Raw genomic sequence first — 288358 nt, forward strand, 5'->3', positions numbered from 1 at the left:
ATTATATCCCAAAGTCTAAAACAGCCCCTGACACGTAGTTAATAAATAATTGTTGGTTGGATGGATGGATGGATGGATAGATGGATGGATGAGAGAGGGGAGGAGGGGTGCCAGGCCCATTGTAAGCATTTAGAGAATGTTTGCGGAATGAATAAATGGGCAGGTTGAGCAGAGCCCAGGAGATGACTCACAATACACCTAATTTTCCAACCTTCAGGCAGGCATGAGGCCAGAAAGGAATCTGTTAGAATGCAGGAAAAAGTGATTCCGTTGGGACTGGAAACACTCATCTCCTTGCCCCAGGGCCTGTCTCCTGGAAGTATTGGAGACTTGAATACTTGTACCTGCTTCCAGAACTTAACATGCCTACCTGATCCATGTCCTTCTTTTCCACACAAGGACCAGCCAGACAGTGAGAGTTGGCCACCACTGGGAGGCTGTGCAGGGACAGAGAAAACAAGGCTCAGACACTGACAGACCAGAGGTCCATCCTGACGATGCTATTTAGACTCTCCATCCCAGGCTCTTCCCCCTGGGGTAGTGGGACCTAAATTTCATCACCTGAATGGCTAACTGCCACACCCCAAAATCCCAGTTCAACTTCTTCAGGGACTTCCTGCCATGAACTCCAGGTGCCTTGACACACCCAGCCACAATACCTAGGTCTCCCCTTCTTTTTCCCCACCCACTCTTCACCTTGTTTTTAAAAGTCAGAGAACTGTCCTTCAACAGGGTTGAGAGTGTCACACCTCAGGCTGCTTTGAGAAAAGAGGAAGAAATAAGCCCTCCATTTCTAAAATCTAATGTCCAGTCTTTGTGGCCTCATATTGGTCATGTGACCTTGGGCAAGATACTTTACATCCAGTTGATAGGAGGAAACTGAGGCAAAGAGAAGTTTAATCATTTTTGCAGCACAGGGTTGCTATAACCAAAGAAAGGGGGGGCCCGGGTGGCTTAGGCAGTTAGGCAGTTAGGCATCTAACTAACAGCAGTTAGCAGTTAGGCATCTGACTCTTGATTTCAGCTCAGGTCATGATCTCACAGTCACAGGATCAAACCCCACATCAGGCTCTGCACTGACAGTGCACACTGCTTGGGATTCTCTCTCTCTCTCTCTCTCTCTCTCTCTCTGCCCTTCCCCTGCTCTCAAGTGCATGCACACACTCTTTCTCTCTCAAAATAAATAAATAAACATTAAAAAAAAAAAAAAAAAAGCTCCAGGGGCACTTGGGTGGCTCAGTCGGTTAAAGGTCTGACTTTGGCTCGGGTCATGATCTCATGGCTCATGAGTTTGAGCCCCATGTTGGGCTCTGTGCTGACAGCTGAGAGCCTGGAGCCTGCTTCAGAATCTGTGTCTCCCTCTCTCTCTACCCCTCCCCTGCTTGTGCTCTGTCTCTCTTTCTCAAAAATAAATAAACATTAAAAAAAAAAGCTCCAAAGAAATTATGGGACAAAAGAGTTTGTATTCCATAACTCCCTGATCCTGAATCAGAAGTGCTCAGGGATGATTCACATAAATAATGACACTTAGCGTAGGACTTTACAATTTACAAAAGCTGCACCCTTTCAAATCTTTGTGAATTTGTTAATAAATAACCCTATTAGAATAGGCTCTCAAATAATCTGTCAGACCCTCTAGGAAATGTATGTGCCTCTCCAGTGATGGAGATAAATTAGCTGGAGAGATCTGAGGGCAATGGGGAGGGGCTCTAATAACACCCAAAGGGTACCTAATCAGTCTTTCTTGGAAGACCAGTCTTGACCCAATCTTTGAACCTAAAGCCATATTGGTGGGGTGAGAGAGCCAATGCGATGGCTCTTGCTGAGAGGATCTCAGATCAGTTGAAACTAGAAGAGGAAATGCCAGCAGAGCAGAACCTCCAGGATGACAAAAGACCACCCTTACCTGAAGCACTAGACAGTGTCTCTGTCCCAAGCTTCCCCCCCCACCCCCCATAGGTATGGCATTCCAATCCCAGCACCATGGCATCCCCATATGGGGACCACAAAGGCGATCCAGGAGCCCCAACCTCCAGCCTGTTGGTCAATGCCTGAAGGAACACAGCCCCAAAGCAGCCTCCCCCACTTCAGAAACTCCAGCTGGGCTCACCCTTAAGCACACTGACTACCAAAACCAGAGAGGACAGTCCCTTGCAGAGATAGCATGCTTTCTGTTTGTCCAAGTTCCTCCTCTTCTACCTCCTTCCCCCTTACCACACTCCTGTGCAGTAGAGTTCCATGTGAGACCTAGTATACAAATGAGGGACTACTTACTATCAAAATCCTTTTGAGTGGTGACCTTCCATCCCTGGAGGAGTTCAAGCAGACACTGAAAAACCACTTGTGAAGAGCACTCCCAACCTAAACTCAAACAGCTGCCAGGTTCTGTGGACTCGACTACTGTGATCCGTCTCCCACCTGCTCCTGTTCTGGCAGGTCCTATGTGTTCCCACCCAGGCTCCGTTCCCCTTACAAACAGCAAATAGTTCTGTGTTTCCTACAGAATATTCTAGCAGCTTGCCCTGGACCTGGGCCCCCTGGGAGTTGACCTAACTCCTTCCCAAACTTTACCACTGAGTTCACCAATCAAACTAAAATAGTCTCTAGAGCCTCAAGCTGAACACTCTCCCACCTTCATACTTTGCTCATGCTGTTCCCTCTGCCCAGAAGGCTCTTTGCTTGTGGTTTGCCCCCTCCCCACTTGCCCAACATGATCCAGCTTAACTGCCATCTCCTCTGTGAAGTCCTCCTAAATTCTGTGATTCGTCCCTAACACTTTCTCTACACCTCTCTTCTGAAGCTAATTTCTGTCTTGTGAGGTTTGTAGAATTACTGGATAATGTGCCCCTCCCCCACACTCTGAGTCTTTTAAAGGGTAGGATCAGGTGTGAGTCATCTTATTAGCATCTGGCATGACACCCTGCCCACAGCAGGAACTCAGTGAATGTGTGTTGAATGAATTAGTGATGAATCCAGACCCTGAACTGCTGTTCACAGCTTGTATAGAAGTAGTATTTTTCCCAAAAGTGTTCAATAAATATCTGCCGAGTGAACAAACTGAGTTTATAATTATAGACCTCACAGAGACTTTTTTAAATGAGTTATGTTGGACATACAGAGAGACACAGAGACTATAAACAAAAACCCTTTGTACCCACCACCTAGCTTAGACAAGAAAGCATTACAGACACAGATGAAACTGTGTAGCCCCGCCCAACCCTGCTCACCTCCTCCCCACTAGAGAGGCACACTATCCTGATATGGGGGTTTATCAGTCCCAAACTACTACTACCAGCCACAGCAACACATAATAGTGTGAGCAGCAGTATGCTGCAGGTAAGGCTGGGATGTGGCAACAGCGCTTGCTTGGAGCTGAAAGGCGACTCTTATCCTTAGCTTGGGAGAATCTGAATTTTTACTTATAGGTAACATTAGAGAGAAACAATATAAAAGAGCAATGCCTAAGTTCACTTAGATTTCTGGAGATTTAAAAATATGATTACTCTAATGGATATATTTTCATACTAGAAGTTAGCTAAAATGTTACTGTTAATAATTTTTAAGTTGATTTGTCTAGAAGAACATGGGTGTTTGACCCCTATATCAAGAGTTGTGTGCAATAATGACTAAGCCAGCCAGGTACCCTGAACATGAGTCTTTATTATTTGCACTCCTCACTTAAAAAAAAAAAAAAAAAAAGCCTTGAAAGAAAGATTGTGAGAGGCATCCAGGTATAGTGATAGGAACACCAGACATCCTAATGCTCTTGGTTTGAGTTACCTTTTCTGAACCATAATTTCCTCATTTTCAAAATGGGATATATATATTTTTTGAATTTATGCCAAGCCTCCTTCCAAGAATATCTGCATTCAACTTTTTTCGAAGTTGTGAAAAATCAAAAAAATAATAAATATGAGAGCACATTTAAATTATATAAGAGGCTGCAGGTATATGGTAGTGTTAGAAGCATCAGCAACAACACAATATACGCCACCTAGTAATGAAAAAGAGTAACTGCATCTGGATACAATTCAAACAATTCAAATTCTTGCAAGGACTACTGGACATTTGAGGAAGGCCTCCAATGTAAATGACAAACAAGCAAAAACAGAAAATGAGAGGCAGAAAAAGTTTAAGATTATCATTAATGAGGGGCACCTGCATTAATGAGTGGCTCACCAGCATTAATGAGTGGCTCAGTCTGTTAAGCATCCGACTTTGGCTCAGGTCTTGATCTCATGGTTCGTGGGTTCAAGGCCCACCTCAGGCTCTGTGCTGACAGCTCGGAGCCTGGACCCTGCTTCGGATTCTGTGTCCCCCTCTCTCTCTGCCCCTCCCCCACTCATGCCCTGTCTCTCAAAAATAAACATTAATAAATACTCAAAACCCATCACTTCTGGATTGTTTTATAGTTTTACTATCATTCATAATCTTGAAATCACTTATGTTTACTGTTTCTGTATAGGAGAAATCCTACACAATCCTATATGATGGTCTACCAAGCATCTTTTCCCAATTCCATGTGACATCGCATTGGGAGCTTGAAATCAGCCATAGTGGGAGTTTTTACACCACAGAAATAGGTAAACACTACAAATCAGTGTTGTCATCCCCCCCAAGAGTTAAACATTTGCCAACATACCAACACACAACACATATGCATGTGAACAATGTACACATGTGTATACCCACAACGTATATGTATATTTACACACACGTGTGTGTATTCATACCACAACATGCATATAACACCGACATACCACTGACTCTGGGAAATTAAACATATGAAGGTATTAATGAAACGCTAAGTAAAATTAGAAGATAAAGCAGAGACTTCCCAGAAAGTAGGAAAAGAGATGGACAATAGTTGGTAAAAGATGAAGAAATTAGAGGATCAGTCCAGAAAGTCTGAGCAAATAATGAGCTTCAGAAAGAGAACATAGAAAATAATGTGAAAGAAACATTAAAGGAATAATTCAAGAAAATCTTCAGGAACTGCAAGACAATTTTGAGACTGAAATAGGTTACTTGGCAGAACAAATGAAAAAAAATAAAATAAAACCCAGGTATAATCACAAATCTCAGAACACTAAGCAATAAAGAGATGATCCTAAGAACATCAAGTCAAAAACAAAGAAAAGAAACAGGTGACAAACAAAGGAGGGGCAATCAATCAGAATGATAACTGACTTCTCAACAGCAGTTTAGAAACAATAAGTGCTAAAAATGTTTAGGAACAATGATTTCCAACCTAGACCCCATTCCCAAATTCTCTGCCAATCAACAGTGAGAGTTGAAAAAGGCATTTTCCAAGATCTTAGAAACTTTTTTCAACTCTTATGTGCATTCATTTAACATTTATATGCATTAATACTGAGAACCCACTACGTGCCAGACATTATTCTAAAAACCAGAGATAGAGCAGTGAACAAACAAGGTCCTTGTTCAAATGGCTCTTCTAATCTGAAAATATGAACATGTCAGGTAGTAATCAGCACTCTGAAGAATAGCAGGATTGAGGGGAAGGAGTGCTGAGTGAGAGGGGGCCCTCTTTTACACAGTGCCTGTGAAGTTACAGTTGAATAGAGACCTAAGGGAAGGAATGAAGCCATGTGGATAGCTGGGGTAAGAGCCTTCCCTGCAGAGGAATCAACAAGGCCAGTGGCTCTGGGAAGAGTGTCTGTGAAACCAGGCCACAGGGACTAGAAAGGGTGGTGGGAGACGAACACGGAGGTGGCTGGAGGAGGCCAAGTCATGGGGGCCCTTTGTACTGGATATTTTCCTCTTGTCCCTCCAGACCCACTCTCCACCTTCTCTGCTGCCTGGGAACCTGATGTTCATGGACCACATCAACAGGCTCCCTTGACCTCTGGCTTCCTGTGGGATTTGGCCAATGGAAGGTACCTGCAACAAATCAGAAGGCAGGAGTCTTTACTGAGGGCCACAGCTTCTGTCAGGTGACCCTCCTTAGTTCCCCTGCACTCTTCAGACTGGGGGTGGAAACGCCTAATATCTCCCCATGGTTGCTAGCTCCAGGAACTAGCACACAGTATGCCCCGTGGCTTCCCTAAACCCCACTCACATCTTTGTAAACTGTTCCTTTAGTAGATTCTTGCCTAATTCCTCAATGTGAGTGTGACATCCGTCTGTTTCCTGCCAGGATCCTAACACTCCTTTATAGGCTAAGATAAGGATTTTAGATTTAATTCTGAAGGAGATGGGAAGCCACTGGAGGTTTTTGAGCCTATGGGACATCGTGTGACTTACATTTTAGATCGCTCTACATGCTGGATGTTGAAAAGACCTCGGTGGAGCTCACAGGTAGAAACAGAACAGTTTAGGGGGCTTTTACACTAGTAAGGGTAGAAAGCGACTTTGGGCTAGGGTGGTTGTAGGAAAGGCCATAAGGGTTCAACTGTGGGCATATGTTGTAAAGGTAGAGCCAAGAGGATTTGGTGATCAAGTACCTGTAAGGTGTAAGAGAAAAAAAAAGTCAAGGTTGACTCAGGCTTTTTGGTCTGATGATGAGTTGCCATTCACTGAGATGGAGATGTCTGGGGAGAGAGCAGGTCTGGGCTGCAAAAATCAGGAGTTCTGTTTGGGATTAAACAAAAGTCTAGGTGTTTATTAGGGATCCAAGTGGGGATGTTGAATAGGCCAATGCATACCTAAGTCTGGAGTTCAGGGAAGACCAGATGAAATTACCTAGGAGTTGATATAAACAGAAAAGAAATGAGTTCCAAGGAGTGAGCCTTTTCTTTGGGAGCTACCAGAGGATGGTTCACCAAAAGGAAGGAGAAAATCAAGAAAGAAGACATGTGAGTATAGGAATCTGACACTAGAGGCTGGAAGAATCCCCATATTGATGCAGAAAGGGGATCCCAGACATGTGGGTCTTAAGAGTAACCTGTCTGGGGCGCCTGGGTGGCTCAGTTGTTTGGGCGTCCAACTTCATCTCGCAGTCCGTGGGTTCAAGCCCTGCATCAGGCTCTGTGCTGACAGCCCGGAGCCTCCTGCTTCGGATATTGTGTCTCCCTCTCTGTCTGCCCTTCCCCCACTCATGCTCTGTCTCCATCTCTCAAAAATGAATAAACATTAAAAAAAAATTTTTTTTTAAGAGTAACCTGTCTGAATTGGAGTTAGAAGTTACAGGCCCTGGGAGGGATATCACCAAGAAAAAGAAAGGAAGTAAACATGCTTGAACATACAAGGTAACTACTAACACATTTTAGGTAAACATATTTACATGAAATATTAAGCATAGAATTACACATACTATACATAAGCATCTGTTATATAAAAGCCACAGAAATGTAAACCTAAAATACTGATTTAACCAAAAACTGTAATTACGAGGATTCCAAGGGAAGAGGTATAAAATAAAATGCAAAAAATCCTAGTATAAAAATGTTAGAGGAACTCCACACTTGTGTGTATCCCAAAGAATGGAAAACAAGGGCTCAAAACACGTACATGTACATGAATGTTTGTAGCAGCACTATTTGAAATAGCCAAAAGGTGGAAGCCCAAATATCTTTCGAGTGAATGCATAAATTATGCTTATATGCAGTGGAACACTACTCAGCTATAAACGTACTGACATGCTACGTGAATGAACCCCCAAAACATGATGCTAAGTGAAAGCCAGACATAATAGATCACGTTACATGAATTCCATTTATTTGAAATATCCAGAACAGAAAGCAGATTGGTGGTTGCCAAAGGCAGAGTGAGGTGGGGAGAATGAGGAATAACTGTATGTATGTTTCCATATATGTATGTATATTATTTGAGAGAGCGTACACATGTGCAAGTTGGGGAGGGACAGAGAGAATTCCAAGCAGGCTCCCCTATGTCAGTGAAAAGCTCAACGTGGGGCTCAATCTCACCAACCATAAAGATCATGACCTGAGCCAAAATTAAGAGCAAACCATAGCCTTAACTGACTCAGCCACCCAGGTGCCCCAGAGTTAACTGCTTTGAGTGTGGTTTCATTTTGGGGTGATAAAAATATTTTGGAACTAGACAGGGTCGGATGTTTGCACATTATAAATATACTAACCACCACTGAACTGTTCACTTTAAAATGATGAATTTTATGTTATGTGAATTTCACCTCAATTTTTTTTTAATTTATTTACTTTTTTGAGAGAATGAGCAAGAGAGCAACAGGGGAGAGGCAGAGAGAGGGAGAGAGAATCCCAAGCAGAATCTGTGCCCAAAGCACAGAGCCCGATGTGGGGCTCAAACCCACAAACTGTGAGATCATGATCTGAGCTGAAATCAAGACACCTAACTGGCTGAGCCACCCAGGCATCCCTCACCTTTTTTTTTTTTTTTTTTTTAAAGGAATGTTGTTTAAAAATAAGAAGGCATAGGGGTGCCTGGGTGGCTCAGTCAGTTGAGCATCTGACTCTTGATTTCAACTCAGGTCATAATCTTGTGGATCTTACAGTTCATCAAGGGATCAAGCCCAGCATCCCTGTCTGCTTGGGATTTCCTCTCCTCTCTGCCCCTCCCCAGCTTGTGCTCTCAAAATAAACCAACAGTAAAAAAAAAAAGAAAGCATTATATGTTAGAAAAAAAACAGCTGAGTTTAAAGTAGTTTCTCTAGACTTCAGACTATGAACGGGAAGATTGTTTTTAGTTGTCTGGTAAAATACTTTTATTTTTTAAAAGCATGTTTTAATTTTTTAAAATTTATTTTTGATAGCAAGAGAGACAGCACAAGTGGAGAAGGTGGCAGAGAGAGAAAAGGAGACACAGAATTCAAAGCAGGCTCCAGGCTCTGAGCTGTCAGCACAGAGCCTGACACGGGGGCTTGAACTCACGAACTAGGAGATCATGACCTGAGCCAAAGTTGAACGCTCAACGAACAAGCCACCGAGGCACCCCTGTAAAATACTTTTATAACCACACATATGCATAATTTTGATTAAAAAATAGTAGTAAGATGAGGGGCACCTGGCTGGCTGTCAGTGGAACATGCGACTCTTGATCTCAGGGTCTTCATGAGTTTCAGCCCCATGCTGGGCAGTTTACTTAAAAAAAAAAAAACTTAAAAAATCATCTTTCCTTTAAGTGATACATGTTCATTTTACCTTTTATCTTTAAAGTAAACTCTATGCCCAACATGGGGCTAGAACTCACGAGGACCCCAATATTGAGTTGCATGCTCTACCAAGTAAGCCAGCCAGGTGTCCCAGAGAAAAGATGAATCTTTAAAAAATGTTTAGTTTTGAGATAACAAGTGGGGAGGGGCAGAGAGTGGGGCAAAGGATCTAAAGAAGGCTCTGTGCTGACAGCAGCAAGCTCCATGTGGGGCTCAAATTAAGGAACCATGAAATCATGACCTGAGCCCAAGTCAGACACTCAACCAACTGAACCACCCTGGTGTCCCAGAAAAGATAATTTTTAAATGAAGAGAACAGTTCTTGAAGGAAACCTTCAAACCCTAGCTGCTCACATATGGATAGATTTGGACAAATAACATGTACATGCTGATTCCAACTGTGTCAGAAAGTTTCGTTTAAAAAGGAAGAAATGTCTAAGTCTGAAAGATGGATGAAGACCATATTAAACAGAAGGGGAAGCAGAAAACACAATTTATTAGACTGATCTGTTTTTTTAAAAAGAGATCATAAAGAAAAATCATTAGGGATTATAAAATTCTTAAACTTCTACAGCAAAAATTACCACAAACAAGATGGAAAGACAGAAAACATTGGGGAAAATATTTGTAATACTTGTTATAGGTAGGATTAAGAATAACAATGTTCCAGGGGCGCCAGGGTGGCTCAATTGGTTGAGCATCCACTTTCCGCTCAGGTCATGACCTCATGGTTTGTGGGTTCAAGCCCTGTGTCAGGCTCTGTGCTGTTAGCTCAGAGCCTGGAGCCTGCTTTGGATTGTGTCTCCCTCTCTCTCTACCCCTCCCCACTCGTACTCGGTCTCTCTCAAAAATAAACATTAAAAAAAAAAAAAAGAAAAAAAGACTAACAATATTCCAAAAGAGACAGACTTTATAGGGCATGAATAGGCAATTCACAAAAAGGAAAGATTAAATATTCATTAATCAAGTAAGTTAAATAGAATAAAACAAAAAACAGAGTATCCTTCTTAAACAAAAAACAAGTTTTGAGCCTGGGTGGCTCAGTTGGTCGAGTGTCCAAGTCTTGATTTCGGCTCAGGTCATATCTGTTATGGGATGAGTCCACACTGAGCTTGGAGCCTGCTTGGGATTCTTTCCCTCTGCCCCTCTCCCCTGCTCACCCTTTCTAAAATTAAAAAAAAAAAAAAAAAAAAAAAAAAAATTTGAAAGGTACCTGAAATGACACTCATGGACTTTTTGATAATTTTATCAGTAGACTTTTGAAATGCAGTTTGGCAAAATATAAAACATACACGCCAAAGTTCCCATTCCTGGGACTTATCTCAAGATAACAAGGCAAATTATAGTACATAGCACCATGGAATACCAAAATCAAGACATAACCAGCAAAAATGATGAGATGATCTATGTAGTAAGATGCCCATGTACCAAAAGTCTTTGGAGTATCTTAACAGGTAGTTACCTGGAGGGATGTTCACCAAATCAATTGCTAAAGTTCTCTGAATGATTCAACTACTGCTACATATTAACTTCATATAATCCTCACAGTAATTTAGAGATTTATTTAGTTTTTTTAGAGAGCACACATGCGCAAGCTGGGGAGGGGCAGAGAATCCCAGGCAGGCTCCACATGGTCAGCGCAGAGCCTGATGTGGGGCTTGAACACACAAACCACGAGATCATGACCCAAGCCAAAGTGGGACAACCAACTGAGCCACCCAGGTGCCCCAATATTCTTTAGATTTTACCCCCATAGCCTTTAAGTGGCAGAGCTGTTGCTGAGGACCAAGTTTGACCCCTCTGCTCACAATTTAAAAGAATTGCAGATGTTTTTACATTTTGTTTACTATATCAAATAAACTCATTTTTTAAGGCATTAAAAACCTACTTGCAGTTGTATTTGCAGTAATTCTGGGGGTGCCTTGGTGGCTCAGCTGGTTAAATGTCCAACTCTTGATTCGGCTCAGGTCATGATCTATTTGTGGGACTGAGCCCGGTGTTGGGCTCTGCACTGACTGCATGGAGCCTATTTTGGATCCTCTCTCCGCCCCCTCCTGCTTGTGCTCTCAAAAAATAAAAACCTTAAAAACAGTTGTAGTTAATTGTTGGCTTGATGGTAAGAATCACAAATATACAAATACTTCTTACAATTAGAAAGAAACCTAGGGGCACCTGGGTGGCTCAGTTGTGTCTGACTTCGGCCTAGGTCATGATCCCACAGTTTGTGAGTTCAAGCCCCGCGATGGGCAGTGCTGACAACTCAGAACCTGGAGCCTGCTTAGGATTCTGTCTCCTTCTTTCTCTGCCCCTCCCCTGCTCATGCTCTCTCAAAAATAAATAAATGTTAACAAAAAAAGGAACAAAATCTATACATGCTTTGAAACATCAAATGTCCCACCTACTATTAACTAGTTTTTGGTCCAGAACCATCATTACCCAACATCTGCATAGCTACTTAGGGATTCCAAGGGATCGTGCTGGGAGTTACCTTGTTTTACTTATTCATCACTCTTGGAAATGTTTGCCTTACTCGTCAGATTGATTCTTGGTTTATGATGGTTAGTCACTTTTAAGACATGAACATGAACACAAAGGATGAAAAACTTAAATCTTTAACACCAGGTAAGAATTGGGTAAAATACTGCAACAGACGGTTTCCAATTATTTGTGAGCCCATTAGAAGGGGGACTGAATCAGCTTGCATACCCAGCATAGAGCTCACAATACCGGGTAGGTGAATAGATCAAGTGCTCTGAAGAACAAGGCAAGTCACTTGGTGTCTGTAACCCCAGAGCACAGTACTCAAAAGGCGATCAATGCTAGCTGCTACTAGTCTCTTAAAAAAGGGACTTCACCTAATAGTGTGATTTCAAATACAACTTTGATTATTGCTTAGGGTAAACCTTAAGAAAATAGCTTATTCAGTGTATCTATTTAAGTGATACACACTTAGAAAACAGGCAGTACATAAAAATCACCTACTTTGACGTTTTCTGAATTCTGAAGGAGCATGGCTCCATACACCCGCCTGACGTACAGCTTATCATTTACCTGTCTTACAATCAACAACTCACTCATGGTTCCAGACTTGCCTCTTTTACACAGGGATACCCACATACCTCATTAGGTTAAGAATTAAATACTCTGAAAACACCCAGCTAAGTGTTTATTTAACCCTCCCAAAGTTGCAAGGCTTAGTGACCTGGGTTCATCTCACCAACAGTTCTTCTGGCTCCCTAATTCAAATGAACTGTGCTTACTGTTACCTGAATCCCTTCTTCACCTTTAAGCCTTACCAACAAGACTGGGATCAAATTATCAGGTCTTCCTTAGGACCCTTCATACTAAAGATGTTCCTCCTGCAGAGAAACTTTTTGTGCATTTCTTAGTAGACTGCCACATACACTACCGGGATAACATTCCTCACAGGTCTACCTCAGTCTTAACATCAAATGTACCAAAAATACTTAGAAACATTTTTGCCATGACATCAAAACAAGTCACTGCTTTCCTAGTTTCTTCCAGTTCTGCCACTCCCTCCCCCATTTAACCACCCACCAAGTTATAAACTGCTCAGCTAGTTGAGCAGTGAAGGGATGAATAGATGGGTGCTACCTCATTGCTCCCTCAAAATCACACTTCTCATTGTGCTACAACACTTCCACATCAAAAAACCAATACATATGAATCGATGATATATATACTTCTAGGGAAAGAAAATACAAACTATGCTTCTTGTTAGACAATGATTTTATTGCTTGAGCACATGGTCAAATTTATGCAACCAGGGCAGAGGCTGTGGATGACTCGCTGAAAAGGAAAAAAGAAGAGGGAAGAAGAGTTGGATTATTATAGGTCCCCCATATTTATTCACAGACTCTAACACCTAGCAGAGCTATTTTCAAACAGCTAAAATAAACCACAAATACATAAAATGCACCAAAATGCCAAGGTTCCTGAATTAGTTTATTGTGTTTAAGCATGAGGAACAAAGATGCTCATTCATCTAAGGGAGAACCGGCCAACATAAGGAAAAACCCTTCTAGTGAAACCTGTGAATGTTTGGAAATTAATCATCATAATGAGCTATCTATGCAAAAATGAAGACAACATAAAAACAAGGAGCAGAGCTATGAGCTGAAACTTTACCCACTATCTAGAAGTGATTCAAAGGGCTTATTCATGTTTTAAATCAGGGGTCTGCAAACTATGGCCCTTTGCTAGCCTTTGTAAATAAAGTTTCAGTGGAACACGGCCATACCCATTTGTTTACGTATTGTCTATGCTGTATTCCTCCCAAAATGGCAGAATTGAAATAGTAGTTGACCACAGAGCCATGGACTAAAACATTCACTAACAGGCCTTTTACTATAGTTGCTACTGTGTTTACTATATGGCTAATGTCTGTTCTTATTAACAAAAAAGGTTAATACTTACTATTTCCAATTTGGGGGGAGGACTCGTTTGGTCTTATAATATCGAGCCAACCGGTGAATACGGCTCTCGATAAGAATCAGTCGGAATTTAGCATCCTTATCCTAAAGGACAAATTATAAAGATTTATTATCTTAAAAATAAAAATCGACATAATTTAAGAAGACTCCCTCAAAACAATAATCAAATATTATTTTAACAAAAGAATGTATAGATACCGTGCACTTTTAAGTTACCCAATGCCCTGTAATAGAATCCTAGGCTAAGGTTCATGTGGCTAGATTAAATCCTTAAGGGAATTTAAGGCGCCCCAAAATTTTAACATGAATGATTCGCAAAACTGTGCAAATAAAACAAAATTCTGCAAATAAATAACTCAACATTTTCAATCAAGTGATATACTGCATCTAGAGGAGCCAAAGCCACCCACCTCCTGCCAGTCTTTTCTGGTAGAATTTTTATTTCAAAGCAACTGTGGTGTCACAGTTTGTGTTTCAAGCCTCTTTAGGAAATTCAAATCAGATGCACTACAGTTTATTGAAGCTCATACAAACAGTTCCATTCTCTTACTTTTCTGTTCCTCTCAAGATGCTTTCGAACAGCAACAGCTTTCTTAATCAAATGGTAGAGGTCCTCAGGAAGATCAGGCGCAAGTCCTTTGGACTTAAGAATTCTCAAAATTTTATTGCCTGTCACAAAACGTACTTGTGCAACACCATGGGAGTCTCTCAGGATCACACCTGAAAAAAAACAGTAATATAAATCCTCCCCGCCAAACACAGAACTGAAGCATGTGATGTCAAGGCTCTGAGATCAAGTCATTATCCACGTTTCCTCTGTGAAACAGGGTTCCTTTTGTATCACAGAAAAACAACATGAGAATGCATGTAAAGCTCACTCAGACATCCAAGGTTGGTTTACCCAGCACTAAGGAAAACCGTTCTGGAGGAAACTGCCAATGCTGGTGCTTATCAACAGAGTGAACTTGATGGATTATAGGCCACCAAAGAAATCAGTGAGATTCCCACGTATATTTGCTTAATAACTGAACTTAATAATCAGACATTCTTCTGAGACCTTTACATACATTATTAAATCTTGGGGCGCCTGGGTGGCGCAGTCGGTTAAGCGTCCGACTTCAGCCAGGTCACAATCTCGCGGTCCGTGAGTTCGAGCCCTTCGTCAGGCTCTGAGCTGATGGCTCGGAGCCTGGAGCCTGTTTCCCATTCTGTGTCTCCCTCTCTCTCTGCCCCTCCCCCATTCATGCTGTCTCTCTCTGTCCCAAAAAATAAATAAACGTTGAAAAAAAAAATTTAAATCTCAAAATAGCACCATCTGAGTATTTTACAGTTTATTATGTATTTCCTATTTTGTGTGATACCTCTGGCTAGACTAATTATATAGTTGCACGGTGCCTCAGTTTCCTCAACTGTAAGATGGAGAAAACTTCACAATCATTTGAAAGTACGGCAATCAGAATTACATGAAGTCATTATATATAAAATGTATAGAACCATTCAGCCAGGAGTAACTAACTACCTAGCGCATACTAAGTACTCATTAAATTTTGGCGAGCATTTTAACAATTTTCCCGTCTTCCAAATTAAAGAACTTCAGAGTTCAAAAAACAAACACTTGGCCGCGGTCATCAGCGGTAAAGCCAGGAAAACCAGCAAAAAGTTTTTAAAGCACGTATGCGACACGTTTACCCCCAGCGACTTTTTCAGCAAGTTACACGAAGGCAGGCGGAAGGAGCTACATTATATATATATACCCACCGATTTGTGAGGGAGTCAGGCCCTTTTTGGCCAGTTTGTAGATCTGCTCCTTCACGTCGTCGGACGTCAACTTCAGCCACTGTTTAGGGAAAAGAAACTTGCCTTAGAAGGAGAAACTAGGGATGGTACCGAAGCACAGAGGTCTTTACCACCCTCCAAGAGGAGCTCCTCACGCACACATGGCCCCCACGCCTCGGTACCGCTTCTCCCGAGCGACGGATAGTAGCACCCCTCCCCGACTTCTCCCGTGTCTCCGCAAGCTACTTACGGTGGGCACGCTGCGGCGGTAAGGCAGAGCCGACTGGGACAGGCCCTTCCTGGGGAAAGAAAGTCTCGAAATAAGGTGGTGGTGGTGGCCAGTGCCACAATAAACTACAACATCAACCCCCTCAATTCGCTGCCCACACGCCCCCCTTTTCCCCTCACCCCGCGGCCCGAGCTTTGCAACCCGCTCAGAAACCCGAGCTCACCCGGGAGCGTGCATGCGACCCATGATGGCGGCGGTCAGGCAGCAAAAAAGAGAGCGAGGGTAGGAAAGCCGCAGGAAGCTACCCAGCACACAGGAAGTGACCTCACATACGCCCACCCTTTTCGCGTGCAGGAGGCGGAGCTACGCTGCGTGACTCCCGGCGTTCCCTGGCTGCATGTCCCGAGATGCTTTTCAGAGTTGTGCCCCAAGATTCCTCGAGGTGCAGGACTACGTATCCCGGCATGCATCGGTCTTTAAGGAGGCTTCTGGCCAGAGCGGGAAATTAAGTGCGCCGTTAGACTTTCTGGAAGAGCTGTCAGCGCTAAAAATGTACAGGTTCGAATCCCCGACTGGGAGTGAGCGTGGAGCAGCTACAGTTTCAGCGATTGGTGGATTTGGTCCCTGCCCCAGAAAGGCCACTGAGTTTGGGCGCCTGAGGTTCAACTATGCAGTTGTTCATCCATTCACCAGCGCAGCTCTTGTCTTGGTACTAGCTACGTCACAGTCTTTCTCTGCCCTTAATGAATTCACAATTACAATACCCTGGTAGTAAGTGCTACACTGGAAGTCATGGTAGTTACCACGCAGCCACCGCTATCACTTTTTAAAGTTTATTTATTTTGAGAGGTGGGGGGGTGGGGGGAAGGGCAGAGAGAGAATCCCAGGCAGGCTGCATGTTCAGCACGGAGCTCACCTTGGGGTTCCATCTCGAATGTGAGATCGTGACCTGAGCGTAATACAAGTTGGACACGTAACCAGCTGGCTGAGCCAGGTGCCCTGAAACCTGATTATTTTTTCAAGACAAAAAAAAAGTATTAGATCTAAAAAGTTACTGTTAACACATTTATTAAACATAGAGGTTCAGTGACCAAAGGGTCTTTAAGGGTTGAACTTTTAAACCTTTTTTGAGGTAAAATTCACATACTATAAAATTTGCTATTTTAACCATTTTGAAGTGTACAATTCAGTGCCTTTTGATATTTTCACAGTGTTATGCAACCAACCATCATCAATTCCAGGAATTTTCGTCACCCCAAAAAGAAGCCTTGTACTCTTTAAGGAATTACCTGCTAGGCTCCACTCCCCCACAGGCCGTGGCAACCACTAATCTGCTTTGTCTCTATGGATTTGCCTATTCTGGACATTTCATATAAATGGAATCATAAAATATGTGACCTTTTGTGACTGGCTTCTTCATTATCATAAGGTTTTCAAGGTTTGTCCATGTTGTAGCATCTTCGTTACTTTTTGTGGTTAAATAACATTCTATATGGATATACCACATTTTATTTCTATTTGGCCATTATGAGTAATGCTATGAACATTTGTGTACAAGTATTTGACTACCTCTTTTCAATTCTTGGAAATATATATACATATATATATACATGTATATATGTATATATACATATACATACATATATACATGTATATATATGTATATACATATACATACATATATACACATACGTATATATATGTATACATATATATACATATATGTATATATGTGATAATTTTAACTTTTTTTGGCAGCTGCCAAACGTTTTCGACATCAGCGGCACCACATTACGTTCCCACTAGCAATGTATGAGGGCTCAAAGTTCTCCACAGACTTTTTTAAAATTTATTTTTAATGTTTATTTTTGAGAGATCACGAGTGGGGGATGGGCAGAGAGGGAGAGGCAGAACCTGAAGAAGGCTCCAGGCTCTGAGCTGTCAGCACAGAGTCCCATGCGGGGCTCGAAGTAACAAAACGTGAGATCATGACCTGAGCAGAAGTTGGACACTTAACCCACCGAGCTACCCAGGCGCCCCTCTGCATATACTTAAAAATAAATAAATGCCTTTATTTAGTAGGTTCCATGCCCAATGTGGGACTTGAACTCACGACCTTGAGATCAAGAGTTGGATGCTCTACCAACTGAGCCAGCCAGGAGCACCCTACCACTTTTAAATTCTAGGTATCCCAGTGGGTATGAATTGGTATCTCATAGTAGTTTTGAGATATGTAGAGCCTGCTTGGGATTCTTTGCCTCTCTCTTTGCCCCTCCCCGGCTCCTAATTAAAAAAACAAACAAACAAAAAAAAAAACAAAAAAACCTCTGGTCCAATCCAAGGTTACAAAGATGTACACCCATGTTTTCTTCTAAGAGTTTTATAACTTTATGTTTAGATCTTTGATCTATTTTGAATTGTTGCATATGCTGTACCGTTCTTTTGCATGTGGCTGATTGTCCCATCACCATTTGCTAAAAAACCTCTTTACCATTTTAATGGTGGCAGTCTTGTGTCTTTCCAGGATCATGATTCAAATAAAAATAACCAAATGATTGTTCTAGAAATGAAAAATATAACAACCAAAACTAAAAACTTGATGGAGTGGGCGCCTGGGTGGCTCAGTGGGTTGAACATCTGACTTCAGCTCAGGTCATGATCTCATGGTTCATGAGGTTGAGCTCCGTGTTGAGCTCTGTGCTGACAGCTGAGCCTGGAGCCTGCTTGGGATTCTGTGTCTCCCTCTCTCTGCCCCTCCCCCACTCATTCTCCATCTCTGTCTCTCTCTCAAAAATAAACATTAAAAAAAAAAAAAACAAACCCAAAACTCAATGGAGGACTTAAAACAGTTGGAGAGAAGTAGTAAATTTGGAAAGGAAGTCACAATAAATTATTCAGAATTGAAGAAAGATTTTAGAATCCTAAAAAAAAAAAAAAAAAAAAAAAAAAAAAAAGGAAAAAAGAAAAAAGCCCCATCCTAGTTAATACACATAAAACAAGATTAGCCTAAGGTAAGTAACTGAAGGTGTATGATGGATTCATTCATGGAGTTCATTACCCTGTTATCTAATTTTGTATGTCTAAGTTTTGTGTGGTAAAATTTTTCAAAAAAGTAAGGGTGAGGGGCGCCTGGGTGGCTCAGTCTGTTGAGCGTCTGGCTTCCGCTCAGGTCATGATCTCACGGTTCATGAGTTCGAGCCCCGTGTCGGGCTCTGTGCTGACAGCTCAGAGCCTGGGGCTTGCTTCAGATTCTGTGTCCCCCTCTCTCTCTGCCCCACCCCTGCTTGTGCTCTGTCTCTATCTTTCAAAAATGAATAAACATTAAAAAAAATTATAAAAAAAAAGTAAGGATGAAATTAAGGTTCTCCCCCCCCCCCCGACTGAAACTGGGTTTATTGCCCCAGGAAATTGTCTTTGTGTAAGTTATTAGTTTTTTGTGGTCTCTGGGCCCCTTTACATGTTCTCTGTAGGGTCAGAGAACCATAACCTCACACTGGATTATTCCAAGATGGAGGTAAAATATTAGAGAAATCTACATTTCTCTGTTTTGTAGATAGGTATATAACATGCTGTTACTATACTAGTCTAGTAAACCACCAAAGGCCATGGACCATACTCAGAGAAGTCTGTAAATATTGCATATTTTGTCATTCCAATTATATGAAATAATGATGGGGCAAAGTGGCAGTCCAGATCTTCAAAGAACCAAATTTAGAAGTCAGATTTTTAGGGCAACTGACAGATCAGTTTTGAAATTCAGGATATTTGAACTTAATAAACTCCTAGGTGAGAAACAAAGTACACAACAGTGAGCTCATATCAAAGTTTATTTATTTTTTAAGTAAACTCTGCCCAACATGGAGCTTGAACTCACAACCCCAAGATCAAGAGTTGCATGCTCTACCAACTGAGCCAGGCAGGCTCCCCGAGTTCATATAACGTTTGGAACCAAAAATGTTAATATGTTGATGAGTAAAGAAATGACAGCAGAGTTCCTTTATTCCAGAAATATTTTAATACAATCATAGTACAGGTTATGAAGTCACATTCAATCCACTGAATATATTCAAGGTATTAATAAAAATATTATACATCTTTACTCACTACCCTAATATAATTAAAGTATTTGGTTCTTATAGATGAGATTACTTGCCATATTCATTCATATTTGCACTGCTAATCGAACAGCATGTAGGTAAATCCATGGATTATGGTAAGTGGGGGCTTTAGTCCTTTTTGATCTGAAGTCTAAGTATCAAAATTGAGTATTTTCTTTTTTTAAGTGCCACAATACTTGAACCCAAGAACAGTCAACCAACTTAAGGCAAGATATTGAAACTTTTATACAACTTCAATTTGAAAAAAGAATACTTTATCAAATATCATACATGCCTTAACAGTTAGCTACCTATAGGTTTTTATAAAGGCAGTAATAAAAATGTCAGTGCAAGTTCTACATTGGGTTCCTCAGTAGAGAAAATAATAGGTTCTTGGAGTAAACCATTATTTCCAAATCCCAAAACACTGCAAAAGGAAATAATTTTTCTGGTGCAGGACTTACATGTAGCATAATTATTTTTACTCAGTAAAGATAGATATAAAACATTGTGATTATACATAAAAATTAGTGTCTTGGTGAGTCTGCTTAAACTTTTGCTTCAGATTTACTTCAATGCAAGCTTTATAAAATGTTCTTTTAAAAAAACTGATTTAAAAATCTACTGATAATAGTGCAAAGAGGCGTCTCTGTCCTTTTTTTTTGTAAGGGCTGAAGATTAGCATTTTTACAAAGAAATAACTTACATTAAAATATACGTAAAATATGTGTGCATTTTTTTTTAATGAGCAAAGAAGGCACAAAATGAGTTAAATTAAGAAAAAACATTACCATTTGTTCTGAACTCTGGTTAACTGAACAGTATCAATCATAATATACATTTTTAGGTAAGAAATCCACATTTGTTGTAATGGAAAAATGACATCACATTTTCTAGCTCTATTATTTGTGCTGAAAGACACTGCTGTAACAAATTGCAAATAGGCAGTATACATGGAGTCCAATTAACAATGGCCTTCTACCAATACAGTACTTTTTTTCTTTTCCTTTCTTTTTTTTACAGTGGCTAAGTGATAACTCATGGAATGAAATTAGGTCTCAAAGCTAAAGGGAAAATATCTAGCACTTCTTTATATCTGCAAAAGTACTTGTACACTACAAAGAAATGTTAACTGGATGTGGAAAAAGCAAAAAAAAAAAAAAAAAAACGGTGTGCTTTGATCTGCATTTTAATTAAGTTATTAAATAGACAACACATTTTAACATAAAAAAAAAGACATTCATATATTATACTAACAGGGTTTCCTACAAATGGACCATTAGTGTTAGGCACCAAAAATTTCAAGTGTTTTTTTTTTGTTTTTTGTTTTTTTTAATCTGTCCCATTGATAGATACATCCTCAGCCATTCTATTTCTGCTCTGTAGGTTTCACCATTTACATTAAACATTTGCACAGTTCATAAAAATTATGTTACGGGCAACTGAAGTGGAGACTGTCCTTTCTCTGCTGGTATTCTTCATTACATGTTTTGTCAGTTACCTCACAGCAACTAGATTACTACAATCTCTATTACCATTCAACAAGTGTCAAAAAGTCCATGCTAGCCATGAGAATATATAAACATATTTATTCAAACTAAACACAAAATTATGTGTGCAGGTGAATAATAAAAATGAATCTTATCCTTAATGGTTACTGTAGAATAATTTCAATCATGTCCCTTATGATTCTGAATCCTATTATATTAAGTAATTCATGTGAATGTATAATGTTTACAAAAATAAGTAAGACAGCTTACAAGACAAATTTTGCTATAAAAAATCTACATTAAAATTCAGTCTGGACCCTAGAATTCTTGTCCTGGGCCTCTTGTGAGGAGTCTGCCCTATTCATGGGGTTCTTCTACCAAACAGGAATGGGAACATGAGTGAACAATTTTCACTTGCTTAATGAAGAAGAGGAGTATAGACATATGGAGATGGATTACCAAAGTTCAATTCACACTCCTGGGAATAAATGTAGGATTATAATGGAATGATGGAATTTATTATACAATTACATTGGTGAATCTCATTCAGTTATAGAGCAACAAAAACATAAATGTTTAAGTCACGTGAGAAGTAGAAAAAATTATCTTTCTGTGGGAAAAACATTAGTAAATGTACATAATTCTTATCTTTAGTAAGTTGAAAGTGAGTGAAAACGACTTACTAATTATTTATCAAGTCAGGAAAAAATCAGAATGAAGTGCCAGGGAAGCATATGAAGTTAAGGCACCATTATTTACAACTTCAGTGATTGGCACTTATTCTGAAAAAGGCTTTAAAGACATGGGTGATAAAAAGCAGTATTATTTTCCCCTACTTCTATAAACTACGTAGTAGTTCTGAACATAACTATCTACTTGTGCTTTGCTTTTCAGCCCTGTGAATAGCAGCTGCATTTTCTGGTAACATCCTGCACCTTTCCTTTCCTTTGGTGTTTACGAACACAAACAATGGTAAAGGCTATAAAAGGTGCAAAACAGGAAAACAAACATGCTGTGTCTGCGTAAGAAACAATGCAAAATAGATGGCTGAACTGACATAGCACTATCAGACCAAACTAAAGCTATTACTCTGAATTGCTCAAGAAAGAATTAAATCCTTCACCAACTCAAAGTCTTTGTCAGGACTTATATATTAAGTTTCGAGTTTATAGCATTCTATATAATGACTTTAAAACAGCAATGGCTTCAACAAGTTCTTAAAGTTAATTATGTGACTGTTGGTCCAACAGATGTATCGAAATGCAGTTAAGTACATTTACTTTATAATTTCTGTCCAAGTATAAAAATACTATACAAAGTTCATAAGTGTGTATGTGTTTACGTGTTTATAACTGTTCTTACTTCCAAAACTCAGAAATTCATTAGCTTACAAATAGGTTGCCGCAGTCAGCTGATACCACTTAACGGTCTCTTTGCTCAAGTTGAAATCTTTTAAAGGCAGGGTTATTCCACCCAAGAAAAAATTCTCCCGCAGAGATTCTGCACTGAGAACACTGAGTTGAAGTTCTCTCTGTCTTAGGGTTTCCTTGCTATATCCACTGTACACAAGCTATAGCAAAGGCAAAAAGAAACAGTAAGTTACAGATTATTTTAAGTAAAAGCAGAAGTGAGATTAGTAAAGAGACTACAATTGCTGGCATTGACTATGACACATCTGGTGGAATGTGTCTCATACTTTAGATGCACATTTTGTATTCAGGAGTCTTGGATTATCATTATCATTCCTCTGAATGTCTGACATAGAAATGCACAAAGTAGAAAATTATTATTGGCTAAAAACTAACAACATGGATTTTCTGAGATGCAGGTACGGTGAAGGGAAAATCAGTTACAGTGCAGATGCCTGATATCTGAGCCGGAGAATGGAAGGAAGCAAGATGGGATAACATAATTATTTTACAAAAAATAAGGGTTGTGGTCTTTTCTGTTGGATTTTATATGCCATGAAATGATAATTTCTGATTATCCATACTTCACTGCAAATTCACCAAGTACACATGCAGTTTATAGCAAATCTGGAATGCTGAAAAGCTCTTTGAAATATCACATCAAAACAGATTTTTCCCCCCAACAAAGCCTCATCATAACTTCTAAGAAATATCACTTTAATCTAGTCCTTCTCACTGCCTAATAATAACTAAAAACTGACCACATTTTATTTCTTGAAAGTACAACACTACCAACTAGAAAAAACCAATACTACTTTTTGAGAATAACATCACCTGGTCTTCATCAAATATTGTATATGCTTTTAAAGGGCTACATTTTAACAAACTTATAACCTTGATGAAAATCCAGATTTATTTTCTTCCAAATCTCTATCCAGACATTTTTGTTAATGCACACAAATAATGTGGTGTTTATCCTGAAAATGTAGTTAACTAAGTGTTAGCAGCCTTTAATAGATAAGTTTCTAAGTTCTGAGTCACTCAGCAAAGTCACAGTTCTGTTCCACACTGTTCAGTTGATGCTTTGCTTATTGCTTTTAGTTTAGAGCACTCTTTATATGAAGAGGGTTGCTGGCAAACTAAAACCCAATTAGGAAGAGGAGGATTTTTAAATTACATCCTATCAAATAAAGGTAAAAGTACTGAAGATGTTTTAAAAGGATAAACAGGAAGGGCATCTGAACTTCAGTTATCAGAAGAGCTGTCACGCAGAAGGAGAAAAAGAGTAGTTCTGTGTGGTTCCAAGAGATACAACTGAAACCCACTAAGTGCAAATTGCAGGGAGCGAAGATTTCAGCCCAGTATAAAAAATAATCTAAGAGTTGGAACTGCCCAAATCAAAGTGGATGGCCTGGAAGCATTTCAGCACAGACTGAACATCCACTTTTTGGAAATGTTGCAGAGGGGCTACAAACATGGAAGGGTGGTTGAATAAGAACTCCTAAGATCTTTTAAAACCTAAGGGTCAATGATGGCAGGTTCAATTCTGCAACATTTTGTTAAGTACCACTAGATTGCTATTGAGTAGCTTTACTAGAACAATAAATAGTTCTGCAACTGATACCTAAAAAATTTTAAGTGTTTAAACTTTAAAATCTCAAAAGAACAAATCTAGGACATTTTTAGAAATGATTTTAACTTACCATCTCATTGAATGTTGGATTCCTAGTTTTTCGTGAAATTTTGGTTTTCCGTTTGGATGTTTTGTGGGTATCTGGAAGTAGGTATGTTTTGACATATGGATTTGGGTCAGCTCCATCTTCAGTAACCTATAAAGAAAAGCATTCCCTTAACAGTAATACTTCTTACCAAGGTATAGGTTTTCTCTACAATCATCATTATTTGTAAACACTCACAAGATCTTTGATGTGCATCACCATGATGAAAAGAGTACCATTTCGGTAAGAGACAGATAATTTCACTGCTCCTCCAATTTGGCCTGGAGTAGGACTGAAAGGACCTGCATCTGAAAATATAAATACATTCATCTTTATTTTATCTTGCTTGCACTGGTTAAAACAATAACAAAAGAAATTTGCTATAATTCCACGACCATTGCATGTGGGGAAAGAAAAAGGTAAATAACCTAATAGGCCACTGATTTATAGTTTTTTAGTAACCGCACTCTATTGGGAAAATGATGTGTATCCAGAAATTGATGGCCTTGGAAAGAATACCCCCGTTTCACTCTCACCAGACCACTGCCAATAACCCCACTGTCACTCTGCCACATCCACTGAGAAATTACAGGTTTGCATGTCATAAGGAAGCTGTAAATTATCAAGAAAGAGAAAAAATAATCTCACCTGCAGTCCTAGCTATTCCTTCAGCTTTTTCATCACGAAGTAAAGGGTGGAAAAAAGTACAAACAAGATCACACTAAGACACAAGAGGAAAACAAATCATTAGTTTAAATATTATATAGCACAAAGAAGAGTATGTGGTTATTTTTTCAATCAGGACAGTCACCTCGGCCACATCCGTTGAAGCACTCATCAAACTCTGTAAATAACTATTTAACTCAATTTTCCTTTTGGCTGCTACATCTTTTATGTGTGTTCTTCCCAGAACCATCCTATTAGGAAAACTACAAAAGAAAACAAAAACAAGTGTGATTTAAATTATTTCACCTGGAAGTATTTATAGACTTAAGTATAATATTTAATTAGAAATATTTTTTAAAATATATACTTAAATACAAAGTGGAGTCTTAATCTTCTAGAAAGTAAGTTTTGTAATTTCTTTTCAAAGTACTGGAGATGAAGTAGTTCAAGTACCTGTTATCCTTTTATAAACCTTGGTACAAAAGACACATTGTTTTGCTATTTTGCTATTTATTACTTATTTTCTACTATTTCTTCTCAACATTAGCCTATTCACAATATTTTATGCATATCTTCCAAAATAATCACTACTCACTCAATCAGCCAAAGTTATTGTTGAATAGTAGTCCCATACCAGGTCAATACTGTGTCCACAAGTGACATAGGGTCTAAATCAAGATAATCTTAACTCTGCCTATTTTGCTGACAGTGGAAAATGAGACTGCACATGGAAATAAATTCTGATACCCACTTTGTTGACTCTTTACTTCTGAAATCTAGTCTGAGAAGAATATGAGCAACTTGATGCAGGAAATCTATTGGTCATCAGCCACATCAAAACTGAGGGTTTTGAAAGGGTAACTGATACAAAACTAAGTTATATAAGATTTTGACTAACAGTCTCAATACCTCAGCTGTTTGTTTTTTTTTTCCCCCTCAAGGAGCTGAGTATGGCCAAAATTATTTCTGCAGTGATTTAAAATCTGACTTTTCTGGGGCGCCTGGGTGACGCAGTCGGTTAAGCGTCCGACTTCAGCCAGGTCACGATCTCGCGGTCCATGAGTTCGAGCCCCGCGTACTTAACAGAGCCTGGAGCCTGTTTCCGATTCTGTGTCTCCCTCTCTCTCTGCCCCTCCCCCGTTCATGCTCTGTCTCTCTCTGTCCCAAAAATAAATAAACGTTGGAAAAAAAAAAAAAATCTGACTTTTCTAAAACCAAGATTCTAAATTATTATCTGGTGTTGCTCACTGTGGTACACAATAAACTAAGAGGTTCAACTAAGTTCCCTGACCTCATTGTAAAGGTAGTTGAAGCAACGATTTACCTAGCTCAATAGGATTTGTAAAAAAAAAAAAAAAAAAAAAAAAAAGCTTCAACTGAAAGTTTTTTTCTAGCTTTTCTAGAAAGCTAGAAAATCCCATATTTTAAGTTTAGGATCTTGATCATTTATTCACTGTTTATTCATTCACCAAAAACATACAGTTCCTTGTCTATGGATGGATCAGACCCCTGCCATACAAAGGAAAATAAGTCACACATGGTCCACTGTATCTTACCACGTGTTTACACAAAGCTTTTGACCTACACTTGGTAAGAAATTGTTTCTGTGAAAAAGGATTAATAAACAACAATGGGAACATACCCTGGTAACTTCCAAAGTGGAAAAATAATACTGAGCTTATTGTGAAGCTCCTGAAACTCATCAAAGGTCCGGAACACAAATGATGGCTCAAGCTGTCCTTCCCTCAAAATTCGGACTACATAAATCTGAAAAGAAATCACAACCCAAATGCATTAAACAAAATACTTCTCTGACAGAAAATTCATAGCTTGACCATTCTATGTAGTCCAAATGCTTTTAAATTAGTAATCGATATGTCACTGATAAGAAACAGCAAACATAAAAGTCATCATATTTATATATAGCACATCAACTATATCTAATAGTGATATTAACCACTGTAAGATATATATGTATCCAGATGTAACAACTGGAAAGTGAAATTCACTTATTTCCAGGATTAAATATAATAAATGTACTTCCTGAAATTTATAAATTTAGTGCATTTCCAATGAACATATTAATAGGTTCATTTAAAAGAGTAAATGAGAAAAGCAAAATTTATGGTGGCAGGAGGATCAGGGAAAACTTGTCTTACTGGATATTTAAACTATGGTAAAGTCACAGTACTTTACAGACTACAATACTGTTATAGAAATAAGTCATATATTTACAGAAGACCAGAAATAAATTCAGGAATGAATATATGTATATCCATTACACTTAAAATATACTACCATTATAATATTCTACATTATGATATATTAATGTCATAAATCATTGAGGGAAAGAATGGACTACTCAGTAAAGTGGTGTTAGGATAAAACACTAAACTTACAAAAATTTACTAATAGGTGAAAATTAAAATAATAAAATTGCTTTATAAAATATCACTTTATCAACAATTTGAAGACTGTGCTGCGAAGTATTTCCCAGCAAAAGTATTAGCACAAGGGTGAAAAATAATAAAACAGATGATCATGCTATCCTTTTGGGGGACAAGGGGAAGCATACTAAAGATGATGTTTTTGTTCAAAGATGAACTTTATGTGTGTGTGTGTGTGTGTGTGTGTATTTTATAATACTTCATCCTTAGTGGAATGAGAACTAAAAACTTCATATGCTTATAAATAGGATGAATTTGTTACCATGAGCAAGCTTTACCTTAAAATTAAGAACAAATTCAAGGAAGGAGAAAAAGCAAAATAGCACCATCCTTTTAGTCTGGTCTCTGAAAGGAAGAGTAACGTTCTTCTCCCATGGTTTGGGAGCAAATTTACCAAGAAATAAATACCAAAAAACAATAAGGGATTCCTCTATGTATTTATTTTGGACCATCCAAAAAGAAAGAAGTATGAGAAGAGCAAGTGTTAGGAACTTTAGCAGAGTCAGTGAAGGAACCAGGAAAGCACAACAGTAATGCATGCATGAGTCTCTACAAATACCAAAAACAAACTTACATAATGTTTATCCGGGTTGTATTTCTTATGGTAAGTGAAAACAGAGACTTCCTTGATTCGACCATCTTGTCTAAATGAGTATGTTTTGGGTGAAAATGAAAGGATGGGCTCATCATTGGAAGGAAGACCAGAAAAACGCAACTGAGCAAGATTGTGAATGAAGAAGTTAAACTTTGTGGCAATGCTTCCCAAACTTGATTCAATAAGCCTACAAAACAATCAGAAAATACATTAATAGTAAATGTTCACGAGAAAACATGTTCAGTTCTTTTAACATAATAAAAGATGAAAAATATTTTCATTCCTTATTTAAAAAAATGTTTTAAGATTTCATTTTTAATCTCTACACCCAATGTGAGGCGTGAACTCACAACCCCGAGATCAAGAGTCACACACTCTACTGAATGAGCCAGCTGGGCGCCCCTTAAATTTTTATCTACCCACCTACCTACCTACCTACCTCTGTGTCTCCGTGTGTGTGTATGTATATATATATATATATATTTATTATATATATATACATGGAGCCTGAACTCATGACCCTGATCATCAAGAGTCACATGCTCTACTAACTGAGCCAGTCAGGCACCCCATTTTCATTCCTTTTAAAATATTAAGCAGATCCTCACTTTGTAAAGGGTTTCCTTTGTTCTTCAGGCCAAAAACCCATTAAAAGATATTCCATTCCAACAAAACATTTTAGCACATTCCATCCCATCCCATTGTCTCCAAGAAACAATGCTTTCATTTCTTGAGCTCTGTGGGGTTCAATACCCCCAATTATAGAAGATAATTGGTATAATGCCAAAAAAATAATTATTTAATCCCCCCTTTTATTTATTTTGAGAGAGAGAGAGAGAGAAAGAGAGAGGAGAAAGAGCATGTGTGCAAGTGGGGGAGGGGCAGAGAGGGGGAGACAGAGAATCCGAAGCGGGCCTTGAACTCATAAACTGAGATCATGACCTGAGCTGAAACCAAGAGTCACAGTTGGACAGTTTACAACTGAGCCACCCAGGCACCCCTTTAATTCCCTTTTAATAAACAGGGAAGGTAGCAACTAAACAGGTATAGAAGGAAGCATCGGAAAATAATTCAAATTTAATAAAATCTCTTCTATCAAATAGTAGTAGCATCTGGAATCAGATTCCTTCTTCAGATAATCATAATTTCCCTTAGTTGGAAAAAGAAGTTTTGACAGGATATGGAGTTTGGTGGGAATAAATCTGGAAGGCAGGTTTGAGTAAAACATTTTAGGCATGCAAAAAGAAACAAGAAGTCTCAGAAACAGGATAAAGGAATCCAGAAAGAGGAAAGAGATTCAAAAAGAAAAGTCAAGAACCTCACACAAAGGTTCTTGCCTGGCTATGGACTGAATATTTGTATCCTCCAAAATTCATACATTGAACCCCAACCCCATATGGCCTTTATGGAGTTAGTAAGATTAGAAGAGGTCACAAGGATAAGGATAAAAATTCCTATAAGAACACACAAGAAAGCTTATGCTTTCTTGTTCTATATCTCCTTCTTTCATGTGAGAAAACCTCAAGAAGGCAATGGTCTATAACCTAGAGCCTTCACCAGGAGGTGAATCAGCTGGCACCTTGATTTTAGACTTTCCAGCTTCCAGAACTAAGAGAAAATAAACGTCTGTTTTTTAAGCCATGTCGTCTATGGTATTTTGTTATGGCAGCTCAAGCAGACTGATACATGCCTGCTTTATAGTTTTGCCAGGAGAGGCAACAAATCTCTTTAAAAAAACAAAGCAAAACCCATCAATACCTAAATTATCAGGATTAGTTTGGAAGGCTATACAAAAGTCAGCTTCCTTCAATTCAATTCAGGCCAGACTCTTGAGACTAGGGAAGTCCAGTCCAGTTTTCTATCTCTTCTCCACTGAGAGGAAGAAGGCAAGAGAAAAAGGAGAAAAGAACATGAGCTCATGTGTCCCTCCCTGCTATGGCATAATAATGAGGTGGTATCACTATACCACAATAATGAGGTGACCAATTTGCCAGGAAGATCTGCTTTTAAAGCAAAAATAACAAGTTCAAATGCCAATAATTGGTATACGTGTTTTAAGTACCATGTCATACATTAACAATTTACTATAGCAGTGTCCCAGAGTTCACTGTTTTAAGCATTTATAGTATCCACAAAAATTGTCATGGCAGAATCCTGAAAAACAGATTAACACAGATATTATTTTAGGAAAAAACCCAAAAAACCTTGTATTTGGCATTATAGAAAATACATCTTGCAGAAATAGTTCATACACAGGATGTTTATAATTGAAGTCATATACTAAATAAAACCAGCTATTTTGAGAGAAATTTATTTTTAAAATGGTTATTGCAAATCCTTTACATTTATTCAGTAAACAACCTTCTGACATAAAATATACTTTTGATAAGGCTACTATTTGCTAATACTGTGACTCACAATTCCTTCCTGAAAAATCAGAATTTTGATATATAGCATTTGTTTAAGGAAAACAAATCAAAGCTATGTCCCTTCTCTAAAATATTTAAATATGTCTTACCTAGTGAAGAAAATTGTAGCTTCTGCATCTGTAGTTTGGGGTTGAAGTGCATCTCTAACATATTTCAAGTCTTGAATACTTGTAAGTTCAGGTAACCCTGAAGGAATCATCTGTAGAAAGGAAAAAAGAGTTTGTGAGTTCAATTTTTTAAAACTCTGTTCCTTACCCATCCCTTAAAAGCTGGCCAAGTAATCAGAACTGAAGCAAACAAAACAATCACAGTTTTGAAGAGTCTGTATTAGTGTCTTAGGGACCTAAGTGATTCGGTTACAAATGAAAAACACCAAGGCCAAGGAAGTCAATTGTTGGATGTCACAAAGCCAGGTTATGGAATAAAAGCTGTAAAATACAGACCTTTTCTCTAGTCCTCTGTTTTTATATCAAGTTCAGTCACAATAATCATAGTGGAGGTTTACTTTTAACTTAATAAACATCCAGAGAAGTATAAAAATCTGAACACACCCAGATTAAGACACAAAATATGTTCCAGCATTCCAGATGACCCTCTCAGGGTCCTTTTCAGGTACTTTTTACTCCTCACTCCCAGGGTAGCCCACTCTCGTGACTTATTTTTTTGTATTTTATATAAACGGTGTCTGGAATATTTTATAGAGCAGCAATTTTTGAATATTTTGGTGATAGTATATCTGACATTTGAAACTACAGTAAATTTCATTCCAAAATATCCTTCTTTAGATACTGAAACACAGAGCAGTAATGTAAATTAATTAAAGGCTTATAAAAGAACAGAGTTACCAGAGAAAGGAGATTAAGAAAGAGGTTTGTTTGCTTTCTTATTAAGTTGTAGGCCTGGCAGCAGAGGTCCACAAACAACTGGAAACGAATGGTGGGCTTTTCACCCCCATTGATGACATATGCCATATCAGAAGTCAGCACAAAAGGAGCCCGATCCCTATTTAAAAAGAAAATACACACAAAGTATTATTTATAGAAGATATTCAAATAGTGCTATTGTTATCACATGGTTATTGAACGAAGCTATCTGAGCCATAGCAATTTCCAACTGGGAAACTTAGTACTGGGCAGTGTTGAATCTGCATTAAAACTTATAAATTTGTATTTGCAGGAAAGCCTTCATATAATCAATCTCATTACTTAGAATATATGAATTTTTTCCAAGATGATATTTATAAATCCACACACTCAAATAGTGATCAAATAGTAGCTACAAATATACAGACAAAAATTTTGCACTCATTGCCGTTATACAAATGGGAGCATTTTTTACAGGTACCACTAACTAGATAAAATACACCTTAATTCATTTCAGCAAAGGTTACCACACACACACACTCATCCTCGTGTACTACAATGGTAAAGTCATCTCTTAGGGTCTTTTTCATCCCCAGTCATGCTCAGTGGGAGCTACAAGGCAAAGAACAGCAAGAAAAGAGGCAGTTAATGTTTGGGACATTAATTTGTGAAATAAAAAGTGCCTCTCTTTTAAAATAAGTTGTGTCCACTAATTAAAATCAATGTTATGGCTAAATGTGTCAAAATAAAGGTTCATCAAAATACACAAAGATATCTTACATAAAATTCTAATACTGTCAAAACAAAAATATCTTTTATTTAACATTTATTTATTTTTGAGAGACAGAGGGAGACAGAGCACAAGCAGGGGAGGGGAAGAGATGGGGAGGGGGGAGGGACGGGAGCAGGAGTGCACAGAATCCAAAGCAGGCTCCAGGCTCTGAGCTATCAGCACAGAGCCTGACGCGGGGCTCAAACTCACAGACCCCGAGATCGTGACCTGAGCCGAAGTCGGACGCTTAACCAACTGAGCCACCCAGGTGCCCCCAAAATGAAAATATCTTTAGCATTACTTGAAATGAATTCACTCAAAATCAACGATCTCTTGAATAAATCTGAAGAAAGCAAACCAACAGCTTCAGCTTTCTTGGGAAGAAAAAAGTGGAGGAGGAATGCTTAGATTGTAAAACAGTTGATGTTAAAATCATCAAAAACTTAACACTCACATGGTAAGAAAGGTCAATTTCTTTTTCCTTCAAGTAAAAATTACTATAGAAACTCTTGCAGATATATATACAAATAATGGATGGATACAGATAATTTTATTAATACCTTTTGAAAAGCGATTCACAATGTGGAAATCTTCAGAATTACCTGAAGTACTGTGTTTTTTTGTTTTTTGTTTTATAAGTAGGCTCTACACCCAACATGGGGCTTGAACTCATGACCCTGGGATTAAGAGTTGCATGCACAACTAACTGAGCCAGCTAGGCGCCCCCTGGGGTATTTAAGTGCCTCTCTTCTTTAGCAACAATAACAATATTAGTACCTTTTGAAGCTACCAAACATCTGTGCATGGCCCAAAAACTTTCCAAAGTCAATGTGAAACATATGTCCTGTGCTTCGAAGCATTATGTTGTCATTGTGTCGATCACAGATGCCTAAAACATAGGTAGCTACACAGCATCCAGCACAAGAATAGATAAAATTTTCAGAAGCCTGTAATAAAGATATAAAATTATTTTAGGAAAAAAAATTTTTAAAGGAGGCAGGTTATAAAGATTAAAGTAATTCATCACCCTTTGAAAATACTATCATAATCCATTTTCTTAATAGCTTATAAACTAGGTTATGGTAACAAAAGCCAGCCTTTTCCTATTTCGAAAACAAAAACACCTTCTAAAGATGGTTATTGCCCCTATCTCTCTAACTTTTGTCTTTTAAAAGGCAGAGATCCTGCCAGTCCCTACTGAGGGTATGTGCTGCCTTTGAACATCTTTTAAGAATCATCGTTGTGGACCTCTGCTCCTCACAGCCTCTGCTACTTAGCACAAGTGATAAAGGATTAACACTGCTACTTAACACTGTGATAAAGGATTATAAAAGAGTATTTTCCCTTTTTTGGCTTATAGGGAAGGCATGTATAAAGAAAGTCACCTGCTATCTTTAAACATACAATAATATAACTAATGTGTTTTGTTGACTCCTTATGTAACATCTGCAAGTTTCTCAAAGATGGAAATCTTTCACTTTAGTCTTGCTTGTCCTGGGGATTAAGTTATTAATACATCATATAGAACGATACAGCAAGATGTATGTAATAAGTATTTTTGTCCAAAGCATATGCATTTAGTATATTCTCAAGACACTACATTTCATTTTTGTTTGTTTTTTAAGTAGGCTTCACGCCTAGTGTGGAGCTTGAACTCACAACCCTGAAATCAAGACCTGAGCTGATTTCAAAAGTCCGATGCCCCTCAAAATAGTACATTTCTGAATGGAGCAGTCATAAGGCTCTATATGTCCATGTGATTATTCCCCAGAAATTATTACTGATGATGATAAGACCAAATGTTTAAATAGCACTTATCACAAACTAGGCACTATACTATTCTCTTTCTACATACAAACACAGTATATGACAAAGGTACCATTATGATTACTATTTTACATATGAGGGAAACTGAAACAGAGTAATTATTTTCCCAGAACCACCTAATTGTTAAGTGGCAGATCCAAGATTCAAACCCAAGCAATGTGACTCCACTATGTTATATTCTTAGTAAAGGATATTAAAAGTTAAATGCATAAAAAGTACACAATGTATTTTACTTGACAATTATTTTGTGTCAAACCACTTTCCCCGGAACCACAAAAGAGCCAACATTACTATAAACAAGTATTGGCTTTTGCTGCATTGCTTCCTCAATACCACAACAAAGAAAGGGGGTTGATCTTAAACAGTTTAAAAGACCAACAAAGGACAAAATTCCTCTACAAAATTAAAATTTCTCAACAGACAGCATTTGTACATATCTTTAAATATGATACATTAATGACAAAGTAGGTTGGCAAATGATATTAAAACAGATCTCCTTATATTGCCATTGAAAGTGTTTTTAGAAAGGGAAAAAAAAAAGTATTCTTGAGTCTTTCTTAGGCCAATTTAGGATCATTAAAAGTTTTTAACTCTTGGGGCGCCTGGGTGGCACAGTCGGTTAAGCGTCCGACTTCAGCCAGGTCACGATCTCGCGGTCCGGGAGTTCGAGCCCCGCGTCAGGCTCTGGGCTGATGGCTCGGAGCCTGGAGCCTGTTTCTGATTCTGTGTCTCCCTCTCTCTCTGCCCCTCCCCCGTTCATGCTCTGTCTCTCTCTGTCCCAAAAATAAATAAACGTTGAAAAAAAAAAAATTAAAAAAAAAAAAAAGTTTTTAACTCTTAAGAGATTTTCCTTTCCTATTATAGCATTCAAAAGTGTGCCAAAAGAAAAAAATGACACCTCTAATAACTATCAACTACAGAATTTACTCAATGTAGGCCTTTCCATATAAACTCAATTCTCATAATAACCTTATAGTACTATTATTTTTTACAGCCATAATAAGTACTATAATACCATAATATATCCTATTTTATACCACAGGTCACTGAGGCACAAAAGAGGTTAATAATTTGCCCAAGGCTCAATAGCTAGTGAGGAACCTGGGACCTAAGTCAAGCTCAGAGAGTCTAGCCCATAATCTTGCTCTCAACTACCACACACACTCTCAACTGCCACTCTTCCTCATTTCCATAACTTTTCCAAGATCTTTGTGAAATATAACATTCTGCATTATAAAAATACCTCTGTTTTGCTGGCCTCTAAAAGCATGTTTGGAATGTTTGGAGGGTAATTTAGCATTGGTTTCACTCAGACTCCTGCCATTAAATATACTGTTTTTATACATATATTTTTTTAATTAGAGAAAGACGGCTGTTTTTACAACTTAAACTAAATGTCTAATCACCAGAGCTGGAAAATGAAAGCACTTATGACCTATGTAATACATTTTTGACAAAGTTATCTGGAATAAGGAGACATGCTAATCACCTTTTCATATTCCTCTTCAGAAGGATTGTATTTCCTCAGCCACTCTGCAAGTGGTTTATCTTTAAAGGATCCAGTCACACCATATTCCACTTGGATTTTCCTGAGGGTATCTGAAGCAGGAACTAGCTCCACCATACCTTTAACAACAAAACATTAATCTATGTGAAAATGTCTCCCAAGAGTAAGCCTTTAAAAATTTTTTAGGGTGCTTTAGGGTGCCTGGGTGGCTCAGTCGGTTGAACGACTGACTCCTGATTTCGGCTCATCAGGTCATGATCTGAGGTTGTGGAGATCAAGGCCCAAGTAGGGCTCTGTGCTGACAGAGCCTGCTTGGGATTCTCTCTCCCTCTTACTCCCTCTCACGCATGCACGCTCAAAAATAAAATAAACATTTATTGTACTTTTTTTAATGTTTATTTTTTGAGAGCATGAGTGGGGGAGGGGCAGAGGATCCATGCTGACACCAGACAGCCCAATGTGGGGCTTGAACTCAAGAACCATGAGATCATGACCTGAGCTGAAGTCAGACACCTGAGTCACCCAGGTGCCCCAATAAACAAACATTAAAAAAAAAATTATAGCTTTCAATCTTAGACATGAGATACCAGTTAGGAATTATCATTAAAAAAAATCAAGTCTCTTAAATACAGAGAACAAACAGAGGGTTGCTGGAGGGGTTGAGGGAACAGGGATAGGCTAAATGGGTAAGGGGCATTAAGGAATCTACTTTGAAATCATTGCTGCACTACATGATAACTAACTTGGATGTAAATTAAAACATAAATAAATAATTTAAAAAAAAAGAATAGGGGCGCCTGAGTGGCTCAGTCGGTTAGCCTCAGGTCATGATCTCGTGATTTGTGAGTTCAAGCCCTGTGTCGGGCTCTGTGCTGAGAGCTCAGAGCCTGGAGCCTGCTTCGGATTCTGTGTCTCCCTCTCTCTCTGCCCCTCCCCTGCTCATGCTCTGTTTCTGTCTCAAAAATAAATAAAAACATAAAAAAAAATTTAAAAAAAAAGAATAGTATCTACTTCAAAGAGTTATTAATGAGTATTAAAGAAGTCTATGTGACATATTTAGCATGATGTTTGATACATAGTAAAGTCTATCCAATGGTAACTATTTTTATTATGATAATTATTATATTAACTCCTATAAAATTCTCTTTCTTTCCTTCCCCCACTTGCACTGTTTGTCTCTCTCAAAATAAACTTTAAAAGCTAAACATTAAAAAATTGTAAAAATGGTAGATTTTAAATAAAATAAACAAATAAAAAAAACAAATAAAGTCTGGAAGCCCATGCTAGAAAATTTGAGCAATCAAAATTTTTTTATTTTCAGAAGTACCCAAAATCTAACAGCTGAATTTGACTATTTGAGACTCTACAGTTTATACAACCATGTGCTACACACTCCCAAGAATAACAATTTTAATTACAAATTAGAGGATTCTGACCTAGTTAATAAAGTTACTTGTAAGATATGTGCCATCCCATTTCAGCACAAAAAAGCTTACTCTGATCATGTATTTGGGAAATGATGCAATGTTTCAGAGTACACTAAGCCCTTTCAAAGGGAAGAGCAGATTAAGATTGTCCTTGTGATAATGTGTAAATCTCCAGTATGTGTTATTTGTCTTCCTAACTGAAAATGTAAATGCCTGGCTAGGCAAATCATTTTTTATTTTCCTTACTTTTTAAAAAAATGTTTAGGCCGCTATTGCCGCGAGGTCTGAGTGCCGGGGCTGCAGCCATGGCCTACTGCCGGCAGGAAGGGAAGGATCGAATCATATTTGTGACCAAAGAAGACCATGAAACCCCAAGCAATGCAGAGCTGGTGGCTGATGACCCCAACGACTCATATGAGGAGCACGAATTGATCCTGCCAAATGGAGACATTAACTGGAACTGCCCGTGCCTTGGGGGAATGGCCAGTGGCCCCTGTGGCAAACAGTTCAAGTCGGCCTTTTCCTGCTTCCACTATAGCACAGAGGATGTCAAGGGGTCAGACTGTGTAGACCAGTTCTGGGCCATCCAGGAATGCATGCAGAAATACCCTGACCTCTATCCTCAGGAGGAGGAGGAGGAGGAGGAGGAGGAGGAGGAGGAGGAGAAGCCAGCAGAACGTTTAGAAGAGACAGCTCCCACTGAGGCCACTGCAACCAAAGAAGAGGAGGGGTCAAGCTAATGAAGGCCATAAGGCACTGGGCTTCAGTCCTTCTCCTTTAGAGTGATATGAACCTTTCGTAAGATGCCTTTTGGTCATTCTCCAAGAATGTGTCTTTCCCTCTGTTGTTCTGTGCACTATAATGTACAAAATAACTTATTTTGATGATCGGGGGTCTTGGTCCTTTGACATATACACTGGAAAAAATGTATGTGTGTCTCCTATAAACCTATCGGCAAATGTAGCTGTCACTTTCGAATTCTCAGATTATCCTGAATTTTGCCTCTTTGAAATAATGTGCTGACTATGCTCAGCAACTAGAAATCATTATCTGGGAGTATCTTGTGAGTGAGCTGATTTATTCTGATTGATTATATGCTCTTGTAGATTTTATACCCCTGTGGGAAATGAAATAGAAACAAAACCATCTTCCTTTAAAAATGCTGGAGTGGGGCCATTCCCAGTACAAGGCCAGATGATCAGATACGTATTTCTCATGAACCGTCTTGACCTTGAGTATGTGAGGAGGTACTATAGTTCATTTCTGATGCATTTTGGTTTCCATTTTCACTTTGAGCTCCAGGTTTTCCGTGTTTAGAAACTGGAACTGTGGACACTCTGATTCACAGTCCCTTTCTAAGTGAAGAGAAAGGCTGGTTTTGCTGTTGTTGTTCTTCCACAAGCCCTGGTTTGGGGCCTCTGTTCACGCTGGCTCTGTGTCAGCCTGTTCAATGCAATGTTCTTGAGAGGTAGGGACCTAATTGTTACCAAAGTAGCAGCCAAGAGAAGAAACGGCATGTATTTAGTCACTTAAAAGGAAAATATGACTTTTACCTGGTGTTGAATGTGTCCTTTGTTTTTACTAACTAAAAATGTTTTTGCTATAAGGAAATATAAATATGAAAAGTTCACTGAAATTCCTCCTTGAAGATACTGGTAAGCCAGTTTGAGTCCATTAAAATTTTCGGTGTTGAATTCATTAAAAAAAAAAAAAAAAAAAAAAAAAAAAAAGTTTATTTTGAGAGAGAGAGAACGTGCACGAGCATGTGAGCAGGGGAGGGAAGAGACAGCGAGAGGTAGAGAGAGAAGCCCAACCAGGCTCCTCACTGCCAGTGTGGGGCCGCACGTAGCAATCCCACAAACCGTGAGATCATGACCTGAGGAGCCACCCAGGCACCCCATATTTTCTCTACTTTTAAAACAAATAAATTTTAAAACAAATACACTTTTGAAACAAATAAATTACGGGACATTTACATAAGGGAATACAATGAAGTAGATCTCTATGTACTTATGCTTAAAAATATGCTATTAAATACAAAATCCAGATGGAGAACTGTCCTTTTGTGTTTAAAAGAAAGATTATGTATGTTAGAATATCATGCATGTTAGAATATATACAAAATAGTCCCAGAAGGCTATGAAAGTGGCTTTATTTTGGAAGTAGGATGCCTAGGATTAAAAATGGAGGTGTGGGAGAAACTAAGATTTACTTTTCAATTTATTCTATTACATGCTACACAGATATTTTACTATGTGCATGAAATATTTCTATAACTAAATAATTTGTTTTATGTATTTTAAAAACCAAGGAAATGCAGTAGTGTCAAAATAACGATATGGACACAAAGACTTGCTTCAGACAAAGGGCTGGAAGAAAGCAAGTTGGCCAAGGCCTTCAGACCACCCCAAAACAAAGTATGCAGGGCCAGGTTTTAATCCTAGTAGCCTGGCCAAACAACGCACAATGAATTCATTTGGATCTTCTATGTTGTTTTGGTTGTATCATCTAGTTTATAGTTCACAGTGACATCCCTTTTCAATGAGCACCTGGACCTTGATTCTATGACAACATTTAATCAAAATTTTAATATGTGAATAAATTTTTAATTTTATAATCAAATATGCATCGATGCAAATTACTATGTGTAAAAACAGTGGACCAAAGTTCATAAAATATATAAAGTAATATCAGCTATGTAAGATACGGTCACTGCCCTAAAGGAACTTACTATCAATCCAGTGGGGAAGATACAAAACATGTAGTAAATGCCTGGTGAGTATTTAAAGACAACTATTGAGTCTGAAGAAGTGAAGATTACTACAAATACTGAGATACTAGTTAAAAACTTCACAGAGGATGGAGATGTGATTTCTTCATTTGAAAAATAAGGACACTTGTGAGGGAGCACAAGTGAAAAGCTTAGACCAGGGCAAGACACAAAGTAAACACTCAACCATTAGAAACAACATAAAAAACATGAGGAATCTGCCTCCAAAGTTACATGGAATTCCGTAAGAAGAAAAAGTTCAACTATATGAAATAAGTGTGGTGACAAAAAAAAAAAAATCTAATGAAATGGTAGGCTCTCGTTGAGGAATTTTAATAAAACAACTTCCTGGGGCGCCTGGGTGGCGCAGTCGGTTAAGCGTCCGACTTCAGCCAGGTCACGATCTCGTGGTCCGTGAGTTCGAGCCCCGCGTCAGGCTCTGGGCTGATGGCTCAGAGCCTGGAGCCTGTTTCTGATTCTGTGTCTCCCTCTCTCTCTGCCCCTCCCCCGTTCATGCTCTGTCTCTCTCTGTCCCAAAAATAAATAAACGTTGAAAAAAAAAATTTTTTTTATAAAAATAAATAAATAAAACAACTTCCTTTTACAAGACTTATATGAAAAACAACCAGCAAGAATTCTTTAATTGACCGGGTTTCCTTTTTGACAAGATAAAGTATGTACATCCTAAACTAAGAAAGGAAAGTGATAAGGCTCTCATACTGTCCTGATGGATAAAATGGAGAAATGTGGAGTGGATGATAACACAATAAAGTTGATGAGTAACTAATTAAAATACTTAGTAACTAAATAAAATGATTTAGCAATCATTTGAAAGGAAATCTCTAGGGGCGCCTGGGTGGCGCAGTCGGTTAAGCGTCCGACTTCAGCCAGGTCACGATCTCGCGGTCCGGGAGTTCGAGCCCCGCGTCGGGCTCTGGGCTGATGGCTCAGAGCCTGGAGCCTGTTTCGGATTCTGTGTCTCCCTCTCTCTCTGCCCCTCCCCCGTTCATGCTCTGTCTCTCTCTGTCCCAAAAATAAATAAACGTTGAAAAAAAAATTTTTTTTTAAAAAAAAAGAAAGGAAATCTCTAGTGACATGCCACAAGGGTTGGTCCTTAGTTCTCTCAGCAAACATTTTTTCAATGACTTGGTAGAAGCTACAGAATGTATGTTCTTCAAATCAGTTCATGACACAAACTAAGAGGTTTAATGACAGATAACAAAAGTCAGATTTTAAAAAGAATCCAAGAGGCTGAAAAGTAATGGATCAAATATAACAAGAAAGTTAATAGATAAGGTCCTACACTTGGGTTGAAGATACAAAATATACAAGTATAGAACGGCCAAGGCATGATTTAGCAAGAGTTAGTATGATGGTTTTACTTGTTAAGTTCCACATGTGCAAGACTTTGCCCACTTTGCATTCTACCAAGTCCAGGTGCCATTCTGAGACTGGATCACTTAAACCCTTTACAATGAAAACAATCAAATAATAAGGTAATCTAATGGCTAAAGAATTTGAAACTCAGGATCTGAGGCCACAATACTTTCATCATAAAGAAGGATTTGACTTAATTATATGATAGTCTAAAACAGAACTGGAACTGATGGGTAGAAGACACTAGGAGTCAGTTCCCATTCACCAGAATACAAGAAAACTTCTATAGTCATCAGAACTATCCAGGATAGGGCAGACCAACTTGAAATGCAGTTAAATTTCCTTAAGTATAGGCATTTAAGCATAAAATGAATGGCAAATATTAGAAGGATGATTAAATAATTTTTCAGGTGACTTTCTAGTGTCTATGATTAGATTCTGAGAAGCATTTCTCATTTCCATCAACTATAAATGATCTTTCCCTACTTTAAAATCCCATGGTACTGACTTTGTAATTTTTTTTTAGAGCTTTTAGCTTATTAAAGTATCTTCGAATTACTTTTTTATTTTTTTAATTTTTTTTCAATGTTTATCTATTTTTGAGAGAGAGAGCGAGAGAGAGAGCACAAGTAGGGGCAGAGAAAGAGGGAGACACAGAATCCGAAGCAGGCTCCAGGCTCTGAGCTGTCAGCACAGAGCCTGACACAGTGCTCGAACTGCAAGATCATGACGTGAGCCAAAGTTGGACACCTAACTGACTGAGCCACCTAGGGGCCCCTTTTTCAAATTATAGGTCTTTAATTCCTTCCTTCTAAACATAAGCACTCCAGGGGCACCTGGGTGGCGCAGTCGGTTAAGCGTCCGACTTCAGCCAGGTCACGATCTCGTGGTCCGTGAGTTCGAGCCCTGTGTCGGGCTCTGGGCTGATGGCTCAGAGCCTGGAGCCTGTTTCTGATTCTGTGTCTCCCTCTCTCTCTGCTCCTCCCCTGTTCATGCTCTGTCTCTCTCTGTCCCAAAAATAAATAAACGTTCAAAAATAAAAGAAAATTAAAAAATAAATAAATAAATAAATAAATAAATAAATAAACAAACAAACATAAGCACTCCATGTTATTAGCATTTTGTAGATAGATTAGCAACAAACATTTGTTGAATAAGAATAATGATAATAGTTACAATTTATTGAGTACCTAATATGTTTCACATACTGGGGTGTTTTATATTGATTATCTCTTTAATTATCACAATTATTTCTGGGTGTAGTACTTTTACTATTCACACCAAACATGTGTGGTAAGGAAATGAACTTAACAAATAAGAAGACGAAGTCTGCCCTTAAGTAGAAAAAAATTTTGAAACCATTATTTTATTTTGCAGAAATGAAACCAAAGTTGGTTTAACTTAGACATGGCCTTAATTTTACATCAAAAGCTGAAGACCATACAGTTTTCATTCAATCAATCAACAGACACCTCTGGTTATTGCAAAGCATTCATTGGGGCTACTCAATGACTTATTTGTGAACAAATCAATAAAGTAACACGAAACTAAAGTAAGAAACAACTGAGATCATAGTGTTCAGCATCAGGACTCCCTCAGGGCAGGTACACTATGAGCTAAGTTCACAGAAAAGAAATAATAAGACACCAAGACAGAACTAACAGACTTACCTCGATCTCTGCCAGTTGAGAGGCATTTGAAAATTACCATCCTCAGATCTAGTCCTTCTTTAAGCCAGATCTTGTCCATAATCTTTATCATTTGTAAAGCTAACATATCTTGCCGAAGATCTTCACCAACCTTGGAATCAAAGAAACAAAATGAAACCTGCACTTTTCCAAAAGACTTAACTATGTTACATACTATTAAAGGCAGGGGGAGGGAGAAATAATAGAAAGAGTGAAGAATGAGATGAACAGAACTGCCTTTTTATTTTTCTGCAGCATTTCAGAAGAAATTACTTAACCTCTTCATGTCTCAATTTCCTGAACTATACACTTTAGAGGATTAGATTTTATGGTATGTGAATCATATTTAATTTTTTAAAAGGCCAAAATGGAGGGTCTTTGTCATAACCAAAACATTCCATATTTAGACTGTATCGATGCCAATATCCTGATTGTGATATTATATGATAGCTTTGCAAGGTGTTATATTGAGAGAAACTGGGTAAAGGTACCCAGGATCTCTGTATAATTTCTTACAACAGGCTATGAATCTATAATTATCTCAAACTAAAAGTTTACTTAAAAAAAAAGTTAACCCTGCCAAAATAAATTCTAACTGGAATCACATCAAGTTTTCATTTTCTTTTTAAAATTGGATAAAATAACTTTAAGACACATAATGATGAATATATTTTTTTAAACTAGTTATGAAAAAAAGGAGATTTGCCTTAACTAATACTAAAACTTAACATATAAAATTTCTGTATTCAAATAGATGGTACTGTTTTAGAAAAAAGCAAATACATCAGTAAAATATAACCCAAACCAGATGTAAGTTAGGAGAAAAATATAAATATATTTTGCATTTACATTTATATATATATTTATATAAATATATGTTTATATTTTTATCAAAGATAGTTCAAGAAAAGCTATCTTTATGAACCTCCATTAACTCAATGAATTAATGAAAACTCTCCATTCTTTCTTCAAAATATACGAATTATTATCACAAGATGCAGAACTTTGGTAATAGGTTACTCGGTAGTGCTCCACTCCTGCTGCCTCTCACAGGTAAGTCATGTGTTTCCAAAAACCAGTGCCATTGCTCACAGTTGTGCACTTTCACACAGCACAACTCCCAGGGGTGCCACTCACATGACAGTCTGTGTGAAAGGCACTGCATGCTGTTATGAGGTGTTCAACCAGCAGGGCCTAGGTAGCAGCTCTAGCCCAGAGTTGCATTTGTTCCCAAATCTGTCTGGAAACAATTTATGTCAGCAATATTTTTTCACTTAATTATTCAATTTAATTAAATATTAAATAAAATTACTTTGCAATTTGGAAAAGGAATTTGAGAAAAGAATTTTTAAATTATCATTTTAAAACAAAGTAACCTCATTTGCTCACCTTAAACATGACATTAATTTCTTCCCCCATTGGATCAGCATTCACCATTGTCACTTTTAGGGGCACAGCATTAGAACTGAAGAAGGAACAGGACTACAAATACAACATGTTTAAGCATTAGAAAGATAACACTGGAATAAAAATGGGTTTAAGGTTTTTGTCCTAGGCATTTCTCCCCTTCACTTGTTCCTCTGAATTAAGGCAAATGAAATAACATATGTGAACTGCTTTTTAGACCACCTAGCAGACAAGAGGTATTTAAAAAAAACTTTTTGAAACTGACTTAAACATAGCATATATAAGTAAAATATTACCTACTACTCTCTAAACAGAGAAGCAAAATCTTGAAAGCTTGAGACAAAAATTATTAAAATTTTGACCTTTAGAAGTGTCATAATTCCTCAACAGAGCATAAAATTTTGTATACTCTTACCTTTCCTCAATCAGTATGATCTAGAATGAGACCTCTACTTCTCCTTTTATGGTGCTCTTATAATTAATAATTAGCCATGCAATCAAATAGTGACACTAAATTTTAAAATTTCATTAGCAAAGAGCAAACCTTATTTTAAAATCAAACTGGTTAAAAAAACTAATTTAAGACAGACCAATTAGGGGCACCTGTGTGGCTCAGTCAGTTAAGCATCTGACTTTGGCTCAGGTCATGATCTCACAGTTCATGAGTTTGAGCCCCACATCAGGCTCTGTGCTCAGAGCACAGAGCTTCTAAGGTGCTCTGTCTTCTAATGCTCTGTCTTCCTCTCTCTCTGCCCCTCCCCAGCTTGTGCTCTGTCTCTGTCTCTGTCTCTCTCAAAAATAAACATACATTTAAAAAAAAAAAAAAAAGACAGACCAATTAAGGGAAACAACAAACAAAACCCAAGGAGAAAATGTGACCCATCCCTAACATGACCCTCGTCAATGACATACGACTCAGGCACCCATGGTTAAATTTCAGTAAAGAGTAGCCATGTATCAACTTAAGAAATCAAATTCAAGACTCCTTTATGGATACTTAAACCCTAGCCTTTCAAAACCACAGACATTAATTGGTTGCCTTTGCTGAATTCGCTGCTTTTGCTCAATTCTGATGATTACTCAACTACTTTTTGATGGCTCTAAAAAGTTTTATAAACCTGGGAAGAGTCTAACTGACCATTCACATGGGAGGAAAAGAAAATGCCTATTTGTGACTGAATTACAACATATGCTTCCAAGGTACCATAGTAAAGAATAATTTGAGATGGGGGTGCCTGGGTGACTTAGTCGGTTGAACACCTGACTTCGGCTCAGGTCATGATTTTGTGGTTCTTGAGTTAGAGCCCCATGTCAGGCTCTGTGCTGACAGCTCAGAGCCTGGAACCTGCTTCAGATTCCCTCTCTTTCTGCCCCTCCCCAGTTCATGCTCTGTCTCTCTCAAAAATGGATAAATGTTAAGAAAATTTTTTAAAAATTTTGAGAGAGTAAATAATTTTATATTGTTTTTTTCTTTTAGGAATGGTGATTAAGTAAACATTACTGATATAAAGATGGATCTTATAAACAGACATCCATAAATACCTATATAACCAACCTATGAAGGTTTTATCCTCATTTGCTTTAAGCATATCTGCCCATCTGCTTTCTTCCTACAAATTATTTTGAAATACAATATGAACTTATAAGCATTTTATGTGTCACCTTAATATTTAATTCTTTTGCAACAAGACTTGGTTTGAGAGGAAGACGGCATTTATTTCTTAGGAAAAAGGACTGTACTCGTTCCATACTCCTTTGGAGGACAACCTAGGAAAAGAGAATGATACTATAAGTACATAAAGAAAATGAAGATCAGGGGCACCTGGGTGGTTCAGTCGGTTGAGTGTCCGACTTCAGCTCAGGTCACGATCTCACGGTTTGTGAGTTCGAGCCCCGCGTCGGGCTCTGGGCTGATGGCCCAGAGCCTGGAGCCTGCTTTCGATTCTGTGTCTCCCTCTCTCTCTGCCCCTCCCCCGTTCATGCTCTGTCTCTCTCTGTCTCAAAAATAAATAAATATTAAAAAAAAAAAATTAAAAAAAAAAAAAGAAAATGAAGATTTTTTTTTTTTAACGTTTATTTATTTTTGAGACAGAGAGAGACAGAGCATGAACGGGGGAGGGGCAGAGAGAGAGGGAGACACAGAATCGAAAGCAGGCTCCAGGCTCTGGGCCATCAGCCCAGAGCCCGACGCGGGGCTCGAACTCACAAACCGTGAGATCGTGACCTGAGCTGAAGTCGGACACTCAACCGACTGAACCACCCAGGCGCCCCTGAAGATCTATTTTTAAGACAAAAATATTATGATGTATCCTGGACCCACTCAATTTTTAAAATGTCCAACTGTCAAATGGTCAAAAAGAAGTTCCCAAAGAATTAATTTATTATGTACCCATAAAAAAACATGAAGTGTAACTATATGTCTTGACACAAATTCTCCAAGTAAAAAAAAAAAACACAAAAAACAAAAAAACAAAAAACAAAGTAAAATTACCCAAAGAAATTAAAGATCTAAATGAACAAAAAGACATCTTGTGTTCATGAAGTGGAAGACAATATTAAGACTGCAGTGTTTTCCAAATTAATCTATAGACTCAACACAATTCTTATCAAAATTCCAACTTCCTTTTTGCAGAAATGTACAAGATGGTATTAAAACTCACACAGAATTGCAAGGGACTTCTGAATAGCATCTCCCCCCAAAACAAACAAACAAACAAACACCCTTGGAAAAGAACAAAGTTGGAGGACTCATATTTCCTATTTCCTAATTTCAAAACTTACTACAAAGCTACAGTAGTTAAAACAGTATGGCATACGGATAATCTCATAGATCAATGGAATATAATTCAGAGTCCAGAAATAAACCTGTATGTCTACGGTCAACTGACTTTCAACAAGAATGCTGAGATCATTCATGGGAGAGAATGGTCTCTTCAACAAATGATGCTGGGAAGTTTCGAAGATGCTGCCCAAGGGAAAAAGCAGTTCCAGGAAAGGGAGGAAAGGGAGGAAAGTGGGGAAAGTGGGGAGCAGCCTCAGGGAGTGACAGTTCTGACATGAAGTCTCAGGGTCCCAAAGATGGTGGCAACTCAGTAAAGGTCAGACACATTCTGTGTGAAAAACATGGGAAAATCATGGAAACCATGGAAAACTTAAAGTCTGGAATGAGACTCAATGAAGTGGTCACAGCGTATAGTGAAGATAAAGATAGGCAAGGGGGTGACTTGGGTTGGATGACCAGAGGTTCCATGGTGGGAACATTGTAACACGTAGCATTTGCCTTGCCTGCAAATGGGCTGAATAAGCCTGTGTTTACAAACCCTCCAGTGAAGATAATACATTATTATGGTTGAAGGGAGAAAATAAAGCTATTCGAAAGACTGGGGGGAAAAAAAGCCCAAACAAGCAGTGCTAGGAAAACTGGATAACCACATGTAAAAGAATGAGTTATCTCAAAGCATATTAAAAAATACTCAAAATGGATCAAAGATTTACATATGAGCAAAACTATAAAACTCTTAGAAGAAAACATAGGTGTGTATCTTTGTGACCTTAGATTTGGTAACAAATTCTTAGATATCAAATGCACAAGCAACAAAAATAAACTTCATAAAATTATTAACTTTTGTGCAAAAGACACCATCAAGGAAATAAAAAGATAATTCAAGGAACAGGAGAAAATATTTACAAACACTATCTCCAATAAGGGTCTAATATCCCAAATGTTTAAGGAACAACTCAAAAACAAAAAGACAAACCAATTAATTAAAAGGGGGGAGGGGTACCTGGGTGGCTCAGTCAGTTAAGCAACCGGCTCTTGATTTCAGCTCACATCATGAGCTGATTTCATGGCTCCAGGTTCATGAGATCAAGCCTCATGTCAGGCTCTGCACTGACAGCATAAAGCCTGCTTGGGATTTGCTCTCTCCCTCTCTTTCTGCCCCTCCCCCACTCTCATGTACACTCTAAGTAAATAAATACATATATACACACAAAACTCTTCAGGCAGAAATTTCTCCCAAGATATACAAATGGCAAACAAACACATAAAAATGTGCTCAAAATCATTAGTCAGGGAAATGCAAGTCAAACCACAATGTGATACTACGTCACACCCACTAAGATGACTATAATTTTTTTAAAAAGGCAGAAAATAAAAAATGGTGAAGATGTGGAGAACTTGGAATCCTCATACAATGCTAGTAGGAATATAAAATGATGAAGCTGCTTCATATAAAAGTTTGTTGGTTCCTCACAAAGTTAAACACAGAATTGCTTTATGACTCAGTAATTCCACTCCTAGGTAAACTGAAAAGAGGTGTTCAAATAAAAACATACACAAGCATTCATAGCAGCATTATTCATGATAGCCAAATAGTGGAAACAAGCCAAATGTCCATCAACTGATGAATGGATAAACAAAATGTGGTATTATTCACACAATGGAACATTATTTAACTATAAAAAGGAGCGAAGTACTCATATATGCTAGAATATATGAAACCTTGAAAATATTAGGTAGTGGCGGCTGGGTGGCTCAGTTGGTTAAGCTTCCAACTCTTGGTTTCAGTTCAGGTTATGATATCATTGATCAAACCCCATGTTGGGCTCTATGCTGGCAGCGTAGAGCCTAGAGCCTGCTCTCTCTGCCCCTCCCTTACTCACACTCTGTCTCTCTCAATAATAAATAGGCATTTTAAAAATTGGGGGGAGTGGAAAAGAAAAAAATAGGCAAATTGAAAGAAACTGGACACAAAGTCCACATATTGTGTAATTCCACTTAAATGAAATGTCCAGAATAGGTAAATCCATAGAGATAGAAAGCAGATTAATGCTTACCAGGGCTTGGGAGGAGGAGGGAATGAGAACTGAGAGGTTAGTGGGTATAGGCTTTCTTTCTGGTATGATGAAAATGTTCTGGAATTAGTGGTGGTGGTTGTATAACACTGTGAATGTACTAAAACCTAATGATTTAAAGTGATGAGTGTTATGTGAATTTTACCTCAATAACAGTACGTGTGTGTGTTTCTATAAAAAATTTTTTTAAAAAACAAGTGTCGGGGCGCCTGGGTGGCGCAGTCGGTTAAGCGTCCGACTTCAGCCAGGTCACGATCTCGCGGTCTGTGAGTTCGAGCCCCGCGTCGGGCTCTGGGCTGATGGCTCAGAGCCTGGAGCCTGTTTCCGATTCTGTCTCCCTCTCTCTCTGCCCCTCCCCCGTTCATGCTCTGTCTCTCTCTGTCCCAAAAATAAATGTTGAAAAAAAAAATTAAAAAACAAAAAAATTTAAAAAACAAAAAAACTCCAAACATTTATACATGTACTTGTATGTATATACGTGTAAAGTCATATAAAAGACCAGAAGGGACATAAAGCAAACTATGAATAATAGATACCTAACAGAAAATGAAACTGGAAATTTTTAAATATTTAAATTAAATTAAAATTTTAATTAAAAATTTTTTATTCTATGAGCTTCTTTATTATTTGGATTTTTTAAACATCAGCATCAACTCATACTTGCATTACTTTTTTTAATGTTTGTTTACTTTTGAGAGAGAGAGAGAGAGAGAGAGAGAGAGAGAGAGAAAGCAAGTGGGAAAGGGGCAGAGAGAGAGGGAGACAATCCCAAGCAGGCTCCATGCTGACATCACAGAGCCCGACAGGGGGCTCAATCTCACAAACTACTAGATCATGACCTGAGCCAGACTCTTAACCGACTGAGCCGCCCAGGCGCCCCTGATTTTTCTTCTTTTTGGGGGGCTGAGTAATATTCTATGGTAAATATATATACCACATCTTCTTTATCCATTCATCAGTCAATGAACATTTAGGCTCTCTCCATAGTTTGGCTATTGTTGATAATGCTGCTATAAACATTGGGGTGCATGTACCCCTTTGAATCTGTATTTTGGTATCCTCTAGGTAAATACATAATAGTGCAATTGCTAGATTATAGGGTAGTTCCATTTTTAGTTTTTTGAGGAACCTCCATACTCATCTCCAGAGTGGCTGCAGCAGGTTGCATTCCCAACAGCAATGACATGGATGGAGCTAGAATGTATAATGCTAAGCAAATTAAGTCAATCAGAGAAAGAAAAATACCATATGATTTCACTCTTATGTGGATTTTAAGAAACAAAACAGATGATCATATGGGAAGGGCAGTGAAGGGAAGAGAGGGAAACAAACCACAAGAGACTCTTAATGACAGAGAACAAACTGAGGGTTGATGGAGGAGAGAGATTGGCTAGGTAGGTGATTGGGTACCAAGGAGGGCACTTGTTGTGATAAGCACTGGGTATTGTATCAAAGTGATGAATTACTGAATTCTACTCCTGAAATAAATATTGCACTATATGTTACTAACTAAAATTTAACTAAAAAAAATAATAAATTTTTAAAAATCATTGATTTTCTGAGTTAGACTGCAAAAATCTTTCCCTGTGGTTTTAAACAACCTTTGAATTATCTGTTCAAAACAGCATAGGTGTAATTAGATTCTACTGGATGTCTACTGATAAAGAGTAACAATTCATCAGCAGTGTAAAGATCCTTTAACATCAAAATATTTAATTCCCACTTATGGGTACATACCTGTCTGGCTGATCCACTAGCCTGCCTTACTTTTTCTGCTACTCCTCCTAAAAGCTGTACAAGTTTTGTCTGCTTCAAAAGTTCTTCTCTGAGTCCTTTTCCTCCTATTGAGAGGAGAGCACCCAAAACATGTTCATATCGGGCACCAAACTGTGCATCATGCAGAGCATCCTTGAGGAGCCTAATACAGCAAAATATTTATGTCAGCCACTTCTGAAAACTGGTAAGTGCTTCTGAAAAATCAACTTAGGTTCATTTTTTGGTATCCAGAATTTGTTTTAAGCTATATAAACAAGTAAAAACTTATTCATTATTATGGAGTTCTAACATGCCAAATATCTTTGCAATAAAGAGTCTTGTTATTTTTGGTTTTATTTCTAAGGACATAAAATTTAGCTTTGTAATGCCTTCAATAAAACATCTGATATGGACAATAAGTAGTCTGAGCATACCATTTAGACTTTCAAGTATATCATCTTTACAAATACTAAGAATGGAAATAAATTACTTAAAAAAATTTAAATCTTACCAATATAAATTGTGTGCTATCTGTATATTTCCCAATGCCCTGGACAGAAGGAAGCGCACTAATGAACTGTTCAAGTAAATTTCGTATTTCAAAGCCTATGCATGAAAGAAAGTAAGAATTACTAGTTGTCAAACCCATACTCCATTATCAGGATAAAATTATCAAAGGAGAAACTATAAAAAGCAAGTATTAGGGGCGTCTGGGTGGCACAGTCGGTTGGGCGTCCAACTTCAGCCAGGTCACGATCTCGTGGTCCGGGAGTTCGAGCCCCGCGTCGGGCTCTGGGCTGAGCCTGGAGCTTGTTTCCGATTCTGTGTCTCCCTCTCTCTCTGCCCCTCCCCCATTCATGCTCTGTCTCTCTCTGTCCCAAAAATAAATAAACGTTGAAAAAAAAAAAAAAAAGGTTTAAAAAAAGCAAGTATTAGTCTTGTTGATTTAAGGTAACACTGGAAAATGAAAAAGTGAATTAATTTAGGCTAAATTAATGAAATCAAGCAGAAAAGTGTAGATTTGGGAACAATAATTTATTACCTATATTTAAATGGCTAGGAAAGAAAAATTAAAGAAAAGCTCAAGCCTGGTTTGTTTGAGAATCTAAAAATCTGAGAATTAAAAATCCAGGTACATATAATATTCAAACAGGGCAGCTAACAACAGTGGGAAAAAAAATCATACTATATCCAAATGTAATGTACTTCAACCTTCCCACAAAAGTACTTTTAATCAAAACAGAAGGGGGATGCTTTAGCAAGTTCCCTACTCATAAAAAAATGGGTGGAGTAAGGTGGGCAGGCAACCTAGTAAAAAAAAAAAAAAAACTCACCTGCACAAACTGTGGGAGAAGATCAGTAAGCTCATCATCACTTATGGCCTCAATCCAGGTCACAGCTATGGACCTTACTTCCTGATCAGCAAATCTAGACAAATACCACAAAAATCAAGATTTGATGAAAATCTATATTTCCTGAAACACAATCTTAATCTATACCTGACAAAGAATACTCAAATAGCTCTTTATTCAAAAGCAATGTGTTTCAGTAGCCTTTTCTGTTCATAGATTCTGTACATGTGCTGTAATAAAACCATCTTTTTTGCACCCAAAAAAACCCAAAAAACAATGTGTTTCTTCTTTTTTATTTTAGGAAGAAAATCTTACTGTACTATAAAAATTCAAATTCAGGACTGTTCACAAACCTTACCCTTATGAAAATTTTGACCCACATCATAAAAAATATAACAGATTATTAAAAATTTACAACTCTCTCTTTAGATTAGTTTTAAATGATGACATCTTTTTTATTTTTTTAAAGTAAACTCTACACCCAATATGGGGCTCAAACTCATGACCTCTGAGATCGAGGGTCCCATGTTCTACCAACTGAGCCAACCAAGCACCCCATGACATCTCTTTTTAAGAACCTCAACACAGAAAATATGTTTGCAAAAATATACATTTACACATTTATACTGAATTGCTTTCATGTCCTACAACTTAATACACCTTACTGGAAAAAACTGACAACAACAGAATAGAACAAGTACATTCAGTCATGGTTAACTTACTTTGAATCAAGTAGTTCCAATGCAGTCAGTGGGTTCAATGGAGGCCACTGCTGAAGCAGTGAGTAAGTTTTGGCAAGATTAACCCATTTCCAGTTTGGGGCACTTGCTAGTACTTTAGGAAGACAATTTGGGTGTTTGAGGCAATAATAACGTTTCTCCCACAAAAAGGCTTTATCTTCTTTAGAAAGTCTGCATATATAATAGAATTAAATTACTTCTCAATATCATAATGATGGCTATAATTTCAATGATTAAAAATACAAAGGAGAAATTTATTCATTTTAGGACAGCCACTTCTTGGTAGAATCATTAATACTAACTTGGAATAGAAAAATGCAATGTACAGCAAACACCACTAATTTACCCTAATTTGGGGGATAGAAAGAAATCATTGTGCCTTGATAAAAGAGTCTTAGTTACGAGAATGAAGGATAATTCAGTACAATAAAAATATTATTGGGCTCTAACCAGATGCCAACAACTAGAAATCAGAATTGAATAAGCAGAACCCATGCTAAGAGAAAGCAAGGATTTCATCCATTTTATACAACTAAAATCAAATGTCATGCAAAAAAAAAAATGCTATTTTAGAAGATGATTTTAGAAGATGATTATTCAGTTCAAATGAGGAATATTAAAAATAAGAAGTACTTGTTTTGGAGACTTAGTCTTAAAAACAAATGTTTATGTGACAAAATATTTCACTACTTTACCACCCATCCATCTACTTTTGTGTATACATTTACTGATGTATTCATTTCGTGTGGAGTACTGAAAAAAATTCAAATATTGCAAAAAGGTACACAGTGAAGTCTCTCCTTCCAGCTCTCCTCCAGTGGCAACTAATAAGCGTGCACATCCTTCCAGGGATAGTCTATTTGTATAGAAGCATATACAGAGGTATATATGCTTTTTTTTTCTTTATGTAAGTGGTAACACACGATATACACTACTCTGCTCCTTGCTTTCTTCATTTAACATATCTTACATATTATTACATATAACTATAAGTTCATTCTTAATAGTTACACAGTACTCTATTGGATAAATATACCATAATTAAACCTCTATTGATGGACATTCCCTGTCACTCTCACAATAATCCAAATAAATACTGCAATGAATATTCTTGAGTCCATACGCAAACATAAAAATTTTCTCTAAGGTATATAATTAACTGGAGGCGTAGCTGATAGGTTACAAACTACATACATTGTAACCTTTTATAGATTTTGCCACAGTGCTCTCCAAAAGCCCTTTAGCCAACACTATAATTCCCGTTTTTTGATAACCTCACTAACGCTTATATAGTGAGACATTTTTCAACCAAGTGATGTGTATAAAATGTTATCTTGTATTAATTTTCATTTCCTTCATTACTGAGAGGTAAAACATCTTTTTAGATATTTAAAAGGCATTGTTATTTCTTTTCCAAAAAATTATCTACTCATATTCTTTGTCTACTACTAAGTTATTGGTTTTCTACTGAAAAGGTTCTTCATATATATTTTTTAGGGTTCTTTATATATTTAAAAATTAATCTACTGATATTTATGCTAAATTTAGTTCTCAATGTTGTTTGCCTTTTGATCATGTGTAAATTTGACTTGAACACATTTCTAAAGTCTTATGTAGTCATACGGTCTTTTTATGTAATTAAAAACAAACAAAAAACTTCCCATACCAAGAACATTGCTAAATCATGAAATAAATCAGGGCATTTAATAAAATATTAATTTGAAATTTACTATAAGAAATACCCAGGCAAAACAAAAATCAAACGAGCATACCCAAGTGATGAGTCTCTATGAAGAATATCAGAAAGTTTCCCTTTTGTATCATTCTCCAATGTTTCTAAGTTGTATTGCTGTATAAGGCTTCTGTCAACTTGAGGAGTAGTATAAATGACATCAAATGTAGGAGAAGGAAAATCAACCTTAAAAATTTAACAGAAGTTGATGAGATTGAAGCTAAATAATCCCCATATCTCCCACATTAATTTGTCTTTGAAAAAACTGATTTTTCTTAGCCACCAGGGTGATTATTACATTGAATATTGAATTAATGCTTCTGTCCTTTTGTTGAAAGTGATTGCCATCGTTGGTAATTCTCAAAAGCACATATATTGCTTGGGATGGGTACACTTTTTACTGTTTCTCAGAAATAGGAAATGGTTTATTAACATTTAAATAGAAGATAAGCCATAAGATCAAACAAGATCAATTATGCTACTTTAGTAACAATCCAAATAATGGTACACATATACATCTTAATAAGAAATTTAAATTTAAATCTCTCCATGTATCAAGAAGTACCATTACCTGTAACACTATTCTTTCCATCACATACCCTTTTTTGGGTATTGTTCCAGGAATAGGATTTGTATGTGACGAAGTCCAAAGATATAGAAGCTTAGTTCCACATGTTAAAAACCTTCATGAATATAAACAGAAGAATACCGTAGTTTTCATTTAAAAACTTCAAAACTCACATCACACGGTAATGAATTTTAAATGCTGGTATCTAAACACCAAGCATACATTTGATAAAAAGAGTATCTATCATCTTTAAGAACATATCAGAATCACTCTCCACAGTGTATGAATACTGTAGGTAGGTAAATGTACTGCGTGGGGGGTGGAACAAAGGGAGAGGAGAAAGAAAGAATGTATCTTGGGATGAATGGGTTTATGGATAGAACACAAAATGGTAGACTCAAAGTCATCTGCCCCCAAAACAGCTTTTATAAATAGAAAGGTGAAGGATAGTCTTTGAAGATCATCTACAATGGAATACATCTCAAGATACCAGTCTAGATTACAGAACGGCTCCCTGACTTTTGCAGTAAGAACAAAACCACATGCCAATAAAAAGCAGGGGTGGGGGCGGGGGGAGGATGTTCAGCTCAGGTCATGAACTCATGGTTTCAAGCCCCATATGGGGCTCCATGCTGACAGTGCAGAGCCTACTTGGGATTTTCTGTATCCTTCTCTCTGCCCCTCCCCCATTCACGCTGTCTCTGTCTCTCTGAAAATAAATGAATGAATGAATGAATGAATGAATGAATGAATAAATAAATAAGCATTTTAAAAAGAGGGGGGGCACCTGGGTGGCTCAGTCTGTTGAGCATCTGAATCTTGATTTTGGCTCAGGTCACAATCCCTGCATCAGGCTCTGCGCTGAGCACGGAGCCTGCTTAGGATCCTCTCTCTTTCTCCCTCTCCTTCCCTCTGTCCCTCCTCCCCACTTTGAGCTTTCTAAAATAAAACAAAAAACAAACAAACAAACAAACAAACAAAAATACATGGCAAGAAAACCAATACCTACCTCATAGCAAAGCCACTAAACGTTTTAGATGAGAAGTTGTATCTGTGCCAGGGGCCAGATGGCAAATATTTGGGGCCTTTTGGGTCAATCTGTTGCAGAGACTCAACTCTGCTGTTACAGTGCAAAAGTAGCCCTGAACAATACATAAATAAATGTGTGCTGTGTTTTAACAAAACTATATTTACAAAAAACAGGCAGTGTGCTGCAATATGCTGACACTTGCCCTAAACTATAATTTATAGCCTACTTTTTGAGAGATAGAGAAAAAACTCCTGTGTGAGCAGGGGAGGGGCAGAGAGAGAGAAAAAGAGAGAATTCCCAAGCAGGCTCCATGCTCTGTGTAGAGCCCGACACAGGGCTCAATCCCACAACCCTGGGATCATGACCTGAGCCAAAATCAAGAGTCGGACACTCAACTTAATTGACTGAGCCACTCAGGTGTTCCACCACTTTACGGCCCACTTAAATTAAAAACAGTTACCAACAAGACAATAATATATGTTTACATAGAAGAAATTTCTGAAACATAACATGAGATATATTAAAGTAGAAATATAAAATAAACTTCAAACTTTATTCATTTTATCCAAACAGCAAGTCTCCTTTCCAAAACTAGACTCCAGTTTTCTCTTATAGATTAAAACCCTTTAAATCTCTGACACATTACATTTTATATTCTTCAGATCTACCCCTCACCCTTAACTAGATTATTTTAAGGCAAATTCTGATCCTATTATTTCATCTGTAAATACTTTTATATATCTCTAAACAATAAACTTTTATTTTAAAATAAGTAAACACCATTATCACCCCTAAAATAATTAACAATAATTACTTAAAATCATTGCTATCTAGTCAGTATTCAAATTTCCCTGGTTGTCTCACAAGCTATTTTTTTACAGTTGGTGGTTTGAATAAGGATCCAAACAAGATACAACATTTGCATTTCACTGATGTCTTTTTTTTTTCTTTTTTTTTTCAACGTTTATTTATTTATTTTTGGGACAGAGAGAGACAGAGTATGAATGGGGGAGGGACAGAGAGAGAGGGAGACACAGAATCGGAAACAGGCTCCAGGCTCTGAGCCATCAGCCCAGAGCCTGACGGGGCTCGAACTCACGGACCACAAGATCGTGACCTGGCTGAAGTCGGACACTTAACCGACTGCGCCACCCAGGCGCCCCTTCACTGATGTCTTTTAAAAAAAATTTTTTTATGTTTATTTCTGAGAGACAGAGACAGTGTGAACGGGGGAGGGGCAGGAGAGGAGAGAGGGAATCCCAAGCAGAATCCCAAGCAGGCTCCCCTCTGTCAGCACAAGGCAGAATCAGGGCTTGAACCCACAAAACTGTGATATCATGACCTGAGCCAAAACCAAAAGTCAGACGCTTAACCAACTGAGCCACCCAGGCACCCCCTGTTGATGTCTTTCTAAGTATATTTTAATTTAAGGGTCTAACTCAGGCCTGTCACCTGGTTTTGTAAATAAACTTTTATCAGGGGCGCCTGGGTGGCGCAGTCGGTTAAGTGTCCGACTTCAGCCAGGTCACGATCTCGCAGTCCGTGAGTTCGAGCCCCGCCTCAGGCTCTGGGCTGATGGCTCAGAGCCTGGAGCCTGTCTCCGATTCTGTGTCTCCCTCTCTCTCTGCCCCTCCCCCGTTCATGCTCTGTCTCTCTCTGTCCCAAAAATAAATAAACGTTGAAAAAAAAATTTTTTTTAATAAATAAATAAATAAATAAACTTTTATCAGAACAAAGCCACACTCATTCATTAACATATTGTCTCTTGCTGCTTTTGCTTTTTGTGACGGAGATTACAGTTAACCCATGAATAACACCCTTGAACTGTGCAGGTCCACTTATACATGGATTTTTTCAATAAATACAGTACTTGGACACATGGGTGGCTCAGTTGATTGAGCGTCCAACTCTTTTTTTATAGAACATTTTTTTTTTTCAACACTTATTTATTTTTTGGGACAGAGAGAGACAGAGCATGAACGGGGGAGGGGCAGAGAGAGGGAGACACAGAATTGGAAACAGGCTCCAGGCTCTGAGCCATCAGCCCAGAGCCCGTCGCGGGGCTCAAACTCACGGACCGCGAGATCGTGACCTGGCTGAAGTCGGACGCTTAACCGACTGCGCCACCCAGGTGCCCCTGAGCGTCCAACTCTTGATTTCGGCTCAGGTCATGATCTCACGGTTCAGTTTGTGAGACTGAGCCCTGCATCGGACTCACAGTCAGTACTGAGCCTGCTTAGAGTCTTTCTCTCCCTCTGCTCCTCCCCTGCTCGAGCTTTCTTTCTCTCTCAAAATAAACTTAAAAAATAGTGTTCTTTTTAATACAGTACTATAAATGTATTTTCTCTCCCTTATGATTTTCTTTTCTTTTAACTATGTAACATATATTGATATACAAATTATGTGTTAATGGACTATTTGTTATCAATAAGACTTGTGGTCAATAGCAGGCTACTAGTTTAGTTTTTGGGAAGTCAAAGTTACATGCAGGTTTTTGACCTCATGGGGAGGGGGAAAGCACTGCTAACCTCCACAATGTTCAAGCGTCAACTGTATTATGATCTGCAAAGCCTAAACTACTTCTATCTGGTCCTCTTTACAGAAAAAGTCTGCTAACTCTTATTTTAAACTATACATTCCTTTGTTTATCCTCTGCCATTTATTGAAGAAACCAGGTCTTTTGTTCTAAGAATTTTCTATGTCCTGGATTTTACTGATTATATTCATCTGGTGTCAAATTTTACTGATTGTATTCCTCTGGTGTCAAATAGTAGTTAGATCTAGAGGTTTGATCTGATTTAGGTTTAGTTATATGGCAAGAATACTTAATTCTTTAAAGGTAGTATTATATACTACTTTGTATTATATCCGTAAAGAGGCGCACTGTTTGGTTTATCTCTCTTTCTGTGAAGTTAAGGTAATCAGTTAGTTCAGGCACAGTCTAAACTATACATTATAAAGTTCCAGAAAAGGGAATCACTTAATGGTTTTAAGCAAGCACTGATAATCAGTGTGTAAATTAATGGTTTTTAACCAAGAGTGATTTTGCTCCCAGGGGACATGAGACACTTTCGGTTGGTAACTAGGGAGTACTATTGGCAAATAGCACGCAGAAGACAGAGATGCTGCCAAACATTCTACACAATGCATAGGACAGTCTCCCATAGCAAAGAATGATCCGGCCCAAAATATCAATTAGTGCCAAGACTGAGAAACACAGGCTTAAAATCGATGATTTCAGTTAAGACCTCATTTGTTATTGATGTTGACTGAAATGCCTCTAAGTTTTCTGGCTTTCCTCAGAGTGACTTCATCAGATTGTACACAAGTTGCACCTTAAACATAAATTCTTTTTTATTTTTATTTATTTATTTTTTTAATGTTTATTTCTGAGAGAGAGAGACAGACAGACAGGCAGGGAGGGGCAGAGCGAGAGGGAGACACAGAAACTGAAGCAGGCTCTAGGCTTTCAGCTGTCAGCACAGAGCCTGACGTGGGGCTCGAACTCACGAACCATGAGATCATGACCTGAGCCAAAGATGGATGCTTAACTGACTGATACACCCAGGCTGCCCTATTTTTATTTTTTTTAAAAGCTTATTTTGAGAGAGACAGAGACAGCGCAAGGCAAGGAAGGGCAGAGAGAGAGAGAGAGAGAGAGAGAGAGAGAGAGAGAGAGAATCCGAAGCAGACTCCACACTGCCAGCTCCGAACCCAGCTCAAACCCACAAACCAGGAGATCATGATCTGAGTCGAAACCAAGAATCAGATGCTTAACTGACTGAGCCACCCAGGCACCCCAAAGATAAATTATTTTTAAAAAGAATTTCAGAGGTGCCTGGGTGGCTCAGTCGGTTAAGCATTCAACTTTGGCTCAGGTCATGATCTCACAGTTCATGAGTTTGATCCCCACATCGGGCTCTGTGCTAACACCTCAGCCTGGAGTCTGCTTCCTGATTCTGTGTCTCCCTCTCTCTCTCTCTGCCCCTCCCCTGTTCACAATCTGTGTCTGTCTCTCACTCTCTCAAAAATAAATAAATATTTTTAAAAATTTTGTTAGAGAATTTTAAGAATAGGATATCTGATCACTATACTACAGTAAGTTAACTGAATTACAGTCATTAACACTTTCTTTCTACGTGTATTAATGTTTAATCATCTTCCCTTTGAGTTTTTCTTGAATGCAAAGACCTAACATTACCTACCTAGATCAACTGTACTACTCGGCAAAGTTTCAAGTTTAATGCCATCTGCTCATTGTTTTAACAGCAGAGTGTTGGGTGCAAACTATTTAATTGTCTAACAAAAATCAATTGCCCTTCACCTTACTCTCTTGATTTTTTAAAGAACATTATGTCATTCACTAAAAAAACAAACCCCATTTATTACCAGACAACAAAAGTGGCAAAAAGTGATGGTACTTCTCTATGAAACAAAGATCCCTGCCTGGTATTTTCAAGAGCAAAAAGGTTTTCAAAATGATTTATTTATAAAAATTAGTGATAATGATGCAATTACACTTAATTTTCTTACATAACTGTTCTCTAACACTAACTTATCACAACTGAGAGCACAATTCCGCTCTTTCGTGTGGCCAATATTCTGTTTTAGAGTAATTATGGATTATTTTTAGCAAAAGATTCTAAATACACATCCTTAATAGCAATATCTTCAAATGTTTTTCTCTAGCCTTTGGTGGTTCAGAATTATTTCAGATATCAAATAAAATTTAAGCCTACCTAAAGGCAGAGAATTAAAAAATCTTATACTGCCTCCTCAAATATGAGGGAAGTAACTAAAAGAAAAATAGGGGCGCCTGGGTGGCTCAGTCAGTTAAGTGTCTGACTCCTGGTTTCGGTTCAGGGTCATGATCTCATGGTCCATGAGTTCGAGCCCTACATCAGCTCTGTATTGACAGTGTGAAGCCTTCTTGAGATTCTTTCTCCTCTGCCCCGGCTCCGCCCCTTCCCTGTTCACATTTTCTCCCTCTCGCTCTTAAAATAAATAAACTTAAAAAAAAAAAAGAAGAAGAAGAAAGAAAAAATGAAAGACATAAATGCTATATTTAAGCACATGGGAAAAGAACGTTCAAGAACAAATTTTGTGAAGTAGATCAGTCAGATAAAGAGAAGGAAATAATGTACAGCTGTAGACTCTCTGAAACTGGAGAAGGATGGGAAAGTATGAGAAGAGGAAAAAAAGAGAAAAGGGAAAATGACTATTACATCAATAACACAGTGCTTTGCATAAATGACAGAGAGTGAACTGGCTGCTGCTTTTCTCTGGAACAGTGAGTGGCAAATAATCCTCTGAATACCCAGACAGATATGTTCAAACTATAGCAGAATAACTTTGGTTTCTTCTGATCTGGGTCTCTGAAATGACCTCCTTTTATCACACTGGAAAAACAGGCAGCTTATTATTTCATGTACGTCATTGTTCCCCACCCTGTCCTCTAGCCTATTCTGATGCTGCAGATGTGTCCATAGTAACTCACCATTACAACTTAGTAATACTTACCGTTTAAAGTCAAAAAGAGGTAAAGAAACTTTGCCCAAAGCTTCTGGCCCCTTTCTCTGCTTATTAGAATCAGGGGAACTTCCACTGCTCTGATTTAAAATTCCAAAAAGAGTAAGGTGAAGAAGTGATTCTAATGGCAATTGTGATATCTGGATGGGAAAAATGATTCTAAGGGGGGAAAATGTATTAATAGAAAAAACAAATTAGATCAAACATGAAATTTAGTCCATTAATGAGACTGACAAGTTTAGATATTTTATTTGACTTATCAAATAATCTTTACTACTGAGTAACCTTTACTTAAGCAGCAAGCTTGGCCAATATGCATTATACAAAATCTTAAACAAATTTCATTAAAATTTCAAGTATGTAACATCTCTCAAAAATTTCTTAGTGCCTCTACTCAAGTCTTGGCTAGTGTCAATTTCTAGGAAAAATAATAGTCATTTTTATTTCCTTTAGGAGAAACTAGATGAATGTTTATGAGTATTTCAGATTTGGATATATGTGTGCCCATATACACACAAGCTGACATATATGTTTACCTTTTTTGTTGTTGTTAAGTCTGAAAGTCTCACTTTCAGTGGTCACTGAAAGTCTCACTGAAAGTGGTCACCGAGTAGCCATAAGATGGTAAGTGTTGGGAAAAAAAAGACACTTTTACCCATATGTAATTTTGTATTTGGTTGTTTTCAGAGATGCATTATTTTTGTAATTTAAAAAATTACAAAAAAAAGAAAAATAGGAAACCGCTTCATAAATGCAGAATGAAAAGTAAAAGCTTTGCTATTATCTATCTGCCTAATGATTCCTGTTTTAAAAATATTAACAGTGCAAAATATATTGTATATGGATTTAATTTTTTAAGCTATTAACCAAGAACTAGGTTTCATATATACAGTATTATAGAATACCAAACTAAGCAATGTTATACAAACCATCTTTCTAAAATTACACATAAATTTATAGTTTTAACTTAAAAGTCTAAGAAGAATTAATGGCATGTTTCTGCAATTTAACAATATGTAGTTTTTTTAATAATATTTCAGATTTTTAAATGAGAATTTGGCTTTTCTATAGAATAATATCTAGAAGAGACCTTAAGATGTAAGAATTTAATGGATTTTAATGGAAATCGTAATAAAAATGAAACCTAGGATGCATACATGGAAAAAAGTAAAGACAGCATACTGAAAGAATAAACAGCCAAAAATTTCACTTACAGTTCATCCCATTTAATAAGATAGAAGAAATTCTTATACGTGCCAACCTTCTTTGATTGAATAGGTTTAAAAAGATCCTTTCCATTGTGAGATAGGGAACATATCAAGTAGTATTTTTCATAACTAAGAAAAGAAACATTTTAATTTGATTGTTATTTTATAATCCAAATGCATAACATTAGCCATTCTTCTCTAAGAGTGGCTATTATATGAAATTATTTGTTCACCAGTCATTTGAATTTTTGGAAAACATATGAAATTTAACTATTGCAAATTCTACAAAAACAGGGAAGTAGTATAGAAAAGGGAATACGGAAGGCAACATATACCTCCAGGTGCTAGTCTTAGGGGGTCATGCTACAGAACTTAGCACCATTTTGTGCTCAGTTACTAGCTTTAGAAATGGATAATTATTCATTTCTAGGTAAATTCTTGGAAGAAAAAATATAAACATTATCTTCCCTAGGTGATATTTTCCTTTGCTAAGCCACTGAAATTTAGTTAGTTAAGCATATTCATGGGGCTTGGGCCTGACTTGCACTGAGCCAGTCTTTCCAATCTATTAGGAAGCTTCCATCCATGGAATACATGCTATTGTATTCTCATTAGACAGTAAGGATTTAGCCCCTAATTGCCACAAATACAGAGCTGGTTAGATACAGTCAGGCAATCTTGCAGAATAGGAGCCTTAGGTTCTACTAGATTCTAACTTACTGCTAGGCTTACACATTAACCACTTTGTTCATATATGCAATCTGTTAATCATTTAAAATATATTTCAAATTCTAAATCTCATTGGTTCACAAAAGACCCCTAGCTGTCTCTCTTTTCTTCAGCATTTTACTTTCTTTCCATCTTATCACTGCAGTTTTCTGTATTGTCTTCTACTGAGTATTTGTCCTTCTCATTAGTATCCCAAAATGTATTTGTGTGTATATGAGTCTGTATGGAGGATGTGGAAGGTATTACCCCTGTAACATTTTAAAGAATAAAATACCTTCACATAGCAGTAGTACCCATTTAAAGACAAGTTCCTAGAAAGCAGAGATATTTTGTTGCCTTATTTACTGCTGAATCCCTAGTACAAGAACACTGCCCAAGATGGTGCTCAGTAAATATTTATTGAATGAGTTAATAGATTGTTTTCAAGTAGTTATACATTATGTTAATCTAAAACTCAATTTAAGCAGAATTTATGTTTGGTATCTCTTCACTAGGCTTTACCTTACTTTATAGCATTGTTACTATGAAACTTTCATTTAAAATTTGAATTCAGGGGCGCCTGGGTGGTCAGTCGGTTAAATGTCGAACTCTTGATCTCGGCTCAGGTCATGATCTCATGGTTTGTGAGGTCAAGCCCCACATTGGGCTTTGTGCTGACAGTGTGGAGTCTGTTTGGGATTCTCTCTCTCTCTCTCTCTCTCTCTCTCTCTCTCTCATTGGGCTTTGTGCTGACAGTGTGGAGTCTGTTTGGGATTCTCTCTCTCTCTCTCTCTCTCTCTCTCTCTCTCTCTGCCCCTCTGCTGCTTATGCAAGTGCGCATGCTCTCTCTCTCGCTCGCTCTCTCTCTCTCTCTCTCTCTCTCTCTCTCAAAACAAATAGATAGTGCTAACAGCTCTATCTCTATCTCTGTGTCTCCATCTCTGCCCCTCCCCCACCTGTGCTCTGTCTCTCTCAAAAATAAATAGAATGTTGGGGTGCCTGGGTGGCTCAGTTGGTTGGGCGGCCGACTTCAGCTCAGGTCATGATCTTGCAGTTCGTGAGTTCGAGCCCTGCATCAGGCTCTGTGCTGACAGCTCAGAGCCTGGAGCCTGCTTCGGATTCTGTGTCTCTCTCTCTCTTTCTGCTCTTCCCCCACTCATGCTCTAACTCTCTCAAAAATAAACATGAAAATCTTTAAATAAATAAATAAATAGAATGTTAAAAAAATTAAAAATAAAAATAGAATTCAATAGAGGGGGACCTAGGTGGCTCAGTTGGTTAAGCATCTGACTCTCGATTTCAGGACAGGTTATGATCTCATAGTCTGAGTTCAAGCCCTGCGTCCAGCTCTGTGTTGACAACACAGAGCCTGCCTAGGATTCCCTTTCTCTCTCTCTCTCAAAATAAATCAACAAACGTTTTAAAAAATTTCAACAGAAGAAATATGCCCTTGTAGACTCCAAAGCCTAGCAATCAGTAAACAGTAAACTACTAAAGAGAAAAAAGTACACTAAAGCCTAGTCTCATCACTATTTCAAATAACCCTGATTCTAAAGGAAAGGCTGAAAAACAGCAGTCATAAATGGACTCATTTGTTAATTAGCATTTACCTTTGGAAGTTTAAACATCTATTTTCCTGCCTTCTTTGCATGTAGTAGGAGGGATATTTTTTACAGGAACAGTTTCAAATAGCTCTGTAATTTTTTTTTTTTAATGTTTGTTTATTTTGAGAGAGAGAGAAAGAGTGTAAGAGAGAGTGAGTAGGGAGGGGCAGAGAGAGAAAGAGAATCCCAAGCAGGCTGCACCCTGTCAGTGCACAGCCCTATGCAGGGCTTGATCCCACGAATCTTGAGATCATGACCCGAGCTAAAATCAAAAGTCCGATGCTTAACCAACTGAGCCACCCAGGCACCCCTTCTCTGTAATTTTTATGAAAACCACAAAGGTATGTGATAATTCTTGTATCATCAATTTAAGTATCAAGAGAAGAGGGGATGCTGACATTTTACAAGATTAGAACAGTTTCTGGGTTAAGCCGTATATATTTTGTTTTAAACAGTTACTTACTTTGATACCCAATTACTTGAAATCCCATGAGCAGCAAAAATTGTAAACTGGAGCTGTTCTGTTGTTGTCCATGCTTCCTTAACGTTCCTATTACTTTGGGCACAGTCTGCAGGACTCCTACCAGAATTTGCATGGAGTCTGAGAAGATCATAAATTGCTGCAGTTAACTGGTTCATGCTTACTTGAACAGGATTTTCAGGATTCAGTGATCCTAGATTTAAAGAAATTGTTAATATAATTCCCCAAAGAAGCAAAAATTATTGCTAAAATTTAAAGAACTTAAAGACATACCCCTAGATGAACTCTTACTAGGGTCTCCTTCTCCAGACAGTGAAGTCACCTGCATACATACATACAAATTAGTTGGAAAATTGCCCATGATATAATATAGAATGTTTACCTTTAATTTCAATACATTTAATTAAATGCTTGATCAGGAAACCTCCCAAAAGGTTCTGCAGAATAAAACAAAACAAAAATGTAAAAAGAAAGTGAAACCCCAAACCAAATAAATGATTACTATCAAGAAAATCAGAATAACTGAAAATTAGTGCAAAATATAGAAACTCAACAAAATCTGCCTCATTAAACCGGTTTAGTAATTAAGATTTGAAACCCAAAGCGATAAATACATTAATGATACTTTATATTCTATTAGTTGCTTTACTATTAGTATGATAAGAATATCCCTAAAGAAACTACAACTCTATTTATTACCATTTACGGTCTCAAAAAAGCTCTTATAATTATTTAAATTGAGCTCTCCTCCTACTCCCCGCTCCCTTATCCAGCAAATGACTATGATGAATAGAAACCTCAGATAACATTAGGACCATGGTATAGTGGATCATTTCCAAGTTATTTCATATATATATATATTTTTTTTTTTAAAACAAGTACATAATAAGAAAGAAAGGTAAAAGAAACCCAAATTTCTACATATCATATATATAAGCTCTCTGTGAGCCTAGAGTATCTCTTAGATACCAGTTGAAGGGCATATCATCAATATAACGTTTCCTTCCTTTAAATTTATTGTGTCTTGGGGCGCCTGGGTGGCTAAGTCAGTTGAGCATCCGACCCTGGCTCAGGTCATGATCTCGTGGTCTGTGAGTTCAAGCCCCGCATCAGGCTCTGTGCTGACAGCTTAGAGCCTGGAGCCTGCTTCGGATTCTGTGTCTCCTCCTCTCTCTCTGCCCCTCCCCTGCTCATGCTCTCTCTGTCAAAAATAAACATTAAAAAAAAATTTTTTTTTAATTTATTGTGTTTTGTGATCCACCTTCTCTAATCCTCCCATCAGAGCTATGAACAACCCTATGAACAGAGTTAATTAAATCCTCATGAAAATACCATAGGAAGAGCTTTCACAGTATGCTATCAAGAAAGGGCTCCTAACCTGGTTGCTTCTGAGGCAATAAGTCACTCTTAGTGAGGCTTCTGGGAATTTTCAACAGGAAAGAGGTATGGCCCAATGCAGACCTTACCCCATGGACAATCATGGACATCTCCATCCAGAAGGACAAATACTAACCATTACCACCCAGGTTCTGGAGCTCAGTATCTATCTTGAAACTTCCAACCAACTCATTTATGCCACAGTTCCTCCTCTACACATAAAAGTTTCACAGTTTGGCATCTATGTATTCAATATCAATGCTGACAAAGCTCTTCTGAGGGAGTGGATCTCCTCTTAGGAATTCCCAACTTTACTAAGTGACCAAATCTACTCAAAAGTAAAAGCCAAGGTTGAAACAATAACATTTTGTCTAACAGAAGCAAAAATCTCCCAGTTTACGTGATACTCACTTAAGTACATACTTACATGTAACAAAATGCTAATATACTAAAAAAATACTCACATCAGCACTTTTACTCCTTGGAAGATTGACTGCTCTCTTTAGCTTCTTTACTGATTCTGTAATGGCAAGAGTCTCTACACCATCTAAAGCACTACAGATTTTTCTTACAGCTTTAATTACTTGATCTACTGCTCGGTGCTGGTTCTTTAAAAATAAAAAGTAAAATAAACATAAGTATGTGGAATTTAAAGGATCAGTTTCAGAGATGAAGTCAGAAACCAGACATTTTAGATGTGCTTAATAAACAGATATCCTTTACTCTTTTGTGATGAAAAATAAACAAAATACCTTTTCACTGACCTATTTTATTTTGAATAAGAAAACTTGGGTCTGATTTTCATTTTGCCTGACACAGTTATTCAGATGCAAATGCCATTAATTTCATACTTAGAATAACTAATAAATCATTAACAAATTACTAAGTCATTAAAAGAAACTGGAGTTATTTTTTATTCTTACTTGGGAGTAAGTTCCACATTAAAAACACCAATCCTTCTCTCCCTCCTGCCAAAAAATTTGGTATCAAAAACCAAGTTCTTCAGAGATTGGCTGCATATTAATAACATTAAGCAGCAGTTAGTAGACATGAGTCAACTTTTAAGCAGGATTTGCATCTATACAACCATTACTTTTTAAGTTTTATTGGATGAAAAAACTTTCTTGAGGACAATCCCTCTGTAGTATTTAATCATACTTGATTTCACCACAATTCAAAAGTATACATGTACAAACATATTATAAAATCATTTACCTGATGAGAATGATTTAAAAATCTCTCTCCATTCCTCCATCATTTTAAAATAATGTTTCTTATCTCATTAAGAAACACTCTTACATAAAGAATTCATCAAACATGTATGCCAAACTTACATGCCAAGTACTGTTAAAATGGGCTGAAATTTAGTACTGTACCATCCCTTAACAATTTAAATTTTTCCACTTTTGAGGCTTGGCAACCAGAAACTGAATGTTCCCTGTACCTTTATGCTTCAATGAAACCACCTCATTTGCTCAAACATCCAATTACCCTGCAGTCCTCAGGGCCCAACAATCTGTTTTCTCCCCATTTTTGCTTACTTATATTTCTGCTTTTACTCCTACACCTTCATGCAAAAACCTTTCCAGTGTTGAGGCTCAGGTCATTCTCCTATACTATTCTCCATCATTTTTTATGTGCCAGTTACCAATTTATTGTCAATTAGTTCCAAATCAATCCCCTTCTTTGCTCTACTTTGTGATACTGGAACTAGACCTATATTTTTCCTTTGCCAGCCGACAAAATGTTAGGTTTGGTCAACAGAGGGCACCTAAGGGACACTCAGGCAATAGCAGCATGAAGACACTTCTCATCAGGGTTCCAGGCCTCCTCTTCTTTTTTTTTTTTTTAAACTTCAGCACAGGATCCCAGTGGTCCTCAAAGACCAGTTCCAGCTATACCCTCAGGCCATGGTCTCCCAATCTGACAACTGTAGCAAGTCTCTTTGCTATAGGCATCCTCTGTGCTCCTGTGATAGCCAAACCCTTTTAGAAGAGGCTGGAATTCAGCCTGGGTGGGGGGTGGGGGTGGGGGGTGGGGAGGGTTCTACATTAAGTCCTACAATTCCTTCACTATCCATTGTTCCTCAACCTAGAGGTGATAGCTGCGTTTTTATATCCTATTTCTGGACCCCTTATAGCATGGTTGGCAAGCTTTTTAAAAAGGCCAGAGAATAAAATGTTTTAGGCTTTGTGGGCCACACAGTCTCTGTCACAATTCAACTCTGCTATTACGGCATGAAAAGAGATAACAGGTAAATACATAAATGAGTATGGCTGTGTTCCAATAAAACTTCATTTACAAAAATTGGAAATAGGCCAGATTTTGTATGCAAGCCATAAAGTGCCAAATCCTGCCTTAGAATCCTCTTTTGCCCTTTGTAGTAATTAACCACCTTTTACTAATTAACAATTCTTTAAATTTTCCTGTTTCAAATTACTACTGTATTTTCTGTCCCCTGACTTGACCCCTGATGGCCTGATCTGCCTTGTAATTGGACATGTGGTCATTTCCTCCACTACATGCCGTATTTTTGCTCTATTCACCTGACTTTCTACTCTATATCCTATAATAAGCCTCAGTTACATAAATGTCCACGTGGAAAATTCACAGCATCATCAACCCCAAAACTGTACCCTATGAGAATCTTAACCACAATATTATAGTCTGATCACAATCTCCTTTGCCTCCAGTCCCCACACATTCATTTCAACTAAACTCATTCTTTGAGGTCAGAGCCTTCTCTTCTCTGCTTCTTCTACCAGGCAGCTGAGCATTTTCAAAGAAAATTCAACATCCCCAATTTCAGCAGGAAACTGCACACCACTTAACATTCCTTTAACTTGTTCTTGGTCAGTTCTCTTTCTCATTTTTCTTTACTGCTCCTATAACTTCATTTTAGTAAAATAAATTAACACCTTATCTCTAGAAAATTAAACCCAGGAGAAATCAAAACTTCCGCAACTTCCTGATTTTTCCTAAAACCTAAATTAAAACATATATCCACACAAAGACTTATATGGGGGGGGGGGGGGTGTTACAGCAGCATTATTCATAACAACTAAAAACTGCAAACTGTCCAAAATGTCCATTATTTGGTGACCAGATAAACAAAATATGATATATCCATACAATGTAAGTATTCAGCAATAAAAAAAGGAACTATGGATTCGAATTACAACTTATATACTACAACATGGACAGAGCTTAAAAACGGTATGGTATGTGGAAAAAAAAAATCAGGTATTACATAGGGTATGATTCCATTTACATGAAATCTCCATTAAGGGGAAATCTACTGAGACAGGTACTAGATCAGGTGTTATTCGGGGGTTGGGCTGGGAATGAGGAATGACTGAAAAGTAGTACATGGAAACCTTTGGGAGTGACGAAAATGGTCCAAAGAACAGGATTGTGGAGATAATTACACAACTCTATGCATTTATTAAAAGGAATCCTTGAATTATATACATTCAATGGGTACACTTTATGGTATATAAATTATACAATAAAGCTGTAAAAAAATTATGGGGAATATATGACAGTCACTATTTTTTTTAGTCATTATTTTGCGTAAGATGGTCCTAAAGACATCTGCGATAAGACATTTATTAGAATACAGACCTTAACGAATTGAAGGTTAAGCCATGCAAATATCTGGGGGAAGAACATTAAAAGTAAAGAGAACAAAAAGCACAAGGATCCCAGCTGGGGAGCATACCTATAGATCCACCAGAACAAAGAAGGAAAGTGTTAGGAAGCCAGATCAGAGAGGTGGTGGGGTCAGAATACATAGGGCCCTGAAGACACAATTAGGGATCTGAATTTTACTGAGATGGTAAAGAGGATTTTGAAAAAGGGGATAACATAATTTAGCATCTTTTAAGAGTTTATAAATTTTATTAATCTTTTCAAAGAGCCATCTTTTGTCTTTTTCTCTTTTACATATGCTATCTGTGCTTATTATTTTTCTTAAAAAACCTTTTTGTTTTGTAATAATTTTACATTTACAGAAAAGTTGCAAAAACAGTACAGATAGTTCCTCTAAGATAGTTAGAAAGTTCCTTTAAGAACATTAAAGGAAACTGGGTTAAGTAACGTAACCATGTTATATTTGACAAAACTAAGACATTAACACTGGTACATTACTATTAACTGAACTGTACTTTAGTCAGACTGAACCAGTTTTTCCATTAATATTCATTTCCTCTTCCAGGATACAATCCAGGATGCCATATTGTACTTAGTGACTTATTTTTAAAATATCATTTTGATTCCCTGTGGAAGAAAGACTGTAGAAGGACAAGGGTAGAAGCTGAGAGAGCTGTAAGGAACTACAGTTGACCTGAGAACAACACAGGATTGAACTGCTTGGGTCCATTTATACGTGAATTTTTCATAGCACAAGTGCTATAAATGTATTTTCTCCTCCTTATGATTTTAACTTCTATTAAAAAAAAATTTTTTTTAATATTTATTTTTGAGAGAGACAGAGCATGAGCAAAGGAAGGGCAGAGAAAGAGGGAGACAGAGAATCCAAAGCAGGCTCCAGGCTCTGAGCTGTTGGCACAGAGCCCGATGCGGGCTTGAACTCCCGAACCGTGAGATCATGGCATGGGCCAAAGTTGGGACGCCCTACTGACTAAGCCACCCAGGCGCTCTTTAACATTTCTTTTTCGCTAGCTCACTTTAGGACAAGAATAAAGTATACATACAATAAAAGTATACATACAATAAAAACAACATACAAAATATGTATTAATAAACTATGTATGTTATCAGCAAGGCTTCCAGCCAAGGGTAGGCTATCAGTAGTTAAATTTTGGGAGAGTCAGAAGTTATAAACAGTGGGTACCTGGCTAGCTCAGTCGGCAGAAGATATGACTCTTGATCTCAAGATTGTGGGTTCAAGCCCAATGTTGGGCCTAGAGCTTACTTAAAGATAGACAGACGTTATATACAGATTTTCGACTGCACAGGAGGTCAGAGCCCCTAACCCCCATGTTGTTCAAGGGTCAACTGTGTCGTAACTATTGTAATTGACTAGAACTGTAGCTTTGGTAGTGATAAAGAGTGGTCACATTCTGAATGTATTTTTAAAATAGAGCTGACAAGAATTAGATAGATTGTGGGATATAAAAGATCTTTTTCTTGAGAAATCAAATACGACTTCAAGGTTTGCCCCTTAGCAAAGAGAAGGATAGAGTTGTTATTTACCAAAAAGAGGAAGACTCATAAATAGATATGAAGGGTAATATAAAAAATTCAGTTTCATGTATCTTAAATTTGAGATGTTAATGAATTAGACATTCATATAAAAATGTCAGGTAAAATATATTTGAATCTGGAGTTCAGGGAAGAGGTTAGTCTGAATGTATAAATTTCAGCCATTAGTATCTGGTAGGGTATTTAAAGACATGAGATTAAGCGAGATCACCTGGAATGTGACCACAAGGGAAAAGAAGAGATCCTAGAACTGAGCCCTATGGTATTCTGATGTTTAGAGGACAGAAAAATAAAGAGACCATAAGCAGAAAGCCACAAGTGAGAGAACAGAGCAAGACACTGGAAGTCAGAGAACCACAAACATGATACACCAAGAGGTCATGAGAGTATTCAAGAGGAAGAAACAGCCACCTCTATTAAACACTATAGAAACAATGAGAAAAATAAAGACCAAGAACTTATTACTGAAACCATGATCATGAAGTCCTGATCTTAGGTGCAGTTTCAGGGAAGTGCTGAGAATGAAAGACTGATTGGAGTGGGTTCATAAAAGAATGGAAAGAGAGGAAGTGGAAGCAGTAAAAATAGATTAACTTTAAGGAGTTTTGCTGCAAGAAGAAAAGAGAAGTGGAGTGGTTGCTACAGGGGGATGTGGACTTTTTGTTTTAAGATGGAAGATATGCCCAGGGCTGTCCTTAAACTCTTATTTTCTGTACCTGCAGTAATTTTCTTGGGGATCTCCTTATGGCTTCAAAATACCAATTATATTCTTATGATTCCCATGTTTACTACCTCCAGGCTGGGCCTCTTCCATTAAAATCCAGATTTATATCCAACTGCCTACTCAACATTGCTATTAAGGTGACTAACAGTCATCACAAAGTCCAAAATTAAGTTCTACATCTTCCATCCAAATCTGCTCCTCTCACAATTTCTTCCTCTCCCGTCCCTTCCTCCCCCTTCCCACTATCTATGGCTAGCAAAACATCTTCCTAATTGATTTGTTTCCATTCTCGCCCCCCTCCCTCACTCTATTCCAGCTAGAAAGACAGATATATCAGGCACACTCCTCCTCCCCTAGACAACCAGATAGCTTCCTCCTCTCCTCCAGTTCTTTACTCAAATTTACCTTCCTAATGAGGTCTCTTCTGAATACAAATGTTGAAATTGCAACATTACCCTCATTTATTTTTCTCTATAGTGCTTACCACCTGATGTAGCATATATTTTGTTAGTTTAATTGTCATCTCATGCAACTAAAGTGTAAACTAAGACTTGGGATTACAGTTTCTTTTGTTCACTACCATAGCCTTAGCACCTACAACAGTGCCTCATGATGAGGAGATATTCTGCAAATATTTACTGAATAAATATGTTTATATGCTGACAAGAATATAATAGTAGCTGGAAATCTGAGAGTCATCCTACACTATTTCTTTTCTTATATCTCATTACCTACCAAAATCTTACCAATTTTATCTCCTAAGTATTGTTAATCAGTTCCCTCCTTTTGCCTTTATCACACTAATTATCTTTCACTTGGACTACTATAAAAAACTTTCCTAAATAATCTCCCTAAAACCAATCCCGCCAGAAGTAAATCTAATTTCCACAGTACGGCCAGAGTAATTTCAGCTCAAGACTCAGAAACAGGTCACTCAACCCATCCTACCCCTTACCCTCAGCTAAAAAGGGCTAGAGCAGGGGTCAGTAAACCTTTTCTGTAAAATAGCAATTAATAAATAGTTTAGGCTTTACAGGATATATAGTATGTGTCTCAACTACTCACCTCTAGTATTAGAACATAAATGCAGTTATAGAAAATATATAAACAAATGGGTGTGGCTGTGTTCCAAAACTTTTTTATTTACAACAGAAAGTAGACTGGATATGGACCTCTAAGCTAGAGGATAGAGTAAAACTCCTTAACATGGATAAGGTGGTAACTTATGTCCGGGTATCTCCAACATCATCTCCCAACCTTCACTTCATACTCTACCCTGTTACAGAAGTGCTTCTAATTCCACATATGTATCACACCTATGTGCTTTTATTCACATGTCCTTCCCAACCATCTTCTTCTAGCTAACCCATACTGTTGACTTGAACTAGGCAACCTCCCTTCTTAGAGGCTTTCCTTGGAAGTCTCAAGTTGGAAGAAGTGCCCTTCTCTGATCTCCCAAAGAATCCAATGCATACCTCTATGCTACACTGAAATTTTGTTTAAATCCATCACTAGTTTTAAGTTCCTGGTAGATGGGGACTAGGTCATCCATTTTCGTAACTCCAGCATCTAGAATATAGTAAACATTCACTTCTTTTTTAAATTGAACTGAAGGTTCCTCTTAGTAATAAAGCTGAAGTGAGGTGAAGTGCTGACTCAAGCAATATTGAAAATTTCTGTTAACAAGTTGGGTCAGAAAACAAGTCATCAAACATCAACATCAAGAATATTGTTTAAATCGTCCTTCTAAAATATTTCATACAATACCACACTAATATTTAAGATAGAACAGAGACAAGAATCCTTAAGTCATCATGCCAAAAGGTGTATTAAGACTTACTTCAGTTTGCAGAGCCAGGTCCACTTGGTGGTGGTAAGAATCTAAAAGTTCGTCAACAGGGTATCTGAAATAAAGAACAGTTACTGTGGCTGAAGGATACTATATACAGAAATGATTGTTTTATTCACCAAAATAATGGTATTCACATCCAAAAGCAAAGTTTGAAAACCTGGAATTAATGCTTTAGATGCCACACCTTGTCATGATCTCCTTATAAGGTTTTTCTATTTGATGCAGATGTTTGTTTAAATCCACCGGTGTTTTATCATCTTCTGCCTAAAAAAAACACATATACACATATGTTTACCAAAAAAATAAAATCCGTTCTTTGGGTTTGTTTTTTGTTTTTTTTGGTTTCTTTTTAGTTTTTATTCATTTATTTTTGAGAGAGAAAGAGAGAGTGTACAAGCAGAAGAGGGACAGAGAGAGATTGGGGGTCAGAGGATCTGAATGAAGGGAGCTCTGTGTGGACAGCAGACAGTCCAATGTGGAGCTCAAACTAACAAACCGTGAGATCATGACCTGAGCTGAAGGCAGACACTTAACCTACTGAGCCACCCAGGTGCTCCTCTTTGGCCTATTACCAAATTAAACATGGTTAAGTGTATGACAAATTCTTGAAACTGCAGTGATTTTTCAGAACAGGTTAAAGTATTTTCAGAATTAAATACTATTTATAACCAATCAGGGAAACAAGTACATCAATATTCTGAAAAATTTGTTTCATAAATAAAAAAACATAAATGCTTTTTAGTCTAGTTTTTGATCTATAGGCAGCTCCCAAAGTAAAAACTACTTCTGTTCTACACAGAAAGAATAGAGAGGTTTAAAACAAAACAAAACACTTTTAAAGATATCTGACAGCCAAATGAAGGTGGGGTAGAATCAGATGGGGAAGAGATCATCTGAATTTCTGCATTATTTTTTCTAATGATAATCAAATTTCCCCCCAACTTAGCCCCAATAAATAAGGTACTGGTCTCTTCTACCATAAGTCTTTACTATGCAAATATTCTCAAGAATATTATTCCTTAAGAAACTGAAAAGAGAAGTTACTAATGATTGCTAAAATGTACTGAATTTTGTGAAACAATTTATTTCACTTGGTTGAAAAACATCAAACACAGGAGAAAAACCTAAGAAAATAAACAAAAAGTAGAAATGACTGCTATTTTTCTATCCAAAGTTCTACCAAATGAAGAGTAATTCTCCTTAAAGATTAAAATTCATCAAATGTTTTTGCTTTAACTTCAAAAGAAAGTACTGCATTTAAAAAAGAGAAGCAGTTTTCATTTGGTGAAAAATAATGTATTTTTCTTCCTTCAAACCACATTTAGTATTCAAAATCTTTCCTCCTTCCTCATTTCCCTTTGACCCTAATGTTTTCATTCTTGTGTAAAATCATTATAAGTCAACTTTTATTTCCTCCACTTTGATTTTCAAATATGCCTCCAGCTTGGAGTAGTAGGCTACCTAAGACTCCATGATTGAAAAGTTACCCCCATTTGTTGAAAACCCTTGTTGTGGATAAAATTAGTTCATCATTCCAATCCATTCACCAGTCCAACCCAGAAATCTTGGAGAATGTACAAATTGCAAATTGGCTAATTAGCAGAATTACTCAGAGTCAACCAAATGCAATTCAGTTATAAGGTACATACTTACTGTTCGGGCCAGATTTTGGCACATTGCACTGAAGGTCAAAAGTTGTAGTTTAATCTCTGTGTCCCATTTCCGGCAGTTCTGAATATGTTCATGACTTCCAAGGCAATGATTACTATTAAAATAGATCAATTATTCATCAATGTTATTCTCAAACTAGAAATTACAGAGGTGAGAGTAAAATATAACTTGTATCTGCATCAGAAATTGAAGAGAATGGTAAAATGTAGAGAGAGTTTTTTAACCAAGTGTGAGCATTTAAATAAAAGAATAATTCTACATGGACAGAGTCACAATAAAGAAGAAAGATGAAGGTAAAAAAGAAAATAAGAGAAATAGGAACAGGGCATTTTTAGTAGCTGAAAGTAATTAAATCTGTAAAATAACTAAACTGTATATGCTAAATTACCTGGTTCAGAAAAAGATTCATACAATGACTATTTCAAGGCAACTAAAAGGAAGTCACAGCTGACCAATGTGTGAAAAGTAATGACCCATGCTACAGAAGGAAAAAATACGTGACTATTGACTCTTAGCAGAAAGTAAAAAAAACTATTAAATTCACTTATCAATGAATTACCTTTTTTTCCCATTTAAGACTATAAGTTTAAGGGCAATACCATGTCTTAATTGTCTCTGAAATCCCTCCACAGTCTTAGATACATACACATCTTAAAACAAAGTATATCTCAATTTAAGTTCATGAATCCAATCAATTCAGTAGGACCCAACCAACATATTTTTGGACTACAAATTTAACTTGAAATTTTTCTAATTTTAACCCCTTAAAAATGGAATTTCCAAAGATGTTGTTCAGTAGTTAAGTAAGTAAACTTACTTTTGTAGCACTTCCTCTTGACCACAAACTTTCAGAACGTAGCTGCCAATATCTACTTGATTCAAGTCATCATGTACCCAGCAAAGGGCTTGCATTATAATGATTTCTACAGTAGAACTCACTGTAAAAGAGGCATCATTTTCATTTTGCTCGTTTAACTCTATACACTTATTCAGAATGTATTTATCATCTAAGAGAACACTATACAATAGAAATATAATGTAGGTCACATATAGAATTTAAAATTTTCTACTAGCCACATTGAAAAAAGTAAAAAGAAACAGGTGAAGCTAATTCCAACATGTTTTATTTAACCTAATAAATCCAAAATATCATTTCAACATAAAACCAGTATTTAAAAATTACTGAGACATCTTATTTCTTTTCAAATTGGTTCTTTGAAATTCACCATGTATTTTATACTTCTAGCATATCTCACTCTATATTAGCCATATTTCAAGTGCTCAATAGCCACATGGGTCTAGGGGTTACTGTATTTGATTAGGGCAGATCTGAAACTAAGAAAGCCACCTCCCTATTACAGACTCCTCCAAAAAGGATGACATTTAGCAGTATCTAGCAAACAATGATTTAAACCAAATCATAAGGAAAAAAAAAAAATCACCATTTTAAATGTTTGATATTTGCTGGTAAATTTTCTAATGTAAAATAAAAATACAGCAAGTAGGAAGTATTCTTCAATTATCGTTCTTGACAAGAGCTATTTACTAAGATTATAACACATTAAAAAATTAAAGTAACCTTTTAAAGTAACCTATTTCTGGGCACCTGGGTGGCTCAGTTGGTTATGTGTCTGACTCTTGATTTCAGCTAGTCATGATCTCACAGTTTATGAGATCAAGACCCGCATCAAGCTCTGTACTTTCAGCTTGGGTTTCTCTCTTCCCCCCACCCTCTCTGTTCCTCCCCGGCTCTCCCTAAATAAATAAACATTAAAAAAATAATAAAGTAACCTATTTCTATACTTAGATCTCTTATGTTCAATTTAGAAGACAGTTATTAAATTCAAACTTCACGAAAATCAACAGCTTGGCAGAAAAAGCCATAAAATATCTAATAATGACTACATTTCTGAACAGTCAAATGTACAGTAACATTTATTATTTGGACACACCTCTACTATAATATGGTTAAGTTTCTTAACAGAGATGTATATTATAAATGTGCACATTTACAAAGAACCAAACTACAGGCATTTCAGACATTTTCTCAAAGTGTAATCATATTTTGAGACATCAAGTCAAAATGTGATACAAATTAAAACATTTGCTATCAATGCTTATTATTCAATCAAGGGGCTTACTGACCTTTTTTTCCTTCAATTTTCATATTAATTCTTACAGCATATGGATTTAAACAATCCCCCAAACCAAAATTTAAAGTATGTTTTATAAGAATAACTCTTCCTTTAGAAACTAAAAGAATGATTATTATAGTTGGCTAACATTTTTGTTTCAGATTTCTATTTTTTCAAAGGGGCTTGAAAAGTACAAAGCTACAAAGAAAAGTATCCAAATATTGGACATATTCCTAATCATAACCATTATAGAAAAAAAATGGCATCATTTGTAAGTCAAAGTGCTACAGAAATATAGGACCTTATTCTACCATTGAAATTCCAGTAAAGCAATATACATCATGAGAAGCAGTAAATTATGACAGAAAAGTTCCTGCAGACTTTAGGATACATTTCTAGAAAGGATATCCACATCAAATCTGGAAGAGAGAGTTAGAACCAAAGGAGAATTATCTTCTCCTTAGAGGAGCTTAACAAGATAACTGGAATTTCAATTTCAGACAGCTCTTTATAAACAAGTATTCTTCTTGCCATAAAATGGAAAGAAAAAAAAAAAGAAGAACTGGACTATAATTAGCCTTTCAATCTCATGCTTTGGGACCTTGGCCACCAGCCACCAATTAACCAAAGTTACTCAGCATTTTTCAGAGAAATATGCAGTAATAGAAGTAATAAAGGTAAACTGTTTTCCCACTAGTCTTAACCAGAAAACCATGCAAACGTATGCCAATTTTTTAAAAAGGATAACTAATGAATATTAACTATTTTACCACACACACACACACACACACACACAAAATTCTTTTAAAGTGTATCTAATGATAACAAGGTCAAGAATAATTCAAACTAACATTTTAAACATTTTCCGCCTAATCAAAGCTAAACAAGATAGCTGGGGAACTACAAACGTACCATCACATGTAAAAGTAACTGGTAGTTGAAATCCTTCAATTTCAATGGAGACCTTCACGCTAGCATTTTCTCCACATATGTTTCTTTGTACTGTAACTGGACTTAACAAATAGCCTGGATTTGTGCAGTGATTGGTATATGGAAAGTTGGTCTTCAATCTGTTCACAAGAAAGAAGAAATTAAATTACTTTTTTTAAAGCTGCATTTGAGAGCCCTAAACACAAGTTTTGCATGCTTACAGCCATTCAATTCAGTGTCTTTGTCCAGTTCCAGAGCAGCTCATGAGAACTGTAATGAATGGACCCCAGTCAAACTCCAAATACTAGCATTTGCCTTTTAGATAAAAGGAATCCAAGAAAAGAGATTAAGTAGTGTCAGGACATCTTTGGTAACATTAATCAACATTAACCAAGCACACACTGGATACATGGCATTTTCTGCTTCAGTTTTTTTTTTTTTATACAGTATAATTACACAAAATGGTTCATTTTTAACGAATCCACTGAGAATATAGGCAATGTAGCCCTCAACCACAATTGCTACAGAGATAAAAAGTTTGTTTTTCTTTTAAAAATCTTTTTTGGGGCACCTGGGTGGTTCAGTCAGTTAAGGGTCCAACTCTTTTTTGTTTGTTTTTCATAAAGAGACAGAGACAGAGCGCAAGCAGTGAAGGACAGAGAGAGTCGGAGACAGAGAATCTGAAGCAGGCTCCAGACTGAGCTGTTGGCACAGAGCCCAAAGCGGGGCTTGAACTCACAAGCCGTGAGATCATGACCTGAGCCAAAGTTGGATGCTCAACAGACTGATCCACCAGACACCCTTAAGTGTCCAACTCTTGATTTCACCTCAGGTCATGATTTCATAGTTCATGAAATCAGCCCTGTGTAGGGCTCCGCACTGACAGCATGGAGCCCACTTGGGATTCTCTCTCTCTCCCTCTCTCTGCCCCTCTCCTGCTCATGCTCCCTTTCTCAAAATAAATGAATAAACTTAAAAAATTTAAAAACTGTTTTAAGGCCTTTTTCCTATATATTTTGGTTGTTAGACAACAATAAAAAAAAAAACATAATTGGTTGTTACAGTGCTATGAGGCCTTTATTCCCTCAAAATGATTTCTAGAACTTAGCATTTGGAATGGCAAGAATTGCCTGTGAAGGTATTCACAGTAACAACATAGCTTAAGTTGAAATAAATTCATGATTATAGTGTATATGGTTGTTCTCCACACAGCACCTCTGTTATCAGAAGACAAAGGAGAATTTGATGCCTTTTTAAAATCTGTAGCCTTCCTTTAACTGACTTTTTTCTGGAGGTTAGAAGACAAGATCCAATTGTATTGTCTGCTTTTCATAGGATTACAAATGGAATGAATGCTGAAGGTGTATTTATTTCTGTAGAGATTAAAATAATCAAGTCATAGAAATAGAATAAAATGGCTTGAGATGACAAAAAAAAAAGGGTCAGGGGAGGCAGCAAGTATATCTGTGCAGCCTCTAGAGCCAGACAACCTGAGTTTAAATCCTGATTGTAACTACTAACTAGGTGTGTGACCATAGGCAAGTTACTGAATATCCTTGTTGCTTCCAGCTTCCAATTCTACAAAATGAGGATACTACCACTACTAACTTCATAGGATTATTGTGAGAATTATGTAACTTTAAGTTTATAAAACACTGAAAGCAGTGCTTAGTAACAGAGGTGATATAAGCATCTTGTCAAATAAATAAGTGAATTAAAAAATCTGTGTTCTGCACTATGGCCCTAAGTGCCAGAAAAGATCCAAAATTAGAAAGAAATGTAATTTAAAAAAAGCAATATAAGCAATAAACTTAAATTGATATTGGAAATGCACCTTTAGATGTCAACACAGTATCTTTAGATGTGTGCTTATTGCCAAGCTTACCTATCTGCAATACAATGTGAAGACCTTCATAGGAGCTTGTCTAAGATTCCTGTTTCTCATTTACTAGGTATTCTCGTTTTCTACAGTATAAAATAGATGCTCTCAGCAAATCATGTAATTAACTAATACATGAAATATTAGAGAATTTTGTCTATATCCAAGTAAGACTTCAATTTTCAGAAATCCTTAAGCATGATGAAAGGACAATCAGAAATTCTAATAATAGCTCAGAAAACAAGAATTTATTAGACAAAATAATGAGAAAAGTTGCATTCAATGAACTTGACTTGGTAGGGGGAACCCTTCATTTCCTTTCCTTAAAATGAGTCTTTTGGATACATGTACACCAATGTTTACAGTAGCATTATCTACAGTAGCAAAATTATGGAAACAGCCCAACTGTCCATGGATTGATGAATGGATAAAGAGATGTATTCCATACAATGGAATATTACTCAGCCATAAAAAAGAATGGAATCTTGCCATTTGCAACGACATGGATGGAGCTAGAAAGTATTATGCTAAGCAAAGTAAGTCAGAGAAAGACAAACACCATATAAGTCCACTCATATGGAATTTAAGAAACAAAACAAATAAGCAAAAGGGGAAAAAAGAGACAGAGGCAAACCACAAAAAAGACTCTTAACTATAGAGAACAAATTGATGGTTACCAGAGGGAGGTGGGTGGATCTGTGTGTTAAATAGGTGATGCCGAGGGGGGGTGCCTGGGTGGCTCAGTCAGTTAAGCGTCTGACTTCAGCTCAGGTCATGATCTCACAGTTCGTGGGTTCAAGCCCCGCATCAGGCTCTGTGCTAACAGCTGACCCTGGAGCCTGCTTCAGATTCTGTGTCTCCCTCTCTCTCTGCCCCTCTCCCATTCACGCTCTTTCTTCTCTCTCTCTCAAAAATAAATAAATGTGAAAACATTTAAAAAAAAAAAAAATAGGTGATGCCGACTCAGCAAATAAAGAGGACACTTGTGATGAGCACCAGCTGATGTATGGAAGTGCTGAATCACTATCCTGTAAACCTGAAACTAGTATTACACTGTATGTTAACTGGAATTTAAACAAAAACTTAAAAAAAAAAAAAGAGTCCACAGGGCACCTGGGTGGCACAGTTGGTTGAGCGTCTGACTTCAGCTCAGGTCATGATCTTATAGTCCGTGAGTTCGAGCCCCGTGTCGGGTTCTGTGCTGACAGCTCAGAGCCTGGAGCCTGTTTCAGATTCTGTGTCACTCTCTCTCTGCCCCTTCCCCGCTCATGCTCTGTCTCTCTTTGTCTCTCAAAAATGAATAAGTATTTATAAATAAATACATAAATACATAAATAAATAAACAAAAGAGTCCTTTTTTTTACACAGCAATGTGAATGCACAGTAAAGCCTTGATTTGCAAGCATAATTCATTCTGGTAATATGTTTGTAATCCAAAGCACTGTATATCAAAGTGAATTTCAAGAACCACTGGTTCAGTTGTGATCATGTGACATTTGGCGTCATCTACTACTCGTACTGCAAGACATCACTCATTTTTCAAGTTAAAAATCTATTAGAAATATTTGCTTGCCTTGTGGAACACTTGTGGAACAAGTTACTTGCAATCCAAGGTTTCACTGTACAGAACATCACACATTTGTACATGTAAAACTGGTTAAAATAGTAAATTTCATTTTACGTATGTTTCATCACAAGAAAAAAAACTTCTTAATGAGTTCTATCTCTGGTTGACAGTATGGAAGATAGTCCAGAGAAAAAAAACAGTAATTCTTTTTTTTAATAATGTTTATTTATTTTGGAGACAGAAAGAGACAGAGCATGAGCAGGGGAGGGGCAAAGAGAGAGGGAGACACAGAATCCGAAGCAAGCTCACAGAGCCCAACGTGGGGTTTGAACTCGTCAACCGCTAGATCATGATCTGAGCCGAAGTCGGACACTCAACCAACTGAGCCACCCAGGCGCCCCAACAGTAATTTTCTTTTTAATGTTTATTTATTTTTTTAGAGAGAGAAAGAGAGAAGGAGGAGAGGAAGGACAGAGAGGGGAGAACAGAGAGGGTCCAAAGAGGGCTCTCCGCTGACAGCAACGAGCCCCATGGCTCGAACTCACAAACCATGAGATCCTGACGGGAGCCAAAGTCAGGTGCTTAACTGACTGAGTCACCCAGGCGCCTCAGTATTTTTTTTTCTATAAAATTGACATTCTTCTATTCTTATGGTTTTGTTTGCTTTATCAAAATTGGGGAAAAACTAAGATGGTAATAGATTCCTTAAAGTTGGGTTTTTTTTTGTTGTTCTGTTTGTGACTACACTTTTAAACATACAAAAGCAAATTAATAAATTTATAACTGCTGAATAAATTACTCAATATAATAGACCATATAAGGTATTTTTATGGACACTCTAAACCATATATTATAGCTTGATATTCTTGAGTAATTACCTAGAACGATTATTTTTTTAAGCTCTGATTTTCCACTAATATTGCCACTTCCCTGTTACCATGAAAGAAATGTCTTCGTTTGCTTGTTTAATGTGGCGCTACAGTTCAGGAAATTTAGATGTTTAGGGTTTATTTTCTTACTGTGTGCCCAATCAAGCTGATGTTAGGTACGGACAGAGCCAAATTGTGTAAACTCAGGCAGGAAGAGACAAAAATGAGGGTTTTAAAAGACAAAAATAAAAAATAGGACTTTTAATTGAATAAACACTACTTTAAGGGCACCTGGGTAGCTCAGTCAGTTAAGTGTCAGACTCTTGATTTTGGCTCAGGTCATGATCTCACAGTTCAGGAGTTTGAGCCCCAAGCTGGGCTCTGCTCTGACAGCACTGAGCCTACTGGAGATTCTCTCTCTCCCTCTCTCTCTGCCCCTCCCCTGCTTGCACTCTCTCTTTCTTAAAATAAGCAAACTTAAAAAAAAAAAAAGGAATAGACACTACTTTATAGGAAAGGAAAATCAGCATTGTTTAGAATAAAATTATCTAAATGCAGAGGTAAAGTCCTCGAAAATACACAGGGAGTCCTTGGGATCGAGACACTATTGTAGGATACAAATACTAGATCTGAAATATATAGGGAAAAAAGGAACCAGCAGGCTACTTAGAATGACAAGTGTGAAGTGTAGCTTCTCATCCTATCATGCTAGGAAACCACAAATGAAGCGGCAAAACCTTTGGTATCTAAAATTCTAATAACTTTCTCTAGAACTATGTAACTAGCAGATACAGCAAGCTTTGTCAACTATGATAAGTGGGAAAAGGAAAGAAAACAGGAAATAAAAACCAGAAAAATGTAGTAATAATAAAATGTGCTGAATCACAGCATTGTAATACTTTAAAAGAGATTCTTTTTTTTTTAATGTTTATTTATTTATTTTGAGAGAACACGCGAGCAGGGAAGGGGCAAAGAGAGGGAGAGAGACAATCCCAAGCAGACCCTGAGCTGCCAGTGCAGAGCCCCATGTGGGGCTTGACCTCATGAACCACTGAAATCATGAGCTGAGCTGAAACCAAGAGTTGGACACTTCACTGACTGAGCCAACCACATACCCCTGAAAGAGTGTTTTGTTTTTTTCTGGGGTTTTTTGTTTTGTTTTGTTTTTGTTTTTGTTTTGAGAGAGAGAGAGAGAAAGAGAGAAAGACAGACAGAGTGTGAGCAGGTGAGGGGCAGAGAGAGAGGAAGACACAGATTCTGAAGCAGGCTCCAGGCTCTGAGCCGTCAGCATAGAGCCCAACACGGCAGGGCTTGAACTCACAAACCGAGAGATCATGACCTAAGCCAAAGTCAGACACTCAACCAATTGAGACACCAGGTCATGAGACCCAGGCACCCCTAAAAAAGATTCTTGACATCACTAGTCCAACTCTCTGATTTCGGAGAAGAAAAAAAAAGGCTTAGAATTGGCAATGTACCGGAGTCTGTTATACAAGTAATCTTAACTGTAAACAAGTATCATCTTGACAAATCTTTCACAGCTAAGTTAAAATGATTAAATGAATCATTTTAGGGGCGCCTGGGTGGCTCAGTCAGTTAAGCGTCCGACTTCAGCTCAGGTCACGATCTCGCAGTCCGTGAGTTCGAGCCCCGCGTCGGGCTCTGGGCTGATGGCTCAGAGCCTGGAGCCTGCTTCTGATTCTGTGTCTCCCTCTCTCTCTGCCCCTCCCCTGTTCATGCTCTGTCTCTCTCTGTCTCAAAAATATAAATAAATAAATAAATAAATAAATAAATAAATAAATAAATAAATAAATAAATAAATCATTTTAGATTTCAAAAAGTAAGGAGTTAGCTATCTAAGAGCATAAATACTTGTTTAAAAATTCCAGTGCAGTAATGACCATACTAAAAAAATTAAGAGCCATTAATTTCTTCAAGGGACATCCCCTGACCCCAACCTCCAAAGTCACAGGGAAAGAAGAGAGAAGCTTAGAATAAGGCTTCAAAAACACGTCTGCTTCTGGGTGTCTGGGTAACTTAATCAGTTGAGCGTCTGACTTGATTTCAGCTCAGGTCATGATCTCACCGTTCATGAGCTTGAGCCCCACACTGGGTTCTGCGCTGGCAGTACACAGCCTGCATGGGATTCTCTCTCTCCCTCTCTGTCCCTCCCTCTCTCTGTCCCTCCCTTGCTTGCTTGCTCTCTCTCAAAATAAACAAACTTTGAGGGAAAAAAAGAAAAAGATATAGAAAAGAAACACCTCTCCTTCTGGAGCAACTAGGTGGCTCAGTCAGGTGAGTGTCCACTGTGGACCCAGGGTCATAAGATTGAGCCCTGTGTCAGGATCTGCGCTGAGCGGGAGCCTGTTTAAGATTACCTCTCTCTCTCCCTCTACCCTTCTCCCCAACTCTTGTGCTCTCTCTTTCTCTAAAATAAACAGAAAACAAAAACACCTCTGCTTCTTACTTCTCTGAAATACTTGCTGTAATCACACACTTACTAATGGAAACGAAATTATAAAAAGAAGTCATTCTCTTTTTAGTTCATCTGGGGTTTCATATTACATAAGCCATCTCTGTGTGTGTGTGTGTGTGTGTACACATATGCGTGTGTATAAACAAAAATAATCATTTTAGCTGAGTAGCAGAGTCTGTGTAAATAACTCTAAGATTTAAATGGGGGAAAAAGTTAAATTTCAGCCTAATTTCTCAACCTGCAAAGTTTAAATGTAATTGTCACTCAAAACAATCTAACAGAAAGCATTACAGGGCTTGTTTCGGGAGAAAACTAAAGGAACTAGATAAACACATAACAGATTACTTCCAAATGATTATGGTAAAAGATTATTTCCAAATTATTAACCACACACACATATGGTATAATGACATGAAGGCATAGACAATTTCTAATACATGTAATTTGCATACTAATGTATGCACCCAAATGTCCATTTTAAATACCTACTGAAAGAAAGGATTTTAAAAATCCAGTTAAGAGTAAACTTTGCAGGTAATAAAAGTGGCTGTATTGGTATTTTTCTTCTTTTTTTCCCCTAAAGTATTCTAAAGAAAAGAAATGCTGGTTAAAAGGTAACAAAGGTAGAATTTTAATAAAATATTACCAATGGTATAGAAAATCTAGTTAATAAGTCCCTTAAACATTAAAATGATGTATATACTCAAAAATGATCTGGGAACCCCAAACTTTGCTTTACTTAAATCAGACCACACTGGGGAAAATACTGAATTTATAGTAAATCCCTCCGTGGTGATCCACTTTCCCTTCTTCTGATAACAGATCTCAACCCCTTGGCCAGAATGTTTGTTGTTCCACTCTCTCTTTCCATAAGATTTTTCTATCTGGTGCTGGCTGACAGGACTCCCTTTCCTCTCTGATATCAAGACCATTAGAATATGAAGGTGAAGCTATCAGTGGCTATATCCCCCTGCCTTCAAAACTCCATCTGCAGTAGAAGAAAATGAAGCCAACATACATGGAGGAAGGGCAGCAAGAAGGATAGGATGAAAATGGAAAGGAGAGTCCAAAGGGCAGGGGTTATCAATTAAAGTGTGTGAATTCCTAGATCTTGCTGTCATTGAGTTCTGCCACATCATTCCTCTTTCTGCTATATGGGTTTGCAAATCAATACATAACCTTTTTTTTTAAGTTTATTTATTTTGAGAGACAGAGAGAGTGAGCAGGGGAGGGGCAGAGAGAGAGAGGGAGAGAGAGAATCCCAAGCAGGCTCCCACACTGCCAGTGCAGAGCCTGATGCAGGGCTCAATCGTGAGATCATGACCTCAACCGACACCAAGAGTCGGATACTCAACAAACTAAGACACCCAGAGGCCCCAATACATAACCTTTCTTGATTTAAGCTAGTTTAAGATGGATTTCTAGCACTCACAACATAAGTTCTGACTAATACAGTGATATAACAGAAAGAAAATAAACTGAATCAGAGGCAAAGGAGACCTGACTCTGCTACTGTCTGAGTAAATTTTGGTAGGTAACTTCTCTGAGCCTGTTTCTTCATCTATAAGAACTACTGGCTATATTTAAGATTAAAAGCATATTTTAGAAATGCATTTTTCGGGGCGCCTGGGTAGCTCAGTTGGTTAAACGTCCAACTTCAGGGGCGCCTGGGTGGCGCAGTCGGTTAAACGTCCGACTTCAGCCAGGTCACAATCTCGCGGTCCGTGAGTTCGAGCCCCGCGTCGGGCTCTGGGCAGATGGCTCAGAGCCTGGAGCCTGTTTCCGATACTGTGTCTCCCTCTCTCTCTGCCCCTCCCCATTCATGCTCTGTCTCTCTCTGTCCCAAAAATAAATAAACGTTGAAAAAAAAAAAAATTAAAAAAAAAAAAAAAAAAAAAAAAAAACGTCCAACTTCAGCTCAGATTATGATCTCCTGGTTGGTAAGTTCGAGCCATCAGGTTCTGTGCTGACAGCTCAGAGCCTAGAGCCTGCTTCGGATTCTGTGTCTCCCTCTCTTTTTGCCCCTCCCCTGCTCACGCACGCATGCGCACTCTCTCTAGATAAACATTTAAAAAATGCATTTTTCTAACCTTCAGGAAAATACGTGTTCCCCTAATCTTGACCGTTATAATAGCATCTCTTAAACAGGAAGGGCAGTATTTTGAATGCTAGAAAGTTTTCAGGGTATTAAGTCTCCCTAAAAAACAAAAACAGGTATTTTCTGAGTGTACCAAAGCTTATATATGTTTAAGCCATATTTTCACTGGTTGATAGAATCAGAAGTCCTCCATCTGAACTCATTTTTTCTTCTAAATACTTACAAACCTAAGAGGTAAGGATATAGGTTCAACTGTAGTCGGTGTTAATGTGCCAATTAGTGGTCTTGAAATTTCAGCCACAGGGAGAAAATAATTAACTTTTTTTTTTTAATTTTAGAATGATTAGTATTAAGCTTGTTTTCAAGTTAACTTTTTAAAAGCAAGTATTTAATTTTAAAAAATCTTTAATTTATAAAGAAAAATTCCTTACTTTGTAATGGATTGACAAAAAGCAGCTACTTCTTCATTCTGTACTTCAATTTCTTGTAGAAGAGAACTTCCAGTTGACAAACTAGTGGTCCCACTTGGGTCTTTCTGTAATCAAAAAAATGTTTTTATTTCAAAAGTAAAAGATCCCCAGATGTTAAGTAGCACCACAGCATAAACACATTTTTACAAAAGTGTGTACAAAGACATGGAGGGAAATATAAATCGTATCAGTAACAAAGTTTTTAAATTATAGATTTCTGTCTTTGTAAAAGTAATACCAGCTAAGCCTTGAAGTTCACTGGTCTTACTTGCTCCAAAGTAGAAATAGGCTGTACTTTGTAATGGTCAGTAAGAATAGAATGCTAAAGATATTTCCAATCAAAATCTTCCTGACATAAATGCTTCAGCAAGACTAAATGATTTAAAGGATTACCCTCTGTTTTAAAAAAGTAAAGAGATCAAACCCATTTGGGACTCCTCTAGTTACCAGGAATTCTATATATTCAACTGTGGCCCCAAATTCCAAGAAAGCAGCTAGTTCTTTACGTAAGAGAATGACTTTTAGGAGTTAGCGAGCATCTTCCATGTTAGTAAATTTATGCAAACATCATGATAGCCCTTCAAAAGGTAAGTTTGTCTGACCTAACTTTGTGTGCAATATTTTAATGAGATAAATTCACCACCCAAGCACAGCCAAACAGCATTTCCTTTAAAATTAAGTTAATTGAAATTAACTAAATTAAAATCGGAACATTTTCAATTTGAAATTAGTGAATGAAAATACAGTGCATACATTTCAAGAATTGTAATGAACTTCAATGACCATGGCAAGATCTTGTCAGAAAAATTACTGAAAATTTAGGGTAACAATTCCTTAATGAATTTCCTTCTTTTACAAGGTGTCAGAGCCCTTTCTGCTAGAATGTGAATTGAACATTTAAGGGGAAAAACAAAACAAAACAAGCCTTGAGTTCTAGAAAATCACAACTAAAAATAACACAACTCATGGGAAAAACAGAGTTAAGGCAAACTATTCAAAATCAGTGTAACTTTGTAATCAAAGCCTTAACTAACATAACAAGTCCTTATCGAAATATCTGCACAATTAAATCTCCACTTGAATCTGCACCTAGCATTATGGTCTTCGATCCTTTGAAGCCTGAAACCCTGGAACTCCTGCTCCTTCATTTGTGATATGGATCTTTTTTTTTTAAGTTTATTTTTATTTATTTTGAGAAAGATAGAGCAAAGTGGGGCGGAGCAGAGAGAGAGGGACACAATACCAAGCAGTCTCCGCGCTCTGTCAGCACAAAGCCCAGCCCGATGCAGGGCTCGAACTCACCAACTGTGAGATCATGTCCTGAGCTGAAATCAAGAGTTGAATGCTTAATGGACTGAACCACCCAGGTGTCCCTGTGATATGGGTTCTTGAGGGCATTTGCTTCTATTCAAGACCAATTTCAGTGGAGTTAAAAATATAATCTAAGATGTAGATGTTTTCAGGTAAGTTCATAATGCAAAGAGAAATGAATTCACAGCTTCTTTTCTGTAGTTACAGCTTCACCAGACAGTTTAACACTTGTGGAATATGGAACCGTTCTTGAAGCCATTCCTTCAACCACCATTTTCACTGAAAGATAATGCTTCTACAGGATTTTCAGTTTTTTCCTTAATATTTTCTCATATTACTAAGGCTTTCTCTTTAATTGTGAGAAAGTTTGTTCTTGATTGTTATAAAACGTTACCATGTTGGAAAAGATTATGTTTGAACTAATGCCACCTCTCCAATTTACCATCAAACTCATATTTACCAATTACATAAGCTAATTTGTGTTATAGAGACAAGCACTGTAACATAAACCAATTAGCTTGAATCATATCTTGTTCCTATAAAACACAAGCTGAACTATCCTGCCTCTGAATCTGTTTTAGTCTTCAATGGCTGCCCTCACAATCCAAGTCAAAATCTATTATTTTCTTAAGGCCCAACAAAATGCTACTTCATCTACCGTGCCCTTTATGATTATTCAGCATGAAACAATTCCCCCCATCTTATCAGTTCTAAGTACTTAGTCTGAACCAAATACCGTATCATCACATCCTGTTTGATATTCGTCCTAATGTGGAAAGAAAGCCCTTTGAAGACAAAAATCTGATTTTATTGAATGTTGTATTTTTACAGAACTTTATATCCAGTTCAGAAGGCACTCAACCATTGGTTCAATTTGGGAAAGGAAGAGTTATTTTTTTTAAAGTACAGTTTCTGTTTTATAAGACTTCTGTGGGTGGATGGTGGCGATGGCTGTACAACAAAATGTGAATGGATTTAATACCACTGAACTGTACACCTAGAAATGTTTAAGATGGTATTTTGGTTAAATGCATTTTACCAACAACAAAAAAATCTATCAATTACTGAGCATTTACTACACGTCAAGTTCTGCTATAAGAAATTTACAAGTATGTATGTATTTTTTTAAGTTTATTTATCATTTATCTTGAGAGAGAGAGACAGAGACAGAGAGAGAGAGGAGGGGCAGAGAGACAGGGAGAGAGAGAATCCCAAGCAGGCTCTGCACTGTCAGCGCAGAGCCTGACACAGGGCTATATGTATTATTTATTTCCCACAAATCTCTAGTAGGTGGGTAATATTATTATCCCCATTTTACAGATTAAAACATGAGACACAGAGAAATTAATTAACACAAGTCAGAGAACTAATATAATCATAGTATTTCAAACCAGGCAGCCTAGCTTCAGAATCATATGCTTAATCACTCTGCCCTTCTACCTCTCAAAAAAGTCTCCCTAAAAAAACTTAAAAACAAAATGATAGGGGTACGTGGGTGGCTCAGTCATTTAAGCATCCAACTCTGGATTTAGTTTGAGTTCGAGCCCTGCATCAGGCTCCACATTGACAGTGTGGAGCCTGCTTGGGATTCTCTCTCTTTCCCTTTCTCTCTGCCCCTCCCCTGCTGGTGTTCCTTTTCTTTCTCCTTCAAAATAAATAAACTTAAAAAAAGGAGAGAAGGAGTTAAAATGGCATAGTAAGAGGACTCTGAGCATGTCTCATCACTTGAACACAGCTAGACCAACATCAAACCATTTTGAACACCTAGGAAATTGATCTGAGGATTAACAGAACAATATGCATAATTTGGGAGAGAGTACCTGAAGGTATGTGGTGTGGAGAGGTGAATTGGGGGAGAGAAGAGCACCCATGCCACAGAGGGGAACAGGCCCTTTTTGCAGAGAGGACGTGGGGAGCGAGGGGGAGACTGAGCAGCATGCCAGAGTCATGCAAGAAATGCACTCCCCCAGGAGCACCTGGGTGGTTCTGTTGGTTAAGTTTGACTTTGGCTCAGGTCATGATGTCCCGGTTCGTGGGTTCGAGCCCCACTTTGGGCTCTGTGTTGACAGCTCAGAGCCTGGAGCCTACTTTGAATTCTGTGTCTCCCTCTCTCTCTGCCCTTCCCCTGCCTACACTCTGTCTGTCTGTCTGTCTCTCCTCCAAAAATAAACATTAAAAAAAAAAATTTTTAAAGAAATGCACTCCCCCTGAAAGTAGCTAGAAAGAAAGCATGAAAAATACACAGGGGACTGCATAAGAAAACCATTCCCCAAAACCACTGACAGGGGAAAAGGAAAGGGTCTCAATACCACCAGCTTTTAAAAACAGCAGAGTGTGGGGCGCCTGGGTGGCGCAGTCGGTTAAGCGTCCGACTTCAGCCAGGTCACGATCTCGCGGTCCGGGAGTTCGAGCCCCGCATCGGGCTCTGGGCTGATGGCTCGGAGCCTGGAGCCTGTTTCCGATTCTGTGTCTCCCTCTCTCTCTGCCCCTCCCCCGTTCATGCTCTGTCTCTCTCTGTCCCAAAAATAAATAAACGTTGAAAAAAAAATTAAAAAAAAAAAAAAAACAGCAGAGTGTAAAATCTAAAGTTTGGAGGTCAGCACCTGGTGGTGATCAGGTGAGGAAGCCAGGAGACGGAAGCAGTCTGAGGATCCCCTGGGTGGCACAGGGAGAAGCAGTTTCCCTGTCTGGAGTACATCTCGTAGAGGCAATACAGACTCTCTGTGGGGCAAAGACCCTGCAGGCACCAAAGAGCTTCCCTGTTCACCTGTATAGGAACAAGGACAGCTAGCAGCAAAGGGCAGCAAAACCTGGCTCCAGCTGTGTGTTGCAAGATATACCATAAACTCTGAGCTGCTGAGTGACTGCATGAACATTTTCTGGGACAAAACTGCACCATCCACGGCAAGGCAAAATCCTCCCCCAGAGTATCAGTGCAGGACAGAGCCACAGGGGTCTCTGAAGTGTGGGGTTATGAAACACAGGCATGCCTGACAGGTGGACAGCTTGGACACAAACGGGGAAGGCGCGGAGCTGACAGAAGCAAGGGACACAAGAGAGGTAACTGACTGCATGTCTGTGATGGCATGAAATTCCCACTCTGGAGACTAGAGAGCGGGGAGAAACCATTTTTACCATTAGCACACCAATACTGATAGACGCCAGTGAGTTAAACAGTGCCACCAAGTGGAGAATGGAACTGTTGCACCAAGCCCCGCCACCTGTGCCTTCCAGGTACATCCCCACTAGGGCAAGTTGACCTGAAATTTAGAGCAACAGGCCCTCCTCCAGAAGACTAGTACAAATCACCTCCACACCTAGAACTACTGATCGCAGAGTGCTACAAAGTTTCAGCTCTAGGGGAAACTGTATATAAATTCATTTGGGTTTTTCTTGTTTGTTCATTTGTTCATTTTGTGTGTGTGTGTCTATTCTTAGATACAGAAGCAGCAAATTTTTTATTTGATTTTATTTTTTATTTTAATTACAATTTTTTTCTTTTTCCTTTTTTTCTATCAAGCTCCTCTTAAGCAGACCAAAGCACACCTAGGATCTAGCTTCCTTTATTTAATTTTTTTTTTAATTTTTATTTTATTATTTTTTCTTCCTTCAAAATGCAAAGACAGAAGAATTCACCCCAAAAGAAAGAACAGGAAGAAATGACAGCCAGGGATTTAATCGATAAAGATATAACATGTCTTAGAATTTAAAACAGCAATTATAAGGATTCTAGCTGGGCTTGAAAAAAAGCACAGAAGACACTAGAGAATCCCTTACTGCAGAGATAAAAGAGCTAAAATCTAGTCAGGCCAAAATTAAAAATGCTATAACCAAAATGCAAACCCAAACAGATGCCATGGCAGTGAGGATGGACGAGGCAGAGGAGTAAATTAGTGATGTAGAAGATAAAATTATGAGAAATTATGAGGCTGAAAAGAAGAGTGAAACAAAGGTAACAGTTCATGAAGGTATACTTAAGGGAACTCAGTGACTTATTAAAATGAAATAACATTCCTTTTATTGGAGTCCCAGATTTATAGAGACAGAAAAAGGGGCAAAAGGTTTATGTGAGCAAATTATAGCTGAAAACTTCCCTAATCTGGGGAAAGACACAGACGTCAAAGAAGCACAGAAAACTCTCATTAAATTAAACAAAAGCCAGCCAACACGAAGGTATATCACAGACAAGGAAAGAATCCTGAAAGTAGCAAGGGAAAAAAAAGTTCTTAACCTACAAGGGAAAACAGATCAGGTTCACAAACAGATCTGTCCACAGAAACTCAGTAGGCCAGATGGGAGTGACAGGATATCCACATTCAATACACTGAATGGGAAAAATATACAGCCAAGAATACTCTATGCAGCAAGGCCACTATTGAGAATAGAAAAGGGGGTGGGGGGATAGAATAAGAGGGGTGCCTGGGTGGCTCAGTCTGTTGAGCATCCAACTTTGGCTCAGGTCTTGATTTCACGGTTTATGAGTTCAAGCCCCGCATCCAATTCTGTGCTGACATGACTGCTCTGAGCCTGGAGCCTGCTTCAGATTCTGTGACTTCCTCTCTCGCTGCCCCTCCCCCACTTGTGCTCTCTCTCACTCTTTCAAAAAAAATGGATAAACATTAAAAAAAGAGAGAGAGAGAAAGAGAAATAAAGAGTTTCCCAGACAAAAACTAAAGGAGTTTTGACCACTAAACCAGCCCTGCAAGCAATATTAAGGGGGATTCTTTGAGTGGGGGTGGAGAAGACCAAAAGCAACAAAGACTGGAAGAGCATCACCAGAAACACCAACTTTACAGGTAACACAGTGGTACTAAACTTGTATCTTTCAATAATCACCCTGAATGTAAATGGACATGGGGTAACAGAATGAATAAAAAGACAACACCCATCTATATGCTGCCTACAAGGGACTCATTTTAGACCTAAAGCCATTGGCAGATTGAAAATGAAAGGATGGAGAAACATCTATCATGCTAATGAATGCCAAAAAAAAAAAAAAAAAAAGTCAGAGGAACCATATTTGTATCAGACAAACTAGATTTACAATTTTTTTTAGTCTTTATTTATTTTTGAGAGAGAGATAGGGTACAAATGGGGAAGGAACAGAGAGAGAGAGGGAGACACAAATCCGAAGCAGGCTCCAGGCTCTGAGCTGTCAGCACAGAACCTAATGCGGGGCTCGAACCCACAGACCATGAGATCATGACCTGAGCTGAAGTCAGATGCTCAACCAACTGAGCCACCCAGGGGCCCCTAGACAAAACAGATTTTAAACCAAAGACTGTAAAAAGAGACGGTGAAGAATTAAATCATAATTAAGGGGTCTATCCGTCAAGAAGATCTAACAATTGTAAATATTTATGGCCCCAACTTGGAAGCACCCAAATATATTAATCAAATAACAACAAACATAAAGAAACTCATTGAAATAATACAATAATAGTAGGTGACTATACCCCACTCACAACAATGGAAATTTCATCTAAGCTGAAAATCAACAAAGAAACAATGGCTTTGAAGGACACACTGGAGCAGATGGACTTAACAGGTATTCAGAACATTCCATCCTAAAGCAGCAGAATAACCATGCTTTTCAAGGGCACACATAACATTCTCCAAAATAGATCACATACTGGATCACAAATTGGCCTTCAACAAGTAAAAAAAAAAAAGAGTGAGATCATACCATGCATATTTTCAGATCACAACACTATGAAACTTGCAATCAACCACAAGAAAAAAATTTGGAAAGACCACAAATACGTGGAGGTTACAGAACATTCTACTAAAGAATGAATGGATTAACCAGGAAATTAAAGAGGAAATTAAAAAGTACATGGAAGCAAATGAAAATGAAAACACGAGGGGTGCCTAGATGGCTCAGTTAGTTGAGCATCTGACTGTTGATTTTAGCTCAGGTCATGATCACATGGTTTTGAGTTCAAGCCCCACGTCAGGCTCTGTGCTGACAGCATGGAGCCTGCTTGGGATTCTCTCTCCCTTGCCCTCTCTCTCTGCCCCTCCCCTGCTCACTCGCTCTCTCTCAAAATAAATAAACATTAAAAATTGTTTTAATTTAAAAAAAAAAAAAGAGAGAGAAAATGACAACAAGACAATCCAAAACCTTTGGGATGCAGCAAAGTCAGTCCTAAGAGGGAAGTATATTGCAATACAGGCTACATCAAGAAGCACAAAAGGTCTCAAACACATTACCTAACCTGACACTTAAAAGAGCTACAAAAGGAACAACAAAGACTAAAGCCAGCAGCAGAAGAAAAATAATAAAGACTAGAGCAGAAGTAAATGATATAGAAACAAACAAAAAACACAGAACAGATCAATCAAACTAAGAGCTGGTTCTTTCAAAGAATTAATAAAATTGATAAACTCTTAGCCAGATGTATCAAAAATGACCCAAAAAAATAAAATCAGGAATGAAAGGGGAGAGATCACAACCAACACCACAGAATACAATTATAAGAGATTATGAAAAATTATATGTAAACAAACTGTGCAACCAGGAAGAAATGGATAAATTCCTAGAAACATACAAACTACCAACACTGAAACAGGAATAAATAGAAAATTTGAACACACCATAACAAGCAAAGAAATTGGAGGTGCGTGGGTGGCTCAGTTGGTTTAGCGTCTGACTTCAGCTCATGTCATGATCTCACAGTTCATGAGTTCGAGTCCCACGTTGGGGTCTGTGCTGACAGCCTAGAGCCTGGAGCCTGGTTCAGATTCTGTGTCTGCCTCTCTCTCTGTCCCTCTCCCACTCACTCTCTGTCTCTCAAAAAGGAATAAAAGTTTTAAAAAAATGTTTTTTAATAAAAACAAACATTATGAGCAATTATATGCCAATAAAATGGGCAGTCTGGAAGAAATGGACAAATTCCTAGAAACATATACACTACCAAAACTGAAACGGGAAGAAATAGAAAATTAGAACAGACCCATAACCATTAAGGAAATTGAATTAGTAATAAAAAATCTCCCAAAAACCAAGAGTCCAGGGCCAGATGACTCTCCAGGGGAATTCTACCAAACATTCAAAGAAGAGTTAACACCTATTCTCTTGAAGGTGTTCCAAAAAATAGAAATGGAAGCAAAATTTCCAAACTCTTTCTATGAAGCCAGCATTACCTTGATTCCAAAACCAGACAGAGACCCCACTAAAAAGGAGAACTAGGGACCAATTTCCCTGATGAACATGGATGCAAAAATCCTCAACAAGATATTAGCCAACTGACTCCAACAATACATTAAAAAAATTATTCACCACAACCAAGTAGGATTTATACCTGGGATGCAGGACTGGTTCAATATCCGCAAAACAATTAACGTGATTCATCACATCAATAAAAGAAAGGACAAGAACCATATGATCCTCTCAATAGATGCAGAGAAAGCATTTGACAAAATACAGCATCCTTTCATGATAAAAACCCTTAAGAGAGTAGAGATAGAAGGAGCATACCTCGAGATCATAAAAGCCATATATGAACGACCCAACGTTAACATCATCCTCAATGGGGAAAAACTGAGAGCTTTCCCCCTAAGGTCAGGAACAAGACAGGGATGTCCACTCTCGCCACCATTATTCAACATAGTATTGGCAGTCTTAGCCTCGGCAATCAGACAACACAAAGAAATAAAAGGCATCCAAATCGGCCAGGAGGAGATCAAACTTTCACTCTTCGTAGATGACGTGATACTCTATATGGAAAACCAAAAAGATTCCACCAAAAAACTGCTAGAATTGATTCATGAATTCAGCAAGTTGCAGGACATAAAATCAACGCACAGAAATCGGTTGCATTCCTATACACCAACAATGAAGCGACAGAAAGAGAAATCAAGGAATCGATCCCATTTACAGTTGCACAAAACACTGTAAAATACCTAGGAATAAATCTAACCAAAGAGGTGAAAAATCTATACACTGAAAACTATAGAAAGCTTATGAAAGAAACTCAAGAAGACACAAAAAAATGGAAAAAAATTCCATGCTCCTGGATAGGAAGAACAAATATTGTTAAAATGTTGATACTACCCAAAGCAATCTACATATTCAATGCAATCCCAATCAAAATAACACCAGCATTCTTCACAGAGCTAGAACAAATAATCCTAAAATTTGTATGGAACCAGAAAAGACCCCGGACAGCCAAAGCAATCTTGAAAAAGAAAACCAAAGCAGGAGGCATCACAATCCCAGACTTCAAGCTATACTACAAAGCTGTAATCATCAGGACAGTATGGAACTGGCACAAGAACAGACACTCAGATCAATGGAACAGAATAGAGAACCTGGAAATGGACCCACAAACGTATGGCCAACTAATCTTTGACAAAGCAGGAAAGAATATCCAATGGAATAAAGACAGTCTCTTCAGCAAGTGGTGCTGGGAAAACTGGACAACGACATGCAGAAGAATGAATCCGGACCACTTTCTTACACCAGACACAAAAATAAACTCAAAATGGATGAAAGACCTAAATGTAACACAGGAAGCCATCAAAATCCTCGAGGAGAAAGCAGGCAAAAACCTCTTTGATCTCGTGGTCTGTGAGTTGGAGCCCCGCATCAGGCTCTGTGCTAACAGCTGATCCTGGAGCCTGCTTCAGATTCTGTGTCTCCCTCTCTCTCTGCCCCTCCTGTGCTCATGCTCTGTCTCTGTCTCTCAAAAATAAACATTGAAAAAAAAATTTTTTTTAAAGAAAGAAATGGTTGCAATTCTATACAGAAATAATGAAACAGCAAAAAAAGAAAGCAAGGAATTGATCCCATTTGTAATAGCACCAAAAACAATTAGATACCAGGAATAAAGTTAACCAAGAGGTAAAAGATCTGTACTCTAACAACTATCAAAAACTCGTGAAAGACATTGAAGAGGACACAAAGAAATGGAAAGGCATTCCATGCTCATGGATTGGAAGAACAAACATTGTCAAAACGTCTATACTACCCAAAGCAATCTACACATTTAATGCAATGCCCATTAAAATACCACCAGCATTTTTCACAAAGCTAGACCAATCCTAAAATTTGTATGGAACCACAAAAGGCCCTGAATAGCCAAAGCAATCCTGAAAAAGAAAAGCAAAACTAGAGACATCACAATTCTGGATTTCAAGCTATATTATAAAGCTGCTGTAGTCATCAAAACAGTATGATACTGGCATAAAAACAGACACATAGATCAACAGAACAGAACAGAAAATCCAGAAATGGACCCAGAACTATGTGGTCATTAATCTTTGACAAAGCAGGAAAGAATATCCAATGGAAAAAAAGTCTCTTCAACAAATGGTGCTGGGAAAACTGGACAGCAACACACATAAGAATGAAACTGGACCACTTGCTTATACCATATACAAAAATAAATTCAAAATGAATGAAAAGACCTAAATCTGAGACAGGAAACCATCAAAATCCTAGAGAACACAGGCAGCAACCTCTTTGACCTCGTCCATAGCAACTTACTAGACATGTTGCCAGAAGCAAGAGAAATAAAAGTAAAAATAAACTTTTGGGACTTCATCAAGATAAAAGGCTTCTGCACAGCACAGGAAGCAATCAACAAAACTAAAAGGCAGCCTATGGAATGGGAGAAGGTATTTGCAAATGACATATTGGATAAAGGGTTAGTATCAAAAATCTATAAAGAACTTAGCAAACTCAACACCCAAAAAACAAATAGTCCAGTTAAGATATGAGAAGACAAGTTCACTTTTCCAAAGAAGACATCCAAATGGCTAACAGACACATGAAAAGATGCTCAACATAGCTCATCATCAGGGAAATACAAATCAAAACCACAATTAAATACCACCTCACAGCTGTCAGAATGGCGAAAATAAACAACACAAGAACAGATCCTGGTGATGGTTTGGAAAAAGGGAAACCCTCTTGCACTGCTGGTGGCAATGCAAACTGGTGCAGCTACTCTGGAGAACAGTATGGAGGTTCCTCAAAAAGTTAATAATAGGGGTGCCTGAATGGCTCAGTTGGTTAAGCATCTGACTTCAGTTCAGGTCATGATCTCACAGTTCATGAGCTCAAGCCCCTCTCTGGGCTCTGCACTCTCTCTCCCTCTCTGCACTTCATGGGATTCTCTCTCCCTGCCCCTCACTCACTCACGCTTTCTCTCAAAAATAAATAAATAATTTTTAAAAGATAAAAACAGAAGCACCCTACGATCAGCACTACTTGGTATTTATCCAAAGGACACAAAAATACAGATTCGAAGGAGTACAGCTAAGTTATGGAGAGTGCCCAAAGGTCCACTGACTGATGAATAAAGACGTGGGTGTGTGTGTACGTGTACACACACACACACACACAATCACACACAATGGAATATTACTCAGCCATCAAAAAGAATGAAATCTTGCCATTTGCAAAGATGTGAATGGAGCTAGAGTGTATTATGTATGCTAAGCAAAATAAGTCAGAGAAAGACAAATAACATTATTTTCCTCGTGGAAATTAACAAAACAGATGAACATATGGGAGGGAGGAGAAAAAAGAAGGGAAACAAACGACAAGAGACTCATTTTTTTTTAATTTTTTTAATATTTATTTTTTAGAGAGAGAAAGAGTATGAGCAGGGGAGGGGCACAGACAGAGGGAGACACAGAATCTGAAGCAGGCTCCAGACTCTGAGCTATTAGCACAGAGTCTGACATGGGGCTTGAACTCAGGAACTGTGAGATCATGACCTGAGCCGAAGTCAGAGGTTTAAACGACTGAGCCACCCAAGCGCCCACAATGAGAGACTCTTAAAGACAGAGAACAAACAGGGTAAATGGAGAGAGGTGGGTGGGGGATAGGCTAGAGGGATGATGGGTAGGTACTAAGGAGTGCACTTGTTATGACGAGCACCGGATGTTGTATGTAAGTGATGAATCACTGGATTCTACTCCTGAAACCGATATTGTACTGTAGGTTGACTAACTAGAATTTAATTTTTTTTAAATGTTTATTTATTTTTGAGAGAGACAGGGTGTGAGCAAGGAAGGGACAGAGAGAGAGAGAGAGAGAGGGAGATACAGAATCTGAAGCAGACTCCAGGCTCCAAGCTGTCAGCACAGAGCCCAAAGCAGGGCTTGAAACCAGAACTATGATCATGACCTGAGCTGAAGTCAGATGCTTAACTGAGTGAGCCACCCAGGCACCCCTAACTAGAATTTAAATAAAATTTTGAAAGGGAGAGAGGGAGGAAAACACAAGAAAAACAACATTATGACCTCTGCAGGAGCAATGCTACAGAAAACCTGTATTTTTGCTTGACCCAATAATTCTTTCTTTCTTTCTTTCTTTCTTTCTTTCTTTCTTTCTTTCTTTCTTTCTTTCTTTCTTATGTTTTACTTATTACCAAATTTTGAATCTCCTTACGGGCATTTATAGACTTTTTTTAACCAAAAAATTGTATTTTTTACTGCCTTTCATGAATCAGGCCCTTCCTTTCAAGGTTATTACAGGTTTCAACTGACAGTATAGAAATAGACTATATAACTAGCTACAGTCCTTGATTATTATCAAGATAATAACAACACCTGAAAAGTTAACTCAAAATGTTCTGTTTTTACTTTGGCTTTACAAAGTAAAAAACAGTTAAGCTGCCAATGTGTCATCTCACACATTAACATTAGATGTTTTGTTTTTCTCCATTTTTTTGAAACAAAAACAAGAAAAAAATTTTTTAATATTACACCGATTCCTTCAACTCTTACCCCAAAATCCCTCCCTCACACTCCAAATAACCTAGGCATCAAATCATCTCTTTTCTCCATTGATTTTACACAAACTTTTATGTAGCATTCAAGGCTTTCTATTTTGTACTATAGTTATATGCACACACATCTTGTCTCTTCCTTCTAACCCAAGTTCTTTAAGGATTAGGTCTGTGAATGATTAATTTGTAACACATACATCGTATCCTCAAATAGTGTTCAATGAATGAAGAGAAAAATAAGAAAAGACTGCTAACACCATTATCTGATATACAGAACAACAAAAGAAGAGGTCTGTCCAGGAGAAAATAATGAGTTTTCTAGTAAATATTTTGGGTTTGTAAATCCATGTAGTTGTTTGGTCACCATCCAGAAATATATATATTTTTTAAATTTATTTATTTTGAGAGAGCACAAATGTCCATGTGTGTGCAGGCGAGGGGCAAAGAGAGAGGAGAGACAGAAAGAATCCCAAGCAGGCTCTGCACTCTCAGTGCAGAGCTGGACACAGGGCTCAAACTCACGAACCACGAGATCATGACCTGAACTGAAATTGAGTCGGAGGCTTAACCAATTGAGCCACCCAGGCACCCCTAGAAATACTCTATTCCAGACCTAAAGACATATACTTGATGAGGATCATCCAATTGCTGCAATTTTCTACAGGGAAATTTCTGTCTGCTAATGGCTGTAGGTATCCATCAAGATGAACAAGAGTGCAATATCCCATATGTACACATAAATAAAGAGATTTACTGTAAGATATTGGCTCCTGTGATTATAGAGGCTGACAAGTCTCAAGTTCTGCAGCTGGCAAATTAGAGACCCCAGAGACAATGGTATAGTTCCCATCTTAATCCAGCAGAATCAAGATCCGGGAAGAGTTGATGTTTCAGTGGGGAGTCCAAAGACAGGAAAAAACACACGTTCTATCTAGCTCAAAGGCAGTCAGGCTGGCCGAATTTCCCCTTATTTGCAGTAGGGTCAGCCACTTTGCTCTCTCACTCTCTTCAGGCCTTCAACTGGTTGGATGAGGTCCACCCACATGAGGGAGAGCACTCAGTGTACTGATTCAAATGTTAATCTCATCCAGAAACACCCTTACAGACAAACACAGATTAATGTTTGATGGCTGGATAGTGAATATGGTCACTAGATTGGCAATTAGTATTCATTTTACCAGAAACAAGTTTCTGCAATATGACAAAAATAAGAGAAGATGGTGAGAGACTGGAAAGGCAGTAAGTACAAATTCTTCCTTAAAGAGTAATGGTAGAAAATACTCTGGGGAGACAGGAAAAAGAAAAGGGGAAAGAGTTAAGTTTTGGAAAATGGAAGGAATGTCTCTTATATCCAAACCAGAAAGAAGAGGCAAATCTGAGGTTGGCAAGTCCATACAAAGAAAGGTCTTGGGGCACCTGGGTGGCTCAGTCGGTTAAGCGTCGGACTCTTGGTTTCAACTCAGGTTTCACGGTTCATGGTTTCGAGCCCTGCATCAGGATCCATGCTGACATCATGGAGCCCACTTAGGATCCTCTCTCTCCCTCCCTCCCTGCCCCTCCCCCATTCGCACATGTGTGAACTCTCTCTCTCTCTCTCTCTCAAAATAAATAAATACATACATACATACATACATACATACATACAAACTTTAGGAGCCCCTAGGTGGCTCAGTTCATTAAGCATTTGACTTCAGCTCAGGTCATGATCTCATGGTTCAAGCTCCACATCAGGTTCTCTGCTGTCAACACAAAGTCTGTTTCGGATCTTCTGTCATGCTCTCCCTCTGCCCCTACCCCACTGGTTCTCTACCCGCTCCCAAAATAAATAAACAAACTTAAAAAAAAAAAAAAAAAACTTAAAAAGAATTTAAAAATGATCTTGACCTCAGTATTTAAAAAAAAACAAAAAAAGTTAGTGAGGTCATCTACCAGAGGAGGTAGAATGGGTGGATTAAGGAAAGTGATGGAGGTTTGAAATAATTCACAAAACTGTCAGTGCATACTTTGTAAAGCAGTTATAAAAATATAGGAAAGCTTTACACCTACACAAATGCAAGGTTCATGCTTTATTGTCCCAGAAATTAGACTGAACGCACAAATTTCCAATAAATGTACTTTACCATTAAAGATATATGTGGGTGTGGGTGTGGGTGTGGGTGTGTGTGTGTGGGTGTGTGTGTATACACGCACACCCACACCCACACACCCACCCACATATATATGTCAGTTACTATTCAGAACAAAGTTAATCACTTTCTTATTTGAATTTTTACAAAATTTTACAGTCTTCAGTAAGCTATTCAAATATTGTATTACCTTCAGCTAGACAATGAAAAATCACATCTTGTTCAAGTTTCCCTCATTTAAAAAAATTTTTTTGATGTTTATTTATATTTCAAAGAGAGAGAGAAACAGAGCACAAGCAAGGAAAGGCCAGAGAGAGAGGGAGACAGAATCCAAAGCGGGCTCCAGGCTCCAGGCTATCAGCACAGAGCCAGACGCAGGGCTCGAATTCATGAACCACGAGATCATGACCTGAGCCAAGTCGGACACTTGACCGACTGAGCCCCTCAGGTGCCCCATCAAGTTTCCCTCTTCTTTAAAATTAATGATAGACATTCTGCCAATGAAGATATGTATGTTTATAATGTTAATACAATTAACTTTTAAAAAGAGCCAATATCCACAATATCCACAGAACTTTGCAAAACAAGTTCCATGAAAATAATTTGACTAAAATCTCTGCAATCTGTTCAAAGTAGCTAAATTTATAGCTATTAGTCTGATTTAAACTTAAGTTGTCATAAAACAGTTTTAAATACCATGCTGCCTTTTCCTGGTACTGGTCACAAAAAATTTGAACTAAAGTATTTAGATTATTATTAACAAAAGACACTAGAAGGAAACAGGAAGTAAGCTTGCTGAGTAAGAAGAAAAACACCCTTCTGAGTTTTTACCACAAAGCATAAAATTCTTACAGGAAATGAATACTTGAGCATGTAAAGTAATTATAAAGAACAGGCACTGCAATCTTACTTCCAAATAAAAGATATGAATCTTAGAGAAAAGTTTTTAAATAAAATGGTGTGTGAAAGATTAAAAGCTCCATGCCTGTTTGTGCCACAGACTTCCAAAGTCAGTCTATTATTACTGCTCTGTTCACCTGCTCCTTTTGGCTTAAATCAAATCAAACTTTATCTTCATGGACACAAACAAAATGATGAAATCTTAGTGTTAATACACGGGCTTAGAACTTTCCTTTGAATATAAAAATTATTTTATAGCATTTGTAATAAGTGCACACCAAACCTCTGATTGAAGACTTCAGATAATAGTGCACTGAACTGAGAACCTGAGAGGAACCATCATTATTAAATGGCTATTTGTAAGCTCTATTATCAATATTTAACTATAAAGTCAGCCTCCTTTAATTTTCTTTCTTTTTAAAAAACAATTTTTTTTAATGTTTGTTTATTTTTGAGACAGAGAAAGACAGAGCATGAACGGGAGAGGGTCAGAGAGAGGGAGACACAGCAGAATCTGAAGCAGGCTCCAGGCTCCGAGCTGTCAGCACAGAGTCTGACACGGGGCTCGAACTCACAGACCATGAAATCATTACCTGAGCTGAAGTCAGACACTTAACCAACTAAGCCACCCAGGCACCCCTTTTAATTGTCTTTCTAGTTGGTCCTTGGTTCTACTTTCTGGGACAATGGACTTTTTTTTTTAAGTTTATTTACTTATTTTGGGAGAGAAAGAGAGAATAAGCAGGGGAGGAAGAGAGAGAGAGAGAGAGAGAGAGAGAGAGAGAGAGAGAGAGAGAGAGAATGAGAATCCAAAGCAGGCTCTGCACTGTTAGTGCACAACCCAATAGGGGGCTCAAATCCATGAACCGTGAGATCATGACCTGAGCAGAAATCAAGAGTTGGACGCTTAACTGACTAAGCCACCCAGGCACACCTGAAACAATGGATGTTAAAATTAAGTTACTAAATTGAATTTCTCAATTTACATTGAAAAATATATGGGGCGCCTGGGTGGCACAGTCGGTTAAGCGTCCGACTTCAGCCAGGTCACGATCTCGCGGTCCGTGAGTTCGAGCCCCGCGTCGGGCTCTGGGCTGATGGCTTGGAGCCTGGAGCCTGTTTCCGATTCTGTGTCTCCCTCTCTCTCTGCCCCTCCCCCGTTCATGCTCTGTCTCTCTCTGTCCCAAAAATAAAATAAACGTTGGAAAAAAAACAAAACAAAACAAAAAAAAGAAAAATATAAACAGGATTTGCTTAATTTTAACCTTTCCATACAGTTAAGGTAAAGCTATTCTGTATCTCAACTTTCAGCACTTGCTACCACTAGTCTGTTAAAATTCAGCACAAAGTACTACTTAATGTAACACAATGGTAACATACTTAATATATTGAAATTTTTAGTACATTTCATCTTTTTTTCTTTTTACAGGAATACTATGATTTTCAGTTATTCCACTTGATGAATTGGTTTGAGGAACTATGTCCAAAATACAAAACTTTAAAAGAAAGAAAGAAAAAAAAGTCCACTTTCTCTTACATGGGAACTTTCCAAACTTTAAATATTATTCCTGAAAGGAATCTCAGAAATCATTTAGTCTAACTAATGAGGGACAGAAGCAGAAAAATGGTCACCTTTTCTAGACCCTAGTCCAGAAAGCTAAGGGTCAAATACATGCTGGTTGCTACACACAAGGGTCTCATGACTGACTGTAAATCTCACCAATAGTTAATATTGAATTGAATTGAATGATAAGCACCAGAGAAATGTTATAAAAGTAGTTTTACTAGTAGAAATTCTATGATCTAATACTCCCTGCATGTCCCCTCTCCCTTGAGCACACAGCATATCACCACCAGCTTCATACAACAAAAAGTACAGCTCTTTCTGTCTACAGGTCCTGTCCCCATGCTACTTAATAAACTTGCTAAATTGCATCATAAAATGTCTCAAGAATTCTTGGACTGTTGTGTGCAAGGATGTCCTAACATTTTTGATGGCCCGTACAGGACAACACAGTGAATCCAAGAGCACTGGTACAACCTGAGAAGTCATCTTTACTCCTAGTCTTTGTTTCCCATCTGTTCTTTTTCTTTTTCAGGGATGTCCTGAATAGTATGACCCTTCAGAACATGTCTTGCCAGAGTGCTTAGGAGAGAACCTCTTGCTTGTGGCTATACTACGGGAAGGGACAAACTCTTGTCGCCCAGCTGGGCACCAGTACTTTGGCCATAATGGCATTGGGCTCAGAAATCAGGCTCTCCCTGTTTTACCTTTTCTTTTAATACTTGTATTCTTCCTAGGCATGGGACAGCCATATATGTCGTTAGGATAGCCACCGATCTCAAGATTCCCATGTAAGGTTTCCTTCTAAACCTGATGTAATCCCTTGATAAGCATAAAATCCAAGATATATCTAATCGAGTGCTTCCAGAAAGGGATCAGTGGAGCACTCACCCAATGGAGGATCACTCCCTTGGGACTGGATTATGGCTAAAGCTCATGTGAAAGTTTCCCAGATTAGGCAGGAGTTCCATATTTTCATTTTATCATGTCTTTCATTTGTCCTTCCCCATGGACTGTTTGGCGTTTTCAGTCCTGCCCTCAGATTGAAAGTACTTCTAACTTAGATATAGGACACATAACATGATATAAAATAGCTGCCCCATATTAACAAAGGCCAAGACCTCTACTCCATCCATTGATACTAGATCTAGATGCTAACAAAGGTATTATTATTGGTTGCCAAATATATCAACTCTTTCAAAATGGAAAGAGGCAGCCCCAATCTCTCCAGCATTTCTATCCATTCACTGTCACCTACTGTAGCCTAGGATGCAGCAGGGAAGTGAAGAAAGGTCCAACAACGCTTCAAGTGGCACAAAGGTGTCAGAGTGGCTGAGAATGAGGGATACTTCCCGCCACTCTGAACCCCAGGAACCTTTGGCAATATTCCTGATGGGATGCCATTTGGAAGCCAAGGGGGATTTTGGTAATGGACTCTTAGTTAATGTACTCTCTTCTTTTATAGGAATTAAATATGGGACCAACTTCCTCAACCCCAAAGGATACCCCTTTGGGCTGTCTCCTAGCACACTGGAGTCAATTTAGACAAAAGGATTAAAAAAAATTTTTTTTAATATTTATATTTGAGAGAGAGAGAGAGAGAGGGGGGGAGAGAGAGAGAGAGAGAGAGAGAGAGAGAGAGAGAGAGAGAGAGATGAGTGAGCAGGGGAGGGGCAGAGGAAGACAAAGACAGAATCTAAAGCCGACTCCAGGCTCTGAGCTGTCAGCACAGAGCCAGCCTTAAGGCTTGAACTCACAAGCCTTGAGATCATGACCTAGTCAAAGTCATATGCCTAATCAACTGAGCCACCCAGGTGCCCCTAGACAAAAGGATTTAAAGAAGTACTTCATCTTCTTCTGTAATAATGCCTGGCCTCAATATTCTCTGGAGGATGATGAAAAATGGCCCATTAACAGGTCCTTAAACTTTAATACTATTTATCAATTAGACCTTTTATGCAGGCATCATGGGAAATGGACTGAAGGGCCCTACATCCAGACCTTGATGACACTGAGTCAGGATCCTAATCTAAGAGAGATTTGTAGGATGTGCCTGGTAAGATTCCAGGCCCCCACACCTTTAGAGGTTTTATTTTATTTTGAATGTTTATTTATTTTGAGAGCAAGTGGGGGACGGGCAGAAAGAGTGGGAAAGAGAGAGAATCCCAAGCAGGCTTCATGCTGACAGCGCAGAAACCAACTCGGGGCTTGATCTCATGAACCCTGAGATCATGACGTGAGCCGAAATCACGAGTTGGACACTTAACCAACTGAGCCACCCAGGCGCCCCTAGATATTTAAATGATGATTGTTTAAATAGACCATCCAAGGGGCACTTGGGTGGCTCAGTCAGTTAAGCATCTGACTCTTGATTTGGGCTCAGGTCATGATCTCACAGTTTGTGGGTTCGAGACCCACAGAGGACTCCACACTGACAGTGTGAAGCCTGCTTGGGATCCTCTCTCTTCCCCTCTCTCTGCCCCTCCCCCCCATACACTCTCAAAAATAAATAGACTTTTAAAAAATGCAGAACACAATGTGCCAACTACAGTTAAAAAAATAAATATTTAACACACAGTTAAATCTAAAAATAAATAAATAGATAAATAAATAAAATAGACCACTCAATCAAAGAAACCAATTGAGTCAGACAAATCAATCAGCAGAAGAAAAAGTCACAATAAGCCCACATGCGAGCCCAGACCCTTAGTAACTCCCCCTCCATATAAACCTTTGGAGCCTTCTGCTCCAAGCCCAGTGGGATGTACTAGAAGTAGAACATCATACCTATCAAACACTCAGACTAAGGCAGGACTGTATCCACTTTGGGAAGCAGCAAACAGGGAAATGGGCACAATTAAGGTACATGTCCCATTTTCTATGTCAGATCTGGTACAAATAAAACAACTAGGATGATACTCAGAGGATCCATGTAAGTTTATAGATGTATTTCACCAGGTGTCTCTACTATTTGATTTATCCTGTCAGGGTATCTATATTATTCTAATGCACTGTTGTACCCCAGAAGAAAAGGCCTAAATTTGGGCTGGGACACAAGAATTTGCAGATAAGCTGGTGACCAGGGATAGAAATCATTATCTAGTAGGAGGAGACACTCACTGTTCCTAATGCCGAGCCTCACTGGAACTACCAAAAGGACAGACCTGACAGGGGAAGATGAGACCATATGGTCATGTGTTTACTGGAGGGAATGAAAAGAGGATTTTCTAAACCTGTCAATTTTGATAAAATTAAGGAAGTAACCCAGGCAAATGATGAAAATCCAGGGGCGCCTGGGTAGCGCAGTCGGTTAAGCGTCCGACTTCAGCCAGGTCATGATCTCGCGGTCCGTGAGTTTGAGCCCCGCGTCAGGCTCTGGGCTGATGGCTCAGAGCCTGGAGCCTGTTTCCGATTCTGTGTCTCCCTCTCTCTCTGCCCCTCCCCCGTTCATGCTCTGTCTCTCTCTGTCCCAAAAATAAATAAACGTTGAAAAAAAAAAAAAAAGATGAAAATCCAGCCTTATTTTAGGGGTTTTTAATAGAATAAATTGGTAAATATATAAATTTAGACTCAGCCACACCAGAAAGACTGGTTATCCTAAATAGGCATTTTATAAGCCAGTCAGCACCAGACATTCACCACAAATTGGCAAAAATGGCCCTAAGTCCTCAAACTTCAACCCAGTGGAACAACCTGAAGAGAGCATGACAAGGCCCTGAGATTGATCTGGCTCCCCTGAACATAACGATGGCTGAGCTCCATGTTACCCTGGATGTGGGAGTAAGTTAAATTCATTGATTTTCTTATTGATACAGAAGCCACTCACTCTGTCCTTATTTAGCACTCCAGTGCGACCTGTCTTTCTAAAATTACTAGAATAGAAGGAGAACTTAAATCATGCTTACAAACTTTTCTTGTAACTTGTAAACATAGAGACCAAGTAATTACCCATTCTTTTCTGGTTCTGCCTTCCTGTCCCACTCCCCTACTGGGAAGGGACCTCATGTTTAAGTTGGGAAGCCAGTTCAAACTAACTAGACAGGAGGATGGTCTCCTCTCTAAGGGCTGAAGAAAAACTGGACATCCACCTGGAATTCCCCCTAACATTTGGGAACATGTAGATCCCCAAATTTGGAATTATGATATCCCAGGGAAGGCAATAGTCCATCCCATCAAAACAGCTCTAAAGGATCTTGCTATTATTGCACACAGAAAACAATATCCTCTTAAGACAGAAGTCAGGGCTGGAATCTAACCACTCATAGATAAATTTCTTACAAATGAAATTCTTAAACCTTGCCAGTCCCCTTATAATACTCCCATTTTGCCTGTTAAGCCTAATGGAGAGGGGTGCCTGGCTGGCCCAGTTGGTGGAGCACACAACTCTTAAACTTAGGGTTGTAAATTTGAGTGCCACGTTGGGTGCAGAGATTAAAAATAAAATGTTTAGGGGCGCCTGGGTGGCTTAGTCGGTTGAGTGTCTGACTTCGGCTTAGGTCGCGATCTCACGGTCTGTGAGTTCGAGCCCCGCGTCGGGCTCTGTGCTGACAGCTCAGAGCCTGGAGCCTGCTTCGGATTCTGTGTCTCCCTCTCTCTCTGCCCCTCCCCTGCTCATGCTGTCTCTCTCTCTGTCAAAAATAAAAAAACATTAAAAAAATTTAAAAATAAAATGTTTAAGGGGCACCTGGGTTGCTCAGTTGGTTAAATGTCCAACTCTTGATTTTGGCTAGATCATGATCTCATGGTTTGTGAGATGGGGTCTTGCGTCAGGCTCTGTGCTGACAGTATGGAGCCTGCTTGGGATTCTCTCTTGCTCTCTGCTCCTCCCCCCTCCCCCACACCCTCTCAAAATGAATAAACATTTTTAAAAATGTTTGTTTGTTTTTTTAAATAGAAACCTAATGGCCAGTACAGAATGGTACAAGACCTCAGAGTAATAAATGAAGCTATAGTCTTATTCACCCTAGAGTGACAAACCCTTATACTGTACTGACTCAAACTTCAGGCAATACAGAAAGGTGTATGGCTTACAGTGCTTGATTTAAAGCATTTCTCCTTTTGCATCCCCTTAAGTGAAGAGGTCCAGCCTCTACTGACCTTTGAATTGACTCCAGTAGGAGAACATCAAGCATGCCAGCTTACATGGACAGTCCTACCACAGGGATTTAGACAAGAGTCCCCATTTGTCTGGCAATACACTCAGCAGAGAGTTTAGAGACCTTACACTGCCTCAGGGAATAACAGTACAATACGTGGATGATATTTTAATATGAAGCTCCATGAAAGAGGTCTCAGACAATAATTCTATTGTTGTACTAAACTTTCTTAGAGAAACAGGATACCAAGAACAGTCTAAAAAGGCTCAAACTTCTAAACAGAAATATGGGATATGAATTAACTACTGGATAGCATTCCCTGCCAATCGAGAGAAAAAGAGCTATAATAGAATTGGAACCTCCTGTCACATAAAACCAACTCCAAACCTTTACAGGAATACCTAGATTTTGCCACCTACAGATCCCAGAGTTTGGAGTCCTAGCCAAATTTCTATATGAAGCCACTAGAGGACCAGATAAAGAGCCTTCAAAATGGGATAAAGAACAACAGGGGATCTTTCAACAACTAAAAATTAAACTACCCTCTACTAGCTCTACCTCTACCAAACTTAGAAAAGCCATTTATTTACTCTATTCCTTGCTGAAAAAAGAAGCCACGCCTTAGCCCCTAACATGAAAACTAGGGCATTAATTGAAACCTGCAGGATATTTTTCCAAATCCATTGACAATGTAGCCCAAGGATGGCCACCTTGCCTTTAGGAGCAGTAGCAGCTACTGCACTATCAGTAGAAGCATCTAAACTTCCAAAGGGAAAGCTATTGACTGTGACAACCTCTCATCAGGTTCAAAGAATTTCAGAAACTAAAGGTCATCAATGGATGACAGGGGATAACTAAATATCAAGTTATACTTTTATACTCCCCTGACACTGTTCTCAAAACCTGTCAAACCCTAAATCTGGCATCTGTCATACCTGGACCAGACTATGCTATTATGTTTGAATATGACTAGAACTAGTCTATTCCACCATCCAGATCTAGCAATAGGTAACACCGATAGTTGGTTTCCATACAGTAGTTTTATAGAAAGAAGACAAAGAAAGGCTGGCTATGCAAATATTAGTTTAATGAAAACTACTGAGGCCATTACTGATCAACGCTTCAGCTCAAAATGTCATACAGCACAAGAAGGCCCTTGATAAATACACAAATAAGGCCTTAAATGACTCTGAAAATAGCATTACATTATTAAATGTTGAAATGACCCATATGCGTAAAGCAGTTCTACAAAATAGAATGGCATTAGATGTCTTAACAGCAGATGGTACTATGACAAATATTAAAAATAAGGAGGAAAAGATGTATGCAGGGAGCAATGAAAGAAAGGCATGTGGGTATCACAGCCCTGTCCTCACCAAAGGAAAGGGTGGAGAAAATATCAGTAGAACTGTAAGTGACCAGTCTAAAGACGGAAAAAAGGAAAGAAAAGGAAGCAGGATTTTGTAGCAAAAGCAACTTAAGTTGTGAAGAAACGGTTTCCAGGGTACTTAATTTTTGTTTTGCTATTTGTCTTGTCACCTTCCCAATTTCACAGGCTTCTGAAATACAGAGAAACTAACTTTAAAGTCATCTAGTCAAAAGGTTCCAAATGCTAGTCCAAGGGAGCAGGTTAGCTGCATCAAAATCACTTAAAGAAGGAAAAAAAAAAATGTTTTTAAGTCATCTTTTCCCTCAAATTCCAAAATCTCACCACTTATTCCCACCCCCAAACACACAATATCAGGACTGAAGAAGCCTAAACTCCTCTTCAGGGCACAGTGACATACAACTAAGTTCGGGAAGCCAATTATTTAACCCATGTTTGACAGGGAACTTATTACTTCCAAAATAGCATGTTCTATCACTAAAGGGATGGAGTGGGGGAAGTGATTTTAGAGTCACATCATGGGTCTGAACATCAGCTTTTCTTCTTACAAATAGTTCTGTGGTCTTCTTCCTAACCTCTAATGTATTGTGGAAATTTTCAGACATACAAAAGTAGAAAAAATAATATAATGAACACCCATGTATCCATCACAGCTTCAATAATTATCAACATATAGCCAATCTTGTTGCATATAGAAGCACCTATCCCCAGCTCTTCCTTCTATTAAAACTATAATTTATTACATTTCATTTACAAATTCTTCAGTATACATCTCTAAAATATAAGAGCTCATTTAACTTACAATACAATTATTATATGAAAAATTAAGAATTCCTAAATTTCTTCACATTTCCTCAATTGTAAAATAGGTATGGGTTGCTCTGTCCTCATAGGATTCTTAGGAACTCTCTACTGTCTCAGTGACCATTATAAGAAAAGAAAAAAAAGTTCAGTTTGAATATCTACACATAGATAAAAAGAATGCAGCTCTCAGGTTCTGAGTTCTGATCCAGGATCAATGGACAGTAAATAACTCCAGTTGATCCAGAAACCTCAACTTATCTAATATAATAACCACAATTCACCTAAAATGGTAATCTCAGCTCACTTGGAATAATGTTTCCCTTAGTGGATAAATGACTTTTTGACGCTGAGAAAATTAGAATTTGAGACACACAGATAGAAAATAAACCAGTCATTTATAAATATTTGATCAAATTCAAGATAGTCTATGTATTGTGGTCACAATGCATATATTGTAAAGATGTGAATACATACATACAAAAGTGTGATGCAAGGAGCAGGAGTATTTAAAAGTGACCTGGATGGGTTGTATGGACAGTCAGGGACTCTCTCTTCTACCAATGGGAGGACTGAGCCTACACTTAGCTCCCTATAGGACCAGGTGCTGCCTTTTTTCTGATAGCAAAAACTGCAAATTTCCATAGCTCCTGAGATTTCCAATTTCTAGGCAGTTGCCCTTCCCAAACAACTCCTGAAACAGCTGATTTCCCTAATCCAGACTGCATAGTGTCAGACACCATCCCCTCATGCTGTCATGCTTTGCCTATAAAAAGGAGACCCATGTTTGGGGAGGGATCTCTCCATTGGAACACTGATTCAAATGTGAATCCAGCAGTGGTCTGGCCTGAGCAGGATGGATCAGGTGAACTAGTGCCTTTAATATATTTTTTAATTAAGGTAAAATTCACAGAACATAAAATTCACTGGCTTTCAATACATTCACAATGCTGTGTGGTCATCACCACTATGGTAAGAAGACTGAAATGGTCTAATTCTAGAGCATTTTCATCATCCTCCCCAAAACCCCAGTAACAATTAAACAATCATTCCCATTCTTTCCTTCCCTGACCCCTGGAAAACACTGATCTGCTTTCTTTCTCTATGGATTTGCCATTTCTGGACATATATAAAATGAATCATACAAAACATGGTCTTTTGTGCCTGGCTTCTTTCATTTATGTTTTTAAAGTTCATCCATGTTGTAACATATATCAGGACTTCACTTTTTTGTGGGTAATATTCCACTGTATGAACATACCACTTTGGTTTACCCATTCATCAGTTGATGAGGTATTTGGGTTGTTTCTACTTTGGAGCTATTATGAGTAAAGCTGCTATGAACAATCCAATTTTTAGAACGAGCAAATGACTTAAACAGACATTTTCTCCAAAAAAGATAAATGGCCAATTAAGCACATGAAAAGATACTCATCATCATTAGTCATCAGGAAATGTAAATCAAAACCATAGTGATACTGTTTCACATCCATCAGGATGGCGATAATCCAGAAAATGGAAAATCACAAGTGTTGGCAAGGATATGGAGAAACTAGAACTCTCACACATTGCTGATAGGATGTAAAATGGTGCAGCCACTATGGGAAAGTTGAGTAGTGCCTCAGAAAGCTAAATATACAATTATCAGTTCTTTTTGGTATATTTCCCCCACCCCATCTTCTTTTTTGTTTTTGGTTTGTTTGTTTTTTTTTTTTTGGTGGATGACTCATGGCTTAGTTTCTCCATCTCCTTTTAAATACTTTAGCAAATGACTGTTATTTTGGTTTGTTTTTTTTTTTTAATGTTTATTTATTTTTGAGAGAACACAAGCAGGGGATGGACAGAGAGAGGGGGACAAAGGATCTGAGGCAGGCTCTGCATTGGGGAGAAAGCCCAATGTGGGGCTCGAACTCAAAGCATGAGATCATGACCTGAGCTAAAGTCAGACGCTCAACCGACTGAGCCATCCAAGTGCCCAATGACTGTTATTTTGTAAAAACAAAAAGAAAACCCTCAACAATATGACAGAGATATTAAGAGAAAATAATTTGATGTTATATTTAGGATATCAATTTAAAATATACAATTAACTTGTGATTTTTTAATTGAAAGTATTAAGAGATTATGTGACTAAATTTGTAAATACTGAAAAGCTTAAAATAACATATCCTTAGTGAACTGTAGTCAAAATCCACTTATAAAACATTCCATTAGTTAAGATTTTTCTCTTTTCTGATAATGTCATCCAAAAATCTCATCTGTGTTTCCAAGCCTTCTTACTACCTGCTTCTTTCTCCAAAATGGCTTTTAAAGTCGCAATTCAACATACACCCATTCAAAATCATGCAAAATTTGCTTCTCCTTCCCCAAAGGCTAGTTGATTCCCAGCACCTAAAGAGTAACTAAGTGCTTGTCTAATTAGCTGAATGATGTAATTCCCATTAAGGGGAGAATGAAACTTAAACATTCCCAAGACCCACAGATATTACAAGAGCAAAATAGAAACCTGCAATGATATACTGTATTTGGAAAGGAAAAATCTAAATCCTGCTGCCTCTCATCTGAGGGAAGACATCCTGTTCCAGCTACCCTTAACTAGTTTTTACAGATAGTAAGACAATATGAACTCAGCAACTATACCACATTTTTCATTTTAATCAATATAGGTGTGGAGAGAGTCCTTTAATGACTTTTATGGGGTTTCCTTCCTTTCCTTCCATTCACTTATGGTTAAAAACAAAATATATGGAAAACTTTCCATAATGGGGTTAAAAACCAAAATTACTGGTTTAACCTGGAAAATAAAAGATAATGAAGAGAAAGTAGGACCGTATATAATGAGAAGACATGAAGAGATAAAAATCATCTTAAATACCTATCAGTAACAGCCAGATCCTTGATTAGAGTTTAATTTATAATCCTAGAAAAAAATCTATTAATAGCAAGTAATTGTTCAACTGACCTAAACACATTTCATCCTTTACCGCACAATCTAAAATTCACAGCACATTTAGGAATAAAGAAAACAAAATTCAACATGAAAAAGATTTCTTTTACCTAATAAATTATGTACGCAAACATGAATTCTGTGTTATATTACTACATTTGAGAAGTTAGTAAGAAAAGACTATACCTGAGATATTTGGCCCTGGACTTTTGTAAACTGAGTTGTTCGAATATTTAAAGACAGGCTTCTTGTTACCGTTGCCCCAGAAAGAGATTTTCCATTCACCTTTCTTTCAAGGTGACAACTTGCTGGTGATCTCTCTTCAAGAAGAACAGCATCCCAAGGATCCTCTGCTAGTAAACCTGGAATATTTTTCTCTTCCTCGTGGTCTACCACTTCCACATTTTCCACCTTAGGTTTACTTAGAGGATCCAAGTCTAACCAGTCGAATTTACTTATATCTTCAGACTTTGGAGATACCTGTAAATTGTTGACTGTAGCTTTTGAATGTTTGATCTCCAAGTCAGTCCTCGCTTTTCCATTTTTTAAAAATTCTGATGTACTAGCTATTTTGTCAAACAGCTTTGCCATGTCAGGACTGACTACTGGATGATAGATAGGTAAGCTTCCTTGTGGATGAAAGGGTGTGGCAGGTGTCAAAGGATATGAAAAATATGGAGACTGTCCTGGAAAGCTTAAATATATAGGTTCTGTGGATGGAAAAGCAGGCATTCTTGGACTGAAGCCATTTTGGAATACAGTCTGTTTACTGCTGTAAGTTGACTGATAAATAGAAGGTAAAGTATATGTGGAAGGCCCTGATAACCTAGGTGGCCACTGTCCTCTCTGAATAGTAGGTCTAAGATAGACCTGTGCTGAAAACGAAGGGCTCAGAACAGGAGTAACTGGCAAGACAGGTGTTTTCCTAGTTTCGAAATTTTCATCAAGCAATAGTTTCTCAAGTTCAGCTTGCGTGAGCTTTTCTACATCAATATCTACTGCTCTTTTTTGGGTGTCAGATTCAGGAAACACCATGAGATCATAATCCTGTTTGTTATAAACTTGTGCTTTTTGTCTGGTGTTGCTTGATAACTCAAAGGCTTTCTGATTATCAGTCACTCCTCTATCCTTTTGCAGTTTTGCTAAAGCCTCTGCTTCCATCTGTAATGCTTCTTCTTTGTCCACTTCTTTTGTTCTTGTTGGTTCCAGATGTGATGAACATTGCTTAAATCCATTATTGTTGGATATCTGAGCCATGACCAAACCTCCCCTAATCTATTTTTTTCTTGTAGCTTCCAAAATAGCAAGACCTATACACAAAAATAAACATAACACTCAATTAGATTTTTTAAACACAAATTTATTTTGTTTGTAACCCACTCATATGACTTAGAATTTAAAGCCACTTACAAATAAACTATAAAATAAAATAAAATGAACAGTTGTGGGAAATCTGAGTGAAGGAACATTTTTAAAATATCTCAGGGACGCCTAGGTGGCTTAGTCAGTTAAGCGTCTGACTCTTGATTTCAGCTCAGGTTATGATCTCATAGTTGTGAGGTAGAGCCCCACATCATGCTCTGTGCTGGAAGTGCAGAGGCTGCTTGGGATTCTCAGTCTCCCCCTCTTTCTGCGCCTCTCCCACTCCCAATTGCTCTCTCTCAAAATAAATAAACTTAAAAAAATAAGATGTTCTTTGCTCTTTAAAAATAAATATCTTATATACTGCTGAGGTAAGGGATATGCTTAGACATATATAACTTTACCTCATTCCCTGACCTAACAGGAAAGCTAGCATGGTGGATGAACTCAAGAACCTTTCACTTCAGGTGTCACAATGGCTGCTGTTAACTAATGGCACTTTGGCAGGATTCTTGGCACAAAATGCCTTGTTAGTCACATACTTTCATGAGTTTGAACATGGTTTACTGTTACGCAAATAGCAAGTCGAAATGGTTTCAATCTTTGGCTATTTGTTAAATTGTTCATAAGCCAATTAGCAATAAAAGTATCCAATACCTAGTCAATAAAGTCAAGGAACTACTAACAAAACCTCATATAAGGGGCTCCTGGGTGGCTCAATTGGCTAAGCAACCAACTCTTGATTTTGGCTCAGGTCATGATCTCAACGTTTCTTGAGATCGAGTTCCACATCACGCTATGCACGGAGCCTGCTTGGGATTCTCTCTCTCCCTCTCTCTCTGCCCCGACCCTGCTCACGTGCATGTGCACTCTCACTCTCAAAATAAACATTTTTTTAAAAAGCATCATATGATGGGGCGCCTGGGTGGCGCAGTCGGTTAAGCCTCCGACTTCAGCCAGGTCACGATCTCGCGGTCCGTGAGTTCGAGCCCCGCGTCGGGCTCTGGGCTGATGGCTCGGAGCCTGGAGCCTGTTTCCGGTTCTGGGTCTCCCTCTCTCTCTGCCCCTCCCCCGTTCATGCTCTGTCTCTCTCTGTCCCAAAAATAAATAAAAAAAAAAAAAAAAAAAAAAGTTGAAAAAAAGCATCATATGAAAAATTGATTAAGGGTTTATAATCTAGAACAACTGACATAACAGATCAGAATAATGAAAGTGTTAAAGCTATAAAAAACTGCAGTACTCCATTTAAAGGTTAAATTTATGGCTGAATTTGTCACACAGTTTTGACCACGCATCTATCTGATTATCTGCAGTTAAATCATTAGCTATAATACTAGAGTGCCTGACTGGCTCAGTTGGTAGAGCATGCAACTCTTGATCTCGGGGTTGTGAGTTCAAGCCCTACATTGGGCAGAGTTCAATTTAAAAAAATTATAACACTAAAATTTCTCCTTTTTCAAATTGCTAAAATATTTACTCATAAACTAGAAAAACAGTTTATTAAACTTTCTCAATGATCAGCTTGTAAAAATTTAATCTTCTACTTAAGCACAAGTAAGATTAAAATTACCCTATGAAGCAAGATGACCAATTAAAGGGTTAGTTACCTACTGTGTAAAATAAGGCACATTTCTTGCTTCTAATCATTATAATTCAGGAGTTAATTCTGGGTTCTGGAGTCACATCAGCTTGATTCATGAAGCTGTAAGTGCTTGGGCAAGTCAAACTTTTCCACATGCCTTAGTTTACTTTTAAAATGAAAAAGTATTGGGGCGCCTGGGTGGCTCAGTCGGTTAAGCGGCCGACTTCGCTCAGGTCATGATCTCGCGGTCCGTGAGTTTGAGCCCCGCGTCGGGCACTGTGCTGACAGCTCGGAGCCTGGAGCCTGTTTCGGATTCTGTGTCTCCCTCTCTCTCTGCCCCTCCCCTGTTCATGCTCTGTCTCTCTCTGTCTCAAAAATAAATAAACGTTAAAAAAAATAAATAAATAAAATAAAATGAAAAAGTATCAAAAACGCTCAACATTAGTCATCATCAGGGAAATACAAATCAAAACTACAAGGAAATACCACCTCACACCTGTCAGAATGGCTAACATGAACAACTCAGGCAACAAGAGATGTTGGCAAATATGCGGAGAAGGAGGATCTCTTCTGCACTGTTGGTGGGAATGCAAACTGGTGCAGTCACTCTGGAAAACAATATGGAGGTTCCTCAAAAAATTAAAAATAGAACTACCCTACAACCCAGCAACTGCACTACTAGGCATTTATCCAAGGGATACAGGTATGCTGTTTCGAAGGGGCACATGCACCCCCATGTTTATAGCAGCACTATCGACAATAGCCAAAGTATGGAAAGAGCTCAAATGTCTATCGACAGATGAATGGATAAAGAAGATGTGGTATATACAATGGAGTATTATTCGGCAATCAAAAAGAATGAAATCTTGCCATTTGCAACTACATGGATGGAACTAGAGGGTATTAGGGTAAGCAAAATTAGAGAAAGACAAATACAGTATGACTTCACTCATATCAGGACTTTAAGACACAGAACAGATGAACACAGAGAAGGGAAGCACAAATAATATAAAAACAGGGGGGGGGCGGACAAAACAAAAGAGACTCTTAAATATGGAGAACAGAGGATTACTGGAGGGGTTGTGAGAGGGGGGATGGGCTAAATGGGTAAGGGGCACTAAGGAATCTACCCCTGAAATCATTGTTGCACTATATGCTAATTAACTTGGATGTAAATTTTAAAAATAAATAAATAATAAAATAAAATAAAATGAAAAAGTATCTAACTCTTAAATTATAAGGATTAAATGAAACAATGCAACTAAAAAGTGTTTATCACTGGCCTTAGGCAGAGGCATTAAATAAATGACATCTATTATTAATCTAATCTGATTCAAGATTTTAGTTTGACTACCTAGAAATGAGGAGAGCTCCTACTTACATCCTTTTTCTAGCACAGTGCTTGTCCATAGTATATGCGAAATAAAAGTTTAATGATAGAGGTAGGGAAACACCCCAAGTGAATTGAAACTAATGTAACACAAATGAGGGGCACCTGGATGGCTCAGTCAGTTAAGCATCCAACTTTGGCTCAGGTCATGATCTCGCAGTTTGGAGGTTGGAGCCCTGCATCAGGCTCTGTGCTAACAGCTCAGAGGCTGGAGCCTGCTTAAGATTCTGTGTTTTCCTCCCTCCCTGCCCCTCCCCCACTCGCACTCCTGTCCCTCTCTCTCTCTCTCTCTAAAAAAAAACATTAAAAAACATTTTTTTTAATGTAACACAAATGAAAATCCTAAATGTTGAGGTAATACTAAATAAAAAATTATTAGTGACGAGGACATCAAGATACTGAAGGAAGTCACTCTTTGCAATTCTTTTATACAACTATAGTTGAACTTCTGAGGCATTTCACTGAAAATCTTTTCAAATTTTTCCCTTCTGTGGTAGAATGCAAAACTAGGCACAATGTACACTTAAAATTTGTATACTTCATTGTCCGTAAACATTTCATGTTAAGAAAAAACTATGAACAAATAGACTCCTACTAAATATACATGAAGTACTTAGACGAAAGTATTGATGTCTACAATTTACTCTGAATATATACAAAAATAATATAAATTGAGTATCTGATAGATGGATAAATACGTGATAAAGCAAGTACAGGAAAATATTAATAATACAATCTAGTTGGTAGGCATATGGGTATTCACTCTGAAATCCTTTCAACTTGGCTACATGACTAAAAATTTTCACAAAATGTTAGATGAACAGTGAGAGGTACAAATTCCTCTGATTCCAGGATACACTCTTTATAAAGTCACTTTGCTTCTCCTCACATACAGAGGTGGGGCCTATTTCTCCACTTGATCTGAGCTGGCTCTGTGACTTGCTTTGACAGATACAATGTGAAAGAAGTGACACTGGGAGTTCTAAGTTCATAAGAGCCTAACTGCTTCAGCTCTTCCTGTTTTGAGTGCAGCCACTGCCCTGTGAATGCTCACAGACGATGAGAGAGCACAAGGAGAAAAAGGCCCAGCCAACAGTCATCACCAACCAAAGGAGTAAAGCCACCACCTTAAGACCACCCATCCACAGTTCAAATGACCAGTTACAATAATGACTGAAGGCAAGACCAGCAGAAGAAACCACCCAGCCCGAGTTCAAGCCAAATTGCTAACCCACAAAATCATTCTGGAATGGTTACATAGCAATAGATAACTGATCAACCTTTTCTCCTTACTTTTAGAAAGCAAGACTGTAGCCACTTACTAATTTAACAGCAAGTTTGTTTTAACTTCACAGCCACCACTACCCACCTTATTTCACGTGTCCTCAGAGAATGAAGTTCCCTTTTCCTGCCTAACTCTGACGCCTTCTACTTATATCGTAATTCTCACTGAATTCTCCTATTTATCAGTGATTGCCTTCTTTGCATTATTAATTTGCTTCTGCTCCTTTGCCATAAGAATGCTCAAGTTTTCTCCATACCGAGGTGGAAAAGAGTCTTAACATTCCTCTTTAGACTCCAATAGCTTCCATTTTAATTCTCTCCTTTCACTGCCAAACTTCTCAGATGAGTGACCTAGAAAGTCCTTTCTTATACTCATTCTGCCTTGGAAAAATCATACTTATCCTTCAGGGCCCAAATCAAATACAGCCACCTGTCTGAAGCTTTTCTTAAGTAGCTCCTATTAGAAACCATTTTTTTAGGGGCGCCTGGATGGCTCAGTCAGTTGAGCTCCTGACTTCGGCTCAGGTCATGATCTTGTGGTTTATAAGTTTGCCCACTTTGGGCTCACTGCTGTCAGCCTGTCAGTGGAAAGCCACTTTGGATCCTCTGTCCCCCTCTCTCTGCCCCTCCCCTCCTTGTACTCTCTCAAAAATAAACACTGAAAAAAAAAAAACTATTTTAGCTCAAATAAAAATTTTATTCATTTTTATAGACTATGCTGTTTTTGCCCCCTCAGTATCCTTTCTTCTAGTAGGCAGAAATCTGTATCTTCTTTTTTAGAACTTAGTCATCTCCCTTTTGTTCCATCTAGTTCAAATAGGGCTGGAACATCCTTACTCCCCCATCTCCCACTCCCAACCACACCAAAGGATCCAAGTCTGGCCAAATAGACTTAATCCCAAAACTTCTGAAACTATTTAGAAAGGAAGCCCATCACTGAAGTTGCTGAACTTATGGGATGTAAGCCTGGCACTGCTGTGGCCATCTTTGCCACCACTGAAGGAGATGCTGCCTGAGAATGGACCGAAGCCAGAAAAGAGCAGAGCTATGTATGATAAGTAAAATGAAACAGATTCTGAATATTACATTAAGTGTCTGGATCCAACCCTTGTCCAAGGCTAGTCTTTTCATTTATGTAAGCCAATAAATTCCTCTTTGCTTAAGCTGGTTTAACATTACTTTCTCCAGTAACAACTAAAAACTTAACACAGAATCTGTAATTTGTATGTCTACAAGGGCACCTGGGTGGCTCAGTCAGTTGAGCGACTGACTTCAGCTCAGGTCATGATCTCGTGGTCTGTGGGTTCGAGCCCCACATCAGGCTCTGTGCTGACAGCTCAGAGCCTGGAGCCTGCTTCGGATTCTGTGTCTCCCTCTCTCTCTGCCCCTCCCCCACTCATGCTCCATGTCTCTCTCTCTCTCTCTCTTTCTGTCAAAAATAAATAAACATTAAAAAAAATTTATGATTTGTATGTCTACCCAACAGACTAGAATAAGCTTAAGTGCAGAGACCTACTTTGTTTTCCTTTTCTTCTGCCCCACAACATTTAAAACCACCCTGCTTAATAAATACAGAGTTTAATTTAATGACCACATATTTTAAAGAATGGAATAAGAGCTATCAGTTTTGAAGATGAGATTTTGGATGGCACATGACTGGATATATGGTGGGAGAAATAAATCAAGTTTAACTGCCTATTACTGAACACCACAACACAGTCCATTTTTCACAAAATCGAATGGATTAGAATATTTTGCAAAGAGAAAACGATACTGACTTGCAATTCATTTTCCACAAGCAAATGCCTATTTATTTAAGTACTTTCCTAGCTACCATATTTGGTAATGATAGGACATTGTTCTGAAAGAGGAAATCTGGATTTTTTAAGTGAGTTTGAGATACAGTTTATTCAACAGAAAACACACTTACTCCAAGTATTTTAAATTAATGTTACCTCTTATTTACTAACAAAGGTATAAAATAAATAGCTTGAAAAATATTTTAACAGTAAATGTGGTATTTTTCATATCAATTCATTTACTTGCTCTATCCCTAGTATCAACCCAAAGCAGCACATGCTAAACTAAATTCAAGTCTAAGCAGTAAAAGTGAACTGTTAACAGCTGAATTACCATATTTTAGCTTTCCAAAAAATTATCATGCATGTACACTCAAATGGTAATAAAGGATTTGAAAGACTGTCCAAAAGTAACCCAGTGCTTCAGCTATTTTTCTGAGGCTGCTACACTGACATGCTCCATTAATTTTTTAAAATCAAAACTTCATTTGATGACAAACATTTATCAGGAAACAACTTTTCCACATGCTAATTCAAAATACAAACTTTAATGCTAATGTTCTCCTAATTCAAGCTGGAAAAGACAATATAACTAGTTTTTGAATGATGATTGTATACCATCTGCCAAAAATTTTCCAACATAGAGTAATCCAGTGATGATCACAAGGCTGTAGCTACTTTAAATTGTTCAAAAGAGGGCAATTAAACTATTCAGTTAAACTTTGGGATACCATTTGCAGATCCAAAAGAATTAATTTAAAAGCTCTTGGCTTCTTCTGTGGTAGACATTCATTTACAATTTAAATTTAAATCTCAGAAAAAAATAAAACCAGTCCTCCTACCCATCTAAATGCTTTCTGATCTTAAAATTCAAGATACATAAGAAAACAGAGAAACAATGATTTGAGTTCAACCATGCAAATATTTCTCCACTAAAATGAAAGTGAATCTCAAAGAAAAATAAATTATGGTACCCAACTGAATACTGTGCTACCATTAAAAATAATAATGTCAACACTGCAATAACCATGGAAAATATTTGTTAAAACTGTGGCAAGTATCTACATATCTATACATACCTACAGATAGAAATATGTAGATACTTGCTGCCAAACACTGCTAAAAGCAATATATTAACTAATTTAATCTTCACAAATTATATTAAGTAGCTACTATTATCCCTACATACAAATGAAAAACTTTCATACAAATTATATAAATCTGCCCAAGTTCACAGTAGCTAGCAAGTGATGAGATCAGGACTCAAATCCAGGCAGTGCTAATTCACTACAATATATTTTTATGTTAATAGTTATCTGAAATAAGTGTCTAAACATACCTTATCTATTATAAATACCAACTTCTTCCTCAAGGCTATGGTTATTTCTCTCTGCATTAATAAATAGATTTTACTGTTTTGTTTAATTCTATCATGAAGTGATTAATACTGCTATTTAATAATGTGCCATTTTATTAATTTATTCTCACCACATGACTAGCAAACTTATTTCACTGAGGTTATGAATTCACTCTCAGACTTCTACTGTAGTTGTTGAATGAATGCCTCAAAGACTGGGAAACGTAAGACACCATTGTCTTTATCAAAAAGAAGCTCAAATTCTGCAACAAACAAAAAACCAGACTAAAAGGGCTTTTTTTTTTTTTTTTTTAAGTTTATTTATTTTTGAGTGGGGGGAGCTGGGTGGGGGCAAACAGAAACAGAGACACAGCATCGGAAGCAGGCTCCAGGCTCTGAGCTGTCAGCACAGAGCCTGACACAGGGCCCGAACTCATGAACCACAAGACCATGACCTGAGCTGAAGTTGGACGCTTAACTGACTGAGCCACCCAGGTGTCCCTAAAAGGGCTTATTTATTAATAATTCAACTAAAACTGAAAAATCACATGGCTGAGTTCAGAATAAACAAGCGGTGGCAGAAAAAATTATTTTGGAAACTGGGAGTAGGAGATGGCAACAGAAAACTAAAAATAGAAGAGGAGGGGTGCTTGACTGGCTCAGTCGGTGGAGCATACAACTAACTCTTGATCTCAGGATTGTTAGTTCAAGTCCCACATTGGGTGTAGAGATTACTTAAAAAAGTAAAAATCTTAAATAAAATTTAAAAAAAAATAAAAATAGGAGAGGAGCTTCATCTCTTCTAAAAGGAAAAACCCCAGTAGACAAGATAACATTCTCCTATCTCTGTGATTCACGGAGGGAAAAAATTAATCTAACAAAAATAACCAAGCACTTTGGTATTAGGCACTATACAACTTTGTTAAAAAGAGAAAATGTAGGAATGTCCAGGTGTTGGGTGAGATTAGGGTAGAGCAGCACAGCACTATTCCACAGGAGTGGAATGCAAGCCACATACTGAATTAAAAAATTTTTACAACTACATTAATGAAAAGAAACAGATGAAATTATTAATAATATATTTAATCCAATTATCCAAAATACTGTCATTTCAATAAGTAACCAATTATAAACATATGAATGGGACATTTTACAATCTTTTCTCATACTAAGTCTTCAAAATGTGGTATATATTTTATTTCAGATTACACATTTCAACTTAGACTAGCCATATTTCAAGTGCTCAAAAGCCAAAGGTGGCTATTAGACAACTTAAGGCTACAATTTATAAGGAAAGGAACAAAAAGCAAGGTGAACAAGCATCACTAATTTCTGGATAAGAAAAAATTTACCTTCCCAAAAGTCATCCCTTCCCTCAAGTCAATAAAAGATCTCCAATGCCTATTACTTAATTTTCAGGGGAAGAAAAATTTTAAGTCCCATAGATAACATACAGCCTTTTCATTAAGGTCTATCTTATCATTTTTGGTAAATTTTGTATTTTTAAAGTATATAATTTCTAACAGTTCTACAATTAGCAAATTGTTAACAATTCATAGATAAATGTGTTTACAATCAACCAAATAGGATTACAAAATTACAAAAAGATTAACTATTTAACTGTTTAAAAAAAAGAATCAAAACCAAAATAACTCGTGGAATTCCTAGTTAACCTCAGCAAAAAGAAGGCCACCCTAACAGGATTTAAAGCCATGAGAATATTTAAATACATATTCATGGATGGTTCAGTAGGTTAAGCTTATGGCTCTTTATTTTAGCTCAGGTCATGATCTCACAGTTAATGACTTCTTGGGGCACCTGGGTTACTCAGTAGGTTAAGCTTCTGGCTCTTGATTTTGGCTCAGGTCATGACCTCACAGAGTTCATGAGATCAAGCCCCTCGGTGGGCTCTACACTGACAGCCACAGCCTGCTTGGGATTCTCTTTCCTCTCTCATGCAGAAGTGTGTTCTCTCTCTCTCTCTCTCAAAATAAATAAATAAATAAATATGTTAAACAAAAATAAGGGCGCCTGGGGGACTCGGTTAAGCATCCACCTCTTGATATCGGCTCAGGTCATGAGAGGAGATCAGCCCCACATCTGCACTGTCAGCACAGGGCCTGCTTGGGATTCTCTTGCTCTTGCTCTCTATCTCTCTGTCCTTCTGTCCCTCTCCCCTGCTTGCGCTCTAAAATAAAACAATAATTTTTGACAAGGTGATTCTAAAATTTATTCAGTAACCAAAAGGGCCAAAATAGCCAAAAACCTCTTGAAAAAGAACAAGGTGTGAGGATTTGCTCTACCCAATAAAGATTAATTATAAAGCTAATTTTATTTAAGATAGTATGGTATTTATGCAGGAAGAGATAAATTTAATAAAGAACAAGCTAAGAGGTCAAAAACAGAAACACAACTACAAAGACACCCGATTCAACACAAGTAGCATATCAGAGCACAGGGAAAGAACTGTCTTTTTAATAAATTAAGCCAGAACAAATGGAGGGGAAATGAAATGGGACTCCTACTTCACTCCTTAAGCAAAATTCAACTGGAGACAAACCAAACGTCTGTGAAAGGAAGAACTATAAAGCTTTAGAATCAGAGAATGGAAAAATTTCTTAAACAAGACAGAAAGCACTAACCGTAAGAGAAAAATAATTTGACTATAGTAAAATCCAGAACTTTTATCAAAAGACACCAAAGAGAATGATAAAAACAAGCCACAAAAAAGGAGATATTTTTAATATATAACCAAAGGACTCAAATCCTAGATAAGTAACTTCAACAAATTAAAAAGAAAGATAAATCATAAGAACGTCCAAAGAACATTGCCCACAATAGTCCCAAATAGGAACTAACCTGGAAGTGGTAATTAACTCAACCTTCAGTTCCTCTCTCATCTCCAGAGGTCAGGGGATAAGGCTAAAAGTTCTAGTCCTCTAAAATGCCTCAGTCTTTCTGGTGACCAGCCCCACCCTGAAACTATGTAGGGATCCCAGACACTATTTATCTCATCAGCATACAAAAGAAAAAAGAGAGATTCCAAGGTCTTTAGGAGTTACATGACAAGAACCAAGCACAAAGACCTAATATTTTTCATTATATCACAGTTCATGCAATGGAATTCTATACACTAATGCCAATGAACTAGCGCTATAAGAAAAAAATGAATAAAACTTAGAAACATGATAAGCAAAGACAGACACAAAAATACATACAATGATTCCATTTATATAAAGTTCAAAAACATGAGAAACTATATTGTTTAAGAATGCTTACATAACGGTAAAACCAAGAAAAGGAAAGGATTCTCAAAGTTAGGACAGTGGTTACTCAAAGAAGGGATGACCAAGGATAAGTACACTGGGGACTTTTGGAACATAAGCAATGTTCTAGTTCATAACTTAGACAGTGGTTACACATAGAAGGGATGGCCAAGGATAAGTACACTGGGGACTTTAGGAACATAAGCAATGTTCTAGTTCATAACCTATCGACTAGTTACACAAGTGTTTGTTTTACAAGTATTTGTTAGATAATCATATATGCTTTATGCACTTAAAATTATTTGTTAATCATAGATGATAAATTTATTCACTGTTCTGTGGGTTACTTCATAATAAAAAAGAATCTACTCCCTACATATTTTAAATTTGAATATTTAAAATATTTTCATATCTATATTATACATGGTATGTGAAAACACCACCTACAATAGCATGTGGGGTTTTTTTTAACTCACATGTGGCAAACTATATGAATACAAAAGCTCAATTTTTTAGTAATGGCATAAAAAATACAAATAAGAACAATACTTTTCATTTTTTAATGTATAGGCTAAAATAAGGACCCTGCCCTTATATATTAAGGGATATGGGAAAAGGGTAAAACTGCAAAAGAAAACAAAACAAATTATGGTTTCTCAAATTTTCACTATCTGTGAATCATTTAATGGAATCGCATATAACATGATTTATGTAAAAAAATTCAGTCTTTAAAAATACAAAACATTTAAAAATAGAAAGATATTCCTATCAGTGAGAGATAATTGCACACTCACCACTGTATGTTATATCCAGCAAATTTATTTATTTGAACTGAATTAGAAAATCCTAATTCAATTATAGCTTGACAGGAAGGCAGCAATGTTTGGTGGTAATTCTATCAGATAGTTATGGATATATACATAAAATCTTGTGGATTACTGAAACAGCTCCCCAGTCTGTTTCTGCCACCACTCCACCCTCCACCTTCAGACTACTCTCAACACAGCAGCCAGAGAGATACTGAAAAACTTCGATCTTCTTACCTTTCCACTCAGAGCTTTCAATAACTCCTATCTCACTCAGAAAAGCAGTAAAATCTTTACAACAGTCCACCAGGCACTCTAATATCTGGTCCCCCTATTACTTTTCCCCTATAACTCTCTTGTCTGAGACTGTCCAAGTGGCCTCCTTGTTGTTCCTCAAATACAGTATACATCTCATTCAGAGTCTTTGCTCTTCAGTTCCCTCTGGACTGCTCTTCCCCTGGAGAGCTGAGTGGCATACTCTCTCACCTTCAAGTCTTCATTAAGAAGGTAACATTTGAGTAAAGTTCTCCCTGATAATGTAGTTAAAACTGCAACTTTCTCTAACCCCATTGCCTATGCACTTTACTTTCTCCTTAGCATTTAAGTACCATCCAATGTACTATAGATTTTACTTGTGTATTTCATGGTCTTTCCCCTCTAGCCTATAAATTTCATGAAGCTGGGATTTACCTCTTAGGCTCACTCCTATATCTCTAGCACCCAGAACAATCCTTGAACAAGCAAGCTTTCATTCAAATGTTTGTTAAACAAATAAATGAAATTAAATCTAATATGGACCAGATTAGGAAGCAATTCTTTTTTTTTTTTTTTTTTTACATTTATTTATTTTTGAGACAGAGAGGGACACAGCATGAACGGGGGAGGGTCAGAGAGAGAGGGAGACACAGAATCTGAAACAGGCTCCAGGCTCTGAGCTGTCAGCACAGAGCCTGATGCGGGGCTCGAACTCATGGACCGTGAGATCATGACCTGAGCCGAAGTCGGTCGCCCAACCGACTGAGCCACCCAGGCGCCCCAGGAAGCAATTCTTCATTGTAGAGTGACTTGGGTACTCTGTAAGATACTTAAAAGTACATACAAATATCCTACTCAAAATGAGTATTTGAACCCACGAGATACCAGATTTGTAATCCATTCTTGTTGCACTCATTTTCATTTAAAGTATATGGAAGTCATCTTAAATGTGTCAAATTATAAACCATTAATTTCTTTCTCTGAGGGAATAAAACTATGTGTTACTCTCAGAATTGTTCCTCAGAACCACATGGTCGTTTTTAGTCAGACCAAAACACATTACTATTTTGAAGTACTTGTGGAAAATATAGTTCATGTCTGCTTGTTGATTAGAAATATGGGCCTTGGTGGGAATGCAAGCTGGTGCAGCCACTCTGGAAATAGTATGGAGGTTCCTCAAAAAATTAAAAATAGAACTACCCTATGACCCAGCAACCGCACTACTAGGCATTTATCCAAAGGATACAGGTGTGCTGTTTCGAAGGGACACATGCACCCCCATGTTTATAGCAGCACTATCAACAATAGCCAAAGTATGGAAAGAGCCCAAATGTCCATCAATGGACGAATGGATAAAGAAGATGTGGTATATATATATATGTATACACACACACACACACACACACACACACACACACACACACACAATGGAGTATTACTTGGCAATCAAAAAGAATGAAATCCTGCCATTTGCAACTACATGGATGGAACTGGAGGGTATTATGCTAAGTGAAATTAGAGAAAGACAAAAATCATATGACTTCACTCATATGAGGACTTTAAGAGACAAAACAGATGAACCGAAGGGAAGGGAAACAAAAATAATATAAAAACAAGGAGGGGGACAAAACAGAAGAGACTCCTAAATATGGAGAACAAACTGAGGGTTACTGGAGGGGTTCTGGGAGGGGGGATGGGCTAAATGGGTAAGGGGCACTGAGGAATCTACTCCTGAAATCATTGTTGCACTATATGCTAACTAATTTGGATGTAAATTAAAAAAAATAAAACATAAAACAAGTTAAAAAAAAATACAGGCCTTGGGCTCAACAGAATAATTTCGCTGGAGATGAATCTTGAGGCATTAATTACCTATATAAAACTGAAGATCTGAAGTCATGAAAGTAGAGATTACCCTGGGAGAATGTGTAAAGTGAAGAAAGAAAAGACAAGGAGGAAATCATAAGGGCCTCTAATACTTAAGCAGGAAACAAAAGGTCAGAGGAAAATAACAGGTGTGAAGACTGGTTATCAGAGAAACAAAGGAATTCAGTGTCCTAAGAAATATGTGGTGAGTAATGTCAAAAACTCCAGAGAGGTGACACAAGATAAGGGCTGAAAAAGAAAAACACTTTAAATCTAAAAGCTCATTTGTGATTATTTTAATAAGTTTTATTGACATAATTAACATATAAAATTCACCCATTTAAAGCATATGTCAATTGTGTTTATATAATCGGAACTACGCAACCATTGCCACTACCAAATTGCAGAACATTTTCGTCACCCCCAAAGAAACCCTTTATCCATTAGCAGTCACTCCTCATTTCCCCTTTCCATTAGAGATTTTTCAGAGAACACTTCAGAGAAGTTGAAAACTGAAAAAGTAAAGAATTACAAGTAACAAAGGTCTATTATTCTTTCAATTCTTTGACAGCAAAGGGAACTAGGAGAGACAGGAGGAGATATCAGGAATGGCTGTTTAAAATGGTTAAGGCCTTCAACATATGGTAGGTGAAAGACAAGACTTCAGGGGACAAAGAGTAAAAGGCACAGAAGACAAGAGATACACACTAGCTTACATACTGAGTATAGTTGAATATGAATCAGAAGCATAGATTAAGGGTCTGACTTGAAAAGAAGAGACATCAGTCAATAAAAACGGAAGACTGGGGAGGGCCAATGGTGGAAAGCAGATTTTTTTTTTTTTTAATTTTTTTTAGTGTTTATTTATTTTTGAGACAGAGACAGAGCATGAATGGGGGAGGGTCAGAGAGAGGGAGACACAGAATCTGAAACAGGCTCCAGGCTCTGAGCTGTCAGCACAGAGCCCGATGCGGGGCTTGAACTCACTGACTGCAAGATCATGACCTGAGCCGAAGTCGGCGGCTTAACCGACTGAGCCACCCAGGCGCCCCAGATTTTTACTATCTAAACTTGATAGAGTTCGGGGTGCCTGGGTGGCTCAGTCTAAGGTTAGGCATCCGACTTCAGCTCAGGTCTTGATCTCACAGTTTGTGACTTCAAGCCTCACGTCCGGCTCTATGCTGACAGCTTGGAGCCTGGAGCCTGCTTCGGATTCTATGTCTCCCCTTCTCTCTGCCCCTCCCATGCTCATGCTCTGTCTCTCTCGGTTTCTCAATAGTAAATAAACATTAAAAAAAAAAAAGTTTTTTTAAATAAATAAACTTGGCAGAGTTTTAAATATTTCATCATTTGTAAGCTTTATTATTTATTTTTTTTAAATATGAAATTTATTGTCAAATTGGTTTCCATACAACACCCAGTGCTCATCACAACAGGTGCCCTCTTCAGTGCCCATCACCCACTTTCCCCTCCCTCCCACCCCTCATCAACCCTCAGTTTATTCTCAGTTTTTAAGAGTCTCTTATGGTTTGGCTCCCTCCCTCTCTAACTTTTTTTTTTTCCTTCCCCTCCCCCATGGGTTCCTGTTAAGTTTCTCAGGATCCACATATGAGTGAAAACATATGGTGTCTGGTTTTCTCTGCCTGACTTATTTCACTTAGCATAACACTCTCTAGTTCCATCCACATTGCTACAAAAGGCCATATTTCATTCTTTCTCCTTGCCAAGTAGTATTCCATTGTGTACATAAACCACAATTTCTTTACCCACTCATCAGTTGATGGACATTTAGGCTCTTTCCCTAATTTGGCTATTGTTGAGAGTGCTGCTATAAACATTGGGGTACAAGTGCCCCTATGCATCAATACTCCTGTATCCCTTGGGTAAATTCCTAGCAGTGCTATTGCTGGTCATAGGGTAGGTCTATTTTTAATTTTTTGAGGAACCTCCACACTGTTTTCCAGAGTGGCTGCACCGGTTTGCATTCCCATAAGCTTTACTATTCTAAAACAAAGGTAATGAATATGAAACAAAGGGATTTTCCTGTTATTAGGATATACAAAGTGACAAGAGACTGTCTCACTTCAACAATGAAAAGCACGGTAAAAAAGCTAAAAAAAAGAAAATACTTTTAAGAGACATCAGAGAGCAGAACACACACACAAAAACTCTAATGAATTAAATTCCAGAAAGTGATAAACCTCTCATGAAGAGGCCGGTCCACTGTTACTCAAATCCCTGGCACAGAAGAGCAGGAAGAATGCATTGTAGACAGGGATGAGAAACTCATTAGACTTTTAACAAACACTTTCAATAGCCACGTGTAGGCTACCATGACAGATTAGAATTCTGAGGCATGGCAGAGGTAAGTCTGAATGGTCTAAAGCCCTAAGAATTACAAGGAGTCCCAGGCATGGAACAAGTCTGTACCTACCCATCAACTCTTTCCCTTGGGTCTTCATTAAATGCATAGGTAGCACACTGAAACCTGGGACAGGGCAGAAGAGCTAAGGGATCCCCCTTAAAGTATGTGGGCCTCCCTGAAGTATAAGGCAGCCACCCTCCAAAGGAGGGCTGGGCAGGTGAACAGGGAGAAATCCACCTGAGGCACTCCAAGTTTTCGGCTACCCAATGGCTGGGGATGGGGCAGAAGAGCTGAGAAAAAGCCCTCCAAAGCATTCCAGGCCTTTATGTAAGACAGGTGCCCTCCAGAGAGGCTGGAGTAAGGGCAGCAAGGCAGAGAGATCTCCTGAGACACCAAAAACCAAGAAAGAACAAAGTAGAGAACAAAGAGACTTCCTGACAACCTAAAAAGCTAGCAGCTAGGCTGAAAAAAATCTTTGGAATCGAGTCAGTGTTCAGATCCTAAATCCTTCTAAAGAGAAAGCCATTATTGCTCCCCAAGGTACTGCAACCCAATAGTGAACTGAATCAAATTAAAGTTGAAATAAAGCACAGACCCATCTTACTTAAAAATCAGACTTTCTCAATTTAGTGGCCTGACAGAATAAGGGGCATTTAAGTTGTCTAATATAAAATCAAAGATTAGGAGACAAAGATGAAAATGTGATCCATTGTCAAGGAAACAGTCAAAATAAACAGACACAGAGATCGCCCAAATGTTGGAATTATCAAACAGAAACTCTACAATAGTTAGGATGAGGGGTGCCTGGGTGGCTCAGTCGGTTAAGTGTCCAACTCTTGATCTTGGCTCAGGTCATGATCTCATGGTTTCTGAGTTTGAGCCCCACACTGGGCTCTGTGCTGACAGTGCAGAACCTGCTTGGGATTCTCTCTCTCCCCTTTCTCTCTCTGTCCCTACCCAGCTTGTGCTCTCTCTCTCTCTCTCTCTCAAAATAAATAAACATAAAAAAATTAAAATAATTAGGATGCAGACGCTAAATGATCTAGCAGAAAAAGGAGATGCATATACGGGGTGATGGCGGTTTCAGCAGAATGATACAAATTACAAAAAAGAATCAAATACGAGAAAAATATATCAGAAATGAAGAATTAATTAACGGACTGAACAGCATTAGAAAAGATGGTTAAACTTGAAGACAAATCAGAAGAAAACATCCAGAGAAAAAAAATAGGGGAGAGAGGTAAAATACCATGCCTGTAGGACAATTTCAAATGGTCTAACATTTATGGGACTTGGAGTCCCAAGAGAAGATAGAAGAGCATGAAACAGAACAAATATTTGAAGAGAAAATAGCCAAGAACTTTCTGCAAATGAAGAAAGACCTCAACCAAGCAAACCTAAGAAGTTTATTGAAGCCCAAGTGAGATAAAAATACACTACAGGGGTCCCTGGGTGGCTCAGTAGGTTAAGTGTCTGACTCTTGATCTTGGCTCAGGCCATGATCTCACAGTTCATGAGACAGCACAGAGCCTGCTTAGGATTCTCTCTCTCCCTCTCTCTATGTTCCTCCCCCAGGCCCACACACACTCTCAAAATAAACTTTTTTTTAATTTAAATTTAATTAACATACAGTGTGGTCTTGGCTTCAGAGATAGAACCCAGTGATTCATCACTTACGTATCCCAGTGTTCATCCTAAAAAGTGCCCTCTTGGGGAGCCTGGGTGGCGCAGTCGGTTGAGCGTCCGACTTCAGCCAGGTCACGATCTCGTGGTCCGGGAGTTCGAGCCCCGCATCGGGCTCTGGGCTGATGGCTCAGAAACTGGAGCCTGTTTCCGATTCTGTGTCTCCCTCTCTCTCTGCCCCTCCCCTGTTCATGCTCTCTCTCTGTCCCAAAAATAAATAAAAACGTTGAAAAAAAAAAAATCTAAAAAGTGCCCTCTTTAATGTCCATCACCCATTTAACCCATCCCCCACCCACCTCCCCTCCAGCAACCCTCAGTTTGTTCTCCATATTTAAGAGGTTTTTTTTTTTTTTGAGAAAGAGGGCACAAGTGAGTGAGGGGCAGAGAGAGAGAAGCAGGGCTCAAGCTCACCTGGAATGGGGCTCAAACTTAAGAACCGTGAGATCATGACCTGAGCCGAAGTCAGATGCTTAACCAACTGAGCCACCCAGGTGTCCCCTCCCCACCTCAAAAAAGAGTCTCTTATGGTTTGCTTCCTTCACAGTTTTTATCTTATTTTTCCTTCCCTTCCCCTATGTTAATCTGTTGTGTTTCTCAAATTCCACTGGTGAAATCGTTTGATATTTGTCTGACTTAAAATAAATTTTAAAAAATATATATACTAGAGAATGAACCTAATGGGATCACAGAGTAATGTAGGTTAAATGACTACCTGGAAAGAAGTGGCTTCAGTTCCTATTAATATTCGCAGAGTTAGGGGCGCCTGGGTGGCGCAGTCGGTTAAGCGTCCGACTTCAGCCAGGTCACGATCTCGCGGTCCGTGAGTTCGAGCCCCGCGTCGGGCTCTGGGCTGATGGCTCAGAGCCTGGAGCCTGCTTCCGATTCTGTGTCTCCCTCTCTCTCTGCCCCTCCCCCGTTCATGCTCTGTCTCTCTCTGTCTCAAAAATAAATAAAACATTAAAAAAAAAAAAATTAATTAAAAAAATATTCGCAGAGTTAAAGTCAAATCAATCTAAAATATAGAGTCTATTCCTAAAGAAACCAGGGAGGTTAGGGGCACCTGGGTGGCTCAGTCAGTTAAGCGTCCAGCTTCGGCCCAGGTCATGATCTCACAGTTCGTGAGTTTGAGCCCCACGTCAGGCTCTGTGCTGACAGCTTGCAGCCTGGAGCCTGCTTCGGATTCTGTGTCTCCCTGTCTCTCTGCCACTCCACAGCTCATGCTCGCACTCTGTCTCTGTCAAAAATAAATAAACTTAAAAACAAAACGAAACAAAAACAGGGAGGTTTCTATAAAGACTTGTAGAATTTAAAACTTTTCTCCAAATTTATATATGTTAAATATATACCTATATTTCTTGTTTAGGGTATGACACAAACTTCTTTTTAAACCTAATTTTACTCTATGATTTTTAATGATATTTTCACCTTTCCTTTTTTTTTTTTTGGTTGAAATCTTTTTTTGATAAAAATTAATAAGCTGAATCGCCAACCTCAATTAGCAAAAATAAAAAATATTCTCTCAAAAAAAATCCTAAAATCTACATCTATTAATATGAACTTTCTATAATTAAACAATATACTTCCATGGAGGAAAACCACTAATATACTCAATTATTAGTGTGATAGGATGCCAAAGGTGTGTAAGAGACATTCATGTGAGCTGATTTACAATGTTAAAAGATTTCTATTGGCTTTGCCGAAAAAAGACCTAAGGAAAACCAAAATGGAAACCAGGAAACCAATTAATATGCAACTGAAACAATCTAGAAAAGAACCAGTAAGGACTTGAACTAGGTTGGCAGCAATGGAAATATTAAGAATGGTTTCATTTAAACTAGCAAACAAAAATGTTAAGTTTAGACAGTAAATGAAATGGGGGAAAAACACAATAACATGACAGAGAATGATTTAATTGGTGGGAAGGGGTATTATTTTTTAACAGTGTAGTGAGGAAAAAGATGAAATTGGAATGGTAACCTGGACATAAGGGGTGAGTCATGGGAAAGCGAAGAGAGAAACCATCCTGAGCTTCACAAGTTTAAAGATGGATGAGCCTAGCAAGCTCCCACACTCTTTAATCTCCATACTACACTTTATAATTATACTTTGCCCAAGTACTACAAGCAATTAATAAAGGGTTTGATTCTCTCATTTTGACAAAAAGCACTACACTGTAGTCTAATAAGCACTAGCAGTCATTATACCACCTTGAGCTCCTAGGAGTAACATTCTACACATAAAAGATTCACAACACAGGGCATTCATCAAGAACAACTATCTGTATCTGCATGTATATATCACTCTTTGGGAGGGGGACATGGAAGGGGGAATACAATTACAGCAAGAGTTTCCTGTTCAAAGACATTTCACTAACAAAGCAGTTTTCAATCTAACTCAAAATCCCAACACTAGTACTGCTTTGTGAAGATAATTACTGAACTTTGGACTACTTTATTGTCCATTCATTTAACATGAATCATTAAATATACTCTGACATTACCCCAATTCCAACAGGACAAATAACAGTAAGCTTTTGTGCTAAATGTTATGGTATATGCCTCCATTTCCAACATAGCTTAAGAAAACATAAAACTGAGTTATAATCAAGAACCCCCAAAGAGGGAATAATAATGAAAAACTGACATGAATTTTTCTAGAATATTTCCCCCAAACTCCAACATTACTATGGCTAACAAAACCTTGTCTTCACATGACACCAACTGCATTAAATTTGTAGTTTTATAGAACAGTGATAACAAAGAGGAGAAAATGTAGTAGCAAGACTTGAGGCTTTAATTATCAGACTTATTAACTGTGTAATCTTAACCTAGTTAATCTCCCTTTGTCTTAGTTTTCTTATCTGTAAAAGATAGATCACATCTCAGTATTGTTGGGGTTAAAAAAAATAATATACGTAATGCCTAGTTTATAACAGGCATTTAATAATACATATATGTATTACACAAGTCCAGTTATTGGAACAACCATCACTATATTCATACCACTAAAAAAAAGGCAGCTTATCAGATGAAAAGATGTTCAATAGCATTACTCATTAAAGAAATGCAAATCAAAATCACAATGAGATACCACTGCATACCTACTAGAATGGCTAAATTATTGGAACCCTCCTCATCCTTTGCTGATGGGAATGTAAAATGGTGCAGCCACTTTGGAAAACACTTTGGTGTTTTCTCAATAAATGAAACAGAATCTCCATATGACCCAGCAATTCCACTCCTAGATATATATACCCAAAAGAATTAAAAACAGGATAACTGTACACTAACCCTCACAGCAATATTCACAATAGCTAAAAGGTAGCAACAACCTAACTGCCCATCAAAATATGGGTATACAAAATGTGGTGTTTTACTGAATCTCAAAAGCATTATGCCAAGTGAAAAAAGTCAGACTCAAAAGGCTATATATCCTGGGGTGCATGGCTGGCTCAGTTAGAAGAACATCCAACTCTTGATCTAGTGGTCATGAGTTTGAGCCCCGTGTTGGGCATAGAGATTACTAAAAAAAAAACCAACAACGTTGGGATTGAGGGAGGAATGACTTCCTCTGAGTTGCAGATGACCATTTGTTAAATAAATAAATAAATAAATAGATAGATAGATAGATAGATAAATAAATAAATAAATAAATAAATAAATGGCTGAATATACTGTATTTATAGGACATTCTGGGAAGGCAAAACTAAAAAAATCAGTTATCTAGAGGGTAAGTGAAAGGTACTGATTAATCACAAAGGGGAATAAAAATAGTTTTTGGGGTGATGGAGTGTGGTGGTGGCAGTTATACACCATCACTAACTCATAACTTCTAGAGCTGATACCTAAAACAGATGAAGTAAATTGTATCTCAATAAATCTGATTTTTAAAAAAACCCTAAATAGTATGTCATACATTTCATTTTTCATTTTTTTTAAGTTTTTTTTTAAGTTTTTTTTTTTAAATGCTTATTTATTTTTGAGAGAGAGAGAGGGGACAGAGCATGAGTGGGGGGAGGAGCAGAGAGAGACAAAGACACAGAATCTAGCAGGCTGCAGGCTCTGAGCTGTCAGCATAGAGCCCGAAGCGGGGCTTGAATCCTACGAGCCATGAGATCATGACCTGAGCTGACATCGGACTCATTTTTCATTTTGTTTTAATGTTCGTGTATTTTTGAGAGAGAAAGAGACGGACACATAGAATCCGAAGCAGGCTCCAGGCTCCAAAGAGGGCCTCAAACTCAGGAACTGTGAGATCATGACCTAGAGGAAGTCAGATGCTTAACTGATTGAGCCACCCAGGCGCCCCCATGTCCTACATTTCAATACAGGCAGAATTCCAGTCCAATAAATGTCATATGAGATCTAGTCAAATAAAACTAGGCTACATTCCCTGGAGCCAAAAAGACCATCTTTTCTCAACTCAGCACTGTAGTCTAAAAAATATATACACACTAAATTAAAAAAAGAGGCCAGAACGGTTATAAATTATGTCATGAACACATATAAAGTAGCTTAATAAAATCAGCTTGATTATGGATACTTACAGCACTATGGTTTTTTATAGGTATAATTAGGTCTCCTTCAGAGCTTATCTTGGGAGGAAATTTAAGCTTCGTGTAATTCCCTAACCTGCAAATAAAACATCTAAAAAATTGTTTTCCTGTTCCCTAATTAGGTACTTTTTCCAAGTGTGTGTATCTCTCCCATCAACATCCACATTCTTTTCACCAAAAGGCAAAGCACCTGCTCGGATTTCCCTTTATTGTGTCCTATTGTCATTTTCCCTACCCTTTTATCTTGAAAGAGGCTTTTGTCTTTGCTTTTCCCTCGCATTCCACCACAGAACTTTATTTTTAAGTAGGCTCCACATCCAACGTGGGTCTCAAACTCACAACCCCAAGATCAGGAGTCCTGCGCTCTATCATACCGACAGTGGAACTCTTAATGTCTTCCTGCCTCCACTGTTATTTTCTGAAGATAAACTGCCAATTTCTCTTTTATAGGTGGGAAACTACTTTTTAAAAAATAGTCTGTTTCAATCAGGATTTCGCTTTATTGCAAATTTTTTAATTTTCTTATTTTTGAGACAGACAGACAGACAAAGCGTGAGCGGGGGAGGGGCGGAGAGAGGGAGACAGGATCCCAAGCAGGCTCCAAGCTCCAAGCTGTCAGCGCAGAGCCTGATGCAGGACTCGAACTCAACTACAAGATTGTGACCTGAGCCAAAGTTGGCGCTCAACCGACTGAGCCACCCAGGCGCCCTAAATTATTGCAAAATTTTTAACCAAATTTCTGAACACTGCCTATTCTATACCTTTCTCACAAATTTCTTATCAAATCCCTACTCATTTCACAACAGGAACTAGCATTACTCATCTACTCATTTAGAGTCCAACTTCTCTTTCAGTCCCCTTAACCATGTCTTCCACACTACTCAAGCCACAAGTTCATAGCTTGTGTTAAGATTTTCTGAATCATCCAAATAATATAAAAGTTCTGACCACTGGCCTCCAAGTTCTTTATTGTGGATGTTTACTTATTCTCATCTCTTATTTCACCCCTGTCCTGTCCTTATCTTTTCAAATACTTCCTTAAACTTTTATTTTCTCCTAAGTTTTTCTCCAAGTTCTTCCCTGTGCACTGAAATAATTCTGTCCCTCACACTTCATCACCTTCCTCCTACAGTAACAGTTTAAGTAAGATCTAAACTCTTTACTCAAGGGATACATGGCTGGCTCAGTCGGTAGAGTATGCAACTCTTGATCTCCCCATACCCCTACACCCCACACAGGGGGTAGAGATTACTTAGGAAAAAATAAATAAATACTTGCTGCTAAACCAACAATAATTGCCTTCAAATATATTAAAAGAGTGTTCAAAAATCCCATACACAGCCAGCCAGTGTGGGATAGGGAAGCAAAACAATGGGGCTTGACCCCAACATATCAGAGTTCAAAACCCAGCTCTACCATTCACAAATTGTAATTATAATTCAGCGGTTTAGTCTTCCTAGGCCCAAAATTATTCATCTGTAAAGTGAGGACAATAAACTTATCTTTAAAAAAAAATTCCATCTCAGGGGTGTCTGGGTGGCACACTTGGTTGAGTGTCTGACTTTGGCTCAGGTCATAATCTCACAGTTTGTGAGTTGAGCTCCACACGGGGCTTGCTCCTGTCAGCACAGAGCCCGCCTAGGATCCTCTGTCCCCCACCCCCACCCTTTCTCTGCCCCTCCCAACTCACTTGCACTCTCTCTTTCAAAAATAACATTAAAAAAAGAAATTCCATTTGCTTTTGTACCTAAACAGCTAAATTAAAAATTTTAAGAAACTCAAAAAGTAGTTTAAAGTTATATAAATTTCCTTTTTAACTGCTTAAAATGTGAGTGTGTACTCTCCCTTTGTTTTCTGAATCCATCAGTTCTAAATAGGAAATTGCAGAGAAATGGAAGGATACAACATATACACAAATGCACAAAATAAAGATATCAAAAATGTGACTCCCCCAGAAATAGAGAAAACAAAGTTTCTTCTAGTCCCAACCTTAACCCTAAGAACAACCTAAAAGATATCCTATAGCAATATTACTCCAAAGTATGATAATTCCCAACAAGATTCATGTATGAATTCTATAAAAATGATGAGAAATTATAAACTACTGATAATTCATTTCTCATAGGAGTTGGTTTTCCTTTTCAAGCAGGAATCCAAGACAGAACAGAATTTTCAAACTGTATATCTGCATTGTTCAGTCCAGTAGCTACTAACCACAAGCAGCTTGAAATGTGGTGCTTGAAATGTGGCTAGTCCAAAGTGAGATGTGTTTTTTTAAAGGGGGACTTTTTTTAAATTCATTTTTTAATTTTTATTATTATTATTATTTTTTTATTTTTTTTTTTTAGAGAGCGAGCGAGGACAAGCTGGGGAGAGGGGCAGAGGGAGAGAGAATCTTAAGCCTGACATGGGGCTCGATCCCACGACCCTAGGATCATGACCTGAACCGAAATCAAAAGTTCTACACTCAATCAACCGAGACACTCAGGTGTCCCAAAATGAGATGTGTTTTAAGTGTAAGATGCATACCAGATTTCAAAGACACACACACACACACAAAGTAAAAAAGTATCTTACATATGTGGCTCTCATTTAGTATTTCTACCGGAGAGCATTAATTTAGATAAAAACTCTCAAATAAAAAAATGGATACCAAAAAATAATTTTTTTAATGGATAACAAAATAAGCAGCTTAATATCTCACTGCTTGGTAGTATCACAGCAAGGTCTAGAACCTGATCACCTTTACCCTAACCTCATTAATAGGAGAAACTCATCCTTTAAGACTCAATTTGAGTATCATCTTCCTCAGATGCACTCCTTTCCCCTCACCAGCCCATATGACCATATCCTTTTTAGTACTTTGGATCCACTACTGCCCTTATAACCATACTATTATCTCTTGTGTCTCATTTTTTTTCTATACCTGGAACCATTGCAGTCCCAGGCATCCTTGCAGGCCCTATGAAAACAGTCTTGCAGAGAGTTAATTTTTAGCCCTATTCAGGTACAACAAATCAAATCACATACTATGTAAATGCACAGTATTAAAACAATTCACCTTTATCATTTACCTGTCTTAATTTCTTCTTGGAATATGGAAAATATAATAAAATAGATAATTTATGTTATCAAAGTGAGTAACAAGTTACAAAGCATTTAAAAAAGCGCTTTGCCCTGCTGCTCTGAAAAGTTTGGTCTGATGCTCTGATAAGAACTATGAGCTCTTGGGAAATTCAACACTCTCGTTAGATAGAAGTTCAGTTACCGAATGTGCTTACGAGTGCAAAATGTGCCAGATTAAAGAAAGATTCCTGGACATGTAACTCATGCACAATCTTATTTTAGAACCATTCATGGCAGAAGGGAGAAGCAAAGAATCAGATGCTTATCGGGCTCTCTGCTGTCAGCGCAGAGCCTGCTTCAGATCCTGTCTCCTCTCTCTGCCCCTCACCCACTCGCACGTGCAGCTCTCTCTCAAAAATAAAATATTTTTAAAATTAAGAAAAAAAAAGAATCAGATGCTTAATATACAGCTAATTGCCTAAAGTTATAGTTTCTAATTCCTAAATGCAAGCATGCCAACTTTTACGTTCCATTTAACAGCAAAACTTGTGAAACCTATGGATGAAAACAGCAAAATACAGCGCTTGCCAAGAAAAACTGCAAGCAACATGCATACAAAACAGATTTTCATAATATGCTTGGTATCTATATAAAGTCACTTTTGAATTAAGTTTGAGTTAAATAACAAAATCTCTCTATTCTCAGTCATAACGCTTTTCAGTACTCAAAAACAGTCTTAATATTAAACAAGCAATTCTCTTCAACTGTATAGACCTCAACTAGAGCACTTCAGTCTAACCTGCCATGTGGAATAAGAGCACTAACACCAAGTATAGGAGAATATGCTGAAAGGAGTCTACTGTGGAGACTTAATCACAAGCCAAGGAGGCAAAGGTACAAAGTCTTTCCTGGTGTCAGTGTCCCTAGACCTCCAAACTGGCTTTCCCCTTACACTAAGTCTTCACCACTCTTCTAATAGCTTTCTTTTTTTCTACATCTCTTCTACTCTGTGACTTACTCCAATACAGTAAACATTTTTCCCAGCAGAGTGTCTGTCTTGACACCCACTTGGAAAGATTTGAGGACCTCTTTAATAGTTAATCTCCTTCAAAGACGAAGACCTCCTTCCTGTCAATTCAACACCCACTGTTCAAAATAAAAATATAATTACAACCTCAACTTCTATCAGGCTGATGAACAGAAGCAACTACCACAGGCTCGCTCTTTCACGTTATCCCCAGCCTGTCCTCCTCACTTAATTTTCATTTCCCTCCTCAATCCCTGCTCCCCCCCCCCAAAAAAATATTTCCACAAATGGAAATACGTATGGCTTTTTAAAAGCCAAACCATTCAGTGAGGAAAATAAGTATGTGCTTTTTTCTTCAACTATGTATTGTTCCTCTCTCACTCAGGAAGAGTTTAGAAAATATTTTTAATCTGACCGCACTCCCGGAAAGATGTTGCGCTAAATACATACTGAAATAATACTGTTTTCCCGAAGCAAGTGGATTCGCGGGAAAAAGGGAAACGGGAGAGGAAATAAAATCATTATCCCATAAGCTGGAGATGGGACAAGGAGGTGAAGGCGCGGGGGGGGGGGGGGGGGGGGGGAGGAGAGCTACACAGAACTGAGAAGTGCAACACACTTCGCCAGAATCTAACAATTCAACAAGAGAATAGGACCGGCCACTTCGGCTCCTGCCGGGTCCCGAAGGACAAGAGGGCTGTCTCCCTCCCCCCCACCCTTGGGAGAAAACTAACTTCCAGGCGCACCACCTCCCAGCCCCCGCCAAGAGGGGCCTAATGGGGGTGCGGGCCCCTCGCACCTTGGGCGGGACAGTCAGCAACGGCCTGGGTGGAAGCAAGGCCCGGGGGAGGTGAGTCTGGCTGGGGCAACGCCAAGAGTACCAGATGGAGGGTCAAAGGCGGGCACCCGGGGACTGGGGGCCGCCTCAAGAGACCCTCCCTTCCTGGGCCCCCCAGGGCCCCTCACTGCCCTTGAACAGCAGGGTCCCGGATACCGGCCCCCGCCACACCTATCGCTCCTCACCTCACGCTGCCCGAGCCTCTGCCTCCACCACAACCCGAGCCGCGGGAGCAGCCACGGTGCGAGCCATTTCCCTCTCAGCCGCCGCCAAGAGACTCGGCGGACTCCACGGCCAGCCAAGCACAGCACGTCACTTCCGACCAGAGAAGCACCGCCTTCCGCGCCCAGGCTTCTGGTGGATTGGCTGGTGCAGACGGCCTACCTGAGGTAGTGGGCGGGGCTTGGGCGCGTCCCGCGAGGCTAGAACTCAGGGTGTGGGGGTCAGGCTCCGGCTTTCCCGGGGAAATGCCGAGCAGGCTCTGGATACCTCTTCTCGCAACACCAGGCCGGGGACGGGGATGCCTCCTGGAACCCCAGCCGGCCCTCTCTCCGGCCGGGCGTCCGCCAATCACCAAAGTACTCTATTGTTCCCCTGCCCTCTCCGGGGATTCAGCAGTCTCCTCCAACCCGGCTGTGGCTCCCAGATTCGTGGTTTTGGCCCCAGGCCGCTGCGATATTAGTTTGTGACTGGAAGACTGAAAGGAGCAGGCAAGATATAAAATCATGCACTCCAAGCAGTATTTACCGACTCCTCACGGTGGATCAGGTGCTGTGGGGCGTGTAATTAGTAGTCCATCACGTGGATTGTGTAAAGCTCTTTCACATCAGTGTCTCATTTAATCCTCAGCAGCCAGGTATGGAAGATAGTCCAATGATAACTCACAGCCAGACAGACGGCTCTTCACTACATTACCAAATATCTTTAGATGCAATCTCCATAATAATAGCTGCCTCATGAGAATTGAATAAGATTATGCCTGTAGAGTTGAGCCTTCAAATGTCCGATTTAAAAATTATATAACCATGTCAAGCAGATAAGAAAATTGTCCGCGTTTACATATGGTGAAGCTGGGAGCAGGATTCAAACTCGGTTCTGATTCCAATCTGTAGCATTTTACAACAGATTGTCCCTTAAACGGTAAGAGAAGGGTGTGCGATCCTTCCAAAGGCTTACAATCTAATGTGCTAGATAGACTGATTTGGGCTGCAATTTTCAGTTAAAAAAAAATTTTTTTTTTTAATATGAGAAGGCTGTAAGTAGAAACTTAGCTCCAACAAATAATGGGAAAGAAAAGTTTTCTTTCTTTCTTTCTTTTTTTTATTTTGTAGGATGGATGTGAAGTGGATGAAGCCCTCTAATCACTGTAATAAACCTGCCTACACCTCCCAAGAAATGCGGAGACTGGATAGAGTTGCTATGCTATGGAGAAGTCTAGAAACAACTGTATTCTTTGTGGCTATGGCTACCAACTCCTACTCTTAGCTTTCCATCTCTTCCACCCCTCCCCCAACCCAACTTCCAGGCAGACTTTACACACCCTAGAAGAATGTCCCTTAGGAATCTGTTTAGTTCCACAGCATTGTTCTGCTTTATCTTCTCATCAAAGGAGGAATTTCTAGAATTGGCAGCTCTTTCACAAGATTAAAAGGGGAGGGGAAAACGATTTATCTCAGCTGGTTTCCTAGCTTCTGCTCAAGAACTGAGTGTGCCTTCAGAAAGAAGGAAGACGCCTTGAGAGAACACTGTGTCTAGAGGGAATATTAACCATTTGACTTTTTTAATCTTTCTTGTATTTTTCTTATGAGAAATATTTTCTGAGTCCCAGCAGCAGAGGGTCTTTGCTTGAGTGAACTTCATTATGTTGTTATACCTCTTGAATGGCCAATACTTAACAGGCTCTGATTGACCAGAAGGGTCCCAATAGGAAGAGATAGAAAGGGAGATGAATAGTGCTCCAGATTCCAAAAAATCAGCATCCACAAATTGCCAGGTGTCAAGAATCTGAACTAGTAGCCCTCCCTTAGCAGCTTCTCTCTCTGGCAGAGGGTGTATGAAGATGCATGTGTTAGCAATAGAAATACAGATTTCTAGGACAAACTGGCACTGCTGTCATTTGAAGAACCAGATAAGAACATAGTTGGCAGCCATTTCTCTCTTCTTTCTCCTACTAGCTTCAATATTAAGATTTGAAGGTAGAGAAAAGAATTGAGGAGGAGGCATTATATTTTTAAGTGTTCCAATCCTAACCTCCCACAGAGAACTTAACAGCACCACAAATATTTCCAAACTTCTTCCAGTACCAAATGAGAAATGGGCAACCTTGTTTTATCACAGGGAAAAGAAAAAAAGGCTGATATTTATTGAGCATTTGCTAAGGCCAGGCCCTCTTCTTAGTGCTTTACAAGTCATTGAATTCCTCTAACAATCTTATTAAAAGGTGCCATTATGATATCCTCATTTTGTAGCTGAGAAATTTGAAGAACAGAGAGCATAAAGTAATTTGACCATAGTCACACAGCTACTAAATAGTATAGCTGGGATCCAAACCTGGGTCTAACTGCAAGGCCCATGCTCTTTTACCTTCAAACTGCCCCCCAAAAGGCCATGGAGATTTTAACAGCTATAAAATAGCTACTAAAGGCCATTTATCAGTAAATTCTTCACCTTCCTTTCCCAATGCTGTATCCCTACCCCAGTAGAACTCTGCTGAGTCCTATACCACACAACGTAAAACCTGTGGTCTCTACTTCTTGGAGATCATTACCTAAGACAGGTAACACTGTCATAGAGAAATGACATTATGAACATTAAATGTGTGGGTAGTAAAAGGATGTAAAGTTTGTAGAAGGAATAGGGAATGTTGCCTTGTAATTCATTCAGAAAAAAAAAAAGTATTGAGCCCCTGTTTGCAATATATCAGACACTATCATCTGTGCTAGAGATACAGTAGTGAACAAGACAAGGTGTCCCTGCCCTCATAGAGCTTAGTCCATGTCCAACATCGGAGACCAACATTGAACACCTAATTAAACAATTGTTTAAACTGTGATAAGTGGTGTGAAGGAAAACTGCATGTGCTTTGATTTAGAATAGAAGGCAGGGGCGCCTGGGTGTCTCAGTCAGTTGAGTGTCCAACTCTTGATTTTGGCTCAGATCATGATCCCAGGGTCATGGGATCAAGCTTCGTGTAGGGTTCCAAGCTAAACATGGAATCTGCTTAAGATTCTCTTCCCCTCTGCCTGTTCCCATGCTCATGTGCTCTCTCTCTCTCTCTCTCTCAAATTAAAAAAATATATATAAGATAAAATGGAAGGCAGAAAGGCCTTCTCTGAGGAACATTGAGCTGAGGTCTAAAGGATGAGTAGAAATTGAGTGAGGATGAAGGAGGAGACATCCCAGGCAGAGGGACAGTGTGTGCAAAGACACTGAGGGAGGAAGGAGGATGGTTCAACTGAGGAACTGAGACGCCAGTGTTGCTGTTGTACTGGGAACAAGGGGGAAGTGGCTTCAGAATTGGTGGTGAGGCAAGCAGATCATGCCAGGCCTGGGAGGCTATATTAAGAATTTAGGTCTTTATCCTAAGAATGAGGAGGATTTTAAGCTCTCAAATGATCCAAGTTATATTTTTAAAAGATTTCTTAAGGCTGAGCAGAGAATGTAACAGAGAGAGGCTACAGAGGATTTAGGCAGCCCAGTTTAGAGATTATTACAACAATATAGGGAAGTGACAATGGTGGCTTGAACTTTGCATAAGGCACAGTAAATATAAAGCTGAGTCAGGGCTTCTGTCCTTGGAGATAGTCAAGTAGGAGAGAGAGATTTGGAAACAAGTATGATGTAGTGAGCATTACTAGAGAGAAGTCCAAGTAACGTTGGAAGCTAGGAAGTTCAGGGGAAAGAAGAGGGGAGGATGGAAGGTAATTAGTTATTTATTGCTACATATCAAATTACCCCCCAAACTCAGTAGCTCAAAGCAATAAGAATTAACTATCTCATAGTTTCTTTGGTCAGAAATACAGTTACAGACAAGCTATCTGCTGCCAGTCTCATCTAAAGGCTTGAATGAAGAGAGATCCACTTCCATTTTCACTAACATGGTTGTTGTAAGGTCTTGATATCTTGAAACATGGGCCTCTCCACAGGGCTGCCTCACACTATGGCAGCTGGCTTCCTCCTACATGAATGACCAAGAAAGAGCAAGAAAGAACAAGAGTGTGTGAGAGAAAGCACCCCTGAACAGAAGCCATGGTCTTTGTAACCTGATCTCAGAAGTGAGGTCCCATCACTTCTGCCATACTTTATTCATTAGAAGTGAGTCAATAAGGAGCTCCTGGGTGGCTCAGTTGGTTAAGCATCCGACTCTTGGTTTCAGCTCAGGTCATGATCTCACAGTTTGTGAGTTTAAGCCCTACATTGGGCTCCTCACTGACAGTGTGGAGCCTGCTTGGGATTCTTTCTGTCTATCTGTCTGTCTCTCTCTCTCTCTCTGCCCCTCCCCCTTCAAAATAAATAAATAAAACTTTAAAAATATATATGTTAAAAAAAAAGGAGTCAGTAAGTCCCTCGTGTTCAAGAGGAAAGGAATACACAAAGGTGAGGCATACACAAAGGCTTGAATACTAGGAGGTGGGGAGAGGTCACTGGGGGTCATCTAGAAGCTGGCTACCACAGCAGGTTTCACATAAGAGGTAGCACTTGAAGAGGTTACATTGGAGTTTTTCGGGAGCATCTAAGGAGGAAGGGCTTTCTAGGTAAAGAAAAGGGTATGTGAAAGATACAGAGATATCTTTCTATAAATTTACTTCCATGAATTCTACCAATACACTTGCATCTTTGTGAAAAAAATATACATATACAAGGGTAGTCATTGAGGCATTATCATCTTAGTTTGCTAGGGCTGCCATAACAAAGTACCACAAACTTACTGGCTTAAACAATAAGTTTATTGTCTCACAGTACTGGAGGCTAGAAGTCTGCGATCCACGATCCACGATCCACGATCCACGTGCTGGCAGGGTTGCTTCCTTCTGATAGCTACAAGGGAAGTATCTGTTCTAGGCCTCTCTCCTTGGTTTATAGATGAATGTTTTCTCCTTGTGTCTTATCATCTTCCCTCTTAAAGGTCTCTGTCCAGCTTTTCTCTTCTTAGAAAGACGCCAGTCAGATTGGCTTAGGGCCCACCCTAAGTGACCTCATTTTAACTTGATTACACGGAACCTATCCAAATAAGGTCACACTCTGAGATATCAAGGGTTAGGACTTCATTATGAATTTTGAGGGTAACACAATTCAACTGAACAGTCATATAGTAGAAAAAGAATATCTAAATTTTCAACAATAGGGAATGGATTAAGTAGGTTATGGTATGTCATAAAATGGGAAATGGAATACTGTACTATATAGCCGTTAGAAAGATGTACTGATAAGGAAAATCTACAATGTGGAATAATCTCCAATATTCTGTTAAAGGAAAAAGCCGAGTTGACTAATAATTTGTGAAATGCTAGTATTTATGTTTAAAAAACTAGAATGTGTTGTAACAAAATAGGAAACTATTTTTGGGGAAAAATACACAAGAAATTAATAGTATTGTCTGTGTCTGTGAAGAACTCCTGAAAGGGTAGAGGTCAGCATATAGAAGGGAGCCTTCTTTTTTACTATAGACTCCTTTTGTACAGGTTGATTTGTTATCATGAGCACATACTACTTTCAAATTAAAAAAGAAATATATAGGAGCTTAGTAATTTCAGCATGAAGCATATTTAGAGTGTGCTGGATGCTAATAATTCTGATTAGAAATTGAGTGACAAAAAAGATAAAAAAAATAAGTTGGTGTGGAACTGTGCAGACTCAGTGTGTGATGAAGGATGGGAGTTGTGATTAGTTCTTATGTTATAACCCTGTTTTAAAGTGGCAGTGGACTATTTTATCAGTCCTTCAAGGCTTTTCTAGTCCAGGATTCTCTAGCATAATCCTAATATTAGATTCAGTTGGTTTCAATAAATGTTAATCTTTTTTTAAGTTTATTTATTTTTGAGAGAGAGAGAGAGAGAGAGCACAAGTGCATGCAGAAGAAGGGCAGAGAATCCAAAGTGGGCTCTGCAATGACAGCAGAGAGCCCGATTTGGGGCTCAAACTCACAAACCATGAGATCATGACTGGAGCTGAAGTCGGACACTTAGCTGACTGAGCCACCCAGGGACCGCCAATAAACATTAACTGAGGTCAGCCAGAAGCCAGGCTGGGTACAGGGAAACAAAGATGAATACAATATGATCCTGCCTTTGCAAAGCCTAGAGTCTAGTAAACCCAAAAATAGAACTGAAAAAACACAAAAGGTAAACAAGTAGAAAATGTCAATACACTGTGGTAAAAGTTATGGTAAAATGGCATACCTGGTACCAACAGAGGAGTACCCAGCCCCACTGGACCAGAGGAAGAAGCTCTAAAGAATGAGCAGATGTTAGTCAGGTTAGGGTAGGAAACAATGCTTCAGGCAGAGGGAAAAGCATGAGCACTGGTACAGAGACCTCAAAATGGCTCAAGGTATTTGGAACTACTTGGAATTTAAATACTTCCAATAAAGGCAACTGTTTAAGAGGGTGGCTGAAAGATTTTTAAAATCTGTAGAGCTTTGTAAATTTATTCACATGGGTATAGTAACAGATTTTTTTTTTACCCATTTCCCCATACGATGGGTCCTGATTTTTAATTATGGTCACTGTGGCTGATAGTAATCTCCCTGTTTTCTGAAATCTTAACATCTAATTACTTACTCAGTTTAGTCCTTAATTACCTCCTATCTTAAAGTGTTTTCAAATTGTTCTGTAATTATAGCTTCCTTCCATCTATTGAGTTCTTAGTGTTAGACATTGTGCTCAGCAGTACAGATACTGTTTCATTTAGTCCAAAGCCTAAACTTTTTACCACTACCATCCTGAACTTCTCCAAGAGAAGATCATAAGCTCCCTGAGGGCAGAAAGCAAAGTTTAAATCTGGTTTCCCTTCTCATAGTTTCCCTACCCAGCCTCTCCTCCACTTAACTCCCTACATGTATAACTTCCCTTGACCTTATACTCCCTCCAGCTTCTGCCCGATTTCTTTGTTTCCCATGATAACAAAACTCAGAACTGTCTATACTTGCTGGGTTTCTCACCTCACCAGGCTTTCATCTCCTCCACATACTGAAATGTCTCCTATCAAGTCACTATTGACCCACATGTTGCCAAAGTCAGGTCAATTCTCTGTCCTCATCCTTCTGGATCATTCAGCAGTTTTTGACATTAGTGATTGATCACTCCCTCCTTAACACATTTTGCTTTTTAGGCTTTCATGATGCCAGGTCCACTTTGTTTTCCTCCAACCTTCCTGCTTGCTTCTTAGTCTCTTGTCAGCTCCCTCCCCTTTATCAGACTTCCAAAGGTAGGAATGCACCAAGACTTAGTCTTCAGCTCTTTTTGCTGTTTATACTGCCTAACTAGATGAATTCATCTGCTCCTATGATTTTAAATACCATTCCTAGGCTAATGATTCTCACATTTGTATCTCTGGCCCCTGACTTCTCCCCTGAAATCTAGACTTGGGTAACCATCTATTTGATATCTCCAATTGCATGTTGGATGGACAAGTCAAAATTAAGATAAACACAGATTAAGAACTCTCAATTATTACCCCACACCTGTTCCCCACTTCCCCATCCCCTCATCCCCTCCACAACTTATCCATCTCAATAACTGGCACCATTAGCCCAGTTACATAGGCCAAAAGATTAGGAGTTAGCCTTGATTCCTCGCATCTCCTCACATTCCAATCAGTAAGTTCTATTGGCTCTATCTCTGAAATATACCCTACTGCCTAAACTGACCCTCCTTGCCCTCTCAGTGCTGTAATCTGGTGCAAGCTATCATCTTAATGGGCCTTCCCATATCCAGTCTTGCTCCAATAAGTTCGTTCACCAAGCAGTAATTGGAGTGATTTTAAATGGTAAATCAGATCACCTTACTCCTGACTAAAACTGCGGTAGCTTCCCATTGCATTGAGAATAAACCTTGCCTTTATTTACAAAGGCCTTGCACTATCATTTCCCTGTTTCCCTCTACCTTAGGGCTCTGCACCTTGCTCACTATGTTCCAGCAACAGTGGCCTTCTTTCCATTCCTAAATGGGTAAGAACAGGTAAGCTCTGTCCTGCTCTGATGACTTTATACTAGCTATTTCCTTTGCCTGGAATGCTGTCCCTTGGGTTTGACTGGCTCCTTTTGGTCATTCAGATCTCTGCTTAAATGTCACCTGCTTAAAGAGAACTTCTCTGACTACCCAATCTAAAAATAGCCACCTGGTCCTCATGTATATAACATCACTTTTATTTTATTTTATTTTATTTATTTGTAACATCACTTTATTTTAATGCTCTGTAAAGCATCAGTCACCTCCTGATACTTTAAAAGATTTATTTTAGTACATTGTCTTCTACACTAGAAGGTAAGCTCAATGACAGCGGGGACTTTGTCTTGTTCACCACGAATCCCTATACATTTAGAGTAGTGCCTGGAATTTAATAATTATTGATTGAATGAATGAGTGAATTTACTTCCATTTATATTTAGTCTTTCTCCCCACAGTTAAAAGGACAGCCAAGACCCATGTCTTAAAGGGATTAGAAATGAATGTGAATTATGAAAGGCAAATATATTTTTTTAATATCAGGGCTGTGAGATCAAGACCTGAGCTGAAATCAAGGGTCAGATGCTTAACGAACGGAGCCACCCAGGCGCTCCTGCAAGACAATTATTATTTAAATGAAAGTCCTGCTTTGTAAACCAAGAGTGGACAGCATTTATACCGCCACTGCAGCATTAAAAAAGATTCAGTTGAGAGTTACTATATAAGACATAAAATGAAGTTGGAAACTTTTCAGGGAAGAACTATCAACTGCTTCCTTCATGTGCTTCAAGAAGGATATCAATTTTGTGCATCATAAAAGTCATATGTGTAGGCTGTGACTCACAAGAGGAATAGCCAACCTACTCTTTTCTCTCCTCCTCTCCCCTCCCTAGAAATATCATAAAGAAACAGCTATGATAGGCTCTTGGAAGAGCAGCTAACATTTTCTGAGAGCTTACTGTATGGTAGACTCTAAGAGTCTAATGGATTTAGTGAATTAACTCCTTTATTCTTCACAATAACCCTATGTGGAAGGAATAATATAATTCCCATTTTACAGATATGAGGCACAGAGAGGTTAAGTTACTTGCCTGGGTCACAAAATAAGTGGTAGAGCAGGACAAGCTGACCCCAGTGCCCCACTTCTTAATCATCTATCATGCTGTCTTAAGAGGTGGCATTTCAATGTATATGTTTGTCACCACGGTACTCCTCTTTGAGACTATGGAGGAGGGTATGGATAAATACATGGGGGTGTGTGGGAAAGTGTCAAACCAAATAACCTATAGGTTTTTCTTTTTTGAACCATGGACATTTTGGCAGTCAGGTGAAGTCTATAGACTTTTTTTCCGACTAATGTTTTTACATTCAAAACTAAAATACAATTGAAAACCAATTACGTTGAAATATAGTTCTCAAAATATTAAATCAGCATTTGTTATAGTAATATACATGCTTCTTTATTAATGTACTAAGTAAGACCTAATACCAGGTCTAGTGACTACCATAATTTCATAGCCGTATGAGCATAAATGATATTTCAAGATTTTTTTTTTTAATTTTTTTTTCAACGTTTATTTATTTTTGGGACAGAGAGAGACAGAGCATGAACCGGGGAGGGGCAGAGAGAGAGGGAGACACAGAATCGGAAACAGGCTCCAGGCTCTGAGCCATCAGCCCAGAGCCTGACGCGGGGCTCGAACTCACGGACCGCGAGATCGTGACCTGGCTGAAGTCGGACGCTTAACCGACTGCGCCACCCAGGCGCCCCTCAAGATATTTTTAACTGTTATAATGTGACGTAGAAATATCTCTTGGGGTGTCTATTGGTGACAAAGTCACAGATACTGCTAATACTACTGTGACTTATTGCCTACCTTAGTAATGGAAGGACTTGGTAAATTTCTGTCAGAGGTTAGTAAAAATAAAGATGTGATTTATTTTTCTTAAGTTTTTAGTTAAATTCTAGTTAGTTAACATACAGGGTAACATTACTTTCAGGTGTACAATGTAGTGATTCCACACTTCCATACCACATTGGGGGCTCATTGCAGAGGTGCACTCTTTAATCCCATCACCTATTTAATCACTGCCACCCACCCACCCACCCCCCCTGGCTTTCTGGTAACCATCAGTTTGTTCTCTATAGTTGAGAGTCTGTTTCTTGGGGTTCCTGGGTGGCTCAGTTGGTCGAGCGACCAATTCCTAATTTCGGTTCAGGTCATAATCTCACGGTTTGAGAGGTTGAACCTCACATCTAGCTCTGCACTGACAGTGCAGAGCTTGCTTGGGATTCTCTTTCTCCCTCTCTCTCTGCCCCTCCCCTGCTTGTGTGCTCTCTCTCTCAAAATAAATAAACATTAGTACATATATATATTTTAAAAGTCTGTTTCTTGGTTTGCCTCTCTTACTTTTCCCTTTGCTCATTTGTTTTGTTTCTTAAATTCCACATATTAGTGAAATTATATGGTAGCTACCTTTCTCTGACTGACTTGTTTTGCTTAGCATAATGCTCTCCAGCTACAATGTTTATAGTAGCATTATCTACAAGAGCAAAATTATGGAAACATCCCAAGTATCCATTGACTGATGAATGGATAAAGAGAATATGGTTTTATATATACAATGGAATATTACTAAGCCATGAAAAAGCATGAAACCTTGCCATTTGCAATGATGTGGATGGAGCTAGAGAGTGTTATGCAAGGGATCATAGTTTTTAAACATAAAACTGGCCAGAGTCCCAGTTGGGGGGTGGACACCACCCATAAAGCATTTTGATAACTAAATCTTCAATTCTTAGAGGTTTTTCTCTAGAGCAAAGAGAAAAAATTCCAAACAGCACAGTTTCAACAAAAACAGCCTGGATCCAGAAAGAATCAGACCAAAGGCCAGCATAGTTTTAGTAGGAACAGCCCAGTTATCAGACCACAGGGTAGCACAGTTTTAAGTAGGAATGATCTGGTTTCAAACAAGAGGTGAAGAAGGCCAGCACAGTTCCAACAGAAACAGTCAGATTCGGTAAAGGAGTCAGAACAAATACCAGATGAGGACTCTCAGAAAAAGAAAGAAAAAAAGAAAGAAAGAAAAAAGCTTAACAGCCCCCATATAAAACCTGGAAAGCTCAAACACAAAAAGAATAGAGCTTGAAAGCCAGAAGCATCATCCTCAAACTCCAAAGTTGGTGAGAAAACAGTGAGCCCAATTTGCTCGGTGGGTGCTGGCACCTGTTTCCTCACCAGCTTCAGAGTTGTTGGGGGTCTTCTCTGAATCCCTTCTGATGACCCAGTAATGTTAAACATAAAAAAATTAAACTGTTGGGGCGCCTGGGTGGCTCAGTTGGTTAAGCGCCGACTCTAGCTCAGGTCATGATCTTGCAGTTCGTGGGTTTGAGCCCCGCATTGGGCTCTGTGCTGACAGCTCAGAGCCTGGAGCCTGCTTTGGATGCTGTGTCTCCCTCTCTCTCTCTGCCCCTCTCCCACTCATGCTCTGTCTTTCTCTATCTCTCAAAAATGAATAAACGTTAAAAAAATTAAAATAAAATAAATAAAATTGCCAGGGGCACCTGGGTGGCTTAGTCGATTGGGTGTCCACCTTAGGCTCAGGTCATGATCTCACGGCTCGTGAGTTTGAGCCCCACATCAAGCTCTGTGCTGACAACTCAGAGCCTGGAGCCTGCTTCAGACTCTGTCTCCTTCTCTCTCAGACCTTCCCCTGCTCTCGCTCTGTCTCTCTCTCTCCTTCAAAAATAAACATTTAAAAAATAAAAAATAAAAAAATAAAACTGTCAGTTATTTTATAAGTAAAAAAAATTTTTTTCAGGAACAACAGATTTGAAATCTAGACAAGCAAGCTACAGCAAAACGGTAGGCATGTCTGGAGAGCAAAGGAGAGGACTGCTCTTTTATAGAGGAAAGGGGGGGATTTGGGAAAGCTGTCTTAAAAAGTAGGTCTGCTGGTGTAAAGTTGAGTTCTAAGTATAGTGGCTTTTCATTGTCTGAGTTGTGACCAGTTCTCATTGGCTGGGCTGTTCTGCTGGGCTGTTTTCTTCCTTCTGCTTGGGTAGTAAAGTAATACCCATGTGCAAGGTGAGTCTCTTCCTGTCAAGTCTGAAACCACAGGCAGTCTCCCTTGGATTGGTCCCAGAATTTCGACTCTTCAGAGCTCACTGGGGCCACAGGTGGGGGCCAGAGGGGGTAGAAAGACAAAGGTAAGAGGTGTGGTGATAAAGCACACATGAGCCAGCCCTTCCCAACCCACAGGCAGGCTCCCTAGGATCAGTCCAGTATATGAACACTCAGAGCTTATCAGGGCAAAGGTAGGGATGTAGGGACAGTGGAGAGTGGGCGGGTGCTGCTGCCAAGAGCCATGTGGGGCAGGGGGCTGGAATGGTATCCTTGGTGAGGGCTGGGCTCCAGGGGGCACAAGGGCACCACTGAGGCTGTGACTGCCCTGTCAGAGCCTGGGCTCAGGAGGGTCCTTGCTAGCTGCTCCAGGCTGTAATGGCACTCTGCCAGCCCCAAGATATGATTTTTTCCCCCATCTGAGATCATAGGCTCCCTGACTGCCACCCATGGATTTCTTGGGGGCTATTTAGGGGGAGGGGAGGTCTATGGACCTCAGGTTAAGAATCACTGTCAGCCAAAGTTATGAGCAGTTTCTGGGTATACTGTGGTAACCCAGTGTATTGACAAGAAGTGGGTAAGAAGAGGGCCAGGAAAATGACCAGGAATTTCTGGATTCAGCAGTATGGACTGATCACCACTTCCCATAAGTCTGTGGATTGACAATGAAAAATTAAATGAATCAAAACTTGTTCTGTGATACCTGTGAATAATTCCTTAAATGTTTCCTGAAATGCTGTTAATTATTACATGAATTTTTAAAATTAAAGCAAATTTGGGAAAAAATCAAACACAAGTGGATAGGTGTCTATTTTGGCATCTTGAGGATCTATATAGCTTTAGGGCAGACCAAGGCAGTAACTTGGTCTGATTAGCACAGTATGATTGCAAATCTTCCTGATTCTGCCACTCCCCACTCTGTGGTAACTTCAAAAGTGGGTAGCACACAACAATATGGAGATCAGAGAAGAACAATTTCAGAGCATGTGTGGGACAACCCAAGGTGACCAGAGTATATTGAAGCCTTACAATGATGGGGGCACAGATCAGCACAATGTGGATAGTAACATCAATGTGACATCATTTGTTACTAGAATTTAAATAGAAAAGAAATTTGAATCATACTGAACCTGCATCTTACTACCACTAGGAAGCTTTGTAATAATAACAATAGCTAACATGAATTGAATGTTTACTATGTGCCAGGCATAGTTTAAAGTACTTCATACGCGCTAACATGTTTAATTCCTCGAGCTAACTTATGAGCTAAGTGCTATTATCTTCATTTTACAGTTGAGGAGATGGAGATATAGAGAGGTAGAAGTATATTCTTGACTTTACTTAAATGCTATATTAATTATATACTAGCTGCTCTAACAATAAACTTTGAAATCTTGGTCACTTAACACAACAGGTGGTTATTTCTCCCCTGCATAAGCCCAATAAGAGGTGGGGTGTTGAGGGATATAAACTGATAGAAAGATCTACCATCTTCAATACATTGCATCCAAGGTCACACTGAGGTTTCTTGCACCAGACTGGAGGTGACACATCTAATTCCACTGGCCAGAACTCACCCACACCTAACTGCAAGGGAGACTAGGAAACGTAGTTGAACCGTGGGCCCAGAGGGAAAGAAAACTGGTTTCGTTGTCATGCTAACAAGTCAGATAACTCTATTGGTTCAAGAAAAAGCCTCCTTTTATTTTCATAATGTGCTCCTTAACGAACTAAAACCACTTTTAGATGAGCTTAGTGCGTGGCTTTTTTTTTTTTAATGTTTATTTATTTTGAGAGAGAGAGAGTGATGGAGCAGGGGAAGGGCAGAGAGAGAGAGAGAGAGAGAGAGAGAGAGAGAATCTCAGGCAGGCTCTATGCTGTCAGCACAAAGCCTGACTCTAGGCTTGATCTCACCAACTGTGAAATTATGACCTGAGCTGAAATCAAGAGTCAGACACTTAACCGACTGAGCCACTCAGGCACCCCTAGTGCATGGCTTTTTCTTAAGTGAAAGATAATTATTTGCCTCTATACTGATAAAGTGGTGTTATTACCACTCAGCAGGCTCTCAATCTTCTTGTATAATTATTAGGCTTGAGATCAACTCTTCTTACATTCAAATGTTTTTGGTAGCTGTCCTCCAATATTTAACTGATTAATTGCCAAAAAACTTATAGAGCACATAAACTATGCAGTTATCTGGAAAGTTAATTTCTTTCTTTCTTTTTTTTTTTTTTTTAAGAGAGAGAGTGAGAGTGAGAGGCAGAGGGAGATAGAGACAGAATCTTAAACAGGCTCTATGCTCAGTGCAGAATCCAATGTGGGGCTCCATCCCATGACCCTGGGATCATGACCTGAGGAGAAATCAAGAGTCAGATGCTCAACTGACTGGGCCACCCAGGTGCCCCTGGAAAGTTAATCTCTTAACTAGCTTATTAACTAAGGTATTCTCTTTACTAATAAAGGCTAGAATCATCTTGACCACACATGTGTGAAAGAACTTTGGGGTCTGAGTCATTATCTATGTGTTTAAGTGGGTCCAAATCTATTTTGGGGGGAAAGTCTTAGACCCACTTCTAAATGGCAGTAGGAGAGCTTTCCTTTCACACTATCACACTGTTAGACTTCTTGCTTCTCTGGAAGAATGCCACTCCTACCTTCAGCTCTATTGATTATCAAAACAACTATTAATCAGCAGAAAGATCATTTCCACTCTAGTTTTTTAACCGAGAACTAACTTCAAACTACTGCACATTATTCATCAAAAGCACAAGTGAAAGAAGTAATATTCTCGAGGATTACTTGAAAGATAAGTAATCCATCCATTTCTCTAGACATTCTAAATGTTATCCCAATTTATAGCCTCTAGAATAAGCTGTGTAGTTGGATTGCTCCTGGTCCTTTGTAGAATTGCTTTTACCGAGTAGTACTTTGGCTTTATGCACTGAAGTTCATTATAAGAGATGGCCCTAGAAATCTTGCTGTTGTATTTATCAGAGGGATATTGTTGAGGACTTTAACCATTATGTCATAGAGTGACTCATAATGAAGGAACATTTTTCTCAGGTATTAATACAAGGAAGCTATATACTTTTTTAAAAGAACTATTTCATTTTATATCATAGGGACACCGAATTTCATAATAGTTCATATTTTCCTATTGCTTTGTTCCTGGAAGCTCAGAATCAAAGATTCAGCCCAGATCTAGCTATTGTTTAGAACTGTATACCGTGCACTTCTGTAAGTCAAGCCTAACAGTTGACTTTAGTATATTTTCCTTCTCCTGTTTGCCTTTACTTCTCACCTCCACCCCAATTACTTAACTCATTTATTTCCTGCAATATTTCCTTAAGTTGCTTTGAATCCTTTTGGGAACATATAAACTATTTATATGTTTGGGAATGTATTTGCATATGTATGTTTATATATAAAGTAATGCTGAAGTGTTTGGAAGAACAAAAGATGTCGAGCTAGATGTTTGGTTAAATACTATTACTGAGTATTTTCCATAAAGAGAAGTTTTGCATTGGAATTTATGTTTGTTTCTTTCCTTTTTGCATTTTTTTTAATGTTTATTTTTGAGAGAGCATGAGGGAGTGGGGGAGGGGCAGAGAGAGAGAGGGAGATGGAGGATCTGAAGCAGGCTCAGTGCTGAGGGCAGACAGCCTGTCAGGCTGTCGTGACTCAAACTCACGAACCGGTAGATCATGACCTGAGCCGAACTCAGACACTTAACTGACACCCATGCAGCCCAACACTCTGCTGTTTCTAGCATTGTCCACCAAACTATGCTGCAAACCCTTCCCACTCTTGCTTTTTCTTAAGCTCTTCCCCACCTCTCTTGCTCCTCATTGTCAAATCTTCCTCCAAGGCCTCAGAATTTGCTGCTCTCTCATCCTGGATTGTTCTTCTGTGACGGGCTCCTTCTTCATGTCTTCTCAGAGAGGCTTCCTAACCCCCATTCTCTCTAAAGCTGATGTTTGTCCCCTAGTGACCCCACGTCATTATCCTCCTTCATGGTGCCCTGTGCTTTTCTTCATAGCACCACCTTGTTTTCGTTTTATTAATTCACTTGCTAGATATCTGTCTCCTCAGCTAGAGGGTGAACTCATGAGGGAAAGTACTATGTTGTTTTCTTCATCTAGGTCTTAAGATGAATGAATGAATAAATGCTCCAGCCCAAGAACTGTAGAAAATCTCTTCTGACTCTTGTATACCCTGAAGATAGTTCCTTTTTCTTTTCTTTCTTTCTTTCTTTCTTTCCTTTCTTTCTTTTTTAGGTTTTATTTTTAAGTAATGTCTACACCCAACATGGGGCTCAAACCCACAACTTTTATTTATTTTTTTTTAATTTTTTTTCAACGTTTTTTATTTATTTTTGGGACAGAGAGAGACAGAGCATGAACGGGGGAGGGGCAGAAAGAGAGGGAGACACAGAATCGGAAACAGGCTCCAGGTTCCGAGCCATCAGCCCAGAGCCTGACACGGGGCTCGAACTGACAGACCGCGAGATGGTGACCTGGCTGAAGTCGGTCGCTTAACCGACTGCGCCACCCAGGTGCCCCAAACCCACAACTTTTAGATCAAGGCACCCTGATAGTTTCCTTTACTGAACTACTGAATTTACTCCTGTCTGACCACAGTCACTCACCACATTTAAAACCTTTGGTTCCTCTTTGTTTCCTGTTTCAGGATGGATTTTCTCAATCACAATGTGAGTTTTTAATAATCTGGCTAATGGATTGGAGGAACACTGAAGGTACAGCCAGCAGTAAGTAGATTTCACTAAGGGATTTAAATAGTCTCTTATTTCTTTTTAATTTAATTTTTATTTTTTTAAATTTTATTATTTCTTTTTAATTTTAAGTTTATTTATTTATTTTGAGAGAGAGACAGAGAGACAGAGAGAGACAGAGAGACAGAGCACGAGTAGGGGAGGGACAGAGAGAGAGAGGGAGAGAGAGAGAATCCCAAGCAGGCTCTGCACCAGCAGTGTGAAGCCCAATGTGGGGCTTGAACTCATGAACTGTAAGATCATGACCTGAGCCAAAACCAAGAGACAAATGCTTAACCAACTAAGCCACCCAGGCACCCCATCTTGTCGTATTTCTGTGGGCAATGGTGGCAGAAAGGCAAGAAAGGGAGGTGGAAGGGACATTTATTAAGAACTGCTTAGATTAGGCAAGACAAGAACCTGTGAATGCAAGTGATAGGAACATGAATTTCAGCTCACTTTTTTTTTAAATTTTTTTAAACATTTATTTATTTTTGAGAGAGAGAGAGAGAGAACACACGTGAGCGGGGGGAGGGGCAGAGAGAGGGGAAAACACAGAATGTGAAGCAGTCTCAGAGCCCCATGTGGAGCTCTAACTCATGAATGGTGGGACCAGGACCATGACCTGAGCTGAAGTCAGGCACTTAACCAACTAAGCCACCCAGGCACCCCTTCAGCTCACTTCTTTAACAATAAGGGTAAAAGTCAAGGATAGAATGAGTTTCCTTGGGAGGGTCATTCACTCAACAAAAGTATTGGGCACATTTCACATGCTAGGCATAGTCTTGGGCACTAGAGATGGAACATGAATAAGACCTTGTCTCTGTTCTCATGGTACTGACAGTTTAGTGGAGGCTGGGAGGAATCTATTTCAATGTTTATTTATTTTTGGGACCGAGAGAGACAGAGCATGAACAGGGGAGCGGCAGAGAGAGAGGGAGACACAGAATCGGAAACAGGCTCCAGGCTCTGAGCCATCAGCCCAGAGCCTGACGCGGGGCTCGAACTCACGGACCGCGAGATCGTGACCTGGCTGAAGTCGGACGCTTAACCCACTGAGCCACCCAGGCGCCCCCGGGAGGAATCTATTTCAGAAAATGTTCTATCAGACCTGGAATCAGGGATTCTAGCCCTGGGCAGAAGCCAGATTCAGGGATGGAGGAAGGAAATGAGTGAACATTTGTTGAGGGCTTACTGTTTGTCAGGCACCATTTGAAGCACCATACACAGCTTCCATGTTCCCCTGAGGGGAGAAACATTGTGGTGCTCTTGGGTTCCCTGGGGCACTGAGTGTTAACATGTACACAGGAAACACTCAGTACTCAATTAATTACTGATATCATTCAAGTGCTTCAATGGTAATGAGATGCTGGTAGCATTCATATGCTCATAACACAAATGCTAAAATAAAAATTGAGAATAACAAAAAATGGGGTGCCTGGCTAGTTCAGTCAGTAGAGTCAGTGACTCGATCTCAGGGTTGTAAGTTCAAACCCCATGTTGAGTGTAGAAATTACTTAAAAATAAAATCTTAGTGTGCCTGGGTGGCTCAATTGGTTAAGCATCTGACTCCTGATTTTGGCTCGGGTCACGATCTCACGGTTCATGAGATGAAGCCCGGTGTCTGGCTTTGCGCTGACAGCACGGATACATGTGGGATGTATATATGGGATTCTCCCTTTCCCTCTGTCTTTGGCCCTCACCCCCCCTAAATAAACATAAAAAATTAAATAAAATCATAAAAGAATAACACACACACACACACACACACACACACACACACACATACACTAAATTATTTGCCAGAGGCCACTTTTTACAGTTGTCATCAAAGCTGGATTTATGCTTAGGATTTCTTGGACTGTAGTCCCACGCTTGGATTTCAAAGTCACACTTCGCCTTCCTAATATGTGAGGTAACTGCAATTGTTGCACAGCCAGTCATAAGAATTCTGAAATGTTATAGCTACAACTATGCCACCTGTAATAAGAACCGTGATGAATGCTCTAGATACTATTTTAAATATGCCACAAGTTTTGTTTCCTCTCCCTTTACATAAATGAATTTATTTTTTGTAAGAAACAAGGAGATATTTTATTGTATTTTATTTTACCATAAGCCTTAGAAATGCTCAACTCCTGTTAAGCACACACCCAAAGAACAGTGGCAAATAGGAATTCAAAGTAAAACCAGACATTAACATGGTGTCCATTGCCCTTATTGCAAATCTGCACAGCTGGGTTAGGGGGTATAGGTGCTCACTCCATGCCTTTTTTCTGTAATGAACTTCCCACTGTTGGATGATTTGTGATAGTATGGACACCACTGACTCAATGGACACACACATACTGCATAGGATGGGTAGACTGGAAGGAAAATATCATATGATTGATGGTGGCTATTTTACATGGTAGGATGTCAGTATTTTTAAATCTTCTATATTTGATTTTCTTTAAAAGAATTTTTTTTAATGTTTATTTTTGAGACAGAGAGAGACAGAGCATGAACAGGGGAGGGTCAGAGAAAGAGGGAGACACAGAATCTGAAGCAGGCTCCAGGCTCTGAGCTGTCAGCACAGAGCCTGACACGGGGCTTGAACTCATGGACTGTGAGATCATGACCTGAGTTGAAGTCGGACGCTTAACTGACTGAGCCACCCAGGCGCCCCTATATTTGATTTTCTTTAAGACAAATGATTAGTGAATAAATACAATAGGATACTTTGCCCAGGATTGAATATGCACACCTAATAAAGTTTGCTTTAAATCATGTACAAAGTCTTATGAAAGACATGGTAAATACAGTAGCAGCATATGTAGATCTGGGGGAAGAAATGGTCTTGGAAGAAGTCAAGAAAATACTGACAATTTACCCGAAGTTCAAACAGGCAGGCAGGGTCATGGGAGTCTCATTACAACACAGCATGCATTTTTAGTGTTTGCCCTTTTTTAGATTGACTGTTTCACATTGATCAGGCTCTCCCTTTAGCTGACAAGCCACGGGCTCTGTTTCTCATTACTTCCCGCTCCTCTCCTTTGCCTTCCTTCATCCACCAAGTAAGATGGCGCAGCAACAGCTGAGTCCATACTTATTAAACCACCCACATCCATACACTTTTGCCCATGTCCACATAGCAAATCTCCATGAGTGATTCCTGAGCAGCGTCACCGCTGTCCTGACAGTACTGTTTCCCCTTAGCTCTCTGCTAAGAACTTTCCAGTTCCAAGATAGAGGAAGAAGCCCCAACTCTCCTTGTAGTCAACTCACTTTTCTTTGTCTAAGATAAAAACCTTATGTCATTTCTATTTTAATAGAATTAAGATATGAAAATCTGAGCATATACATTCCAGAGGATATATACGATTTGCTTGGTGCAGAGATTTTTGAGTGAGATTCTATTACCAAGTGATACCTGATTCAAAGAGCATTAAAGAAATGACACCATCACTTACAGACTGTATGGTAGCTAGCATATTCCTCAACAGAAAATTTTCTCTTTGAAAAAGAATTTTGTGTTTGCCTATCAAAATGTATTTGAGAGATCTTCCATAAAAAGCTCAAGCCTTTCTCACAGGTGTTTCCCCCCTCCCTTCCCTCCTTCCTTCCTCTTTATTGTTTTTTACAGAAGTCTAATTAACATACAGTGTTATATTAGTTTCAGGTGTACAATATGATTCAACAATTCTATATATTACTCAGTGCTCATCAAGATAAGTGTACCCTTAATCTCCTTCATCTATTTCACTCATTCCCCACCCCACCCCCCCGACTTCCCCTCCAGTAACCACCAGTTTGCTCCTGCATTTAAGAGTTTGTTTCTTTATTTTTTTCTTTGTTCATTTGTTGTGTTTCTTAAATTCTACAGGAGTGAAATCATATGGTATTTGTCCTTCTCTGACTTATTTCACTTAGCATTATACCCTCTAGGTCCAACCATGTTATTGCAAAGGGTGAGATTTCGTTCTTTTTTATGGCTGAATAATATTCTGTGATACATATACCAAACTTATCTACCTATCTATCTATCCCACATCTTCTTTGTCCATTTACCTATCAATGGATACTTGGGTTGCTTTCATATCTTAGCTATTATAAAAAATGTTGCAATAAACATAGAGCTGCATATATCTTTTTGCAAAAAAATTTTAATGTTTATTTTTGAGAGAGATAGAGAGAAAGAACACAAGTCGGGGAGGGGCAGAGAGAGAGGGAGACACAGAGTCTGAAGCAGGCTCCAGGCTCTGAGCTGTCAGCACAGAGCCTGATGCAGGGCTCAAGCCCTCAAACCATTAGATCATGACCCGAGCCTAAGTCGGATGCTTAACCAGCTGAGCCACTCCAGCACCCCTGCATATACCTTTTTGGATTAGTGTTTTTATTTTCTGTGGGTAAATACCTAGTAGGGAAATCACTGGATCATATTTTTAATTTTTTGGGGAAACCTCCATATTGTCTTCCACAGTGACTGCACCAGCTTTCATTCCCACCAACAGTGCATCAGGGTTTCTTTTTTTCCACATCCTCACTGACACTTATTATTTCTTATGTTTTGATTTTAGCCATTGTGTAAAGCAATATCTCACTGTGTTAATTTGTATGTCCTTGATGATGAGTGATGTCAAGCACCTTTTCATGTGTCTGTTGGTCATTTGTATGTCTCCTTTGGAAAAATGTCTATTCAGGTCCTCTGCCCATTTTTAAATCAGATTATTTGTTTTTTTGTTTTGTGTGTTTTGTTTTTTTGTTTGTTTTGGTGTGGTCTTAGTTCTTTATATATTTTGGATATTAGCCCCTTATCAGATATATCATTTGCAAGTATTTTTCTCCCATCCAGTAAGTTACCTTTTTGTTTTGTTCATGGTTTCCTTTGGTGTGCAAAAGGTTTTTATTTTGGTGTAGTCCAGTAGTTTCATTTTGCTTTTGTTTCCCTTGCCTAAGGAGACATACCTAGAAAATTTTTCTAAGGCTAATGTCAAAGAAATTACTCCCTATGTTTTCTTTGAGGAGTTTTATGGTTTCAGGTCTCACATTTAGGTCTTTAATCCATTTTGAGTTTATTTTTGTGTATGGTGAAAGAAAGTGGTCCAGTTGGATTCATTTGCATGTAGCTGTCTACTTTTCCCAACACCATATGTTGAAGAGTTTGTCTTTTCCCCATTATAAATATTCTTGTCTCCTTTGTTTTAGATTAATTGTCCACATAAGTGTAGGTTTATTTCTGCACTTTCTATTCTGTTCCATTGATCTATGTGTCTTTGTGCCAGTACACACTGTCTTGATTACATAAACGAATTGATTTTTTTTAATGTTTATTTATTTTTGAGAGAGAGAGAGAGACAGAGCATGAGCGGGGAAAGAGGGAGACACAGAATCCGAAGCAGGCTCCAGGCTCTAAGCTGTCAGCACAAAGCCGGATGCGGGGCTCGAACCCACCAACGGTGAGATCCTGACCTGAGTGGAAGTCAGCCACTTAACCAACTGAGCCACCCAGGCGCCCCAATGAATTGATTTTTAAAGCAGCATTTTACTTTAGATCCAGCAGGGGGAGCCAGGTCCATGTTGTTTAAAGACAAAACCCCACCCCCCCCCAAAACGAAAAAAAAAGTCCCCTAAAAAATGCCTTCTAATTTCCAAAGTATTCTATTTCCACCTTCTGTCAGTGGCCCTGAACAGTTCTTTATTTCCTCTCTGTGACCTTAGGGCATAAAAATACCGTTGAAACACAACAGTAAAAACACTTTTTTGAGTTCTTTTGAAGGCATAAAATGTGAGTATTCCATTCACCCGTTTATCTAAACAAGCATGAATTGTTGCTTACCCTGCCTGCTGGTCTGGCGCAGGAGAGGAGACAGCCAGAGCAGGAAAGGGTCAGACTAGAGATTGGTGATGGGGCAACAAATAGGAGAGAGCAGCCACCTTTAGGGAGGAAGAGATCTTTGAAATGGATCTTGAAGGACAGTTAGCATTCCTCAGCCAATCGTGATTGGAATTGGCATTCCAGACCGTGAGAATAATATGAGCAAATAACAGATGCAGTGTATTTGTAGAATTATAGACAGGAGAGGAAAAAGGTTGCAGGTAGGTAAGATAATTCTCAAAAGTAATCTAAGTGGAGTTTATTTCAACAATGTTGGATAATAGCCAACAGTAATAATTAGTAATAACTAATATTTGTGTTAAACAGATATCTAATATTCAATAAACACTTATATAGCACTTAATGTTCCAAATGCAACTGTAAGCACTTTACAAGAATTAACCAATTTAATCCTCACACAATCTGTTAATTAGCCCCATTTCCAAATGAAGAATCTGAGGAAAAATGAGGTTGAATAACTTGTGCAAGGCCACACAACTTGAGATGGGTAGACCTAGCAGTTGAGCCCTGGCAGCCTGGCTCCAGAGTGTGCACCTGATCTAAATACTGGATCTGTGTTCTCTCCTTTAATGCTCACAGAAGCTCTCTGAAGTCTGTGTGCTATCATTATGTCCCGTTGATATTTGGTATCATTATGCCCTTCAATATGCAAACAAAAAGATGCCTGTTATTTCCCGTCCTGTCACACAAACTGTGTATATCATACACATCGTTCTGCACTTGCTTTTTAAAAATTTATTTATTTTTGAGAGAGAGAGGGAGAGCACATAGTAGGAGCAGAGAGAGAGAGAGAGAATCCCAAGCAGGCTCCACGCTGTCAGTGCAGAGCGTGACATGGGGCTTGAATTCACCAACAGTGAGATCATAAACTGAGCCAAAACTATGAGTTAGACACTTAACCAACTGAACCACCCAGGCACCCCTGTTCTGCATTTGCTTTTAAAACCTAATGATATATCTTTGGAATGGCTGCAAAGTATTTCTGTATATGGATGTGCTATGTTTTGTTTAACCAGTCCCTTACTGTCAGGTGATTTATAGTCGTTCTCTGTCATAAACAATGAATGGCAATGAATAAAGGCTCTTTGCCATTTCCCTCAGATGTGAGCCTATCTGCAGGATAAATTCTAAGAATACATTTGATGGTCCAAAATACCTCATTCTGGGGCACCTGGGTGGCTCAGTCAGTTAAGCATCTGACTCTTGGTTTCAGCTCAGGTCATGATCTCAATGTTATGAGATTAAGCCCCATGTGGGGTTCCGTGCTGGGCATGGACCCTGCTTGAGAGTCTCTCTCTCTCTCTCTCTCTCTCTCTCTCTCTGCTCCTCTCCCTCGCTTGCATGCTCTCTCTCTAAAAAACAAAAACAAAACAAAAAAAACCCAAATTTAAAAGATACCTGAATCTGTCATTTTGACAGAAGTTGTCAAGTTGCCCTTTGTAGAGGCAGTCCCGATATAAACATGAGTGTCTGTTTCCCCATTCCTTCACAAAAACTGTTATCTCAGTGCAGGTTTAATTTGCATTTCTCTTGTTAGGAGTGAAATTGAACATCATTCCATGTGTTCCAGAATCATTTAACATTTCTTTTTTTTTGTGCACTGTTTGATCACAACCTTTGTCTGTTTTCCTGTTGGGTTGTTGAGCTTTATATACACATATATTCCAGCTTCTGGCCAAAAACCCATGTGTGATTTTCCAGGCCCAACTGTAGGCAATTACAAAGGCTTTACTTGGCAGGCCTCGCAGGGGAACGCTGCCCCCACTAGACTTGATGCACAGGCAGTGCACTGCCCTCTCTGAAGGGAGTTTATACTCAGGCCTCCCTGGCCAGCCAAGGTCTTAAGCGTATTTGCGTTTATAGACCGGGAGCCTTCATTCAGAAGTCTCTTTTCTAGGACTTTCCTGAGGGATCTCTGCTGAGGCCTCCTTATTAATGGGAGAGACAGGAGGGAGAAATCTTAAAGACACTTTTCTCCTCACTGACTCAGTACTCAGCACTTTTCCTTTCTGACTCAGTACTTTTCCACTCCTAACCCCTCTTTAAACCTCACCCATGTCCTGCTGATCCACTCATCCTGCGATGTTCCATGGGGGAAAATGCAACAGGAGGGAGTCATAACTTTCTCTGCTTTTAGCCTTTTGCTTATACTGTCACGGTAAGTGATTAAAGTCTTAAATGTTAGTTGCATTTGTCCCTTGTCATTTTATTATTTACTTATTTAATATTAATTTTTTTAATATTTACTTATTTTTGACAGAGAGAGCACGTGCGCGCACGAGTGGCGGAGGGCAGAGAGAGAGGGAGACACAGAATTTGAAACAGGCTCCAGGCTCTGAGCTGTCAGCACAGAGCCCGACGCAGGGCTCGAACTCACAGACAGTGACATCATGACCTGAGCCGAAGTCAGACGCTCAACCAACTGAGCCACCCAGGTGCCCCCGTCCCTTATCATTTTAATGGAGTAGTATAAACATCTGGGAGCTCAGCCTCTTGGTCAGCTGAGCCCTTGACTATATAAAAATATATCAATACATATACAAAAGATCAAGATAGACAATGAGAAAAGAAAGCTGAGTTAGCATGACCAACCTCAGCATTAAGGGGCTTCCCAGGACATGGGACTTGGACTGTTAATACTGAGCTAGCAGAGTACTTTCTTGGTTTTAAAACAGAATCACAACCTAAGAACCCCTTCAGTCCTGGGCAGACTGAAAACTCCATGTGATTTGTAATGAACACATCAAATTTTGACCTCTGCAATCCAGTGGAAATATGAAAAGGAGACTCAGAAAACTATAAAGCAGAAAAATGTGATATTAAAATGTGTAAACAATGGGGTATGGGAGATTGGGAGGAGCTGGGGTTGGGATTGCAAAGAAAAGTTACTGAAGCAGAATGTGTCAAATAGAAAGGTAAACATGTGGTTTGAAAGGTGGGGCATACTTAGATATATACTTTTTTTTTTTTTAAAGTAGGCTCCATGCCCAATGTGGTGCTTGAACTCACTACCCTGAGATTAAGAGTCTCCTGCTCTACCAACTGAGCCAGCCAGCCACCCCTATATTCTTCAGTAATAGACAAATGCATTTCATGTTGACACAGGAACTCAGGATGGTTACTTCATAAAGTAATGGGCTTACAGTTTAACATCTAATGAAAACACATCATGGTGGGCAGCTTAGTGGAGGTAATGTATATGCAGCTGGCACAATGCTTGGTACCCGGTAGGCACGCAGATCCTGCTCTTCCTGACTTAATCCCTTTCTCTTCCTGAGATTGCCTCTTGAGTTAAAAAGTGGTTTCAATACCCAGCACAATGCCTGGCACATAGTCAGTGCTCAATTAACATTTGTTGAATGAATATTGAGTGTACACATCAATTAATTTGGCATTGATTTTGGCTTGATGCCAAGCCAGTTTCTAGGAATTATTATCACTGCTCCAATTTGCACTTAAGGATGACCAGAATTACCTCCTTTAATATTCTGAATTTGGTCAGATATTATAAGCTGTATTCATCACTTAATCTTAAAAGGAAAAATATATCAAATTCTCTTGGGCTATGTAATTTTAATTATTTCCCAATATTGTAACATGTGCGGTCATTGCAGAGCTCAGTCAAGGATTACAGGTTTCCTCAGCTATCCCAAAGTAGAGCATTCCCATGAGATCTTTCATAGGTTAAAACGGCCCAAAGGGAAGAAGCAATTATCGTTAATTTATATGCAAACATTTTCGAGCATTCCCAGACCTCCAAAATAACCTCTCTTAGGCTTTTCTGATAGTTTAGGACACATCTTGCTAATAGATACACAAAATCAATCAAAAGAAAGCACAGTTTGCTCACAGACACAGTTCAAAGCCATAGCAACTTGATGCTGAGATGCTGAGTGTACTTCCCAGAGAAGGAGCTTGGTGATGCCACTCTCACGAGTAGGGGTGTGTGCTGCCTGTGTAAGGGCTCCCTGCAAAACAAATGCTGAACGCTACTTTTGCTTTCACCTTTTTTCAAAAAAGTGAAAATGCTCTTTGGATTTCTTTCACTTAGCAAAAAAAAGGTGCTACTATAGATAAGCAAAGTGTGAGGGCACCGGGGTGGCTCAGTCAGTTGAGTCTGACTCTTGGGGAGCGCCTGGGTGGCTCAGTTGGTTAAGCATCTGACTTCAGCTCAGGTCATGATCTCAGGGTTTGTGAGTTTTAGCCCCGCGTCGAGCTCTGTGCTGACAGCTCAGAGCCTGGAGCCTGCTTCAGATTCTGTGTCTCCCTCTCTCTCTGCTCCTCCCCTGCTCATGTTCTGTGTGTGTGTGTGTGTCTCTCTCTCTCTTTCTCTCAAAAATAATAAATATTTTAAAAAAGAAAAAAATTAAACAAACAAACAAAAAAAGAGGCTGACTCTTGGTTTTGGCCCAGGTCATGATCTTAAGGGTTCGTGGGTTTGAGCCCCACATTGGGCTCTGAGGTGACAGCATGAAGCTTGCTTAGGATTCTATCTCCCTCTCTCTGCTCCTCCCTAACTTGTGCCCCTCCCCTCAAAATAAATACACTTAAAAAAAAAAAAGCAAAGTGTCAAAAAAAAAAAAAAAGGCATCCTAACATGAATTTTTGAGAAGCAGGGATACCGGGGTGCCTGGTTGGTTCAGTTGGTTAAGCATTCGGCTCAGGTCAGGATCTTGCAGTTCAAAAGTTCCAGCCCTGCGTCACCCTCTATGTTGACAGCTTAGAGGCTGGAACCTGCTTCGGATTCTGTATTTGTCTCTCTCTCTGTCTGCCCCTCTCTTGCTTGCATTCTGTCTCTCTCTCTCTCCCCAAAATAAGCATAAAATTTTTTTTTTTGAAAAGCAGGGATACCTGTGTACTCTCCACAAGAGAGTAACAGCAGAGCATGAATTAAAATCATATGCAGTTTGAATTCCAACTATTTTGGTTAACTTAAGAAAAATTTTCTAATTATGGTAAAATACACTTAACATGAAATTTACCATCTTAGGGGCACCTGGATGTCTCAGTCCGTTGAGCGTCCGACTTTGGCCCAGGTCATGATCTCATGGTTCTCGAGCCCCGTGTGGGGCTCTGTGCTGACAGCCCAGAGCCTGGAGCCTGCTTCAGATTCTGTGTCACCCTCTCTCTCCGCCCCACCCCTGGCTTGTGCTCTGTCTCTGTCTTTCAAAAATAAATAAACACTAAAAAAAAAAAAAAAATACAAGAAATTTACCATCTTAACCATTTCAAGTGTACAGATCAGTAGCATTAAGTATATTCAACATTACTTACATTACGTAAGTTGTTGTGCAAACTATCTCCAGAACCCTTTTTATCTTGCAAAACTGAAATTCTATATCCATGTGACAACTCCCCATTCCTTCTTTCCCCCATCCCCTGGCAACCATCCTTTTACTTTCTGTCTCCATGAATTTGATTACTCCAGGTGCTCTCTTATAAGTGGAGTTATACAGTGTTTGTCTTTTTGTGACTAGTTTATTTCACTTAGTGTGTCCTTAAGATTCATCCATGTTGTACCATGTCAGAATTTCTTCCATTTATTTATTTATTTATTTATTTATTTATTTATTATAAATGTTTATTTTTGAGAAAGACAGCGTGAGGAAGGGGCAGAGAGAGAGAGGGAGACAGGATCTGAAGCAGGCTCTGTGTTGACAGCAGAGAGCCCAATGCAATATGGGGCTCAAACTCACCAACCATGAGATCATGACGTGTGCTGAAGTCAGAGGCTTATTAACCCACTGAGTCACCCAGGTGCCCCAGAATTTCTTACCTTTTTAAGCAAAGTGTCCTATTGATGGACACTTGGGTTGCTTCTGCCATTAGCTATTGTGAATAACGATACTATGAACATGAGGATACAAATATTTTTTTATGTTTATTTTGACAGAGAGAGAGAGAGAGAGAGAGAGAGAGAGAGAGAGAGAGAGAGCTTGCATGCAAGCAGGGAAGGGACAGAGGGAGAGGAAGAGAGAGAATCCAAGGCAGGCTCTGGGCTGTCAGCTCAGAGCCTTATGAGGAACTCCATATCATAACCTGAGCCGAAACCAAGAGTCAGATGCTTAACCGACGGAGCCACCCAGGTGCCCCAAGTATACACATCTTTGATACCTTGTTTTCAGTTCTTTGGGGTATATACCCAGAAGTGGAATCACTGGATCAGAAGGTAATTCCACTTTTAATTTTTTAAGGTATGACCATACTGTTTTCTGTAGAGATTCAGACATTTTACATTCTTACCAATAGTGCAAAGTTTCCAATTTTTCCTTATCAACACTTGTTATTTTCTATTTTGTTTTTGTTTATTCTGTGGTAGCCATCCTAATGGGTATGAGATAGTATCTCATTGTGATTTTGTGGTTAATTAAAAAAAAAAATCAAAGTAAAGGAGTGTCTAGTCTGTTCAGTGTCTGACTTTGGCTCAGGTCATGATCTTGTGGTTTGAGGGTTCAAGCCCCGCACCTGACTCTGTGCTCACAGCTCAGAGCCTGGAGCCTGCTTGGGATTCTGTGTCTCTCTCTCTCTTTCTGCCCCTCCCCACTTGTGCTCTGTCTCTGTCAAAAATAAAATAAAACATTAAAAAAATCAAAGTAAAACCTTTTTTAAAAATGGCTGCATGACATTAAAAAGTCAAATAATGCAGTTCTATAAGGGTTATAAGGTCCTCATCCCAATCCCATCCCTCCTTGCCCTCCAATCCTGCTCTCCAGAGACAGCATTTTTCAATTCTTTTTAGTTGTTCTTCTGGTCCTGGAGACCATAGTACTAAATAATATGCTAATATTGTCATTTTTTTTAAATTTATCATGTCCATCATTACAATTTTGTAATTATAGCACAGATATTTCTGTTCTTCCACTTTTCTTGATATAAGTATATAACGATGTGTAGTTAATTCAATATGACTAAGTATAATTTGGTACTGAGTATGTATTGTGCATAGATTATGTTTCCCTATATAATTTTTGCTTTTTTCCAGATTTAATAATTGCCTCATTATTAAATTTGCTCAATTTTCTACACATCTATTGCTAATTCTCTCCATATACTCCAATGTCTTCTTTTTATAGGCTTTTATAGAGCCAAAACATATTACATAAATCATGATCTCCATGCTCCTGCTGGAGATCTCTGTCCTCATATACCTCCAATCTGGACGTGTTGTTTCCTAAGCCTGCTATATAGTTGTCTAAGGACTTCCCTTCCAACGCCCCCCTGGGAGCTGGAATTCTAGTAACTTAAAAAAAAATAATAATAAAATTTCGCGTAAAAAACAGTATCTGACAGTAATTAGCTTTAGGTGCATCCTACTTGGGTTCTTAGGATGGTGAGTTCTGGCCTCCATTTCTTCAGTGTTACAGTCACTCCTTCTTCACAGCACAGCTCCTTGAGGGTGCGACCGCCTAGACTCTAACAGTTACATAAGGGTAATAAGAACAGATGAAGAAGCACCAAGAGGAAAATACACAGTGTACTCTTTACCAAAGAGTTGGAAAAAAAACAAAAATGTGGAAAGAATGTGGGACAATAATCCCAACCCTCTCATATTCTCACAATAAATGACGATCCCTATTAACATTTGTATCTATTTCCTTCTCATCTTTTTCTTAAGCCTGGATTTTGTTGTTGTTGTTGTTGTTGTGACCATATTGTATACCCAATTTTATGTCCTGCATTTTTAAAAATGTTTATTTATTCTTGAGAGCGGGAGAGAGAGACAGAGACTGAGCGCAAGCGGGAGAGGGGCAGAGAGAAAGACACACAATCTGAAGCAGGCTCCAGGCTCCGAGCTGTCAGCATAGACATGGGGCTCAAACTCACAGGCCACAAGATCATGACCCGAGCCGAAGTTGGCTGCTTAACCAACTAAGTCACCCATGTGCCCCTATATCCTGCATTTTTAATAACAACGTTATATAAATGTTTTTCTTGGGCGCCTGGATGGCTCAGTCAGTTAAGCATCTGACTTCAGCTCAGGTCATGATCTCACAGTCCGTGAGTTCCAGCCCCACGTCAGTCGGGCTCTGTGCTTGACTGCTCAGAGCCTGGAGCCTGCTTCAGATTCTGCGTCTCCCTCTCTCTGACGTCCCCTGTTCATGCTCTGTCTCAAAAATAAATAAATATTTAAAAAAATTTACAAAAAAATAAGTGTTTTTCTAAGGGCTTATAAATTACTCAGACATATCATTTTAAAAAATGGCTGCATAATAGCCCATCCAGTTGAAGTACTGTAATTAACAGATCTTCTATTGTTGCATCTTTAGGTTGTTACCAATTTTCAACCATTATAAATAATGTTTTGGTAAATATTTTTTCAGTAAACTTTTGCATATTTGGGATTCTTTCCTTCAGATAGATTTTTACTAAGTCAAAGGATATACATATTTTTAAAGCTAAAATAGTTTTTCTTGATTATTTTTATTCAAGGATGTATATTCAGAGACTGAACCCCTTTTACCTAAATGATCATGATCCATTTCATTGCCTTTACTGGCTACATTTGAATGTAGCTAGGACTAGATTAGATTAGATTGTTAGCCATCAGATTTAATTATGTACAGTTTAGGATAGAAAGAGAAAGATCAAAAGTCTTAGAAGATGTCCAGACAAAATGGTTCACAAATGCTACAGTTTATCAGTCCTCACAGCTCAGAAGTGCTCTGTCCTCTGGCATATCACAAAGAAAACAGCCTTATCTCTGGGCTTGTCTTTATTGCCTCCTTCCTTCCTTCCTTCCTTCCTTCCTTCCTCCCTCCCTCCCTCTTTACTTTCCTTTTTTCCTTCCTCCTTCCCTTCCTTCCACAACACATTATTACAATAGCACATCATGGAAATTCTAATAGCTATAGGACTTGGAAGGTATGCTAAAATGTTATTAACCAGAATATTGTTCATGTTGTACACCTAAAACTAATACAATGTTATGTGTCAATTATATCTTAGTAAAATTGGAAGAAAAAAGAGTCCTGACTCCACCATTTCCCTGAATCTAAAACTTGTCACCTTTCAGGCTGCATTGCTGACTCCAACAAAGGGCTGGGCTCCTCCTTGTGTTACAAAGTTTTCCTCCCAATTATACTCCACCAAGGCAAATAGTGCATCTTTGTAACTCTTAAGCTTTCTGAAGGTAGTAACAACTGTCTATTCGTCTTTGTTTCTCCAACATGGATCATTTTTATTTCCCCAAGAATGTAGGCACTGAATGAATGGAGTATCATACAACAGGAAGAAATCTAACAGACTCTTTTTTTTAAACATTTATTTATTTTTGGGACAGAGAGAGACAGAGCATGAACGGGGGAGGGGCAGAGAGAGAGAGAGACACAGAATCGGAAACAGGCTCCAGGCTCTGAGCCATCAGCCCAGAGCCTGACGCGGGGCTCGAACTCACGGGCCGCGAGATCGTGACCTGGCTGAAGTCGGACGCTTAACCGACTGCGCCACCCAGGCGCCCCTCTAACAGACTCTTTTAAGACAGGATTTGTTTTTATATTCTAGACCAGGAGAAACAACTTATCGGTTCTAGGAAATCTAGCTCTATGGAAATAGATCATCTATTGAGCATTATATCCATGTACCATATTAGATTCTTTATAAATATTATCTCACTTAATTCTTATAATAACTCCATAATAGCAGGTATTATTAGCATCCCCACTTTACAATTGATGTAGCTAAGGTATAAGAGGTCAAACTTCTTCATGGAAACACACAGTAAAGAGGCATAAATGGAAGTCAAGAAAGTAAAAGTCTACCATGCCATTCATCAAGACAGTGGGGGGGGGGGTGTGGTGACAAATAAAGCTAGTGGCAAAGATGGCAAAAATTATTATTTCTTCCAAGGATACACTGTAGCTGTACAGTGTCATAATGATCCCCTTCTTTAAGTGACTACTGCTTTCTTACTCACTGAAAAACCTTGTTTTCCAAAATCATTGAGTATCAGAAACTTTGTTGTATCAGTAAAAAGGAAGCAACCTGCTTTTGCTTAGAGGTTCTAAGTCACTTTGAGGCAGAGAAGCTCCCTTAATTTGCAACCTAGGTGAGAGTTGCAGATAAGTTCTGGGCACAACATTCCATATCTATCTTAACTTGTAATGACCAAGAAAACAGGATCCTTGGTCTATTAGTAGTCCAAATCTGACGTTAACCCATTTACAAATAGCTCTGTTTTAGTTTGAACCTAATCAAAACACAGCTTCCCTCAATTACACTTAAAATTCTGCCCTTTCCCCAAATCCTATAATAATTCTCTATTTTTCTTTGTTTGGTGTGATGCCTGATGGATTTTAGCATGCAGTCTCCCTCATAGTAAGGAGTAATTAACCTGATTTTTATGCTTGCATGCTTGTCCCTGTGGTTTTAGGCTAACTGGGCTAGGAAAGGTTTGAATCCAAGTTTGCCTATAACAGAGCCTAATGTTTAAAATTATCTGGCTCTTTTTCTGTATGTATTGTCAATGTCCTTCAGCCAAAGACCAACAGGAACACTCCTACAGTTAAGTAAGTTTGGTTCATAGATCATCACAGCCGGAGGTAACATAGACCATGGGGAACTGCAGAGCATCTCAGTAAGAGGGTGTTAGAAAGCATTCATCTAGGAACAGAGCTTTGGTTGGGTGATTTTGAGGAGGGTACAAAGAAGAGGGTGTTCACTCCAGATCTGGTACTTATAGAAAGTAGAGACAATTCTATCGCAGAATATCTCAAGAAATGTCATCTATAGGAAGGACAGACTAGAGTGAGGCTAAAGCTGTAATCAGTAAGACAGCATCAGTCACTAATACCAGCCAGTATAGGGTGACATTTTATGGCTTGGACAATGTTCTTGTTTTGTTTGTATTCAGACATGATTTTTGGAGTGGGCTTGTTTTTTGTCTTAATCCATCATATTTACAGAGTAGCCTTGTCTGATGTTGATGTTTTATAAAATAGAACATCAACAGGAGGAAACCAAGACCTCCCTGTGAATGCCAAGCCACCTCATAGCAACTCCAAGGCCAAACAACTGGTAGGGCCAGGTCAGTTCTTGGATGCCAAATGATGCAATTTTTCTTTCTCAATACCTACATAAATGTATGTATGTATGTATGTGTGCATGTGTGTGCATATACATAGATGCATACCTCTATTAAAATCATTTAAACTTTCAAACCTAAAATTCAAACAAAAACAAACTGGGGCACCTGGATGGCTCAATCAGTTGAGCGTCCGACTTTGGCTCAGGTCATGATTTCGTGGTTTGTGAGTTTGAGCCCCATATCAGGTTTGTTGCTGTCAGCCTGTCAGCACAGAGTCCACTTTGGATCCTCTGTCCCCTTCTCTCTGCCCCTCCTCTGCTTGCACTCCCCCCCCCCAAAAAAAAACAACTAAAGCAAATAAACAAACAAACAAAAGCAAATTGATATTTGGGATGTTTTCCATTGAACTTGGAATGGCATATATATTTATGGCTTGGGCATGGGCTATATTTTGTTTTGTTTTCAGTATGTGCTTATATATTTATTGAATATGTAATCCATTCACATGGCTAAAAAGAATTTTTTTTTTAAGTATACAGAGAAAAGTCTCCTTTCTGTCCTCCACCTGTTCAATTCCCACACTTTCCTAATAGGTAACTACTATTATAAGCTTCTTGTGTGTCTTTCCAGAGTTATTCTTTGTATACATAACACATAGGAAACTGATAATATTCTTGTGTTTCTTTTTAAACTTAAAGAGAACAGATAAACATGAAGTTTTGTACTTGATTTTCCATTAATACACCTGGGAGTTCCTTCTGTGTCAGAACCTAAAAAGCATCCTTATTCTCAGGGCAGCTTTGTTTGAACTATAATTTAATGATGTATGTTTTATCTGTTTTCAATCTTTTGTTACCACAAAAACCAGTGCAACAAATACCTTTGTACATGTGTCATTCCACACAGTACACATCATTCCACACAGTTATCCCCCTTAGAATTAGTTTTCCAAGATGAAACTATTGTGTCAAGAGGTCCATACATTTGTAATTTTAAGAGATAATGCCAACTGTCCTCCACAGGGTTCACAGAAATTGACAGTCTTATCAGTGGAGTTGAGAAAGTACCTGTTTGCGCACAGCCTTACCAACAGTGTTTTCAAACTCTTCATTTTTTGTTAATCAGATGGTGGAAGATAACATTTCAGCAGGCCTAATTTACATGTTTATTAATACTCCACACTGTCAGTGCAGAGCCTAATGTGGGGCTCATACCCACAAACCGTGAGATCATGACCTGAGCAGAAGTCGGACGCTTAACCCAGATACCCTAGGAATATTTTGTAAAAATAGACTTATTTTTTAGAGCGGTTTTAGGTTCACAACAAAATTGAGAAGATACAGAGAGTTCCCATATACCCTCTGACCCCATACATGCACAACATCCTACACTATCAAAATCTTGCACCAGAGTGGTACGTTTATTATAACTGATGAACCTTCATTGACACATCATTATCGCCCAAAGTTCATAGTTAACATTAGAGTTCACTTCCGGTGTTGTACATTCTTTGGGTCTGGACAAATTTACAATGACACGTATCTACCATTATAGTATCACACAGAGCAGTTTCACTGCCCTAAAATTTCTCTGTGCTCTACCAATTCATCCCTCCTACTCCCCTAATCCCTTAACAAACACTGATCTTTTTATTCTCTCCATAGTTTTGCCTTTTCCAGAATGTCATATAATTGGAATCATACTGTATGCAGCCTTTTCAGACTTTTCAGACTGGCATCTTTCACTTAGTGATATGCCTTTAAGGTTCCTTCATGCCTTTTCATGGCTTGATAGTTCATTTCTTTTTAGTGCTGAATAATATTCCATTGTCTGGATGGACCACACTTATTTATTCACTCACCTTATTGAAGAACAACTTGATTGTTTCTAAGTTTGGGCAATTATAAATAAAGCTGCTATAAACATCTGTGTGCAGGTTTTTGCATGAACATAAATCTTCAACTCATTTTGATAAATACTAAGGAGTGCAATTGTTGGATAGTATGGTAAGAGTATGTTTAGTTTTGTAAGAAACTACCAAATTGCCTTCAAAAAGAAGCTTAACATTTTGCATTCCATCCATAATAAATGACGGTTCCTGTTTATCCACATCCTTGTCGACATTTGGTGTTATCTGTTTTAGATTTTAGCCATTCTAATAGGTAGTGGAATTTCATTGATGGAATTTTCAATTCTCTAATGACATATGATTACATGATTTTGAGAATCTTTTCATTTGCCATCTGTATATCTTCTTCATTGAGGTGTCTATCAGGTCTTTGGCTCATTTTTTAATTGTGTTGTTTGTTTTCTTATTGTTGAGTTTTAAGAGTTCTTTATATATTATAGATAACTATCCTTATATCAAATGTGTGTTTTGTAAATATATTCTCCCAGTCTGTGGCCTGTCTTCTCATTTTCTTGAAAGATGAGTCTTTTTTTTTTTCCATATGATAAAGATCCATTATAATTTTATAGTTCTTTTATGGTTTTCTATGAATTGTTTGTTCAAATCTCTTGATGGGCTGAGTTTTAGAGTCATTTGGTTGTTAGATTTGAGGAGAAATTACTTCTTTCTGGAGTCATCCATGTCTCTACTCACCAATCTCTCCAAATTGGCATCTCAGATCAATCCATCCTTTTGTATTTATGGCGGCTAGGAAGCTAATTCTGAAAGAAATGAAAGTTAATGGTAAAACTGACTTATGGGGCGCCTGGGTGGCGCAGTCGGTTAAGCATCCAACTTCAGCCAGGTCATGATCTCGCGGTCTGGGAGTTCGAGCCCCGCGTCAGGCTCTGGGCTGATGGCTCAGAGCCTGGAGCCTGTTTCTGATTCTGTGTCTCCCTCTCTCTCTGCCCCTCCCCTGTTCATGCTCTGTCTCTCTCTGTCCAAAAAATAAATAAACGTTGAAAAAAAATTTTTTTTTAAAAATAAATAAAAAAACTGACTTCTGAAAATTTCCAATTTTTAAGCCAATAATGTTTGCTGGCAATAACCACTTACCTTTCACTATCACTTATTTAATAGCAAAACTTCTGACCTTTAGTGTTATGTTGGAGCTGGTTGATGCCAGCAGCTCAGGAGAGCTAACTATTCAACTTTCAGGAATTTTGTGAGCCAGTCATTAATGCCATACTAAAAATTAACTTCTATAAACTTACAATTAAATAAATTACATTAAGAGCAAAGGCAAGGGGCACCTGGTTGGCTCAGTCAGTTAAGCATCGGACTCTGGCTCAGGTAATGATCTCACAGTTTGTGGGTTTGAGTCCTGAATCTGGCTCTGTGCTGACAACTCAGAGCCTGGAGCCTGCTTCAGATTCTATGTCTCCCTCTCTCACTGACCCTCCCCTGCTTGTGCTCTGTCTCTCAAAAATAAATAAATGTTAAAAAAATTTTTTTTAAGTCATCATTCATCACCTTGTTCTGCTGCATTTCACTATTATCTATGTTCTTGGGTCATTTACATTTACTGTATCTGTATGATGGGAATAGAACATAATATAATATAATCTATATAATGGTGTGTATGATGGAAATCTAATCTAATCTAATCTAATCTATGTAATGGTGTGTAGTAACCACATTTCTTTCCTGTTCTGCACTCAGTGATACCACAAAATTGGCCATGTTAAAAGCGTTTATCCCTGCAAATGCTGGAAGTCCGGGTTTTTCTCTCCCCCCCCATTCCCAGAAAGCCAGTTTTAACTATGAACTAGCACTCCTTTCATTGCTGATGTGTTGGCTCCGGAACATGTCACCTTTTCAAAAGGAGTTCAGCATGTTCAGTCAACCTGGCTCCAAATTTGCCTTGCTCTGTTAATTTAGAGAAAATGCAACTGAAAACTGAAACTGAATCAAGTTTCTCTATTCAAAACTGGCTTTGGAGTGTTGTTTTTTTTTTTTAAACACAATAACTGATTTTGCAATGTTATACATCTGAAACTAATATAATGTTATATGTCAATTACACCTCCATTTAAAAAAAACCCTCTGACTTTGGAGCAGCCGTGGTGGCTATGCCTCTCAGTCATTGAACTCAGCAGTATGCAAATCAATTAGCAGATTTCAAAGCATCTGCTGTTTTTACAGCTTGGGCCATCATGATTCCCATCTCTCTGCTTGGATTTCTTCATTCCATCAAGTGTGTTTCTCGTTTCATTACTGAGCCCTTTATCTCTGCTATGTGGTTCCCTATCTCTGTGTTAATGGTTTTACTGATGTCCTCCACTCTTGTCTCAGGTCCAGTGAGTACTCTTATGATCAAAGCTTTAAATTCTCCATCAGGCATGTTACTTATATCTGTTTCACTTAGATCTCTGGCCATGGGCTTGTCCTGTTCTTTCATTTGGGACAAATTCCTCTGTCTTCTTACTTTGTTTAATTGTCTGCGCCTGTTTCTGCGTGTTAGGAAAGTCAGTCTCTCGTTCTTGAGGGTAATGGCTTTATGAAGAGGTCCTGTAGTGCCCTGCAGTGTGGTGTCCCCCTTTCTGCAGGGCCTGGCACTTCCAGGAGTGTCTCCAATGTATACTGTATCTGCTTTGGTGTTGTGTTCTGAAAGCTTTATCCTTCAGGCCAGTGGTCCACAGAGGCTCTCTCTGCCTATTGTGGGCAGTGTTTGGTCCCTGGCCTGAATGTGGCATGTTTTAACTAGGTGTGCTCTGATCTGCGTATGAAATGAGACCTGTTGCCATTTCTGGCCAGTGGAGCCAAGGCCCACAAAACTTCCACGTTGGAAGATGTGATGTGGGCAAGGGTTTGGGCTTGTCTTCTGGGGAAGAGGGCCTGCGGTGCTGCCACCCAGGCAAGCTTGACTGGGAGGGGCCATTTCACCCCAGCGAGGTGGGAAGGACTTAAGTAGCTATAGTGAGGCTGTGCTGTTTCCCCGCTAGTGGCCCCCTGCTTATGCTGAGAGGTGGAGCAGGGAACTCATGCCTGCCAGTTCCTTCATTCCCGAAGGGGTCTCTTCCTGAACCTTGTCAATCACTCTCAGATTAGCAAATAACCTCCCCATTGTGTGCCCCAGGTGCTTTTCAAATTGCTGTTTCCACAATGGACCTCTGCAGGCTGTTTGCCTGCCTTCTAAGGGCAGCCCCAATGTCCTCCAAGCTCTCCTAGAGCCAAGCACGCTGATCTTTAAAACCCCAGACTTTAAGCCCTGCTGGTTGGTTCCTGGAACTCAGGAAATTCGGCACCTCTTTTGCTTTTGGGATTCGTCTTCCCCGTGCACTCTCCTGTGTTAGTCTGTCTCTCGCTCTTCTCCAAGACCGGGGCTCCCTTCCCACCGGCAGTAGACAGTTTTAGAGGCGTCACAGAAATGCTGGGGCCGACAGCTTCTGCATTCCCAGTGTCAGAATCTCCCCAGGGGATCTCCTGCCTGGCAACAATTCCAGGCTGCCTGTAGTTCTGACTCAAGCAAGCTTGCTAAGAAAGATTCCTACAATAAAGCAAACTTCCTCGTTTTCATCTTCTGTTTTCACATTCAAATCTCTAGTGACAACCCTTTGATTGCTTTCCTGAAATGTGAAGTTGGACCCCTTCATACAGAATAGAATACGGCAGAAATGATGATGTCATATCTGATATCAGGTTATGAAAAGACTGTGGTTTACAGATGGTGTGTTCTTTCGTTCTCCCTTTCTCTCAGGTTGCTTGCTTCTAGGGAAGCCAGCTGCCATGTAATGAGACAGCCTTGAGAAGAGGCCACATGAGTCAGTTTAGAAGCAGATCTTCTGGGGCCTGTCAACAGCCACATGAGTGAGCCTGGAAGTAGATCCTGTCTCAGCCAAGCCTTGAGAAGAATGCAGCCTCATGAGACACCCTGACCCAGAACCACATAGCTCAGATAGATTCCTGGCTCACAGAAATTGTAGCATAAATATCTGCTCTTTTAGTCAGTAAATTGGGATTATTTGTTGTGAGGCAATAGATTACTAATACAGGTGCTAAGGCTTTTACTCAACCAGTTAATTAAGAAGGGAATTGGTAAGACATTAAGACCAATTCAAATGAGAATTTTAAGAATAGATAAAGAGAGAGAGGCAATTAAAAACACTGAAATAAGGAGTGCCTGGCTGGCTCAGTCAGAGGAGCCTGTGACTTGATCTCAGGGTTGTGAGTTCAAGCCCCAGGTTGGGTGCAGAGTATTACTAAAAAATAAACTTAAAAAAATAAAAACACTGAAATAAATTGCTAAGAGATGAAAGTCTGATTAATATCTTATAGTATAATAAAATGTCATATTTTGGGTCATCTTTTTTATAATCTGGAAATTAATTATATTTCAATCAGACAAAATCCATGTGTATTTTTGTGGACAAGAATCTTTTGTATTACCATCAGTTTTCCACAGTTGAACTTCCCAAATAACTGTAAAATAGCCTACTTAGAAGAAAGTCAAAGGGGCACATCTCTGTAGAATCAAATTATCCCCAGTTGGTCTGCTAGACAATGCCCAGCATTCTTCTGAAAGGACACCAGTAATCTCTGTTACCTATTTTCAAATTTTGGCTAATTGTCCTAGACACTTGTTTATGTTTAATGGTCGTATACTATTCGAGCAATTTGAAACACCCCAATTTTTTAATTATTCTTCTATTACTGAAATTTAGGTTGTTTCCAATTTTTTTTCTTATTTACTATATTAGATGGTCTTTTAGTAGTATTTTATGTAAATATTTTAGTGTTGTAAATAATGGTTATATTAATTTGTCTTTAAGATAAATCCCCAGGGGTCAGATCAAAGTATAAGAACAAGTGTGAAGTGTGCTCTCCAGTGCCCTTGGTAGACTAGTGCCCACTCTGCCTTTACCAATCTGGTTTCTGTTTCTTTCTGATGCACTAGGCCATCCAGCAGATTGTTCCCCTCACCTTTCTGCTGCTAATAGTCCTGTGACCTCTACCAGGCATATTCTCCCTTCTCTTACCTAGGCCAGAGTTTCATAGATGACTTTCAGGGGATTCTATTCTTGAAATAGAATGCAAAATTTTGTGTGTATATTTGTGTGTGTGTGTGTGTGTGTGTGTGTGTGTGTGTGTGTGCTTTCTCTGTGAAAGTCAGAGATTTAACCAACTTCTCAGAGGAGGTATGTGGGATGCTGAAGCTCCAGGTCCAAAAGGTTTTTTCTTATCCCTTCAAGCCTTACTGGTCTTTTCCTCTCAGGAAAATATACATGTTTGCGATCTAGCTTTGTACTAATAGTCCTAAATCGTTAACTAATGGCTTTAAGGGAATTATGTTGTTTCTTCAACTTTTAGGACATATACTTTTAAAAGGTAGGCAGAAAGAATAAAAGGAAAAAAATGAACACATTAGAGATATTGTAGAGGAGGCATTTAGGATGATGCCTAGTATGTCTGGAACACAGAAAATGGTACCTACTATTGGCTCTCACTAAAATGCTTATTAGGTGAAAGGCAATGTAGCATGGTCTCTGAATGCCAACCGAGGTTTGAATCCTGGCTTTGGTACTTGAGCTGCATGACCTTGGCAATTTGCTCAGATTCTTTGTGTCTCATTTTCCTTATCTGTAAAATGAGGATAATAACAATACCTAATTCATGCAACTGTTATGGTAATTACATGAGATAATGAATATAAAATGTTCTGAATGGCATCTGGCACATAATAAAAAGGTCATTATTATTCCAGACTGAAGCACTTTCATATATATTTTCTAATATTCACAAAGATCTATGAGTCTTTTTTTCATTCTTTAAAATTTTTTTTTTTTATGTTTCTTTATTTTTAAGACACAGAGAAGGGGCGCCTGGGTGGCGCAGTCGGTTAGGCGTCCGACTTCAGCCAGGTCACGATCTCGCGGTCCGTGAGTTCGAGCCCCGCGTCGGGCTCTGGGCTGATGGCTCAGAGCCTGGAGCCTGTTTCCGATTCTGTGTTTCCCTCTCTCTCTGCCCCTCCCCCGTTCATGCTCTGTCTCTCTCTGTCCCAAAAATAAATAAATGTTGAAAAAAAAAAAAATTTAAGACACAGAGAAACAGAGCATGAACGGGGGAGGGTCAGAGAGAGGGAGACGCAGAATCTGAAGCAGGCTCCAGGCTCTGAGCTATCAGCACAGAGCCTGACAAGGGGCTTGAACTCACAGACCATGGGATCATGACCTGAGCCGAAGTCAGACACTTAACCGACTGAACCACCCAGGCACCCCTTTTTTTCATTCTTTTAATTGAAAAATTTCAAACATATACAAAAGTAGAGAGAACAGTATAACAAATCCCTGGGTACCCATCACCTAGCTTTAACAATTATCAACACATGGCCAGTCTGTTTCAATACCCAGCCGCTTTCCCCCACACTTGGATTATTTTGAAGCAAATTCCAGTCATAATATCATTTCATTCAGTATGTATGTCTAAAAAGTAAGAACTATTTTAAAAGTTTATTAACCTCTTTTAATTGGTAGATTAATTGAGGCTCATGAAGCTAGGTAACATTCCCAAAGTGACCCAGCTGGTATTAACCAAAATTCAAATGTAAGACTGATTTCTTTTACATCGCCATTTACTGACCGATACAAATATCAATGATCTGAAGGTTAGGCATCAAAACTCTAAATTTCAATAATAAAGCTTAGCATTTTAAAATTTAGAAGGAATGGGGCGCCTGGGTGGCTCAGTCGGTTGAGCTTCTGACTTCGGCTCAGGTCGTGATCTCAGGTCAGATCACTCACGTGATCTCACGTGAGTTTGAGCCCCGCGTTGGGCTCTGTGCTGACAGCTTAGAGCCTGGAGCCTGCTTCGGATTCTGTGTCTCCCTCTCTCTCTGACCCTCCCCCATCCATGCTCTGTCTCCCTCTGTCTCAAAAATAAAATAAACACTAAAAAATTTTGAAAAAAATAAAATTTAGAAGGAAAAATCAGAATAGAATAAAAGCATAGGCACTCAACATTGAGCGGGAATAGAGCATAGATTAAGTTCCTTGGGATTTATTTTTTTCTCTGGTTGAAAAGAATTATCTTGATCTTTGAAATCATCAAGCATGAAGTGTGAAAGCAGGGCATCAATTGTTCACACTTTGTGCATGGTGAGCAACTGAGCAAATGTTTTTTTCTCCAGCTTCCAGCACTAAAACAAATGCCTCAGTACCTGTATGTAGTGTGTCACACTTTCAAAAGAAAATACTATATTCTTAGCAATGTGATTATTTAAAAGGAAGAGTATGCACCCGGAAACAGCATGTAGGGAATTAAAATTATAGTGTCTAGCATTGTGACAGCTTTCAACAAAAGTTAATTGATGATGATGAAAATGAGGGGTGCCTGGGTGGCTCAGTCGGTTAAGTGTGCAACTTCGGCTCAGGTCATGATCTCACAGTTCGTGGGTTTGAGCCCTGGGTTGGGCTCTGGGCTGACAGCTCAGAGCCTGGAGCCTGCTTCGGATTCTGTGTCTCCCTCTCTCTTTGCCCCTCCCCCACTTGTGCTCTGTCTCTCTCTCTCTCTCAAAAACAAATAAACATAAAAAAAAAAATTTTTAAAGATGATGAAAATGATAGCAATCATGATGTGGTTACATATGACATATAAACCACACAAAGGAGCAGGAAAACAAGTCAGCCATATGTCTGTAAATAGCAGCTTGCAAAGTAGCTTTGGAGTTTGCCTGTGGAAAAGGCCAAAGAGGTGGTGTGTACATTGTAGCGCCTAAAACCACAGGTTTTGGAGTCAGCAAGAATTCTGATCCCCTACTAAAAGATGCGTTACCTTGAACACATTACTTGACATCTCTGAGCCTTGGTTTCTGCATTCTCTATGGGGATAATAGTACCTATTGCATAGTTACAAGTATCTATTGTACTTATAAGTACAATAGTTGCATAGTTATAAGTACCTATAAGTACCTATTGCCTTGTTATAAGGCTTACATGGGATTATGTGACTGAATTACAATGATAAAATTATTTGGGAGTTATCAGGAGATGTCCCCACAGCTTGAGAAAATGAGGAAGTAAGACTGCTTTTCTGAAGCAGAGGAAGGAAACTAAGGGTTCTCAGTCTGGCCATAATGTATCTAGAGAAAGATTGCATCATTTATGAGGGAGAATAAATACCCCAGGTTCACTTGGCAGCTTGATGAGGATCTAGCTGCCTGAGTTAAGTTTGCTAACAGGGAGAAATGAGCAGGCAAGTATGTAAGTCCAGTGGTAGTGATGTCTCTCTGTGGATGCCTGAATTAACATTTGGCTCTTGTGCATTTTGGGTACCCCAAGTCTGTCTTACAGGCCCTGGTCACTCTGAGGCCTTTCATAGGAAAGGACAGATCAAGCCAGACTGACCTTAGACAGAGTGCACATAAATCACTTAGAAGGAGGTCTTACTAAAATGCAGATTTGGATTTGTTATGTCTAAGGTAGGGCCTGAGATGCTCTGCTGATCCGCAGACCACACTTTGAGTAACAAAGATACAGACGACACACTATCACTTCCAATTATACCTCTACTTTCAACAAGGATTCATCAGAAATATTTATCATCCTCTCCTTTTAGGGGTCACAAGTTTCTAACTCAGAACCTAATGCTTGCTGTCCAAGAACTCTGCAACTAAGGACTGGAACAAACCTCCTACTTGCTTCTTTTGTTTTGTTCCTTTGTACCTAGATGGAGGGCAGGGTGGGACAATAATGGGTCCCAAATGGGGATGGGGAAGGAGATGGGACAAATCTCTCTCAGGTATCCTGTCTGTAGACAGAAGCTGAGAGAAAGAAAAGGGTGCTTAATCATAGGTCCTGGGGAAGCCCAAGGCAAAGCAGGGAAAACTGAATGAAAACAGGCCAGCTAAGTGGGAAGAGAAGGCAAGAGGGTGGTGAAGAGATGGTGGCAGGTGACTGCTTGGGAGCTGTGAGACCTCATCCTACCTGGTAGAGCCTGAACTGGTGGCTAGCATGATGGCATCATCACTCCTGTGACAGGTAAGGCTAAATTTGAGCCAGAGGCCACTCACAAGCCACATTCAGACTAGAGTTTGCTGAAATAAGGGACTGGCAATATGGAGCTTTTGAAGGTATCTTATTTCTAAAAGTGTTGATTTGCTGATTGGAAAACTGAGAGAATAAAATAAATGGGTTATATAAAACTGAATTAAAGTTTATTTATTTATTTTGAGGTGGGGGAATAGAGAGAGAGGAAGAGAGAGGATCTCAAGCAGGCTCCAAGCTGTCAGGATATAGCCTGATGCGGGACTCGATCTCACAAACCATGAGATCATGACCCGAGCTGAAATCAGGTGTCTGAGGCTTAGCCAACTAAGCCACCCATTTGCTCCAAAACTTGATTAGCAGCAAGATTAAAACTCACCTATAATCACTATATGAAAGGTGTAATACAAAAATAAAGTGCAACATGTCAGAGGAAAATTAATTACCACTATGTTAATTATCAAAAAAAGCTTCGAGTCTTGAAAACTTGTTCCTGTGATTTTTCTCTTACAAGGAAAATCCTGTTATGATTCTAAATTCTGAATAAAGGCATTTTTATATTCCTTTTTTTCTGCACGCTAAATGTCTTATTGAAATATAAAATTAGAAAATTTTCATCTTTCAGAAACTTTTACTTTTTTGTATCACACAAATAGTGCTTAAAGCTGCTCAAAAATTTAATTTTATGACCAACAACATAAGATAAAAGCTTTTAATCCCTCAAAGTAAATCACAATAAATGGAAGAACTCTATCTCCTTCAAAGGGAAGTGTCTAAACAAAGGAAGAAAACTATGTATTAAGTGAGGCATAACATTGTTTGCTGCTACATAAAAACCAATAGGCACACAATGGCTTGGGGTCTAGCAAACAACAGAGCACACAGTTCTTCATCACATAGTCTTGACTTTGATCTCAGCTAGATGTCTGACCTCGGTAAGCCACTTGATTGCTCTTAGCCTCATTTCTCTCTGTAAAATGAGGGATTAGACTAGTTGGTATTCAGTCCCAATGTCCCATTGATTTAGTAGAAGCCCACTTAAAATTTCTTGCTAAATGTTATTTATTTTGTGTGTGTGTGTGTGTGTGTGTGTGTGTGTGTGTGAGAGAGAGAGAGAGAGAGAGAGAGAGAGAGAGAGAGAGAGAGAGAGAGAATCCCAAGCAGGGTTCATACTATTAGCACAAGCCCAACACAGGGCTCAATCTCATGAACTGCAAGATCATGACCATAGCTGAAATCAAGAATCAGACATTAAACCGACTGAGCCACCCAGGTGCCCCTAGTTGAAGCCTACTTTTGACTGTGAGAGCATCAAAAAGTATTTGCCATTTCCTGTAGCATTGAATGCCTTAGTAAGTGGGGACCCAGAGAGGTGAAACAATGTTATAGGGGCAGAGTTTGGTTGAACTCCAAGATGCATGATTTCTAGCTAGGGATCCTTTCTACAATATTATTCAACTTGAAATTCTTTCCACAGATGAACTTTCCTGCTATCAAAATGAAAAATGCACCAGAATAAACCACAGAAGACACTGGTTTAACATAATTTCCTCTGTAGAGGAAGGGTTAGTTTCTAGGTGACTTAATACAACTTATAAATGACTGTTCATGGTTGGAAGTATGAATATAAATTATGCTAGACAACCACATGAAAGCAGATCAAGTTCTTCTATATAGCCAAAATGGCTAGTTTCAAGATTACATGGCACTGATCTTCTTGGTCTATGAGTGACCTAAGGGCAGAGGCTACGTCTGGCCCATCTGTGAGGTTAGCAAGGCAGGCACTCTGCAGCTAGGAGATTCCCCCTACCAGTGCAGTGCCCTGGGGCAAAGGAGCCAATGTGCAACATTAGGGAGGGGATCTGAAAGGGAGGGGACTCTCAGGAGAACCAAGGAAGCTAAAGAAGATCTTACAATGGAACCCAAACAAGAGTCTGTCTTCTGCACAGGCACATGAGTAGGGATGTCAGATGTCCTTATCAAAAGTTCTATGCAACTAGGGGATGTGGAAAGGAACTGTCATCACAGAGTCCAATGTGGTGCTCGAACTCAGGAATTGAGAGATCATGACCTGAGCTGAAGTCAGATGCTTAATCAACTGAGCCACCCAGGTGCCCCCATATTGGAGATTATTACATATCAGAATGCTTTATACTTTCTATTGTCTGCAGAGTACATGGGTGTGCTCCTATCTAAGAGGAAATGAAGGACTAGTGGTGAATAAAATTCATCAGTAATGTCTTCACTTCATTTTGTCTCACACTTAAGTGTCTAGTATAGGGTCTAACACATAGTATGTGTTCATATCTCTTTAAAATCTTTGACACACGTATTTACCTAACCTTTCTGGGGATCATGTAATACCTTTGAAGTTCAAGACAGAAGCTCTGACTGAAAGTCACAGCTTGGTGTCCTTATGGATTAAAGGGTTTTGCCAGGAACTCCAAAAGCCACTTAACCTTGCAAATGGAAGGTTTTCCAGGCTCCCCAGTGGAGCTTTGTTTTTCCCTCCAAAGATAAGGGAGTGTTCTGGGGACATAGGCCTGTATGCCAGCTGTTGCTTTTCTTGATCACAGTATCTCATATAAACCAAAAGTCTATGGATTCTTTTATTAACAGAAGGAAAAGGCAAAGTCAGATACTATAGAAGCTTCACAATTTGAAAGAACTAAGTTTTCTGGGCTGACATAGTCATCCTCTGAGTGCCAGGAGTTGCACAGGTCTACACCCTCTGGCTGAGTGACTACTCAGTACTGCTGGAGGTCTGAGTTACAGGATTTCTGGGAAGCTGTGGCAATATCCAAGCGTTCCACTGAACATGATGGGGCTCCGGACATACTACTCAAAATGTGGCACCTTGCCATATTGAATATTTTAAGCTGAAGAAGTTTTGAGAAAATAGTAGAAGGAAGGTCACTCTAACCTTCCCCTTGCCTTTCTGCCCTGAAATAAGTCATAAAACCCTCGTATGAGAGATGTTCTCCTTATACTTGGAGGAAAGGAGCAACCTCATTCAGAAGGATGTCAAGAAAAATCCTGAAAGGCCTTGCTAAGTTTCCTCCAGTTTACTACACTTACCTCATACTCTGTAACCTACCATATTCCTCCACAACTGTCTACTTTTCATCAAACAACCCAGAATAAAATACTCTTAAGTCTTCATGTCCTTATGAAGGTTCCTGTGTCACAAACAAACTTATTTGAAGTAAATTAGTATGCTTTTCTTTTATTAATCTTCCTTTGTTAGTTTAACTTTCAGACCCAGTGAGGGACCCTAGGAAACTTTCCTCTTCTACATGTGTTGTGCTCTCCCCAGTGGCCAATATACACCACACTGCAGTCCTGACCAGAGCTCCCTAAGGTAACTTTCAGGTCAGGTCTCAGCATCTGTGGGCCTCAGGGCCCATGTGGAAGTCCATGTTTATCCTTAGTCTGCCTCTTTCCTTGCCAAGTAAGTGTGGCACCAGAAATATTGCCGATGCTGCAAGGCAGGTGAAGCAGGTGCCAGGGACTGCAGATAAATAAGTCTGCTCAACCCAAGATCATCGGAGAATCCTTATGTTTAGGTGATAACAGACAGGCTAGGAGAGAGGAGAAAAGGTCAGGGAAGAGGAGGAAGTTTAGAAGAATACCCCATTAAGGAAATGAAGGAGGAGAGAGTGTCAAGGGGAGGCTGATGCCAAACAGCATCAAATGCTGCCAAGAGGCCAAGAAGGATAACAAACGCACAAAGGCTGGGTTTGACAAAGTGAGAGGGTATCAAGAGGAGTACAGAGGAGGGTTTTGGGATAAGCCATTTGAGGAAGACTTCCTGTGAAGGACTAATTTTGGATTCAGCCTTGACAAATGTAAAGAATATGAATTAATAGAAGAGTAGAGAGAATCTTAGTCAAAAGTATAAGTTTTAGGAAAGAGAAGGAAGAACGGGCAAGATTGGCATTGTTAAATGAAAAAATTTAACTGAGAAAACTTGAAGATCTAACTGCCTTTAATTGTTTTTAAGTTTATTTATTTTGAAAGGGAGAGCAATAGAGAGCACAAGCAGGGGAGGGGCAGAGAGAAGGAGAGACAGAATCCCAAGCAGGTTCTGCGCCATCAGCCCAGAGCCCAATGCAAGGCTTGAACTCACAAACTGTGAGATCATGACCTGAGCTGAGATCAAGAGTCCAATGCTTGACCGACTGTACCACCCAGGTGCCCCTCTAATTGGCTTTATGCAACAATTCATTAATTGGGCAACATCCCATCTAGTAAGCAGAAAGGCACTCCAAGCAGCTGTACAAAATGGCAGGGTTTCATAGGCAGAAGGAGTAAGGGATAAGGAAAGCAGATTACCTCACCTTCCTTTGGGGGATGGAAAGGGTCTATATGGCAGATTATGTCATTCGTGCTGACTAGAAAATTCCAGACTGACTGGCTAAGACTACATTCCTGGGGTGCCTGGGTGGTTCAGTCGGTTAAGTGTACAACTTCAGCTCAGGTCATGATCTCACAGTTTGTGAGTTTGTGCATCAGGCTCTCTGCTGTTAATGCACAGCCTTCTTGGGATTCCCTCTCTCACCCTCTGTCTCCACCCCTCCCTTGTGCCCTCTGACTAAAAATAAATATGTAAACTTAAAAAAAAATTATTAGAAAACAAGACTACATTCCTGGAGAAGATTGAAACTGCAATTAGGTTAGGTATTAAGCTTTGGTTTGGTGATGTGGGCTTAGCACAAGTGACTCCATTTTAGGACCTGCTGTTTCTTTTTAACAGCACATAAGTACAAGATTTTACTGTAGAGGAAGGTGCTTGGAACATCAGGAAAAACAATGGAGCTGGTAAGATTGAGAAGGGAGGTGGCAGCTATTGGAATATCTTCAAGGTTCTCATAAAGAGTTGCTTTAGTGTATGGTTATTTTGAAGTCACTATAGGACCATACTGAGTTTCTAACTCCAGAGATAACATAACTACTACCATAGCAAAATTGAGGCATGTAGGCATGATAATCAAACCAGGTATACCAAAAAGAGAATGTATTCTGTTACTTTTTTTTTTTAATGTTTATTTATTTTTGAGACAGAGAGAGACAAAGCATGAACGGGGGAGGGGCAGAGAGAGAGGGAGACAGAATCGAAAGCAGGCTCCAGGCTCTGAGCCATCAGCCCAGAGCCCGACGCGGGGCTCCAACTCATGTACTGCGAGATCGTGACCCGGGCTGAAGTCGGACGCTCAACTGACTGAGCCACCCAGGCACCCCTGTATTCTGTTACTTAATCAGTGTGGTATAATTCTGAAGTAGCAGCCATGTAGTATATAAGGAAAAATTATAAGAGACTGAAACGGACCAACAAAATTACTGATGTCTTCAGTGGAAAATAGGTCTTATCTAGCACATACTTCCAGTTATCTGATTCTATAGGGTCTCTGAGCCTTTTGTTGGCTATGAGTTATATATAACACTATAAATTATAGATAGCTGATACTGGTACAATGACTCCTATCTACAGACATGCAAGTGAATTTTGCTTGGCCGAGATTCAGTTGATTTCCCTCCCCCACTGTGGAAGAAGTCAGTTTTGCATTTATTAAACAGACTCTTCAGTATTCCCGATGGCTTTTATATGAGCCTACTCCTTGGATTCTCTCTGAATCCGTTGCCAAATATCACGAACACAATCTGTTATAAGATGAAGCAGAGTTTATTGCTTACCATGGTAAGGAAGAAAACCACTTCACAAAGCTTTGGCAGTATTTTGGAGGGAGAAGGCAAAGACAGAATTTACAGAGAATTGGAAGTTTGATGTAGGGTGAGTCTTTCAAAATAAGGACTTAATTATGATTAGGTAAGGATCATGATACAATAGTTTGGGTTTGGTAGAAACAACCAAGAAATGGATTTGAGGAAAGGGATTCAAAGAATCCTAAGGGGCAAACTATTGATGTTTTCCATTAGAGTGTTGATGATTCCTCCATGAAGTTCCCATAATAAACAATCAAACCATTTGTCTGGGCAGGAGACTCCAGGAAAAATTAAGTGATGCTAAGTGAAGACAGGAGAATAACAAACTCATGCCAATGCAGGCAGAAATAGCACCAGGTCATATTAAAGTTAGGTATGGTTCCCTTTTTCAGTGTCTGGCTGAGTGTTAGGGTTGCCAGGTAGCTGGTTTAGGTTTCATAGTTGTAACATCTTATTGGTTCCCTCATTAATAAGTGAATTAAATAACGTCTTTGGTATGTGTTCATTTTATATCTATGTGAGAGTCATGATTTTTAAAATATTACCTCCAAATAGGCAAAAGAATCCAAGTGATTTGAAATATGAAGAGTTAAATAGAATTGGGTAGTTCCTGATACAGATATGTAATATCCTGATTAGAAAATGAATAGGTAAATCTGTCATGAGTAGATAAATCTGTTCATTGTGAACAGGTAAATGGTGCTTGGTAAAAATAAGTCTCTTACTATAAGATCTCAGTTTTTTTTTTTTTAATTTTTTTTTCAACGTTTATTTATTTTTGGGACAGAGAGAGACAGAGCATGAACGGGGGAGGGGCAGAGAGAGAGGGAGACACAGAATTGGAAACAGGCTCCAGGCTCTGAGCCATCAGCCCAGAGCCTGACGCGGGGCTGGAACTCACGGACCGCAAGATCGTGACCTGGCTGAAGGTGGACGCTTAACCGACTGCGCCACCCAGGCGCCCCTCAGTTTTATTTTTAATAGCATTTGTCAGCAAAGGAAATTGCTTTAGTTTTGCTACCAGGCTGGCTTAAGTAAAGGGAACTTGTTTTTATGAAACAGGCTGGGTGTGGGTAAGGGGTGGTGAGTCGAGGGTTTCTAGTTTTGTGGGACTGAACCCTGACATATCAAAGGTGGTATTTCCAGAGTCTGGCCATGTCAGTCCTTCCCTATTGTAAGAAATATTTCAGCTGTGTCTGAACCTGCACCTCAGTGGGTTTGCTCCACCATGTCAATTCATCCTCAGACAATGTCTCTGCTCAGGATCCCAGTGGCACTTCTCTAGGGAAGGTTTTTGAAGAAGTTTCTCAGGATATTTGGACATAATCTTCTTCACCTGGGTGGACTGGCTTCCAGTAGCCAAAGCACTCAGTTTTCTGGCCCAATAAGTGATTATTGAATCTAAATGTATCTGGCTTCTGGAATCAGAAAGTGTTTATCTCTCATTGCCCCAGGAAAGGGATTACAGGGACAGGGAAGAGCTTGGGAGGGATTCAGTTTCTGAATCAAGAAGCCAGATAAAGTCAGATTTAACACACACTAGAAACACTTAAGAGAGTAGCACTGACAACTAAGAACAAGAAACAAAGGCCAGACCAGGCTAGCCTGGCCAACTGAAGACCATATCCCAGTTCCTATAATGATGTTGATGTCTGATCCTTTCTTTTTTCTTTTTAAATTTTCTTTGGGAAAAGAAATGTAGAAAAATGTAACAAACACTTGCTATCACCTAGAACAAAAAACTGAAGTGTATAAATATGGTAATAGCATATACAATGATTTATTCCTAAAGATTTTATTCTTTTTTTTTTTTAATTATTTTTAACGTTTATTTATTTTTGAGACAGAGAGAGACAGAGCATGAACAGGGGAGGGGCAGAGAGAGAGGGAGACACAGAATCTGAAACAGGCTCCAGGCTCTGAGCTGTCAGCACAGAGCCCGATGTGGGGCTCGAACTCACGGACCGTGAGATCATGACCTGAGCCGAAGTCGGACGCTTAACCGACCAATCCACCCAGGCGCCCCCCTAAAGATTTTATTCTTTTTTAATTTTTTTTTTTCAACGTTTATTTATTTTTGGGACAGAGAGAGACAGAGCATGAACGGGGGAGGGGCAGAGAGAGAGGGAGACACAGAATGGGAAACAGGCTCCAGGCTCTGAGCCATCAGCCCAGAGCCTGACGCGGGGCTCGAACTCCCGGACCGCGAGATTGTGACCTGGCTGAAGTCGGACGCTTAACCGACTGCGCCACCCAGGCGCCCCTAAAGATTTTATTCTTAACTGCTACACCCAACATGGGGCTTGAATTCACAACCCTGAGACCAAGAGCCACATGCTCTACCAACTGAGCCAGCCAGGTGCTCCTCATATACAATGATTTTTTAAAATGCAGTTTTTTCTTCCTTTTTCTTGACTCCTCCCTTATTTACCTTCCCTTTCCTTCCTCTACCCACATTAAACCCCCTACGCCATATTAATAAGCTAGTCTTTTAAAATATTACTTGTATAATCCTACAAAAATCTACTTAGTTATATCTACCCATACATATACATACATATTTTTAAAAATGGGATCTACTTGTCAGGAAAAATTGTGAAAAAATTTTAAATGGACTAACAAAATGATTACTCATGCCTGTTTAGTGCATCCTTCCCAGTTACCGCCCCCATCATTGTCTTTGAGCTAGTTTATAACTCTGTAAATTGTAGAAAACAGAGAATAATGCAGCTGTTTTTGTCCAGAGAAATGGAAATGAATTCTGTCTTGTGGATGCAATAGATTATTGCCCTGTTGATAGACCAGTTTTGTATCTAATTGTAAAATTTATTTCAACATCATTTATTCTTCTTTGAACCTATAATAATACATTCCTGGTTCCCTTATAAATTAATGAGTCAAATAAAAATTTTGATACATGTTTATATTTGTTATCAGTCATGATTTTACCTTTTCAAAAAGTGCATACTTTTAACTATTTTGGAGGTTATCCACCAGCATGTCCAATGGATTTACATGAAAGGGCCAGGTAAAGTACACTGCTGGAGAAGTGTACCTCATGGCTGGCTTAAGCCCAGATACTTATTTTTTGACACACAGAAGTGAATGCTAAGTGGCCCTAGAACTTTAATTTGCCTGACTCTCTGTTTCTCTAGTTTCTTTCTTTTATTTTTAATGTTTATTTATTTATTTATTTATTTTGAGAGAGAAAAATTGCTCATGTACTGGAGAGAGAGAGAGAGAGACCGTGCACAAACTGGGAAGGGGCAGAGAAAGAGGGAGAGAGAGGACCCCAGCAGGCTAAACGCTGTCAATGCAGAGCCCAATGCCAGGCTTGATCCCACAAACCGTGAGATCATAATCTGAGCAGAAATCAAGAGTCAGATACTCAACTGACTGAGCCACCCAAGTGCCCCTGCTTTTCTAGTTTCTTATCTCCTCTACTAATTTTGTGCTGTATTTATTTATAATTTTTTAAAGTAAATGTTTTAATGTTTATTTATTTTTGAGAGAGAGACAGAGCATGAGTGGGGAAGGGGCAGAGAGAGAGGAAGACACAGAATCCAAAGCAGGCTCCAGGCTTTGAGCTGTCAGCACACAGCCTGATGTGGGCTCAAACCCATGAACTAGGAGGTCATGACCTGAGCCCAAGTCGGTCACTCAGCCGACTGAGCCACCCTGGTGTCCCTGTGCTTTAATTTTTGTTTCTGTATATTTTATGGCTGATAAGTTATTCTTCAAACTTGACAGCCATGATTGGGAATGTGGTTTTAAAGTCTGACCATTTGGTGAAATATTCAGATGGATGATACAGATCTATTTCTGTTGGATAAGAGAAAACAGAGATCTGGTTTGTTGGTCTTGTTTGTCTGTCTGCTTTAAGATCACTCACAGCTGAAGGGGTATTAGCTTCACACCAGGAGGGGTAACAACTTTTGATATCTAAAGTAGTGAGTTTTTGTGTTTCTATGTTTACTCTTCAGTTGTGTCTGAAATTGTAGATTTAGAGCTAGAAATCTGGGTCTGTGTGTACCCATTTGTATGTAACTTAGAAAGCCCTTTATTTCTTGTAGAAGTGTGAAATGCCTTCCAGAGATTAATATCTCTGGAAGATATTAATAAATTAGTTTAGGAAGTCTTCTAAATTAAAAGAGCTCTTTTCTGGTTGGCTTATAGAGACAGCTAAGCACTCATATAAATCAACTATTCCTAAAATTCCCTTAAATAAGGAAATCAAACATCTATTTAAGTGTGCTGACTAAAAAAATTCTAACAGAAACTAACTCAGAAACATTTTAAGAATCCAAGTTCACATAAGGACACCTGGGTGGCTCAGTTGGTCGAGCATGTGACTCTTGATTTCAGCTCAAGTCATGATCCCAGGGTTGTGGGATCAAGCCCCATGTCAGGCTCTGCACTGAGCATGGAGCCTGCTCGATTTTCTCTTTCTCCCTGCTGCTCGCGTTCGTGCGCGCTCTCTCTCTCTCTCAAATAAAAAATAATAAATAAATTTTAAAAAATCCAAGTTCACATAATTAAGGTAAACCTTTGGCGAATGAGGGTACAGATGAGGCAAAACTTTTCCTCTACCCTCTTAAGGTCTCTGGCTGGCTTGAGAATTAAGTTGACATAGATTAAGAAAGGAAAAATATACAAATTTTATTTTTACATTTACATGAGAAACTTTACAGGAAAATGAAGACCCAAAAAAGTGGTTAGGCCTAAGTGTTTATATACCAGGTTGAACAAAAAGCAGTAATTGTGAACAAGTAACTAAAATAAATATACGGGGAAGCTCAAGGAAGGTAGAATTATTTTACCAAAATTTGTACAGATTTCTTGTGACCTCGATTTCCTATCTGTGACAATAGGATGTTCTTTTCCTCCAGGTACAGAGAGGACATCTTTCACATGGAGTTTTATCTCCTGCTTTGCAGGAAGAAAAGAGGAAGTCAGAGTGCCCTTCTTATACCTACTTTTTTTCAAGTGTCTTTAGCTCAAAATAATCAGCAGGCCAAATCAGCATATTTTAAGGTGGCATCTTCTGAATCCCTTCAAGACTCATTTAACAATTTTGGTTTTAAAAAATAGCTATTGCTTTTCTCGGATTTATCCATGTTAAGTAAAATACAAACATACATTTTGTTCTACTTGGATTTGTTTATCCTAAACATATGGAGGTTTACTGACCAAATAAGCTAACATTACTTCTGTATCCCATTAATAAAGAAAAAAATCAGCCCTTGCCATCCAAGAACTGTCCTGGTGCTATCAGCTGCTGGGCCTCAGCGTTGCTATGAGCTAGCCTGGCGGTCACAGGTAGATCTTGATGGTCTTCTGCTGAACATGAGCTATTTCATAGAACATCAACATCAGATAAGGCCACTCTATGACCATGATAGATTAAGACAAAAACAAGCCCATTCCAAGAATCATATCCAAACACAGACACAACAAGAACATTGTCCGAGCCATAAAATACCAAATATCTCCCTATACCAGCTAGAATGAGTGACTGATGCTGCTTTACCAATTATAGTTCTAGGCTTGCTTTAGTTTACCCTCCCTATGAATAAGATTTATTGAGATATTCATAGAATTGTCCCCACTTTCTGACAATACCCAACCTAGAGTAAACCCTTTTCCCAAATCACCCAACCAAATCTCAACTTCTGTCAGTCCTTTCTAACACCCTTTTACTGAGCCACCCCACGGTTGCCCATCATATATGCTCCCTCCTGCTTCAATGAGTTATAAACCAAACTTGTTCTACTCTAGGAATGTTCCTGGTCATCTTTGACTAGTGGGTATTAATGATGTTTAAGATTATGAAATAGAAAATTGTGTTCAACTAAATTGAATCATTAAAATGACAAATGTTTTAATAGTAATTATATTTTTCAGTATGCATGATTTGTAGTAACCTGAAGTTAATTCCCAAGTTTTTAAACTTAAAACGTGGAACTGATATTAAGTAAATTGATGGATAATCATCAAATACCTAGATAACTTCTAAGTAATGTAGAATATTGCATCACTGATTATTACTAAGCATGGTTTAAGGTGTACATGGTTTTGCTTTTTTTTGTGTATTACAGTGGCTATAATAAACATGTTAATAAACATGTTCACTTTTGCTACTTTAAGAAGTTGAAAAGAGATGGAGAAGTCGTATTACTTTATTGATCAGCTTTGCTAGTGTGCTAGAAAACTCCTGTACATCAGGTAGATCTCACTTATCCATCCTTCCAGTTTTTTTTGTGCAATAGAATTTAGTTACCTTTGGTTAAAGGTTAGTCAACATAGGGGCTCCTGGGTGGCATAGCTGGTTGAGCATCTGACTCTTGATTTCAGCTCAGGTCATGATTTCACACTTCATGGGTTTGAGCCCCACATTGGGCTCTGTGCTACATAACAGTGCAGAGCCTTGCTTGGGATTCTCTCTCTCTCTCTCTCTGCCCCTCCTCTGCTCTCTCTCTCTCTCTCTCTCAAAAACAAATAAACATAAAAAAAAAGTTAGTCAATATAAATGATTGAGACTATTCTAGGAGCAATACTTACAGAGAAATATAATGTATGCCTTTTTGTTTTTCAAGAAAAAATAATAGCTTTTGTTCTAAAGCAGAGATTCTCAAAGTTTTTAGTCTCCAGATTCCTTTGTACTTATACTTATCATATTGGAAATCAAACCAAGAAAATTTTAAAGACTTTTATTGATTTATTTACAGTTAGCAATGATGATTCCATGCAATAAATAATATCTAAGTACTATAAAATAGCTTCGACTTCATGGATCTGAAAGAGAACCAATGACCTAAATTATAAAGTGTCAGTTTATTCCAGAATATTAAAAAGCACAGTGAAAGACAAAACTTAAAAAGTTGATTTTATTTTCCTTATGTCCACTTGGGCTGCACAGCAAAAGAAACCTCAACAAAATGAAAAGGCAACCTATAGACTCTCAAAACTGTTAAAATGGCTATTATTATAAAAACAGAAGATAGCAAGTGTTGGTGAGGATGTGGAAAAGAGGGAACCCTGGTATACTGTTGGTGGTGATGTAATGGTACAGCCATTATGGACATTAGCATGGAAATTCCTGAAAAAGTTAAAAATAGATCCATCCTATGATTCAGCAATCACACTTTTGAATATTTATCGAAAGGAATTGAAATCAGGATCTTGGGGAGAGATAACTACACTTTCAGGTTCACTGAGGCATTATTCATAATAGCCAATATATGGAAATAATAAAAATTTTCATCAATAGATGAAATGATAAATAAAATGTGATACATACAAACAATGGAATATTATTCAGCCTTAAAAAGGAAAAAAATCCTGCCATTCACAACAACATGGATGGACCTGGAGGACATTACACCAAGTAAAATAAGCCATAAAAAGACAAATACTGATGATCTTACTTATATGTGGAATTTAAGATAGTCCAACTCACAGAAGTAGAGAATAGAATGATGATTACCAGGGGCTGGGGAGAGGGGAAAATGGGGAGGTGATGGTCAAAGGGTCAAATTCCAGTTAAGTAAGATAAATAAGTACTGAAGATCTATTATACAGCATGGTGCCTATAGCTAACAGTCCTGTATCATACATTTAAAATGTTCTATTTTAAAACATACATTTAAAATGTTCTAGGGGCGCCTGGGTGGCACAGTCGGTTAAGCGTCCGACTTCAACCAGGTCACGATCTCGCGGTCCGTGAGTTCGAGCCCCGCGTCAGGCTCTGGGCTGATGGCTCAGAGCCTGGAGCCTGTTTCCCATTCTGTGTCTCCCTCTCTCTCTGCCCCTCCCCCGTTCATGCTCTGTCTCTCTCTGTCCCAAAAATAAATAAACGTTGAAAAAAAAAATTAAAATGTTCTAGAGTAGATCTTACGTTAAGTGTTGTTACCATACATGCACGCGCGCGCGCGCGCGCGCGCGCGCGCGCACACACACACTCACACACACACAACACTAACAACAACAACAACAGTAAAGAGGGTGGGAGGAAACTTTGGGAAATGATGGATATGTGTGACCTTGATGGTGGTGATGGTTTCACAGGTATCTACTTATCTCCAAACTGTATTTGTTGAATTGAGCTGTATATGTTAAATATGTATAGCTTTTTATATGTCAGTCATAGCTCAATAAAGTAGCAAAAAAAAGTAAAAAAAATTTTGTTTACAGTTCTTTTGGGCTTTAGCCTAAGTATATATACCCCAAAATACTGTGGTCAAAAGTTACCTGAGTTACTAACTTTTTTATCTTTGAATTTTGGCCACACTCTGTGGTCTGACCTAGTTCATGATTCCTTAGGGGCTAATTCCATACCCAAGGAAAATCCCAAACCAATCTATAGCCCAAAATGGAACCCACATCTCAGATCAAACCTGCTGCCCAGTCCAAACATTCAGGTCAGAAACCGGTTTATAATTCAATCAGAATCGCAGCAGTACCATTCTCAATACAATGCGGTACCCAGATTTGTATTGACATAGATAAACAACCATGTTGTCCTTACCTAAGAGATCAGCTCAACTCGGAGCATAGTATGTGCCAGTACAGCTTGACACAGACACCAAACCACTCCTGACTAACCTAGATTAGAACCAAAGCCTGGTTTAGGATGGCCTAGAGCCCAGAATATGCTAGCTCATTCCCAGACTCATTCCTTTATTAATTTGTTCAATAAATGTTTATTGTAGGCTTACTAGCTTCTAAGTACTGTGGTAGGTATTAATGCTTATCTTGGCATGGGAGCATTCCTGAGAGGCCTGCATCACCCTGGACACCAAAATGCACAATCTAGCTCCTCTTCCTGGGTAGTCGACACTTCTCGACTGGTGTCATCAGATAAGTTCTCACAGAATTTTCTCATGACATCATATGGCGATTTTTTATTACATAATAGCAAGTTCCATCATAGCCCCACCCATAACCTTTTGACCCAGTAGATTTCTATATCTCCCTAGGACCATTCATTCAACAAATATTTATTAAATGTCTTTAGATTACTAAGCCCTGGAGACACAAAAATACTGCCTTTAAGTAACTCACTGTCTTGATTTTTACCGAAGGAGATGAACACATTAAAAGAAAAGCTTACTCTGGTTCTATAACAAAAGTATAACTTCTTTAATAAAGGTATCTTCAAAATTCTATGACAGCCTAATGGAGGAGTTCTTTCTTAATGCTAGGAGGGCATGGTTAGGGAAAATGATTTCTCCACTGTTCCTTGAAGAATGAGTAGGAGTTTAGTGAGAGAGAAAGACGTTCCAAGAAAAGAAGCAGTCTGAACCAGGGCATATAGACAGCAAGGAGAATAGGATGCTCCAAGGACAAATAATAGATGTTATAGAATATCTTATCCTTGGAAGACATTAAGGTTTATACCATTTGAGGATAATAAGATTTGTTCTACACCTGACCCAGGATGTTTGACACCAAAGATATATCTGACAACAGACATATAATAAGAATTATGCCAATATTAATGAATTTTGGGGAAAAGTATCTTATAAATTGATTTCTGCTGATACAGCTTAATTTCTTTATTTTTTAATTTTATTTTTTATTTTTTAAAATTTACATCCAAATTAGTTAGCATATAGTGAAACAATGATTTCAGGAGTAGATTCCTTAATGCCCCTTACCCACTTAGTCCATCCCCCCTCCTACAACCCCTCCAGTAACCCTCTGTTTGTTCTCCATATTTATGAGTCTCTTTTGTTTTGTCCCCCTCCCTGTTTTTATATTATTTTTGTTTCCCTTCCCTTATGGCCATCTGTTTTGTCTCTTAAAGCCCTCGTATGGGTGAAGTCATATGATTTTTGTCTTTCTCTGACTGACTAATTTCACTTAGCATAATACCCTCCAGTTCCATCCACGTAGTTGCAAATGGCAAGATTTCATTCTTTTTGATTGCCGAGTAATACTCCATTGTGTGTGTGTATATATATATATATATATATATATATATATATATACACCACATTTTCTTTATCCATTCATCCATCGATGGACATTTGGGCTCTTTCCATACTTTGGTTATTGTCTATAGTGCTCCTATAAACATGGGGGTGCATGTGTCCCTTAGAAACAGCACACCTGTATCCTGTGGATAAATGCCTAGTATTGCAATTGCTGGGTGGTATGGTAGTTCTATTTTTAGTTTTTTGAGGAACTTCCATACTGTTTCCCAGAATGGCTGCACCAGCTTGCATTCCCATTAATTTCTTTTTAATGTTTTTAATTTATTTTTGAGAGAGACAGAGCACAAGTGGGGGAGGGGCAGAGAGAGAGGGGGACACAGAATCTGAGGCAGGCCAGCACAGAGCCCAATGAGGGGCTTGAACCCATGAACCATGAGATCATGACCTGAGCTGAAGTTGGACACTCAACCAACTGAGCCACCTAGGCACCCCTTTCATTTCTTGATTAATGAATAAATTGCAAAGCTCTGAAATACATAATATGGGCAAAATACTCTGAGGTCAGAGTGGCAGGATCAGAAAGAATATTCTTGGGAATAAACGGGCAGGATATAAATATTCTGCTGCTTCTATCCTTGTCACAATGATTTTTATAAGGTCTGTATACCTTTTTATATCAGAGATTGCCTTTCCGTCCTATGACATACTTCCTCAACGTCGACACAGCTTTTTGTTATATGGAATTCACCAAACCAGTGTCACAAACTTAAATGCCTATAAGTGCTAGGTGGATAATATGAGTAAAGCTGGCTAAGTGGGGACTGGTAAACTAAAAGTATCTGCTTTGCCCAAAGAAGGAAGCTGTTATATTGCTACAGTTAGCCGCTGCCACGTAGGAAGGCAGACAAAGCATTGTCAGAACTCCAACATTTTCAAGAGAAGCCAAAAATTCTGATTTTTATTATGGAAACTCCCAATTTGGCAACTAACTGGGAAAAAACCCAGCCCACTAAGGAGGCCAACAAAACAAGTCTATGGGCCTGATTCTACTCCTGGGCACCAGTTTGTGAGACTTTGTCTAAACCTTTCGTAGTTTTCTGTGATATCATACTTGAAAGAATGAAGGACTGTTCCATTTCCTTCTGACATTACTGATTTCCCAAATATGGACTCACCCCTCCTCCTCTTGTGCAGTACTATTTTGTACCACCTTCTAGTGATTTCAGAGTTTGCCCAACCCTTGAGGCATCAAATTTTACCCCTCTCCTTGTGCTATCATGAACTATGCTAACACTCTTCCCTCCACTCTTGTCTAGCCACACCCTTAATGACAAATGAATGGCCCTACCACCTTGGAAAGACAACTCATTCCTCCATATCGTTGCAATCCTTTGCACATCTCTTTGTATCAACCCTTGTGTCATGATGATGACATGATGGTGACCTCATCCCAGGACTGCAACTTGTGATGGGGAGTTGGAAGATAACCATTTGTATGGCATCACAAAAAGATGACGTTGTTTGGGAAAGTTTCATGATGTCATATAAGAAAATGTCTGCATTAACATGGGGCACCTGGGTGGCTCAGTTGGTTGAGTGTCTGACTCTTGATTTCAGCTCAGGTCATGATCCCAGGGTCGTGGGATTGAGCCCCATATTGGGCTCTGCACTGGGCATGGGCCTGCTTAAGATTCTCTTGCTCTCTAAAAAAAAAAAAAAAAAGAAAGAAAGAAAAGAAGAAAGAAAATGTTTGCATTAACAAAGATTTTTGAAAGAATCATCAAAGTTATAGAAGGACGCTTAAAAATTGTGATTTAGATCCTTCAGAGTGAGTAAAAAGTATAAACTTAGTTTTCCAAGTATTTCAGGTTAACTTTTATCCTAATGTATTTTTATAGAAGATCTTGAAAGAGATTCTGCTCTCTGGATATACTGTCTGTTTCTTAACGGGAGCGAGAGGTTATCATTTTCATGGAATGAAAATCCAGAGATTAGAAATAAGATTTATTTTACTGTAGTCACTGCACATTTTAAGGCTTTTTGCTGGAAGGAAAGAAAATTATCAATGTAGCACACAATATTTATTTGATAATGTTCCTTACTACAGCATGACTAAATTTTATTCTCACTAAATTTTTACAATCCATGGAATATATACCTCAGGATTCTTCACACTAGTTTATTCTTTCTTTCTTTTTTTTAAGATTGTTAAGTGGGAGTAGGATTATTGTTTTAAGGATATTATAAAATTTTGGGGGTATGAATAGACTAATTTTTAAAGTAAGAGACTCTTGAAATTATGGTCATTATAACATGGGTCTAGATATTATGACTTCCTGTTATTAATATTTATCTCCTATATGTTAATCACTATAATATCAGTAGGCAGAGAATACAATTTCCATTCTATTTCTTTTTTTTTTTTAATTTTTTAAAAATATTTTTTTCAACGTTTATTTATTTTTTGGGGGACAGAGAGAGACAGAGCATGAACGGGGGAGGGTCAGAGAGAGAAGGAGACACAGAATCGGAAACAGGCTCCAGGCTCTGAGCCATCAGCCCAGAGCCCGATGCGGGGCTCGAACTCACAGACCACGAGATCGTGACCTGGCTGAAGTCGGATGCTTAACCGACTGCGCCACCCAGGCGCCCCTCCATTCTATTTCTAAAGAAAAAAAATACAAAAACAAAAATCAAATCCCTCTGCTAAAACACTAAGAAAAAAAAATCCCTAACAACATAATGACCTAACATAATTAGGTGATCTTCCTTTCATCCATTCAACCAATACGTATTGTTTAAAAACTTTTTTTAAATGTTTATTTAGTTTTGAGAGAGAGAGAGAGAGAGAGAAAGACAGACAGAGCATGAGCAGGGGAGGGGCAGAGAGAGAGGGAGACACAGAATCTGAAGCAGGCTCTAGGCTCTAAGCTGTCAGTACAGAGCCTGATGTGGGGCTTGAACTCAGGAACCACAAGATTATGACCTGAGGCAAAGTTGGACGCTTAACCAAATGAGCCCCCCGGGAGCCCCTCAGCAAATATGTATTGATTGCCTACTATATGCATCAGACACTGTGCTACGCTCTGGGTAAATAGTGATAGACCAAATAAGATCGTATGGTCTAGTGAGAGAGGCAGATAAAAACAATTAAGGAAAGAAGTGTGTATATATGAATATCTATATATGTAAATGAATTTCACATATATATGCATACATACACACATACATATACTCTTAGGGAGAATAATAGAAAGGAAGACAGGGAAATTACTTTAGATTGAGTGGTCAGAGAGGATTTTTCTGAGGCAGTGGCACTTGAATTCTAATAAGAAAGATCCAGCCATGTAAAATATAGGGGAAACAGTGGTTACTGAAGTGTGTACAGCTTGGGCAAAAGCCTTAGCTTTTTTCTAAGAACAAAGAAACCAACATGGCTAGGGTATAGTGACTGAGAAGGGTTGTGAGAAATGAGGCTGAATGGAAAGATAGGAGACATCATGAAGAGCCTTGATAGAAGAGTAAGGAGTTTGGATAAGGAGCCATTGTTTTCTTTGTATTATGTTTTTATCTTAAAAAAATTTTTTTTAATGTTTATTTTTGTGTGAGACACAGAGCGTGAGTGGGGGAGGGGCAGAGAGAGAGAGAGAGAGAGAGAGAGAGAGAGAGAGAGAAGACACAGAATTAGAAACAGGCTCCAGGCTCTTAGCTGTCAGCACAGAGCCTGAAGTGAGGTCTGAAGCCACAGACTACAAGATCATGACCTGAGCCAAAGTCGGAGGCTCAGGAGGGTCTATCGACTGAGCCTCCCAGGCACCCTGAAGCCACTGTTTTCATATAGAGCAGGGCTATGTTTTGAAGATCACCTCCAACTGCTGTGTGGAGAATGGATTGTAGGGGATCAAAGTGGGGCAGGATACTAGTTTGAGGCCATTTGCAGTATTCCAGTGAGAAATGATGATGACTTGGGCGGGGCTGATAGCAGAAGAGAGAGATATCATGTACCTTGGAGGTAGAATCAACAGAATGTGTTGATGGATTAGTTAGGTAGTATGAAGGAAAACTAAGAATCAAGGATGACTCACAGGGTTGTGGCTTGAGCAACTGGGTGCGTACCATTTACTGAAATGAGAAAGATAGAATGCTGAATAGGTTCTCTGGGAAGCAGATGTTAAGACAGAGGTGTAAAAGGTTTATCAGGGAATAACACTACTAAAAGGAAAAGAAGCAGAAGCAGAATTGTGAAGAGGGAGGTCACAGAAAGTGATGCAAAGCTGATCATCTCTGCCAGCCTAATGGGGAGCTCCAGGGCAAAGACTACGAGCTAGTGGAGTTCTGCACTGGAGTAGGCCCTTGTACTACCACCTTGCTCGTTCACTGGCTGGGAGCCTCCCCAAGAAGAGTATGCTCTCAGTTATATTCTAAGAAGAGTGTAACTTTGGCTCTAAAGCTGAGGTGGACCCTGAAGCAAGTAAGAATTAGAGCTGTCAGCTAACCACACTCCTCAGAGCTGGGCAGCCAGTCCTTTCTTGAAGGGGATGTTAGCAGTATATCTCCATGCCTCCCACAGTGAACAACAGGTAGGAAAAGATCAAGAACTTAGTTTTAGACAAGAGGGTGAATTAAGATAGTTAATTATATCATTGAGTCATCAAAAATTTATAGGGCTTCTCTAATAGGCCATTCAAATAGAAATACCATGCACAGAGTTGGAGGCAGTCTAGAGTTTGAAACAGATGTTTGGGCGGGAGATAACTGAGAATTAGCATAAGTATATTTAATGTAATGGACTGGCTGGGATCACTCAGTAAGATTCAAAATTGTTTTTAACCCTGAGAGGTATCATTTTTTTAGGGACTGCTTGGAGGTAATTGTGTTGTCAAATTGACCAGAGGGACAAGGGAGTAGGGTCTAGGAATGTAAAACATCCTGAAATACATGGCAAATCCTGCTCAATGGAGAAGTGCCCAACACAAAACACCAATAGTGCCCTTGTGTAAGAACTGGCCCTAGACAGAGAAGTGGTTCCAGAACAACACCTGAGACATTCCAACTTTTAGAAGCTGGGTAATGGAGAAGAATGTTGCAAAGGAGACTGAAAGGAGTGTTTAGAAAGGTAGAAAGAAAACTAGGAGAAAATGGTATCAGATGCCAAGAATGTAAAGTATTTAAAAGAGAGAGAAGTTAGCAGCAAAGAATTCTGCTAACAGTTGAACAAGATGAAGACAGGAAACTGTCCATTCAAAGGTGAGCAATCTAAGGGCAGTGGAGGAGGTGAAAGCCAGATTGGCATAAACTGAGAGTAAAAGGGAGGGGAGCAAGTAGAGAAAGGAAATTTTAAAGGAATTTGAGCAAACAATAACCAGAGAAAGAATTTAGAGGGTGATTTGGAATCAAGGTAAGGATTTTATTTCAAATATTTTATTTTATTTGATTTTACTTTAATTCTATTCTTTTTATTTTTTTTATTTTTTTTTATTCTATTCTATTTTTAAGTAGGCTCCATGCCCAGCATGGAGCCCAATAGTCTGGCTCAAACTCACAATCCTGAAATCAAGACCTGAGCTGAGATCAAGAGTTGGATGCTTAACCAAGTGAGCCATCCGAGTGCCCCTCAAATATTTTATTATAAATATTTTATTATGAAAGTTCTAAACACACAGAAAAATGGAACAAATTTCACAGCAAGTATCACTAAATTCTATAATAAAAATGTTACTCTATTTCCTTTATCAAATCTTTTTATCTATCCATAAGAAAGGGATTTTTAAAGATGGAAAACATTCTTAGAGCATGTTTGTATGCCTAGAGTGTGATTCAACAGGTAGAGGAGATAAATGATACAGGAAAGAAAGAGGATAGTCAAGTGAAAAAAGTGAAGTCCTTGAGAACTGAGTGAGGGGAATGGATTCAGAATATAAGTCAAGGGACTGCCTTTTATTGTTACAGAAGGAAAGAAAGGAAATGACTACAGAATCATGTAGGTTTGTGGATTTGGTAGTAGGAAAGTGTGGCAGACACTACACTGTTGCTTAATCAACAGCTCAGGCCCTCTTCTCTTGAGAATAGAGCCCAAAATTTGGCACCAGTGGCCCAGACCTAGGGAGTTAATAGTGACTGGTATCAGCCAGTCATGACAGTCGCATTCCCCTTTGCCAGATACTAACTTTCCCATCATATCTTGCAGCTAAGAAAATGACCATATAACCTATTTCTAGTCTATGGAACTTAAGAGTTGTTTGCTGAGGGGGCTTCAGTGAAAGCTTTTCCTTTGCTAAGAAAAGGGGAAGGAACTTCTGACATAAAAGGACCTTTGTTGCTTTCCTCAAACTCCTATGTTTTTCCTATTTTTGAATGTGGTCAAGTTCATGATGCAGGAAGTATAATAGCCATCTTTCAACCTTCAATAAACTGGAAAATGAAAAGCTAGAGCTGAGAAAAGGAAAGAGACTATCATGACACTGTTTAGCAGCCGAAGCAATGCTGACTGCTATTTACCTCCAGACTTATGTTTTTTTGAGTTTATTTATTTATTTTGAAAAAGAGTGCGAGTGAGTGCATGCAAGTGGGGGAGGGGCAGAGAGAGAGAGAGAGAGAGAGAGAGAGAGAGAGAGAATCCCAAGCAAGCTCTGTGCTCAACGCAGGGTTCAGTTCCACAAACTGAGATGATGACCTGACTCAAAATCAAGGGTTGGATGCTTAACTGGACTGAGTCACCCAGAGGCCCCTGCTCCAGACTTATTTTTATCACAGAAAAATAAACTCCAATTCATTGAAGCCTCTGTAGTCAGGTTTTGTGTCATTTTAGCTGAATACAGATATAGAATACGAGGGAAGTATGGTGGCTATTCCTTTTTTACTGCTGAACACCTCTTCCTAGCTTGATTCTGGTTATAGACTCTATTTCCAGGCCACAGGAATAGATACCTAATCTAAACAGAACTTAGATTCTTTCTGCTGAAAATTTTAAACTTAATTAGGAATATCCAAAGACATAAGGAGATAATCTATTATCCCTTCTAGAAAGAAGGCCCAAGATCTCTTGCCCCGGGAATTGTTTTCCTGCTTAGTCTGTCTTTGAGTTACTCAATTATCCTCTCAATAAATCTCTCTTTTCTTTAAGTTAGCTAGAATTGGTATCTGTTGTTTTAAACCAATGGTTCTCAAATAGGGAGATTTTGCCTTATAAGGGATATCTGGCAATTTCTGGAGATATTTTTGGTTGCCACAACCGAGGGTGGTATTTTTGGCATCTAGAATGAAGATACCAGGGATGTGGGTAACATCTATAATACACAGTACAATCCCCCCAACAAAACATATTTGACACAAGGTATCAGTAATGCTGTTGTTGAAAAATCCTGTTTTAAAACAAGATTTCCTTAACTTGTACAAGGAGCTTCTCAACAAAGCTGACTTAAGATCAAGTGAAAATGAGTGGGAATGTCAAATGGGAGGTCTAAGGAGCAAGAAACATGGAATGGCCTTCGTAAGTATGCAAGAGAGAATATGCTAAACACTGGAAGATTGCTGGGCAGTGGTTAGAGTCTGTCTGAGGTTGGTGACCATGAATTTAGAGACATGGGTCTAATGATATTTCTCTAGCAATACAGAACTACATTGCTAGAGACAAGGAAAAGGAATATTTTGAGTTTATCCACGGCTGGGTTTTTCTTCAGGTGAGAGAAATACAGGGAAAGAAATACAAGGGAGTTGATGTTTATATGGGACTTATATTACTGATGAACCAGAGAAATTAAGCTAGATAATGAAGGAAGAAATAATGAGAGAGCTGATAATAAACACTGATGAGAAAGAAAAATTATGAAAATAATCCCATTTACAATTGCATCAAAAAGAATAAAATACCTAGAAAATAAATTTAACCAAGGAGATGAAATACCTATACACTGAAAACTGTAAGACATTGATGAAAGAAATTGAAGAAGACACAAATAAATGAAAAGATATTCCATGCTCATGGACTAGAAGAATTAATACTGTCAAAATTTCCATACTTACCCAAAGCAATCTATAGATTCAATATAATCCCTATCAAAATTCAAGTGATATTTTTTACAGAAATAGAACAATCCTAAAATTAATATGTAACCATAGAAGACCCCAAGTAGCCAAAGCAATCGAGAAAGAATAACAAAGCCAGAGGCTTCACACTTTCTGATTTCAAACTATATTAGAAAGCTATAGTAATCAAAACAGTATGGCATTGGCATAAAAACAGACATAATAGCTCAGTGGAACAGAATATCCAGAAATAAACTCATGCATATATGGCCAATTAATTATTGACAAAGGAGCGAAGAATGAACAATGGGAAAGGATAGATTCTTCAGTAAATAGTGTTGGGAAAACTAGACAGCAACAAGTCAAAGAATGAAACTGGACCACTATCTTACACCATAAACAAAAATCAATTCAAAATAGATTAAATACATAATGTAAACCTGATACCATAAAACTCCTACAGGAACTTCAACATAGGTGTAAGCACCTTAACACAGGTCTTGTTGATGACCTTTTAGAACTGACACCAAAAGCAAAGGTAAGAAACACAAAAATTAACAAATGGGACTACATCACATACAAAAGTCTCTGCACAGCAAAGGAAACCATCAGCAAAATTAAAAGGCAATCTATGGAATGGGAGAAAACATTTGCAAATCATATGTCTGGTAAGGTGTTAATAACTAAATATATAAAGAACTCATACAACTCAATAGCCAAAAAAAAAAAAAAAAAAAAGGAGTGCCTGGCTGGCTCAGGCAATAGAGCATGCAACTCTTGATCTCGGGGTCTGGGTTCAATCCCCATGTTGGGTGTAGAGATTACTTAAAAAAATATAATTTAAAAATTAGCAACAGACCTGAATAGACATTCAAATGGCCAACAGACACATGAAATGATGCTCAATATCATTAAGCATCAGAGAAATGCAAGTCAAAACCACAATGGAATATCACCTCACTGACATACCTGTTAGAATAGCTATTATCAAAAAGACAAGAAATAACAAGTATTGGAAAGGATGTGGAAAAAAGGAAACCCTTGTGCACTGTTGGTAGGCGTGTGAATTGGTGCAGCCACCATGGGAAGTAATACGGAGGTTTCCTAAAAAATTAAAAATAGAACTACCATATGATCCAGCAATTCCACAATTGGGTATTTATCTCAATGAAATGAAAACACTAACTTGTAAAGATACCTGCATCTCCAAGTTCATTGCAGCATTATTTACAGTAGAAACAATCTAAGTGTCCACTAATGGATGAATGGATAAAGAGATTATGGTATTGATACACAATGGAATAATTTGGCCATAAAAATAAGAAAACCCTTGGGGCGCCTGGGTGGCGCAGTTGGTTAAGCGTCTGACTTCAGCCAGGTCACGATCTCCCGCTCCGTGAGTTGGAGCCCCGCGTCAGGCTCTGGGCTGATGGCTCAGAGCCTGGAGCCTGTTTCTGATTCTGTGTCTCCCTCTCTCTCTGCCCCTCCCCCGTTCATGCTCTGTCTCTCTTTATCCCAAAAATAAATAAACGTTGAAAAAAAAATTAAAAAAAAAAAAAGAAAGAAAACCCTGCCATTTGCAACAGTGTGGATGGACCTTGAGGACATTATGCTAAATGAAATAAGTCAGATAGAGAAAGACAAATATCATATGATTTCACTTATATGTGGAAAGTAAAAACAAAACTGAACTCAAAGACAGAACAGATTGTGGTTGCCAGATCTAGGGGGTGGGGAGTGGGTGAAATAAGTGAAGGTGGTCAAAAGGTACACACTTGCAGTTATAAAATAAATAAATCCTGAGGATGTAAAGTATAGCATGGTGACTATAGTTTAAAAATACTGTATTGCATTTTTAAAAGTTGCTAAAAGAGTAAATCTTAAGTCTCATCACAAGAAAATAATTTGTAACTATGTATGGTAACGGATGTTAACTAGACTTATTGTGGTGATCATTTCACAATATATACATATTGAATATATAATTTTGAAACATTATGTTGTCTCCCTGAAACTAATATAATGTTATTTGTCAATTACATCTTAATGAAGAAAAAAAAAAAAGAAAAAAACCCCCGATGAAGTCACGTTGATCCAGATCAAGTGGTATCCCCTAGACCTTGTTAGAAATGCAGAATCTCAGGCCTCATTATAGATCTACTGAATCAGAAGCTGCATTTTAGCAAGATCCCCAGGTGATTTGTACGCACATTAGAAGCAATGGATTAGAGGATTTTATGAAGGTGAAAATTTTTGCACTGAGGATACTGAAAAGGTAATTCTGGCAGAATTTTCTAAATCAGGGGTTAGCGATTCTTTTTTCTATAAAGAGTTAGGTAGTAAATATTTTTAGTGTTGAGGGCCAAAAGGTCTCTGTTACAACCACTCAACCCTGCAATTGTAGTACAACAACAACCAGAGACAGTACATAAACAAATGAGTGTGAGTATGGCTGTGTTCCGAGAAAACTATTCACAAAAACAGGCAGTTGTTTGACTTGGTCCAAGGGCCATAGTTTTGGTCATAGTGCCGACCTCTGTACTAGATCTTAATAAAAATGAGTAAGTCTTGGCTCCCAGGTAGAGCGTACTATTGAGTTTTCTTGTGTCTGATTACTTACTTTCTCTTCAGTAAATACTCATGCCTGCCTCCCTCTACCTTCTTCTGAACACAATGAAGAGCTTGGCCAGCTGATGTTCTGTGGGATCCTAGAAGAATTGAGAACTGTAAGAATTGAGGTATTAGGAAGCCAGATCTCCTTGACACCATTTTTTTTCCTGCTGGAAATATCAACAGATGTGCAATGGGGGCAGGCTTCACATCAGCTGGTTCTCAGGAATTGTTCCCTTTCATTTTCTCCTCGCCTCCAGTAAATTCATTTTGAGCTTCTCATCTGAGCTGAGGGAAATCAAGAAAGATACTTTATCCTTGCGTAGACCAGGTTGAGCAATAGCCCCTTGATGGCAGTGGCAGTGATAATCAGATAGGGATTCAAAGTTAACAGGCTGGGGGTGGGGGTGGGGGAAGGGAAGAGAATAATATCTATTGAGCATCTCCTTTCTTTTTTTTTTTTAATTTTTTTTAACGTTTATTTATTTTTGAGACAGAGAGAGACAGAGCATGAACGGGGGAGGGGCAGAGAGAGAGGGAGACACAGAATCTGAAGCAGGCTCCAGGCTCTGAGCCATCAGCCCAGAGCCTGACGCGGGGCTCGAACTCACGGACCGTGAGATCATGACCTGAGTTGCAGTCGGACGCTTAACCGACTGAGCCACCCAGGCGCCCCGAGCATCTCCTTTCTAACACTTTATATACATCATTCGAATCATTACAGTAAGTTCAATACTAAGATCTCAGGATACAGATGTAGAAACTGAAACCAATATTTTATCAAACATTAAAATAGCAGTTACTGTATGCCAGGCACTGGTCTGCTTCACAAATATAAACTCATTTAATCTTTAGAACTCTAGGAGGGGAAACTATTATTGTTTCCATGTTATTTTTATTTTATTTTATTTTATTTTAATTTAATTTTTGAGAGAGCAAGCAAGCTTGAGTTGGGGAGAGGGGCAGAGGCAGAGAATCTTTTTTGTTAATGTTTATTTTGGAGAGAGAGAGTGCAAGCATGAGCGGGGAAGGGGCAGAGAGAGGGGGACAAAGGATCTGGAACAGGCTCTGTGCTGACAGCTGACAGCCTGATGCGGGGCTTGAACTCATGAACCCTGAGATCATGACCTGAGCCCAGGTCAGATGCCTAACCGACTGATTCACCCAGGTGCCCCTTATTGTCGCCATATTAGATATGGGGAAACGATGCTATGGAGAAAGGTTAAGGAATTTGCCAGAGGAAATTAAGTTAATAAAGATAGAGCTGGGTGTTTAATCCAAGCAGGACTGGGACCCAGTTCTGATTCCAAAACCTCGTTTTTTCCCCCTTGTACTGTAATAATAGTATGTTCTCCAGTCTTCCTCCCCAATAGGAGATTTTCCATTGGTGCTAAACCCCCTAAGTTTGGGGTTACCTATTAAGTAAAGTAACATTTCCTTATTAGTCCCATAATAGAGGATGTTTTCAGGGCTCATTATAACGTTTCTATTTTTCTCTACCACAAAACAACATTTATTAGTATAAGAGATGCGGCTGCCTGCTTTATATGCACATGACATTCTGAAATATTTTCCTCAGCAATTTCTCCTAATCCTGGATCTTGCTGGTTAATCTTTGTTTATCCTGTCTTCCTTGTCTTCTCTCTCTGTTCATGCCAGAATATTGCTGGGAACAATGCTGGCATCTCAGCCACCAAGCTATCCTTTTTACTTCCATTTTATTGCTGGGCTGATCCAATTTTCTTATTTTCCATTATTCATCTCCTTGGATTACTATAAATAATCTAGATAGATTATTACCAGATCTTTCAGGGTCTCCCCTTAAAGGGTCTCTCTTGAATCTTAGTGTCTGGATTAGGCACTATGTGTTTGGCCCTGTGGCAGATAATGGGGAATAAAAATGTGGAGGATAGTTCCTGCCTTTAATGTGTTTACAGTTTAGCATTTTCCACAGTGTTGAGATGTGGTATTGTCTCTTGATCTGACACTAATATCGATTACTAATGATACATAACCAATACGCAATAATATTTCCCATGTTTTTCAAATTGAAATGCAGTGCTCCTACACCATAACCTCTTGAATATCCTTTCTTACTCTAGTGCTTTTGCTTTCCAATCTACCCATCGGAACAGAACATGATAATTTTCCTTATATTTACGTGTTATTAAACCTTCATTAGAGGCAGAGTCACAACATTCTAAGACTTTGATGATGGTAAGGGAGAAAGTTTAAGATTTTGATTTAAAGAAAACAGACAAGAGTTTCTAACTGAACCTTAAAAAGGTTGGAGGCACTGTTCTAAGTATGTTGATGGGAAGTGTGTCAGAGCAAAGTTTGCTGGTCTTAGACACCAAAGACTTGAATGACAGTCACTAAGCCACTAAGGTGAGAATGGCTAACATTTATTGACCATTTACTATGTGCCTGTCACTTTTTTTTTTAAATTTTTTTTCAACGTTTATTTTTGGGACAGAGAGAGACAGAGCATGAACGGGGGAGGGGTAGAGAGAGAGGGAGACACAGAATCGGAACCAGGCTCCAGGCTCTGAGCCATCAGCCCAGAGCCTGACGCGGGGCTCGAACTCACGAACCGCGAGATCGTGACCTGGCTGAAGTCAGACGCCCAACCAACTGCGCCACCCAGGCGCCCCGTGCCTGTCACTTTTCTACTAACGCTGTAAGAAGGGTTCTATTATTACCCTCATTTTACAGACAAGGAAACTGAGGCACAAAGCGCTTAAGTAACTTGGAATGCCTATGATAAACTGAATCCGGTTTTGCAACATAGGCAGTCTGGCTCCAAATTGGTGCAGTTAGTTATTACCCTCCATTACTTCCTGATAAAAAGAAGTAACCATTATTAACATATATGCAGCAGGTTCTGTACCGGTTTTCTGGAATGTTATACTCATCTAATGCTCACTAATAACTCTGAGGTAGATACTATTTTTTGCAAGCTAGAAAACTTAAGGCTCAGAGCGCTACTATTATTTGGCAGACTCAAGCGCAGCCTCGAGGCTCCAAAAGTTTCTGTAACCCTCGAAACACGAACTACGTACATCTTGGAGCCTCAGTCAGGTTTCCCATCTTTAAAGTGAGGGGGGTGGTGGAGTAGCGTCTCAGTTCTACGAGGGGAGGGTATAGAGAAAAGAGACGTGTGCACAGAGGGGTGTGAAAGGGGTAGTAAAAAGCAGTCAAGCTCAGCGGCCGAGCGCCTTCCATAACCCGGGTGGGTGAGGTTGCAAAGGGGACACAGATTCCCGCCAGAGAGGAGGCCGGGGGTGTTAGCCCCGAGCGAGGCCTGTAGGCGAAAACGGGCCTGACAGCCTGTCTCTGACGGGTCTGGGCGCTGCCTACGCAGGCCGGCAGCCAAAGGGGAGGCGATCCCTGGGGGTTTGTCCCGATCCCGGGGCAGCACCTCACCCGCCCAAATCCTGCTTCGCAGGCCTCTCCATGAAAGCCAGAGAAGGAAGGGGCGCGGCTTCCCGGTCCGCGTCGTAGAGCGCCACGTCCCTCTTGGCTTAGGCTCCCCCAGGCTCCTTCGCGTTCTTGCTCCACACCGCCCTCCTCTCAGCCGGCGGGCGCGGCCTCGTCTCCGCCCCCGCCAATCGGCAACTTCCGCGATCCCAGTCGGACCAATCAGCGGCTGCCGGAGGGGCGGGGGCTGTCGCCAAGGCAGCGAGGAGGCGGGAGAGCGCGGTCAGTGAGGTATAGAGCGAAAAATCGCGGGCGGGGGGCTGGAGAGACAGGTTTGTGCACTGCGTCCATTCAGCAGGCGGAGCCTTGCACGCCGAGATCCGGCGAGGTAAGGCCGGTGGCCCGAGGTGGGTGCGGATCCTCAAGGCTGGAGGCTGGAGCGGGTCCTGAGATAGGTAGGGCTCAGGTTTTCGCCTGCCTTACGCTGCAGTGAGAATGGAGAGGGGGAGCAGCATAGTGGGTGGGCAAGGGTGGAGGGGCGCTTCCAGTTGCATCCTGAGGCGTAGGGTCCCTTTCTCCACTCCACTAGCTGCAGGGCACCCAAGCTTTCTTTGGGGTAGATGAGGGTGACAGGCTCTTGGCGGGAAGCAGGCGTGGGTGAGCGCAGGACAGAGATTCAGAAGGGGTCCACCCCACCTTGGCAGGTTGATGGGCGAGGGAGGTGCCCACTGGTAAGGGGGGGGGGTGTACCCATCAGCTCCCTGCTTATGCTCATCATTCCCCGCGCGGTCGAGCAAAACTAGGCCGGCGAATCCTGCTGTTCTGCCGGCCTGTTAAGCCGGCAACCCTTGACACTTAGGAGAGAAAGTTCAAGTCAGTTGTGGTATTGTTTTCCCTTATGTGACAAACCTTTGGTGTGAGATGAGATCTTTCGGTTTCTGAAATGGTACTTCCTTGTTGTGTTTCCTAAATGGTAACTTAGTAAGCAAATGGAGTTATTGTGGTTTGTGGTGGCAAATGGCCTTGGTTGGCAATTATTTTACAATATCCAGGTATTTTACAATATGGAGGGGGGGGGGGAGTGAGAAAGTATGAACATGAACCTTTGAACTATTATTCTGATTTCTGGGAGACAGAACCTCTTGAGATTTTCAGAGTGTTCACTAAACTCCTAAATTGGATAATGTACATTTACACAAGTGAATAAGTAAGTGCTCCCATGTAAGCCTTTTATTAAGGCTATTAAATCCATGGATGAATATGAACGAATATCAAATCACTTACTATTACCTTGGTTTAAAAAAGGGGAGGGTGAAAGGGGGAGGTTAAATGCAAGTATTTCTGATAGCCCATTTTGTCTGAAGGAGATTCTGGACTTTCTCTAAAGAATTGAAAAAATTGCCTAGACAATTGCTTTATGGAATTTGTTAAAAGTAGTATGGCTAATGGATTTGGATCTGATATGCACATATTTCGGACAGTTCTGTTTGAAGGAGATTCTGGACTTCCCCTTGATGAGACAGTTGCTTTAAGGAATTTGTTAAAAGTAGTATGACTAGTGGTATAGTAGATTTGGATCCTATAACTAATGGCTTCTTTTATGATCTATTTAAAATTTTTGTTTCTTAAGGCCTTCCCTGGTGAATTCTGTTGAATAATTAGAGTCAGGCAATATCCAGATTCTCGCATCTTGTCCCTTATGGAAATTACCTCAGGATTCATCCTGATTAAAGCTGAATGTGAGTTCTTGTTTTATAAAACTTGATCAGCAAGTTCAACAAATGCTGAGCAAACAAATGCCTCAACAAATATTCCTCAGTTAATAGGGCCCAAAATTTAAAAAAATGGAAATTTAGAATTAGAAATCTCAAATAATATTACTGTCGTCATTGGGGTGAACGTGGGAACTTCTGTTTCTCATCTTGTTCTTTAAACTCCCCATGATCTGGGGCATCTGGGTGGCTCAGTCAGTTAAGCATCTGACTTCGGATCAGGTCATGATCTCATGATTTGTGAGTTCAAGACCCACATCAGGCTCACTGCTATCAGTGCAAAGCCTGCTTCGGATTCCGCCCCCCCCCCCCTTCCCCTGCTTGAGTTCTCTCAAAAAAATAAACATTAAAAAAAACCCAAAAAACTCTCCATGATCAGTCTCACTTTCTAGTGATAAATTCATATCTGTCTCCTGTGGTTACTCATGCTGTTCTCTTCCAGCTGTCTTAATTATAAATTTACCCATCTTGCAAGGACCAAGTCCTGGGTGTGTTTACCTTATTCTGCTCTCTGGAGGTACTTAGTGTTCGTATCACACATTTTGTTTACTTCATTCAGCATGCTTTTTGTCAAGTTGGTTTGTGCTCTGTAAATACCAGTTAAAATGAAATGCACAGTGAAAGCAATGAGGGTACCTTTTAAAACACTAGCTATTGATTATCGTCACTAATATACACTATCAGCATGATCAATACCAGTGTCTTTGTGTTTTAGGATATGTTGTGTATCTCTATAGACATATCAACCTAATTTTGTTAGAATAATATTTATTTATTTTTTTTTTTTAATTTTTTTTTTCAACGTTTATTTATTTTTGGGACAGAGAGAGACAGAGCATGAACGGGGGAGGGGCAGAGAGAGAGGGAGACACAGAATCGGAAACAGGCTCCAGGCTCTGAGCCATCAGCCCAGAGCCCGACGCGGGGCTGGAACTCACGGACCGCGAGATCGTGACCTGGCTGAAGTCGGACGCTTAACCGACTGCGCCACCCAGGCGCCCCTAGAATAATATTTAAAAGTTGCTTTCAGCTTTCTAAGGGCCCTTTTGATGACTGAGGGAAATACCTTTTAAGTATTGGGTAGCTGGAGGAATCAAGTGTAGGATTTTAAAATGTGTTGAAAATAATTCTTAAAATAGTCTTTGAAGTATTGTGGGTAATTGAGTTGACTATATTTGGTATGATAGATGATTAACTTTTTCTAAATAACTGAAAGTCTAGAAGGGGGAAATTTGTTACTTTTATGTTTGATACTTGCAATTAGTTTATAGACTTTAAAAAACAGGCTCCTAACAATTTCAAGTAATTTAAGGAAAAACCACATTCACTTATTGATTTTCAATCCAAAGTTAAAACAACAACAACAACAACAACAACCATGAAATGGTGAAAGTTATACTTGATTAGAATTTGATGGCCAGATTCCAATCCTGGCTCTGTGAAATCATTTTGGCCAGGTCAGTTAGCTTCCTTATGCTTTATAACTTTTTATAAAAGTTTGGTCTGAACCAAACCACCTCTGAGATCATTTCTGGTCCCAGAATTGTCTGAGTTAAAAGTTTTTTTTTTTTAATTTTTTTTCAACGTTTATTTATTTTTGGGACAGAGAGAGACAGAGCATGAACGGGGGAGGGGCAGAGAGAGAGGGAGACACAGAATCGGAAACAGGCTCCAGGCTCTGAGCCATCAGCCTAGAGCCCGACGCGGGGCTCGAACTCCCGGACCGCGAGATCGTGACCTGACTGAAGTTGGACGCTTAACCAACTGTGCCACCCAGGCGCCCCATGAGTTAAAAATTTTTAAAGCAACCTAACGGAAATTGAGATAGCCGTTGCATGCTTTTGTTTTTAGCAGAGTTTTTTAAAAATTAAAAAAAAATTAATTTGGCAGAGCTTTTTGGCATGTTGTATTTAAGTTATCTGAAGTGCAGTATACATGAATAATGGAGACATTGTAAATTTAATAAATTTTTTTTTATTGAGAGATACAGGTGAGAAACAGTATCTACTTTCATTAAGTAGGCCTATTATAAGGATACTGTAACCAGTTAAGGTTGAAAAAAGAGGCAGTATAATAGTTTCCTTGGTTGGCGTCCTTTTCCACAGATATGAGCATCAGAACATTAATATCTATACTAATGTCTTGATACATGGAAAGGCGTGGAAAGGTTGGAGTCCAGCTCAGCTGGTCATACATCTGATACTTTACTTTGAATCTCACTATCCTGTTGACTCTCATTTGAAAAAAAAATTTTTAAGTATTTATTTATTTATTTTGAGAGAGAGAGAGAGTGCACATACACACAAGGTGGGAGGGGCAGAGAGGAAGAGAGAGAATCCCAAGCAGGCTCTGCAGTGTCAGCGCAGAGCCAGACATGGGGCTCAAACTCACAAAACCTGAGGTCATGTCCTGAGCCAAAACTAAGAGCCTATCCTTTAACTGCCTGAGCCACTCAGGTGCCCTGCCCCAATTTTTTAAATGTTTATTCATTTACTTTTGAGAGAGAGAGTGGGAATCAGTGAGGGGCAGAAAGAGAGATGGAAAGAGAGAATCCCTCGAGGGGCAGAGAGAGGGAGAAAGAGAGGAAGAGAGAGTGAGGGAGAGAGAGAGAATCCCATGCAGACTCCACACTGTTAGCATGGAGCCCGAAGCAGGGCTTGAGCTCACCTGAAGTGGGGCTCGAGCTCACCCAAAGCGGGGCTCAAAGTCACAGACCATGAAATCATGACCTGAGCTAAAGTCGGATGCTTAACGGACTGAGCCAATAAGTAATCTCTATGCCCAACATGGGGCTCGAACTCATGACTCCAAGATCAAGAGTCACATACTCCACTGACTTAGCCAGTCAGGTATCCCAATATCTATACTAATGTCTTTTTTTTTTTTTTTTTTTTTAGCTGTTTATTCTTTTTTGTGAGACAGAGACAAAGTGCAAGTGGGAGAGGGGCAGAGAGAGAGGGAGACACCAAATCCGAAGGAGGCTCCAGGCTCTGAGCTGTCAGCACAGAACCCAATGCAGGGCTCAAACTTACGAAGGGCGAGATCATGATCTGAGCTGAAGTCAGATGCTTAACAAGCTGAGCCACCCATTAGCCCCTATACTAATGTCTTTTATTTTTTATTTTTTATTTTTGTTTTTGAGAAAGAGACAGAGCGTGAGTGGGGCAGGAGCAGAGCAAGAGGGAGACACAGAATCTGAAGCAGGCTCCAGGCTCTGAGCTGTCAGCACAGAGCCTGATGCGGGACTTTAACTCACAAACCGTGAGATCGTGACCTGAGCTGAAGTCAGACGCTTACCGACTGGGCCACCCAGGCGCCCCACTAATGTCTTGATACATGAAAGGGTTGGAGTCCAGCTCTGTTGGTCATACATCCCATACTTTATTTTGAATCTTGCTTTCCTGCTAACTCATTTTTAAAGGGAAAAATAGAGTTGAGTACCAGGGTACTGGTCTCCCTCATCACTGCTGGCATTGAGAAATTCTCAGAAGCCATTTATTTTTCTCTACCCCACTCCTCTTCACTGTTAGAATTATGATATTGACAGCAAGAGGACGTAACAATGGTTTCCTGGCTAAGGACAGTGCCTTGGAAAAAGAAACCTGGAACTCTTCTTTTAATCCCAGGGAGGAAGAAATTGTATTCCTCTTTTGTTGGATGTACTGTTTTCATTGGCCTACAGCTGCATCAGGACTTTGGTTATGGTAATGCTTAGAGGAGAGTTCTAAAGCGGCCTTTCCAGAAATGACACTTAAAGGTTGTATGTCAAACTGGTTTATTGCTTTTTAAGTTCTATAACTTTGGGTGCTTACAGAACAGATTTTCATTATATATAGAGCTGTTTCATTTTCAAAGACATGAAGGGCATTAATATTTATTGAGCATTTACTATTGCCATGTATTGTGCCAATTACCTTGTATTCATTCTTATCTTCATCCAATGAAAAACTTATGAAGAAGTATTAGTTCAGTTTATAGGTAGGAAAATTAAGAATCAGAGAGGCAAATAGCTTGCCGGTAAATGGGGAATGGTAAGGATTCAATCTGTTGTTTGTTTATTTTTGACCATGCTGTGTTAATAGAAGTCGTATCCCTTTCCGACATATAACATGCGTATGACCACTCTCATGCTTAGATGATTTTATCTTGATATACCATAAAAAGAAAGAAATACATGTATTCTTAAGATTTGAAGATATTTTATTTGCTTATTTTCTTTATAGACTGTTTAAAAGTAATTCATTTTGTTCACCAGTGAGTGTGCACGTGAGCCAACCACCCTGAATTTTATAGGTAGTGGGGTTTCAAAAAAGAAGATTTAAGCTATTTTGCTTTATTACAGATCACTGTGACTAAGACTGGGACGAAGGTTAGTTTTTTAAAGTGATGGTAAGGGTAAAGAAAGATTCTAGTTAAGGATTTTAAGAAAAAATTCAGTTAAGGATTTAATGGGAAAACTGACCCTATATCGTGAAGTTTCATTGCTGAGGAAGATAGGCTTTTAGTCTAAATTCTTATTTACAAGAAATATGGTAAAGCCTTGGTATAATAAATTAATATCTTTGCTTATTGTGGTCTTTGATTCTATTTATTTAATATTTCTCTTTCCCCTCCCCACTGCATTATGATATATTTTGGTCTCCTTACACATCATAAAAATTTAGTACTTTTCTTTTCACAGGATGTGACAAATATATAATATCATATGCCATTACCACTGTAATAAGGCTAAATTTATGTTAAAAATACTGTTTTTCTTTCTCTCTCTCTCTTTTTTTTTTTTTTTTTTTACATTTAGAACCTGTTGAGTCAGTTTTTAGTGAAAAGCATTGACCTAGGAGCCAAGAACCATCTCTTCACTAATTTGATACTGTCCAAATCATCTTACCTCTCTGGATCTCAGTTGCCTGATCTGTAAAAAGGAGATAAAAATTCTTTATCTCTCTGAAGGTAAGTGATCGGTTAAGAGAGCAAAAAATAAAAACAGATAGGCACAAAGTTCAGTAATTCTTTTGTTAGTAATGCTTCAGTTTCCCTTTTTTTCTGTTCTAGAATAATTGACCCAATAAACAAAATAATTAAGGGACTTACATGTATAAAAATTACCTATTTTTCCCTTTTTTTATTCTTTTAATTCAAGTAAAATGAACATAAAGTATTATATTAGTTTCAGGTATGTAATATAATGATTCAGCAATTCTATGCATTAGTCAGTCATCATCAGTGTAAGTGTACTTTTAATCCCCTTCACCTATTTTTTCCTATCCTCCCATCCACCTCCCCTCTGGAAACCACCAGTTTGTTCTCTATAGTGAAGAGTCTTTTTTGTTTGTCTCTTTTTTCTTTGTTCATTTGTTTTGTTTCTTAAATTCTGCATATGAGTAAAATCATATGGTATTTGTCTTTCTCTGACTGACTGATTTCTCTTAGCATTATACTCTCTAGGTCTATCCATGTTGTTGCAAATGGCAAGATTTCATTTTTTTATGGCTGACTAATATTCCAGTATATCCATTCATCAAAGGATGGACACTTGGGTGGCTTCTATATCTTGGTTGTCATAAATAATGCTGCAGTGAACAGAAGGGAGCTTATATCTTTTCGGATTAGTGGTTTCATACTCTTTGGGTAAATAGCCAGCAGTGGAATTACTGGACCATATGATAATTTTATTTTTAATTTTTTAAAAATAATTTATTGTCAAGTTAGCTAACATACAGTGTATACACTGTAGTCTTGGCTTCATGAGTATTTTAAACTTTTTTGAGGAACAACCACACTGTTTTCCATAGTGCCTGCACCAGTTTGCATTCTCACCAATAGTGAATGAGGGTTCCTTTTTCTCCACATCCTTGCTGACATTTATTATTTCTTGTGTTTTTGATTTTAGCCATTCTGAGAGGTATGAAGTAATATCTCATTATTGTTTTGATTTGCATTTCCTTGATGCTCATTAATGTTGAGCATCTTTTCATGTGTCTGTTGGCCATTTCTATGTCTTCTTTGGAAAAATGCCTGTTGAGGTTCTCTGCCTATTTTTTTATTGGATCATTACTATTATTTTTGGTGTTGAGTTGTAGAAGTTTTTATTTATTTATTTATTTATTTATTTATTTATTTATTTATTTATAGCACGAGCTGGGAAGGGGCAGAGGGAGAGGGAGAGAGAGAATCTTAAGCAGGCTCTTTGCTCAATATGGATCTCACAACTGTGAGATCATGACCTGAGCTGAAATCAAGAGTTGGATGCTTATCTAACTGAGCCACGGAGGAGCCCCACAAATACTATTTTAATGCCTTTAAAGATGTTTTAATTAACAAAAAAGGGTCATGCTATGCATTGTTTTATAAACAGCTTTTTTTGAGTTGCAATTGTTTATTTGATAGGCTACCTTCTACACTAGATTGAAAGGCCTATAAGGGTAAGGGCCATGTCTATCTTGTTTTATCTTGTCGTCTAGCATATCTGGTACATAGTGGACACTTAATAAATAGTTGCTAAATAAATATGTACAATAGTATAGAATATATGCTTCAATACAATTTATTTATATAAATTTTTTTTTTTACACTTATTTATTTTTGAGACAGAGACAGAGCATGAACAGGGGAGGGGCAGAGAGAGAGAGGGAGACACAGAATCTGAAACAGGCTCCAGGCTCTGAGCTGTCAGCACAGAGCCCGACACGGGGCTTGAGCTCACGGACCATGAGATCATGACCTAAGCCGAAGTCGGATGCTTAACCTTAAGATCAAGCCACCGAGGTGCCCCTGCTTCAATACAATTTAAAAGAAGAGTAAAAGAGGAGGGTTGTGAGAGGGAGAAAAAGGTAGATGAAAGGTAGATGAAGGAGGAAAAAGGTAGATGAAGAAAAGGTAGATGAAGGAGAGATGAGAGAGGGAGAAAAAGGTGGATGAAGGAGGAAGAAGGTAGATGAAGGAGGAATTCCTATTATAAGGCAAGAGAAACAAGCTATTCTGTTTTCTGTACTCTCCACCCGTCTTACCCATGACCATTCTTTCTAACCATTTCCAGGATATCTCCCTGCAATCAAACAGGAAACTCTCTCTCTCTCTCTCTCTCTCTCTCTCTCTCACACACACACACACACACCCACACACACACACACAGACCCCAAGTAAACTTGATCTGGATAACTACCGGTAGGCATTAATAGTTAAAAAATCCACCTCTGTATGTGAATGGGAGTTTTGATTTATCAGAGATAGGAGAAGAGAGATAAGCTTCCTTTTAGGACTTGGAAATTTAGGGAAATTATTTTTTTTTATCTACTAAATGCTAGAAGAGGTTTCAGAATGCTGCTTACTTTGTAATTTTGCCCAAGGCTCCGATGCCCTTGTGCACAGTGGTTTCCATGCAGTCTGAATGGAGATCATGGACTGATTTGGAATTTCAGATCATTTGACATTACAGCATATATTATCTGCCTGTTCTGGTTCAATCAATCTACTGTTTCAGCAGAGTTCTGCCCAGGTCTCTTCTTTAGATATCTTTTCTTCTTATGGAAGAAGAGGGTGATAAAGAAAAGGAGGCCGTTCTTACTGCCCAGATATTGGAAGAAAAGTAGGTTAGTTTCCCCATCTTCCTTTTGCCTCTCCTTATACCTCGTCTGTCCTCATTTTGTATGGGCATTTGCATGTTATTGAGTTTATGAAAATCTGTAAGTCTGTATCTGACACATTTGACATGGTCTTGGTATTTAAAGAAATTTTTGTGTCATTACTTTTCTACTTGAGGTGCTAGAACATTTTCCATTTCTTTTGTTGTGATGACAGTTGACATTCTTGAGGACTTATTAAGAAGTAAATGTTTTAACAGAAAAAAAGACAAGCAAAAAAACAAACTCTTAACTCTAGAGGACAAACTGGTGGTTACCAGAGAGGAGGTGGGTGTGGGGATGAGTGAAATAGGTAAAGAGGATTAAGAGTACACTTATCAGGATGAGCACTGAGTAATGCATAGAATTGTTGAACCAATACATTTTAGTCCTGAAACTAATAAAACATGGTTACATATACTGGAATTAAAAAAATATATTTTTTAAAAAGAAGTGAATGTTTTCATTACTAAGTTAGGACATTAATAAGTTGATTGTCCTAATTACTTCTGGAATAAACACTAAAAGATTAGAAACTGTTAGAGGGAGAAAGTATTTTCTATTTTTAAAAAAGTTAAAAGAAATTAAAAAAAAATATTTATTTATTTTTGAAAGAGAAACAGACCACGAGCAGGGGAGGAACCGAGAGAGGGAGACACAGAATCTGAAGCAGGCTCTAGGCTTTGAGCTGTCAGCACAGAGCCCGACCCAAGTGGGGCTCGAACTCATGAACCACGAGATCATGACCTGAGCCGAAGTCAGATGCTTAAACTGACTGAACCACCCAGGCACCCCTAGTTTAAAAAAAAATTTAATGTTAATTTTTATTTTTGAGAGAGAGAACACAAGTGACGGAGGTGCAGAGAGAGAAAGGGACAGGGGATCCGAAGTGGGATCTGTGCTGACAGATTATTGGTGCCCCAATAATTTGCATTTCTAACAAACTTCCAGGTGGTACTGGTGCTGCTGGCCCAGGGGTCACACTTTGAGAACCACTGCTTAAAAACAGTCAGAAGCTTTGGAGTCAGTTGGTCCCAGGCCCAAACTCTGGCTATATGACTTACTCCTGTGTGACCCAGATCAGGTTTTTAAACTGATATATCTCAGTCTCCTGTACTTTAAAATGGGGATAATATTTATTTCACAGAGTCTTTGTAAGAATTAATTATTTAATATAAGAAAAAGTTTAGTATACTGCTTGGTACATAGTAAACACTCAATTGGTGGTTTCTGTTGTTATTTGTAATGAGTCTGGGACCCAATTTAAAGTTAGTAAGCCATGAATTCAGTTAATATTTTAGGGTAGATACCCAGAGACTTCTTGTTACTCTATCACTTTGAGATGTTGAGATGTGCGTGCACACACACACACACACACACACACACACACACACACACCACTTTCACGTGTACAAACATGCTCCTCTCTTGACTTGCCTTCTCATTTACGGCAGATCTGACAGGACAGTGAGAGAAGAGAGAAACTGTAAAAGGAAATCCACTTCCAAGATTCAATAACTGTAATTTATTTTTATTAATCTCAGGCTTCTCTTGTGTAAAAGTGGATGCTATTTTTAAAAAGCATATTTCAAAATATGTGACATGGCTGCCAATTGCTGATACAGGACTGCTTATAGATTTCCCTGTGTGTGTGTGTGCTGTATAGTAGAAGGAGGAGAGTCTAAGGGACATTGGAGTTACTGCAGGGTGGAGGGGAGGAGTCTATGTGAAAGATTCTTCTAAACTCTGGGTTGACCATATCAAGGGATAGTCACGGCTCCTGATGAGGCCTGCAAAATGAAGCTACAGAGGTATATCGCTCATCTGACTCTCTGCATGCACATTATAGAAAGACTATTCAAATCATGTTAGTGCTTATTCATTTTCCAACTATATGCGTATCATGTTAGGAGCCATGGAGACCTGATTCAGCTTTAGAAGCTGTGTAGAAGACATCAAAATTGACTTGAGCAGTTTAAGTCACAATTTGGGCTTTTTGGCCATGACTGCCCTTAAAACTATTATCCTTTTTTTTTTAATGTTTATTTATTTAAACATTTTTTAATGTTTATTTTTGACAGAGAGAGAGAGAGAGAGAGAGAGACAGAGCATGAGTGGGGGAGGGGCAGAGAGAGAGGGAGATACAGAATCCGAAGCAGGCTCCAGGCTCTGAGCTGTCGCACAGAGCCCGATGCGGGGCTCGAACTCACAGACTGCAAGATCGTGACCTGAGCCGAATTCGGACACTCAACCGACTAAGCCACCCAGGCACCCAAAGTTTACTTATTTTTGAGAGAGAGAGAGAGACAGAGCGCGAGTGGGGGTGGGGTAGAGAGAGGGAGACACAGAATCCAAAGCAGGCCCTAGGCTCTGAGCTGTCAGCACAGAGCCTGATGTGGACCTGGAACCCACGAACCATGAGATCATGACCTGAACCAAAGTTGGACATTCAACCTAGTGAGCCACCCAGGCGCCCCACAACTATTATCCTTTTTAATGGTCATTTGGCCAGCCTATTTGCAGGGGCCCATGGGACTTGCAAAGGTAACAGAAGTTAGAATTCAGATTTTTTTAAAAAACAACTAACTCAATGATACTTAATTTTTTATAAAAGGTACAGATACAGCTAATAAATACATGAAGAGATGCTTAATATTAGCCAATGAAATGGAAATCAAAATCAAAATGAGATGCCACTTCACACCTAGTAGGTTGGCTATAATAAAAAAGACAGACAATAACACGTGTTGGTGAGGATATGGAAACATTGAAAGCCTCATCTATTGCTGGTGAAAATGTAAATTGGTGCTATGGAAAATAATTTAGCAGTTCCTCAAAAACTTAAACATAGAGTCACCAAATTGACCCAGCAATTCCATTCCTTGATATATAACCAAAAGAATTGGAAACATGTTAACACGATAACTTGGACACAAATGTTCATAGTAGCATTATTCAAACCAGCCAAAAAATGTAGAAACAACCCAAATGTCTATCAACTCATGAATTGTTAAAATACGGCCTATACAAATGCTATACGAAAGAATGAAGTACTGATTTGTGTTACGTGATTGGACCTTGAAAATATAGTGCTAAATAAAAGCCAGATGCAAAAGGCCACACATCGTATGATTCCATACATGGGAAGTGTCTAGACTAGGAAAATCTATACAGACCGAAAGTAGATCAATGGTTGCCAGGTGCTGGGAGAACGAAGGAATGGCAAGTGACTGCTAATTTGGAATGATGAAAGTGTTCTAAAAAATTAGATAGTGGTGATAATTGCACAACCATATGAATATACTATAAACCTCTGAACTGTATAATTTAAAAGAGGAAGTTTTGTGGCATGTAAATTATATCTCAAAAACCAAAACCAAAAACAAAACATACACCTGTAATGGGCATGAAGCATGAATGAGAAATAAACCTTGTTTGTCATAAAAAAAATAATTGTGGGAGGAGTAGATGATTCATGATGGGAACATATTCTGTGGAGAAACAAGTCATAGAGGGAATCTATTAAAGATTCATAGTGCAGGGGCGCCTGGGTGGCGCAGTCGGTTAAGCGTCCGACTTCAGCCAGGTCACGATCTCGCGGTCCGTGAGTTCGAGCCCCGCGTCAGGCTCTGGGCTGATGGATCGGAGCCTGGAGCCTGTTTCCGATTCTGTGTCTCCCTCTCTCTCTGCCCCTCCCCCGTTCATGCTCTGTCTCTCTCTGTCCCAAAATAAATAAAAAACGTTGGAAAAAAAATTAAAAAAAAAAAAGATTCATAGTGCATAGTAAGCCATCACAGGTTCTGAAAGTCTTGCAAAGACAACAACTTATTTAGCTTCATTGAGCCAACATCTCCCAAACATTTCATCCTGAAAAACATTTACTCACAATGATCATGTTGAGGAACTAGTCTCCTAGAGAAGAATCAATCTTGGGCTTGAGCATACGTATGTAGAAATTACCCGCAAAGTTTGTTAAAAAAGATTCTGGCTCCCACCCTAGAGCTTCTGATTCTAGAGGTCTTGGGGACAGCCTGAGAATCAAGCTCCCATGAGATTTGATCCTTCAGGTTTGAGAACTAAATGTAGAGTAGCATCTTTACAGAATAGACAAATCCTGTACCTTAAATGGGTGAATTTTATGGCATGAGAATTATATCTCAATAAAGATGCTAAAAAATTTGATATATTAGAAATAGCACTAAAATATGAGTTCTAGTAATTTTGTTAATGCAAGACAATGCTCCATGAGTGAATTGTTTTAATTAAAATTTTCTTCATCTGTAAAATGAGTCACTGCCTTATCTATTATCTAGGGTTGTGGTAAAAATGAGAGGCAGTGTACTCTTTTCCAAATTGTGTTCTATGGATAAAAACATGTGACTTCAGGGGCGCCTGGGTGGCTCAGTCGGTTAAGCTTCTGACTTAGGCTCAGGTCATGATCTTGTGGCTTACAGGTTCAAGCCCTGCGTCGGGCTCTGTGCTGACGGCTTAGAGCCTGGAGCCTGCTTTGGATTCTGTGTCTCCCTCTCTCTGCCCCTCCCCCCTCACGCTCTGTCTCTCTCTCCTTTAAAAAGTAAATAAACATAAAAAAAATTAAACAAAAAACAAAAACATGTGACTTAAAAAAAGGTCCATAGCCAGCTAAGTTTGGGAGATTCTGAGTTAAATGATGCATATTCTATATGTACGGTCAGACTGTTATATTTAACTTGGACCCTAACATGAATCTATATGTATAAAATCAATTAAATATGCAATTTTTATTCATTCTCATTTTTGTAGTAGATCCTTCAGAGCTACTAAGATCCTTATGGAGTAGAAACTGTTTGAATAAACAAAGTTTGAATAATATTGTGGGAATATTAATAGTTGCTGCTTGCTTGTTTCAAGCTTGATATTTTATTGACCTATTTATTTGAAAGATTATTGTCCAAAAAGAATTTTTATCAAATTACTACTGGCTATGATAAAATAATGTTTATAAGTTTAAGAAAATAGTTGTCTGGGTTTTTATTTTTTTTAACGTTTATTTACTTTTGAGACAGAGAGAGACAGAGCGTGAATGGGGGAGGGTCAGAGAGAGAGGGAGACACAGAATCGGAAACAAGCTCCAGGATCTGAGCTGTCACCACAGAGCCCGACACGGGGCTCGAACTCACGGACCACAAGATCATGACCTGAGCTGAAGTCAGACCCTTAACTGACTGAGCCACCCAGGCGCCCCAATAGTTGTCTGTTTTAATCAACTTATATTTATAGAGCAACTTATTTTCAAAATTAGATCAAAGCTAAATTAAATATATCTAGAAACAATTTTGGCTCCCTATTATTTTAATAAAAAAATACAGTTTTTCCTTACTTCTCCCTTTCTTAAATTTGGGCGATTTGCTTTTAAAGATTTTGAGAACCTTATTATCATCTTTATTTGAAGCTTTTATAATTAACTAAATGATTTCTTATACTATAAGCAGTTTAAACTTTAAAGTTTTGATTACTTGTCTTTTTAATTTTGGTTGAAAAGCATTTCTCCCCTGATTTTATTTAGTGATCTGTTTAAAGTATTATTTTGGATAACTTATAATGTATTTTTAACATCTTTCTAGAATTATTTGGTTGTATTCAATTTCTTGAAATTGGATATGTTATTAACATGGCATTGGGAATGCATGTATATATAGTTTGAAGACATCTTTTCAAGACCTTACTATCTAAAATTATACCTTTATTTCAGATGAGGTGGAGGACTCTCTTAATACAATATTGTTTTCTCTTGGTTACCTGTCTACTTTCTGCTCTTGAAGCTGTGCCTATAGACATAGACAAGACAAAAGTAAAAAATACTCAACCTGTGGACAGCGCAAAGATAGAACCACCAGTAAGTGAAATGATAAATATAACCTTATGGGAAGAATTTTAACTAAATGCTGCTAATATTTATTACTTATAAAACTGCATATTTAGGAACTATTTCTGAAATGGCAGTGAAAGAGTATTGGATAAGCATATGTTGTTTAATATTAGACAATGTTTATTTATGTAGGTCATATATTAAGTAATGCATAGGGGAATTAATCCTAATAATATATTTCCATGCTTTTTTTTTTAAGTTTATTTATTTATTTTGAGAGAGAGAGAGAGAACCAGCAGGGAAGGGGCAGAGAGAAGGAGACAGAGGGTCTGAAGCAGCACAGAGCCTGATGTGGGGCTCGAACTCACAAACTGAGATTATGACCTGAGCTGAAGTCAGAGCTTAACTGACAGAGCCACCCAGGTGCCCAATCATAACACATTTCCAATGTAGAGCTCACCAGCCAAGCAAACATTGTATTATATTCAAAGGAGAGATAGTAATGAGGAAAGACAGGTGACAGTGGGGTAAAACCAATAACATTATCAGTTAAGTCTTCATTGTCTAAGCCATATAGAAAATGTACCTTTATGTAACAATAAAACATTATATTGGTTCTGATATAAAATTTTTCATTTGAGAAGTATAGCTTTTTGACTTTGTCCAAGCTGTTAAAGTAGATACATCTCAATGCCATTTTGTTAGACTTTTTTTTTTTATTTTTTTTATTTTTTAGGATTGAGATCTTTAGATGCAGGGAAGAAAAAACTTTCAGAAACATTATTGTTTGTTTCTTAATTTGAAGGATACTGGACTTTATTATGACGAATATCTTAAGCAAGTGATTGATGTGCTGGAAACAGATAATCATTTCAGAGAAAAGCTACAGAAAGCAGACATAGAGGAAATAAAGGTAAATGTAATTAAATAATTATTTAACAAACATTAAAGCATCTCAGACACTGACTTTAGTACTAGGAATACAAAGATGGACTCTTTCCAGGGTCTTAAAGAAATTAGAATTTATTCTGAATAAATAATACCTAGAAAAAGATTAATAGGATGAATATATGATGGGAGTATAATATATTTTGGAGATGTAGAGCATGGGCACATAATTCAGTATGAAGTGATGGAAGAAGGGGGGAAATCATTCTTCCTGCCAATAATTTCCTCGAATTGTCTTGAGAACAATCTTGTGTTTCCTTTGAAGAATTAATTTGCCGTGTGGAACTAATTTCCTGGGGTGAGTAATATTTAACATAGAACTTTTAGTGTCTCTTACCTACTTCAGGTAGGGTTAAGAACATTTTTTTGTGGATAACAGAACAGGTGGATAATGGGAAATATAATAGGGAGATAATCCTGGTTTGCTATAGGGAATACTTTTTTTTTTTTTTTAAGTGTGCTCCATACCCTATGTGGGGCAACTCACGACCCTGAGATCAAGAGTCATGTGCTTTACTGACTGATCCAGCCAGGCACCCCAATACAGGGAATACTTTTATAACTGTCTTCTTTTCATAGTCAATTCCTATTCCTTATTAAGGAAGGGAGAGACAAAATGAAGTAAGTTAAATAGTTATTCAGTGAAAAAGATAGAAGAATTAAAATAGACAATAAAACTCAAGTCAACAGGATCATTATAAATAGCTCAGCAAAGACTCTTTTCTCAGGAGAAAATGGGTGAAAAAAGTTAGAATTTGTCCTTTCCTTTTCAGCCAAGTATTTTGAAAGGGGAATTATACTACATTTCTTCACTTCCCAGTATTGCTGACTGGAAAGATCATGGCTTTGCCCACATCCCTCCACTGAATATACTTTCATGAAGGATGTCAGTTATTTCTTAATTGGCAAATACAGTAAACACTTTTTATTCCTATTCTTACTGGACTCCTTTATTTTATCTCAGTGGTGCTCAGATTTTAGGGCTTGTTGAAACACAGATTTTTCGGCCCCCACCTATAGGCTTTCTGATTCAGTAAGTCTAGAACTTGCATTTCCTAAAGTTCCCAGTTGACGTTGGGGACTACACTTAGAGAACCATTGTTTTATGTAATAATGATGACCGGTCTCTCCTTGAGCATACTGCTTTGTGTTTCATAACAGCACATTCTCTTGGTTCTCCTTCTTACTCTCTGAACATTATTTCTTGGTCTTCCTTGGGGGTGGGCAGAAGGGGTTCATTTTTTTTTTTTTTTTTTAATCTTCCTCAGCAGGCCCCGTTGATTCAGTCCTAAAAGGTTTATCTGCCTGATTGCTAGATTTGCAGTTTGTGATTGCAAATGCATTTATAAACAAGAGAAAGTAAACTACTAGCTATTTTGTTTCTTAAATTTTGGAACATGTATCTAATTATTCATCTATGAGAAAAGTAATCAAAGGACACAATGTAAAAAAGGTGAATTTTGAAAAGTTATTTATATATGGAATTACTAAAGCTTAATGTGGCCATGTTACTTTAAAAAATTACTTTATTGAAATATAATTTACATACCTTAAAACTTTCCCCTTGAAAGCATATAATTCAGTGGGTTTTAGTGTATCTACATGCAACCATTACCGATATCTCCTTTTAAACAATTCCATTTCCCCTCAAAAGAAACTCTGTATCCGTAAAGCCATCACTCTTCTTTCCCCCCCTCTTCTCCACTTTTGACAACCATTAATCTACTTTCTATCTCTATGGATTTGTCTATTCTGGACATTCCACATAAATGGAATTATATAGTCTGTGGCCTTTTGTGTCTGGTTTCTTTGACTTAAGCATGTTTTCAAGGTTCATTGTATTTGTAGCTTATATGGGTACGTTCATTTCTTTTTACAGCTGAACAGTGTTACTTCTACTTTTTATGCCAGTATGAATAATGATGCTATGAACATTCAAGTGCAAGTTTTTATGTGAACATATGTTTCAATTCTTTAGATATATACCTACTAATGGAATTGCTGGGTCATATGGTAATTCTGTGTTTAACTTTTTGGGGAACTGCCAAATTGTTTTCTAAAGTGGCTGTACCATTTTACAATTCAAGTCACTTTTTGAGTTTCTCCTTTGTGCTTTAATTATGCTTTAAATTAATGTGGTTTTTATTTTTATCTTTTCTTTCTTTCTCCAAATTTTTATTTAAATTCCAGTTAGTTAACATACAGTGTAACATTAGTTTCAGGTGTAGAATTTTGTGATTTATCACTTACAACACCCAGTGCTCATCACAAGTGCCCTCCTTAATCCCCTCAACATATTTAACCCATCCCCTCCACTCACCTCCCCTCTAGTAACCCTCAATTTGTTCTCTATGGTTAAGACTCTGTTTCCTGATTTGCCTCTCTTTTTCCCCCTGCATTCATCTGTTTCGTTTCTTAAGTTCCACATATGAGTGAAATCATAAGGTATTTATCTTTCTCTGATTTATTTTGCTCTAGCTCTATCCACATTGTTGCAAATGGCAAGCTTTCATTCTTTCTGATGGTTGAGTTATATTCCATTGTATATATGAGCCACATCTTCTTTATCCATTCATCAGGTGATGGACACTTGGGTTATTTCCATAATTTGGCTATTGTTGATAATGCTGCTATAAACATCAGGGTACATGTGCCCCTTTGAATCAGCAATTTTGTATCCTTTGGATAAATACCTAGTAGTACAATTTCTGCATTGTGGAGTGTTCTATTTTTAACTTTTCGAGGAACTTCCATACTGTTTTCCAAAGTGCCTGCACCAGTTTGCATTCCCACAAACATTGTAAGAGGGTCCCCTTTCTCCACATCCTCATCAACATCTCCTGTTTCCTGTGTTGTTAATTTTAGCCATTCTGACGGGTAGGTGGTATCTCATTGTGGTTTTGATTTGCATTTCCTTGCTGATGAGTAATGTTGAGCATCTTTTCATGTGTCTGTTAGCCTTCTGGATGTCTTCTTTGGAAAAATGTCTGTTCATGTCTTCTGCCCATTTCTTAGCTGGATTATTTGTTCTTTGGGTGTTGAGTTTGATAAATTCTTTATATATTTTGGATACTAATTCTTTATCAGATATTTCATTTGCAAATATCTTCTTCCATTCCATAGGCTGCCTTTTAGTTTTGTTGATTGTTTCCTTTGCTATGAAGAAGCTTTTTATTTTGATGAAGTCCCTATAGTTCATTTTTGCTTTTGTTTCCCTTGCCTCCAGAGACGTGTCTAGTAAGAAGTTGCTATAGCCCCTGTTAAAGAGGTTGCTGCTGTTCTCCTGTAGGCTTTTGATGGTTTTCTGTCTCACATTTAGGTCTTTCATCCATTTTGAATTTATTTTTATGTATGTATACTACATCTTCTTTATCCATTCATCAGTTGATGGACATTTGGGCTCTTTTCATAATATATGGTTTTTAGATATTTTGATTTTAGAGTTACAAACTGAGTGTCTTCTGAGAGAAATTCTTTTTATAATATCAAATTTATCTAAATTAATTAGAATTATTTATCACTACTTTATCATAACCCAAATTTTAATATATTGTGTCTGGTCTAAAAATGGAATGTAATAAATAAAACTAATTTGTTAATTTTGTTAACAGAGTGGGAGGCTAAGCAAAGAATTGGATTTAGTAAGTCACCATGTGAGGACAAAACTTGATGAGCTGAAAAGGCAAGAAGTGGCAAGGTTACGAATGCTAATTAAAGCGAAATTGGATTCCCTTCAAGGTAAGTGCTAAAGAAAAAGTAGGAAACTTTCAGTATTTGGTTGTGGAGGTCAGCACATACCATGTTTTTCTTGTCAAAATTTAATGTTAGTATTGATTTGCCTTCTCTTAATTTTTTAAAATTTAATTTTTAAAATAGGTAATCCATTTACATCATTCAAAAATCAAAATGATTAGCCTTATTATGTCAGTACAAAGGAAGAATGAAAGAAAAGTAATGAATTAAGCCACTAGCTTACAAGAAGAATAGGGCAGCTGCGTGGCTCATTCAGTTGAGCCCCTGACTCTTGATTTTTGGTCAGGATGATCCCAGGGTGGTGGGATTGAGCCCTGAATCATGCTCTGCACTGAGCCTGGAGCCTGCTTGGGACTCTCTCTCTCTCTCTCTCTCTCTCTCTCTCTCTCCCTCTCCCTCTCTCTCTCTCTCTCGCTATCTCTCTCTCTCACCCTCTCCTTCTGCCCCTCTCCTCCACACTCTCCACACACTCTCTTTTTCTCAAAAAAAATTAAAAATTTTTAAAATTTTTTAGATTTGATTTTTTTTAGAGTATAAGGTTCACAGCAAAGTTGAGGGGCAGGTGCAGAGATTTCCCAAATACCCCTAGCCCCCAAACATGTATAACTTCCTTTATTACTAACATCACCCATCATCCACCAGAGTGGTACATTTGTTATAACTGATAAACCTACATTGATACATTATAATCACCCAAAGTTCATAGTTTACATTAGAGCTCACTCTTGGTGTTGTGCATCTCTGGGTCTAGGCAAAGCTATAATGACATGTATCTACCAATCTAGTATCATGCAGAGTAGTTTTACTGCCCTAAAAATCCTCTGTGCTCTGCCTATTCGTGCTCCCATATTCTTTTAATTTTAGACGATGAGAAGATTAAATAGCTGTGAAGTCGAATTTTTGAAATATGAAGATATCCAGAGATAAGAAAGTAGTCTCATAAAGCATATGACCGTCTCCATATCTACAGAAAAGGCCTTTGACAAAATTTAACACCCCTTCTTAATTGTAATAAAGTAATAAAATAGTAATCAATAGATACTTCTGTAGCATGATCAGGGATGTCCAACTCAGCCACATCATACTGAGTAGGGAAATACAAGTATGTTTTCTAACTAAAATCAGGAACAAGACAATGATACCCATTATCACCACTACTAATCAATATTGCATTGGAGGTACTAGCCAAAACAATTACATAAATGAAAAAAAGTGGAGGTAAAGTAATTGAAAAGGAAGTGATAAAACCATTTCTGTTTGCAGGTGATATGATTATATATTGGAAACTAAAAGTAATTGATTAAAAAACTTAGCATAAACACCAGGAAAATTCAGCAAGGTCAACTGAATATACAGAAATCAATTTTTCATATGCAAATAACAGCCACTTATGGGATATAATGGAAGACTCCATTTCCCAATACCAACAAAGAAAAACTACCTAGAATAAACCTATTAAGAAATATGTAAGACTTATACCAAAAGCTTTAAAATACTCCTGAAGGATGCAAAAGTAGACTTGAAAAAAAATGAGAAGACATAACATCTTTTTGATACAAAGACTCAACATTATAAACAGGTCAGTTTTCCTTAGGTTAATTTATTAACATGACCCAAATAAAAATATATACTTTTCCCCCTGGTACTAGCCAAGTTAATTTTAAAGTTCATATGAAAAAAGGAAACAAGCAAGATAAACTATATACCTCTGAAAAAGAAGAACAGTGAAGGACTTGAGAGATATATATGAAGTCTTAAAACATATCACTAAGCCTCAGTCACTAGAACTGTATGGTTCTGGCATACAAGTAGGAAGACCAGTGGAACTGAATAGAAATTCCAGAGCACTGGATGTTATATAAGTAATGAGTCACTAAATTCTGTTCCTCAAACCATTATTACATTATATGTTGACTAAGTTGGATTTAAATAAAATTTAAAAAAATAATAAAAGAAATTCCAGAAATAAAAGTAACTACATTTAGAATTTAGTTTGATTAAAAGTGGTATTTTGGAATGCCTGGGTGGCTCAGTTGGTCGAGTATCCAACTTCGTCTCAGGTCATGATCTCATGGTTTGTGAGTTTGAGCCCTGCATCGGGCTCTCTGCTGTCAACCCAGAGCTTGCTTCGGATCTTCTCTCTCTCTCTCTCTCTCTCTCTCTCTCTCTCTCTGCCCCTCCCCTGCTCACACTCTCTTTCTCAAAAATAAATAAACATTAAAAAAGAAAGTAGTATCTCATTATTAGTTGGATAAAGATAGATTTTTAAAAAGAATAGTGTTGGGGCGCCTGGGTGGCTCAGTCGGTTAAGTGTCCGACTTCGGCTCAGGTCACGATCTCGCACTCCGTGAGTTCGAGCCCCGCGTCGGGCTCTGGGCTGATGGCTCAGAGCCTGGAGCCTGCTTCCGATTCTGTATCTCCCTCTCTCTCTGCCCCTCCCCCGTTCATGCTCTGTCTCTCTCTGTCTCAAAAATAAATAAACGTTAAAAAAAAAATTAAAAAAAAAAAAGAATAGTGTTGCTACAATTAGATAGCCATTTGGGAAAAGGTACAATTCAATCTCTAGCTCATATACATCAGAATAAGTACAAATAAATCAAAGACTTCAGTGTAGAAAATAATACCATAAAAGTACTAAATGACAACATAGGTGAATTTCTTTATCTTGGAATGGCCTTTCTAATTATGAAACAAAATCAAGAGGTCAGATTTGACAAGTGGGAGACCCTTCAAGCTGGCTCCTGTGTCTTTGTGCCCCCATGGGTTGGTTATCTGGGTGGCTCATAGACATTAATAAACATCTGAAAATTTACTCATGGTGAATAGTAGTTCTTAAACTTTAGATTACGTAGGCATCACCTGGGAAGCTAAAAATGCAGATTACTGGGAGTACCTGGGTGGCTCAGTTGATTGAGCGTATAACTTTGGCTCAGGTCATGATCTCATGGTTCAAGTCCCACACTGGACTCTCTGTTGTCAGCACAGAGCGTGCTTCAGGTCCTCTGTCCCTCTCTCTCTGTCCCTTCCCTGCTTGCACTCTGTTAAAAATAAATAAAACCTTTAAAAAATCTTTTAAAAATGTAGATTACTGGATTTTACCTCTAGATATTCTGAATCTGGGATGAGTAATATGTATTTTAAACATGTACTTCTGGTCAATGGATCATATCGGCGAAATGCTTGTGTAGAGCATTAAACTCCCAGCCAGTGAGTAGATGTAGAAAACAAGTACCAAATACTCATTATCCTGGGATTAAGGATATCAATGAGAGGTAAATTGAACTTCAGGTGGTCAGACATAGAGGGTAATTCCATCCTTGAAGCCAGGCCTAAGGTGGGTTTTTTTTTTTTTTTTTAATGTTTATTTATTTTTAAGAGGCAGAGACAGAGCGTGAGCAGGGGAGGGGCAGAAAGAAAGGGAGACAGAATCGGGAGCAGCCTCCAGGCTCTGAGCTGTCAGCACAGAGCCTGACGCTGGGCTTGAACCCACAAACTGTGAGATCATGATCTGAGCCAAAGTCGGATGCTTAACCAACTGAGCCACCCAGGTACCCTGAGGCCTAAGGTGTTTTGAGATTACTTTCTTCTTAGACAACCTCCATCCCCTCAATCTTGGCAGTGTTTTCTTTATTCTAAACAGGGGCTAAATTTCATTATCTAAAGAAAACGGTCTGATGCTTAGAAAACTTATGAATATTTTCTCATGGATTCAGAATTTTTGAATTAAAATTTTTAATAATTTGAAGAAAGACTTAAAGGGTCCTTTTTTTTTTGGTGTAATTTTTAAAGTAGGTACTACATTCACATTCATTAAAACCAGAAAGAGTAAGTATAAGCATATAGCAAAAGTGCTCTGATATTTTTGTACTCTATCAGTTCTCACTGCCCTGAACATAATCCTTCTGTTTCTTCCTTCTTATATAAGCAAATAAAAATAACGGCCTTTTTTTCCCTCTCTTTTTATGCAAAAGATAGCATGTGATATGCATTTTGCGCCCTGTGGGTTTTGTTTAACAACATATTTTGGAGTTCTTTCTGTATTAGTGCATAGACACCATCTTCATTAAAAAAAATTTTTTTTTACGCTGCATAGATTTCCATTATATGGATATACCATAATTTATTTAACTAGGCCTCTGGCAATGGGCATTTGGGTTATTTCTAGCAAATACTCTTGTACATATATCACTGCCTATCCATGTAAAATTATCTGCAGGATAAGTTCCCCATAGAGAAATTGTATACATGTGTATGTGTTTGTAATTTTGATAGATATTGCTACCTCCACAGAGGTTGTGTCAGTACATACTCTTACCAGCAATAATTTTTCACATCCTTGCTAATAGTATGTATCTTCAAACTTTAAGGATTTTATTATTCTGGAGCACCTGGGTGGCTCAATCGGTTAAGTGTCCGACTCCTGGTTACAGCTCAGGTCATGATCTCACAGTTTGTGAGTCTGAGGTCCACATTGAACCCTGCATCGGGCTTTGTGCTGACAGTGCAGGGCCTGCTTGGGATTCTCTCTCTCCCTCTCTGTCTGCTCCTCCCCTGCTCATGCTCTCTCTCTCTCTCTCTCTCAAAATAAAAGTAAACAAAATTAAAAAAAGTTTTAGATGATATAGTAGTACAGTTTTAATATGTATTTCTCCTGTTTTGAATGAGGTTAAGCATCTTTTCATGTATTTCACTGTCTGGTCATATCCTTTAGGCCTGGGTCTTATAACAAATCTTTTCTTCATAAAGTAAAATTTGTACAGTGCCATACTAAGAATTCAGTGAAAGCTTAACTGAACTAAATTTAGCAGTTTCTTACTTTCTAGTATAACAAAATCTTCCAGGCTCATCTTGTACCTACCCTGCCCCAGCCCTGGAATGAGCCATTTATCTGACGATTCCTGGTTCTTTTTAGTGGGAAATGATATTTCTTTTGGTCCCACAGACCAAAGACTGGCACTAAGTGTGCTCATTGCTTCTGGAATATATTTTCTTCTTGGCATTTTCATCGGACAGAGGTAGGAAATATATGCATGTCTATATACATCAACATATACATGCACACACATTTTTGTATATATAAATGTATATACATACACATGCATATGCCTGTAAAACACACATATATATATACATATACATATTCATATTTTAGAAATAAATTCACACAGCACTAAGTCCCACCCATTTCCAGATTTCTTTCTCATATTCCATGATTCCATATTTGTATATTCCTTTTTCTAAGAACCCAGACATTTATTTATTTATTTGTTTGTTTTTAAATCTAATTACTGATTTATTTATCTATTTTTAATATAATTTATCATCAAATTGGCTTCCATACAATACTCAGTGTTCATCCCAACAAGTGCCCTCCTCAATGCCCATCCCCCACTTTCCCCTCTACTCCATCCCCCATCAACCCTCATTTTGTTCTGTGTATTTAAGAGTGGAACCCAAACTTTTAACAAATCAACACATGTACCTATTTTGCTCAATTCTATTATCCAACTGAAATAGTCCAGACTCACTTTACCCACTCAACTGCAATAAACTGTAGCTTGTAAAAAAAACTATTCACAAAGAAAAACAATTGATATTTCTTTAAAAATAAGTCCTAATCTAAATGAATTTACCTGACTTAGATTTTTATTGTTCCATAAAGGATTCATTGGAGCAGCATACAAAAAATTCCTTCATAAAAATTTTAGAACAATTCTTTTTAGAGATTCTACTTAAGGGGCCTAGGTGGCTCCCTTGGTTAAGCATCTGGCTGACGGTTTTGGCTCAGGTCATGATCTCATGGTTCATGTGTTCAAGCCCCATATTGGGCTCTGCACTGACATTGTAGGCCTACCTGGAATTCTCTCTCCCTCTCTCTCTGCCCCTCCCCCACTCACATGCTGTCTCTCTCTCTCTCATAATAAATAAACTTAAAAAAAATTCTCCTTAGGTCTTTGATGAGGGCAGTATATTAGAGTTTATCCAATTAAAAGTAGGAAATTTGGTAGTTTTCCAATAATAAAAAAGTTTTTACTGTAATTATACTGATAGTCAACTAGCCTTTCTAGAAATAATAATAAAGTGTACATATTACATTGTATTCCATTCTAGATTCAAGGACATTACTTTTGCCTACAATAACAATATGTACAATGTTCTAAAAGAAAATATCAACACTTAATCTAAAATTTTGAATATTCTCATAAAATCCTATAGGAATAAATATGAATGTTTATTCTTATGTATCATTTATATCAATGTTTCTAGCTTTTATTACTTTATTATTTACCGTTTTTTCATTTTCTTTCAGATACGGGCATAGACCATCATGCTCTTCTAAAACAATTTGATCACCTAAACCACCTGAATCCTGACAAGTTTGAATCTACAGATTTAGATATGCTAATCAAAGCGGTGAGAATAATTCCAAACAATGTGGTCTTTGTTGTGCCTTTGAGGTTTTGTAATTTGATAAATAAATTCAATCAAGTGGTAATATAACTCTTAGATACTCTATAGAGTATCTTTAAAGGGAGAGAGCTTAACCCTTATTACTATAGAAAATAATATGGACATAACAATCTGTAACCCCTTGCCCACAGTTCCAAAGTCCAAAGCACTATTAAAGTTGAAACCTGGCTTGAATTATAGTAAGGCTATTTATAGTTTTTATTTAGTCTACTTCATTGAATATTAATAGACTTTGCTGAGGAAGTATTAATCTCTTTGATTATAGACTCTGCAAAGATATTCTATAATATGGCATATATGCCATATTCTCTTTCTAAAATCTAGAAAATTCTGAAACACATCTGGGCACTGAGATTTTAGGTAAGAGTTTGTAGACCTCTTATGTTGTACTGTATGGAGTTATCAAACCAGATGTTGTAGCCTGGGTATTAGTTTAGTTAAGTGGTTAGAAACTGTTCTAGTTTTCTATACTGTACATATTTGATATAATTCCTTCCTTCTTTTTAAAATCAATTTATATATTACTTGCTTATGAGGAGCTTTCTAAAGCTGAGGCTTGAACTATGAGTTTCTTTGAGTGCCTACATACTGGTAATAATAATGACTAAAATAAAATGGTAGAATTTAAAAGAAGTGTCCAGTGATTTCTGGCCCTTCTATACTATCTTCTGTTAGAGAGTATGCTATATGCAAGAACAGCTTTATTTATATTTCCAAACACTTCTTGTAATTTAATTTAAATATTATAGGCCACAAGTGATCTGGAACACTATGATAAGACTCGGCATGAAGAATTTAAAAAATATGAAATGATGAAGGAACATGAAAGGAGAGAATATTTAAAAACACTGAATGAAGAAAAGAGGAAAGAAGAAGAATCTAAATTTGAAGAAATGAAGAAAAAGCATGAAAATCATCCCAAAGTTAACCATCCAGTAAGGATTATGACTTTATGAAACCATAATTAGAGGAAGATACTTCTTTTGTATCAGTAAAATTTTATCATAAGTTATTAGTACTTTAGATTCTTAATTCTGCAATGTTTCTCAAATTTGTATTTTATTTTCAGTCTATATACATAGATTATATTTTGTTTTGAGCATTTTTTAAAAATTGATTCACAGGGAAGCAAAGATCAACTAAAAGAGGTATGGGAAGAGACTGATGGATTGGATCCTAATGACTTTGACCCCAAGACATTTTTCAAATTACATGGTAACAGATTTGATACAAATATTAATATTTATATCTGCTGTTTGAAAAATTATAGTTGCTTTTCTTAACTGATTTTTGCCAAGGTCTGTTATTGAGTCCTAATGACAATAAATGTTTAGAGTTTTTCTCTAAGGTAATATCATGGTCTTTATTACTGATCTGCAGCATAAAATATTTTAGGTCAGTAGCTGTGTCTTTTGCTTGCTTTTACTGTTGAGTCATTACCACTTATGGCAAGGTTCTGTGTAAACTGAAGGTATTTCTGTGACTGGCTAGGTTATATCCAACATGCTTTATGCTATAACATTAAAATGTACTTTACTCCTATATCATATTGTTTCACTTCATATTTTTGAAAAAACTGGTTAAGATATATTTTTCTAAAAAACTATTATGAATTATGAATTAGTAGTAAATTGTCATCAGTTGGACTGATCTGAGGCTTCATGAAGAGGAGGAAACCTTTTTCTGTAGCATATGGATGCTTCATGTCAGTACAACTTCTGCAAGCCAGTTGTAAAGAGTTGTATTTTCATTATTTATTTTCGAAGGCATTAAAATCGATTTTTGTGTTTGTGACTTTTAAACTTCAGATGTCAATAATGATGGCTTTCTAGATGAACAAGAATTAGAAGCCCTATTTACCAAAGAGGTAAATGAGTTCAGTAAGTGTTCAGTGTTTTTGCTCTCTTTTTTCCTTTTATTATCTTCCTTTCTTTTATGTTGGTTTGAAACTTTTTTTTTTAGTTGGAGAAAGTTTATGACCCCAAAAATGAAGAAGATGATATGGTAGAAATGGAGGAAGAACGGCTTAGAATGAGGGAACATGTAATGAATGAGGTATGCTTTAAAATTTTAAGATTATGTGTTACTTTGATGGATTATTCAAGTTCTTACAATAAATCTTACCACAAAGTGGAAAATAAATATACAGAATAGGTATTTAATTGGATTTTGCTTTTTTGATCCAGAATATTCAGTAAATTCCTTTTAGTGTAGATAAAATTATTTTGTAACTGCTTTAAAATATTTTAAACTTTAAAGGATTTGTATTTAAAAGATTAAGATGCCATTGCATATCTTTTAGAAGTAAAAAATAACGTAGTCCAATATTTTCTATTTTAAAAACCTGCATTTTTATTAAGAAAATCTAAAAAATCCAATACCTTAATGGTTTATCATAACAAATATTTACTTCTTGTTCACATTATTAAGCAAAACTTTGGTCATAGACATCATAGGCGGGGTAACTAAGGCCCACTGTTTTAAGTCAGTGATTTTCACCTGATATTTGACCTATTGGTGATGAATTGGGATTTCTGTTGACTGCTGGCATCCCAAGTGCTAAATGAATTTCTTTGGTAATTATGGGGTTCACTTTTGTAACTGAATTTGCTATAGTTTGTAAGAGCCATGGAAGAGGATTGGGAGAGATTGTCAACTTAAATTTTGGTTTAGATAGTTGTTAAGAAAAATGTTGAGAGTACTTTAATGTAAACTTCTTTATTCTTGGCTGAAACAGTCATCTTTCTGGAAAGGTTATTTTTCTTTGGATTATGCATGATGTAGTGAGGGAGGAAAACAATAATAGCCTAACCAGTTAGATCAGCAGACTTAAGGGTGGTGATCTTTGAGGGTAATCAGGGATATAGATATCTCGCTGAAATCTGAATTATACAGAAGATAACAGTATCTATTTTTTGATTCTAATAAAATGTTGAGTGTTCTGGTTTTCTTCCCCCCACCATTTCTGTGGATGTTAAGCTAGCCTTAATTGCTCTTTGTTTATGTAGTAGCATCTATTAGAAGGTAATTTCTGGTAATATGAGAAAGAGTTATATTATTTACATAAACTTTTTTTTTCAATCAGGTTGATGCTAACAAAGACCGACTAGTGACTCTAGAAGAGTTTTTGAAAGCTACAGAAAAAAAGGAATTCTTGGAGCCAGATAGCTGGGAGGTAATAGAACCTACTTGAAATGGGATGTATGGTTCAAGAAATTTGACATCAGTTTATTCTACTTTTTAACTTTTATTCCCCATTATGTTTTCATGGGGAGCCTTGCTGTCTTGGCTTTTCATATAAAACGTCACTATAAAATAATGAACTTGATTTTTTGGAAAACCTGTGGCAATTGACCTTTTATTTATAATCAAGTTACATATAATTATAAGTCTTTTTAAAATTGCACTTTTTCTAAGTGTGAAAATTAGAAATATAGATACATTTATTTATTTTTAAAAATTTTTTTTAACATTTATTTATTTTTGAGAGACAGAGCATGAGCAGGGGAGGGGCAGAGAGAGAGGGAGACACAGAATCCAAAGCAGGCTCCAGGCTCCGAGCTGTCAGCACCAAGCCCGCTGTGGGGATCAAAGTCACGAATCACGAGATCATGACCTAGGCCGAAGTCGGACGCTTAACTGACCGAGCCACCCAGGCGCCCCTAGATACATTTATTAAAAACAAATTTTTAATGTTTATTTATTTTCTGAGAGAGAGAGACAGAGAAAGAACGTGAGTGGGGGAGGGGTAGAGAGAGAGGGAGACACAGAATCAAAGTAGGCTCCAGGCTCTGAGCTGTCAGCACAGAGCCCCACACTAGGCTTGAACCCACAAACTGAGATCATGACCTGAGCCGAAGTCAGACGCTTAACCGACTGAGCCACACAGGTGCCCCGAAATATAGATACTTTTAAAGAATAAATTAGAATGGTAGAATTATTCCAAGGTAGACTCTTAATTTATGCATTGTGTTATACCAGTTTGGAAATAGGTTGTATCTGTAGTATATGCACACATAGCACACATTATATAGTATACTGTCTTATTTTTAAATTACATGTACCCATAAACTCCCATCTATATATTTTTTAAATGGCTTCAGACTGTATAAATGTCTTGTATGTTTGGGAAATTCTGTTTTTTTAAAGTTAACAATATTTCATGATGCCATTACTCAAAAAACATGGTTTAAAAATGACTCCTTAGCCAGGCACTGGGGTGGCTCAGTGGGTTAAATATCTGCCTCTTGATTTCAGCTCAGGTCATGATCGCACAGTTCATGGGACTGAGCCCTGTGTCGGGTTCTGCGCTGACAGTGAAGGGCCTGCTTGGGATTCTCTCTCTCCCTCTCTGCCTCTCCCCTGCTTGTGCACATGTGCTTTCTCTCTGTCTCTCTCAAAATAAATAAATAAAATTTAAAAAATTACTCTTAGCATTCAGTTGTGTGGTTGTAGCATAATTTATATAACCATTCAAACAGATTTAGCCATTTGGGTCAATTTCACTTTTTTTTGACTGTAGTAGTTAGCCCTATGATGACTCTCTACTTGTTCAGACATTTTTAGGATCTATGATGGTTTCCCTGGGATTGAGCCCTAATAATAGAACTATTCTCAAGGTTTATGAACATTTTTAGTTTCTAAATATGTCTTGTCAAATTGCTCAAGAAAGGTGTCCCAATTTGTTCCATGGTTTACTGTGCATACACATTTTTAAAAGAATAATTGAGGTAGCAACCAGAAGAGACTGAAGAAAGAACATTTTAATTTTCCATACAAAATATAAAAGATCACCATTTCAATTATATTTTTAATTGTCCAGAAAATGGTTTCGGATAGGGTGACCAACTGTCTTGGTTTACCCTGGAATGAGTGTCCCGGGATGTAGAAGGTTTTGGTGCTAAAACAAGGACAGTCCCAGGATGACAGTTTATCATCTTAGTTTGAGATTAAAGAAATCAGCTGTTTTGTCATAAGGGTTTTTTTTTCCTACATTTGCAATATTTCTGGACTTTGGTGAAGAAGAGAAGAATGCTAGTATTATTTGAATATGCATTCTCTTTATTACTTCTGGTGAACTAGATCAACAGATAATTGCATATTTTTTTTCATTTTGACATAATTTTAGATTTACAAAAGAGTTGCAAGAATAGACAAGGAATTCCTGAAAACCTTTCCCCCAGATTTCCCATTTTACTACAATTATTCTCTTTCTTTTTCTTTTTCTTTTTAAATATATATATATATATATATATTTTAAGTTTATTTATTTTTAAGAGAGAGAGAGATAGAGTACAAGTGAGGAGAGGCAGAGAGAGAGAAAGACACAATCTGAAGCAGGCTCCAGGCTCTGAGCTGTCAGCACAGAGCCCGATGCGGGGCTCAAACCCATGAACTGCGAGGTCATGACCTGAGCCAAAGTTGGATGCTTAACTGACTGAGCCACCCAGGTGCCCCTTTCTTTTTCTTTTTGTTTCTCTATTTTTAATCTGTGCGCATGTGTGTGTATTTATATATAACATATATAATCTTCTTGAGAGTAAGTTGCACATGATTCTGCTTTAACCTGAAATACTTGACTGTGTATTTTTGGCAAACAAGGATTTATCTTGCATAATCACAGTAACATTACCAATGCTACACACATAATACTCTTCTCTGGTCTCTAGACTTTGTTGAGGTTTTTGTCAGTTTTCCTAATACTGCCCTTTATAGAAAAAGAACATCCAGGATCATACATTGAATTTAGTTATGTCTTCCTAGTCTCCTTTAATCTGAAACAGTTCCTGAGTCTTGTGTCTCATGGCATTGATATTTCTAAAGAGTATAGACCAGTTATTTTGTAGAATCTCCCTCCATTTGCTCTTTCCTTAGGATTCCTACTTTTGGTAGGAATAGCACCAAAGTGATGCCAAGTGCATCATATCACCGAGCATATGCTGCTGATTATTCTTATAACTGGCAATGTTAATTTTTATTATTTGTTTAAGATGGTGTCTACCAGGTTTCCCTTCTATTTTCTATCTTGTAATTTAAAAAGTGTTTTGTCTAACTCTTCATACTACCAGAATCAGAAGCCAGCATTAAAAAAAAAAAAGATTCACTTGACATCATATCAAAAGCATTTCCAAATACTAATTGTAAGCATTATTTTAATAGTTATTGAAGTGCTTAACTGTTTTCTCAGGGCTAGACATCCATGCTTTTACTGTTTATTTTAAAAAGACAGTGCTGCTGTAAACACATTTTTATGTAAAGCTTTTTATGTGGTTAGGGTTATTTTATAGGATGGATTCTCAATGTAGCATTACCAAGACCGAGGGAATCTTTTTAAGATGGTTGATATATTTTGTAAAAGTACTTTTTGCAAGAATTGTACATTATCACCAATAAAAAATGAAAATGCTGTGTTTAAAAAAAAGGAATTTCTGAGGGTATACTCTGAGATTAATTATTTGCTAATTTTAGCATCTATTGATGATTCTAGCCAGAAACAATTGTTACTATGATTGTTTACAAATGGTGATTTTTTTCTTTTTTTTTTAATTTAATTTTTTATTTTTAAAAATTTACATCCAAATTAGTTAGCATATAGTGAAATAATGATTTCAGGGGTAGATTCCTTAATGCCCCTTACCCATTTAGCCCATCCCCCCTCCCACAACTCCTCCAGTAATCCTCAGTTTGTTCTCCATATTTATGAGTCTCTTCTGTTTTGTCCCCCTCTCTGTTTTTATATTATTTTTGTTTCCCTTCCCTTATGTTCACCTGTTTTGTCTCTTAAAGCCCTCATATGAGTGAAGTCATATGATTTTTGTCTTTCTCTAATTTCACTTAGCATAATGCCCTCCAGTTCCATCCATGTAGTTTCATATGGAAAGATTTCATTCTTTTTGATTGCCGAGTAATACTTCATTGTATATCTATACCACATCTTCTTTATCCATTCATCTATCGATGGACATTTGGGCTCTTTCCATACTTTGGCTATTGTCGATAGTGCTGCTATAAACATGGGGGTGCATGTGTCCCTTCGAAACAGCACACCTGTATCCCTTGGATTAATGCCTAGTAGTGCAATTGCTGGGTCATAGGGTAGTTCTATTTTTAGTTTTTTGAGGAACCTTTATACTGTTTTCCAGAGTGGCTGCACCAGCTTGCATTCCCACAAATGGTGATTTTCTAATCGTCATTCCTTGTACATTTTATTAGTTGGCCTTCTACAGTAAGGAAAAGTTATCCCTTCCCCCATCTCTGTTTATTTGAGTGGAGACTCATGGCTTCTTATCTTATTCAATAAGCTTGTATCCTTACTATCACTATTTATTTTGATGCCCAAATTGCCCCAGATTTGGCTAGTGGGAGTTTCTTCAAACTGGCTTTTGTGTCCTCTTGGCATGTTACCTATCTTTCTTCGAGGATTCCTTACTTTTTTGCATAAGATGTCCAAGGCTTATCTTGTTCTTTCTCCATCCCACCTCTAGAATCAGCCATTTTAATGAGGAGCACTGGTTCTTTTCAGTGGAGATTGATATCACAGACCAGGATCTGGGCACTGGATGTGTTCCCTGCTCCCGGAGTATCATTGCTTCTAGGGTTTGTCAGATAACAGAGTTGGGGAATTTAAAAAACAATGTGTATGTATGTGTGTGTTTATATCTATATATTTATGTTTGTATTATATGTTTGTGTATATGTACATATTATACACACACAGATACATCCATATTCATCTTCTTATATTTAGCTATCCATATATGTTAAAACTTACTGAGTTCACACTGATACGTCCTCAAATTTCAGTCCAATGCCTCCAATTCCAGTACAACATTCCACCTCTTCCTCTTTCCATATTTCATATGAAATCTAGTTCCTATTTTCCACAATATCATTCCACTTATTTCCTCAATTCTAGGATGTACAAAGTGTTTCAGAATTGCTAAACTCTGCAAAACAAGAATTGATGATTTGTTTAGATTTTTGTTTATTGTTTTTAACCTGAGCATGTAGTCAGAATACTGTGATTAAGAGTTTCTTGTGTTAGTTTATTCCCCCTTCCCGTTGTCTTTTATTCACTTAAAATAAAAGCATTATTTATTTTCTTCTGTTTATAGTCAATTTGGGGAGTTTTCCTGTCCTTGTGGATTTTATTTCTCTTTTTTTTTTTTGAGTGTGTGAAACACTGACATGTTTCTAAAAATCAAACCTGTACAAAAAAGGTGTATTCAAAGCAGTGTGATTTCTTTTCCCATATTTGATCTGTCTACCCAGTTCTCTTCCTTGTGTTGTAGGTAACCAATTTCATTAGTCTTGGGTTTTTCCTTTCTGCTCAAATAAGTATATAAATATATATTTTCTTATTTATTCTTCTTTCTTACCAAAAAAGTATAATACTATAGATACTCTTTTGTACTTTGCTAATCATAGAATTTTAAAGCTGAATCAGATCTGGTTGTATATTTAAGATTATTCTCTCCCTTGTTTTTTTTCTTTTAGACACTGGATCAGCAACAGTTCTTCACAGAGGAAGAACTGAAAGAATATGAAAATCTTATCTCTTTACAAGAAAATGAACTTAAGAAAAAGGCAGATGAGCTTCAGAAACAAAAGGAAGAGCTACAACGTCAGCATGACCAACTTGAGGCTCAGAAGCTGGAATACCATCAGGTGGTATTTTATAAAATGTGGCATTAGAAGGAATTTTAGGTGCTTTGTTAAAAGTGTGTGCTTTTGTAATATAATATTTCAAAGTATTAGCTATAGTATTTTAAATTTTAGTATTAAAACAATTTTTTTAACGTTTATTTATTATTGAAAGAGAGACAGAACATGAGCAGGGGAGGGGCAGAGAGAGGGGGAGACACAGAATCTGAAGCAGGATCCAGGCTCTGAGCTGTCAGTACAGAGCCTGACGCTGGGCTCGGACTCACATACCGCGAGATCATGACCTGAGCTGAAGTCAGATGCTTAATCGATTGAGACACGCAGGCGCCCCTAAATTTTAGTATTTTTTTTAAGTTTATTTATTTATGTTGAGAGAGACAGACAATGTAAGTGGGGGAAGGACAGAGAGAGGAAGAAAGAGAATCCCAAGCAGGCTGTGTGCTGCCAGCACAGAGCCCGATGTGGGGCTCAAACCCTGAAACCGTGGGATCATGATCTGAGCTGAAACCAAGAGTCAGACGCTTAACTGACTGAGCCACCCAGGTGCCCCAAATGTTTGTATTTTTAAAACTGCTTTGTTGAATATGAATCTAAATTTTATTTTTTTTTTTTTAGTTTATTTATTTATTTTGAGAAAGAAAGAACGTGTATAAGCTGGGGAGGGGCAGAGAGAGAGCAGAGAGAATCCCAAGCAGGCCCTGCACTGTCCTCGCAGAGCTAGACACAGGGCTCGATCTCACAAACTGTGAGATTATGACCTGAGCCGAAATCAAGAGTCAGATGCTTAACTGAGCCACCCAGGTGCCCCAATTAATCTAAATGTTAAGAGTTTGAATATCTCATTTTGGAAAACAATTTTCAATTAGTTTGTTGTGATTTGTCAAAAGTCATGAGAAAATCAAATAATACTTAGTTTTAAGACATTCTTTTTCCATTTACTAGGTTGTACAGCAGATGGAACAAAAAAAATTACAAGAAATTCCTCCATCAGGGCCTGGGGGAGAATCAAAGTTCTAGCCACGTATGTAACTTTATTTTTTTGTTTAAGGATATAAAAAATTTATTATGAATGTAATTTCAAATCATTAATATCTATGGTATTTTCTATATATTTGTGGAAATAGTGCATCTTGTACTACAGAAAGATGAAAAGGCTTCTAAAATTTTTATGCATCAGTGTATTTCAAAAACTATATAATTTGATAGCTATACTTATGGTGAAATGATTTATTTCAACATTATTTACAATTTTTTCTAATCAGTTATTGATATTGTCAGGGAACACATTTTTTAATTATAATCTGTGATTAGCTAAGTATTTTTAAAATGCTTTATATTTATATTTACATATATGTACATATACTGAGATTGTATATATACAAGAAAATTCAGAATAAAGGAAGATACCTTTAATAAAATGAGAGCATATATTTTTTTTTTTGAACAGACATTTAAAGTCCGAAGTCCACCAGAACTTGGAAGAAAACTGTTCAATCAACATCTGTGTCATCTTTTTACCACCCTTCCTTTTTCTCTGCTCAATAAATATTTTAAAGCATATATGAAATAAAGGAAGATACTTTTAAAATGAGAACACATTCTTTTTTAGGATACAGATACTTAAAGATTGAAGTCTATCAGAACTAGGAAGAATACAAACTCAATATCTGCTCTCACTTTCATACCTCTCTTCTTTTTAATTTGCTCTCCCTTAATGATTTAATTAAGTGGCCATAATTATGCCATAATGCAATGAAATGTTTAAGTGAGAAAGTTCTGTAGTGCTTTTAAAGTAAATTTCTATTGTTGTCACTCATAAAGTTAGTCTTTTATGGGTGCTTATCATCCCCTGTCTCAATAAGTCTCTTTGATGGTAATAATTCTTCTGAGAAGATCATAGTTTCCCCAGTGTTTCCTGTTAACTTCTTCCTCCTTTCAGCAAATTTAACTGCCAGAAATTCTTCTATTGAATAACTTTTGCTACCACTTCAGGTCATTTTTGTTGTTGTTGTTTATATTTTTGCTTTCAGTTCTATCACTTAAGATCAGGTTCTGCTACATATAACAGAAAAACCAAAGATAACAGTGTTTTAATTTAAATATGAGTTTCTCCCTCTTATACAAAAGAAATCTGGAGGTAGGTGGTGTCCAGGTTTCTACCTCTCTGCTCTGCTTTCCTCAGTGCATGGTTTTTATCCTTAAGTTACCTCATTCTCACTGTCCAGGATTGTTTTTGGAGGCAGTGGGGAAGGGAGGAAAAGGAAATTTCCCCAGTTGAATCAGCCTCCTGGAGGCAGTTTTCCTGGAGGACCACACAGCATTGGAACTTACGTCTCTTGGCCATGTAGCTGCTAGGAAAGCCGAGAAATACATGTGGCAATTGGACCAGCTAAAAGTTAGGATCTTTAAAGAAGAAGGAAAGAGGTCATGTTTGGTAGGCAACTTTTGGTTTTAACCCAGACAGCTTTATTGGCTACCTAAATATCTGTGCACACTCTTCTGAAACATAGAAAACACTCAACTTCCTCTTCCCAAAAAGGAAATACCCCAAATTCAGTCCATTATTGCATATAGCTCAAAGACCATGATATCCTTGTATAGTCCCCTCTATCAGGTTAGGATATGGCGCCTAATGTTCTGGCCATCCACAAACTAAAACGCAAGGTGTCTGTCACCTGAGAACCAAATGCATAATGGTGAAATAGGTACAGGATAACTGCAATAAAATCAGTTGTTATTTCTGTTTATTTATTTCTGTTTCTAAAATCCCCTTTTAGAAAAGGGGAAAATGGGAAACATAACAGTCTCTGTTCCATAACACTTAAAAGGCACTGCTTGGCAAAAATAGCAAGGTCTCTCTGCTCTGTCCATAAATATATTCCTGAGTTTTCCAATCAGGTAAACCCGGATTCACCTTTCTGGTGAATTCATGTATTTGAGTGGGCATTGGAAAGGGTGCCTGTCTTTGGGGTGGACAGCCTTAGTACTTCACTTTCTGTTATGATGGGTTTAGGGGTTTGAGGATTGTTTTAGATAGTTACAGGCTGTTGTAGGCCAGGTTTAGGGTGTGTGTCTGTTTTTGTTTGGTTTTATTTTTTGGCAAAATGTTCCCTAAAAACTTAGTAAGTTACTGGTCCGTCTTTTTAAATTATTACCATGAGTAACCACAAAGATCTTGTCAAGTCACAAGGTTCTTTGTTAAACCTCATCTTTTACTTGCTGGCTTCTGTGTTCTCTCTCTTCTCTTGGGTCTTAAATGAATGGTACTATTTGGGACCATTTTAAACTATGGGTTTGGATGGGATGGCAATAGTCATCACTCAGATCTTTTTCCTTAGGATTGCTCCCATTACTTGGCAGAAAATGCTTAAGGGAAGGTTTATGAAAAAGTTGAAGAAGCTTTAGCAGCTTCCTCAGAACCCTTACTTACAAATGTTTCAGTTTGGAATATGGTCGTAGCTGACTTTTTCAGTTCTTCAGGGCTCTAGATTTAGGACTTTGTCAATTTATTTTGTAGAGAGCAATTCCTTGGCAAAGCTATATTCCTTTCCATCTGTGCAGTCTTGTTAACCTTAGCCTGAATCACATCTCTCTTGTAAGACTTTGCTAAAAGAGGCTAAAAGCAGCCCACACATGCTAACATTCTGAAATTCTACCACCATTTCCTCTAACACCTTAACCTTAGTGGCATGAGGCCTGACTGCCCAAAGCCCTACCTCCTCAACTAAGCTAACTCCATATATAAGATCTTCTACTAGCTGTACCTTACTTCTAGCTACCAAATTTCTATCAAGGTCAAGATTCCTGGTTGTAGATAATGGAACCTTCTTTAGCTCTGAAACACAATGGGATTGTTTAAGGGGTGCATATAGTTCACAGACTCTTTGGGAAGGCTGATGAAACAGAACCTAGGTTGAGCTTCATAGGAACGGCATCCTAAGAGCGGGCTGCCAAAGAAGCTGCTGCTTTTGGAACAATCAAGAAACTGCCTGCCAGACCAAGAAGCCTCCTGCTGGATTAAGGAAACTGTGAACAGTTGCCTGCTCCAGAGCTACACCACCTCTGCTGTGCTTTGTGTTGGCAAAAGTGGGTACCTCCTGTGCTCCCTCTCTCCCCATGTAACTCGGTTCTGGGCAAAAGTCTCAAGTGAGTGCATCTGATTGACTGGACCAGTCATATCTGGAATCCTAGCTGCAAGGGAGATTGGGAAATCATAGTGTCTAACTTTACTGCCTCTGTAGTACAATAAGGCATGTTTAAATCTGCTGAGTGGAACAATCCACCTCGTAATTTTACATTCTTTCTCTTAACATTAATCATTTTTATAACTTTTAGTCCTCGTTTTGCAAAATTTTTATTTTTATTTATTAAAAAAATTTTTTTTAATGTTTATTTATTTTTGAGACAATGCGAGAGACAGTGTAAGCAGCGGAGGGGCAGACAGAGGGAGACACAGAATCCGAAGCGGGCTCCAGGCTCTGAGTTGTCAGCCCAAAGCCCGACGCGGGGCTCAAACTCACAAACTGTGAGATCATGACCTGAGCCGAAGTCAGACGCTTAACCGACTGAGCCACTCAGGCGTTCTCGTTTTACAAAATTTTGAAACAATCACTGTATATTCCAAAGATACCTAAGATTTTTTCTTCTCTTAAATCACGGATCCCAAAATTAAATATAGCAATCCAGGAAAGTTCTGCTTACATACAGATTTAAAAAACACATAAAAACCACTCAATAGAATAATGCTGTGTTTCTTTAGAGATGGAGAAGGATTCCTATCTCTGTTGTTTAAATTGTAGGAAACATTAAAAAATGATCTGGCATATTCTTTTGTTGATGACTGTGTGACGAGAAACTAATAAGACAGCTATTCACCTAGGCTAAACTTTTTTAGATGGTGGACTGGGGTTCAATCAGAAAGTAATTAGAAACAACAATATTGTACTATGATTATGTAATGTGATAAATATGGATACAGGGCACTCATGACAATATATAAATATATCAAAGTAATATGTTGTACACCTTACATTTACACAATGTTGTATGTCAAATACATTCAATTAAAAAAATAATTGGGGAGAGGGGCGCCTGGGTGGCTTAGTCACTTAAGCATCCCACTTGATCTCAGCTTGGGTCTTAATCTCAGGGCCGTGTGTTCAGGACCCATGCCGAACATGAAGCCAACTTAAAATATAATAATAATAAGGGGCACCTGGGTGGCTCAGTTGGCTAAGCGTCTGACTTCGGCTCAGGTCATGACCTCACAGTTGGTGAGCTCAAGCCCCATGTCAGGCTCTGTGCTGACAGTTCAAAGCCTGGCGCCTGCTTCAGGTTCTGTGTCTCCTTCTCTCTCTCTGCCCCTCCCCTGCTTTCACTCTGTCTCTCTCTCAAAAATAAATAAAAACATTAAAAAAAATAACTGGATGAGAATTTAGAGAAGTTTCTTATAATGATTTTTTGGCATGGGTAATAAAGGGTGGATATTACTGTAGATCTACCTCAGTTTCCAGCAAATTATTATAATTTATATTAAAAAAGGATTATTAGCTCAAGATTATTTATGGACTTAAGGAATTCCACTTCTTATACATACTAGGCACTTATGAGTGAATATTGCTTCTTAAAGAGTTTCTAATAGTATTCTTTCCAGCTCTGTTAGAAAGTATTGGTCCTGTGTTTATATCATTCTTCTTAATACTTTTTAGGTATGTAGTAGTCTTTGGTTTAACTGACTTAGTGGTATGTATTTGTAATTTGGGTTTTTGTTTCACATATGAATTTTCATGAAGCATATAAATTTTATAGTATACTTTGGTATGTATAATTAAAGGATGATACTTTGTGATAGAATGATAGAATAGGATAGAGGATAGATACTTTATGATAGGATGATAGAATACTTGACTCTTGCTAAAAGAAACTGTAATTTAGGAGTAATGCTAAAAAAACTCTTTGAGATATGGCTCTACATTTTTTTAACCAAAATGTGTTTACAACAGCATTCTTTTCTATGCTAACTGAACAGCTTTGTATGACCAAAGCCTAAATGCACATCTGTTTTTCACATGAAGAAAATTATAAAGAAAATTTTGATGTTTTGTGAGAATGTCATTTTTTTTAAATGTTCATTTATTTTTGAGAGTGAGAACACAAGCGGGGGGGGGGGGGCAGAGAGAGGGGTGGACAGAGGATCTGAAAAAGGCTCTGCCCTGACAGCAGAGAGCCTGATGCAGGGCTTGAACCCATGAACTGCGAACTGTGAGATCATGACCTGAGCCTAAGTCAGACGCTCAACTAACTGAGCCACTCAGGCACCCCAAGAATATGATTTTTAAGACAGCCTAGTTAATAAAAGAGGGGGTGAGAAGGGGCTCCTGGGTGGCTCAGTCGGTTAGACAGCCGACTTCGGCTCAGGTCATGATCTTGCGGTCCGTGAGTTCTAGCACCGCGTCGGCTCTGTGCTGACAGCTCAGAGCCTGGAGCCTGCTTCACATTCTGTGTCTCCCTCTCTCTGACCCTCCCCTGTTCATGCTCTGTCTCTCCCTGTCTCAAAAATAAATAAAACGTTAAAAAAAAATTTTTTTTTTAAAAAGAGGGGGTGAGAAATCTATTTTCTTTAGGAAGAAATTTTGACAAGCCTAATTTTGGTTAGTGCCTAATATTTAATCTTTGTTTTATAGATATACAGTACAATGAAGAAGAAATTGAAAAAGAGCCAGAGTTAGACGATGACCTTCTTCATTTTCATGCGAGACTTTTATTCCCTGCAGAGGCTGCTAAAGAAGTCCACTGTCACCCTTAACCACTGATGCCTCAACTTCAATTCATTTTGTTTTTTGAACTGAGAGACTAAGCTGTATTGAGTAAAATGGAAAGTGTACATTTTTGTTTCCTGTGGGTGAGATGATGAAAGATTATGACAACTTGCTTTCAAGTTGTGAGATTTGAGGGAAATCAAGGTCTTTTTCTTCCTTTTTTTCATATAATATCATTGCAGGATTCCAGTCTTTCCTTACTCCTGTTTTAACTTACTTTCTACATGAGTAGTTAGCTATGGATTAGTACTCATTTCTTAGACAATCCAAGAACTTAGCCAGAACAAGCTGTAAGTGTTAAAGACATCAAATTGAAAAATTTAGATTTATGGTTGCTAGCACTGCCAACCTGTTTACTGAGAAAAAAGCAAAACAAAATAAAACCAATAAAACCTCTGATTTAATTTAAGAATTTAGATTTTTTTTCGACATATTGCCTATGGAATGTAGAAAAACCCCTACATTTCATGTTCACAGATGTCTATAATTTTCTTTGCACAGCTTTTAGTTTACATTTTGCTTGACATTAGTATATTCTTTCAAAAGAATTTTTTGTAAGTTTATTTATTTTGAAAGAGACAGAGACAGCACGAGCAGGGGAGGGACAGAGAGAGAGAATCCCAAGCAGGTTCTATGCTGCCAGCTGCAGAGCCTGTTGCTGGGCTCCAACCCATGAACTGTGAGATCATGACCCGAGCCAAAACCAAGAGTCAGATGCTCAACTGACTGAGCCACCCAGGTGCGCTGACATTAGTATATTCTTGATGAATGCCATGTCCCAGCTTGGTTGTTAGCCAGCCCTTGACAGTGTCTTTTTCCTTACATGCTCACCCTTCGGGTTAACTTCAAAGCTGTGCATGCCTGTAAACAGGTTTTGTTTTGTTTGTTACCTATTACAAGCAATAGATTTGGCTTTTGTTGTGCAAACTTCCTTACCTCTTTTTGTTTTATCTGTAGTAGTAAATATATTTTTCAAGACTTCCAGGACTGTGACTATATATCTTGTAATTAAAGTGTTAAAATATTTTGTTTTACAATTCTTCTAATTTTGCTGCTCCATGGCATTTAAAAATGGGTAGTGATTTATTCCTATGTGATTTTTGTTTTAAGTTTATTTATTTATTTTGAGAGAGAGAGAGAGAGAGCACAGAAGGGGCAGAGAGAGAGGGAGGGAGTTAGAATCCCAAGCAGGCTCTGCACTATCAGCACGGAGCCAGATGCAGGGCTCCAACTCACGAACTGGGAGATCATGACATAAGTTGAAGTTGGCTGTCTAACCGATGGAGCCGCCCAGGTGACCCTATTCCCACGTGATTTTAAACTTGTGACTTGTCTGAGTGCTTTGAAAGTGAGAGAGAAAAAAATAAGGTTCCATTTAGTTCTCTTTGCCTTCTCCCATGAATCGTTGTATTAAAATGTTATTTGTGTTCAATTTTAGTCCATGTTAAATGTAGATTTTTAATGATATGAGAGTATGTGTCATTTAGCTAAATGGCCACCCTCATTTTAGATTCCCTGTGTGTGGAGTATGAAACCCATGGACAGCCTGTGCCATTCCGTATTTGTTTTGTACTACGCTGTGTTACCTGGTTTACAGTTCACGATTACCCTTCAATTGTTAAAGTGACTTGAGCTTGCTTTACTTTTGAATTTTACCTTTTCTGTTCTTGGTATGGCTACTTTGTAAGTATTTCCTTGTTAGTATAGTGATGTCTTAAAGATATTTTCTGTTTTAAAACATTTGCCATGCCTCGTCATGTTTAAACGTCTTTGTGGTAGTACTGAAGCATCTTTGTCAAACACAACAATTTAAAACTCCTATCATCTTGTTCTATAGCATTGAGCAATGTTATCTTACAATTTGTAGCTTTTTTTTTTCTGATTAACTCTCAGTTCTAATCTTGTGTACGTTTATTGTTTCCTTTGGTGTGTATGTATTTTCACTCTCTTTGATATTTATAGTATGTCTCATTGAAATTCAGGATTGATACTAGGAAAAAGAAAACCACATTTGCAGAAAGCTAGTTAGGCAAGCAGGCAGTCACTTATAGAGGGGTTTCTGAGCACTGTGGAGAGTAATTCTAACCCTGAAGAACATTTCTGACTCATTTATAGAGCTCCTGACACCTCTTCCACAGAGTGAACCAGCTTATGAGCAAATGCATAGTATTCAGACTCTGATGAATGTCCCTTTGTCCAATTCTTTAGCTTTTTTTGTACCTTCCTTAAATACTAATAGTTTAAAAAAATTTTTGTGCATTCCAGCAGACATTTTGTGTCTTACGGTTGTTAATAAAGGAGAAAAATATTTTTTGTAATAGACCAGGACATGAATTTGGCAATCTCTGATTAAAAGAGAAGTAGCCTAGTTTTTTGTATTCCTTATTTTTGCCCAGATGATCTGAGGTTTAATTAAATTCTTTTCTTTCTATGAACTCTTCCCTTTTCCACTTTTGTATTGACTGTCCCACTGTTGTGTTTCTAATGCACTCCCTGAGTCACTGGAGAAAGCTTTGAGGGATGTAGAATGTTATTCGCATCACTGTCAGCTGTCTTAGAGTTTCCCTGCCTCCAGCTTTTGGGGTTTATTATCAGGCCTTTCAAAGGAATTCTGCCCTTCCCTCACAGTCCCAAACTATTCATCTTTTCTCCAAGGGAGTCTGTTGTATTACTAATTAAGATGTTGAGGTGACTTTATTAAGACAGGATTAATTTATGAAAGATTTATGTAAAAATATAATAGAGGCCAAGTATTTTATTTCAAGGACAATTTGAAGCCAGTTAATGCCCAGTAACTGTTTCATTCTTTTGTGAGGGCTGTGGTGACTTCTAGATAGTTCTGTTTGCACCTCTCTATCCAGTTTCAGGGAATAAGAATGGAAGAGCCCTGGAGGCTCATGTACTGTAGCAGAGGTGGAGGGAGGAGCCCCTTTTCAGTGAAGGTGTTTCTTTCTTTGAAGCTGTTAAGTCCAAGATCTATTAGCACACATGAAGGTGGTAAGCCCTTGCAACTTTCAGTATATCCATGTACCAATTTATATAGTCTCTAATGGAAAGATATTTTAGAAGCAATATGTGTACATTTATATGTAAGCTTGTGCCTAAAGTAGGTGTGGAGGGGAGACCATTAATTATTCTTTGTCTTCTGAAAAAAATTGTCTTCTGGAATTAAAAAGTGAAAAAAAATTGCCCTTCCTTTTCATGAAGGAAAGCAGTGCTGCATAATCCATGCTTTATCAATATTTATTATGTTTTAAAAGATACTTAATAATGATGGCTTATACATCCTATTTTAAAGACCATTTATTTTATTTCTTATTACTAGATTTGGAGGATTTTGAAATTTTTTCAATTTAAATGTTGAATTAAAAATGTAACCTTTTAGGGGTGCCTGGGTGGCACAGTCGGTTAAGCGTCCGACTTCAGCCAGGTCACGATCTCGCGGTCCGTGAGTTCGAGCCCCGCGTCGGGCTCTGGGCTGATGGCTCAGAGCCTGGAGCCTGTTTCCGATTCTGTGTCTCCCTCTCTCTCTGCCCCTCCCCCGTTCATGCTCTGTCTCTCTCTGTCCCAAAAATAAATAAACGTTGAAAAAAAAAAAAATGTAACCTTTTATAAATACATGGCCAAAAAAGTTCTGTTAATTTTAAAGTTTGGACAGAAATTATATTACTCTGAAGTGTACTTAGGCTTAATTCTTTTTGGCTTATTTAGAGGATTGGATCATTTTAAAAAACTGCAAATAAATAAGTGGATTTTAATTTGGTAATCAGGAAGACACAAAGACTATACAAGTTTGTTGTATTTGAGTTTGTTTTTTGATGATACGTTGTAAAAATTCTCCCAGTGCAATATTTGTCGGAATATATTATTCTAGTCATCATTTGTATAGCTTTGTTTTTAAGTATATTAAATGTAAAATCAGAAAAACACGTAATATTTGTGGTGATTTTCTGGGGAAAAAGGTAAACTTGGCAGTGTTGAAAGAATGGATTCTTTGCAAAACACTATTTTATAGAGTCATAGAGTCTTAGGGCCTTAGAGATCATGTACCAATGAGGGAATTCCTTTTCCAGCATTCCTTTTCCAGCATTCCAGCAGTATCCAGCCCCTGCTTCCAGTGATAGCATTGAAGTGGAAATCCCAGTGGTTTGCAGAGTGGTTTATTGGGCAAGTTTAGGGATTCATCAGATAACTTCCTTCGGAAGAAGTTATTTAATGATGTCAGTAATATCAGAAGAGGCCTTCTCCCCAGGTTAAGACTCCCTGGAGGAGGTAGCAGTTGAGAAAAGGTGTAATTTGGGATTTTAGAATTCCATAGCTGGATCTAACCTTGTAGATCTCTTACTTGTTAAAACTGTGGCCCAGAAACTGTGACCTTCACTTAGCTAGTTGGTATCAGCGTGGGCACCCTGCTCACCTCCCAGTTCTGTGCTCTTTTCACTATGCATGCTGTTCTGCAGGTGAGTGAGAATGTAAATATCTACTTAGTTACTGACAGTACCACTAAGTCTTACATTCACACCCTGCCTGATCCTGTAATTCTTACAACAGCCCTGCAGGGAAGATTTTACTATCTCACTTTTAGGGAAGTGGAAACCGAGGTAACTTGCCCACGGTCTGTCACACAATCAGTGATGATGCAGCTGGCAGTTGAGTGCAGGTCGGCCTGTGATTTTCTATAGATTGCATACATTACTTTTAGTGATGTGAGGGAAAAACTAGGTAGGATCAGTGAGACTACTGGAATGCAAGATGCCAGGCATCTTACTGTAGCACTGCTACTTGTGTTCTGAACTTTGTAGTTAAAACCGATTTAAAAACTGGTATGGAGGTGGTAAAACTTAGTGATCACTGAATGAACAGGTTTTGCTGGACAAGGTCAGAAGCCACTTTTTGGTTAGTAAGGGGATGGGAAATTAAGGGCTGCCTTCAGATGCTGGATATAAATTTGGCTTTCAGTTTAAGAAACTTAAGCTTTTTTTTTTTTTTTAAAGTAATGTAAGTTTATTTTATGGATGGTAAGGGCAGTCACCCTGTGGCAACCCTACCCACACTCTGGCACTGAGTTAGTTAACTTCCACCACACGGAGGGGGCGCCCAGCTTCACTTTACAAAGTGAACCTGGGCTCCTGAGGTGGCTCAGTCCGTGAAGCCTGGGACTTCAGCTCAGGTCATGGTCTCATGGTCGGTGGGTTCCAGTCCCCTGCAAGGAGCTCTGCACTGACAGCTCGGCGCCTGGAGCCTGCTTCAGATTCTGTGTCTCCCTATCTCTCTGCCCCTCCCCTGCTTGTGTTTTTTCTCTCTCTTTCTCAAAGTAAATAAACATTAAAAAAAAAAAAACAAAACAAAAACAGAAACAAAACAAAGTGAACCAGAGGCTGACCTGAAGCCCCCGCCGTAAGACACCTCCCCGCCCAAGGCGGTAACCTCTGCCGCCCAAGGCTGGGATCTCCCGGCTCTCCTGCGCCATGGCGGGGCTGTAGCCGGGCACATGGCTCCTTACAAGTGTTCAACGTAAAGAGAGCAGCCAGCCAGACCCACTTCGCAGACAAGCGGAAGGGACTCATAGGCCTAGGAGGTGCGGGCTCGCCTTTACTTAAGCCCTTTCGCGGGCTCGCGGGCTCCCTGCAGTCCCGCCCACTCAGTGTCTCTGTTGCTGAGGGCGGGTTGACTTACGTAGGGGAAGCTTCTGGAGACAGCTTAGTAGGCGGACCCAGGCTCCAGCCGGTCCTTTGAGCAAGTGGGCGCAGCCAGATCGCACGTGGCAGTGGACATGGCTCACGGGTCGGAAGGCCGTGTGTCGCGGGGCTGCAAGCTGCCTCTCCTGCACCTTCATGTGTCTCTGCCTCTACTTCTGTTCCTGTGGCATTCGCCGCCCAGCGCAAGTAGGCCCGCTGCGCCCGGAGAGGGGGGGGGGGGCGGCTGGGTGTGTGAGGTAGGCGGAGGTGTGTGGGGGTGGAGGCAGGGTGGGATGCGTAGGCAGGATGGGGTGCTGGCCGCACGGCAGCCCCCTCACCGGTCCGCGACAGCAGGAGTCCCGTCCGGTCCCGTCCCGTCCGAGATCCGCAGCCGCTCCGGGCTCTAACGAGCTCCGGGAGCTCTCCTCCGAAATTTCGAGTTCGTTTACTCATTCATTACTGTACTGTCGGCTACTGTGTGCAGAGTCGGCCCTTGTAGAAACCTGGGGAGGGGGGCCTCCTTTGATTCTATGCTCTGAATGCTCTGTGAATTTCAGAGCCGCTTGCATCATTTTGCTACAGCTGAGAAGGGAAAGGGGGAGGAAGTGAAAAAAAACCACCCCACTTGCTTATCCCATGTGTTGTCCGGGAGGTATCTTCACTTTACTGAAAAGTCTGCAGAGAGTGAGGGGAACGTTTTAACCTCGTGGTGATATTCAAACCTTCTCTTTTACTTTTTTTTTGGTGGGGGGGGGAGGGACACTGATGGATGTTTCTGTCTAATTATCGAACAGGACACCAGAAGGCTGAAAGGCATATGAAGAGATGTTTAAACTCATTACTAATCATAGAATAGAAGTTAACACAGTAAAATATCACTTGACGCTTACTAGACTGGCCAGAGTAGGCCAGGCTGTGCCAAGTGGTGGTGGGTGGATGGTTAGGGATGTGGGAATTTCGGAGACCATCTGAGTGTCCATCCTTGGGGCTGTACATGAGCCAAATGTGGATTTGCATATAGAGAACTTGTCAACAACTTCAACCAATGGACTAGCCGTACACATAGCAGTGAGAGGATCTTGAAACAGTGCCAGAAGCAGAAACAGTAACATGTAACTCCATAGCATTTTCATAAGTTTGAGAAACAAAACAAGGCAGTTTTAAAGAGAACAAAAATGTAAGCATTAAACATCTTAGAACGGGTGCCTGTTGTGGGAGGGAGATGGAAATACAAAATAATAAATAGTATTTCTATATACTTGCAATGAGCAATCCAAAAATAAAATTAAGAGAAAAGTTCTACTTATGAATCCATCAGAAAGAATAAAATACTTAGGAATAAGTTTAACAACAGGAGCACAAAACTTTTACTCTGAAAACTATATGTTTTTTTTTTTAATTTTTTTTTTCAACATTTATTTATTTTTGGGACAGAGAGAGACAGAGCATGAACGGGGGAGGGGCAGAGAGAGAGGGAGACACAGAATCGGAAACAGGCTCCAGGCTCTGAGCCATCAGCCCAGAGCCCGATGCGGGGCTCGAACTCCCGGACCGCGAGATCGTGACCTGGCTGAAGTCGGACGCTTAACCGACTGCGCCACCCAGGCGCCCCTGTTTTTTTTAGTTTTATAATTCATTTAATGGCAACTGGTAATCATCAAATTATCAATTGTTATCTTTAAAAGTGATTACACTAGCTTTGCTATCATTTCTCAAGGATACCTAGACTTACAGATATTTCCCACATAAGATGCATCATATGAATCACCAGCATTGATAAAACCAGATCCAGGGAAAGAACTAAGTTTGGGGAGACATGCATGATCTTAATATAGCAAATGTTTAGCCTGTCTTGATTATTTACAAAATGAGAACAGCAGGAATATTTGCTGTTGAAAATTTTTAAAGAAGATCTAAAGTGAAATGGAAAAATTATCCCATCCTAAGTTTTTTTAGGCCGCCTAACAAATACCTTAGACTAAGTGACTTAAACAACAGAGATTTATTTCTCACAGTTCTGGAGGCTGGGAAGTCCACCATCTAGGTGCTGACTGAATTGGGTCCTGGTGAGGGGCCTCTTCCTGACTTGTAGAGGAATACCTTCTTACTTTATCCCCTGGTGCTGAGAAAGAGATCTCTCTGCCTGTCTCTTATTAGGACACTAATCCCATTTACGAGGGCTTCACCTTTGTGACCTAATTACCTCCCAAAGGCCCCACCTCCAAGTACCATCACACTGGGGGTTAGGCTTCAACTGTGTGAAATTTGGAGGGACACAAACATTCATTCCATAGTACATCCCCAAAACACATTTATGGATTGGAAGACAACATTATTAAGATGGCAGTACTCCCCAAATTGCTACACATTCAGTGCAATTCATGTTAGAATCTCGGCTGAGTTCTTTGTAGAAATTGATAAACTGATTCTAAAATTCCTCTGAAATTGCAAGGGACATAGAATATTGAAAACAATCTTGAAAAAGAAGAACCAAGTTGAACACTCTTACGTGGGTTAATGCAGGGCCGTGAACTAAGAGCGTCTGTACCTGAAACACCCCCTGCCCCTCACAAAAAAAGGGATTTGTTTCCATTTATGTGGTAGTGTTTGAGAGTATCAGGCCTATGTTTTTTTCCAACAGTCTCCCATAACTGAATTCTCTTATTGCCACAGGTTCCCTGCATGTGAAGATGGCAGGGACAACTCAGACTGTGCTCCTGAATGACAATGCCACTATTTTCTGCCAAGTCTGTGGTGACCCCTCCCCAAACATAACCATTATGGGTGTCACCTGGTTTTGGAAGAATCCAGGGTCTGCAACAGAAGTTAAGCTATTTGAGTTTTTTGGAGGCCAACAAATGACAGGTCGACCTGGAGCCATGGTGCCTCTTAAGAGTTTGGAGAGTGGGAATGCCTCACTGCAGCTGCCAGGGATCCAGCTGAGGGAAGCAGGAGAGTACCGATGTGAGGTGGTGATCACCCCTCACAAAGCAGTGGGACAAGTCAAGCTGGAGGTTGTGGGTGAGTTCCCTGGGGTCAGGGCCCTGTGGTTTCCGTGGTACTGAGGCTTGGGGTGGAGTTGTGGCTGGGCCAGATGGAGCAGAGGTTTAGAACATGCCTATGAGTCAGACAGATGGGTTTGACAGCCAAACAGTGTTGGGCAAGTTACTAATCACGTAGAACCTCTATTAACCACATAGAAACTCTTTCTGCACAAATGTAATAGTACCTGCCTAGGAAGTTTATTGTGGGGAAGAGTCTATGAAAAATTCAGGTAACATGCTTAGTATAATGTATGGCCCACTGTAAGTGCTCAGTGAAAGACAGCTATATAAGTTATGATATGATTTACTTAGTGTATGGATGGTGAGTGTTTACTGCAGAGGTGTCTCTGAAAGGTAGCCAGGAAAGGAGTGAGATGCTGCGTTCCATAGATCTGAATCCTGTTTTATTTTATTTTATTTTTTAATTTTTTTTTCAACGTTTATTTATTTTTGGGACAGAGAGAGACAGAGCATGAACGGGGGAGGGGCAGTGAGAGAGGGAGACAGAATCGGAAACAGGCTCCAGGCTCTGAGCCATCAGCCCAGAGCCTGACGCGGGGCTCGAACTCACGGACCGCGAGATCGTGACTTGGCTGAAGTCGGACGCTTAACCGACTGCGCCACCCAGGCGCCCCTTATTTTTTTTTTAAACGTTTATTTATTTTTGAGACAGAGAGAGACAGAGCATGAACAGGGGAGGGTCAGAGAGAGGGAGAGAGAATCCGAAACAGGCTCCAGGCTCTGAGCTGTCAACACAGAGCCCGACGTGGGGCTCGAACTCATGGACCACGAGATCATGACCTGACCCGAAGTCGGCCGCTCAACCGACTGAGCCACCCAGGCGCCCCTGAATCCTGTTTTAGTTTTGCTGCTTCCAAACTGGGTGATTGGGCCAGTCACTTAACATTTTTGGACCTGAATTTTCCCCTGCACAAAATGGGGTGATAAATCACACCTGTCTCATGATGTTCTGAGGATTACGTAACATAATGCATGAACATGCCCAGCTGGGTGCTGGTGTGAGGTAGGTGCCCAGTGAAGACTTGCAGCAACAGCCACACTGTCCACCAAACACCTCTTTGAGCTCTCCTCTGTTATGATTGGTCTGATCATATGTAGATGAGCTTTGGGGGGTGTATTTGTTTGCTGGGGTTTGCCGTAACAAAATACCACTGACAGGTGGCTTAAATGACAGAAATTTATTTTCTCACAACCCTGGAGTCTAGCAGTCTGAAATGAAGGTATCCGTGGGGTTGTTTTTTTCTGAGGGCTTTTTGCTTGGCTTGTAGATGGCCATCTTCTCCCGGTCTTCAGTATTCTTCCCTCTGTGCATGTGTGTCCTACTCTTTCCTTCTTGCAAGTGCATTGGTCATATTAGTCTAGGGCCCAACCTAATGATCTCATTGTAACTGAGTTACCTAAATAAAGACCCTATTTCCAAATATAGTCACAGTCCGAGGCACTGGGGTTAGGACTTCAGCATATGAATTTTGAGAGGCCACAATTCAGCCTATAAAAGGGGGACAGCGTCTATGAGCCTTCCCAAAATTGTACTTAGGACTTTTAATATTTTGTACATATTAGTTTGGGGGATGAGAATGTTAAGTTAGGATTCATTTCCTCTGCAACTGACAGAAAGCTTAAAATAAAAGCATTTAAAAAATTAATAGGTTTTATTTGTTAGAATAGCTTTAGATTGACAGAAAAATTGCAAAGATAGTACAGAGTTTTCATATCACTCCCATCTCTGCACACCACTTTCCCTATTATTAACATCTTGCATTAGTATGGTATATTTGTTACAAATAATGAGCCAATATTGATAATTATTATTATTAATTAAAGTCCATAGTTTATTCAGATTTCCTTAACTTTTTTTTTTTTTAATTTTTTTTTTCAACATTTATTTATTTTTGGGACAGAGAGAGACAGAGCATGAACGGGGGAGGGGCAGAGAGAGAGGGAGACACAGAATCGGAAACAGGCTCCAGGCTCTGAGCCATCAGCCCAGAGCCCGACGCGGGGCTCGAACCCACGGACCGCGAGATCGTGACCTGGCTGAAGTCGGACGCTTAACCGACTGCGCCACCCAGGCGCCCCCAGATTTCCTTAACTTTTAATCTGATGTCTTTTTTTCTGTTCCAGGATCCCATCCAAAATACCACAATACATTTAGTTGTTATGTGTCCTTAGGCTCCTCTTTACTGTCACAGTTTCTCAGTTTCACAGGCTTTTCCTTGTTTTGGCAACCTTGATATTCTGAGGAGTAATGGTCAGGTATATCATAGGATGCCGCTCTATTGGCATTTCCCTGCTATTTTTCTCATAATTCACTGGAGTTATGGTTTTGGGGGAGGAAGATCACAGAGGTAAAGTGCCATTTTCATCCCATCCCATTTCTTTGAATGATTTATGACTCTTGGTGTTGACCTTAATCATCTAGCTTTAGTATTTGTCTGGTTTTTCCCCTATAAAGCTACTCTCCTCTCCTCTTTGTCATCTTATAGTCTTTGAAAGGAAGTCACTCTATGCAGCGCACATTTAAGCTGTGGTAAATTATGCTCCCCCTCCTTTAGAGTGGAGTAGTTACACAATTTATTTGGGATTCTTCTGCACAAGAGATTTCTCTCTTCTCCCTCACTTATTAATCTAAATTTATTGATGTCAATTTGGACTCAGGATATTTATTTTGTACTTTAGGTTATAATTTCATACAACTTTATTTTATTGCTCAAATTGTTCCTGCTTTGGCCATTGGGAGCATTTTCAGTTGACTCTTGTGTCTCTTTGACATACTCTCATCATTGTGGGGTTTTGTTTTGATCTAAGCACTTCCTTACTTTCTGGCACTAGAAGATGCTCCAGGATCATCTTGTGTATTTCTTGTCCCATTCCCAGAATCAGCCAATTATTCAAGGAATTCTCTCTGGTTCTTTTGATTGGAAAATATGTTAGAAACCAAAATGCGGGCACTGGATATGCTTGTCCCCACTGGGATATCATTGCTTCTGGGCCCTCTAAACTGACAGAGCAAATAAATATGTGTATGTATACTAATCTGTGTATATACAAAAATCTGTAAGAATTTCTATTTTTAACCATCTGTGTCTATATTTATTTTAATATAGTAGTTCTTAATGATGTCCCTAACTTTAATCTATTACCATATGAATCATTCTAGCCTCCTTCTTTTGCATATTTGTGAAACCCACTCCAGCAGTAAGAAACCTGGCTCCCATCGTCCTCTCGTCTATTTACTTAATTGTTTAATTCTAGTATATGTCTACAGCCATATCAGAACTGTTAACTTGTACCCCCATGAGAAACAACATTATCACCCAGGGTAGTATTTGCAATTCATCTTGCCTTTGTTCTTGTAGACTCCATTTATTTCAGAAGTTCCATAGGTCAGCACCTTTCTTCTGTCCCTTGCAGCGAGGCTCTTTCGTACATTTGTAGTACACTTAGATTTGTTGTTACAGTGTACCTTCTCTCTTTTGGGGGATTCCTTGAACTTTTAAATGGTTTATTTAAAATTTGCATACCTTAAGATTCACTCTGTGTGTTCCTAGTTCTGTGAGTTTGACATATATGTTACAGTATCACAGAATAGTTTTCACTGCCTCTGCTTCACCTATTTGCCCCTCCCCCTGGACCCCTTACACCACTAATCTTTTTACTGCCCCCATAGTTTTGCCTTTTCTACAATATTATATAATTGAATTGGAATCATCAGTATGAAGCCTTTTCAGATGGGCTTCCTTCACATAGCAATATACATTCAAGATTCCTCCATGTCTTTTTTTGTTGTTGTTTGTTATTTTGGTGGCTTGATAGCTCATTTATTTTTATCACTGAATAATATTCCATTGTATGGATGTGCTATAGTTTGTTTATCCATTCACCTATTGAAAAATATCTTGATTGTTTCCAGTTTTTGGCAATTAGGAATAAAGCTGCCATAAACATTCAGGTGCAGGTTTTTGTGTAGACATAATTTTTCATCTCAATTGGGTTAATACCCAAGAGTGTGATTGCTGGATCATATGTTAAGACGATGTTTAAACTTGTAAGAAACTGCCAGTTCTTCCAGAGTGACTGTATCATTTTGCATTTCTACCAGTCATGAATGAGAGTTCCTGTTGTTCTATATCCTCATCGACATTTGGTATCGTTAATTTTTTGTATTTTAGCTATTCTAGTAAGTATGTAGTGATATCACATCTGTTGTTTTAATTTGTAATTCCCTAATGACATGTGATGTTGAGGATCTTTCTATTTGCTTTTTTGTCCTCTGCATATCTTCTTTTGAAAGATACTTGTTTAGATCTTTTGACCATTTTTCAGTTGGGTCCTTTGTGTCCCAGTTGTTGAGTTTTAAGAATCCTCTGTTATGTTATTTATTTATTTTTTGAGTCATCTGTATATTTTAGATACAAATCCTTTATCAGATAATGTGTTTTGCAAATATACTAGCTAGGACTTCCATCACAATATTGAATAGGAGTGGTCAGAAGAGATAGCCCTGCTTTGTTCCTGTCTTTAGTTTCTCACCATTAAGTGTGATGTTAGCTGTAAGTTTTTTGTAGATGTTCTTTTTCAAGTTGAGAAAGTTCCCCTTATCCTAGTTTCCTGAGAGTTTTTAACATGAATGGGTGTTGGATTTTGCCAAATCCTTTTTTTGCATAACTGATATGATCATGTAATTTTTCTTCTTTAATCTGTTGATGTGATGGATTATATTAATTGACTTGAATGATGAAACAGTCTTGAATACCTGGAATAAATCCCACTTAGTTGTGGTGTATAATTATTTTTATACATTGTTGGGCTCAATTTGCTAATATTTTGTTGAGGACTTTTGCATTTAGTGTACTGAAACATATTGGTCTATAGTTTTCCTTTCTTGTAATGTTTTCATCTGGTTTTGGGATTACTGTATTACTGGGCTTATAGAATGAGTTAGGATGTGTTGCCTCTAATTGCTAGAAGAAATTGTAAAAAATTGGTATCATTATTAATTTAAATGTTTGGTAGAATTCACCATTGAAACCATTTGGGCCTAGTGCTTTATTTTTTTGAGGTTATTAATTATTGATTAAATTTCCCTAATAGATGCAGGCCAATTCAAATTATCTATTTTTTCTTGTGTGAATCTTGGTAATTTTTGTCTCTCAAGGAATTGGTCCATTTTATTCAAGTTATTATATATGTGGGCATAATGGTGCTCATAATGTTCCTTTATTATCTGTCTGTTCGTGGCATCAGTAGTGATCCCTCTTTCATTTATGATATTAGTACTTTATGTCTTCTCCGTTTTGTTCTTAGTCATCCTAGAAGCTTATCATTTTAGTAATCATTTCAAAGCCACAGTTTTTGGTTTCATTGATTTTCCCCATTGATTTCCTGTTTTCAGTTTCATTGTTTTCTGTTTTAAATTTTGACATTTCTTTTCTTCTGCTTGTTTTGGGCTAAACTGCTCTTCTTCCTCTAGCTTCTGAAGGTGGAAGCTTATTAATTAAGATAGTTGATTATATATTTCTCCTCTTTTGTAAAATATGTATTCAATATTATACACTCCACTCTAGGCATTTCTTTTGTAGCGCTTGCAAATTTTCATAAGTAGGATTTTCATTTTAATTTCATTTGGTTCAAAATATTGTAAAATTTCTCTTGAGACTTTTTCTTTGACCCAGATATTATTTAGAATAGAAATGATTTAATTCTCCAAGTAATTTGGAATTTTTGCAGCCATCCTTCTGCTTATTTATATCTGGAGAGCTCCATCGTGGTCTGAGAATATACCCTGCATGATTTCTATTCTTTAAAATGTTTAAAGATGTAGTCTATGAGCTAGAATGTGATTTGTCTTGGTGAGTGTTCCACATGAACTGGAGAATAATGTATATTCTGCTGTTGGATAAAGTATCCTATTAATTAATTCAGTCCAGATGATTGGTGGTGCTATTCCTTTCAACTATTTTCTTACTGCTTTTCTGCTTGCTGGTCTATCAACTAATGAAAGATGAGTGTTAAAATCTCCAACTACAATTGCAGATTTGTCTATTTGTCCTTGTAGTTCTTTCAGTTTTTGCCTCATGTATTTTGACATTCTGTTGTCAGGTGCATACAAGTTGAGGATTTTTAGGTCTTCTTGAATAATTGATCCCTTTTTCACTAAGTAATGTCTCTTTTTATCCCTAATAAAAATTTTGTTGTTGTTGTTCTGAAGGCTTCTTTTAAATTCACAGTTACTCTAGCTTTCTTTGGGTTAGCATTAGTATAGTGTGTCTTTCTCAATCCCTTTGATTTAAACCTATCTGTTTAAACCTGTCTTCATATTTAAAGTGGGTTTCTTACAGAAAACGTGTAGGTGAGTCTTTTGTTTTTTATCCACTCTGATAGTCTCTGTCTTTTAATTAATATGTTTAGACCATTCATTTAAAGTGATTATGTATATAGTTGGATTAGTATGTACCATTCTATTTGGTGAACTTGTTCTTTGCTTCCTTTTTTTTTTTTAACCTTTCTCTCCCCCTCTTTAAAAAAAAAATTTTTTTAGGTTTATTCATTTTTCAGAGACACAGAGAGACAAAGCATGAGTTGGGGAGGGGCAGAGAGAGAAGGAGATATGGAATCTGAAGCAGGCACCAGGCTCTGAACTGTCAGCACAGAACCCGATGCGGGGCTGGAACCTGCAGACCATGAGATCATGACCTGAGCTGAAGTCAGACACTTAACAGACTGAGCCACCCAGGCGCTTCTCTCTCTCTCTCTCTCTCTCTCTCTCTCTCTCTCTCTCTCTCTTTATTGTAAAATATGTTTATTGATGATAAAACTGCTATAATTTACTACTGGTACTTGATGTTACAAATGTTAGGGTCTTTGAGACATGTAGGATCCTTGTAATGTACCTGGCATGCAAACCCCATGATTTGAGCTCTCCTAATCACTTTTGTGATTTCTGTTTCTTCCCACTAAGACCAGTCCTATGCCTTTCATAAATGCATCCAGTAAATGGAGAAATAAGCTGGGACAAAAACTGTACATTCTTTTAATCTACATGTTTTCCACACAAGATACATTTTTTAAGAGGCTCCTTGTAAGGATTTTCCACTGGAATGGGCAGGTCCTCATTGCTGGCTACCTGTTTTCTTTGAGTTTCCCTCGAATAGATTTGGTGCCTTGCAGCTCTCTAGGTTTTCCTCTACTGTTATCACCCTGGAGCCCCATTGCTGTGGTAATGAAGTGTTGCTGAGGGGAAACAGTGGATCTTACCATTAAAGCTCATTCTTGGAGACCTGTAAGCCCCTAGGCTGTGACCTTTAGAAGTGTTCCTAGGTGAGACCTGAAGGCTAGAGGGGGCTAAAGTTGGCTAATCATCTTTACCCCAGGTCAGAGAAGGCTCTGGCAGTCTTTTCTCTTGAGAGCATCCTCTGTTATGGATATTGCACTGGGTATATTTTTAAATACCTTTCCTCTCCCCTGAAACAGGAGGGGATTTTTTTCTTGAATCTTCACTGTGAGAACCTGGTGGTGTTCCTGGTGGTACAACCAATGAAAGTATGGTGGCCGCCATGAGACTGAGCACCCCCCCCCCCCCCCCACCCAGGAGTTTCTTACTCTCATCCTTTAGAGATTTGTCAAGAGTTGCTACTTAAGTGCTTCTACTGGTTTATGGCTCTGGTATCTGCTTACGGTGCCATGATCTTGGCCGCGATTCTCTCAATCTGCCTGTCTAGTTTTCAGGGTGCTGGTTTGCCTTGTCACCTCAATTCTCTGATGGATCTAAGAAAACTTGTTGATGTGCAGTTTGTTCATCTTGTTACGACTTCCAGGGTCTTCACATGTTAGAAGGGAAACCAGAAGTCAACGATGACTTTTAAAAAAGGTAGTTTATTGTCTTTCACACAACTGTAGCCAACCCAAGGCAGGTGAGGCAGTTTTGTGACCTTAGGGGCCCCAGGATCCTTTTATCTTATCACTTTGCCATTCTCAACAGGTAGCTTCCACCTTGAGTTTGGAAGTGGTTTCTCTGTCTCTAGTCATCAGGTGGTATTCCAGCCATTCTGCAGGAAGGAGGAAGGGGGAGAGGAAGAGAAGGACACAGTCCTTTTCTTTTTTCTTTTCTTTTCTTTTTAAAAAAAAAATTTTTTTTTTGGCACAGTCCTTTTCTCTAAGATACCCTTGTTATTTAAAGATACTTCCAGAAAGTTGCTTTCATCACTTCTGATTACAATTAAATTACTAGACCCTAAGTTCATATGGCTACATGGAGGTTGAAAGATGTAGCTTTAATTTGGATATGTCATTGAAGATTGGAAATTGGCCATTAGCAGTCTCTACCACAGCAGTGTTCCAAGCCTTTCCTCAGATTTTTACAGGTGTCTATGTAGGATACAAAGTAGCTTAAGAAACTCTGCTCTGTAAAATTGCTGTGAGAGTAGGGAGCCATAGCATATCAGCTGACACTGAAACCAACATTCCCAGAATATTTAGCCTGAGCAGAATCCCATTCAGTATGCTCACCTTTCCTAAAGGCTTGCTGAATCTTAGGATTGTTACTGGGGCATTGGGTTGATAGTAATCTAGTCCCTACCTACCCTCAAAGTATGACTTCTCTCTTGGCAGCTTTTCCAGTCAGCAGCTTGTTTCCAGAGCAAGCCATAGTGAAGGAAAAGCAAGAAACACTTATTTTGTGTATGTCAAGTGGGTTCCACCTTGACAACATTACTATTACGTGGAAAAAATTATCCCAGAAGGATCCTCAGGAGGTTTTTGAAGGCATCATCACTAATCACACCATCGAGAATGGTATGTTTAATGTCACTAGCTTCTTGATGCTGAAGCCCTCTCTGGAAGACAATATGACCATCTACCAGTGTGTGATATATCACAAATCCTTGCCTACCCCTCAGAAGCTCAATTTCACCTTGACTGTGATAGGTAAGCAACCTCTTGAACATTTCTCTTACTCTTCACCTTGAGGTCAGGTAACATAAAACTTTGGTTCCCAGGCAGTCCCTAAGGGAAGATTGGGGGCCAGTAGGGAAGATAGAAAGCTTGGTATGGCATAGCTCAGCCCTAGAGTCAGCAGTCCAGACTAGGTCTCTTAAGCCAGGGCAGATAGTCTAGGAGGTGGAGAGTGGTGACAAAAGTTCTCAGATGAAAACAGGGCTCCTTGTTAGCCATGGCTTGGGGTGTGAAGCTTGCTAGCTACAAGGAGAGTGGGCATAGGATCCTGTCCGTGTCCTCTGAGGATAAGGGTCTATCAGGGGCCAGGGACCCAGCCCTGCCAGCAACTCCTCTGCTCAGGCCCCAGGTCCACTGCAAACTGTTGGCTGGTAGAGGCTGAGTCAATTCTGCCTTATGGATTGTGCCCAGGATGGGGAGGCCATAGTGGAGTGGTCCTGCAGGAGCCCAGCACTTTCCTTAGCTCAAGGATCCTTAGCTCAAGATCCTTAGCTCAAGGTCCTTAGCTCAAGATCCTTAGCTCAAGGATCCTTAGCTCAAGATCTACAACTCACTATAAAATCCTTCCTGCTGGTGGAATGAGGTCCATTGAGCACATATCTTGGCTTCCTCGGTCACAGCTCTGGTCCTGGGTGGGTATGACCCTTCTGACTAGATGCATCTGCCTGGAGCTATGAGGGGTAAAGAAGGCAGGGTCTGACCAGGAGCCCTGTGGGATGTGGTCTGGGTGTGCCAGATGGGCACTGGGATGGTCCTGGAGGGAGAGAGGAATGGTTCTTGGAAGTAAGGGCTAGGAATGTATGTATGGGTGGTGTGTGAAGGGATGTGTACAGGGTATGTGTGGGGCATGGGGAGTATGAAATTGAAACACGCTTCGTGTGTATCGAATAAGGGGTTTGTCTGCATCATATGTATGTCTGAGTCCATTCAGGTTGCTATAACAATTTGCCACAGACTGGGTGGCTTCAAAACAGCAGATCTTTATCTTTCACAGTTCCAGAGGCTGAAAGTTTGCAATGGTTGTGCCACCATGGTTGGGTGAGGACTCTCTTCTGGGTTGCACACTTCTTATTGTATCCTCACATGGTGGAAGGGATGAGGGAGCTCTCTAGGGCCTCTGTCATAAGGGCACTAAACCCATTCACGAGGACTCTACCGGCATGACCTAATCACCTCCCCCAAACCCTATCTCCTAATACCATCACTCTGCGCATCAGGATTTCAGTATATGAATTGGGAGGGGGGGCACACATATTCAGTCTATAGGAGTAAGGGTGTAGTAGTTTGGAAGCTTTGAACATTGCGTGGCATGTGCGTGTGCTATGTAGTGTTCAGTATTGCAGTGTTTCCTGGCAAGTGCTAAACACACTGTTTGATGGGTGGAGGTGTGTGTGATACGAATGGAGGACGCCAAGACGCGTGGCAGAGGGTCACAGGGACAGGGAAAATGACATACAACCCCAGGTCCTAGCAGTGGTTGTGTGGTCTCTGGCTCCAGCCCTTAAGTTTCCTCTTAATGTTTTTTTCCTCTTTCCCTCTGCAGAATCTGAGAAGACAGCTTGGAGTTTGAACAATTTTTTCTACATTGGAGTCTCCTTGTCACTTGCAGTGATTTTATTAATTATTTATCTTTTAAAAAAGGTAAGAGGCTCCAAGGCAAAGTTTAGCCCTATGTTTTGGAGTTGACTTTGGGAGTTCGGGGATTCTAGAATGCCAGTGGATGCCATTGAGGAGTTCTTAGGATTGATATTGGTGTGTGTTTGTGGTATGTGGCTTTTCTGATGCTGCACTGATGAACTTTCTTTTCCGATCTCCATGTGGTGCTTTGTGACTCTGGGGAGACGCAGTGTAAAGCCCCTCTGCCTCTTCGTAATGTACACATCTCATTGTGAATCAAACACTTTTGGTTCAGACCAGGTTTTTGAACCATGTGTGGGCTGCACTGTTGTTCTCACACATAGAAACTGTGGCTCAGAGGTGAGAATTCCTTCTCCCAGGTGCTGATATTTTGTTAATAGCTCGATGAGATAACCTACCACCAGATTTCATTGGTTTAACTAGGAATTTCTTTATTTTTTTATTTCTATTTTATTTTAGAGAGAGGGCGCAAGTAGGGGAGAGGGGCAGAGGGAGAGAGGGAGAATCCCAAGCAGGTTCCATGCTCGGCACAGAGCCTGATGTGGGGTTTGATCCCATGACCCTGGGATCACAACCTGAGCCTAAACCAAGAGACAGATGCTCAACTGACTGAGCCACTCAGGCACCCCTAACCCGGAATTCCTAACTCTCCCTAAGTGTTTCTGAACTAAAACATGTTTTCAAACATGTTCTTCCCTGACTATGGCCCAAATATCAAATAAAACAACTCAAACTGTAGAGGCCCAAGAGACCAATGTAAATATGTTTTTTAAAATGGTTCCACAGAATAAAATTGCCTTTAGTTTTTTATGGGCCTGCCAAGGCAGAATCTGTGCAGTAGCTAATACGTCTTATTATACGTGCCTTAAGAAAAATAGAATAATCAGTTAATTAAGAAAAAAGGCGGGGTGCCTGGGTGGCTCAGTCAGTTAAGCATCCGACTTCAGCTCAGGTCACGATCTCGCGGTCTGTGAGTTCGAGCCCCGCGTCGGGCTCTGGGCTGATGGCTCAGAGCCTGGAGCCTGCTTCCGATTCTGTGTCTCCCTCTCCCTCTGCCCCTCCCCCGTTCATGCTCTGTCTCTCTCTGTCTCAAAAAAAATAAATAAACGTTAAAAAGAAAAGAAAAAAAGGCTATTTGTTTATCTAAAATTTGCCAACCGATTCATGGGATTTATTCTTTGGGTGGGACCTAGGCCAATGAGACAACTAGATATAAAGTGGTTTTCAAATGTGTCTTGTGGTATTTGTACTGTTCTCCTATTTCTTGCCTTCCTCTGACTTGTGATATCCAGGTGCTCTCATGATAACCTCACGTTTGATGATGATACTTTTTGAAAAAGAGACTCAAGCCTTTGTGACTAGCCTGGATTCTGCAATTTTGCTCCAATTTTGTTTGCAATTTTGGCTCCAAACCTTCACGCTTCCTCACATCCATGTCCTTTGCCATGTAATATTGCAGTGTCCTCCAATTATAGGCTGCTCCTTAACATTGGGCTCAACCTTATGACTTGCTTTGGTCAATAGAATGAGACCAAAGTAAAAGAGTGCCATTTCTAAGTCTAGGCCTCAAGAGACTTGGTGCATTTCCATTTGCTTTCTTTGGTGCTTCAGATGTTAGTAAGAGGAGGATGCATCCAAGTGAGCCTGTTTGGGGTGAGAGAGACACTGGAAGCAGAGCCTGCTGCAGGCTGAGCAACACTGGAAGTTAGGGCTAGTTGCTGTATTGGAGGCCACACTAAATCATCTAAATCAGATGACGGCCATGCAACTCCCAGACAGGTGAGCAAATCTGGCTGAGATCATCAGTACTCAACAGAACCAACTCTCAAATGAGTGAGAGATAAATACTTTTTTTTTTCTCCAGAGCCACTGTGTTTTGGGTTGGCTTGTTACACAGCAAAAGCTAACTGATACAGCTCCTCATGAAGCTGAGTTTTGACTAGAATGTATGGTTGCTATGGAGATGTGCTGCTGAGACCCTTTGCAGAGAGACCCTGCTATGGAGTGTACTCAGCCAACATGCTCCAGCTGTGTCATCTCAGGGAGCTGCTGCAGTATTTGAGCTTATGCCATGCTCTCCCTGGGAAGCCCTAGAAAATAGCTGAGAAGGCCAGGAGGCTTTGTAGTTCCCTGTTGGGGTGGCTAACACTTTCTCAGAGTTTCACTGTAGTCTGAGGCTCTTGCTACCCAATCTTCTCCTTCCTCGAACCTTCACAGATATGAGACCTGCATCATGGGCTAAAGGTTTTACCCCCATACTCATGTGCCCTCTCCCCTTTATCTTTCGCAGGCACGACCCCAAACATGTCCCTTATCCTGTGTCTTGAAAGCTTCTTCTCAAAACACCCAAACCTATACAGCAGAGACTGAGGAATTAAAATGAGGTGCTGTCATTATGATGCATTCGTGTCTTATTCACATGGAGGAACCACTAGAACATTGGAAGTTCTTACACAGAAACATCAGAAACAAGGTTTCTCAGCAAATGCATAAGTAACTGAAATTACTTTTCCTAATGGCTTTAATGGTTTGCTCAAGAGCAGACTGTTCATTCTTCCTTCCTTAATAGCCTTCTGCCAATCAGCTCATCCAAGAAAAAGAAAGCAATGCTTTCCAAAGAAGACATACAGATAGACAACAGATACATGAAAAGGTGCTCAACATCACTAATTATCAGGGAAGCCAAAACCACAATGAGATATTAGCTCATACCTGTCAGAATGACTATTATCAGAAAGACAAGAAACAACAAGTATTGGTGAGGATGTGGAGAAAAGGGAGCCCTAGTGCACTATTGGTGGGAATGAAAATTGGTCAGCCACAATGGAAAACAGAACAGAACAGTTCTATCTGAAAATAGAACTACCATATGACCCAGCAATTCGACTTCTGGGTATTTGAAGAAAATGAAAACACTAACTCTAAAAGATATATGCGCCCCTATGTTCACTGAAATATTATTTACAATAGCCAAGATATAGGAACAAGTGTCCTTTAATAGATGAATGGATAAAGAAAATGTTATACCTGTGTCACACACACACACACACACACACGCACACGCACACACACACACATAAAATGAAATATATATGTTTATATAAATGGAATATATAATATATATGTAAAATATATATATAAAATTCTATTAACATATAATGTAATTTATTCATTTTGGAATTTTATTCACCCTTGCAAAAAGAGTGAAATCTTGTCATTTGCAACAATATGCATGAAACACCTTGAGGGTGTTATGCTAAGTGAAATAAGTCAGACCGAGAAAGACAAATACCGTATTATCTCACATGTGCAATCTAAAAAACCAAAACCCAAGCTCATCAATAACAGAACACAATGGTGGTTTTCAGGGTGGGGTGGGATGGATGAAACGGGTGAAAGTGGTCAAAAGGTACAAACTTCTAGTTATAAAATAAGTCATGCGGGTGTAATGTGCACCATGGTGCCTTTAGTTAATAATACTGTAATGCATATTTGGAAGTTACTAAGAGTAAATCTTAAAAATTTAGAAAAACCAATTTGACAATAAATTTCATATATTAAAAAAAAATTTAGAAAAACTTTTAAGAAAAAATATTTTTGTAACTATGTATAGTGACAGGTGTTAATTAGACATATTGTGGTGATCGTTTTGCAACATATACAACTGTTGAATCATGTCATACACCTGAAACTCATATAATGCTGTATGTCAATTATACTCCGATAAAAAAAAAGTAACATTTAGTGTTTCTGGACTGTGGGCTGTATCCATTTCAAATTCTGCTTCTTAGTTCAATGAGATTGACCTGTACATGTTAATATAAGAATAAATCTATTGAACTGCATTTTTAATTTAATATCTCTAAATTTTTCTTTGAGAGGAGACAAGTGACTTGTCTAGGGTCTCATGGCTAGTAAAGGGTAGAGCTCGGGTTTTTAATCAATGTGTCCTACTACCAACGAAGATCCAGGGTAGGGTTGGGCTGTGAAAGATGAGCTGGAACATTAGGTTTAGAGGAGAGGCTTAGTCTGTACGGTTCTTGTCTATTCTTTTTTTTTTTTATATGAAATTTATTGTCAAATTAGTTTCCATACAACACCCAGTGCTCATCTCAAAAGATGCCCTCTTCAATGCCCATCACCTACCCCCCCCTCCCTCCCACCCCCCATCAACCCTCAGTTTGTTCTCAGTTTTTAAGAGTCTCTTATGCTTTGCCTGTCTCTCCCACTCTAACCTCTTTTTTTTTCTTTTTTTTCCTTCCCCTCCCCCATGTTTCTGTTAAGTTTCTCAGGATCCACATAAGAGTGAAAACATGGTGTCTGTCTTTCTCTGTATGGCTTTTTTCACTTAGTATAACACTCTCGAGTTCCAGCCACGTTGCTACAAAGGGCCTTATTTCATTATTTCTCATTGCCACGTAGTACTCCATTGTGTATATAAACCACAATTTCTTTATCCATTCATCAGTTGATGGACATTTAGGCTTTTTCCACAATTTGGCTATTGTTGAGAGTGCTGCTCTAAACATTGGGGGTAGTTCTTGTCTATTCTTAGGGGAGGACCTGTTGGTTAGTGTGCTTGACCATTGCCTTAGTTTCTGTAACTGAACCAAAGTGACTGATGCTATTCCCAAATGGATCTGTGTGTGGGCACCTCATTCAGGACAGAAGTTGAAAGGAGTGTGGAGGGTCTTATGCCAGGTGTTAGTCATGGGTAAGGTACAATGGTGGTTCTGAATGTAGTTATCAGGGATGTGAGGTTGTATTTCAGGATCTTTGTGGGGCAGAGAAGCCCTGTTTACATCTCTATTGAAGGTTGAAATAATGACCCTGAAAACAGTTCTTAGGTCACTCAGGCGGGGCACAGTCAGTGCATGGGCATACTGACATGGAAAGCTGTTGGCTAAGAGAGAAGACTAGAATGGAATCCCCATAGCAGAGTTCCCACCTGAGGGTGATTTAGAGTCCCTCTAGTGGCGTCACTGGGGATTGCGGCATCAGTGTAGTTGGTGCCTATTTCAAGGATACATCATTAGAGGAGCTAATGAATCTCATAAAATGGAGATCTGGAAGGAAGAACAGGGCAACGGTTGGAACTGTGGAGCAAATGAAGTAGTCCAAAAGTGTTTACCATCATCAAAAGAGACTTGATTCAAAAACAATGACACCCTTTGGGAATAGTAGTAAGGCAGTTGAGGTTTTTTCAGTTTTGTAAAAGAAATTATAATTTTGTAGATATTGCAATAGAGTAATAAAGTAATATAAGGAAAAAATAAAATTAGTGGGAAAATGACAAATGGGATCTTTTATAGGAAGATAAAAAAATTAGATATAAAATGTGGGGGATTGTTGAATGGATATTACTGATTGTAAGGGAATCTATGATGTAGAAAAAAGAAAAGGCATTAAGGAGTTACTAAACTCAGAAGTGAGTATACTGGTTACACCTTCAGAGCCCTGAAGAGTCACGAAGGGAGGCAGAACTATGGGATGGTTTTCATTCCTTGACTTCCAAGATGGATGGGAAATCAAGACACACTAGAAATTTAACAAAAAAGAATGAAAGTCTCAGCCAGAACTGTATTGCATTTACTATTCTCTGGAGTAACTTCCTTCCCCAATAATGATGGCATTAGGTGAATAACGAATTGATCAAATGAAGTAAAGTGCTACCTGGTGTGGTTTGCCTCACCTTGAGTGCTGATGGTCTGGGGAGGAGGAGTTTGGGACATATTGTGCTGCAAAGAACCATACACTGTCATGAAGTAGAGGCAATGTGACTAACGTGAGCTGAAGAAGGCTATGGGCACTGTTGACCCATACTCCTGTACACCATTGTTTCTCCCAGTGAAGGAAGTAAGTTGCATATGTACTTTGTATCACCCATTCCACTGTTGGCATCAGTGCCTGGAAAGACCCAAAGCCAAGGAAAAGGCATAAGTTGGCATTCCTTGTACCCAGTCTGGTCAGTCTAGTGACCTTTCATGTCACTTCAGAGCGGGGTCTTCCCAGAGCGGAGATAGGGGAGGGTGTAGGTAGCACCTTCTTCCCTCTCCATGAAGGTACATAATGCCCCAGGCAGGTGGACATGGCAGAGAGGATGCTAATAATCTAGATCTAATGCAACATATCCACTCTCTGGAACCCAAATCTGATGTTAGCCCCATTATCCTATTTCTGTGTCTTTTCTCAGCTCCTTCCAAGCTGGAACAGATCTATTGGGCTTTAAACCTGCCCTGATCTGGGGTCAACATGATTTGACATGCAGAATTCATGTCTTCTTCCCCAAAGTCATCTGCACGTCTTCATACAACATAGGGTATCTGATACCTGAAACTGGGGAGACCTCAGAAGTGAACCCAGAGAGCTGTGGGAAGCCTGACCTACTCTACTCCTTACCACAAGCTCCCTAGGGAAGGATGTTGGGGAGGATCTCAAGTTTAGGACACAGATTGCCGCCTGGGGAGAATAAGTGGGTCCTGCAGAAGCTAGGTGAGTCCTCTCCAGCAGAAGGACCAGAGGGCCACCTTCATGAGTAACATGTGGGCCTTGTGGTTACTGGCTGGAGATGCCAAATTCATAAGCATCAGGCCTGGGAATATTTCCAGTATGGCTAGTGGGCTAGTTTTTTCAGACTAGCGGTTCCATTTCATTACAGGAAAAGGGTGGCTTAGCTTCCCTCCCTGTTGAGCTAAGGACTGAAGTCTAGGGCACCTATCATACCATCTGGTGTGAGGTGGGGACTGACATGAATGGCAGATGTGCCCCCATCAGTTTGCATGGCCACCTGACTGACTGGGGGGGAAGGTAGCCTGGAAGGTAGGGACCCCAGTCCTCTTGCAAGAAGGGAGAAGATGGAGGGCAAGAGGAAGTGTCAGTGAGGTCTCTCTGGCTCCTTTGGTGTTTTGGACATGATCCTGGCTGTCATTTAACCACAGCTGAGCCAGCCATCAGTTTCAATCCCAGGACCTTGGTGGGGTGGGGGGAGACCCCAGGGGCTTTCTGAGTTGCGCTTTTCCTCTTGTGCTTGGTCCAGAGACATCTGTCCCCTGCAGTGGATCTGACACTTAGAGCAAGGCAGCCCACCTGGTCACTGGGACTGTGCAGCAGGGGGAAAGGAGCTCAGTCCGAATCTTGGGCGTGCTACTTACCAAATACAAGATCTTAGTAAGTTAACTCTACTTCTGATCCTGTTTCCTCATCTGCAGACTCAGAAGAGAACATTGCCTCCCTCAATCCTGGACCCC

At 38.8% G+C, this 288358-nt stretch overlaps 5 protein-coding genes, 1 long non-coding RNA gene, 1 other non-coding gene and 1 pseudogene across 10 annotated transcripts; 4 read left to right on the forward strand and 4 right to left on the reverse strand.

The window, feature by feature from the left end:
• Window positions 1-12844: 12844 nt before the first annotated feature.
• Window positions 12845-15883, reverse strand: RPS13 (ribosomal protein S13). The gene is made up of 6 exons (XM_043580766.1): window positions 15795-15883; window positions 15593-15641; window positions 15325-15403; window positions 14117-14286; window positions 13550-13650; window positions 12845-12922 (listed from the first exon to the last, which is right to left on the reverse strand). Exons 1-6 carry the CDS (start codon window positions 15815-15817, stop codon window positions 12889-12891), a joined length of 456 nt encoding a protein of 151 aa, XP_043436701.1. The 5' UTR covers window positions 15818-15883; the 3' UTR covers window positions 12845-12888.
• Window positions 15884-19563: 3680 nt separating this feature from the next.
• On the reverse strand, window positions 19564-145602 carry PIK3C2A (phosphatidylinositol-4-phosphate 3-kinase catalytic subunit type 2 alpha). The gene is made up of 33 exons (XM_043582344.1): window positions 145461-145602; window positions 116961-118084; window positions 88860-88963; window positions 79522-79679; window positions 77292-77412; window positions 76457-76568; window positions 74988-75067; window positions 74792-74855; window positions 67466-67609; window positions 65898-65946; window positions 65607-65817; window positions 62838-62960; window positions 61615-61782; window positions 55068-55179; window positions 54537-54682; window positions 52747-52935; window positions 52007-52100; window positions 51184-51278; window positions 50655-50835; window positions 45723-45827; window positions 44043-44135; window positions 42636-42765; window positions 35374-35510; window positions 32835-33004; window positions 31268-31424; window positions 30512-30621; window positions 27973-28180; window positions 26594-26718; window positions 25097-25214; window positions 24934-25006; window positions 24484-24593; window positions 24271-24396; window positions 19564-22728 (listed from the first exon to the last, which is right to left on the reverse strand). The coding sequence occupies exons 2-33, from the start codon at window positions 118029-118031 to the stop codon at window positions 22546-22548; spliced, it is 5067 nt and encodes a 1688-aa protein (XP_043438279.1). The 5' UTR covers window positions 118032-118084; window positions 145461-145602; the 3' UTR covers window positions 19564-22545.
• LOC122484397 (mitochondrial intermembrane space import and assembly protein 40-like) lies at window positions 37090-38516 on the forward strand. Its single transcript, XM_043582345.1, has one exon. The coding sequence runs from the start codon at window positions 37124-37126 to the stop codon at window positions 37556-37558; it is 435 nt and encodes a 144-aa protein (XP_043438280.1). The 5' UTR covers window positions 37090-37123; the 3' UTR covers window positions 37559-38516.
• On the forward strand, window positions 46985-47426 carry LOC122482871 (annotated as a pseudogene).
• Window positions 145603-220127: 74525 nt separating the features above from the next.
• Window positions 220128-256520, forward strand: NUCB2 (nucleobindin 2). 4 transcript variants are annotated; one of them, XM_043582347.1, is made up of 14 exons: window positions 220128-220340; window positions 226456-226607; window positions 235008-235151; window positions 235930-236037; window positions 239684-239810; window positions 246136-246239; window positions 247046-247231; window positions 247421-247511; window positions 248105-248163; window positions 248259-248351; window positions 249382-249471; window positions 254793-254963; window positions 255903-255981; window positions 256408-256520. In XM_043582347.1, the coding sequence occupies exons 3-13, from the start codon at window positions 235008-235010 to the stop codon at window positions 255975-255977; spliced, it is 1248 nt and encodes a 415-aa protein (XP_043438282.1). In that variant the 5' UTR covers window positions 220128-220340; window positions 226456-226607; the 3' UTR covers window positions 255978-255981; window positions 256408-256520. The 4 variants fall into 4 exon arrangements, with proteins under 4 accessions (XP_043438282.1, XP_043438281.1, XP_043438283.1 ...); XM_043582346.1 differs by having other exon boundaries at window positions 220128-220273; XM_043582350.1 differs by lacking the exon at window positions 220128-220340 and adding an exon at window positions 221515-221624.
• An 8598-nt stretch (window positions 256521-265118) lies between these two features.
• LOC122484399 lies at window positions 265119-265491 on the reverse strand. Its single transcript, XR_006297563.1, has 2 exons — window positions 265385-265491; window positions 265119-265156 (listed from the first exon to the last, which is right to left on the reverse strand). It is a non-coding gene; the product is annotated as an uncharacterized LOC122484399 (long non-coding RNA).
• A 1974-nt stretch (window positions 265492-267465) lies between these two features.
• NCR3LG1 (natural killer cell cytotoxicity receptor 3 ligand 1) lies at window positions 267466-283510 on the forward strand. The gene is made up of 5 exons (XM_043582351.1): window positions 267466-267663; window positions 270130-270477; window positions 279132-279446; window positions 281017-281114; window positions 283402-283510. Exons 1-5 carry the CDS (start codon window positions 267552-267554, stop codon window positions 283492-283494), a joined length of 966 nt encoding a protein of 321 aa, XP_043438286.1. The 5' UTR covers window positions 267466-267551; the 3' UTR covers window positions 283495-283510.
• LOC122484573 lies at window positions 269216-269348 on the reverse strand. The gene has a single exon (XR_006297632.1). It is a non-coding gene; the product is annotated as a small nucleolar RNA SNORA72 (small nucleolar RNA).
• Window positions 283511-288358: the final 4848 nt, after the last annotated feature.

The sequence above is a fragment of the Prionailurus bengalensis genome, chromosome D1 (assembly GCF_016509475.1).
Source record: "Prionailurus bengalensis isolate Pbe53 chromosome D1, Fcat_Pben_1.1_paternal_pri, whole genome shotgun sequence".
NCBI classification, from domain to species: Eukaryota; Metazoa; Chordata; class Mammalia; order Carnivora; family Felidae; genus Prionailurus; species Prionailurus bengalensis.

Bases quoted from the DNA above. Each gene is read 5' to 3' on its own strand.
- RPS13 (XM_043580766.1), bottom strand. From the start codon at position 15,817: ATGGGTCGCATGCACGCTCCCGG. The intron at 15,642-15,794 runs GTGAGCTCGGGT...TTCTTTCCCCAG, and splicing joins GGTCGCATGCACGCTCCCGG to GAAGGGCCTGTCCCAGTCGG. The intron at 12,923-13,549 runs GTAAGTATTAAC...TTTCCTTTTCAG, and splicing joins CTCCCCCCAAATTGGAAATA to CGAGTCATCCACAGCCTCTG.
- LOC122484397 (XM_043582345.1), top strand. From the start codon at position 37,124: ATGGCCTACTGCCGGCAGGAAGGGAAGGATCGAATCATATTTGTGACC.
- PIK3C2A (XM_043582344.1), bottom strand. From the start codon at position 118,031: ATGGCTCAGATATCCAACAATAATGGATTTAAGCAATGTTCATCACAT. The intron at 65,947-67,465 runs GTGAGTATTTTT...GTATGTATGCAG, and splicing joins CAAGGAGTAAAAGTGCTGAT to GTGACTTCACTGTCTGGAGA. The intron at 25,215-26,593 runs GTATGTTCCCAT...TTTCTTTTGTAG, and splicing joins CCACTTTGGAAGTTACCAGG to TTTTCCTAATAGGATGGTTC.
- NUCB2 (XM_043582347.1), top strand. From the start codon at position 235,008: ATGAGGTGGAGGACTCTCTTAATACAATATTGTTTTCTCTTGGTTACC. The intron at 235,152-235,929 runs GTAAGTGAAATG...CTTAATTTGAAG, and splicing joins GCGCAAAGATAGAACCACCA to GATACTGGACTTTATTATGA. The intron at 248,352-249,381 runs GTATGCTTTAAA...TTTTTCAATCAG, and splicing joins GGGAACATGTAATGAATGAG to GTTGATGCTAACAAAGACCG.
- NCR3LG1 (XM_043582351.1), top strand. From the start codon at position 267,552: ATGGCTCACGGGTCGGAAGGCCGTGTGTCGCGGGGCTGCAAGCTGCCT. The intron at 267,664-270,129 runs GTAGGCCCGCTG...TTATTGCCACAG, and splicing joins GCATTCGCCGCCCAGCGCAA to GTTCCCTGCATGTGAAGATG. The intron at 279,447-281,016 runs GTAAGCAACCTC...TTCCCTCTGCAG, and splicing joins TTTCACCTTGACTGTGATAG to AATCTGAGAAGACAGCTTGG.